The sequence below is a fragment of the Stenella coeruleoalba genome (genome assembly GCF_951394435.1).
Source record: "Stenella coeruleoalba genome assembly, chromosome: 21".
Lineage (NCBI taxonomy): Eukaryota > Metazoa > Chordata > Mammalia > Artiodactyla > Delphinidae > Stenella > Stenella coeruleoalba.
In genome coordinates this window covers 12,384,452-12,627,668 of record NC_137167.1, presented here as the reverse complement: position 1 = coordinate 12,627,668, position 243,217 = coordinate 12,384,452, and the positions used below count along the sequence as shown (strand labels likewise).

Here is a 243,217-nt window from a genome sequence, read left to right as displayed (position 1 = left end):
AATCTAAGTCTAAGGAGAAGGTGACACATGAACTCCAAGATGGATCCTTCTCTGTTTGGCTCCCCAGCAGGCATCCACTAGCTGTGCTCTCAGACAAATTCTCCAAGTGAAAGGTAGAACTTGGAGGTAGATCTCACACCAAAACTCTTCAGAGAACAAGTCCCTAGCAAAATGCCATGAGTGTGTTTTCCCAGGAGTTATTTCTGTTCTTCTTCTGAACAGCAGTTCCGTCTGCCCAGGTCCAGTTTCTCTCAGTTTGGATTCTAGCCTTAAACCCAGAATAACACATTCAGATTTTATTTCCAACCACTTCTTATGAAACGGGTACAAATTGGTTTGCCTCATCCTTTTGTCTCCTTGGAATTTCTTTTGCTGACAGTAATAATGACTGCTATGAAATACTACATAGGAGATCAAAATCTGTAATCCCATACCACAGAGAAGATCATTGTTAAGACTTTGATCTAGATAGGGCCATACTCATCCCTACATCTATATTAGTGGTTCTCAATCTGAGGCGATTGTGACCTCCAGGGGACATCTGGCAATGTCTGCAGACATTTTTGGTTGTCACTGCTGGGTTGGGAGAGAAGTGACATCGATAATGGCATTTGATGTGTTGGGGCCATAGGTGGTGTTAAACATCCTATAATGCACACGACAGCCCTCTACAGCAAAGAATTATCCAGCCCCAAATGTCAACATGGCTGATGTTGGGAAACCCTGATTTACATGATCACACTTTATGTTCAGTTTTATAGTCATACTTAATAACGTATCATGGACACTTTCTCATGTCAAAACTTAGAGTTTTACCATATCTCTTTGTATTCCTAATTCAATAATAAATTTTTAAATGAGAAAGGAATTTTGAATTTTATCCAAATGTTCCCATCTATTGAGAGAAACATAAGTTCTTTTCCTTTAATATATTAATAGTGTATACTATGAATTTGTTCTCTAATGTCAAGTAATTCCTATAATTCTCAAGTAAGCCTTTGTGATAAAAAATTTTAATCTCCAAGAACTCTTTCCTTTCTCAACTGCCTTTAAAAAAATTTTTATGGCATTTTGTATCTTTTGCAGATTCTTTGTGCCTTTAAATCTCTCTGAGGACAATAATTAGAAGTTTTTAGATGGTCTCTTCTATTCACGAAATATCTCTTTCTTCTAGAATGGGTTGCTCTGCTTTGTTTATCTTAAAGCTTTTCTCAGGCTCTTGTCTTGCTTTGACTATCTGGGGACTCTAACTTGTTCATGCATATTTTTCAATGACAGACTTGGTTGTGCAGCATTCAAGCTGGCCCAGGTACCCCAGGGTACCTCCACAGTCCTAAAGGTCTGCTCCACCATAGCTCTTCCCCCGAATAGGATAGCGGGCAGGAATGTGCTGACAGACAGCATTCCTTTTGGAGTGAGTGCAGATTGCACAGGTGGGAAAAGCCCAGCTAAGCTCAAGCCCCTTACTTGCTGCAGTAAGAAAGACCTAATGTGGTATCAGAGTGCTAGCGTGTGTTTCACCCCCTGCCCTTGCTCTGCTTCCTTTGCTCTTTGTGTCTGCTGTGGGGTTGCAAAGCTGCCCTGGGTTCTACTCAACTTCTCTCTTGGACTCCAGTGATCTCGCTGGCAGTCTTCCCCTTTTATTTAGATTTTTTTTTTCTCATCATATCTAACTTGGATGCAAATGTCTCCACTAGGTATTCTATCTACAAACAGTACAATTAATTATCCTATTCCATGACGCACTCCCCAACTCCAACTCAGTATGAACTTGGAGTTCCTGCTAGAAATCACTGGGGAGAGTGGTGCTCAGCTGTGTATCAGACCTTGATTTTGGACAGCAGGTTTCTTATTTACAGTTTCTTCATCGGGCAAAGAACTTCCTTTTATGTATTTTCTATCCCCTCAGTGAGATTTTGGCAGGTATGAGAGATAAACACATTCGCTTAGGACACCGTCTTGAACAAGTTAATATACAAGTTTTAAATTTCAAAACATATATTCAAAATCAACTTTCCAAAATAAAATCTGCACCAGTTTACACTTCTATCAACAGTAAACAAGAGTGTCAACTTCCCCATTCCCATGCAACCTCCAGGCTAAATCTCGACTTTAAATTCTTATCTTCATAGATTCAAAATATTTTCTTTTTCTTTTGATTTGTATTTCTTTGTCAGCGAATTTAATATCTTTTCATCTTTGTAATAACTTCTTAGTTTCTGTTTCTGTGAATTTTCAGTTTGATCCCCATTTATTGTTCTATTGAAGTGTTTGTTGATTTTTTTTTTTTTTTTTTTTTGCAGTACGCGGGCCTCTCACTGTTGGGGCCTCTCCCGTTGCGGAGCACAGGCTCCGGATGCGCAGGCTCAGTGGCCATGGCTCACGGGCCCAGCCGCTCCGCGGCATGTGGGATCTTCGCGGACCGGGGCACGAACCCGTGTCCCCTGAATCGGCAGGCGGACTCTCAACCACGGCGCCACCAGGGAAGCCCATGTATTATTGATTTGAAAAATATTTGTACATACTGAGTGTATTAATTATATCTCTGCCATGTTACATGTATTTTTCCCAGTTTGTCACTTGTATTTTGTTTTTATGGATGGTCTATTTTTCTCTAGAAGTTTAAAAATAATTTAAAAAATAAGTTTGATAATCAAACCTGTCAATATTTTCCTTTGTGGTTTCTAATTTTAGTGTAATACTTAGAACATTCCTTTATTCTACTTTCTTTTATTTTCTGTTTCTTGAGATAAATTCATAATTGATCAATATTTCTTATTTATTCATATAAATATTTATAGCATTGAATTTTTCTCTGAAAAAGGTTTTAGCTATATCCCAAAAGTTTTGATAAGTAATGTGACATTGTTGCTATATTTTAACTAATCTGTAATTTCAGGGGTTCCTTTTTTTCGCTTTTATTGTATAACTTCAGTTTTAATTTCTCCTTTACCTAAGAGTTATTTAGAGGTGTCATTTAATATTTTCAGGCAATTTCTTTTTTAAAAGTTATCTTTTAGTATGGTACTGGCACAAAAACAGAAATATAGATCAATGGAACAGGATAGAAAGCCCAGAGACAAACCCATGCACATATGGTCACCTTATCTTTGACAAAGGTGACAAGAATATACAATGGAGAAAAGACAGCCTCTTCAATAAGTGGAGCTGGGAAAACTGGACAGATACATGGAAAAGAATGAAATTAGAACACTTCCTAACACCATACACAAAAATAAACTCAAAATGGATTAAAGACCTAAATGTAAGGCCAGACACTATAAAACTCTTAGAGGAAAACATAGGCAGAACACTCTTTGACATAAATCACAGCAAGATCTTTTTTGACCCACCTCCTAGAGTAATGGAAATAAAAACAAAAATAAACAAATGGGACCTAATGAAACTTAAGAGTTTTTGCACAGCAAACCATAAACAAGACGAAAAGACAACCCTCAGAATGGGAGAAAATATTTGCAAATGAAGCAACTAACAAAGGATTAATCTCCAAAATATACAAGTAGCTCATGCAGCTCAACATCAAAAAATCAAACAACCCAATCCAAAAATGGGTGGAAGACCTAAATAGATGTTTCTCCAAAGAAGACATACAGATGGCCAACGAACACATGAAAAGATGCTCAACATCACTAATCATTAGAGAAATGCAAATCAAAACCACAATGAGGTATCACCTCACACTGGTCAGAATGGCCATCATCAAAAAATCTACAAACAATAAATGCTAGAGAGGGTGTGGAGAAAAGGGAACCCTCTTGCACTGTTGGTAGGAATGTAAATTGATACAGTCTCTGTGGAGAATGGTATGGAGGTTACTTAAAAAACTAAAAATAGAACTACCATATGACCCAGCAATCCTACTATTGGCCATATACCCTGAGAAAACCATAATTCAAAAAGAATCATGTACCACAATGTTCATTGCAGCACTATTTACAATAGCCAGGACATGGAAGCAACCTAAATGTCCATTGACAGATGAATGGATAAAGAAGATGTGGTACATGTATACAATGGAGTATTACTCAGCCATAAAAAGAATGACATTGAGTTATTTGTAATGAGGTGGATGGACCTAGTGTCTGTCATACAGAGTGAAGTAAGTCAGAAAGAGAAAAACAAATACCGTATGCTAACGCAGATGTATGGAATCTAAAAAAATGGTACAGATAAACCTAGTGGCAGGGCAGGAATAAAGACACAGATGTAGAGAATGGACTTGAGGACACAGAGCGGGAAGGAGAAGCTGGAACGAAGTGAGAGAGCAGCACTGACATATATACACTACCACATGTGAAATGGATGGCTTAGTGGGAAGCTGCTGCATCACACAGGGAGATCAGCTCGATTCTTTGTGATGACCTAGAGGGGTGGGATAGGGAGGATGGAGGGACACTCAAGAGGGAGGGGATATGGGGATATATGCATACTGACAGCTGATTCCCTTTGGTGTACAACAGAAACTAACACAACATTGTAAAGCAATTATTCTCCAATAAATATATATATATATATAAAATAAAAGTTATCTTTTTATTGATAGCTTCTATTTTTTATTTTGTTCAGAGATTTCTACTTTGTAGAATTTATTATTTATTGATAATATGATCCCTTAATCTCTATGCAATTTTATTTATTCTGAAAAACTCATCTCTAACCATCCTCATGAGATCACTCACACTAATCATCACCTCTATTCATGGAGCAGGTCTTTCCCAGTCTCACGCAATCTGCTGTAATTTGATTCTCACTGGCTTCTCTCTCTTCAGAATGACTCTTCCTTTATACTTTCTTTCCATTTCTATAAACATGTGTGAAATTATCTGAGGTATGTAGATAATGGCCTTTTGGAGCATTGGAAGAGTCTTAGTATGGATCCAGACCACAGCCAGGCGGAAGCTTATGCAGACCTTGAACTAGACCTGCAAGGTAATATAGACCCTCCAACAACAGAGGCAGCAACGTCTGCTGGGAGATTGGGAAGAAGTCCAGTTCAAATGGGCAGCACAAAATGTTTAAGAGATCTAGAAAATCCAACAAAATTGATCTCAGATTAGTCCAAAAGCAGGGTAGCAAAAGCTTTAAGAGGCTTGTAGAACAAATAAAGGTGAATTCTGCAGGTAATGGAAATCAGAGATAGGCAGCCAGAGAGATCAACCATGGAATCAACAATTGAGAAGAATTCTGGTCTCCAATCCCCAAAAGATTGCTGACCTGGAAAGGTGACAAAGAATTAGAGCACAGAACATGGTAGAAGAATGCTAGGCACTGCAATTCAGGTAAAGTATCAGAGGTGTGAAACAGTAAATGTGATGACATCAAGTCCGGTGTTTTGGGGTTAATGCCTTCTTCCAAAGATTAGAATTGGCCCTAGTGATGAGGTATCTCTTGGTTTAGTGTAGCGAGTTGGTGTCAGGAGGGAGTGATATCAGGCATAATTTGACATAGCATATGTAAAACTTAGTTATCCCACTGAAAATATCCCTCTGTAAATGGAGCTAAACAATGGAATTTTTTTTGGCCACCCTGTGTGGCTTGCAGGATCTTAGTTCCCTGACCAGGGATCGAACCCAGAACCCCTGCAGTGGAAGTGCAGAGTCCTAACCACTGGACCAGCAGGGAATTCCTGAACATTATCTTTTTTTTCCAGTTTTATCGAGATATACTTGACATACAGCACTATATAAGTTTAAGATGTACAGCATAATGACTGTACATATGTTGTGAAATGATTACCTCAATAAGTTTAATTAACATCCATCATCTCATATAGATACCAAAAAAAAAAAAAAAGAAAGAAAAAAAGTGTATTTTTCCTTGTGGTGAGAACTCTCAGGATTTACTCCCTTAACCACTTTCAAATATACAGCAGTGTTAACTATAGTCATCATATTGTACATTACATTCCCAGTACTTATTTATCTTGTAAATAGCAGCTTGTACCTTTTGACCACCTTCATCCAATTCCCCCACCCAAACTCCCACCCCACCTCTGGCAACCACCAATCTCATCTCTTTTTCTATGAGTTTTTTTCCTTTTTTTAAAGATTCCACATATAAATGAGATCATACAGTATGTGTCTTTCTCTGCCTGCCATTTCACTGAGCATAATGCCCTCAAGGTCTATTCATGTTGCAAATGGCAGGGTTTCCATCTTTTTTATGGCTGAATAATATCTGGAACGTTATCTTTATTAAAAATAATTAAATGTTCAATTCGCACATTGAAATAAATTGATAGTAGAACTGATAACTATTTTTCAGCTTTATTGAGGTCTAATTCCTGTATTAAAAACTGTGCATATTTAATGTGTACAATTAGATGGGTTTGGACATATGCATACACCTGTGATAACACTGCCACAATGAAGGTAGTAAACTTATATCCATCACTCCAAAAGTTTCTTTGTGTCCCTTTGTTTATTTGTTTTTTGTGGAAAGAACACTTAGCATGAGATCTATCTTCTTTTTTAAAAAATTTAATTTAATTTAATTTTTAAAATTTATTTATTTTGGTTGTGCTGGGTCCTAGTTGTGGCAGGCAGGCTCCTTAGTTGGGGTTCGCCAGCTCCTTTAGTTGCAGCATGTGTGCTCCTTGGTTGTGGCTGGTGGGCTCCTTAGTTGCGGCTTGCAGGCTCCTTAGTTGTGGTATATGTGCTCCTTAGTTGTGGCTCACGGACTCCTTAGTTGTGGCATTAGAACTCTTAGTTGCAGCATGCATGTGGGATCTAGTTCCCTGACCAGGGATGGAACCTGTGTCCCCTGCATTGGCAGGCGGATTCTTAACCATTGCACCACCAGGGAAGTTCCCATTTAACAAATTCTTAAGTGCACAATATCATACTGTTAATCTTAGGCACTATGTTGTACAGAGCATCTCTAGAGCTTATTCATCTTATATAACTGTGACTTTCTACCCATTGAATAACACCTCCCCATTTCCCCTTCTACCCGTGGCTGAAAACCACCATTCAATTTTCAGCTTCTCTAAGCTTGACTATTTTATGTACCTCATGTAACAGGAATCATAAAAGTATTGTCCTTCTATTACTGACTTATTTCACTTAGTGTGATGTCTTCCAGGTCCATCCATGTTTTTGCAAATGGTGGGATTTTCTTCTTTTTTCAAGGCTGAATAATACCCCATTGTATGTATATACCATATGTTCTTTATCCATTCATCTGTTGGTGGACATTTGGGTTGTTTCCATATCTTGGCTATCATGATTAGTGTTACAGTGAACATGGGTGTGCAGATATCTCTTTGAAATACTGATCTCTCTTCTTTTGGGTATATACCCAGAAATGAGATTGCTGGATCATATGTTAGTTCTAATGATAACTTTATCTTACTATTGTACTGAAGTGTAGACTAAATATTAATATAGTTCTCACTTGACTGAGTAAAGACTTGAATGTTTCTATGGACACGTTAAAAAAAATGTAAATGAAAACCCCAGATCCTAACACACTGTAAGCCCTCAATAAATATTTTTGAATTCATGAATGAATAAATGACTTCGTACAATATGTAAGAGGGAAAAAAGGGAGAAAAACCAAAGACCCATTAGTAAGGTCATAGAAAAGCATAATACATTCATATTTTGTAATATTGTATGATCATGAAAAAATAATCAGATAGAACTTTTTGTACTCACAATGAAGCATGTTTATGATTTTTTTAACCCAGAAATAAAGAGAATATGGCTCTCCATGTATCCATTATCCAGATTCAACAATTATCAACATTCCGCAGTTCTCATTTCATCTATCTTCCTCTTTTGTTCATGATATATTTGATAAGTGAAACACACATAGTATCATCCAATTTTTGTTTAAAAAGTAACACACTGAGAGAGAGAGAGAGAACGTGTGTGGGTGCCTGCAGTAAGGGATCTGGGAAAAAACGTATCAGACTGTTAAGTGACTATCCCTAGTGTGTGGGAATGAGGTAGTTAAGAGTAAGATAGGAAGATAAGATTTTGATTTTTTACTTTATACTCCTGTGTTCTTGGTTTGTTGTTCTAACAACATCATGTATTACTTTTGCAACTATTGATAAAATATTTAATGAAAAAAAGGAAAGCATTTTATATAAAGAGCTTAACAAAATAACCAACATTATTGTTTTTATTAACTTCAGTGCTCAAAGAAGAAATTTAATTTAGCATTTAGGTATGGCCTTTGTAATATTTTCCGTTTCCTACCACATCAGATACAAACAATCCATTACACCAGTTTTAGTACATATGCTGTCAATGTGACCACACGTAGACAGCTCGTACTATTGCTGGAAAAGAAAACTAAGCTATCCAGGGACTTCCCTGGTGGTCCAGTGGTAAAGAATCCGCCTTCCAATGCAGGGGATGAGGGTTCGACTCCTGGTTAGGGAACTAAGATCCCACATGCCACGGGGCAACTAAGCTGGCTCGCCATAACTACCGAGCCAGCACGTCACAACTAGAGAGAAGCCCACGCGCCGCAACAAAGGTCCCCGTATGCCACAACAAAGATCCGACGCAGGGCTTCCCTGGTGGCGCAGTGGTTGAGAGTCCGCCTGCCGATGCAGGGGACACGGGTTCGTGCCCCGGTCCGCGAAGATCCCACATGCCTCGGAGTGGCTGGGCCCGTGAGCCATGGCCGCTGAGCCTGCGCGTCTGGAGCCTGTGCTCCGCAACGGGAGGGGCCACAACAGTGAGAGGCCCGCGTACCGCAAAAAAAAAAAAAAAGATCCGACGCAGCCAAAACAAAACAAAACAAACCTAAGCTATCCAGCGACAGCAAAGCCCTGAACAAAATGGTGTGTACAGCTGGGAGTTGTTAATAACTGATCTGATCAGTGCAGAGTGGCTTGTCACAGAGATGACGAGCAGGAAACCCTCTGGATCGCATTCATATAGAATAGGAGGTGAATTCAGGTATTGTGTGGTCCCTGGAGGCTGACAAGCCCATTACTCACAGTACACATTGTGTCATGATGGCAGACCTGTTACCGTGACAAACACTAATTCTTTGTTGTCTCTTCTCTGTGAATACATGAGACAACGTTCAAGAAAAGGAGGGAGTTTAGTGCATAATATTGAAAAAATGCTGAGGAAGTGCCTGTCACGGACTGAATTGTGCTCCCCTCCCCACAATTCATATGAAGCCCTAAAGTCCAATGTGACTGTATTTGGAGATCAGGCCTTTAAGGAGGTAATAAAGGTTAAATGAAGTAATAAGGGTGGGGCCTTAATCTGGTAGGACTGGTGTCCTTGTAAGAAGAGGAAGAGACACTGCAGATCTTTCTCTCTCTTTGCACTCACAGAGGAAAGGCCATGGGGACACAGTGAGAAGGCAGCTGTCTACAAGTCAGGAAGAGAGACCTCAGCAGAAACTGATCTTGCCAGCACCTTGATCTTGGACTTCTAGTCCCCAGAACTGTGAAAAAATAAATTTCTATTGTTTACGCCACCCAGTGTGTGGTGTTCTGTTTTGGCAGCCCTAGGAGACAAATACAATGTTCTAGCAACTTTCTTTAAGACTCTCTTTTTATTAAAGTGAGATCCCCTGTTGCCTTTTTTCAAGGAATTCTATTCAACCTTCCAGTCTCATCTCTATCTTTTGTTCTCAATCTTGTTCTCTTTCAATTGCTTCTTATCACTTTCGTATTGCTAAGCTTTTATTAAAGTATAGTCTTTTGCTCTTTAGATAAGAAACTGAGAAACATGTAGTACAATGTAATTTCATTCTTTGAAAAAAACTATTTAAGACAAATATAGCTTAAAACTACTGTTTAGAACCAAATTGCCAAATACCTTAGTTTCCATGCACATTTTTATTATCTTCTTTATACTCTCTATATTAACTTTATTCAGCTGAATCTATTTAGAAAACGGTGACCCTCGCTATCAGCCTATCAAGATTACCATTTCTATTCAAGAGTTGTTAAATATACTTAACAGCTCTTTTTATTTTTTTGTAAACACTAGGAGTAAAGAATTCTGTCTTAAATATCGTTGTTTCCATTCCTAGCATGATCCCCGATAGAGATCAGCAGATATTTTTAAAGTTGATTTTTTTTTTTTTTTTTTTTTTTGCGGTACGCGGGCCTCTCACTGTTGTGGCCTCTCCCCTTGCGGAGCACAGGCTCCGGACGCGCAGGCTCAGCGGCCATGGCTCACGGGCCTAGCCCGTGAGATCTTCCCGGACCGGGGCACGAACCCGTGTCCCCTGCATCGGCAGGCAGACTCTCAACCACTGAGCCACCAGGGAAGCCCTAAAGTTGATTTTAATTGTGTACACATTAATCCTCAAAATTCTCGTAAGTTGGTAATAAATCCAAGTTAGAAAAAAGATCCAAGGGAATGCAACTGTTAGTGATACATAAAATATACTAAATGTTAGGCAATTAGTTCTCAATCATAACTTGCTGCAAGACCTTTGGTAAGGCACTTAGACACTGAGTTTGTTTTCTTGTCTGTAAAGAGCAGGCATCCACTACTATTTGTGCTTTTCCCTTTTCAGAGAAAAGGTTGAGGAACACTGGAAAAGATGATCTTTTTTTTTAAGATATTAAGTTTATTTATTTATATTATTTTATTGTATTTTTGGCTGTGTTGGGTCTTTGCTGCTGAGTGCAGGCTTTCTCTAGTTGTGGTGAACGGGGGCTACTCTTCGTTGCAGTGCATGGGCTTCTCACTGTGGTGGCTTCTCTTGTTGTGGAGCACGGGCTCTAGGTGCACAGACTCAGTAGTTGTGGCTCACGGGCTCTATAGTGCAGGCTCAGAAGTTGTGACGCACGGGCTTTGTTGCTCCACGACATGTGGGATCTTCCCAGACCAGGGCTCGAACCCGTGCCCTCTGCACTGGCAGGCAGATTCTTAACCACTGCGCCACCAGGGAAGGCCCAAGATGATCTTCAAGATTCCTTCCAGTTCTAATATTCTTTCAGTCACATGTCATAATTCACAGTCCGAGCTGCATGGCATGCTGGGACATTCCGACAAGCGGGATCAGGGAATCTGGGCCAGAAAGTGACAGTGTTGTGAGAAACCCCAGGAGCAGGAGCTCCCCCTGGGGAAAAGTTGTGCCATCAAATCAGCAAGTCCAGGGACTTCCCTGGTGGCGCAGTGGTTGAGAGTCTGCCTGCTGATGCAGGGGACACGGGTTTGTGCCCCGGTCCGGGAGGATCCCACATGCCGCGGAGCGGCTAGGCCCGTGAGCCATGGCCGCTGAGCCTGCGCGTCCGGAGCCCGTGCTCCACAAGGGGAGAGGCCACAACAGTGAGAGGCCCGCGTACCGCAAAAAAAAAAAAAAAAAAAATCAGCAAGTCCATGGAGATGCAGCAAACTCCAGGTGACTCTAGGTCAACAGCACTCTCTAAGAGGGGAAACTTGACTCAGAAAAATGGGCACAGCAGTGTGTGCAGGATTTTTGGACAGCAATGATTCTCAGCATCAGGTGGGCTTCCAGGATCATAAGTCAGGGAGGACTCAGAGTCCAGTTATTGCAAAAGGAATAGCACGAGTCCTGGAGGGAAGTGGGAGGAATAAACTTGGTGAAGGGAACCTGGGTTATGGTCTACCAAGCTGGGATTCAGGGCCAAGCTTTGTTCCCAGTGGGGAAGCTGCATGGGGCCACAGAACCCTAGTGGACAAACCAGACAGGCTGGCTATATCTGGGAGTGGTGAGTGTGTGTGAGTGTATCTGTTTGCTGGGGGTGAGGATTAGAGGCAGGCTGCTGCCCAGTGCTCACATGGTCATCCAGAAATCTCTGCACCTTTGGTGTATCAATTATTTCCATACCCCCTCTCACTATCGGGGAAAGCTTCTCACTTCGTGCCAGACTGGGTTTTCACGTGTTTGAAAACTGGGTAGGGGGAGCCAGCAAAGAGCAGGACGTGAGCAAGCAGTGACTGACATTTGGCAAGTGGAGGAGGGAGCCGACTTCTCTGGGGCCGTCAGAGGCTGGAGGTTTCCTGTTGGTCTCAACCTATCCATAGTGATGCTATGGTCTAGACATGCCTGGGGGCACTCACATGGGCCCGAGGCGAGCGCCCGCAGACATTTCCCCTTTCAGAGTTAATATTGTGGCTGGACCAACCCTTGTGGTTCTTATGCTGATTGCAAGACACTCAGAGGTTACCAGGGAGAGGTTAGGGGAGAGGGAATGGGAGTCAGGGCTGAATGGGTATAGAGTTTCTGTTCAAGAAGATGAAAAAATTCTGAAAATGGATAGTGGTGATGGTTGTACAACACTGAATATTCTTAATGCCACGGAATTATACACTTAAAATGGTAGATTCTATGTTTTGTATACTTTACTGCGGTCAGCAATAACCATCAGGGAATTTTAGAAAAAAACAAGGTTTATTGGGACTTCCCTCGTGGTCCAGCTGTTAAGACTGTGAGATTCCACTGCAGTGGGCATGGGTTCCATCCTTGGTTGGGGAACTAAGATCCTGCATGCCACGCGGCGTGGCCGAAAAATTAAAAAACAAAACAAAACAAACAAAAACACTCCCCCAAAACCCAAGGTTTATTACTCACAAGTCCTGGAGGGCACATGGCACACCTGGAGCCACACAGCAAGGTGTCTGGTAAAGAGAGAGAGTGTGAACATGGGCCTGGAATTCTGCTTTCTTTGGGGGTTGAGGCTGGGGTACCTAGGATTTCACGCGTTCACTCTTTATTGTTGAATTTAAAGCAGGAATTAAAAATGGCAAGGGAAGAACAAGCAGCCAAATAGGGTCAGTGATCTGAGTCAACCAGAGAGCTTGGAAACAAAGGAACTTCAGGGGTGGGGTGGCCTGGCTCTTTAGTCATGTAGCTGGCAATGTGTTTATTCGAGAAGACAGTCTTTGAAGTGGATGCCTCAGCAATCAAAAGCTTCATGTCAGGCACTGGTATGACAATCAAAAAGGCCAACTGTCAGGTGCTTACACTACACTGAGCTAGGACCACGTGGCAGAGCCATGTGAGGCAGACTTAGCCCACCACAGAAAAGAAGGTTGTCAGTTAGAGTTGTCCAAAACTGAATTCTCTATCGCTTAAAAGTGTTAGTTGGGCTTCCCTGGTGGCGCAGTGGTTGAGAGTCCACCTGCCGATGCAGCGGACACGGGTTCGTGCCCCGGTCTGGGAAGATCCCACGTGCCGCAGAGCAGCTGGGCCCGTGAGCCATGGCCGCTGAGCCTGTGCGTCCGGCGCCTGTGCTCCGCAACGGGAGAGGCCACAACAGTGAGAGGACGTACCGAAAAAAAAAAAAAGAAAAGAAAAAAGTGTTAGTTGAATTAGAGTTGTCTGAAGATCTGTAAGGGATACTATGGAGGGAATTCTTACCTAAGCCCTTAGCAGGCCAGTCAGCTCTGCCTCCAAAGTCTATCTGCAGTCTGACCACTTTCCCCTACCCTTTCCCCCGTCCAGCCACCATCATCTCCCGCCTTGACCACTGCAGACGCTTCCTCACTGGGCTCCCTTTCTCAGGAAAGGTCTAAGCAGTCTTTGAAAGGCTCACCTGATTAGATCAGGCTCACCTCAGATAATCATCTTTTATATTAATTCAAAGTCAACTGATTAGGGACCTTAATTACAGCTGCACAATTTCTTCACCTTTGCCATAGAATGCCACTTGATTATGGAATGATGGAGTGAAGCCCATCATAATCCCAGGTCCTGCACACACTCAAGGGAGGGGATCGTACAAGGGTGGGATCATTGGCAGCCATCTTAGAGTTCTGCCTACCACAGGTGTATTACCAGCCTCAGCATAACCCCACGGGGAGCTCTGCAGTGTAAATTACACCAAGCTAAATCAGCCTTGGTGTGAGAAAGCCAATGCTGTTGGGCCCTACAGTGCCTTCATCTTGGTCATCTTTGTTCAGGTACTAGGTGGCTGGTGATACAAGTCTGAAATTTTGGGCAAGTCCTTAGTTGTTTAACGCCTCTTCTGCAGTGACTCTACTCTGGTGGGCGTTCATGGGGATACAAAGATCCTCTCACTTTAGCCTACTCCTGTAAGCCTGCAGGCTGTCATGTCCCCAGTCTTAATCCTTCCAGACCTCTGACCAACCAACTGAATTATTCGCCAGAGCCTATGAGGAATGGTGAACTACGGGGTGAATGATGGAAGAGGCCCACTCCTGTGCAAGCAAGAAGGGTCTGTAGAGAATTTACAAACAAATGCTTAAAAGACACTTCACTTGGTATTATCACTGGGCAGTGGCAATTCTAACAATGTTGGTATTAAACTATTTCTCCACACCAGGTGTTCTATTCCCACTACCCCCCCACCCCACCTTGGTATAACCTAATAGTATCTGCCCAACAGTCCACAATACCATGACTCCAGTCATTTCTCTCTTCACACACGTAGATGACCAGGTGCACTGCTTGAAACTCAGCCCATCAGGAGGGCTTCCCCTCACCAGTGTCTTTCAAGCATACTACCACATGGGGTTGTAGTGCATCTCATTCTATTTGTGGTTCCCTCTGATGAGTTGACCCATCCAACCTTGCCAAACATTACAGTAATTAAGTTCACCTTGTTGCTGGTGGTTAAGGTCTGCCACCTGGCCTCTACTGTTCTGGACTCCTACCGCCCCACTGTTATTAAAGAGAACAGTTCCATAACAGCCTCTGGAACAGTCAACCCTGGGCAATGGAGGACCCCGCAACTGTATGTCTCAAGAGTGCTCTGTTCTCCTCATTACTACATCCCGCATTGTGCAAGGGAAAGGAACATCCTCCGTGCCTTCACAAGGAACAACGTGGGTCCTTGAGTCTTAAATAATTGATTCATTCATCTCTGATCCTTTAACTACTGTCCTTAACACTCTGCCAAAGCATTTCTAACATCTCTGCTTCTTTTAATGTGGGCCATTTCCCCCACAGATTCTAAAAGCCATCCCAACAGCACATTAGGACTGGCTTCACTGCCAGGAAATGAATTCCTGAGTCACAGGATATGGACCTCAGATTAACAAACTCTCCCTTATCCAGATTAGTGTGCTGTCCCCCACTCAGGTCCAGCACCGTCCTGATCCACTCCCAGACATGTTAGCCAGGACTTGAAGCTTCTTCAGTGAATATTCTCTCTCTCTCTGTGTGTCAGGACCAGCTCTTTCTTAATCAGGCCACAGTGAGATTTGTCTCTCATTATTGGTCTAGTGGCCAGGAGGGAAGGAGGCTGCTGAACTTGAGGAGGATGGCAAATATTGTCTTGAGGAGCACAGGGCATCTGCCACACTTGAGGCTTTAAGTGGTCTTCAGGCAAGGGGTGGGCTGCTAGTCTCTAGCCAGGAGCCCAGAGATCACTTCTGCAGACTCAGAGGGTTCGAGTTTCTCAAGTGCATCTACCCCAGTGTCACCATTCCAAGTCTCAGGTTTATACTCTTTCCTGAATAAGGCCCTGACTCTGATCTAGGAGACTTGATGAGGCTGAAAATACAGCCTGATCTAGGAGACTTGATGAGGCTGAAAATACAGCCTTCTCTGAAGTTCTGCTACTCTTCAAATTAGGTCCTGGCCTGGTCTTTAGCATGCTATGTCCTCTGGTTTTGGAATGTGAAAGTCTCTTTTTTAGTGCTTTCTGTGCTAAGGAGGCCTTCTGACTGTCACATCTGAGCCTATTTTATCTTCAATGTCTGGAAACAGTCAACCAATTGCACAGTCCTTACACAATTGTAAGGACTGTGCAATTTCCTTCTTAACTTCTCAGACACCAGAGAAGTCACACAAGCCACTGGCTCTCCTCCCACTGTGTCGTATCAGTTTCACCGCAGATGAGTCTTAGTGATTGCAGTTCTACAGTGTGACAGGGACTATCGACACTGCACTACCCCAGTGAGGAAGTTCTGGTTGCCGTCTGACTGGCAAGTGACCCAACTTAGAACCCATACTTAGAGTCAGCTTCCTAGGACCCCCTTCAGAACCAACTATCTTAGGCTCAATTCCCCCAAAGCAGACACTGAGACAAGGATTTGTAATCAAGTCATTTAGTAAAGAGGTGCTTCCAGGAGAATTCTGTAAGGAAATGTGGAAGCAGGATGAAAGGGGAAGAAGTGAAGCAAGTGTGCACTTTGGGGCAAAGTCTCAGCTTCAGCCTGTCCCTTTGGGATCTGGAGTATAAACTACCCTTAAAGTCAGAGTCCCTCAAGACAAGGGAGGTGGGCTTTCATACACCACGTGGGGCAGTCACAGGCTAAGGCCTCTCCAGGGAGAGATGAAGTCCCGGGCCCATCTACTTCCCTGCAAGTGTGGGTCGACTGGCCCCACAAGGTCAACTACACTGATCAAAGAAGCATCATGGTACATCTGTCAGCTATTCCAAGAGACTTCCCTGATTACCTGGGTAGTTGGACCTCTGGGTGAGGGAGGAGAGCAAACCACAGGCACATGAACAACAGGGCCAAACCAGTAGGTTTTCTGCGCTGTGTCTATTGAATTGGGGCGATGAGAATTCTATTTCGCGTGTGTGTGTGTGTGTGTGTGTGTGTGTGTGTGTGTGTGTGTGTGCGCGTGTGCGCTTTTTGACTCCTCAGTACTGGCAGGCTTCTTCTGGGCACATGCTTGTATTCCCCATTACTTAATTGCCATCAGGATTAATGTGTCCACATTCTAATATTAGCATCATAAAGGAAGGGTGTAGCTATTTCTGTCCTTTGCTTCACAGTGGATGAACGTCTACCTTGCCTACTTACAGAAACACAAAGCAAATAGAACAGTGGATATAGACCTGAGGATTAATGAGCACCCATCAGTTTAAGGCCTGATTTACAGGCACCTTAGATGGCTGCACATATAACCATAGCTTAAAAAAACTGTTCAACGCTTAAGAATCATCCAGAATGAGAACTTTCAGGAACAGAGCAAGGTTGACTAAATGATATTTATCTACTCAAACATCCTGCACACCTGTTACTTGCCAAGCGTTTTGTCAGGGGAGAGGCACACAGTGATGAATAAGGCACAGTCCTTCTCCTTGAGCTTGCAAATGAGTGGAGGAAGCACACCGATATATAGTTACATAATACGAACACATATACATACGATCTATAGTTGTGCTGGATGCAAAAATAGAGGTAGATACAGGTTAAAAAGAAGGGTAGAATAAAGTTGCTAGAGGATATCTTGCTTCAGCCTCAGGAATACTTGATAAAACTGTGATGAAAAATTGCAGACAAAGAAGCCTACAGAGTCACTGAGTTTTCCACAACTGGAGATGCGGTGGGAGTATTATGTTGCATCTGCTTCTGACTCCTTCCCAAGCCTTGAGTATGATGCAAAGAAGATGACTTAACTATAGTGCCTGAAAAATGATTGTTAACTCTTGAAGGAGCTATCATCATCATCCCCAACAAATACTTGTTTGCTCCTAACACAAGAGATGCTGGGGGTGGGGTGAAGGATAGACAGGTTAAAGGCCACCTTTACAAAGACTTTCCTGCTCTCTCTGGCTAAATATTTACCTGAACATTTTACCTCTTCTTTGGCACTTATTACCTTATATATTACCATTAGCTCTGTCTCTCTAACTAAGGCTCTGATTTTTGGATGTAGAGCCTACGTCTCACTTATCCTTGGCTCTTTAATAGTGCCTAGTGCTATAGCTTATATGTGAGTGGCTTTTACTAAATGTTGGTGGATAAATGAATGAATGAGTGAATGCAATGCGAAGACCTCGCAGTGAAGATGGGGAGATAAATTACATACACATGAAAAAGTAATTATAATATTATAGGTCTAGATCATCAGTAGTATAGAATAATAAGGAAATGCTTTGCAGCTATACCATCAAGGATGGGTAGAATTGAAAAAAAATGACGGTAGACATTCCGGAATAATTAATAAGTGAATGAATGAAGTGAGCACCTACTAATGCAAGGCATTGTGTCAGGGCCTGAAGATACAAGAGTGAGTGAGACTGATACAGCCCTGCCCCACATGAGAAGTAGATACAAAACAAAGAAATACACAAATAACTATACAATGAAAATTGTTGTAACACCACAAAAGAATGCAATGAGGCTGTGTATTAGGGGGACCTAATTTGGGGGACCTATATTAGGGTGACATTTACGCAGAGACCTGCAGAGTGAGTTGAAATTATCTGGGTGTATTAGTTTCCTAGAGCCACCTTGCCAAATAACCACAAACCTGGTGGCTTAAAACAACAGAACTTTATGCTCTTACATTGCTGGAGGCCAGACGTCCAAAATCAAGGTGTTGGCTGGGCCATGCTCCTTCTGAAGGCTCAAAGGGAGAATACTTATTTGCCTCTTCCAGCTTCTGGTGGCTCCTGGAGTTCCTTGGCTTTTGGCTGCATCATTCAAATCTTTGTCTCCATCTTCACATGGCCTTCTCCCCTCTGGGTGTCCTCTATCTGTGTATCTCAAGTTTTTCTCTCCTTTCCCTTATAAGAACATCAGTCACTGGATTTAGGGCCCTCCCTAGGTCCAGGATGATTTTATCTCGAGATCCTTAATTACATCTGCAAAGATATTTCCAAACGTGCTCACATTCACAGGTACTGGTTTGGACACATCTTTTGGGGGACACAATTCAATCTATGCACTACATTAGATGAATGGATATCCTGGAGGAAAGGAAGGAGGAAGAGCCTTCCATAGACAGAAAACAGCATGTCAAAGACCCTGCTATAGAAAGTAACACAATATTTTTATTCAAGCAATAGAAAGGAGGACTTTTTTTTTTTTTTTTTTTGCGGTACGCGGGCCTCTCACTGCTGTGGCCTCTCCGTTGCGGAGCACAGGCTCCAGACACGCAGGCTCAGCGGCCATGGCTCACGGGCCCAGCCACTCCGCAGCATGTGGGATCTTCCCGGACCGGGGCACGAACCCGTGTCCCCTGCATCGGCAGGTAGACTCTCAACCACTGAGCCACCAGGGAAGCCCCATGCCTGTTATTTTAAACAGTATATACATATATGCTCTTAACACACTAGGAATAGAGGGCAACTTCCTCAACTTTGTAAAGAACATCTACAAAAAACAGCAGCTGGACTTCCCTGGTGGCACAGTAGATAAAGAATCCACCTGCCAATGCAGGGGACACGGGTTTGATCCCTGGTCCGGGAAGATCCCACACGCCGTGGAGCAACTGAGCCCATGTGCTGCAAATAAGGAGCCCGTGTGCTGTGACTAAGGAGCCCCGCCTGCCACAACCAAGACCCGGTGCAACCAAATTAATTAATTAATTTTAAAAAAACCCAGCAGCTAACGTCATACTTAATAGTGAGTGTCACGGGCTGACTTGTGTTCCCCTCCCTCCATTCATATGTTGAAGTCCTAACCCCTAGTACCTCAGAATGTGACTATATTTTGGGACTGGGTCTTTAAAGGGTAATTAAATTAAAATGATTTCATTAAGGTGGGCCCTAATCTAATATGATTGGTATCGTCATAAGAAATGGAAATTAGGACGCAGAGAGGTACAGAGGGAAGACCACGTGAAGACATAGGGAGAAAACAGGCATCCACAAGCCACGGAGAGAGACCTCAGAAGAAACCAACCCTCTGACATTTTTGATCTCAGACTTCTAGCCTCCAGAATTGTGAGACAATAAATTTCTGTTTAAGCCACCCGGTCTGTGGTATTCTACTACAGCAACCCTAGCAAACTAATACAGTGAGAAACTAGATGCCTTCCTAATAAGATCAGGAATAAGGCAAGGTGTCCCCTACCATCACTGCTATTCAACATTGTACTGAAAAAACAACAACAAACATCGCAATGGAACTCCTAGCAATGCAATAAATAAGACAAGAAAAGGAAATATGTATATGGAATGGGAAGGAAGAAGTACAACTGTCTTTGTTCATAGGTGGCATGCTTGTCTATGTAGAAAATCCCAAAGAATCAACCAAAAAATTCTGGGAACTAATAAGCAATTATAGCAAGGTTGTAGAATACAAGGTTAATGTACAAAAGTCAATTGCTTTCTTATATGTCAATAATGAACAATTAAAAATTGAAATTTAAAACAGAATCATTTACATGAGCCCCCCCAAAATTAAACATTTAGGAATAAATCTAACAAAATATGTATAAGAGATATATGAGGAAAACTACAAAGCTCTGATGAAAGAAATCAAAAAAGCTCTCAATAAGTGGAGAAAATATTCCATGTACATGGATAAGAAAAGTGTCGCAATATTGTCAAGATGTTTGTTCTTCCTAACTTGATCTATGGCTTTGATGCAATATTAATCAAAACCCCAGCAAGTTATTTTGTGGATTTATGTGTATACTTTTGTGTATGCATAGAATATATTCAGAAAGATTCATTAGAAACTGCTGACAATGTTTGCCTCTGCGGTTGAGGAGCAGGGAACGTGGGGGGAGGTTTGCTTTTACATTTTTTGTGTCTCTTTTTTTTTTGCGATTCGCGGGCCTCTCACTGTTGTGGCCTCTCCCGTTTCGGAGCACAGGCTCTGGACACGCAGGCTCAGCGGCCATGGCTCACGGGCCCAGCCACTTTGCAGTGTGTGGGATCTTCCCGGACCGGGGCACGAACCCGTGTCCCCTGCATCAGCAGGCGGACTCTCAACCACTGCGCCACCAGGGAAGCCCTTGTATCTTTTGAATTTTGTACCATGTCCATGCTACGCAGATGAAAAAAAATTCAAGCTAGAAAAGAATTTGTACAAGGTCACACAGGTAGTAATGGATAAAAGGGGACTAAGGTGGAACTGTAAGGTGGAAAAGAGAAGGGGTTTCTCTTTGTGCAGGTTGATGGTGACAGAGAAAGATGGAAAGAGGCTTATCGTAGGATTAGGAGTGGGCTAGGCAGAGTGCCAAGCTAAGGAGTGTGGACATCATCCTGCAGATCATGGAGAGTTGCCCAAGTTTTATGCAGAGGATAATCTGATCAAAGGAATATTAGGGACTTTACTGCTCTCCTCTCTGACCACTGCCCAGAATCCACCTAGTCAGGCTTCAGAGGAGTGAATTAAGAGAAAGAGGAATTCTGTAAGAATTGAAAAATTAAGACATAGAAGGATCCTCTCTTAATAGAAGCAGACAGCTTATTTAAATAAGACTCAAAGGGCTGCAGGAGTGATGGGAACACGTGGGAGCACAGGAGGCCATATAGGAATAACCTGATAAGTAGCTAAGGAGACAGCATACGCATAACCAGTGAGCAATTAGGAGACAGCAAGCAGTTCTGGGAAAAAGTATTAGGAGTGACTCTAACATTCCTAGCTACCCTTCACAACGACTGCTTTTTCTCTTGGACAAAAAAAATTGAGTAAGCTGTGTTCAGATTAGAATGACTTCTATTACGAGAGAATAGAGGATCTAAAAGTCATTGCATCTGTACATGGAAGCCTAGCTGTAATGCGATCATTTGCATTTATATAGAAACATTAGTCTAAGGCAGAAACATGCTTCCCAGCATTAACTTATTAATCCTCACAACATCCTTGTGAAGGAGCCGGTGATTATCTCCATTTCACAAATAAGAAAAACTGAGCTGCAGAGAGGGTAAGTGATTTGGATGAGAAAAGGTTGGGTCTATATAGGGAATTAATACTTGTATTAATACAAGTCTCTTGAAAATGAGTTATAAATGAGTGATTGGTTCAACACAGCTTAGTGTTCAGGTTTCTCAAAAGTTTTTAATAAATGGATATCTTGCTTTGGCTTTATAACCAGCAGAATCTGATTATTATTCAGTCTTTATTCGCTCTGATGAATAACAGAATTTGTCTCTTGGGATTCAAAGCCACATTTATCCCTGACTAATAACTTTAGAACCCAGAAGTCATAGACTCTGTGAACGGAATTGCAAGGTCAGGGAAGTAATAAGAGAAAGTCACTTGCCTTAATAGGTTATTAGCACTTAGTTCTAGTTTTTGAACGACAAGCCCCCCACCCCCCCAAAAAAAAACCCAAGATAAAGACTTGGGTGCAAGTAGTTTACCCAGAGGACATCCCGAGAAGCTTGTTGAAGGTAAGGTGAAATAAGACAGGGAAGAGGGGAAAGTTAATAAACGTTCCTGATTGAGCAGCTTACCGCTGTGGGAACGGCTCTCTCTATTCCATGGGGACCTGCGGTGAGACTGTGTACAACACACCTCAGAACTGTCTCATCCAGGAGCAAGGAAGTTGGGGTTTTTATCCACTAACTCCTGCACCCCTTTAGTTGAGCATTTTTCCTGCAGCACTTTGTGCCCGGGCTGAATAGCTCCTGGAGCCAGAAAGCACTGAGGCAGAGAAATGCTAGGAAGCTGCAGGTGAAGTGCCTGACATTACCGGTTTCATTGCTGACGTATCCGTTGCAAAGACACCCACCCTGAATAAACACATTGCCAGCTGGATGACACAGCTACTAGCAAAACGACTAGGTAAGAAATCAGGCTGCCCCTACCCTCGAAAGTCCCTTTTAGAAAGCCCTGGGTAACTTAGATAACTAACTACTGGAGTGTCCCGGCTTTTCTTTTCCAAAGCCCTAATTCCCGATCTTATATGTTTGAAATTAGCCACTCGAGAGTGAAACCAGGGACTTCCCCAGTGGTCCAGCGGTTAAGACTCCGCGTTTCCAAGTCAGGGGGCACTGGTTCAATCCCTGGTGGAGGAACTAAGATCCCACATACTGCACAGTGCAGCCAAAAAAAAAAAAAAAACGAAAAGTGAAACCAGGAAGCCCTTAGGAACCCCACCCTGGACCCAGTTCTGTGCTTGCTCCCTCTCTCTTACTGCAATTATAATAAGAACCAAAAGGGGGTGGCCCAGGCACAACGTTGGCTCCGGGGAAATGTCTGGGGGCTGCCACCAGTATAATAGTAGGGGCCCAGATGACAACACTACACAAGCCTTCAACAAGTAAGGGATGTCACACCTGAAACTGCTGGTGACCTCAAGGCAGGTAAGAGGAAAAGATTAAAGCTCTGACCGCATCTGCTGCACTACTCAACGATTCAACATTTACTGACCTACTATGTGCCACTTTGCTAGCTGTAGGAATACAACATAACTAAAACGTGGCATTTCTCTGAAACAAATTCTGATCATGACACTCCTTAGATGCTCTGTAGTAGTTCAGATCTACTTCAAACTGCTACTATATTATGAGAGATGCAGAGAAAGTTGTAAGCTTGAGATGGGAAAACATTGAATAGCCTTAATATATTCTATTCAATTTGGGTTGACTGAGGGAGTGATTCCCCAGGCTGCTTCTCCAATCTTATCCCAATAGTTAAGCTATAAGGCTTTGGTTTCATGTGGGAACATGGCAGAATCCTCTTGCTTTATGAACCCACTTTCACCACATTTCAATTACTTCTTCCTTAATGGGGACAATATCTATTTGGCTTCAGTTTTTGCATCTCTCCTAGATTGAATCACAAACGTACCAATTTGTCCCTTTTTAATTTCTTTGCCTGTTTTTTTCTCTTTTCGCTCTGATCCTCCCTTTTAAAAAATCTTTCCGATGACAGTGAGCTCACTTTGAGCTTTCCTTCTCTAACCCAGTGCCCTCATAATGCCTGCTCCTCCCTGACAATTTCTGGTCTCCATTTAAATTGAATGATATTATTATATAATATTGAAATTGCATGCTCTTTTCTGATTTCCAAGATAAAGCTAGGTGAACTTTTCCCTGGGTTAATAGATTGTGAATGAGAAAAGACAAGCTCTGTCTCTCTGCCTCACAAACATATCCTAATAGTATTTATGGATTTTAAGCATGGCTCTGCCAACTGAAAAAAAATGCACAATGTGAGAGTTATGAGTTAAGTTGGTTTTTTTGTTTTTTTGGGTTTTTTTTTGCGGTACACGGGCCTCTCACTGCTGTGGCCTCTCCCGTTGCGGAGCGCAGGTTCAGCGGCCATGGCTCATGGGCCCAGCCGCTCTGCGGCATGTGGGATCTTCCCGGACCGGGGCACGAACCCGTGTCCCCTGCATCGGCAGGCGGACTCTCAACCACTGCGCCACCAGGGAAGCCCCATGAGTTAAGTTTTATTTGAGACAAAATTAGGACTATAGCCCGGGAGAAAGCATTTCGGATAGTTCTGAGAAACTGCTCCAAGGAGGTAGGTGGGAAGGCCAGTATATATGTGATTTTGGTGAAGGGGGATTACACGTAATCAAGCACATACTTTTTGCAGAAGTTTTCTGCTAGTCTCCTGAAGATTACTGCTAGACACGAGAAGGAACACCATGAGGGATTTTAGTGCTTTTCTAGATATGAGGAGATGCAAGAATTGGGCTCATTAAAATCATCTCCTGAAAATATCTAACTCTCTGAAGACCTGTTGTGCCAGTTTTTCCCAGAGCGCAGAGGGCCTCATTCCTGCTCTCCACGCTGAACTCCTTTCAGGGGGTGTTGAAAGTCAGCAGTTGCAGCAGCTCATGGTTTAATCCTTGCAGAGGTAGTTGGCAAGTGCCAATTTGTAGGTGGCAGCTCTCAGGAATAAACCTTCCCCTTCCTGACCATTGTCTGGCCCAATGGAATAATGACGACAAGACCCTCAGTTTAACGTAAAGGTAAAGGTAATATGTTTTCTAGACACAATGTTATTTCTGCTTAGGACTTAAATCTCATTGAGTGTATTTCCAGATAGTCTCGTGAAGAAGTGAGATAAAGTAGTTTGGTGTGGTGGGGAGAATTCAAGTTATATTTCTGTTAACTACGTGGTTAGCATCTATGCTCACTGTCATGCAACTCTTTCCTTGGCCATTTGTGTGCGTCCTGGTCATTGTCAGCTATTAAAAATGCATGTGTGTACACACATGCGCACAAGTGCTCAGTAATAATCCAAGAACAAGGTCAAATGAGCCTTGAGTGTTAGCTGTGGTGAACTATCAGCACCACATTGAGGAACTCCAAAAGCTGGGAGTTACTGCTCCTGCTGCTTGATTTGTCTTGTTTTGGGCTGCTGTAACAAAATACTGTAGGCTTGGTGGGTTAAACAACAGACATTTATTTCTCACAGTTCTGGAGGCTGAGATGTCCAAGATAAAGGTCCCAGCTGATTCGGTTCCGGTCCCTGGTGAGATCCCTCTTCCTGGTTTGCAGATGGCCACCTTCTTGCTGAATCCTCATATGGCAGAGAGAGATCACCTCTCTCATGTCTCTTATCATGGCATGAATGCCATTCATGACCTAATTACCTCCTAAAGGCCTCACTTCTAAATACCATTGCAATGGAGATTAGACATTCAACATGTGAATTGGCGGGGGGGGGCACGTTCAGTCCATAGCACTAATGTTAGTATTGTAGAAAAGTACCTGTATTTCCAATACAAGAAAAACTTTATTAAGTAACGAAACTAGACTAAAACTCAAAATCAGAGACACTAGTGGATGTATAAACACTACTGCATTCGCACTGGCAAATCAAACCACTCCAGGTCCTTGATACTATGATTTGCAGTGTCCTTACTCTTCTGAGCCTTTAAAAATAATTTTGAAAGCATTTTAAAACTTGGATAAAAAGAAAAACAACTTGGAGCAAAGAGAGTACAAGGCACTGAAGTGAATTGTTGATGGGAAATACACATTAGAATGTATTCAGGTGACCTCGTGTATGTGTGTGTGTGTGTGTGTGTGTGTGTGTGTGTGTGTGTAGCCCATCTTTCACTGCCCACCCCTCAATTATGCCTATTTCCTTTTCTCTCCCCATTGCCCCTCTTCTCTTTGTTGAACGACTTTCCCTCCCACATGTGCTCTTTTCTCTTTCTTCCTTTCCTTTGCCTCCATCCTGCGCTCAATATCACAAGCAGTAACAGATAACATTTAAACAAGTCCCCAAAGCCTCTTAGAAATCCAGAATGAATTCATTCAGGTCAAGAACCTCCTTAATTTCCCAAAGGAACTCAAGATTTGCCCTGTTCTCATGGCTGGCTGCATGGGAGTTCAGAAGTGTTCTGTTACACGTGCATGAAATTTCCTTGTAGATAGTGGATTATTGTGATTTCTGATACTTCAAGCCCTCATGCATCCTTCACTGAAAGATTCAGGAGAAATGATAATAGTTCCAGCAATGAATTCCTATTAAACCTGAGTATAATGTAAGTATAATTTTTTTCAAGTCCTAACTAAGGACAGTGGAAGGAACTAGTGATCAAAGGCAATTAGGAGTAATTCACAATGATTAAAACACCTACCCTGCTTGTTACTATACATATGATTCTTTTGTGATGTTAAGGTTACTGAATTAAATCGAGATTTGGTTAATATGTTGCAGATGTTGGGGAATCAGACAGCCTTGTAAATAGAGTGAAGCTTTTCTCTGAAGGGATCAATTATTTCTGGTGTCATTTATCCAGTTGGACTTAAATTAGAACTTAGAATGTGTAGCAGGGAACATGTGTCCCATTTGAGGTCTTGTTCTTTTCGGAGATAGATTTTAAAGGGGGCTTTCAGGGAGGTGAGTGTCTGGGTGTGGGATCCTGAGTCAGAGATGCAAAGATGGCATCTGTAGTAAATTTGACAATCATCTCTTTCCCATCCACAGTGCTGTTTTCAAGATATTGTTCCACCCACCACCCCTGGAAAACACCATCCCCCAGCACAGCTGTAGGACAGGTTGTGGATATCCAATACTAGATAACATCAATTAGACTTTTGCTTTTGAGAAGTCGGAATTGTGACAATGAGAGTTTGAGTCACTTAGATGCTCATGGGTATTTGAACTGAAAGGTCATGGACAGTCAGGGCTGAAGCTGAATTTAGGGAAGCTCCATGTTCAAACCAAAATTATAGGGAGCTGAGAGTTTGTCTTCAGAAGGAAGCAGGAGACTAGCAGAGCAATGTAGCCAAAAAGAGACTAGAGATCATGCAGCATCCCTGATTACTTAGGGGAAGTAATGCTGGCTGTAGTTTAGTCCTTTTCATTGCTAAACAGTATTCCATTCAATGTACTACACCATCCCATAGTAAAGCACAACTCACTTATCCATTAATGAATTCTCTAGTAAGAAAACTCATTATACACCCAGTAGATTTACCAGGTTGTTCAGGTAGAAAGATTCATAGCGCAAAGGGATTCTTCACTTTCAAAAGGATTTTCCCCAGAGATCCTTTAACTAGAAATGACCCTAGCAGCACTTAAAATGCAGATCTATTTACCGAAAATCAATTTACATTTTTTAATGTAAAGATTTAAATTTACATATTAAATTCCAGAAGACCCTTGGTAAAATTCCTTGTTCTAGTCCTAAAGCTTATTGATACTTGTTATACATTGAATGGTTTTCCCTCCTCTTTGGGGAAAAAATAGAAATACAAAACTGTGACTAACTAGTTTTCTCAAGCAAGTCTCACCAAGATCCGTGTGCACGTTTCTTGGGAAAATAATTTGTATTTTCATCACAAACAGAACATGTAAAATTTGCAAAGTTCCTACATGAAATCACTAATATTTGTACTGATATTAATATAAAGTATACCATATTAATATTATACTAATATTTGAACTAATATAGATACTAACGTTAGTACTAAATTACGGAGAGGGACCCACGTACTGAATCCTTCTTAACTGAGATAAGGGAACTACAATTAGATGTCATCATTGCCCATCTTTTCTGCATCAGAAGTTTTAAAAAGGGTCACAGGGGCTTCCCTGGTGGCGCAGTGGTTGAGAGTCCGCCTGCCGATGCAGGGGACATGGGTTCGTGCCCCGGGAGGATCCCACATGCCGCAGAGCGGCTAGGCCCGTGAGCCATGGCCGCTGAGCCTGCGCGTCCGGAGCCTGTGCTCCGCAACGGGAGAGGTCACAACAGTGAGAAGCCCGCGTACCGCAAAAAAATAAAAATAAAAAAAAAATTTTTTTTTAAATTGCTTTATCTTCATAGAAAAAGTGAATTGTATTGGAAATCATCCTTTCAAGGTAAAAATGGACAGAAATTCAAGCTTGAAGAAGTATTTTGGGTATTTTTTTTCTTCAGTGACTGAATTTTGTTAGTTCTAACACCTTTCTACTATTTTGTGATGAGTGAGAAAGCCTCAAATATAAATGCTAAGCATTGGCACTGACCTTTTTCTACAGCTACCTAATCAGCAGACTTTGTCCAGAACAAGCAGGAATTGCCCTGAAAGACAAGAGCCATCCCTTGCTGTTTAAGTGACTACTCCTATTGGCAGTAATTTCCATAAAGAGAACACAATGGCTGGAAGAAAAGGAAAGTTCTTTTCCATTGTCTATTCCTCTATAACGCCAAAAATAATCTGCTGAAAGGCAGTAGGGAAAAAAAAATCTTACAGAAAACTTGTGCTTTGTCTGTACTAGGTCAAATGATTTTTTTTTAATGAACTGATTGCAAAGAATGGTTGTTTTTGCATTGGGTGGAAACAACTTAAGCTTTTAAGATTTACCAACTAGCAGACTCTGCTAGCCCAGTAATGATGGTGGTGGTCGTGGTGATAGAAGATATTATTTATTGAATGTTTACAACATGCCCGGCATTATTCTGCCCACGATCTAATCCTCAATAACCTAATGTCTTTGTTGTACGATGAGGAAATGTCTAAGATCACACAGCTAACATGAAACCTAGCTGGAATACGAGCTCACGTTAATGAGTTTGAAAATACATGTGTAAAATATATCATAGAAGGGCTCATCTTTGTGAAAATTTACTTTGCAAATGCCTACAAAAATAATGTAACTTGATATTAAAACCTAATAATAACAGACCCCAAATGCCTTGGATTTAAATAACCCTTTTTTTCTTGAATAGTCATCTTTAGAAAACAGATTTATCAACACTATTTTATACCACTTAGTCATCTCATTTTGAAGAGATTGCAGAAGATGATTTTTATGTCTGAAAGTTCCTAAAAATTGAAAGTGGTATTCATCCATTTATGTAATCTTTCACAGCGTGTGTAACATACTTTTGGATGATAATGGTGGGGAAGGTCCGGGGATGGGGTATGAGAAGAAAATAAATAAGTTTGGAATAAGAGTAAGAAATAATATGTCTTGTATAAATCTAGGCAAGTCAACCCATTGCTGAGGGGTTCAACATATGTATACTTGGAGTAATATAGTAGCATAGATTCCTGGTTTATCTGACAAAGATACATTAAAACAAAAGAGATAATATACAAGAAGCATTTAGAATGCCGAGTATAAAATGACCATGGTGCTGTATTTCGCATGTATGACATATAAAACTGCATTCTATTTTTAAATATATATCCTCTTTTTTTTATATGTCGGGCTTCACCTTTCTGACAATTGGTACTCTTCTTCTTTCATATCTTACATATTACCCAAACCCTGTAGGCTCTATCTTCAGAACATGCTTATTGCCCTTCCATTTCTCACTATCTCCACTGCTCCCCTGGTTCAAGCCACTGACACCTCTTGCCTGGGTTACTGCAAAACCTCCTAACGGGTTTCTCTGCTTCCCCCTTGTCCTCTTGTGGTCTTTTGGATCCTATTAAAATGCATGTCATATTGTGACACTGACATGCTTAAAACCCTCTGGTAGCTTCTCACTTCACTCAGAGTACAAGTCCTTATGATGGTCTACACATCACTACAGGGTCCATCCCCTTTCCCCATCAACTCTCCCGTCTCATCTCTTATTCTCTCTTGTTAACTCTGTTCCAGCCACGCTTACTTCCCTGCTGTTCCCTGAACATGCCAGGAACAATCCTGCCTCATGGCCTTTGCACTTGCTGTTTCCTCTGCCGGAAATGCTGTTCCCTCAGTATCCATACTGCTCATTTCCTCACTTCCTTCAGGTATTTGTGTAAATTCAGCACATCAGGCTCTTCCCTAAGGGCCATGACCTTTTTCTTGGCTGCACCGCACAGCTTTTTTGGATTTTAGTTCCCCGACCAGGGATTGTAACCTTGGCAGTGAGAGCACGGAGTCCTAACCACTGGACCACCGGGAACTCTCCCTCCCCTGCACTCCTTATTCTTCACATTCTGCTTGATTTTTTTCCTCCATTAATTCCTAGCACTTTTCATCATCTGACAAATTCTTGTTTGCTGATTGTGTCTCTGCTCTCGAATGTAAGCTTCTGAGGTAAGAACTTTTGTTCAGTTCACTGCTGTATCCCCCAGGACATAATAAACACTCAGTAAATAATTGTTAAAAAAAATGAATGAGTGAGTTCGTCCTCATGGTATTTCAGGATTGAAAATAAGATGGAAAGGATCTTCCCCTTTAAAAAATTGTCTTGAAAGCAGATTTCTGTAATACAAGTTACGTTTGCACATTACATAAACTTTTACATGATTTAGGAAAAGTGGTTCTAAGTTTCCAACAGTTTCCATTTTGAGTTGGTGATAACCAGTGATAAAATAATACGAGAGAGATGCATTAAAAGTTTGAGGCACATCTATGTAAGCTCTATGAAAGCAGAGATTTTTCCTGTTGTATTCATCACAGCTTTCCTAGAACTTTGAACAGTGCCTAACATAGTAGGTGCTCAATAAGTGTTTATTGAACACATTTTGTATGTTCCCTTTATGCAAGCAAATAGCAACCTAACTCTTTTCTTTTGCTAATGACCCTAGGCTGCTTTCCAAACAGTGAGTTTTAGTAGGTACATCTACTAAAGTATTTGTTGAGCACCTTCTATGTGCAAAGTATGGCTTGATGCAGTTATCGGGCTTTTTGCAGAGCCCCGTGAGGGGCAATGGGCCTAAACTAGGCTACTGGCCATGAGGGTATGTGGAAGGGGCAGAATTTAACTTCATTATGGCAGGAGCATGGCCCGGATTCGACAACTGATTGAATGTGAGGGGCAAGAGGAAGGAGGATTGACTTTTCTTGACCTTGTTGCTGTTCATCCCACCCTTCAAATAGCTATATGGAAAATGGCCCTGAACTCCTCCAACCTGAGGCCCTGTGGAAGACCTGCATGCTATGCACGGCGTGAAAAAGCTTACAAACAAGACTCAGATAAGGACTTGAGACTCCAGGGACAGAAAAGTTTATGACGTGATTTTTATGTTAGGAGGTCTGTACTTTGCTTGAAGATAATTCAGCATAGACTGAGTGTTATTATGTGTTTGGTACTTACATTAAGCTACAACCTAGTTGCAGCTAGCATTCTGATCAGAGATTACCAGGGATGGCTGTCCTACACGGCTGGTGTTTCTGTGATTATGTGTATCTTGATCCACTCACGGTTACTCTACTACTTAGCAGAGTGAATGTCATTTTAAAAGGCCAAAAAGGTCATTTTACTGAGGTGTTAACTAGCATGAAGAAAAGTAGAAATGGGTAATTTCAAGATCTATTGATTGGTGAAATATTTTAGAGACATTCCCCACACTTGCATATATAGGATACAAGAATCAACAGAATCCTGTAGCATATATCCTTAGGAATGTAACTGTAGGCTAAGAGGATTCTTGTCTATTGTTCTGCCGTGTCTGTCTAGAGTGGTAAGAGAATCTGGAAAAAAAGAAAAAGGAAGGAAGGAAGGAAGGGAGAGAGGGAAGAAGGAACGAAGGAAAGAGGGAAGGAAGGAAGGGAGAGAGGGAGGGAAGAAGGAAGGAAGGAAAGAGGGAAGGAAGGAAGGAAGGAAGGAATTTCTTTTGAGCTCAGAATGGGTTGTGTGAACAGCTTCATGCTTGCCTGTTTAGTGAATGGTTCAATAGTAAATATGTGTGTGTTGGCAGAATGTGGTCTGAGGGCTCCTTTCTTCATACCCAGGCACCAACGTTGTGGTAGATCACTAATCTTCATTCAAGGCAAAATTTTGGGCAGCTACTGTCATCTTTCCAAAAGAACCCCAGTGTTCCAAAGTGGCTTGGATCAGTTTGCAACACCTCACCACCATATGGTATAAAATAAAGCAATCCTAACATAAAATAAGTGTAAGTCAGTCCAATTATTTTAAAATTTATACCAGGATAACTATGAGATGATTTTTGAAAACATTAAGCATATGATTATTTGTATTTCTTCTTGTCTGGCATCCCTGATGTGCTGAAGCCTTAATCAAGACTGTTTGCTAAGTGTACAGCCCAGCAAAAGCTGCAGTGATGAGGCTGCCACTTTGAGCTTCAGGAGAAGAAAAAGTCACTTGGGCAGTTTGTGCCCGGTCACTTGCGTTATCTTTCTCTGTGCAAGGTGCACCTGTTGACACCAGAGCAAATCAAGGCCAGGGAGAGAAGGCAACTGAAAGTCAAAGGAAGGTTAGAGCAAAGAACCATGAAGGGACCTATGAAACCCTGAGAAGAATTAGGTTGAATTGCTGAACGATATCATTGCTGTCTGGTGCCTCAAGGGCAGCTGACAATTAGCATGATATTTTTCCTGTTTCTTTTACACAGCAGAAAACCCATGATCTTGCTTTATTTATGAGGCAACTGAATATTCTTACTCTGAAATGAGATTTCAGACCTCTGGTATTTGATTAAAGGAAAGCAAACTCTTCATCTGTTTTCAAGCACCTATTTTCTCTGACCCTTCAGCTTTTGTGTGTGTGTGTGAATGGATTAAAACTATTTACTTTCCATAATATCTATGAATTTTGAGAAATGGAGAAATATCAAATCACCAAATTTAGGTATAAAACATGTCTTGCTTACTTTAGTCTATTCTTTAAAAAATTTATTTATTTTGGCTGCGTTGGGTTTTCATTGCTGGGCATGGGCTTTGTCTGGTTACAGCGAGCTGGGGCCACTCCTCACCGCAGCTCGCGGGCCTCGCACCGCGGTGGCCTCCCACCGTGGAGCACGGGCCGTAGGCACATGAGCCCCAGCAGTTGCGGCCCGCAGGCTCAGCAGTTGTGGCTCGCGGGCTCCAGAGCGCAGGTTCAACAGCCGTGGCGCACGGGCTTAGCTGCTCCGCGGCATGTGGGATCCTCCCACACCAGGGCTCGAACCCGTGTCCCCCACATTGGCAGGCGGACTTCCAACCACTGCGCCACTAGGGAAGTCCTAGTCTTCTTTTATTTATTTATTTTTTTTTATTTTGCGGTACGTGGGCCTCTCACTGTTTTGGCCTCTCCCGTTGCGGAGCACAGGCTCCGGACGCGCAGGCTCAGCGGCCATGGCTCATGGGCCCAGCCGCTCCGCGGCACGTGGGATCTTCCCGGACCGGGGCACGAACCCGTGTCCCCTGCATCGGCAGGCGGACTCCCAACGGCTGCGCCACTATGGAAGCCCTAGTCTTTCTTTTTAATTATCACTTTCTGAACTTAAATTATACAGCTGTCTATAAAAATGTGCAAATAAAAAAATCCACACCTTGACACAATCAAAACAAGATATTTTGGTACCTAACTAAATTACATGTTTATCTTCAATATACCTTATTCATTACCTCACAAAGAATGTTTTTAATTTTGGTATTAAAAAAGCCTTCTTTGTAAATGAAGTACTGATTCATGCTGCAACATGGATGAGCCTTGTTTCCATTTATATGAAATGTTCAGAACTGGCAAATCTATAGAGACAGAAAGGAAATTAGTAGTTGCTGGGAAGTGGGGCAGAAGGGAGGGGAGTGGGTTGTTGGGGATAGGGATTAACAGCTAATGGTATGGGGTTTCTTTTATAAGGGATGAAAATGACCTGAAATTAGATTATAGTGATTTTGTGAGCCATCTTTTATTTTCCTTTAAACCGCAACAAATTTGCACGTAGGAGCATATATCATGGTTAAGTACTGACATAGCAAAATCACATAGTTACATTTAGAGTTACTCAGTGGTGAGACACAGTTTATACCTCACCTTTCACAGAGTTGGAATATGGCCAGTGATTTCAAATCCATACACAGGGTGCAACAGTTTTCCTGTGTAATTAACAAGGGAGAGTTTCAATGAAGGATGCTATGTATCTCGTTTTGCTCATCTACAAACCATCTTTTAGAACCAGGAACTACAACATAAAGAAAGAAATTATATTTAAATAACAATGCTCCATCTGTAGGAAATCAAAGCCAATTACACTTACCCTTCATTTGCTCAGTCCTCAACGTTGAGGATAAAGGCAAGTCAAGAGGGATAAATCCCTGTTAGAATCTTTTTCTCCTGCTACCAGTTGTGCAATGAATGAATAAATACACACACAAAAAAGAGATACAGTAAAGGAAATCACTTATGTGAAAGAAAATAACATTGTGTCTAGCATATGGTGCATATGTGATAAATGATATGGTAGTTTCTTAATAAGTAGGAGGGGGTGTTTTCTGCTAAATAGAAAACAAGCTTCAGCTTGAAGCTCTTCACTAATACGTAATTGCTATCTTGCTATATGAGGGATTCAGAATTTAATTAGTGATTTTTCAGTATTTAGACCTTTGCTTATTGGGCAAGAGTGAGAGTACAGAATGTAGAAAGGAGATGATTTTGTTAGTATCTACACTTTGCAAGCATGGAGGAAAGAACATTTAATCTGTTTGGTAGGTGTGGATGTGTTTAACCTTTCACTCTCTGGTCTCCTTGGAGAACTGTCAGGAAGTTTTAAAATTCTCACACTCTGCTTTGAGACCTACAGATCAGGAAGTTATAGAAGTCCTGTTCTGAGACACGAGGACATTTTCCAACGTGGTAGACCAGCCTTCAACCTGATTTGAGAGAGGTGTTGAGGGCACAGTCATCAGGCCAAATTGCTTTGAACTGTACAGTAATGGGTAACAGAGAGATTAGAGAATTCAGAGAAAACAGGAAGCACAGCAAGCTGTCTCTGCAACATCATAAAATATCCCTGTGTTGTCCGTCTTTGTCTGTCCCATTCCTGGCACAGAGCTCCTAAAACCCTCAAAACTTCCTAAGTGCTAAGAGAAGTGATAAAGGTGTCTTTTGTTATTCATTACAAGCCTGTTTTAACCACACCTGGGTTTATGTTAATGACCTGACTTCTGGAAAGCCCAAGTGGAAGGGGGTTGGTTGCCAGGGGAACCAACCCGGCTGAAAGGGGCTGCAGATTGAGCTCAATCACCAATGGCCAATGATTTAATCCGTCATGCCTGTGCAAGGAAGTGTCCCTAAAAATCCAAAACGACAGCGTTCAGCGAGCTTCCAGGTCGGTGGACACATGGAGGTCTGGGAGAGTGGTGGGTCCAGAGAGGGCATGGACTCTCTACACACCTTGTCGCCATACCTTGCCCTTGAGTTTGGTCCAATTTCACTAGGAGTCAGATTGGAGAATTATTTAATATTTAAAGATGTATAGGGACTTCCCTGGAGGTCCAGTGGTTGAGGCTCAGCGCTTCCACTGCAGGGGGCGTGGGTTCGATTCCTGGTCAGGGAACTAAGATCCCACATGCCCCATGGTGCAGGCAAAAAAAAAAAGAAAAAGAAAAAAGATGTACAATGTGGATCACTAACCCCTACAACCTTTAAGTCTTTAGGGGTAGAATCAGTCTCTGCCATTCCTCCCTGGGATACGGTATTGTTTCTGATTTATTATAGTATCTTTGCTGGGGGAGGGGAGTAGTTTCAGAGACTTCCACCTGCCTTTTTCCATTAAAAAATTTTTTACCCCACAAACCAAGGAGCCAGTGTAGGATATTCTGCTAGCTACTTATCTAGTCCAATAATACATATGCATATAGATAGACAGATATAGACATTGGCAGGATACAAATTATAAAATTTCAATCATATACAATATATACAAATAACAGTTGTATTATAAACTAGGAATGGACAATAAACAAATTACAGAAACATGATTTATAATATCAAAATTATGAAATACTTAATAAATTTGAAAAAAAGATGTGCAAGACCTGTACATTTGAAACTGTAGTTCATGAAAGAAATTAAAGAAGAACTAGATAAATGGAGAGATACAAAGTATTCATGGGTTGGGACACTCAATATTGCTAAAATGTCATTTCTCCTCAAATTGATGTATAGATTGAATTCAATCCCATCAAAATCCCAGCAGGCTTTATTGAAGAAATTGAGAAACTGATTCTCAAATTCATTTAGAAATGCAAAGAACCTAGAATAGCCAAAACCACTTTATAAAGAATAAGAGAGTTGGTATACTAACACTTCCTGATTTTAAGACTTATTAATCAAGACATTATGGTAGTGGCACCTAGATAGACAAATATATCAATAGAACAGAATAGAGTCCAACAATAGAGCCACATGCATATGGACAACTGATTTTTCAACAAAGATGCAAGGGTAAGTCAATGGCAAAGAATAGCTTTTGCAACAAATGATGCTGGAACAATTGAATATTCTATTGCAACAAAAGGAAATTTGATTCATATCTTATACCATGTACAAAAATTAACTCAAAATGGATCATAGACCTAAATGTAATACATAATACTATAAAACTTGTGAAATAAAATATTGGAGAAAATCTCTGAGATCTTGGGTTCTATAATATGGCACCAAAAGTATGATTCAAAAGAAAAAATTGATATATTGGACTTCATCAAAATTAAAAGCTTCTGTTCTTTCAAAGACATTGCTAAGAAAATGAAAAGGCTAGCCCCAGAATGGGAAAATGTCTGCACTCATACAGCTGATACGGGACTTGTATAAAGACCTCTTAAAATTCAAATAAGGCAATCAAAAAATTTGCAAATCAAAAATGGGAAAAGATTTGACACTTTACTGAAGATTCTATAGATAGTAAATAAGTATATGAAAAGATACACAGAGTCACTAGTCATTGGGGAAATGCAGATTAAAACCACATGAGATACCCCTGCACACCTATTCAAATGACAAAAATTAGAAACACTGATCATAGTAAGTATTGGTGCGGATGTGGAGGCATTGCTGGTGGGAATGTAAAATGGAACAACCACTTTGGAGAACAGTTTGACAGTTGCTTCAAAAGTTAAACATACACTTACCATATGATCCAGTCATTCCATTCCTGGATATTTAGTAAAGAGAAATGGAAACAAGTGTACATAAAATACTTGAACACAACTTTTCACAGCAGCTTTATTTTTTAATAGCTAAAGGCTGCAAACAACTCAAATGTCCATCAATAGATTAATAAATTTAAAAGTTTAGTGTATCCACACATTAAAATACTATTTAGTAATGAAAGGAATGAACTATTGATAGACACAACAATTTGGTGAATCTCAAAATAATTATGCTGTGTAAAAGAAGCCAGACAAAAAAAGTATATATTGTATGAGTCAATTTATATAAAATTCTAGAAAATGCAAACACCTATATTGATGGAAAATAGGTTGTAGTTGCTGGGGGACAGAGGAATGGATGAGGATAGGTGGGAGAGAGGAAAGGAAATTTTTGCAGATATGCTTATTATTTTGATGGTAGCGATGGTTCCATGGTTGTATACAAAATCAAAACTTATTGAATTGTACACTTGCAATATATACAGTGTGTTGTTGGTCATTTATGCTTCGATAGAATAATTAAAACACTCATCTCTTTCAAACAAGTAACTTTACTTCTTTTACATATTTATTCATAAAATATGTTTAATGCTTCATTAGTTGAAATTGTAAGAAACTGAGAACAATGCAATGTCCATTATTAGTGGATTAGTTAAATAAATTTTGATGCCTTCGTACAATGGAATATTAAACAGTTTTTAAAAATAATTTTGTTAATCTTTAGACACAGAAAGATGCCTAGGATATTTTAAATATAAAAAGTAATTTGCTTGCTGGTGTTGATGTAAAATGGTGCCACTGTGGACAACAGTTCCTCAAAAACTTAAATACAAAATTACCATACGACCCAGAAATTCCACTCCTAGACGTATATGCAAGAGAACTGACAACATATGTCTATGTAAAAATTTGTACACATATGTTCATAGCAGCATTATTCATAATAGCCAAAAAGTGGAAACAACCCAAATGTCCATCAACTGATAAATGGATAAACAAAGTATGATATATCCATACGATGGAATATTCTTCAGACATAGAAACGAATAAAGTACTGGTGCACGCTGTAACATGGACTAACCTTGATAATATTTTGCTAAGTGAAAGAGGACAGACACAAAAGGCCACATGTTGTATGATTCCATTTTTCTGAAATGTCTACAATAGGCAAATCCGTAGAGATGATAAGTAGATTAGTGGCTAACAGCCCTGGTCTGGGAAGATCCCACATGCTGCGGAGCCACTAAGCCCGTGCGCCACAACTACTGAGCCTGCATTCTAGAGCTCGCGAGCCACAACTGCTGAGCCCGCAAGCCACAACCACTGAGCCTGCACACCTAGAGCCTGTGCTGTGCAACAAGAGAAGCCACTGCAATGAGAAGCCTGTGCACCGCAACGAAGAGTAGCCGCCGCTCGCCGCAACTAGAGAAAGCCCGCGCGGAGCAATGTAGACCCAACGCAGCCAAAAATAAACAAATAAATAAATTTTTAAAAATATCTTTTTTAAAGTCTTAAAGTAGTTGCTTTTTTGCAGTAGAAATTTGACTATTGAGCTTAAGAGTACTCATGAATATTTTAACATTATTTTTATTACTTATGGTCAGTTCAGACTCCAATTAGGCTAATCCTTCTCCCCCAAATTTGAGTATAAGGATCAAAATCACCCCTCTCTCAAAATGAGCCAAATAAGCATCAACATTTCATCAATGGCTGAGATGAGCTCTTTGTGATCCAAATCCTCTCTGCAGTGGGGTGGCAGCCAGGAGGATATGCCTCCCAGATCTCCTACAGCAGGGAGGATAACGAACAAAAAGCGCCAGCTGCTGTACTCTGACTTCCATCACTGTGTTCACGCCAGGACCCCGTTCCCTTGGACTGTTCCCGGTGACTGCTTACGGCAGGGACACGAAGGCAGGCCCGTTTCTGAAATACACAGGATTCCTCTGAAGGGCACCTTTGGCTTGAGGTCTCCCTGTTGGTCTTGCCAAACTTCCTTGGAACAGTGTTGAGTTCTAAGATGTTCCCCCTCTCATTCACAGGGGCTGTATCAGCATTGGTCTGAGGGTTCTGCCCGCCTCCTTCAGATCCCCATTTTCCTTCTCCAGCATTTGCCCCAATAAATCTCTTACGTCTTTAATCCTGTCTTAGCTTTTGCTTCTCAGATGACCTGGACTAACACAAGCAAGTACCAAGAATGATCCAATACAAGATTGACATCTGAGACGGGCCCACTAACCATGCAGCGGGCAAAGAGGATGATGACCTGGTTGATAGGTGGGGCACGGATAGCCCCTGGTGTAAGACGGTGGCTCAAAGGCTAAAGATTTCATTGATGGTGACCTGGGGAAAGGTCCTGGAGGAGGAAAATGCTGTTGCAGATGTGATGATTCAAGTATTGGAAAACTCAGGAGAGAACAGTATCCTCAAAGACAGCAGAGTTGGCTGATTAATGCTAAGCTGTATTGATGCCAGCAGAGGGATAATGCGGGACTCAGAGCCATTAACAAGCAAGTAATGGCTAAGTGTGAGAGCCAGAGGGTCTCTTTGGTAGCTTCCAAAGAGGCCCTTACCTCCTGTAGAGTGGGAGAGCAGACACAGTTGAACAGGTCAAAGATCAAATAGAATTGTAGACATTCCTAGATATTCAAATACTCAGCTGAGAGAGATCTGTTATACCAAGGTCAGGGTGCTGGTCAGGGAAAACCTGGGACCCTGAAAACTGGGATGAGGACATGTAGATGGATGTCCCTGATTATATTTTCTCTGCGGGACTACCCCTACCCCCATCCTTTAGGCTTGCACAGGTGTCCCATCCTTCCCTGGTAAGGGCTAGCACTTCTATCACGCCAGAAGATGCTCCAGGATCCTCACCCTTAGGGAGGAACATGAGATTCCCTCAGTAGCCGCCCTCACCTCTTCCCTGTCTGATAACCAAGGTTCAGTCTCAGCATAACCTGGGTGGGTACATATTGGAAATGATTAAGAAGGAAGGACACTGTACACCAGGAGAGCCGCAAGAATTAGCTAGTGTGTACCAGCAGGAGAAGAGGCGTACACCTGGGGCTCTATTTTGAGAGTGATTGGAAAGGGGCCTGAAATGTAACCTTCTTAGGACCTGAGATGCAACACCTTGGTAAGGACCCCAGGGAATGAGGCAAATTCACTGCTAGGGTGGTTCTTAGAAGTTTGGATAAAGCAATGACAACACTCAGTGAAGTGGGAATTTCTGAGTTGCTCTCAGCAGGAAAGGATTCTGCAAGAGGTCTAGGCTGCAGTGCCAGCAATACTGCTCGTTGGTCCAGGGGATCAGAGGCAGGGATAAAGAGGCTGAGGGAAGTGGGAACTCCAGAACGCACCCTGTGAACATTCAGACTCCTGCCACTTCAGTGAAGTTTTTAGGGGGTCCAATGGTCAGGAGTATGCGAGGACATCTTCTCAAAGTAAAAGACATCTTGTCGCATTTTGCATTCCTACTACATAAGGAAGGCCAGCACGCTCACGTGGCTTTTTTGGGCTCAGGAGACAACACATTCCACAGATGAAAATATTGCTCCAGCCCATATCTACTACATAGATAAATGCCAGCTTTGAGTAGAGATCAGAGCAGGAAACACTCTACAGTAGGTACAGCAGCGCTGCTGCTTGGTCCATATGATTGGGCAAACCCTATGGCTTTGGAAGGTGTCAGCGTTGGGAAAAGATGCAGTGGGAAAAGATGAGTCAACTGCCATTGGCTGCCTCAGAACTGACATGAGGGAACGGGGTGGCCATGGTAGCAGAGACAGAGGCATCCAATCAGAGGACCCACTTCACCCTGAAGGAGGTGGATGGAGTAGGCCTATGACATGAGTATCACACTACCTAGAAGAAGCCAGCTTCACAGAATGCAGAAAGTCTTCTAAGGGCACGGGTGAAGTGCTAACTTGAGGCAATACTCTGGAAGCATAGCGTACAATCCTTCAAGATGCAGTACGTGCATGAAATCAGAGGCCCCCAATCTGGGAATCAAGAGGTGGAAGCAGGTGGCCCCACTTACTGAGATCTCTGGGAGGCATCAGTGAGTGGTGACCTGAAGGGAGTCTTAATTCCCTGCCCAGGAACTGAACCTGGGTAGCCTGGATGAAAATCAGGAATCCTGATTTTTACTGGGGGCAGTGCATTTCTCACAGAGGCAAAAACTGTAAAAACAGGTACACTGTTTATTGTTAGAGACATAGCACAGCAACAAGTGGGAGAGCACGCAGAGAAACAGTTTGTTTAATTAAGTCTAGGGTAATTACTATTTTAAAATGTCCATCTTTTTCCTATGTGCAGGACAACTGTACTTCCAATGTCCTGATTTTTTTTTACAATATCTGCTGATGTCTGAAGGCAAAAAAGGGGGTGAGTGGACTTTGACTTGTTCTCACAGTTGGGCTTTTGTTTCTCTAAAGGTTCAAATTGCAAATCAAGGATTTTTGATTGTCTTTTTTCTCTTGCATTCCTGCAAGCTATCTTCAAAGAATTGGGTAGCTGCTTCTGTGATAATGATAGCAGTTTGACTAGCCCACCCAACCACAGTATTTTGAATTTGCTTTTTTATATCAGGGAGAAAATTCCCTACTAAAGCAGAAATTAAAAGATTTCTATGCTCTGGAACTTCACGGTTTAGTGCAGTATGGCTTTGAAAAGTCTGTACAAAGCATTCAACAAAGGCCTTTGGATATTCCTTCTGAGCACACAATTCAAATTTCGACCAACTCACCCTAGGGGAGAAAGCTTCATTATGGCTTCCATTAGCCCCTGAACCTCGGCCTCCAGCTGATCCATTTCCTGATAATTTGTAGGAAGGAAGACCTTGGGAGAAATTCTGGTCATCTGTTTCCTCTGTGAAAGGGCTTTTGAATGGCCACTCATCTTTCTACTTCCTCTCTCTAAATTTGGTAGGATCTTCTGGAAGTGGAGGTAAAAGGGCTTTACAATTTAAAAGGTCTGTCACTGTCCAGGGTACATAAATTCTTGGTCAAAGATACATCTGTGAAGGATATTGCATAGGAAGGCCTTGCAGAGCCTCATTCAGAGCCTAGGAAAATAGGAGGAGTTGTAAAAGACAGTCAAGTGAGCCTTACTGACCTTCCCAGGTGCTTTTGCTAAATTCACTTTCTGGCTCTGAGCATTTACATGAGTAACCTGTATACCCTGGGCGTAGAGACCAGGCTGTCTGTAACTGGGTGTTTAAGGGATTTTCTGTGAAAGGTGGGGGAGTTTTGGGAATTTGCTAAGGAGACGGTACTGGATTTTAAGGAGGGGAATTTACTTTGGATGACAACTTTAATTTTTGTTCTAAGTCTATTTTCTGTTCTTTCAGCTTGTTAAGGGATTCCCTCAAGCTAGCCTTTATAGTCTTTTTTTGAAATCTTTTTCATTTGGTCTTTCCACAGATAACAATAAGACAATTGTTTGGGATGAGAGCTCGCTAAAAAAATTTTTTTCTTTCAGATGTGGCCAATTCACAGGATCCATCACCTGGCCATTGATAAATAAGATCTTACAGTAATCTCAACAGTGACTCAAACCAATAAGCCTTTTTATGGCTTAACCATGAACACAAGAGGTATCTCAAAGGACAGTGCAAAATATGCAGCCCTCACAAGATCCAGAAAGTTCATTCCCAGAGTTAGCCTAAGAAAGCAAAGACCTTCGTTGTCACAGGCAGTAAGACACCTGTAGTGCAAACAGTGTCTTGGGTCTCCCGTGAGAATGTGAGATGCCTCCAGTCACAAAGCTGCTAATCTGTGACACTGGGCTGGTGCTACTGGAATGGGATATTTCCAGCAACGAGACAATGAATGTTGAAATGACAAAGGTCCTTTATGGACTGGGACACCTTATGACAAATTCCCCTGAGACCTGGCACAGTCAGACAAAAAGAATGCTGAGACTTTGTGTCTCAGAATCCCTGTCGATTTGACTGGCCATCAAATGCAAGCCAGTACTTGCATCTTCCAGCTGGCAGAGACCAGAGAGAATATTCTCACTGGTCAAAAAGCCAAGCTCTCGGGACAAAGAACAACATGAAAGGAAACTCTCCTCTGGTTTTTATGTACGTAGGAGAACCAGAGCAAAGTTTGCCCCAATAGATGCTGGTCTGGTGAGAACTGTGAACTCATCGCCTTGAACAACAGACTTATGGGACCTACACCTATGTTCTGCCCTATGGTTTTCTTCCTTATGACAAATGACACAAAAGACAGAGACAAAAGAAAACAATGACCATCTCTGGGAGCAAAGGGATCAATCGAAAACAAGCGTACTCGTACCAAATCTCTACCAGAGTTGCTATACCCAAGTAACCAGTTCACACAAATATTTTCTCCTGCTAATCTAAATTTAAGAAAAATTAAAGGACTCTCACACGCTCACTTCCAACAGACCCTGCAGGCAGAGATCAGGGAGACTGACATGGTAAGAATTCTTACCTTCTGCCGGCACTTGTCAGAGGCCGTGGGATCTCTCAGCTGCTGCAGCCCCAGAGCAAACAACGACCAGCCTGTAGAGAGTCCCACGCCGGGCGCCAAAGCTGTAGGGGAGGAAAGCTTTTCCCTTCTTCCCTTCCAGGTTCTTTGGCTGGTCTGATAATTAAAGTGACACAAGATAGATTAACAGGAGAAAAACAAATTTAATTTCATACGTTTGGGAGTCCATAAAAATATGAGATGCCGAGAAGTGACCCAAACAGGCAATTTTTATACCTTTTTAGACAAGGGAACAATCAATTTGCGATGAATTGACAGAACAAAGGGATCTGGATTTGGGGTAGCACATTACTGAAGAAGTATCAAGATTTGTTTACATAGCCCTCTGAGCCTTGAATTCCCTACTCTGTTGATAAGGATGCCTTCTACGCTCCTCCTACAGGGAGGGTATCTTCACGTGGGAGATTTATGTCCTGCTTTCAGGAAACAAAGGAGGATCAGAATGTCCTTCTTGTGCTGGCTGTTTCTTAAGTAACTTTAATTCAAAATGATCAATATGCCAAAGTGGTGCATTTTGGGGTGACATATTCAGCTCTCCTTCATCATCACTACCAATGACCCACTGGGGGAGTTTGTCTCCCTGTTCCCACAACTCTGGTCTCCAAATGGGGCACGCTCTTGCCAAGGAACCTAGCCAGGATCCATTGAATTACAATGTAACTAACAAGTTACAGCTGCTCTCCTGGCACTGTGGATTCCTTATGCCAAGGAACCAGCAGGTTAGAAGAGGAGTCACCATGTGGGCAGGGATAATTGATGCTGATCAGAAGAAGGAGATAGTGCTGCTTTAAACAAGGGGCCACGGCGGGGGGAATGTGTATGGAACCCACACGATCCACTCAGGCCCCCCCGTTTCTGCTCACGAACCTGGGCAGCAACCACAGCCTGAGAAAGGTATGCTGCTGCGTTTGATCTCAGGCTCACAGCTGGAACTCATCCCCTTCGTCTTCCATCATCCATTCTAAATTACCGCTCACCCCAGCCCTCACCTTGGCAGGAATCAGTGGCTTACCTGGTAGTAAGACTCATTCCCAAGGTCCCAAGACCTTCATTCCCAAGGGGTCTGATCTCTTGATAGCCATACCTTTCTGGGGTGACTGCTCTGATGACCTGGTGTGATTACTTCCGTTTCCTCGGCAGGTTTGTATCATGGAGCCCATCATAGCATGATGCTATTCATTAATATTACTCATTTCCTTCCTATCTTATTTTATACTTGTCAAGGAACATACTAGGTTTTATAAGTAGATTTTCCTACTAGAAAGAGAATTGCCAACTGGTCGACACAGGTATTCTAATCTATCTAGCATTTTTTTCCTTCCTTTAAAAAAATCATTTTTAAAATTATAAAAATAATATATGATTATCATGAAATAATTTAAAAAGTATAGAAGCAAAAATTGAAGTCCAGTTTGTTTGTTTCTTTAAATCTATTTATTTATTTATTTTTGGTTGCATTGGGTCTTCGTTGCTGTGCGTGGGCTTTCTCTAGTTGCGGCGAGCGGGGGCTACTCTGCTGTGGTGCGCGGGCTTCTCATTGCGGTGGCTTCTCTTGTTGCGGAGCACAGGCTCTAGGCACGTGGGCTCCAGTAGTTGTGGCACGCGGGCTCAGTAGATGTGGTCACAGGCTGTAGAGCGCAGGCTCAGTAGTTGTGGCACATGGGCTTAGTTGCTCTGCAGCATGTGGGATCTTCCCAGACCACGGCTTGAACCCGTGTCCCCTGCATTGGCAGGCGGGTTCTTAATCACTGTGCCACCAGGGGAGACCCTGAAGTCCACTTCTTATGCAGTTTCCTTTTAATCCTACTCTATAGGAGCAAAATTATTTTTTGTTGTAAATTAATTGTTTTCTCCATTGGATATCTGATGCTCAAGGTGTTATTTTAATGACCTTGTTTAAAAGGAATCTCTTGTGTATTTACCCAGAATGAACTAACAAAACTGAGTTTTTATACACACAAAACTGAGGGTCAACTCTTTCATTCAGAGTCCTTTTTAATCTTCACAAGTCAATCTTTTAGTTAACTCTTTTAGGATGGCAAACATTATGCTTTGCAAAAAGGGTAAGCTTCAGTTACCACTCATAGAATGAGAGATCATTTGGGGAGAATACGTAAAGTGCTGTTCTTACTGCATTTCAAAGTTTATTCAGTCTTAGGAACTATGACTCATTTGTTTTTGTGTTAAATTACTTTTTGCTTATTTTCTAGAAGTCTTTTCACTTCCCCAAGGATAAAGTGGGGGGGTAAGAAAAGTGATTTTCTTTTTCAGTGTGAACTCAGCATGCACCTACTTCAATGGTTTTAAAAAGAATGTGTGAAGACAGGTCTGAAATAATTTAGGTTATAGATTGGCTTTTTAAAAAAAAGAAGGTCGGGCTTCCCTGGTGGCGTAGTGGTTGAGAGTCCGCCTGCCGATGCAGGGGATACAGGTTCGTGCCCTGGTCTGGGAGGTTCCCACATGCCGTGGAGCGGCTAGGCCCGTGAGCCATGGCCGCTGAGGCTGCGCGTCCGGAGCCTGTGCTCCGCAACGGGAGAGGCCACAACAGTGAGAGGCCCGCGTACGGCAAAAAAAAAAAAGGTCAAGGGAATTCCCTGGTGGTCCAGTGATTTGGACTCGCACTCTCACTGCCGAGGGCCAGAGTTCGATCCCTGGTTGGGGAGCTAAAAATCCCACAAACCTCGTGGTGTGGCCAAAAAGAAATAAAAAGAAAAGAAAAAAGAAGGTTAATATTACTATCATTGGCCATTTTCAAACTCAAAGCAATTCCTGATGAGAAAAACTAGTTCCCTAAGATGAGTAAGGTTAGGCTGTTGGCGTACATGAAATTTAGCTCAAAAGATGTTCTTCAACGGAAAACATCTGGATCTTTATTAAAGTGTTTTCATTCAAGAAGTTACAAATGACACTTGAGCTTAAGATCTCCAAGGGAAATTATTGTTTAAGGAACAGAAAAAGCAACTTACCAAAATAAGGTTGATAAAACTGTAAAGGCAAATATAATTTTGTACCTTTAAAAAAAACCTCAATGATGGTTTCACTCAATGAGGGAGGGCCTACATTATTCTCACAAACAACCAAACTTACGAAGTGTAGTCATTGTATTACTTTTCAGTTATAAAGGGCAAATGAGTTTTTGAAAATAATTTCGTACTAAAAAGGCTGATAAAAAATTTGTGAGAACAATTTTTTAGGTGGAATAAACTGTGATGAACTGTGTGATTTATTACTATGGTTGACCATGGGGATAAAAATTAGAGATCTTTCCATGTAGATTAAAAAGTAGACATTTTTCCAAAAGAAATTTATTTATTCTCTTATCCTTTCATAAAATTAGAATTAATTTTCTTTTGATTACCAGGCAAAATATTACCACAGAAATAAAGATACCCTAAGACTTTCTTTGACCTTTCTCTCTCTTTTTGATTGAAGAAAACCTGGAATTATTTTGTAGCACATTTACTAGTTGCCAGGTTTCACGAAATGGAATCCTGTAAAGGGAGTTACAAAAATATACAGTAGAAATGTCTTTGGGGGGACTTCCCTGGTGGTTCAGTGGTAAAGAAGCCACCTTCCGATGCAGGGGACACAGGTTGATCCCTGGTCGGGGAACTAAGATCCCACATGTGTGCGGCAACTAAGCCCACACACCACAAGTACTGAGCTCGCACACCTCAACAAGAGAGCCCGCAGTGCTGCAAACTACAAAACCCATGCGCCCTGGAGCCTGCGCGTCACAACTAGAGAGAGAAAACCCGCACGACACAACTAGAGAGAAGCCCGCGTGTCACAACGAAAAATCCCGCATGCCTCAACGGAGATCCTCCGTGTGCAACTAAGATCCGACGCAGCCAAAAGAATTAAAAGTAAATAAATAAAATAAATATTAAAAAAAAAAAAAGAAAGAATCCGCCTTCAAATGCAGTGGACGCAGGTTTGATCCCTGGCTGGGGAACTAAGATGCCACATGCTGCGGGGCAACTAAGCCTGCACGCTCTAGAGCTTGCGCGACACAACGAAAGATCCCGCATGCCTCAACTCAGACCCAAGGCAGCCAAATAAATTAATATTAAAAAAAAAAAGAAGAAAGAAATGTCCTTGGGGAGAGGTTGTGATTTAGTAAATACTGCATTTGTTCAAGATAGTCATGGAGATGCAAACCCAGTGTTCACATGGGCTCTGTTCTCTAAACTTCATTTTCTGATATTAGAAGTTAGACATGATTTAATAACTATTTGAGGCAAAATTACTGTAGCTTACGTTTTTTATGTAATAAAGAACCATAGTAGTATTGGAATATCACTTCACTCATGGACCCACTCGATTAGGTGGATAGGTTTGATCATTTTCTATTTGAGACCCATGATTGTTGCTTGAGGTGCTTTATAGATTTATCTTGATCTTTTCTTTTAAAATTTAAGGTTACCCATGGGTTAGGAAAAATACCAAGGTCAGCATGCAAATTCACACACTGCCTTAATATTGAGTTTATCTCTGGTTTAGAAGAAATAGTCCTCTGTCCTCATGAAGATACAGGAGCAACTTCATTTGTTCTAATGCTGTGCTTCTTAGTACAAATGCTAAAATTAAAAATCAGTGAACCCCCTGCATGGGCTTATCTAGTATGCCATTCTGGCATGTGATATCAGCTTGTCCTGCAAAGTTCCAATTTGATTTTTTTGTCCTTATTTTCATACACCTGGAGAGGAACTTTAAATATAAGCATTTAGGAGTGGCTTTTTCAATGTCTTTGTGTTGCAGTAAAGGTTTTGAAGGCCTACTTGCTTCCATGTAAACGTTATTTCATGGACCAGATGATATCAACCTGATGATAAAACTTTATTAATGAAGTATTAAAATAGACACTCAGAACATTTGTGCTCTTCTCAATTTATTTATTTCCAGGTTTGATAGGTCTAGTTTTTATAGATCTGATCTGAACTTGATTTTAGAAGCCAGGCCAACTGGATTTAAATTCCTAAAGATACCATAAATTTTGGGCACAAATCACAAAATAAACACTACAAAAGATCTACTTTTTGTTGATATGAGGGCCCAGCAGAACTAACCTACTTTCTGAAAAATAATTGAGAATACAAACTAATCACACGTATAAACCAGTTTATTAGATTGTCAGTGATACTTTGAGACAAATTCAAGTTATTTTACTGTGTACTTTATATAAACAGAGGAAGGGAGGAAAGTTTTAAACGTCAAGCTTTGTTCAGCATGTGTGCAGTTAGCATCCACGAAAGCACCATTGGATATGGAAGAATTAGCACCACAGAATTTTAGGACCTAACTGTTAACATGCATCACTGAAAAATTTGGAACATGAAAACTGAAGTGGTACGTGGTATGGTCTATTATAAACAATACAAGGCAATTTATGAGTTGTTTTCATACAGTACAATACAATCACCAATCAATGAGAGCCTTTTAAGTACAATACAGGACAAAAAACACTTTGTACCCTGTTAACACTAAAGCAGTTACAGATTTAAAAACATGTTTCTTGTAAGAGGCGGTGGGTTGAAATGATCCCTCCTCCTCAGTTTTTAAATTCAGAGTAATATAGTTACATGATCTCTTAAGAAAGTATTTTCAAATCTATGTCCTTCTACCTCAATGCTGACAAATGGTTTTTTGAAAACGGAAAGGCTTGATGAGTCAAAACAGGACAAAACAAAACAAAAAAAACCTGATAGAGTCAAGAAGTACTCCAGTGTGGTGGAAGATATTCCACATAAGATCGGTTTGAAAATGATGCCAGTGGTGTTGACACTTTTCTTCCCTTCCGCGGAGGAATGTCAAGAACAGAAGCCTTGCATTCACGATGAACTTCGGTTCATTTCTTTCACCGAATGCCTTTATTCTGAAGTGTGACATAAGAGACTTATTCCTTATTCCTCAACTGTTTTTGTAGTGTCATAGGGCTGTTCCTTATGCTGGATTTGACAACAGTGAAAAGGGTGGATATTCCCTCTGGATTTAGGGTAATTTGTGAGCTAAAGAAAAAATATTAATTTAAATTTAGCATATATGAAATTTTAAAGGGAGTTTAACTATTTTCACAGTACAAACCTATAATGAATACCTTTCTGTTTCATTGAAAACCTTTCTGTTAGAAAACATGTAACAAACCCTCAATTTTAAGTCACGTCTAGGCCAATTTTGGCGTATTTGAAGATACTGTATAAGAAATGTGCAATAAGAATAGATATAGGTATATTCAGATCTCAGTGCATTGATGCCAAGGAAAATATATTTTTACTCCCCAAGAGAAGAATATACCTTGAAGCATCTATGCAGACACATGAATCAATCATATATCTGCCCAACTTCTAATTCTGGAATAGTGATAACAGGGTCATTTAGGAAAAAGTACTTAATTACAGTATGGCAGCAATTTTATGTTGTATATATTTAACAGCAAAAACATTTTTGAAAATAGAATCAGTACTATATGGTAAGTTTACAATTCACTATTTCTATACTTGTAACACATGCATTTATTTGTTTTCCCAGTTTTTAAAAATCCCACTAGGACCAACATCTTTCAGAACAACAATCTAACATTAAACAAAAACCTTCTAAGGAAAATAGCTAGCATCACAGAGATTTGAGAAAAGTCTGTTACTCAGCATCACAAAATACTCAATAGATCTACATTTAAGATTGTTCATGCCATGACATTAACACACCTTTGGGTTAATATATCTTATTTAAAAAAGAAAACAAAGAAACAAACCAAAGAACTGACATGGAATTTATCTTTAGTCTCTCCTTGGTAAGAGTAGACTTCTAATAAACTTGACTCCTTTCTGTACCATGTAATGATGACTACATCTATGAAGCAGCATTTACATTTAGCAAAACATTTACGAGTAATGATAGGAAAATGGCCACTAGAGAGAAAGAATTAAAAATAAGTAAAATTATAGAAAAGTGTTTTTTTCTTAAGTGAACTGCCCCCAAACAAACAAACAAAAAAAGCACAAAGTTTGTTTGCTTTGAAATATTCTTCTGTAGAAAAACATTTTTGGATACAAGTTAGCCTATCCTTATAAATGTCAGAGAGATGTAAGGTGTAATTTGAGAAAAAATTTAACTTTTGAAAAGAAATCCTATTTTTTTTTTCTGTTGAACCAAATCTATTGTTTAAATCAAGTACTAATTTTCTGAAGAGGAAACGGGTATACACAGCAGCACATCCACATTACTGATTTAAATTCGATAATTCTCCAGGCATGGCTGACTTGAGCATAGAGGAAGCAACACTAATTTCTTAATGTTTTAGGGTTACATTAAAAAAAAACCTCAACTAAAACAAAATTGAGTAACGACAGGCTGGCTTAATAGTTTTGATTGCCCTTATCTTTGATCAACGTTTCAAAACAAGGTAGTACCAATTAAAGATAAGATTTAAAAAATAAAAGCTATCTAAAAATTGTTCAATGAAAAAGCCTTCAATTTTACAACATTTTAACCTCAAATGATTGTAGACTAACTTAGACTAACAGTTTTGCCATTATCACAAACACTTTTGTTACGCTTGAGTTTTTTTTCTGTATTGTTCATTGGTTGTATTATGTAATACAATTTTCTGTTAAGTTAAAATAGTTTGAATTATTACATTTAATTATAAGAACCTTTAGAAAAACACATAAGTTGGATAAATTTATAAAAGGATAAAGAATATTTTATGGGATTTTAGACAAGTTCTATACAGACAAATAGCTTAGTTCAAGGTAATAAAGTGCCTTCATTTCTAAGTAATTAACTTTTCACTAAAATATTTTAAGGCTTTATAAGAAACTTAAAGTTATCAGAAGTTTGATATGGGGTTATGCTATTAATTAGCATTCTTTCATAGTCCTTATTTCATTTACTCTTGATCCACATTAGGTAATTTTTAATAACTAGCAGCTTAAACCGATAAAATTTGAATTACAAATTCTGAATTCATTTTGTGAGGAAAAGGAAGATGTATAATTTCTAAATGCTGTGATTTGTACATAAGACACACATATTGCTTGTGAACAATCTAAGTTTATGTCATAATATACAACAGCCAATGCCCCCCAAAATTCAACAGAATATTTAATCCCATGGCAAACAGGGCCATCATTTCATTCAAACATATATTCTGTTGTGTTTACATTTAAAATGATTGTGCAGCCTTGAATGAAAAAGGCCACAGAAAATCTAACATAAATTCTTCAAATACAGGCACAATCAATATTTTTATTGCAATACCTTATGCATAATCTACATTGATGCCAATATCTAATATTAAAGCATTTATATTTATTTTCATTTTGCTTCTAGTACCCATGGATGTATCACAGTAAAATACTGGTAACCTAATCGAAGTATATGTAATAGCCATATCATACAGAATTCTATTTCTTCTTGTGATTTCTCTTTGGAGGATACGGCGGTATTTTAAGCACAGCTGTGTCCTTAGTTCTCTTGGCAGCTCCAGATTTTAAGATAAATTATGACTGTATGGACATCAACTACGCAATTGGTTACAACCAGTGAAAACAAATTAAAATGTTTGAATATTCTTTTTTAGGAATTTAGTTAATTTTATCAGAAAATTACTAAAGTCAGGCAACAGATTAAATGCCCATGACATCTAAAATGCTTTTCTAATTACCACTGGATTAATTTAAAATGTTCCTTAAATTTAATGATTTTTGAGATTAGAATGGAGGAAAGATAAAACTCATTGCAAAAAATAGTTTATGTTCCATATAATTGGAAAAACAGGAACTACCAGTAGGAAAAAAGTGCTGATCTTAAAATTGGGTTTGGTTTTGAATCTAAAGCCTAGTAAGAGTAATTCCTGGGAATTAAAAAAAATTAAAATGGCATAAACTTTTATAATTGCACATTCCTTTACCAAAGTGCCACAAGTTACCAAAAATTTAAAAAAATGTACATGAGTCTACTTTTCAAAATCTAAGTATATATAAATTTACCTTTCTTTTTAATAGTATAGTACAAACTTAGCACAAATATAAGCAGGAAGATGAATTATAACTTTCTAAAAACAGTATAGTGTGTTTTAAAAAAATAACTATTAAGAACCTTTGTCATCACGAAGATTCAAATCCAAGTATAGCCAAAGCATTCCCATAAAATCTGAAAATATCATGAGAGATTATCTAGGCAAATTTCAGTAACACCCTGCCATGCAATGCACAGACATCATATGCTTTTTTTTAAACATAGTTATCCTGTTTTTATCTGATTACATATTATACTCAGTTTCTTCCATTGCTGAAGTGACAATATATGCAATAGCTGAGTTTTGAAGACAGTATTAAACATTAAGGTTTCTAGTCTTAAGTGTTCGTTCCTATTAAGCACAGCAAAAATGTTTGATGCATGGGTAATTAATTTTCATGCTTCTATCTCTTTATTCTAAATTGAAATGTGAAATGGAAAAGTATAGACGTAATATAATAAGGACAAAAGGACATTAGAGACAAAAGCATCAACATATGGAACAAATAATAAGCAGCTGTGGTGGAAGCTCTCCATATTATTAAATTTGGTGAATCGGGCTTCCCTGGTGGCGCAGTGGTTGAGAGTCCGCCTGCCGATGCAGGGGATGCGGGTTCGTGCCCTGGTCCGGGGGGATCCCGCATGCTGCGGAGCAGCTGGGCCCGTGGGCCGTGGCCGCTGAGCCTGCGCGTCCGGAGCCTGTGCTCCGCAACGGGAGAGGCCACAGCAGTGAGAGGCCCGCGTACCGCAAAAAAAAAAAAAAAAAAAAAAAAAAAAAAAAAAATTTGGTGAATCAGGGAAAGACAAACAACAAACAGAAGATCCCTTTACCATGTACTAATTATATTAATATATATTTTAAAATAGATGGTACCCACGTTAGGTTAGAATTTTAATAGTTTTGTTGCTTGAATGTGATAAAGTTAAACTAGGGAGGTGTCGCATTATAAACTGAGACCAGAAAAAATTTTATTATTCAGAGGAGAGAGAGAACATAAGATCATGATTCTCAATGACATCTCACCTGTCTTTTTTGTTATGCCACAGGCTAAACAGTGTGGTGTAGTGTCTCATTTAATTAGGGTGAAAAATGCTGGTAAAAACATACAATAGCTTATGTTAACATTACGATTAGTTCATAGTCATGGAATATTAAATGACTAGCAAAAAAGGACCCCTTCTTTTTTCTACAGTTTGAGACTCTCCCTTGGGTGTAAAAATGACCACATAAAAGCATATGAAAGAAATGCCCAATTCTATAAATTCTTCACCTTCTGAGGATATAGAATGGGATATAAAAATTGGTATCCTAGTCCTCTGAGAGAGGTAACAAACTTTAAAAACAAGTAAAATCAGAAAGGATCAGGCATGATAAATTGCTGATGACAACTCCCCCAAACCCAACATATAATAGGTTAGTCACAGAAAGGACAGTTATCCTTCCTATATAATTTAAAGAGCCTTCTTGTAGTTTTCGAATATGAGAATATAATCTCTTATTGGTAAGCAATAGTCTTGGACAGTGGTAGCATTTAACAATAACTAGAGAAATACTTCAAATAACACTGAAATGTATAATATTCTTAATAGAAACTACAGACGTGTGGCAACTCCACACTATATATGATATTCCAACTATATATTAGCTCATGTAATACCCAAAATAATATGATTCCACAATCTTTCTTGCTAAAACACACAGATTTTTTTTTCTTGATTTTGCAAAAGCTAGGCAGTTGTATTTACCTCATTTAGCTTTTCCCTGGTAGCACTGCTATAGTGATGACATAAGTATTGAATATATCGATGAGGACCATTCCTATCATATAATTCATCTTGCTTTCTATTATTCAGCTCTTTTATAGCACTTTTCATTTCCAAATGCCTCACAATCGGTTATAACAGTCACTTCTCATTGTATCCCTATGAGGAAGGCAAAGTTAATAAATTGCTTGAGCAGTGGTAGAACTACACAGATGTATATTCTCCAATCCAAAGGCAGTTGTCCTATTCTATGTATCTATACCATACACTCTCTGAGGCCAAAGACTGGATCTTGTCTGCTGTACATCTAGACCTAGCTGACTATCTAGCTCATGCTGTATGCAAAATAAATATTTGTTGACTTAATGAACGAGAAATGAGATTGAGAAAACAGAACAAAGAACTTCAACTCCACCGCCCAATTGAAAAGCTGTGCTTGTCCACTCTTGCATCTTCTCTATTACAGGAGAGTAGGTAGTATTACTCGTCTTAAATGATAGGGTAGTATTACGCACGATGGCAAAGCCCATATTGTACATGCCCTCCAGAGTATCAATGACGAGACTGTTACTACAACTACTCCTAACACTTTGAATGATTCACCTTGCCTTTTGTCAAATATTTAAATGAGAAGTTGTACTTTTATGTACAATAGACTATTCTTAAGCTAATTCAGGCACAAAGAACCAAGGAAATAATCCTCCCAGCTGCAGTCATTATCATGACTATGGAGAATATCAGAAGGGAGTGGAAAGACAGTTACACAGATAGGGCGAAAGGAACTGGGGACGAGTGTTGTTCAATGTTTTGGAAATAAGTGCAGGAAAGTTAAGATCCTTGAGAAGATAGAGACTTTAGTGAAATAGGTGAATGGTGAGATTAAACTAGACGATATCAAAGTCTTTTCCAGCTCTAAAATTCTATGTTCTGCTAACTGGTTCCTCCTCTGATATGACGGGAATCTGTATGGTATTCAAAATATATTTTATTTTTAAGAAAAAAGAATAACCTTGTAAAGTTTAATATTCTGGAACTCTTGAACAACTGTGAGTATTAAAAGTTTTCTTTAAACCATCATTAGGCCTCCTTTTGCAGCAACACCATGTAAAGCCTTTTAAATCCTAAACACATCTACTTAACTTATGTTAATATAGTGTGGATATTACAATATGTTATGTCGTCACACAATTAGCAGCTAAGAGCTTGATCCCACTCCCACTACTTGACCTGAACATGTCCTCTAAAGAATAGGTCTTACCAGTTAAGTATAACGCATGCCCTCATTCCCAGTTTCAAAGAGAGAAAGGTGAAAGAAATGATTTCTTGTAAAAATTAGAGTTATGGTTTTAAATCACATCAGTAAAAATACTCAATGGTAACGATATTAAGTTTGAATCTCTAAACTGCTGTACATGTTAATAAAAACAGCACTATTAATTAGAACATTTTGACTGAGAAGCAAAAACATTATTCATTCCAAAATTAGGAAGCAAAAATCTAATTTTTATTAGCCAGAAGCATAAATACACAGGTGGAGGAAAGATGATTTACTATCAGCTTTAATTTCTGCTAAGTTAGGACTTTTCAAAACTCTTCAGGCTGCATGTACTCACTGGGAACTCAGGCTTATAATTCTTTATTTCACAACCTAAGACCTTTTGAACATTAAACTCACGTCATTACGCATACTCAAATGCGAACCAGGGCCATATCCTCACTTTTCCACATGGCAACAAACATTATTGGCAGTTAATTAATTACTACAACCAAAAGGATGATGAACTGCTTAGAGAATTCATGCATACTGCTTGAAAGTAGTTAATTGTCTTCATAGTTTAGAACATATATCCTTGAAGCTGAGTATGATAGCACTTCAAATCCTCCTTATGGGTTAAATTACACTGACGAGATTCTCTTGGTAATTTAAATGTAACTGCCTTTTCATGAGAAGTAAGACTTAGGCCAAATTCTACATTAAAGTAGGTCATATTAAAGGGGAGTTTCATTTCAGTATTTTTGGAATAATCAGAATGAAATATGAATGTGGTACAATAACTTAGGAACCATAAGGAGAAAAATAGCTATCAGAGAGGGGAAGGAAAGTATGTATATTTAGTGGCGGGCAGAAAGGTAAAAGAAATGAGAAAATAAGTAGATGAGAGGGATTCAGAGAATGGCAATAATCTGAAATGTTATTAACATTCTCTCAATAATCTGGCAAAATATTTCCTTTGAGTGTCTTTTTCCATAGAACTGATACAGCATTGTAGTACCATATGATTACTCTTTCTCTTGCTGAATAGTTGCATAAACATTGAAAATGACTTACTACCTTCCCATAAAGTTAAGAAAAGTCCTGTTGGGTATGCTTTTGGTATGTGACTTAGTGTTCTGGGATCTCTCTGTGGTTCTGCAGCTCCTCCTTTTAGAATCTTAAAGGTGGACATGGCATGGATTGGGATAGACTAGCCAAAGGCCAGCTCAAGCCTCTCCTTTATTTAGTTATGTCAAAACTCAGACCCCTCTTTGGTAAGAATAGGATTCTCTTGAAAAAGACAACAGCAGATAGTAAAAATTCCTCCTTTAGATCTATTGGTACACAATTTACTAAGGCTCACTAGAACAACAGTATTATCTTCCCTTAAATACATTGCCACTCCTCAGAATCTCAATGACTCTTTGCTTAAAAAGGCAAAATTTAGGTAAATTCAGTTAGAACTTTCAGAAAAACAAAAATGCAATCTGGATGTTGCTTTCATTGTATCCACTCTCTTTCCATGTATAAAACTATGGACCAACGTGAGTTTCCAATAATAACTGATTCATAAGGTCTACGTTATATAATTTTAAGAGTGCATAAAAGCTACTGAGGCATCACCATATCAATAAACAATGAAAGCATTCCTTCCGGCATGCTTTGATAATAGAGATATCACAAGAAGTATCTCCTCCCTTGGAATTATTTTTCACATTACTTTCTGAGGTCGAAGCAGAACTGTGAAGTAAAATAAATAATAACCATTCTTTGGCCATTGCAATTGCTGAACTGCACTAGCCCATTATCTCTGTTTTTAATAGAATAATTTAGAGTCTCTCAAAAGAGTATGCACATAACTAAGGTGGGAGAGTTGTTTGAACGTTAGGAGCAGTTATTTAATATTAATATTTAAGGGTATTTTGTCCCCTCCATTCTTACTACAGGTTTGCTGTAGTAAGGTTTGCTTACTACAGGAAGCCCGTAAGCTATACTTTAATACAAAATGTTCAACAACATTACAACTAAGCAAAATACTCCTGCTGAAGAAGCATCATGAAGGCTGGTGTCATTCTTCTTTTTTCATTTCAAAACTTCTACCCTCACCATGTCCCATAGAGAGCAACGTATCCTAGAATGGGGTCCATGACTAATACTCTGCATAGGACAAGGATTCTATATCAGGGCACCAAACCAAAACAGGCTCTTTATAACTGGAGAAAAATTAAGACACATTCTTTTATGGACCATAGTAAATGTGTCAGCTCCAAGAAAAGATATAAAACATTTCATGTTCAAAAAATACCCTAGAGGGGGCTTCCCTGGTGGCGCAGTGGTTGAGAGTCCGCCTGCCGATGCAGGGGACACGGGTTCGTGCCCCGGTCCGGGAAGATCCCACATGCCGTGGAGCAGCTGGGCCCGTGAGCCATGGCCACTGAGCCTGCGCGTCCGGAGCCTGTGCTCCGCAACGGGAGAGGCCACAACAGTGAGAGGTCCGCGTACCGCAAAAAAAAAAAAAAAAAAAATTCAGTATGACTGAAAAGGAAAAGTACAGGCACATACTTAGTAAAAAAAAGTAATGCTCTGAAACCCCTAAGTCCCATGTCATTATTGCTGCTACTGCTATTGTTGACAAAAAGATCGCATAAATATAAATTGACACAGTTGGAAAACAACAATAAATTGATACATGATAATCTAATTTTTAACTATAAAAAATGTCGTTTTAAAAGCTCAAGTGACACTAAAGGACACTGTTTGCTTCTCTAGAGGCAACAATAAAAACTTACATAATTAATAGAATGGGTAGTTGTGTGATGTTGCATGTAAATAGTTTCTGAGATAGTGAGAGGTTTAAACGTTCATAAGTACCAAAGAAAAACAGAATGCCAAGTGCTAGAAGATAGAAAAAGTATAGTTTAAGGTTATACGAGGGACCTCCCTGGTGGCGCAGTGGTTACGAATCTGCCTGCCAATGCAGGGACATGGGTTCGAGCCCTGGTCCAGGAAGATACCACATACCGTGGAGCAACTAAGCCCGCGAGCCACAACTACTGAGCCTGCGTGCCACAACTACTGAAGCCCGCGTGCCTAGAGCCCATGCTCCACAACAAGAGAAGCCACTGCAATGAGAAGCCCGTGCACCGCAACAAAGAGTAGCCCCCACTAGCCGCAACTAGAGAAGCGCGCAGCAACGAAGACCCAACGCAGCCAAAATAAATAAATAAATAAAGCTCAGTATTGAGACGATGTTCTGTAGGGGCCTCTTCTTGATGGTAACTGGGGCCTCAATTATAATGGCTCCTTTACCATCCTGAAACTAAGGGTTAAAGTGTGTATCATAGTTTTCACCTTTAAAATAGGTGAGAAAATTCTTCCAGCTGAGAGAAGAAAACAAACACATTCTAAATGAATCACACATACCATCTCTGACTGATTCTGAAGCAAACTAATAGAGAAGTAGATATTAGGTAGTGGAAAGACCATTTAATAAGGTCTAGCTCAAGTTCTGAAATGATTAGTTAAATGATTTTGGACAAGTCACATGACATCTTTAATATTTTTCCTATCTGTTATAAAATGAGGGTGTTAGGTTACTCCAAAGATTCCTTCAGGCCAAAAATAAAAATGTTGATGGCAGATTAAGACAGGAAAATCATAGGTTGTTAAGTTACTACGGATACTTACACCAATACTAGAAAACGGGTGATTAGAATCCTTTTAGCAGTGGGGCAATCGGTCCCCAAATTATGCAAACTGCCGAATGATCATCTTTTTAAAAAACGAAACAAAGCAGTTCTGTTTCCCTCCAGCAATAAAACCATGCTTTGCTATTTCCTTGTCTGTGGATAGCTTATTCATTTTCTTAATGGTGTCTTTTGATGAGCAGAAAATTTTAATTGCGGTGAAGTCTAGTTTTTTTTCTTTTATAAAAGTTAGGGCTTTTTGTTTCCTGTCCAAGAAATTTCTGCCTACACAGTTACTTGCTTTTATATTTTACTGAAAACAGCTTCAAGGGATTATAACTAGCCCAACTCCCTTGCCACTGCTCTACCAGAGAGCTCCTCCAGTAAAAGGAGGTTTCCTTCCAATTTTGCATACGTTTGTTATAGTTTCTGGGGAACCATCCATTTTATGGGTTGGGAAGAATTAATAATGATGTTATTAATATTTATTAAATGCTTATTATGTGACAGAAACTTTGCTAACAGCTTCAGGACATTTAATTTTCTTCAAGAAAATTTTGGCTGACTCTAGGTTCTGTGAAGCAAGAAACCTTATCTGTGTTGTTGTTGATACATCCCCTGGCCCCAAAAATAGAGTCATTAGTAAGTATAAACTAAAGGCTGAGTGAATAAATTCTGACAATAACTCTATAAAGTTATAAAATTTGCCCCAAATTACACAATATGTGACAGAATTTGAACCTGAACCCAGGACTGGCTGACATGAAAGTCTGTTCTGTACTCTTTACCATTCTGTAGTAGGTCACTGACACGGCCTGATAACTCTGTGCGGAACAAGTACCTAGAAATACAGCTGAAATTATTGCTATTATTTAAGGGGGAGGAGGAAATTAAGTAAAATTAAATTGTTTTAAATTAAAATTGTTGTTTTATTCCTTAAAAAGCAAAAAGCAAATGTGGAATTTCTATTAAGCTCCTTCATGATAAGCCTAGACATATTGACCTTCTTATATTTATTGTTATGTGATTATTTATGCAGATTGAGCCAACATGAAACTTTTATAGCCACAGGAATATATATAGAGAGAAATTCAATCTCCATGTAAGAATTTAGAATTCAGCCTCCTAATTCCTCAGTGAGGCTACAAAGCCATGGTTAACTGGGAATGCCAGGAGCGAGATCATTTATTCAATGGAATTTCCTAGTCAGTAGAGCTTTAACCACAATGCTTTTGATCCTATTGAAATTCAAATATTCCTAGTATGTATTATTTTGATTTTCTTCTTCAATAAATACAACATAGTGAACATGATTAAATTTTCTGTGTGTGTGAAGGAGATTACTGCACTGTTAACTGCTATAACGTTATAAATGAAGATGTGGGTTCTTGAGTTAATTTGATAAAAACTTGGAACATCCCTTTCAAACGGGGTTTTGAAAAAGCCTGCTTCTAACTTATTATGTGGTCATTTATCTCTTGTTCATAAGAGTGTAGGGGAAAAAAATCACTAGTTGATTTTTAATTATTAACTGAATTTATTGTACAATGAAGTAGTTTTATCTCTTAAATTCTCTAAATAACATTTTTTGAAGGCTACACTGCCATGCAGTGCCATGACAAGACTTGTGTTAACAGGACAGGAAGGGATCTGTATTCTAGTTATTAGGATCCAGTTCTGGAAGGTTCACTAAGGTGGGAAGCTCAGGAAAGAGAGGAGAGGGTCAAAGTCTCAATAACTAGAGGCAAAGAGGCTGAATCCAGGCAAGTGGTTTCTATATAGACATGAACACCAATATAATGACTTGATATGCCTACTGCCAGGGCCAAAATGGATCGTAGATTCAGTGCAGAATTGAGCCTAAAAAGATACAAAAAAAACAGGAAAATATCTAGAATGTGTTAAAAAAAACAACCTAATTTTGCTATAAAAACGTGTTTAATTCTAACAGATTTTGATTTCAAGTTTACCATTTAAATTTTCTATAGTGTTATTATGAGGCTTCAACAAGCAGTGGGCTCCTTATAAACCCTGGTATTTTATTAGATCACTAGATGATCTACAGCAAATCATTTAACCTGCCTTGGCCTGTTTTCTTCATTTGTTAAGTGAGGTTAGTGATATTGACCTAAACTAATCTAATATTTTCATCAGGATGAAATGAGACCTAATATATGAAAGAACTCTGAAAAATATGTCAAATTATATGAAAAGTATTATAATTTAAAATTCTATAATTCTTCTAACATTGAATTTAATTAGAAAATATTTTAGAACTAATGTTCAGTTATAGAAAAACTTTCAGGATAAATGAATCTTTCGTACCAATAACTAGTTGAATGTATCCGTTAATGGATTTTCACTGCAATGCATCTACAGTGAAAATTATTACAACTTGTGATTTACAAAGACACAGTAGAATCAGGCTTATTCCATTCAGCTAAGACATTGGTGAGTAATTCATAGTTGAGAACACCGATGGATATTGTCAATCCAGACATATGGAGAGAAAAGTTTATGAAGATATCGTATATGCGAAGAGAATGCAATAAAATTAAAGCGAGGGTGAATACAAAGGCCTGGAGCAGGGAGGGCAAATACGTGACATGAATGTTACTATTCCTTGCCTTCCTCATCCTTCTCCCCAACTCAATCCCCATGGACATACAGAAATCACAGCAGTCTTATGACGAACCTGAACGGGGTTTCACAATTTCCAACCTAGAGCTCAAGAAGTCATTACCATTTGAACACAGGCACATGAGATGAAAGAGAATTATTATTTTCATCCTAGGACATCAAAAGAGACTTGGAATGGAGAAGGCAGAAATATTGTTTAAAATAGTATCATTGTAGTTCTCTAAATTTGCATCGGTGAAATATACTTTGAACACTATAAGAGAATGTAGATCATTCATCACATTTAAAGAATAAATTGTTCAAGGGAAAATAACACATAGCATTTTATAATAGCTCCAAACACACTTCTCATATATACCAACACACTGCCTGGCCTTGGCAGATAATCAGATGAATATCTGTTGAATGGAAAAAATGACAGTTTGATTAGGTTCCAACAGCTGCTTTGAATCAAATAACTTTGGACATGGCACACTTAAAGCTAATGGCAGTGGAATATTTTTCTTTTGTAGTTCACTGTATCTCTAGTCCCTAGCAAAAGGGCTGGCACAGAGTAGCCACTTAATAGTCACTGCATGAATACAAGAACAGGTTCATTTATCTATTAAGCAAGGGAAAAAATATTTCTAAAGTAAAATTTAGGATGGGTAGGAAACTAAAGATCTCATATTCTACTGAACCTTAATTTGTGAGTCAATCTTTGAAATAAAATGACATAGTATTTCTTATCAGGTTTTTAAATTATCACTTTCATTTCCACTTGCCGCCATTTTGATTTGTCTGTTAAGTACCGTGATCTTGAAGCAACAAGATTTCAAAGGCAAAACAGGAATTGGAATACTTGTGATTAAGTGAAGAGGGATGATTTAAGTCATCAGCCCGGGGCTAGGTGTAGAGGGGAATAGAAAAGAGGAAGAAAAACAGTCTCTGGTTTTAAACTTCAATTCAAGTTAAAAAGATGGGATTTTTCTATGGGAAAGTAAGTTTAAATTTTTAAAATATATTTAATCAAGTTTTAGGCTGTGTCTAAAAAAATTTTTTGGAACTGGAAGAATGGCCTATTTAAAGCTTTTGGTGTATAGGGCCAAAAGATAAGTCCACACTTTACCAAAGCCACTGTAACTAAATATGAACGATGCCAAGAATGAAACGATGGTCAATTAATGTCAGATAAAATAAAGAAGATATAGAGAAAATGAGAAAAGCCCAGAGAAAGAAGTTGAAGGTAACTTTAGGAGAAGTTTCACTGACTCCATGGATATAGAAATTGAAAGGTTCTTCTGATCCAATGCCCACACTGATAAGCAAGCTGGAGTCTCCGGCAGTGAAATGACCTGTCCCAATCCTATCTAGAATGCACAGAGCCCGGGCTTCTGAACGATAACATACAACACAGTACCCCTAGCCTCTACACCACACCTCTGCACACCAGGAGGGCAAAGGAGAGACCTTAGGATTCTTTAAATTCCATGAATGCTTGAAATAATAGTCCAAATAAAAAACACCTAAAATATTTTGGCTTTATAAATTATAGCACAATTATACAGTAGTGAGTAATTTGGCATCCACATTCATTTTATAGTTATTTTTGTAACAAAATTATTAAAACAAACTTGTCATTTAGAATTGAGTTATTAAAAATCTAATTTAAGAATCAAGTTTCGTGTTTACCTAGATTAGTTTTTTCCCACATAGAACATAAAAAAATTTCCATCAAAGTGTAGATTTTCTGTAATATGTCTCACGTCAGAAGCAAATCACCTAATGGAAGGTACTGCTTGAATCCCAGCTTGGCAAGTCATTAGATGGAATATTGGGGTCTTTTTCAAAAAATGAGTTAAACAATAAGTGATTAACAAACCAAATTGCACATAGTTACATAATGACCCAAAGTATCCTTAAATAGGAGTATAGTTCAGCGATGTTTGAAGAACAATAATACAAACCAGTTTTAGTTACTACAAATCACACAGGCATCCCTAATTCTAAGTAAATTTAACATTATAATTGATAAAGTAGGTAAACAGTTGTCAGAAAAAGGCTCAGAACTTGGGGAATTTTCACACGGTGGTTTACTACATTAAAGATTCCTATTGGGACTTCCCTGGCGGTCCAATGGTTAAGACTCCGCGCTTGCACTTGCAGGGGGCACAGGTTCGAAACCTGGCCGGGGAACTAAGATCCTGCATGGTGAGTGCAGTGCAGCCAAAAAAAACCCCCCACAAGGATTCCTACTGGCAAAATATTAATGCCTAGCTTATGTCAGAGACTACAAGAGAGGAGGAGTTAAGTTCTGGGTTGTTGGCAGCATGTGGCCTGAGGACTGCATGACACTAAATGAAGTTCTGTGATTTAGGGGTGACAACAGTGGGCAGTGGAGAAAGATCTTAAAATGATGGGAGCACTGCAAAGAAAAAAATAATTGCTTAGTATGTTACTGAACCAGATGCACTTCAACTCTTCCACGAAATCTCTTCAACTCAAAAAATGTTTTTTCCCTTTGCTGAGAAAAACATTTTTGATTTTATAATGGAAATCAAAGGAATAATGAAATTCCATTCTAAAGAATTTTCTTTGAAGTAAATATTTTCAATCTGTTGCAACAGATCATTGAAGAAAAATATCTGGGTGCTACAAAAATTATGGAGTTATTTTAAATGTTCTAAGTAAACTGCATTTTTTTCTGAAAAAATCATAAGAATACATGGATATTATGAATTGTTAAATGCATAAAATGAAGAAAAGTTCAGTTATCATTATCCAAGAATCATGGTCAACTAGTTTTTGTGTTAGTTCCAAAATAATTTAAGCCAAGAAACAGTAGGCTTTTTCCTTATGTCAAGATCATAAGCATAAAACCCTAATTACAGTATTTCTGGCTATTTAGATGGATATTGCTTACAGGATTGCAAACTTTATTGAGTTCTTAAAAAATTTTAATAACAGAGTAAGAGAAACTTTTTGAGGAAAAATCTGAAAAAGAAGAGTTTTAAAAATGTTTCTTGTGTTGGGTTTTTTCTCAACTGCCAATGATTTTGAAAACAGCATTTGAAACACTTCATTTGCAGAAAATGCATTTTTATTTATGGCTAGTCCTCCCAAATTATGTTTCTAATGAAGCTACTTAAAGCTCAACAGTTTCGTACTGTACTAAGGGAAGATTCTGAAATCATTTAGTGAACATCAACACTGTCAAACACCAGAAAAATTTCCAATCTACAATACTACTATATAAGTAATGAGAAAACAATCCTAGAATGTACATAGGAAAAGTCTAGGAAATTCCAGGACTTAAGCCTAATTGACCTGGTAACTCTAACCTCAAACCTTCAACAAACAAGCACAAAGATTCCATTTGGAGTCCCCTAGGTCTCAGGAGGAATAAAGTGCTACCTTTCTCTGTAAATCAGTGGAAAGCTTCCAGGATAAAATGCCCTTCATTCAGTCACCCAAAGATTATAAAGGGCTCTTAATATAAGCACAATTGCCCTGTAATTGTAAATCTTTTTGCATGAGAATTGTAACAATACAAGCTATCAGGATTCTACTTGGAGAGCTAAGTAGCAATAATTATAAACCCATTATTGGTGGAAGAAGTGTTCAGAAAATATCTTGCTTATTGAAAAGAAAGGTTGAAAAGAAAGTAGAATGGTGTTGCCAGGGGATGGGGATGGGGGAATGAGGAGTGTTTAATGGGTATAGAGTTTCAGTTTTGCAAGACGAAAAAGTTCCGGAGATTGGTTGTATAACAAGGTGAATATACTTAACACCGATGAACTGTATACTTAGAAGTGGTTAAGATAGCAAATTTCTTGTTATGTGCTCTTTTAAACACATACAAAAAAGTTGAACAAGATCAGAAGTGAGGCATTCAGATTGATTAAGGATATATTTTCTACTCCTAATAAATTTTAACTTTTATCTGAAAAAATAAGGTTGAGAAAAGTCATTCAAGACTCTGAGGGTCAACTTGTGAGAAGGCAAAAGACAAATTACCTATGGACTTGATTCGGGCTGGGAAGACTCAGAATGTTTTGGTTGTGAAATGTGGGGAGTATGCAACCAGTGGGGTTATATGTCAAGTAGTTTGAATTTGAATTTAGGAGGTGGTGGAAAACTGGCATTCCCAGTGATCACTGCCCAGAAAGCTAGCCAATATGATAGCACACAATCTTAAATATTTGGATTTGTGTATTCAGCCTCTCTGAGTTTAGTGAGCCGTAGCTATAACTTGTTAATAGCATAATCAAAAAATCATCTTCCTATGGTGTTATGGCTGACAGGATTATAATTCAAGTAATTCCAGCTAGAAAAATGATATGGGAGAAAGGATGCAAGTCTAAGACCATGACAAGAAATGGCCTCCAGACCATCTGTATCAGAATGAGAAAGAGCCAGTTTCAAACCACACTCTGGACCAACACAATCAGAATCTCTGGGGATGAGGACCAAGCCTGCATTTTTAATTGCTATGTACACTAATGTTTGAGGATGACTGGGCTGAATTTGAAAGGGAGAAACTGTTGTCATTTTAATGGAAGTTAGAACTCATTAAAGGTACATATAGAGTTTAATGCTGAAGGGTATTTTTGATGACATCATCATGGTCATGGTTCTTTGAGTCCTTCAGAGGCACAGAAGAGATTCTCTACTGTTTTAAAGGAGGGACCATTGGATTAAAAATATCTCTTTGGGGATTTCCCTGGCGGTCCAGTGGTTAAAACTCAGCGCTTCCACTGCAGGGGGCATGGGTCCAATCCCTGGTCAGGGAACTAAGATCCCACATGCCGCGCGACACGGCCAAGAAGGAAAAAACCCATCTCTTTGAAGTATTAGAAGAGACATATTCCTAGGTGAGTCACAAGACAGTTTGTGCTCCAAGAGCCAGCTGTCTGGCTAAGCTTGAAATTTTCAGAACTACAATGAGAACATTATAGCTCTAAAGCAGAGATGACAAATAGCAAATATTTGGCATGAATGCTGTTCTTCTCTCTTTCCCTCTAGATGCAGATTTCAAATTCTCAACGCCGCACTTTAGGGCAGGCAATCAACTGTAGTAACAAACAAGATGAAACAAATTTGTTGTTACTTCTCCAGGGTATGTAAGGGGATGCAGAAAGAACTGGTCTCTCTTCATAATTTTATAGACACACACACACACACACAGACACACACACACACACACACACAAACACACACACACACAATATTTCTGTAGAGGAGTAAAATTTACTTAGCTAAATATTTAGAAATGTATAATACAGATATAGTTTATAGGCTTTGGTGTAATATATTTCAACGTACTGAGGTCTCTTTCTTGAAGGTATTATTAGTTGTCCTTTTGAAATTTGGAAATGTTACAGAATCATAGAAAGCAGAAATAACTGAAGAAATGACAAGAAAAAAGTGGACTCTCCAAGTGAGAACTGAGTTTCATACTGATTCACGCTAGATCCCTGAATTTAGATATTATTGCCGCAGCTACCCTTCTGTCTTTTACAAAGCCTTGAAACTCTCCAGGAGAGAATCACGTATTATTTGCAACAGTAATCTATTTACTTGGAAACCTGACCTCTAATACAGATTATCTGAGATGAATTTAGTAAACTTTATGGTTTCTTTCCATCTTAAATTAGTAGTGCAAGAAAAAAATGAAGAGTGAAAATATTGTTTTTTCGCTTCAACCTTTAAACATAATTTATTCCGGATTTTTATGAAGAAAACCTTCATTGGATAATATCCAATAATTTGGTTTTCCAATTTACCATACTATCACTTACGTCTTTCCAAATAAACCTGTAGAAGGTACTTTCGAAACAGCAACATACATACTAAACTTATTCCTTCATATAATCCTTTCTGAAAAGAATGATTAAAAGTGAAACATTTCTTATAAAAATTATGTTATACTTCATTTTGTAGGGCAAATTTCATGGAACTTGTCTTAACTAATTCATTTAAGTAGTAAAGCTCATGAAAATTTGAAAACTGGTTCTTATGTTGTTTTGCAATAACAAGGGGTGTGAGGAAGTGATAAACTTTTTCTCTTTTCAGAATAATACTAGAAAAATTGAAATCACACTTATCAAACCTGGTAAATTAACAGAAGACCTGAATGCAAAAGTTCTAAGTATTATTCCTAAGAAATTCTCTCTGAGTTGAAAAGAATTTTCAAAGTAATAACAATCCAATTTTTTTTCTCATTTATTAAGTCCCTTTATACATCCTACATTAAGTGTATGTCTAGTTTCTGCCTTAAATAATTCCAATAACAAGGGTGGGAGTAACACTACTTCTTGAAGTTTGTCCTCATATTGAGGTGAAATCTTCTATAAATCTCTATTCTGTCTGAAGCCTACTCAGATTATAATTCTAAGGCAAATATTTTAAACCTAAAATTTTAATTGTTATTATAATACAAACAGGATAGAGAATATTAAAAAAAAGTTACACCACCTGTAATGATCCTTTTGAGTTGGTGAGTATCTCTGTTACGTCAGCAGTGAATCTTTTTCAAAATTAGGAATTCATTTATTGTTTTTGGAGCACTAATCACTGAAGCTGGAAATAGAAGTTAATGAACTTGCAGAACTGCCAAGTGTCTATATGTGAATTAATTTTGTGTTTATGATAGGATGTGATCCACTAAAATGATAGTTGTTAAGTGGCTATGTATAGTCATATATATTAATTATACAGATTTATATATAAAATATCATTTTGTTAATTATGATCAACACATTAATTATAGAATCTCTTCAGGTTGGCAAACATAAATTATTCTTAAATATGTTAGTTATGTTTTCAAATAATATTCTCAATGAGTAGGTGAAGTATCTCTAAATTTAAATCAATGGGTCCAATTGTTAATTTGAAAAAAGTACCATAAATATACCATAGTATATATATAATTCCTCTATCCTATGCATATAGATAGGACACAGGAAGACAGTGAAAATATTACATGCTTTTAAAAGAAATTTATGTATTTCTATCCACATATATCTTAAGAGCCAAGCAGCATTTTAAGCTTTAACCTTTATTTTCTGTTTACTTAGCCTATTTTAGTAATTATGAATCATTTGAGCTACATGGAGTATGTCACAAAACGTAAATTTAAGGGGCTAAACTAATTACAAGGTCCCTTCAAGTCCTAATAGTTAATATTCACTAAAACTTGTATTAACAATTCTTGATTATAGAAATTATTCACTTTCCTTTAGTAAGGCTTGTACACAGTTATTTAATAAATTAAAAATATGCTTCAGTCTCCATAAATTTGAAAGCTAAACTTTTCATATAAGGATTCATAATTGTTAATCCCTATCAGAATTATCTCAAGATAGCTGTAAAAATATCAGAGGGAACTAATAAGAGTTATTAAATGTAATGAAAGGGTAAAAAAGAGAGGATAATAATTCTTTACCTAACCTCTAGTCAATTTATAAAAAAAAGTTGCTTGTTTTAAGATTTGTAAATTTCTCAAAGCAGGATGAGTAGCACTGAATCTTTTTCCTACCAAGATGCTACAGTTGTTTTGACCCAAGTTTCTGCTTTACTATCTTTTGTAGCTAAGGTAAAAAATCACCTCAGCCTAGAGTATTGGTTCTTAAAGTGTGGTCCCCAGATCAGCAGCATGGGGTCACCTGGGAATGTATCAGAAACAAAAATTCTTGATCCTCGCTTCACTCCCCATAACTAAGGAACAGAAACTCTGGGGTTAGGGGCCAGCAATCTGGTTTAACAAACCCTCTAACTGATTCTTAATTCCCCTAAAGTTTGAAATCCACAGCCCTAGAGTAATGGAGAAAAATGTGGATCTGTAAACAGGGCAGTCATCACAATTTATCCCGCTGGAGGTAAGGAAAAAAAAAAAAGAGGAAACGTGGTAATTAAAATATGAAAATGAATGGAATAACGCGGAAGGAGTAGGATGGCAGAAAAAGTTGCAAAAAAAAAAAAATCACCCAGTAAAACTCTCACCAATATTGATAAGATTTTTTTTAACATAACCAGTTGACTTCACTTCATGAAAAATTAACTTGTAGACCCACTGTGAACAGTAATTTGTCTCTTCTATACCCTTAGGGTAGAATTGGGATAATCATCTATATTCTCATCATCTGATCCCTTTAAAAAATTATTCACACTTGGGGCTTCCCTGGTGGCGCAGTGGTTGGGAGTCCGCCTGCCGATGCAGGGGACACGGGTTCGTGCCCAGGTCCGGGAAGATCCCACATGCTGCGCGGAGCAGCTGGGCCCGTGAGCCATGGCCACTGAGCCTGTGCGTCCGAAGCCTGTGCTCCACAACAGGAGAGGCCACAACAGTGAGAGGCCCACGTACCGCAAAAAAAAAAAGAAAAAAAAATTATTCACACTTACTTGAAATAGTTGGTTGGGATTAGAGGTTCAATCTGTAAGCTATACTAAAAATCAAATAAGTTGGGTTTATTAGCACCATACATCCCAGTAATCAGAGGCAGATTTATTTACAGTGGTGGCTGGGGTAGCCTGTGCTTTATTAGTTGGGAGTTAAATTTCAGAGTAAGTCTTAGAGGCAGTCTGGTCTAACTGAGCACAATCTTTGGCTTGGTGTCAGTAAGGATTCAAATATATTATATTCTGAAACACTGAACCAATTTCTGAACCTCTGGAAAAGTATATTAAAATGGGGATAATACAAAGATTAGAAATAGTAGATATAAGGGGTCCAACAAAGCCTAGAACATGGTAGGTATTCAATAAGTAATAGTTATTAGTACTGATAAATCTTGATTGACTCTTACTTTTGTTACCACCTTCTATTTAAAAATGGTCATGGTGCAATTTTCCTAGAGGCTAAATTCATTTCTGAAATGACCTGTCAATCATGCTAGTCAAAATATTTTCTGAAGACCTACTATGTACTGAAAAGTAGGAGTAACTGCCCTTTTAGGCCATATCATCCCAAGCGAAATGTTTTCTACTCATCTTAAACTGTTATACAGAAGTACAGTTAAGAGTGTTGAAATTAGTTAAGTAAAGTGAAGCAGGAGCCCTTTCTTAAGAGTCCAAAGTGTAGTTCATAGGGCAATTTATAAATTTTCAAAGATCAGCTTTAATCTTTCTTTATAGTGTTTCAATAGTCATCTGAACAAATAAATAGGATGGAGTGGGGCTACAGTAGTAGTGGGAGAAATTAGTGTTCTCAACCACTTTCAACAGGGTACAGTGTACAGAAGGGAGGAAAAAACAGGGATGGAGGTTATTTATGAGTGATGGAGTTTTAGAATTCTATTTTTACCCCTGATGATAGCATGGTTTACCCTTTTGGGGGAACTTACTCAACAGTGATAGATAAAATCCCATAATAACTCAACTGAACCTTCAGACTCTTTTACCCTATTGAAATTTCTAGACTGACAATCATTGGTATAAATCACACTGCTAGTCTGAAGGACCTAGAAATAAAATACAGTTTCTGAAGTAAATTAGCAAATGATAAGTAAAGTTATCACACTAGGTGTGATACACACTAGGTGTGTACACACTAGGTGTCTTGTATTCCTAAGTCATTATCTCATGATTCTGTTGTTTTATTTGCTGGGTAATTTTGTCACTTAGGTGTGTTCTTTTGGTAAGGTTGCTTGGAGTGTTTGAAATGGGAAACTGAGGAAAATTTCTACAAAATGGCCAGGGTAAAGAACTGCCAAACTAAATTATTCCCTCCCATCCCACTTAGATTTCAAACTACACTGAAGAAGAAGCAATGAAGAACATAAAATCGATCTGCTATTTGAGGAGAAAGAGAAGAGAGGAAAAAAACTTCTACAACAGCCAATTCACTCTATAGAATTTGTTGATCAGATGGCTAGTGTGAACCACCACCAGGCTAAAGACTGTTTTATTAAACGTTTCTGCAATCAAATTTTATGTGCACAGATATTATTATTATTTTTGAAATTGACAAAACACACACGTATACATGCACTTCAAAATATGCTTTCCTTGCCCGTAAACACTGTCTTTGATAAAGAAATAGGCATCCAAAAGACAGGTTTAGGGAGAAAGGTGTCACTCTTTTAAAGTCCCCTGTTGACAGTGGTGGTGGCACCAATGACTGGAGGACTGGGATGCCTAAATAAGTGCCTCTGAGACAAAAACCCGTGTGATGCTTTTCCTCCCCTCTAATCATCAACCTCTATAGTTTCTCAAGGCTAAAAACAAACAAATAAACAAACTCATTATGTTTTATCTTTGCATACCCTAGTAGGGTCCTCTATAGTAAAACTGTATTGTTCGAAGTTCAGCGTTCTTGACATTTAACATTTGTTAAATGTCGTGATTTGTAACATAGGATCTTCAATACGACCAAGGAAATTGGGGTCAAAGGAAGGACCTGATTCTCGGGGACCAATGCAATGACAGTTGCAGTGTATTGTTTAGCAGTGTAATTTATGGTTATTTCAGGAACAATGGCATTTCAGAAAGTGATGTTAACTTTAAAAATTCTTTTGTCACGTGCAATATAGAAAATAATTACAGTATGTATAAAACAAGTGATGCTACTTCGAAAAAATGACACTTCATATAGATAATAAAAATATTTCTTAAAAAAATTAAAGCATAGGGCTTCCCTGGTGGCGCAGTGGTTGAGAGTCCGCCTGCTAATGCAGGGGACGCGAGAGAGGCCACAACAGTGAGATGCTCGCGTACCGCAAAAAAAAAAAAAAAAAAAAAAAAAAAAAGTAAAAAAAAATTAAAGCATAGGATAGTTATATAGTAAGTATATAACAATTTGGTCTTAGGACTAGGAACAAAATTTTATTGTGTGGCTAGAGAGATACATATGTGTTATGAAACTGACACTTCTGCATGTTCTTTTGGGCGCCATCACAGGTTGCTGCATTATTATAGTTGTTTTTAATATAAAGAGAGAATCTCTTACTCATACTTTCTAATCCGGGTATTATTCTTCTATTTTTTCTTTCACATTCTGTTAATACAGAATTTAAGAAGTTTAGAGTAGGAGGAAACCCTAGCTTTTTGTACAATCTTGTTCTTGTTTCATATAAGGAAACCACCCAACAAAAGTGAAATGATTTGCTCAGGGTCAGGCCATACACTGGCAGAATTAGGTCTTATTATTCTTTCTCAGAGGCTCTTTTAATGGTTAAATAAACAGGGATTTAGTTTTGAGAATGACTTATTTATCTCATTTCTATTAGATTGATTTCTTTTGTTATAAGCAAGCAAAATAATCAGCCACCACCTTTCTCTTCTCTATTTCTTCTTTTATATTTGCCGCCTCTAGGCAACAACTTCATCAAATCCACAACAAATCATAAATAAAATCCTGAAGAAGAGTATTATCCTACAGAATCATTTGTTCTAAGAAAAATAAAATACTGAATATTTCCAAATACAGGCGTCTCAGATAAAGACATTTGGCCTCTAATCAGATCAAATAAAGTAATCAGATTTATACCGTTATTCTGATAAAGACTAAAACCAACAAAAGCACTTTCCCTCCAATTTTACACTTTGAGCGACTCAAGTTTTTAAATACTATGAACACTTTTCTTAGGGATTACTTTCTCTTTTCTTTACTCCTAATATTTCCTGGGAACAATGAATACTTGGAATAGAATAACACAGAAACTAAGTATAAAGGGGTAAAATGAAAGGACAATGCCTATTCAATCTTAGAAAAAAGTCAACACTAAAGGAGGAACTGTATATTCCACTTAAATGAGTATTTTCTTCATATTCACATTACAAACTAACCTCACCGTAGCAGCACTAATTCATTACCAATAAGCTTTTATTTATTGGTAGATGCCACTGGCCTCAGTAAGACTATGCAATTTCTCACAAGAGATATTCCAAAGAAGGTAAAGTTTGGAAAACAATTTACCAGAAAGCGCCAAGATGGGAAACTCCTTGATTAAGGATGGAAAATTATTAATATTTTTTAGCCTACATTTAAGCAAAACTCTTCCCGAAGGTGAATTACCTTCCTTTTGATCCCTCTCTTTAAATAAGGAACAATACCTATAAACCATTTTAAGCTTCAACAAGTAAATATCTGGTGATCTTTACCAATGTTACAGATTCTGCAAAGGATAATGAGTTATTCATCACTAAAATAAAAGAAGCAAACTCTTTTATGCTTTAAAAATAAATGTTTAAGAGAATCTTGTTTTCTAACAACACTTTTTCCATGTTACAAACAGAAAATCATTCCATCACTTATGAAGGTATTATTCTAAAGTTGAAACCAATGCTTTAATTTTTAAACCTTTTAACATTTTCATAGAGTTTACACACACCAGCCCACATACTCTTTGAGAAATTCTTTCTCAACCCACATACTCTTAATTGGTTGCTTTAATTCATAACTTTATAGGATCCTTCAGGGTTCAAGTATGGGACCTTTAATTTTTCAGATAATTTTTTCTTGGTGGTTATTAGAAAAGTGACCTTAAAGTGCCTCCTTGATGTGAATAAAAAGAGAACTGTGACTTTTGAGGGGGAGGGGTTGGGGAACTATTAAAGCAACTTTGTTTATATTTTCAGTAATAGTAATTATGCTAATTTCATTTTCAAACAATTATATTTGCTATTTTATAGTCTTACAGCGGAAAATAGAGATGGTTTAGTTGTACTTGTAACCTCATAGCCCTTACGTTTTTAATCTTTTCCCAAATCATCTTGGTACCTTTTGGTCCCAAGGAAATCTCACGGACTCTGGGTCCCTCAATAGGGAATCAATGCTTTAAATAATCAGAAGTAGCATTATCCCTTTGCTTAGTCTTGGATTTGACTAAATGCTAAATGAATTATTCATTAATAACTATACTTTTTCTCATGATAAACACTCATGTTAATAAATCAAAAGATTTCAGCAGGATCATAACCTTTTGCTATGGTTCTAGTGCTGATTTACTCTTACAATGGCAAGGTCTTTGGATAAAAATAATAGTAACAGAAATAGTAAAAACTGACTAACAGTGATAATTTATTAAAGCTTTTAAACATGGGTGTTTTTCATTAGAGGACACAGTTAATCTAAAATAAACTTTGGGTAAATCACTTAACATCCTGAACTGCATTACCTCAGGAAAAAGACCAATACTTTTTTGAGGGAAGGAAGAGGGGGAGCTAGGAGGGCAAAGTGGTTTCAAATAGGGACGGGAAACTGAATATTTATACATTTAAAAATTGATATATACATATATTTGCATTTTGAGTAAATTCCAATGGGAATCATTTGAAATTTCCTTGAGGTTCCCTTGGTGTCATAAATAGTTCAAATTAAATTTAACTATCTATGCATTTAATTGATCTATGGTAACTAGATCAAGTATGGTATCTAGGTAAAAGGGGAAAAAATTCACTTATAATGACAGATCTAAAATTGATACTACTGGGTACAGGAGAGTGTATACGATATGTTTCCAACTGTATGTTTAAGAAGAATATCTGTATATATAATACATATGTTTGTATATGCAAAGTAACTCTAGAAGGAGACCCAAGAAATTGGTAACACTGGTTGCTACATTTCAGTGTCTACCCATCTGGCCCATTTAAATTTTGTACTATATGCATGTTTTCCTTATTCAAAAATATTGACTAAATAAATTTAAATTACTTAAAAAAATCATGTCAAATTAAGGAAAAAAAAGATTAATTTTTTAACATTATACAAGAAAATATACTAGCACATAAACTGTTTTTCTACATAAATTTGGGTATGACAGAGTAACTGTGATCTAAAAACTCAATTTGTGGGCTTCCCTGGTGGCGCAGTGGTTGAGAGTCCGCCTGCCGATGCAGGGGACACGGGTTCGTGCCCCGGTCTGGGAAGATCCCACATGCCGCGGAGTGGCTGGGCCCGTGAGCCATGGCCGCTGAGCCTGCGCGTCCGGAGCCTGTGCTCCGCAACGGGAGAGGCCACACAGTGAGAGGCCCGCGTATCGCAAAAAAAAAACCCAAAAAAACCCCCAAAACTCAATTTTCACAAGACGTGAAATTGGGAAAAACACATTTTCCCTGTACCTCACTGCTACAGTATTGTGGACTACAGATTGTCTCAACAGCATACCAACATCCCTACTCTCTTCCTCTAATGGGCTAGCCACAAGCCAATATTTCTCTATGAAATTCAAGAAATCTTTAAGGAAACTCCAGAAAGATTTTAAGAATCTTATTTGGCAGTGATAAATATTATACCTGTATTATTCTGTTGGCATAGAATCAACTTTAAATTCTTTGTGGTTTACTTTAGATTTTATCCTGCCAAAGATGTTTGGTGTTTTGGTAAAAGAGAAACTTCAAACTATGTGATGACTAAGCAAAGCTCTTACATAAAGCTTGGAATAAGATTTTACAAATAGTTCCAGTGAAAGACATTTGGAAATAAGCAGGAAAAAAGAAAATCTCACACTTATGAAAAAATTATTTCCAGGACACTATTTCAAATTTGCAATTAAGTCCTATTTACTTAAGTATTAAAATAAACCATAAAACAAATTCTAAAGGAATGATAGTACATACATCAACTTTCAATGGTAGCTGCTTATTAAAACTGAGCGTCTGAGGGTGTATTCCAATTTCATCCTCTTCAAATTGTGCAGCTCAGATAAATGTTTATTTTACTGAAAATATTTGCAAAATTACAATATAAATACAAGATTATATTAAGATAGGTTCACTATATATAATGTATTCTTATCCACAAATATAAAATGAATGCAGTAAATATAGTATACTCTTGATGAATTGTTAGTACACAGTGTTGTTAGTAAAGTACATACAACCTATTATTAAGCAACAATTATCTAGTTTTCAAATGTATATCTTAGGAAGTTTTCAGGATGGAAGGATACACTAAGGCCCCTAATACCCTTTTTGGTTGGTGAAAGTTAGTTCTTCTGCAAGTTTTGAAATAATATCATATTTATTTTAGCAATTGTTCTTAGGCTCTTTGCATTTCCTTAATTTGAACTTTCTTTAGTCTGGGTGTTTTCTTAACGATGCCATATCAGCCAATCATACTTTTAATTCTAATATAGTATCATGTACTGTCTTTTCATTACTAATTTAAACACACATCAACAATGAAACAGAATTGTTAAAAATTTTTTTGTCTGCACAAATTCCCAAAATTCATTTTCAGGGTATTATGGGGAATCTCAATTAGATATAATCTCAACTGTAATACTAACCTGGGCTAGAAATAGTTTTTTATTGATTCTAGTCCTGAAGAATACAAATATGAACTCTACTTTAAAATTCTTTGTTAAATGTATTGGGATTTGCTGCAGAAACATTTTCTACCCTTCTCCATTACACTGATTTAATGGAAACTTGTTACTACGGCAGTTCCAACACAAACATATGCATGCAAGAGCTCACCCTACAGATTCTAACTACATAGTTATTGAAACACATCCCACCAGTCAAGTGGCATAAATGTACATCTTTTATATACAAAAGGTAAAGTGCATTATTAAATTAGTGAACTGACAGATTGTCTGCCTGGACCATATAGCTTTCAAATAGACAAATGTGAAATTCTCCCATTAGAACCAATTATTTCAAGAGGTTCCAATTAGCTTTTCCACCCTGTCATTTATTTTTTGGCCATGCTCTTTAGTGCAAATAAGCTTGTGTTTGACTCAAGTTTAAGGGACATGGCAGTTTGGGGCTTTAACAAGGAAAATTATAAAATGTGGCAGAAGTTTAATACTGTTATAATACATTGCACCTTTTGCATATAAGCAACAGATTAGTGCTGCTTTCAATTGGTAGGAGCACACTGCCAACGATTATGAGGGACCCGTTTCCAAATTTCATACTATCAGCTTATATTATTACAGTTTTGAGTCTGTACCACATTATGCTTGAATTATTATGTGCAAACATCATCAGTGTTTTAGAATTATATAGTGAACTAGTAATTTTGGTTACTAACTTTTAATGCTCACTTTTTGAATTCTAACATCCAGTTGCCTTAAGAGTTTTATGTCTTCAAGGCAGGGATCCTATTATTTTGAAGAGTACCATGTACACTTGCAGCTCCATTTATGTTACAAATGACAATAAATAAAATGTATATTGCACAGATAAGAATAGTAGCGTATTTTATAAGATACATCTCAGTACATGTCCTAATACCAGAGTTTTGGATTGGATCTTATTTGATTATGGCTAATGAATGACTGGAAATTTTAAGTATCAAAAAAAATCATAGCATCATTTCATTTTCCGGTGAACATTAACTTTGAAGAAAATGAAACAAAAGGACTGGCAGAAGGCTTAATGATTCTAAAGTATATTCAACTGCCGGTACATATGCATCTATCCAGTTTGTAGCTTTGAGATGGTAAAAACTGTGAAGTATACATACAATGTAGAAAATTTGGCTGCCTAACCAATTTTTCACTTAAATTATTAATGCAAAATTAAACTAATATTTATATACAATGAGTTAAAGATATTTAAGTCTGACATTGTATCATGTGTATGTATATATATAACACATATATACACACACATAGATGTGTGTGTGTGTGTGTGTATATACATATATATATGTATATATATACACACACACACACACACACTCAAACCTTACCAGACTAAAAACCAAGAAGGAAATTATTTAGATTTAACAGATATAAATATTTTGGAAGGGAAGGTTTTAAGAGAGAGTATACAGTCACAGCAATAGTGATAGGAACACTCAAATACTGGAATATTCACAGCTCCAGTTTGCCAAAATCTGACAGGTTGATTATTATTAATAGGCACTATGATGGGCAGCAAAGCAATCAGTAGTACAGTAATTCAAGTGTACACCACTCCTTCACATACCCCAAAACTACTTTTTATCAAGCCTAGAATAGTTATTTTACAGTAAGGACTGTTTAAAGATCCTTGCTACTTTTAGAGTCTCAACACCCGCCATGAGCTATTAACTCTAGTCCTAACACCATCTTCTAACCTTCAGCTGGTCCATAGTGATCTAGATGGCCCACAATTATAATGAACTGGGGAGATTCCTTTATACTTTGAGGAAACTGGAAATACAATCAGTAAGCCAACACCAGTATGTATGTCTAGGTTACTGATTGCTTGTTCTTAAGTAACGTAAATCTGTGAAATTAATTTTCTTAATTCATATCATAAAGTTTTCTTAGTGACCTTACTTAAGTGTATTTGGGGACAAACCTCTGGAGGGAAATCAACTGTTAAAATAATTGTGAATTACTTATAGCATATAAAAGAAGAGCTACATTCTGAACTCAATCCATGCAGCCAGCTCTCATCAATGAGAGCTATATTTGGGGGCTGAAATCAGTGTCTGGCTTCTAAACATGATTATATGGACTCATTGTGTGGGAGGTGAATAAAGCCAAGATAAAAGACAGTAATTTCATTCAGATAAAATGCAGCTCAACAGATAAAATTTCAGTCAGTTAATACAGGGTGGGTTGGTACACATATACATTATATCCACTTGTTTAAAAAATTGCTTGGGTGTTGAAAAATTGCTGTGGCACTTCCTGGAAAGTAATTTTTAATACCAGTAAGTGGGTGAGTCTTGTGTAAAGTAAACCTTGTGTAAAGTATCATAAAGAGCACCTTGGAAAAATGCCTGAATTATTCTTTCAAATATGTTTATAACCAATCTTCAAATTATATTTTTCCAGGCTGAAATTGTATATTTATTCTAAATGCTTTTTAGAAAAAAACTTTTTTTTTTCCTGGAATTAAAACACCTTTAAAAGTCAGGTTTATACTGTAAGTGTTGAAATGGACTTCAGGGCAGCAACTGCAAAAGTGCTACTAAAATATATTACTACAGATTATTTTTATATCAGGTAACTGGTGCACCAACCCTTCTGAAACAGTGCTAAAGCAGCAGCATAAAATATAACACCTTGAGTCCATGATGTATTTTGGGAAAGAACCTCTTACAACCTTCAAATTAGCATGAAAAGCTAAAATATCAAGATTTCCATAGCAAAGCCTCCCACGCAACAGTGACATAAAAGTAATTCCTGAAACTTTGGAAAGTCAATAATAATATATGGTACAATAATCAGAGGTGAAGATGGGATTATAACTAGCTTAGAATAACCAATTAAAACTCTCTCATGGCATTGATATGGCAAGTATAAACTGTAGGGTCACCACAAAATTTGAAATTATAGAATACTATAGTAACTCTAAGATTCGATTCTTTAATGGTACTGTTTAATATTCAGTTATCCAATGGACATTTAATATATTTCTACTCGTACTTTTGTAAATAAATATATTTATAATAGAAGTCAGTTTCTGTTTCTGTGGTAACTGTCCTACAGGTAATCCTAGCAGCTTTTAATGAAGTAGGAATGGAATACTTTTTTTGGGGAACTTGTTAAATAGAAATTCACACTTACATATTAGGTATATGTATCTTTTTTTAGGCTTATGTCATAGTGCAATGTTAATCTTAGTTATGGTATCTAGAAGGTCAGAATGTCACACTGTGCTGATTTGCATACTTCAATAGTCTGGAGCAGCTGAAGCAGCTAAACTATTTAGCTCTGGGAAGGCTGAAATTCCCATAAGAATTATAGTGTTTTATGGATAACATAACATGAGAATCAGACTCCTTGAAGTATAACTACTAGAGGTATTACTCATAACAAAGGGCCAAAAAAAGAGGAAAAATTTCTTCAAATGATTATGGATCAGTACTTTTAGCCAATTTATGATTTTAACTTTTGCCTGATGGAGTTCAATTTCATTCTAGTCGAGGCATTCTTGCTCTTCACCACTGGCCCTTCTGCCATCCATCCTCTTTTCTTTATGGCTGTTGAAAATTTTCCTCATCTCTTCTTCGTACTTGATAAAATTCTCCCCAAACCTTGTCCAAGCTTTGAATGGAACAGTAATAGTATTACGGTAAGGTGGCCTCACCTCACTTACCTTCAGGAAAATTCCATATTTATTAGAGCCCACATCAAAGTAGAACCTTTTATTGTCCACTCTGAAAGAAGTCCCCTCTGGGAGTTCGACTGGGTCATCGTCTCCACCTCTGCGTTCTTCTATGTCCCCTTCGCCATAGTCTTCAATGAGCTGAACCAAGGCGTCCCGAAACTCAATCATCCCTTGTGCTGGGAGGACGATAGTCTGCTCTTGGCCCAAAGTGTGGCCAAAATAACCTATCATGCCAGTTCCCCGGATCATGGTTTGTCTTATCCTTAGGAAGCGACCCCGTTGATTTTCCTTTAGGTCTAGATAGTATTTCCTATTGTCCCTCTCTATGTAGTCTGTTTTGAGGACACTGTGAGGGTGCTCTTCGGACCCCACAGAGACTGGTGGGGAGGGTGCTGCGTGCTTCTGTCTCCTCCTGGAGCTTTGCTCTTTGCCGTGACCATGCTCTTGTCGGTGGCCTTTCAGGCCCAGGTGGGCATAGTGCTCGATGAAGTCCCCTAGACAGTCCTTCAGCTCCGCGGCCACAGACAGGGAGAGGGTCAGTTTACTCTTTCTGATATTGTCTTGCCGGCCTCTCCCTATCCAGACTTCGGCTATCTTTAGGAACCGGCCCCGGGAGCTTTGCTTCACATCTAGGTAAAACCTCTTTTTCTGGATGTCCACCCTTTTGGAGGCCAGCTCCTGGATTTCGGCTGCGCCCCCAGCCTGGTTAGGGGTGGCTGAAGCCGCGTAGTGGGGGTAGTGGGAGTGCTGGGCCTGGGGATAGAGTCTACTCTTGCTGAGGCCAGAGCCCCCTACATTCTTGCCGCCGCGGCCACGGCCGCCGCCGCCGCCGCCGCCTCCCCTTCGCCTGGCTCTTTCCATCTTCAGCTGCAAGTGACAAACAGACACACGGGGTGGGGTGGGGGAGGAGTGTTGAGAACAATCGCAGACGCCCCTCGGCCTGCGCTGCCCCAGCCTCTGCCCGGGAACCCCACACCTGGCCGCTCTTTGCGCAGCGCCGGCCGCCGCAGCGCCAGGACGGTCCACGGCGGCGGCGGCGGCGGCGGCGGCGGCGGGCGGCGGGCGGCGGGCGGCGGGCGGCGTCTCCCGGCTCCGCACCGGGCACACAGCATCCCTCCGCCGCCCCTGGCCTCCCGCTCCCGCTCGCCGCCGGGCCGCCCGCCTCGGGCTGGACAGCCCCCGGGGCCCCAGCCAGCACACACTCACATCACCACTGGTGCCATCACCGCCTCCGCCGATGCCCTTCGAGGCCGCCGCCGCCGCCTCCAGCTCTCGGCCCCTCTGTTGCAGCCGCCGCAGCCGCCGCCCCCTGCCTGCTCCCCCGCCGCCGCTCGCACTGCCCCACGCCGGAGGAGCCGGGCAGGGGCATCGCCTGCGGCGCCCACCGCCGCCGCCCCTCCTGCGGCTGCTGCGGGGGCCGCCGCCTCTGTTCGGGCACCGGCCCGCGGCCCGCGGGAGACAGGGGGGCGGGGAGGGGGGCGGGGAGGGGGGCGGTGGGAGGCGGGCAGTGGGCCCCGCCTCCTCCAGCACAGCCCGCTGAAGGGAAGACCGGGTATCCGCTCTCCCCTGGGGCCCGCCCTGACGGAAGCCCAGCGCGTGGGATCGGACCGTGAGCGTGAGGTGACCGGACAGGTGTGAAGGTGGGGATAAGAACCCGGGTGGCGAGAGTGTTCTGACTTCTCCAGGTTCCGCCGGGACGTAGGACTCTGGCGGCCCACGGGCACCCACAAGGAGACTACACTTCCCTGAGTGCTCAGCGGCGGCGGGAGTCCTCCGCGCATGCGTTTCGCGTAGCCCGCCGGGCTAGGGTGGGAGGGGCTGCAGCGCGGCGCTCTGGGAGTGGTGGACTGGGGGCCGACGGACCCCGGAGGGAGGGGTGGGAAGGTCCGTGTCCTAGAAGTGACGTATGCTGTGTGCGCCGTGACGCTCCGGCGTGGACTCTGACCCGCGGGAATAAGGTCGATTGAATTGGTGTCCAGCATGAGTGACTGGGTTCCAGGCAATGCCGTTGGGACGCTGCACAAGTCGTCCAGCTGAAGGAGAAGTCCCATTGAACTGACTCTTCTCACGGTAACGTGTCCTCCCCAACCCTGCTTCCACCTCCAGACCCTTGAGGTATCATTCTAGCCTTCTCCGACACTGGCGGTGCTCAGTCCGGCAGAGCAGGCCTCTGGGCTGTGTGTGGGATATTCCTTAGAGACGGACATCTTCCTTCTCCCTTTCCACCTCCCAGGCACCCAGCCCATTTTGTGTAGTGTAACAAGTTATGTTGGATTTTTTGAGTTCAAAGCATTGAATCCTTAATGGTTTGTTTTGTTTTCTCTGGTTTAATTTGAGTTGTTTTCTGGATATGTTTGAGTATGTAAAAGTTCTCCCTATGGAAGAGGATATTAGAATCCTTAGGATGTTACTTTAGTGGTCTTTAAGTCAGAGTACTAAGGATTTTGTATAGTTCGGTGCGTCAACTTTTAGGGAGCTGAAGGTCGGTGTGGGTAGGGCATTTAGATTTTCATGCCATTGAACAGTGGTCTCCCTTTGTTAATTCAACAGATATTTATTGAGCGCTGCTCTAGGTACTGGGGATACCATCAATGAACAAAACAAACACAAATCGCTCGTTTTTGGAGTTTGCATTTTGGAGAGAGATAGGCAATGAGTCAAAAGCCTGGTATATCAGAAGGTGAAGCGTGTCAGTGGGGGTAGGGAGCTGCAGTTTTACAGTAGGTGGTCAGGGAAGGCCTGGCTGAGAAGATAATTTTTGAGTAAAGACCTGAAGGAAGTGAGAGAGCTAGTCCTGTGGCTATCTGAGGGAAAGGAAAGTGCAAAGGCTCTGAGGGAGCCTGCATGGTGTGTCCGCAGAGCAGCCTAGGAGGCCAGTAAGTTAGAGCAGGGTGAGATAGAGAATTGTAGAAGATAAAGTCAGACAGATTGTGTAGGACCTTGTAGGCAATTTTGAAAATTTGGGTTTTCATTCTGAGGGAGGTGGGAAGCTACTGGAGAGGTTTGTCAGGGAAACACCATGATCTGAATGATCTTTAAAAAAAAATTGTAAAATGTGTATAACAAAGTTTGCTAATTTATCTATTTTTTAAGTGTACGATTCAGTGACATTAATTACACTCACTGTTACACAACCATCACCATTATTTCTAAAACTTCTGCATCACGCCAGGCAAACTCTGTAACTGGTTAATTAAGCAATAACTCCCCATTGCTCCCTCTGCCCAGCTCCTGGTAACCTCTGGTATACTCTCTATGAATTTGCTTATTCTAGGTAGTATATACAAGTGGAATCATAATATTGGTCCTTTTGCATCGGACTTATTTCACTCAGCATAATGCTCTCAAGGTTCATCCATGTCGTACCATGTATTAGCACTTAATTTCCTTTTATAGCTGAATACTGTTCCGTTGTGTGTATATACTATATTTTGTGTATCCATTCATCTTTTGACAGACAGTTGGGTTTTTTCCCCCTTTTGGTTATTGTGAATAATGGTGCACTGAACATTGGCTTACAAGGATCTGCTTGAGTCCCTTTTTCCAATTCTTTTTTGGTCTGTACCTAGAGTGGACTTGCTGGATCATATGATAATTCTGTGTTTAGTTCTTTTTTTTTTTTAATTTTTAAAATTTATTTTATTTATTTGTGGCTGCGTTGGGTCTTCATTGCTGCGCACAGGCTTTCTCCAGTGGCGGGGAGCGGGGGCTACTCTTCGTTGTGGTGCGCAGGCTGCTCACTGTGGTGGCTTCTCTTGTTGCAGAGCACGGGCTCTAGGCACGCAGGCTCAGTAGTTGTGGCGCACGGGCTCAGTAGTTGTGGCGCATGGGCTCAGTTGCTCCGCACTGGACCAGGGCTCAAACCCATGTCCCCTGCATTGGCAGGCGGATTCTTAACCACTGCGTCACCAGGGAAGTCCCTATGTTTAGCTTTTTGAGGAACTGCAGAACTGTTTTTCACGGTGGTGGAACCATTTTACATTCAACCAGCAATGTTATAAGGGTTCCAATTTCTCCAAATCCTCTCAAAAACTTGTTATTTTCTGTTCCTTTTTCTTTTCTTTTGTCTTTTCTTTTTTTCTGTTCCTTTTCTCTTTTGTTTTCCTTTCTTCTCATCTTTCTGCTTTCCTTTTTCTTTCTATTATAGCCATCTTAGTTGGTGATGTGATGTGGTATCTTGTTGTGGTTTTGATTTGCATTTCCTTAATGACTAAAGACGTTGAACATCTTTTCACATGCTTATTGGCCATCGGTATATCTTGTTTGGAGAAATGTCTATTCTAGTCCTTTGTGTGTTGTTAAATTGAGTTGTTTGTCTTTTTGTTGTTGAGTTGTAGGAGATTTTTGTGTATTCTTACTAAACCCTTATCATAGCTTTGTAGTACGTTTTGAAACTGGGGAGTCCGAGTCTCCAACTTTGTTCTTTTTGAAGACTGTTTTGGCTATCCAGGGCCCCTTGCAATTCCATATGATTTTTTTTTTTTTTTTTTTTTTTTTTTTTTGCAGCACCAGGTGGCTTGTGGGATCTTAGATCCCTGGCCAAGGATTGAACCCAGGCCACGGCAGTGAAAGTGCCAAGTCCTAACCACTGGACCGCCAGGGAACTCCCAATTCCATATGAATCTGAGGATTGGTTTTTCCATTTCTGAAAAAAAGCTTTTGGAATTTTGGTAGAGATTGTGTTGAATCTGTAGGTAGCTTTGGGTAGTGTGACATCTTAACAATATTAAGTATTTCTATTCATGAACATAGATGTTCCATTTGTTGCAATGAAACTTGTCTTCTTTTTAAAAAATTAATTAATTAATTAATTTTTGGCTGTGTTGGGTCTTCACTGCTGCACGCAGGCTTTCTCTAGTTGCGGCGAGTGGGGGCTACTCTTTGTTGCATTTTGGAGAGAGATAGGCAATGAGTCAAAAGCCTGGTATATCAGAAGGTGAAGCGTGTCAGTGGGGGTAGGGAGCTGCAGTTTTACAGTAGGTGGTCAGGGAAGGCCTGGCTGAGAAGATAATTTTTGAGTAAAGACCTGAAGGAAGTGAGAGAGCTAGTCCTGTGGCTATCTGAGGGAAAGGAAAGTGCAAAGGCTCTGAGGGAGCCTGCATGGTGTGTCCGCAGAGCAGCCTAGGAGGCCAGTAAGTTAGAGCAGGGTGAGATAGAGAATTGTAGAAGATAAAGTCAGACAGATTGTGTAGGACCTTGTAGGCAATTTTGAAAATTTGGGTTTTCATTCTGAGGGAGGTGGGAAGCTACTGGAGAGGTTTGTCAGGGAAACACCATGATCTGAATGATCTTTAAAAAAAAATTGTAAAATGTGTATAACAAAGTTTGCTAATTTATCTATTTTTTAAGTGTACGATTCAGTGACATTAATTACACTCACTGTTACACAACCATCACCATTATTTCTAAAACTTCTGCATCACGCCAGGCAAACTCTGTAACTGGTTAATTAAGCAATAACTCCCCATTGCTCCCTCTGCCCAGCTCCTGGTAACCTCTGGTATACTCTCTATGAATTTGCTTATTCTAGGTAGTATATACAAGTGGAATCATAATATTGGTCCTTTTGCATCGGACTTATTTCACTCAGCATAATGCTCTCAAGGTTCATCCATGTCGTACCATGTATTAGCACTTAATTTCCTTTTATAGCTGAATACTGTTCCGTTGTGTGTATATACTATATTTTGTGTATCCATTCATCTTTTGACAGACAGTTGGGTTTTTTCCCCCTTTTGGTTATTGTGAATAATGGTGCACTGAACATTGGCTTACAAGGATCTGCTTGAGTCCCTTTTTCCAATTCTTTTTTGGTCTGTACCTAGAGTGGACTTGCTGGATCATATGATAATTCTGTGTTTAGTTCTTTTTTTTTTTTAATTTTTAAAATTTATTTTATTTATTTGTGGCTGCGTTGGGTCTTCATTGCTGCGCACAGGCTTTCTCCAGTGGCGGGGAGCGGGGGCTACTCTTCGTTGTGGTGCGCAGGCTGCTCACTGTGGTGGCTTCTCTTGTTGCAGAGCACGGGCTCTAGGCACGCAGGCTCAGTAGTTGTGGCGCACGGGCTCAGTAGTTGTGGCGCACGGGCTCAGTTGCTCCGCACTGGACCAGGGCTCAAACCCATGTCCCCTGCATTGGCAGGCGGATTCTTAACCACTGCGTCACCAGGGAAGTCCCTATGTTTAGCTTTTTGAGGAACTGCAGAACTGTTTTTCACGGTGGTGGAACCATTTTACATTCAACCAGCAATGTTATAAGGGTTCCAATTTCTCCAAATCCTCTCAAAAACTTGTTATTTTCTGTTCCTTTTTCTTTTCTTTTGTCTTTTCTTTTTTTCTGTTCCTTTTCTCTTTTGTTTTCCTTTCTTCTCATCTTTCTGCTTTCCTTTTTCTTTCTATTATAGCCATCTTAGTTGGTGATGTGATGTGGTATCTTGTTGTGGTTTTGATTTGCATTTCCTTAATGACTAAAGACGTTGAACATCTTTTCACATGCTTATTGGCCATCGGTATATCTTGTTTGGAGAAATGTCTATTCTAGTCCTTTGTGTGTTGTTAAATTGAGTTGTTTGTCTTTTTGTTGTTGAGTTGTAGGAGATTTTTGTGTATTCTTACTAAACCCTTATCATAGCTTTGTAGTACGTTTTGAAACTGGGGAGTCCGAGTCTCCAACTTTGTTCTTTTTGAAGACTGTTTTGGCTATCCAGGGCCCCTTGCAATTCCATATGATTTTTTTTTTTTTTTTTTTTTTTTTTTTTGCAGCACCAGGTGGCTTGTGGGATCTTAGATCCCTGGCCAAGGATTGAACCCAGGCCACGGCAGTGAAAGTGCCAAGTCCTAACCACTGGACCGCCAGGGAACTCCCAATTCCATATGAATCTGAGGATTGGTTTTTCCATTTCTGAAAAAAAGCTTTTGGAATTTTGGTAGAGATTGTGTTGAATCTGTAGGTAGCTTTGGGTAGTGTGACATCTTAACAATATTAAGTATTTCTATTCATGAACATAGATGTTCCATTTGTTGCAATGAAACTTGTCTTCTTTTTAAAAAATTAATTAATTAATTAATTTTTGGCTGTGTTGGGTCTTCACTGCTGCACGCAGGCTTTCTCTAGTTGCGGCGAGTGGGGGCTACTCTTTGTTGCATTTTGGAGAGAGATAGGCAATGAGTCAAAAGCCTGGTATATCAGAAGGTGAAGCGTGTCAGTGGGGGTAGGGAGCTGCAGTTTTACAGTAGGTGGTCAGGGAAGGCCTGGCTGAGAAGATAATTTTTGAGTAAAGACCTGAAGGAAGTGAGAGAGCTAGTCCTGTGGCTATCTGAGGGAAAGGAAAGTGCAAAGGCTCTGAGGGAGCCTGCATGGTGTGTCCGCAGAGCAGCCTAGGAGGCCAGTAAGTTAGAGCAGGGTGAGATAGAGAATTGTAGAAGATAAAGTCAGACAGATTGTGTAGGACCTTGTAGGCAATTTTGAAAATTTGGGTTTTCATTCTGAGGGAGGTGGGAAGCTACTGGAGAGGTTTGTCAGGGAAACACCATGATCTGAATGATCTTTAAAAAAAAATTGTAAAATGTGTATAACAAAGTTTGCTAATTTATCTATTTTTTAAGTGTACGATTCAGTGACATTAATTACACTCACTGTTACACAACCATCACCATTATTTCTAAAACTTCTGCATCACGCCAGGCAAACTCTGTAACTGGTTAATTAAGCAATAACTCCCCATTGCTCCCTCTGCCCAGCTCCTGGTAACCTCTGGTATACTCTCTATGAATTTGCTTATTCTAGGTAGTATATACAAGTGGAATCATAATATTGGTCCTTTTGCATCGGACTTATTTCACTCAGCATAATGCTCTCAAGGTTCATCCATGTTGTACCATGTATTAGCACTTAATTTCCTTTTATAGCTGAATACTGTTCCGTTGTGTGTATATACTATATTTTGTGTATCCATTCATCTTTTGACAGACAGTTGGGTTTTTTCCCCCTTTTGGTTATTGTGAATAATGGTGCACTGAACATTGGCTTACAAGGATCTGCTTGAGTCCCTTTTTCCAATTCTTTTTTGGTCTGTACCTAGAGTGGACTTGCTGGATCATATGATAATTCTGTGTTTAGTTCTTTTTTTTTTTAATTTTTAAAATTTATTTTATTTATTTGTGGCTGTGTTGGGTCTTCATTGCTGCGCACAGGCTTTCTCCAGTGGCGGGGAGCGGGGGCTACTCTTCGTTGTGGTGCGCAGGCTGCTCACTGTGGTGGCTTCTCTTGTTGCAGAGCACGGGCTCTAGGCACGCAGGCTCAGTAGTTGTGGCGCACGGGCTCAGTAGTTGTGGCGCACGGGCTCAGTTGCTCCGCACTGGACCAGGGCTCAAACCCATGTCCCCTGCATTGGCAGGCGGATTCTTAACCACTGCGTCACCAGGGAAGTCCCTATGTTTAGCTTTTTGAGGAACTGCAGAACTGTTTTTCACGGTGGTGGAACCATTTTACATTCAACCAGCAATGTTATAAGGGTTCCAATTTCTCCAAATCCTCTCAAAAACTTGTTATTTTCTGTTCCTTTTTCTTTTCTTTTGTCTTTTCTTTTTTTCTGTTCCTTTTCTCTTTTGTTTTCCTTTCTTCTCATCTTTCTGCTTTCCTTTTTCTTTCTATTATAGCCATCTTAGGTGGTGATGTGATGTGGTATCTTGTTGTGGTTTTGATTTGCATTTCCTTAATGACTAAAGACGTTGAACATCTTTTCACATGCTTATTGGCCATCGGTATATCTTGTTTGGAGAAATGTCTATTCTAGTCCTTTGTGTGTTGTTAAATTGAGTTGTTTGTCTTTTTGTTGTTGAGTTGTAGGAGATTTTTGTGTATTCTTACTAAACCCTTATCATAGCTTTGTAGTACGTTTTGAAACTGGGGAGTCCGAGTCTCCAACTTTGTTCTTTTTGAAGACTGTTTTGGCTATCCAGGGCCCCTTGCAATTCCATATGATTTTTTTTTTTTTTTTTTTTTTTTTTTTTTTGCAGCACCAGGTGGCTTGTGGGATCTTAGATCCCTGGCCAAGGATTGAACCCAGGCCACGGCAGTGAAAGTGCCAAGTCCTAACCACTGGACCGCCAGGGAACTCCCAATTCCATATGAATCTGAGGATTGGTTTTTCCATTTCTGAAAAAAAGCTTTTGGAATTTTGGTAGAGATTGTGTTGAATCTGTAGGTAGCTTTGGGTAGTGTGACATCTTAACAATATTAAGTATTTCTATTCATGAACATAGGTGTTCCATTTGTTGCAATGAAACTTGTCTTCTTTTTTAAAAATTAATTAATTAATTAATTTTTGGCTGTGTTGGGTCTTCACTGCTGCACGCAGGCTTTCTCTAGTTGCGGCGAGTGGGGGCTACTCTTTGTTGCAGTGCATGGGCTTCTCATTGTGGTGGCTTCTCTTGTTGTGGAGTACAGGCTCATGTTATGGAGACAAGTGACGAACTTGTCTTCTTTATGAATGTAATATCTTCTTTAATTGGCAGCAGTGTTTTGTAGGTTTTGGTGTACAAGTTTTTCACCTCCTAGATATTTTATTTTATTCTTTTAGATGCCATTGTAAATGGGATTGCTTTCTTAATTTCCTTTCAGATTGTTTGTTGCTGTTGTCTAGAAACGCAGCTTATTTTTGTGTGTTGATCATGTACCTTGCAACTTTGCTGGATTTGCTTATTAAATCTAGTAGGTTTCTTGGAATTGGTGGGACTTCCCTGGTGGCGCAGTGGTTAAGAATCCACCTGCCAATGCAGGGGACACGGGTTCGAGCCCTGGTCCGGGAAGATCCCACATGCCGCGTAGCAACTAAGCCTGTGCACCACAACTACTGAGCCTGTGCTCTAGAGCTTGCACGCCACAACTACTGAGCCCATGTGCCACAACTACTGAAGCCCACACGCCTAGAGCCTGTGATCTGCAGCAAGAGAAGTCACTGCAATGAGAAGCCCGCGCACCACAACGGAGGGTAGCCCCCGCTCGCTACAACTAGAGAAAGCCTGTACACAGCAACAAATACCCAACACAGCACCCCCCCCAAAAAATCTAGTAGTTTCTTGTGGATTCTTTGGGTTTTTTTTTTTTTAATATACAGGATCATGTCATCTGTGAGTAGAGGTAGTCTTACTCTTCCTTTCCAATTTGAATGCCTTTTATTTCTTGTTTATATCTAATTTCTCTGGCTAGAACTTTCAATACTATGTTGAATAGCATTGGTGGAAGTGAGTATCTGTCTTGCTCTTGATCTTAGGGGGAAAGTTTTCAGTCTTTCACCACTGAGTATGATGTTAACTGTGGGTTTCTCATAAACCCCTTTATTGTGTTGAGGAAATTCTCTTCTGTCCCTAGTTTTTTGAGTTTTTATATCATGAAGGAATATTTGATTTTTATCAGATGCCTGTGTCAGTTGAAATGATCATGTGGTGTTTTTCCTTCATTCTATTAAAGTGACATATTACATTGATTTTCTTATATTGAGCCACCTTTGCATTCCTGGGATAAATCTCACTTGGTTATGGTATATAATCCTTTAAATTGACATTTCTTTTAACAGAATCACTCTGACTACTGTTTTGAGACTAGACTATGGAGGCAAGCAGATAAGAGATAATGTGGCTTGAACCAAGGTTTTAGCTGTGGCGGTGGTGATAGGAGGTAGGATTTCAGCTTTATTTTGAAGGTAAAACTAACAGTATTTGCTGATAGATTGGATGTGAGGTGTGAAAGGAGGAGAGGAGTCAAGGATGATTCTAAGGTTTTTGGCATGAGCAATCAGAAGGATGGAGGTGTACCTACTGAAAATTGTAATTTATGGAAGGAGCAGTTCGGGGAAATTTTATACCTATTGAGTACAATATGTGCATTAGACATTCAAGTATCTAGTAAATAATTGGGTATACAAGTTTGAAGTTCAGAGGAGTGCTCTAGGCTGTTTATATAAATTTGGAAGTCACCAGTGTGCTGTAGTTAATTTTAAAGTCATCAGGCTGGATGTGATCTCCAAGGGAGTGAATGTAGATGGAGAAGAGAACAACCAGGTCTGTGACCTGAATCTTCTGTTATGTTTGGAGATTGGGGAGGTAAGGAGGGATGGGCAAAGGGTACTGAGAAGGAATGCTGACTGATGTAGATGGAGAATCAAAAGTTGTCACAGAAGCCTAATAAGGTGTTTCAAGAAGGCGAGTGTGATTAATTGGGTCATATGCTGCTGGTGTGTTGAGCCAGATGAGCACTGACTGTAAGATTTGGCAGCATGAAGGTCATTGGTAACCTTGAAACGAGTGAGCCCTTTTGGTGGGGTGGAGTGTCTTTTCTTCTTTCTTCCCCCCCCCCCCCCTCCCCGGTACGCGGGCCTCTCACTGTTGTGGCCTCTCCCCTTGCGGAGCACAGGCTCCAGACGCGCAGGCTCAGCGGCCATGGCTCACGGGCCTAGCCGCTCCGTGGCATGTGGGATCTTTCCGGATCGGGGCACGAACCCGTGTCCCCTGCATCGGCAGGCGGACTCTCAACCACTGCGCCACCAGGGAAGCCCAAGGGTGGAGTGTCTTTTAAACACTGGGAAGAGATAATGGAAGGAATGGAAATGGAGATGCTAGTATAGATGAGTCTTTTGAGTAGTTTTTAGGGGAGAAGAATGGAGCAGTTAGCGAAGTCAAATTTGTTTGATTTTTTTTAATGATGGGAGAAATTGCATATGCTTATATACTGATGGGACTTTGGGACTTTTCTGGTAGACTAGTAGAGAGGGAGAAATTGATGATGCAGAAGAGAGGTGAAAAATGCCCTTGACTAGATGAGAGGGTATGGAATCTAGTTCACACAAGGAGGGGCTGGATTTAGGAGCACAGATAAGTCATGGGGGATATCTATCTATCTACCTATCTACCTACCTTCATACCTCCATAATAGCATGGGCCAATTCCCAATTTTTATATCTAAACCTATACCTGTCTATATATGTAATATCTATCTATCTATCTATCTGTCTATCTAGTATAGAGATGGCAAGCTGGAGACCTGGGAGAGCCAGTGGTATAGTTCCACTCTAAGTCTGGCCTGAGAACCAGGAGAGCAGACACTATTTGTTTCAGTCCAAGTGTGAGTCTGAAGGCAGGAGACTAATGTCCTAGCTTAAAGGCAGACAGAAAGAGTGAATTCCCCCTCACTCAGCCTTTTTGTTATAGTCAGGCCGTCAACAGATTGGATGAAGCCCACCCACATTGGGGAGGGCAGTCTGCTTTACTCAGTCTGCTGATTCAAATGTTAGTCTCATCCCGAAACACCCTCACAGAAATGCCCAGAATAATGTTTAAATATTTGGGCACCCTGTGGCCCATTCAAATTGACACAGTAAAATTAACCATCACAATAGAGTATATGGGCGTAGATACAATTATGTGAATAAATTTCGGGGTAGGAGCTTGTGGACATTCTTTTTTGATTGCTTAAGTGAAGTCTGAAGCATGGTTGTCAGCTGGGAGGGATAATGGGAGGAAATATGATAGGTTTAGGTAGACAAGAGAAGGTATAAATAGTTAGCTTAGAAAGAGAGGATAGTAAATAGATTAGGGAAAAGTTGTAGAATGCTAAGAAGACTAAGAGTTCACTTGAAGTTGGTGGTCACAAATTTAAACACATCAGTCAACAAGATTGTGTTTTTCACCTGCTACATTCATTCAGCTACATAGGTATAGGCACAGAGTAGGCAGAGAATCTGTTGTGTTCAGGGTTAGAGTTTTGCCAGGAAAGAATAATGAAACCAGAGATGGGCAATGAAATTGGGGAAGTAGGCAAGGAAGTGGTTATAATTTTGCAATTAAACTGGCCAAGGAGGAAGTAAGGACTGCCTGGGGGTGAGGAGAGTGCAAAGGTAGTAGGACCATTGGATTATAGGCCCCAGGTGGATCAGAAGATTGAGTTTCCAGCGGGAATGAGCTTCAAAAATAGGAGATGTTAATTTGAGAGTGAGATGCTTGGAATTGAGATTATGGAAGGATTCAGTTATTGGTAATAACATGGTATTCTCATGTGAACAAATGGGTAGAGCAGGATGTGGGCAAAATTATTGGGGGAGAGCTAGTCAGAAAACTGAGACACACTATATTCCCCAGATATTATACATTAAAGAGTGTAAGCCACTGGGCAAGTATGGGGGAAAGAGGTAGGCTATAGATATAAACAGCTACAGTACTGATGGTGATAATGATCCGTTAATATCCATCTCAAATACCATCAACTTGATCTATATCTAACACTGGAAAATTAGGTATTGAGTTATATATGGTTGTATTGCAACTCATAGTCAACCATAAGCCTTCATGGACGTCTGTTCTTTGACCAAAGTGTTCTTGTAGGAGTGGCAGGTGATATAAGACATCTTTTTTTAGTTTTCAGTTCAAAATCCTTCACCACACGATTTGGTGAAATCCTTCACCAAACTTCTGTAGAAGTTTTTCTTAGCTTTCTGTATAGCTTCTTTGGCTTGTCTCCCAGGGTTGTGAAAAATTTATTGTTAAGAAGACAGGCAGAGAAATAGGAGTGCTCTGTGACCTAGTAATTTCATGTCTAAGAATCTGTCCTATGGAAATAGTAATATGAATGCCTAAAGATACATACATACACACAAGGGTATTCTTTGAACATTGTTTGTGATGAAATTTGCAAGCAACCTAACTGTCATCTATAGGGAATAGTTAAATAAATTATGATAGATAAAGAAAATGGAATTCTATATAGTCGTTAAAAAATAGGATCAAGAGGTGGTGTTAGGTTTTACTTATCCCATCCCATCAACAGGGATGCTTTTAGTTGCAACTAATGGAAAATCCAAATCAAAATGACTTCAGCTTTAAAAGGTTATTTATTAACCTATTTAGTGGACACATCCTGAGATAGAGTGGCCTTCAGGCATGTTCAGTCAGAGCACTGCCTATTTTTTCTGGCCCTGTATTTGTTCCTCTTCCATGAAGAAGGCATGAAGATGCTTTACCTTCAGGGTGATGTCTTATATGGTTGTAGGATGACTGTGTGCATCAACTATGGCTATGTATTTCTTTCTTCACATCTAGAAGGTGGAAAATCATTCCTTCCCATAGCATGGAAGGAGAATCCTGATCTTTGTTACAATTGGACCACCTTGGACCTAGTAATTATGGACAGAAATGGAGACCAGAGAATTGAGACCTGGGTTATAGTTCCTGTCCCTGAATCAGTTGCGTGGCAAGGGGAGTGGGATTTCCATATTGGCTTTAAAACAATTGGATTTCATTCCTGGTACTGGTAATGAGGTCAGTCCCATTCCAGAAACTTTGCTGTTATACATGGGGGTGGGATGGGGAAGGCTGAATGTGTTTGTTACCCTCATCTTTCCTACTTGTATTAAGGTAATCAACATTTCGCTCCTCTCATTCTTGATTTTACTAAAATCATGAAACTGTGTTTATCCTCAGGATCTCATGTTAGAAAATTATAAATCACTGTTGACTTCATTATTTGCAGGGGCCCTTCATGTTACTCTCAGATTTCAAGAAAGAGGTGGATAGGAGAGAGGGACTGAGGGAGTGAGGATGGGAGAGAGATAGATATGCTTGTTGAAAAACAAACTATAGAATATTAAAACTCTCCTTTCACATACTTGACCTCAATTCCATTCTGTTCCCTGTAGAGGCCCCTATTAACTGATACTTATCCTCCTGGATTGTTCTTTGCATTTACATAATACACGTATTATCATTTTGTATTTTCAAATTTAAATGGTAACTACTACTGACACTTAGTTTTTCCTGTTTCACTTGGCACCTATGTTACAGAACTTGTCATCTTAATACATATAGTTCTGTTTTATTCTTTTACTGAATGCTTATTATGCCATATATGGATATGTCATTGATTATCTAACTATTAATTTACCCTACTGATTGCTTTTAGTATGTTTGCTATTACAGACTGATAAAATGAACATCCTTTGCATACATCTTTGTGTTTATATGTGCATGTGGTGAAGAGTATGGAAGTATAAAGTGTTGATAAGTTCTACAAAATGTCTTTGAAAATGATGAGGCCAGTTTCTGTTCTCTTGCAAATGTTGTATGTGATTAATCTTTTGAATTTTTGCTGATAATGGTATACCAGAATTTTAGACAGTTTTGTTGACCTCGTTTATTGAGTACTTTGTTCTTTCTTAAAGATTAGAAGTGCCTCCTTTAGCATATGTCAAATTTCTATATTTACATGGCTCTGTTTCTGAACGTGGTATGTTTTATTCCATTGATTTGTATCTATTTTTATACCAACTCCACACTACTATAATTACTGCTTTTGTGTACTGCTTATGTTTAATAGAGTGAGCTTTTCCTTATTGTTCTTATTTTCCAAAAAAATATTTACTGCTCTTGACCTATTTCTTTTCTTAGTGAACTTTAAACTTGTGGTTCGATGAAAAATCCTGCCGACGTCTTTTCTTGGTATTGATTCTTGAGTGTATTGATTTAATTAATATATTTAAAGTTTTGAGACTGACTATCCAGAAACTCAGTGTGTCTTCTCTAGCCCTTTTTTGATGTCTTAGTAAACTTCTCTAGTTGTCTTTAAAATGGGTCTCATGCATTTTATATTAGGTTTATTCCTCAGTAGATTGTCATTTTTGCTGTTCTTGAATTTAGATATAAATTACATTTTTTAACTGATTCTTGCTCACATATAGAAAAGTACCTTAATTTGTATATGCTTATCTTGAATCTGGTCATCTCAGGAGTATTTGAACCTTGTAGTCCAATTGATAAAATTTGATAAAATCAAATCACCTCAAAGTGATACTGGGGGAAAAGTATTTTGGAGGCTTTAGCTCTTTGATAAGAGTTAAGCTTACCTCATGTTAAAGCTGGTTAGTCATAGCAGTCAGCCTCTTATTTTTTTAATTTATCATTATCACCATTTTTATTGTTATCATGAACACCATCATTATTCTGCAGTACTGTCCTTGGGGATCATAGAGGTTTATCAGTTTGTGTCCTCCCTCACGGCACAGCAGTCAGCCTCTTTTAAAGGTGATTTTCTTTTTTGATAAATGCCTTATATGTGGGAGGATTAAGAAAGAGGATGGTTTTTGAATAATTTCTTCATTGGGAAATAAGCAATTAGAATAGTTTCACATTCTCCCTAAAATAATTGGAACCAGTGACCTTCCCTCCCTTCCCTTCTTTAAGGCTTTGCTTCTTTCTGAGTCCAGTGTTCTTGTCCCTGCATTTTATGATCTTCCACCTGTAGTGTGATAGGCTAGCTCTTCAGGGCAGGGCAGAGATTCACCCTCTCTCTAGGTCTCTCTGAGGCTGAGAAGGTAGAGATGTGGGATCTTCCTAGTGTATGGTAGGAATAATAGGAGCAGTTGGAAAAAATATCAAAGGTTTGTTGCTTCTGGAAATTTTGATGTGTAGCATGAGACATCACCTATTGACACCTGATCTTTTTTTTTTTTTTTTTGAAAATGATAATGCACAGGCCCATGGTATTTCTTTATAGAACCATTAGAACTATATGGCAAAGTCAAAAGGAATACCCATCAATCATTATTGGGCTAGAACACCGGGTTAGTAAAAGTGACTAGGACAGATGAGCAATGTTTGAACATATGTCACCGTATTTCACAGTGGACCCTATCCATGTGATAGATCATCAGTGTCAGGGAAGTCTGCTGTTGAATAATGAATGTTTCCATGCCTGGCAGTAGGAACCTGATCTGCTTTTGCTGTTCATTCATGAAATGAAGGCACTGGAGTGTGGTGGTAAGATAATTGGACTGGAAGATAACTTTTGCCTTCTGGGAGGTGTACAATCACAAGATTGCTGATTTTTCCTTTTACTCATTTCACGTAAACTTGCCCTGTCTGAAGAGGCTAATTTGAAGTTCTTATGAAAGATTTGTGTTGGGTAAACTTATGGTTGCTTTCAGAATTGTGTATTAATTTTCCAGTTTCTTTTTCACTCTGTGTCTATTTTTATCTTTTGCTGTTCCTCCCACACTTAAATTGGTCTTATTGTAAAATACTGCATTTTTCTTTCTACCTGACAATGCTGAATTTCTGCTCAATACAGAGCTTTGCATCCTAAAGTTAAATATCACTCCCATTTATTTAAGTTATTGTTTTGCCGAAAACCTTACTTTTGGTTTCAAGGTTCGTAGGATTCGCTGGCAAAATAACCACTCTGCACTAAGTTAAGCAAAAATTTAAAGAGTTTATTGAATTAACACGAGAATACAGTATATTAATTAAGAAAAGAATAGTATAACTAATTAAGAAAGAATAGTAAAGACAGAGGTTTATATGTCACCGAATTGGGGAAGCACCTACATCCATATTCAAGCAGCGCTGGGAAGTCCCTGGTACAGCAATCTGGAGTCCCAATTGTGAAAAGGCTCCAGGCAGTGCGTCCACCCCGCGGGTGAGACTTCAGTTTGCTACACGAAGGAGTCCCACTATAAGCACTGATAATAATCAGCCTGCGTGCAAATTTGCAGCCCTGGTATTGTCATAAATGTCTTGGTCTTAACTTGAAAGTCTTGGAATGTTCTCTAATCCCCGGGGGCTGGCCAGGCCCTCAAGGTTCAAGCCCCCAGATTTACTCCCTGTCTTATCTAATGATTTACAAGGTATGCTGGTGTCACCCCTGCTGGCCTGTATGTAGCTCAGCAGTTTGGCACTTAGCCAGTTTTTAGGGTCATTGCCTGGTCAGAGAGAAGCCTAGTGCCGCCTCTGAAGCCTGAACAAGACTACTTTACTAGCTTCCCCAACAGTTATAATTTTCTGTTACATTGCTATTTAAGGTTATTTTATTCTTATTTTGATTTAAAAAGATTTGAAACTCTATGAAGTTATGAAACTTTTGATATTGTATCCTTTGTGTGGCTAGGTTTTTATTGTTATAATTTATTTTTTTTAAGATAAGGGGTTAAAGAAAGAAAAGAATTGGCCACATACTTTTATTTTCAATTATATTTGTGTATTAGAACGCAAGCACAGAAAACTTGATTCAAACAGGCTTAACAAATAAGGAAATTTATTATTAAAATGAAACTTGAAGGCTGAGGTAGGGCTGACTTTAAGACTGGTTTAGTCCATCTACTAAAGCTCCGTTTCTCATCTTTGCTGTCTTCTGTGTGTTGGCTTCGTCCTCAAGCTGGCTTCCATCATAATGGCAAACTGGTTGTAGAAGGCCCAGGCTTCCCATTCTCAAATATAGGGCATCTCTTCTGGTACTTTCTTACAAGTGCAAGACATGTTATTCTCAGAACCCCCCTAAACACCTTCTCTTGTATCTCATTGGCCTGAATTAGATCATAGGTTTTATTCTTACCCCCAATTCAAGGGAATGCCTTGAATTTAGGCCTGAGTTTCTGAATCATCATTGTGGCAAGGGGAATGGGATTACTTTCAGATCAGTTGGATTTTCCATGGGAGCTGGTACTAAGGGCCGCTGTCTTGAAGGACATTGGCTTTGTGAGTAACTGGTCATTATCTCAATTAAATTTATGGTACTGTACAAAGGGTACAGGGTGGAATGGATGCTGGGTAGGCAACCGTCAATGTCCTCTTGATAATGAGTCCTATAAAATTTCATCTCAGGCCACATGAAGTAAGAGTAAAAAATAAAAAGGAAAAATAGACAGCCTAAGCAAGTTTTAAATTGACTTACTTGAAAACTTCCTCTGCAGTTTCCCAGTTTATAGTGGTTGATTTTAGCTGACTGGCTATTGCTACTTACAGAACAGAGAAAATTCATTAAAAATAATGAATTATTCAGTTGGATAGTGAAATTCAGTTATAAAGCACTTCACTGTGCCATAGATTCAGTTCAGGTAAAGTCATGTTCCTGGTTTATGGGCAGTGCGGCTTCTCACAATGACACAGCATAGAGAGAGGCTTTTATATTTTTCCCTGTTGCTAGCATTTTAATAGCATTTTATTGTATTTATTTGTTTCTATTTGTATTGTTTCTATTTGTATTTTATTTCAGTTGACTATTAATAAAAATTTTAATTTATATTTTGTTATTATAAATTATATATTACATGATACTTGACAGTTATGAAAATTTGGTAGATGCCTATAAAGAAATAGGTCTCTCAAAAAAAAAAATATCCCACTACTTTTAAAATTGCCGTGATTTACTGTAGCTGGACCAAATGCTAATGGTGGTTTTATTTAGCTTTTCTTGTTTGCTTGCTTGGGTTATTTGGAGCGAAATTAAGATTAGCCAAAATTGAGCAATAGATTAATTAAATCCTCTTTAATTAGGGAATTTAATGAGGGTTTTGTCGTGGATTCTTTGGTCCTAATTTTTTTACTCTGCCCCCTCCTATTCCTATTAGTGCATTGAAAAGTAGAAAGGAATTCTCAAAAACAATACAAGAGAATACCTTATAAGTTATATCTTCTACAATAAATTACAGATTATACATGCATGTGTTTATGTGCATGTATATGTGTCTATATAGTATATGTATATATATATATATAAAGTAGTTGCTAGTATATTGGTTAAGTATAGATAAAATAATAGGGTAAGGTTACATTTTCAGAAACTATGTAATATAATAAAAGAACTCAAACCCAGAATTTTTAAAGTTTGTTGCATTGTTAACATTTGAAAGACTTTTTGACTGGAAACTGCCTCTTTTAGTAAAAATAACATAATTGTATAGGTGAAACCCAAAGTGTCTAACCAAATTTAGGACATTGATAACCAAAGTGAATTGCTGAATCATTTAAGCTGCTTTAGTCTTATAAGCTTTTTGTTAGGTTATTTGAAAACACTTACTAATCCAATCTTATAACTTATCAGTTTTTAAAATTTATTTTTTTTCTATATTCTCATCTACACACATGAAAAGTTAGATGAGTGTATGTATATTACTGTTGTAACTTGGATTGTAGTTGGAAACCTCCTAAATATAATTTGTGTAATATACAGAGAAATAAAATAGATGCATGTTGAAATTTAGTACTCCTTGGATCAGATCTGATGCGTAAGAATGAAATCTTTTTGGATAAATGAATCCATTTTCTTTTCTCTATTTGGATTTATCATTTAAAAGAACATTCTGCCTATGAAGCACTTCAGTGTTTAATTAACTTTTGATAAATTTATATACTTAGTCTAATTTGTATGGATTTGATATCTCTTTCTGTACCCATAGGTTCTTGATCCTTCTCAGTATACTAAAGAGAGTGAGGTATAATAGCAGTAAAAGATCTGTCACTACTCCTATCATGTATAGCTGCAGTTTAAGAGATGTCACATCAGGTTTATCACTGTTTATCTTGACATCAACCCCGTGGTCAGTAGGGCAAGTAATATATAATAATAATGTACTATAATAAGGCAAGTAATATAATGGCAATTTAATCCCATTTTACAGATGAAGAAATGAAAATTTAGAGGAGTAGTGCCTTGTGCAAGATCACGTGGATACTAAGTGGCCAAGTGTCACAGCATATTTTTCTAAAAAAACTAAAGACCAATTCTCATACAGATATACAATGAGCACATCACATTTGTTTAATTCAATAATGAGGGAACCAACAGGAGATAAAATTGGTTCAAAGTGGAGCAAAGATTATATAGGTAATAGGGTTCTCCAGAAAAATAGAACCAATAGGATATATATATAGATATAGAGAAAGATATTTACTGTGAGGGACTGCCTCATGCGATTATGGAGGCTTAGAATTTCCACAATCTGCTATCAGCGAGCTGGAGGCCCAGGAAAGCCAGTGGTGTCATTCTAGACCAAATTTGAGGGCCTGAGAACCAGAGGAGCCAATGGTGTGAGACCTGCTTAGAGTCCAGAGGCCTGAGAACCAGGAGAGCTGATGTGCAAGGGCAGGAGAAAATGGACATCTCAGCCCAAGCAAAGAGCAAATTTCCCCTTCCTCTGCCTTTTTGTTCTATTGAGGTTCACACCAGATTGGATGATGCCCACCATTGGTGAGGGCAGTCTTCTTTACTCTGTTTACCTATTCAAATGCTAATCTCTGGAAATACCCTCCCAGACACACCCAGAAATAACTGTTTTACCAGCTCTGGGCTGGTAACCCTTAGCGCAGTCAAGTTGATACATTAAATTTACCATCACACAAAGACATTGGAGGAAGAACTTTGAAACAATTGCTAGCTTAGGTACAGGGCTGTCCTACAGGGCAGTAAAAACCATAGGCTTTGAGATTATCTTTTCTGCTGGACAGAATTCAGTTGCATTTTTACTAGATAAAATTTTACAAGTTAACATGTAACTTCATAGAGTCTGAGTTTTTAATCAATAGTAAATAATGAGTTAAATAAACGTATATTCCATATGAAATAATCATTGGGTGGGCTTGTGCTCCTGTATGACACTGAAAGGACATATTGCCTTCTTTTTGTCTTACTTATAACTTTTGGATAATTTTTCTTGATACAGCGCAACATTGGAGCCTAGGTTTTCTGACTCCAAGTGTAGATTTCTTTCCATTGTACTTCCCTGCTTCTTCATAGTATAATTTTTAATGCTAGAGCACTCTGCTGACCTTTGCAAAATCAGCTAGCCTTTGTTATTAGTTTTCCTTTGTGCGTAGTGATGGTGATACAGCTTTGTTCCTTAGAGAAGCTTTGTGAAACTCAATGGATATTTGTAAAATTTGCATCAATGCCCAAAGTGAGAAATTGAAATTTTAGCTTGTTTACCGTGACTTCTCTTTTGTGACATTTTGTTAGAAAATTTTAGAATAATTCTAAAATTCTTGCATTTTTGATTAAATAATCAGGTTTATAAAACAGTGTATTTCATCAGGTTAGCCTTCATATATTTTGAACAAAACAGAATCGAACCATTTTAGGTAGTAACTGAAAATTTGTCCACATTAAACAATATAATTGTCTCTCAGAGTGAGGCATTGAAATACTTACTGATATTTTTTTCCTGGACTTGAAATGGTTATCTGTATGTGCCATTTAACTTAACAGTGTAGTGTTTTTTTGTCTTTTGGGGGATGCATTTCAAAAAGGTTGGGATTCTTTATTAGCCCTCAAGCAATTAGGCAAGTCAGTTACTGTGGTAACAGTAGGCATTAATTTCCTTACTTTTAGAGGTTTTAGGAACAAAGAAATCTCTGAGCTAATCCGCTGAAACCCAGCTTTCTCTTGAGACTGGTGTGAAGTCTGTCCGTTCTCTAGAAGATGACACCATTCTAAGGGAAAAATGTGCTTTTGAGATGAATTTCTACTCTGCCAGAGAGAAGTGTATAGTATGGTTTAAAAGCTAGGTGGTGAAAAAGTTATCCCTTCTTAGCTAATTTGGAACTGTGATTGGTCTTAAATTTTCTAAATCTGTTACTAATTTAAATCTTAAATCTTATTGGTGTGATTTCTGTTGACATGAACTAGAAGTGGCTTGAGTGGATAGCTTATCCTACTATCTAATTGCTGTCAAATAAAATCACCTAAGATGACTTCTTTCAAAACACAATTTGTGGGCTTCCCTGGTGGTGCAGTGGTTGAAAGTCCTCCTGCTGATGCAGGGGACATGGGTTCGTGCCCCGGTCTGGGAAGATCCCACGTGCCGCGGAGCGGCTGGGCCCGTGAGCCATGGCTGCTGAGCCTGCGTGTCCAGAGCCTGTGTTCCTCAACGGGAGAGGCCACAACAGTGAGAGGCCCGCGTACCGCAAAAAAAAAAAAAACCAAAAACATAATTTGTAATTTTGGCAGATAATCTCTTAACATTTAATTGGCTAATATTACTAACCCTATAGTAAGCTCACTCATTCAACTATAATGAGGTTCATTTTGCAACTGATTTATCAAAAAGCTTTTCTTTTCCAAGAAGTTGCATTATTATTATTATTATTTTTTTTGCGGTACGCGGGCCTCTCACTGTTGTGGCCTCTCCCGTTGCGGAGCACAGGCTCCGGACGCACAGGCTCCATGGCCATGGCTCACCGGCCCAGCCGCTCTGCGGCATGTGTGATCCTCCCGGACCGGGGCACGAACCTGTGTCCCCTGCTTCGGCAGGCGGACTCTCAACCACTGCGCCACCAGGGAAGCCCCAAGAAGTTGCATTCTTATTAGGTATTTTATGAATGTATTGTGATTTTAAAAAAATAGCTATAGTGGGTTGTTAATCACAGCAGCATTGGATATTTTCTAGTCTTAGAGCATTTTGTCTGTGTTCTATAGCAGCAGTTGGCAAACTGGCTAGTAGGTCACATCTTACTTGCTGCTTGTACTGAATATGAGCCTAATGGTTTCTACGTTTTTAAGTGGCTGAAAAAAAAATAAAAAGAACAGTATTTCATGAAATTTGTGTAAATCCAGGTTTTACTGTGTATAAATAAAGTTTTATTAGACCATAACCATGCCTATTTCTTAAGTATTGTTTATAGCTTTTGTTCTATAGTGGCAAACTTGAATAGTTGGTGACAGCAACAGTCTGCCTGGAATATTTACTATCTGATCTTTTAGAGGAAAAGTTTGCTGACTCTTGTTCTATAGTATAAAAAAATGTAACCTTGATTGTTCATTAAACAAACAAAAAAAATCTTTCCCACTTTTATTGGCATACGTTTCCCCCGATTGCAAAAAGGTAACACGTGTTCTTATAGAAAATTTCGAACATATAGAAAAGCATAAAGAAGAGAATTAAAAGCTATCTGCATTTGTGGGATAACCACTTATATTTTGGTATACATTGCCAAAGACCTTTAAAAATGTGTTTGTGGGGACTTCCCTGGTGGTCCTGTGGTTGAGACTTCACCTTCCAATGCAGTGTTGTGCGGGTTCGATCCCTGGTCGGGGAGCTAAGATCCCACATGCCTTGCGGCCAAAAAACCAAAACATAAAAAGAAGCAATATTGTAACAAATTCAATAAAGATTTTAAAAATAGTCCACATCAAAAAAATCTTAAAAGAAAAATGTGTTTTTTGGTGTGTGTATATATATAATATGTTAATATATACATATAGACAAATACACATACATCTTTATTTTCTGAAATTAGAGTCTAACTTGCTTTTTTCACTTGATAAATTATAAGAACATCTTTTTAATGACTGCATAATGCTCTGTTTTATGGATGTACCATTATTTATTATTTAACCATTTTTCCATTGTTGGATGTATATTCTGATTTCAACTTTTATTATTATAAATATTATATATTGCACTATATTATATATATAATATATGTATTCTAAATATTGTGTATAACAAGGATGACTATCCTTGTATATAAATCTTTCTGGGGAATGCCGGTTATTTTTGTAAGCTTAATTCTTAAAAATGTAACTATAGGTAAAATGGTGTGAAAACTAGAGAAGTATTTTGAAGGGATATCTTGGTATTGTGTGAAGAAACTCCCTTGGCCTGCCTTCATGAAGATGGCTTATCTTCCATTTACCCTAGGTTCTGTTTAGACATGCTAATTTTCACACTAGACCATCAAACTAGTCCTTTTAATAACTTGACTGTTAAAGCATTTGATTGATGCTGATAGTTGATGGACTGGAAGAACCGGGCCAGTGCCCCACTCTGGGTTCATAGTTGTTTTTTTTTTAATTAATTAATTAATTAATTATTTTTGGCTGTGTTGGGTCTTCATTTCTGTGAGAGGACTTTCTCTAGTTGCGGCAAGCAGGGGCCACTCTTCATCGCGGTGCGTGGGCCTCTCACTATCGTGGCCTCTCTTGTTGCGGAGCACAGGCTCCAGATGCGCAGGCTCAGTAGTTGTGGCTCACAGGCCTAGTTGCTCCGTGGCATGTGGGATCTTCCCAGACCAGGGCTCGAACCCGTGTTCCTTGCATTGGCAGGCAGATTCTCAACCACTGCGCCACCAGGGAAGCCCTGGGTTCATAGTTTTTACTCAAAATTCTACAGATGGGAAGGTAAATGATTTGCTGTGTGAGCGTTCCTAGCATCATTGTGGAGGCCATAGAGTGGAGTAATGCTCCAGGCCAGTATGAGTTGACACAGTAGACTCAGAAGTGGGGAGAAAAAGGAGATGTGCTCCAGTCTTAGGATAATTCACTTCCTACTCCACTAATTAAGTAGATGCCCCAGACTACCACCCTGTTTCCTGTGGGCCTCTTGAAGGAAAATCCATTTGTTGGCATATTCCTACTCTTTCTCAACCACTCATTCAGTAGTGCACCTACAAAAATGTACCCAAGTATTTCACTCAAAGGATGATTTATGAAGGGGTATTGACTCTTAAAATTTCTAGGGATACTCACATCAGCTGCTAGTATTGATCTGTCTAAGCAGAGGTTAGAATTAAGAAGGAAACTGGGTCTTGGAAATTGATATCAGATGGAAGATTGCATAGTAACATCCAGTTCTTCTGAAAAATTGGAAGGTCTGGCAACACTGGGTCCATACTGACTGTTGGCAAGAGTTAACTGGAGCAAAGTTAGTGCCTTCCAATTTGTGCTGCAGCATAGTGACAATGGGTTATAGGTAATGCAAGATTTTGATGGTTGCATATTTTTTATAATTTTCAAGCATAAAATCACTTTATAAGGCAAACATTCAAAGATTTATACTAGGTGAAATTATATTTGAACACTTTTTTTTTTAAAAAATACATTTATTTATTTTTGGCTGCATTGGGTCTTTGTTGTGGCGCTCGAGCTTTCTCTAGTTGTGGCGAGCGGGGGCTACTCTTTGTTGTGGTGTGTGGACCTCTCATTGCCATGGCTTCCCTTGTTGCGGAGCACTGGCTCTAGGTGCGCGGGCTCAGTAGTTGTGGCGCATGGGCTTAGTTGCTCCGCGGCATGTGGGATCTTCCTGGACCAGGGATCAAACCTGTGTCCCCTGCATTGGCAGGTGGATTCTTAAACACTGTGCAACCAGGGAAGTCCTGAACATTCTTTATGTAGATCCTTTTGTTAGCTACTTGAGTTCAATAACATGTACGGTTATGCATAGTAAACATGGTCAAAAAGAGTTGTGTCGTGGATGTATCATGTAGTACTTCCTTCTGACTTTCCTGTTAAATAATTTCCTATCTATTAATCACTTTAATTGGCTACGTGTGTGTTACTTAATCATTGGGAAAGTTATGGGCGTTCTTTAAATTTTATTTGTCTTAATTTTCATTATTTTACTACTAGCATAGAAAAGAGCAGGATTATTAGCTAATTATTATTGTATGATATTTAGTGTTCTCTAATAGATTACAATTAATTTTATTAATTTTCTTACTATTTAATTTTTAATTATTTATTATGGGCTTTTGATGTGACAATATGGCAAACCCTGATTTTGGTAGAATTTCATAATGTTTGTTTTTAGAATTTAAAGAACTAGTGTTTATGTCTAAAAATGATTAATTGAACACATGCAACTCATTTGATTCAATAAGGAAATATAAGGCTTTGTAACTTCAGAAACTCATTTAAAAATATATTTGATTACCCTGAAGTATATTTTGTGTACTTTAAAATTTTTGATTATTAAATTAAATGAAAATAAGTTATTTCAGTACACTTAGTTTTTGTTTAGTCTCCTTAATTAAAAAATTTGTTTTGGATAGGATTTGTTTAGAAATATTCATGATACAGACAGGCTAAACAATTGACAAAAAACTTTTCCCAAGGAATTAAAGACCTGTAGTATTTTAAGTACTTTATATTCAAATAGATTTAATTTCTGTAGATACCTGCTTTCCCACTATGATGTCTAAGATTGTGATTAAAGCTGGAAAATCATCCGATTCATGAGTTGAACATAACAGTTAAGTACTTAATCAATAATTAGGCAGTAAAGGATTATTTCAGAATTGGATTTGGTGTTCCCATAATTCTTTTTTTTGTGGTATGCGGGCCTCTCACTGCCGCGGCCTCTCCCGTTGTGGAGCACAGGCTCCGGACGCGCAGGCCCAGTGGCCATGGCTCACGGGCCCAGCCGCTCCACGGCATGCGGGATCCTCCCAGACCAGGGCACGAACCCGCGTCCCCTGCATCGGCAGGTGGACTCCCAACCACTGTGCCACCAGGGAAGCTGGTGTTCCCATAATTCTTCACTTTCAGCCTAAATCAAATGAGGTAGGGATGTCAAACAAAATACTCTGGTACCTTTTCATAAAACATCTTTTTTACTAAACAAAAGATCTGAACTTTTGAAAGCGTCTTTGAGCAAAAAATAAGAACGAATTTAAGAGATTGATAAAGGAAATAATCAGATTGAGCTCAAGAAGCTAGTTACAGGATTGCACAATGAATAAAGCTCAGATTACCTCACTAGTTTGCTAAATCTGCTTTTGTTCCCCCTGCCTATGCGGAACACTATGTTTGGACCAGTGGGGAAAGGAAGTGGAAGAGTTGCCATTTTTCAATTATTCTATTAGAAGGTATGTTGGAGATTTGTCAAGGACACAAAGACAACATTAATCCAGAAGATTAATGAAAAAAGTGTTCATCACAGTTATGAATTCATAAATATTGGCAATGGACCTCAGTTAGAAGGCTGTATAGAATCCTTGAAAAGTGCCTGGAAGGACATTATTTGCTTGGTAAAGAAGTTCCAAAACCAACCGGGGATGAAAAATGAAGTGAAAAATGAATATTTTGAAACATATGAGATATTATGGAAACAGTGGAAATTTGGGACTGGTAATAACAGGAAGGTATGAAGGCTTTATGTTAAGTTTCAAGGTAAAAAACCTGATATTCTAAGTAATATGTTGCCTTACTCACAGAGAAGCTCTTGTATATTAAAATTTGCCTGTAGTTCTGAATTCTACATTAAATGATGTCATAAAAATGGTGAATCTAATGAAATCCAAGCTGCTACAGTACCTTCTTTTCAGCTTTAGGTGAAGAAATCTGATTAGCTATTTCATTACTGAAGTGTGTTGACAGTCCAAAGGAAGATTTATAAGCTAAAGGGAAAATTTCAAATTATTCTATGTGAATGACTCTTACTTTGCAAATTTTTGAAGTATAATAATTGACTTCAAAAAATGGTATCCTTAACTGACATTTTGAGCACTTGAATTAACTTAATCAAAAGTGCAGTCAGTGATCGGGTTTCCCTGGCGGCGCAGTGGTTGAGAGTCCGCCTGCCGATGCAGGGGACACGGGTTCGTGCCCTGGTCCGGGAGGATCACACATGCCGCGGAGCGGCTGGGCTGGTGAGCCATGGCCATGGAGCCTGCGCCTCCGGAGCGGGTGCTCCGCAACGGGAGAGGCCACAACAGTGAGAGGCCCGCATACCGCAAAAAAAAAAAGTGCAGTGATCATGTGGAAAATATTAATATATTCACATATACTGACAAAATTTATGGATCCAGAGTAAAAATTCAGCTTTGCCAGGGTGAAGTTAAAATAATTTTAGAAGTGATTGTTTAATTGGTGTTATTTGAATCCTAAAGAAGGATTAATAATATTTTTAGAGCAAAGCCAGTGTGTACCTGAGACAGAGCTTTTTAGCATTATATTGAAATACTTGATATAAAAACATTGATTTTTGAAGCTTATTTACATCACCAGAAGAAATTAACGTATTTCTCAGTAGAAGAAAAGGAGAAGCATTAGATTTAAAGACTTTCAGCATCCTTGAAGTGCAGTTTAAAGGATCGAATTGTTGGAATGCTGGTTAACAGTGAAAAAGGAGTCTTTAGTATATTGGAGCAAAGCCTCCTCTTTTACCATTTGCTACCACTTGTGCTAACAAAGCTTCTTTGTGATGGTTGCTCTACAAGAATATTAAGAATGTGTTGTTAGAAGGTCTTAATCAGGAATTGTGTGCAACCATTTTAAGCATAAAGCATAACATACAAAAGTTATTTCATCTAGGACTTCCCCGGTGGTGCAGTGGTTAACAATCCGCCTGCTAATGCAGGGGATATGGGTTCGAGCCCTGGTCTGGAAAGATCCCACATGCTGCGGAGCAGCTAAGCCCGTGTGCTGCAACTACTGAGGCTGCGCTCTAGAGCCACAAGCCACAACTACTGAAGCCTGTGCGCCTAGAGCCCGTGCTCCGCAACAAGAGAAGCCGCTGCAATGAGAAGCCCGAGCACCGCAACGAAGAGTAGCCCCCGCGCGCTGCAACTAGAGAAAGCCCATGAGCAGCAACGAAGACCCAATGCAGTCAAAAAAAAAAAAAAAAAAGTTACTCCATCTAAATGATTTCGAGGTTTTTTTTTTTTTTTTCCCCAGTACGCGGGCCTCTCGCTGTTGTGGCCTCTCCCGTTGCGGAGCACAGGCTCCGGACGCGCAGGCTCAGCGGCCATGGCTCACGGGCCTAGCCGCTCCGCGGCATGTGGGATCTTCCCGGACTGGGGCACGAACCCGTGTCCCCTGCATCGGCAGGCGGACTCTCAACCACTACGCCACCAGGGAAGCCCTCAAGTTTGTTTTTAAAAAGTTTGAAAAATTTAATTTTATAAAGAAGATAAAATTTTCCCAAAATTTCATATTCACACTCCCAAAACCCCTTCCCAGCATGCCATAAAAATACTTTCGTTTTCTGAATGTGCCATGAACTTGAAAATGTTGTCAACTTCCATGTAAAACTTCATTTTTAAATGAAGCAGGCAATTGAGAGTCATCATGTATTTGAGTAAAATCAACAGATATCAAGCTTACTAAGCTGAATAGTTGACAACCTTGATAAAAAAGAATTTCTACACAAAAAAGAACTTAAAGTCCCTGTAAGTATTATCAACGGATTCAATAGGAAATATATTAATCAAAGAACTGAAAACGGTGGAAAAGGAAAATTGGAGGATAAGAAAGGAACTAAAACGTTATTTCCTAAATAAAATACTCAATAGAATTACTGTGGTAGAACAAATATGGTTGAAAATTAAATCGGTATTTGTTGAATGCACTGAACAACTCATTGGTCTTAGGAAGCCTACTTGATCTTTCCTGTCTTAGAGGACTTCCAGAGGAGTTATACTGATGGGCTCAGTGTGTTGGTGGGCTAGACCTTGAAATTACAACTTGGGGGACCTGTGAATAGAGATATTGCCTCCTAGTGCTTCAGTGGAAGACTTACAGTCTCTTTGACCTCAGTTTGCAGCTTCCTGAGGGACCCTAAGAGCTGAGGCTGCTGATGGTAAATAGAGTTATACGTGTAAAGTAAAATAGCAATCCACCCAAGGAATCCAGCATCAGGGGAAAGAAGACCAACAGAACATCCAAAATAGGAAGCTCCCATTGACACAGATCTTTGAAATAGTTAGACTATAACTTTTACGAAAGAAAGAAATTATAAGCACATTTAGGGAGACTCAACTAGAGTACAAAGAGACTTTCTGAAACTAACAATTGAGATCTCAACATTATAAAAATTCAGGAGGCAAATTGAAAAAGGACTATGAAATGAAGTTGAGAATGTTGAGAATGAAATTAGCATCTTGGAAATCAAGTGGAAGAAGTCTCTCTGAAATACAGAACAAAATTAAGGAGGACGTCATCAGGTAGGAAAAAATAGACACCAGCAGAAGGAATTCGGGCAAGAAATTCACTGGAATGTGAATAAATGCTGTAGAAGGAAAAAAGGAATAGATTATGGCAATTAATAACTAAACTAGTAACAGGGGTATATTAGTTTGCTACAGCTGCCATAATTAAGTACCACAAACTAGAAGACTCAACAGAAATTTATTGTTCTACAGTTGTGGAGGCTAGAAGTCCGAAATCAGATTGTTGGCAGTAGTTTTTTTTTCCGAGGGCTGTGAGGGAAGGGCCTGTTTCTGGCCTGCCTTCGTGGCTTGTAGATGACTCTTTTCCACGTGTTTCTTCACATCATCCTCCCCCTACGCATGTCTTGTCTCTTGCGTTCAAATTTCTCCTTTTTATAAAGACACCGCTCATTTTGGATTAGGGACGACCCTAATGACTTCATTGAGATTTTGTTACCTCTGTAATGACTCTATCTCCAAAGATTAGGACTCCAACCTATCTTGTACTGGGGAGAGATACAATTCAGCCTATAACAAGGGGAAAATTTTCTTATCTTAAGTAAAGACTTGGAAAGCAGTCTTTTCCAAGGACTCACTGATTCCAAGGAGAGTAAAGAGTGTACACTTAGGCTCTTAAAAATATGAAAATCCTTAAACATCTTTAATGCTCCCAGATGGGAAAAATATTACTCACAATTGAAGAAAGCATCAGAAAAACAATGGACTTCTTACTTGTGACATTAAAAGGCAGAACACTGTAAGAGAACATCTACAAACTGCTGAGAGACTGTTATGTTCAGCCAACACGTCATTCTCTTACCTGTTTGAAAAATAGATTTTCACATATGCAGGGGATCAGTGCTTAATCACCTACATATTCTACTTGAGGAAAATAATTGACAAAAACCTCTGAACAAACAATTGAATCAGAACGGAGATTCAAGATTGACAAGATTGGGGCTTCCCTGGTGGCACAGTGGTTGAGAGTCCACCTGCTGATGCAGGGGACACGGGTTCGTGCCCTGGTGGGAAGATCCCACATGCGGCGGAGCGGCTGGGTCCGTGAGCCATGGCCGCTGAGCCTGCGCGTCTGGAGCCTGTGCTCCACAACGGGAGAGGCCACAACAGGGAGAGGCCCGCGTATTGCAAAAAAAAAACAAAACAGAAAAAACAAAAAAAAGATTGATAAGATTAAGGGAGGAGGAAACTATAGTAAGCAATATATACATTTACATGTATATTTAAATTTATATAAACATATTAAAATGGATGATGAAATTGGTAACATAAATGTTTAGAAAATAGTAAGGATTCTTGAAAAAGAAGAGCAATACTAGAAAACTAACAGTCTGTAGCCAAAACCGTATCAGCAAAAAAACAGTAGTTAGAAGGGTGGGGAAGTCAAAACATTCTAAGAGTTTGCCTTGGTGGGTAGAGGGACAGTGCAAACGTCAGGTCTTGGTGGGGAAGGGATATAGTTTTACTATTTTGCTGAGATAGTAGAGTAATAGGATGGAAAACAAGTGAAATTTTAACACTGGCAATGATAAAAAGAGTATCAATGGTAATTTCACACAGTTGGAAAAAGTGGACAAAGAATAAGAGGAAACTGAAGAAAGGAAGGTAAATATTAATCAAAGTAAATGAAAGGGAAAACTCAAGTTCTTTTTTTTATTATTATTTTTTATTTTATTTATTTTTGGCTGCATTGGGTCTTCGTTGCTGCACGCGGGCTTTTCTCTAGTTGCGGCGAGTAGGGGCTACTCTTCGTTGCGGTGCGCGGGCCTCCCACTGCAGCGGCTTCTCTTGTTGCGGAGCACGGGCTCCAGGCACGCGTGCTTCAGTAGTTGTGGCGTACAGGCTCAGTAGTTGTGGCTCGCGGGCTCCAGAGCACAGGCTCAGCAGTTGTGGCGCACGGGCCCAGTTCCTCCATGGTACGTGGGATCCTCCCGGACCAGGGCTCGAACCCGTGTCCCCTGCATTGGCAGGCGGATTCCCAACCACTGCGCCACCAGGGAAGTCCTGAAAACTCAAGTTCTTACACTAACTGTGAATGAGATGAATCTCCTTATTGAAAGACAGATGTGTTCAAATTGGGCTGTTCAAAACCAAAACCAGAAAAATAAACCACAACAAAAATCCCAGGTGTATGTTATTTAAAGCCAGCCTTTAAAAAAGTGATAGAAGTTGAAAAGTAGCAGGTAGTGGTGGATAGATACATGAGATTATTTCAGGGAAGTCCAAACCAATACAAATAAAAATATATTATTTATTTCAAAGAGGAGCTTATTATCCTTTAATGACTCAAAGTGAAGCATTATGAAATGATAAGACTTGATTTTAGAAAAAGATGTGTCAACGTTGTTCATACTCAACAACGTAACAACTAAATACATAATTTAAAAATTCTATTATTCAGTGACTTGGATCCCTCCCAAGAATAACCTTTATCTGATCAATGATTAAAATCCTCATGTAGGAACTTCCCTGGTGGTCCAGTGGTTAAGACTTCGCCTTCCAATGCAGGGGGTGCAGGTTTGATCCCTGGTTGGGGAGCTAAGATCCCACATGCCTCGGGGCCAAAAAAACCAAAACATAAAACAGAAGCAATATTGTAAGAAATTCAATAAGACTTTAAAATGGTCCACATCAAAAAAAAATCGTAAAAAACAGAAAAAGCTTAAAAAAAAAATCCTCATGTATGCTGAAGAATTTCCCTACTGCAAATTATTCTACAACTATACTTTTCTGTATGCTTTTTATCTGTCCCAAGATCGAAGTAAATTTGACACAAATGTTAAGTTTGTAAGCAATTTTCTTTCAAATTCTTTGCCTGGAGGCATCTAGACAGAATTTTGTATGCAAAAAGGTATTTACATCTAAAAATTAAGACATTTTAAATTAAAATAATTTTAGTGTTATAGGTGGCTGCAGGGAAGAGTTATTGAAGTTTATTTCTGTTTTGGCAGTATGAATGAATTACTTACAGAATTCCAAGATTTTACAGTTGTTATTGTAGAATTGTTTATTATTTTTAGAAAACTCAATTTTCTGGCAGTTTTGCAAATGATCTACTCTGCATTTAGCAAAAGCTTGTTTTCCAGTTTAATAAAAATGTATTTTAAGGTTAAGAATAGACTCTCCTTTCCTGTGTGTGTGTGTCTGTGTCTGTGTGTGTATATGTATATACACATACCTTGGGATCAACTTTTGACTGTCCTGTCAAGGGTTTTGGATTTGTGGCAAGTATAAGCTTATTAATAACCACTAACATTTGTAAAATGCCTTACAATGAATAAAGCATATATAGTTTATATATTTTATCTTATTACATATAATGCAGGTGGTAGCACTAACATTTGTGTTGTCAGTTCTGGTTCACTGAATCATAGATCTTCCCCAATGCCAAACTTTGCTAATGACGCAAAGAGCACCAAGTGCAGATGGAATATTCTTTCTTTTTTTTTTTTGGAGGAACCCCAAACTCACACACAGATTCCAAAAATGTCCTTTTCTCCTGCATTAGTACATGTTATGGTTTTGGATTAACAGAATAGTTTTGAGCAATGTGTGCAAAAAAAAACTGCGCAAAGGAAGTTTTCATTTTGAAACTCCTCCGTTTTATGTTTTCTAAATTACACAGCTTACTGATGTTGACTTAAAAAATATGTACAACGTGAGAGTTGTGAGTTAAGTTTTATTTGGGGCAAAATGAGGACTATAGCCTGGGAGACAGCATTTCAGATAACTGAGAAACTGCTCCAAAGAGCTAAGGGGGAAGGTCAGTATATATGTGATTTTGGTGAAGGGGAAGTACAGGCAATCAAGCACATATTTTTTGCACAAGGTTTTTGGTAGCCATGAGGAGCAGTTGTCACCATGAAGGATTTTAGTGCTTTTCCAGATATGAGGAGATACAGGAGTTGGGCTCATAAAATTGTCTCCTGAAAATATTGAACTCTCTGAAGACCTGTTCTGCCAGTTTTTCCCAGAGCGCAGAGGGCCTCATTCCTGCTCTCCATGCTGAAGTCCTTTCAGGGGGTGTTGAAAGTCAGCAGTTGCAGCAGCACATGGTTTAATCCTTGTAGAGGTAGTTGGCAAGTGCCAATGGCAAGGGCCAATTGTAATTGACAGGGCCCCCTCATGGTCATAAATTGGACCATGATTTGGGAGGCATTTCATGACCATTTCGTCCTGTGGTGCTAGGAAGGCTGATTCCTAGTTCTGGCGAAAATTTCGCTGATAGTCCACTCAGTGTGCTATTACTGGACTAGGTCTTATTAACAATAGTCAAAGGACCACCTGTCCTACTAGTCTGTTACGGTCCAGAAAAAAATTCCGCCTTGTTGCATCCATCTTCACATATCTAGAGTTGCACTATTACAATTATTGATTCATATAAAACGATGTATTTTTGTTGGAGGCTCAGTCACACATTTGGTAATGCAAGAAACAACAATCTTGTAAAACAGGCAAAATACAAATAACATAGCTAGCAGTATTATTAAAGTCATAAGTAAGAATTTTTTTTTTATTAATTAATTAATTAATTTTTGCTGTGTTCGGTCTTCGTTTCTGTGCGAGGGCTTTCTCTAGTTGCGGCAAGTGGGGGCCACTCTTCATCGCGGTGCGCGGGCCTCTCACTATTGCGGCCTCTCTTGTCGCGGAGCACAGGCTCCAGATGTGCAGGCTCAGTAGTTGTGGCTCACAGGCCTAGTTGCTCCGCGGCCCGTGGGATCCTCCCAGACCAGGGCTCGAACCCGTGTCCCCTGTATTAGCAGTCAGATTCTCAACCACTGTGCCACCAGGGAAGCCCCGTAAGAATTTTTTTTTAATTAATTAATTAGTTTATTTTTGGTTGCGTTGGGTCTTCATTGCAGCGCGCGGGCTTTCTCTAGTTGCGGTGCGCGGGGGTGGGGGGTAGCTTCTCATTGCGGTGGCTTCTCTCGATGCGGAGCACTAGCTCTAGGCGCACGGGCTTCAGTAGTTGTGCCACACGGGCTCTAGAGCGCAGGCTCAGTAGCTGCGGCTCGCAGGCTCTAGTGCACAGGCTCAGTAGTTGTGGCCCACGGGCTTAGTTGCTCTGCGGCACGTGGGATCTTCCCGGACCGGGGCTTGAACCCGTGTCCCTGCGTTGGCAGGTGGTTTCTTAACCACTGCGCCACCAGGGAAGCCCCTGGATTGATTTTTAAAATTAGGATAGGATCATGCCCATGATAGGAAAACATTTGATTCATATGCAAAGGTCCAAGAAGTCAAGAAAATGTTATAAAGGATCATACAAGCCGGGTCCAGGATCTTGGGCTAGCTGTCTACTTCTGATGTCTTCTTCCTCTCATCCTAGTGTGAGTGTAGTTTCTCCTCTGAGCATTGTTTTAAGGTGATTTTGAGTTCAGCCATAATCTCTATAGGCCAGTCCAGTGTAGGGACCCTTTGTAAGTGCAAATTAATCCGAATCAGTTCTCTTCAGTTTCAGTATGCATGGGCTAGTTAAGAGTCCCTGATAAGAGTCCTTCTGTCTAGGTTGGAGATAGTCCTTTACATTATGTCTCTTCCAGTATGCATAATCCCCTGGTTGCAGGTCGTGGGGCATCTGATCTTCATCTAAAAGATTACTGAGATAAGCTTCAAAAACAAACTCAGAGTGTCCTTTTAATAATTTAATTAAACTTTGCATTAATATAACCTAACAGCAAGGAACTATCTAGGAAGTGAGTCTTAGTAAATACAGACCTCCATTAACAAAACTGGGATTTCTGGGATTTAATATTCATTGAAACATAATCTTTTTTCTCTCTAAATTTATCCTCATTTCTTCCAAATATAACCAAATTAAGACCAATTTGTTTGCAAAATAAGTCTGGCCTCAATAAACTTGGCTTGATGATTAATATAACTATAATTGATCATATAGGCTGTTTTGCTTTGATGAAACTTTTATAAGGAGTCTCAAACTGAACTTTTAAAAGACCTCTCAGGGCTAGGGAAGTCATGACAATGGCTTATCACAGATTTCGCTTAACAGATCTAGGTGAATTCCTCCCTTTTCAGGGTCCCCCAAATACCTTGAGATTTCTGTCACATGTTTTGCATTTTTTTAAGTCTATACTGACTACCCCCCATTTTCCAGACATAATTAATAAAGCCAGAATTCCAGGCTTATTTATGATGAGCAGCCTAGATAGGTTAGTTATATCTGGCTAACATTTTCTGGATAGATACTCTGGTATTTTTCTGCTAGTGTATACCACTGATAGATTTACAAGGCTACCATCCAGTTTGAGGTCATTAGCACATTTGGTGGTTGAGGTCTTTCATTCCTTCTTCCCCAGTGGGGCCAGTGAGTTCCCCTTTCCTGCTGTTAATCCTTTCCTTCCCAGTGCATAAGAATGATGGAGTTTGTTCTGTATGGAAAATTTGTTTGCCAAAGTAATCTTTAAAAATTTTCTTTCATACATTATTAGTGTTCTCAGTTTTGGGGGTTTATGCTTGGGAAAATGAGCACTTAAATGGATACTTGCTGGATATTGTTTAATTTTTTCAGAATTTGTATTGCTAAATATCAGTAGGGATAACAGGCTATACCATAATCATAAATAGTTGCTTTGATTATTTCATATTGACATTGTTTCATCGTAAGAATCTTCAGGTGTATACTAAAAACTGCTGTGCCTGAGGGGGCTATGTTCTACTTTGGTGGGAATAGGACTGAGTTGACGCCCTGCATTCAATTTGTGCCTTTCCTGGAGTTTCTTTTCTGTTCCTCCCGGAGGAGAAGGGCCGAAAAAGGGCCATTCCAGGGCGCGGCGCTGGGCTTGCCACATTTGGGAGCGCCGCCTGAAGTTGGGTGCACAGCCTCCCGCCGCCCTGCCGTTGGGCTGGTGGAGGCCGCAGCACTGCTAGGGTTCCATCAGTCTTCCTGTTTGCACTATTTCTTTTTGTGACTATGGCCCCGTCTTAAGTATTTCCAATTGAGAAACGAAACCTCATGAAACCGAAACTTAACTAGCCGTTCTCGCTTCTGTAATTACGCTTGCTGACCCCCCCCCCCCCGCAACCGTCCAACCAATCAGACGGCGACTAGTGTCTTTGTTCAAAAGTCAACCTACAACCGTCCAACCAATCAGACGGCGACTAGTGTCTTTGTTCAAAAATCAACCAATCAGTACTCCCCACCCCTGGAAAGTCCCGCAGAACGTCCCGAACTTGTTTGTACCTGTCTATAAAAGAGCTGTACTAAACTCCGCCAGGACCTCTTAGCGTCACTGGCAACGAGTGCGCGGAGGTCCAGGTTCGAACCTGCAATAAATGACCCTTGCCGTTTGGCTTTGACTCTCGACTCTGGTGGTCTTGTGGAGGGACCTCGCGACCTTGGGCATTTCATTTGGGGGCTCGTCCGGGATGCCCCCAAGCCCACCAGACATCAGGTCAACGGGTCATCGCTGACAACCGATGGGTAAGTAAGCCGGCTCAGGGTACCTTCTGTTTTGGGGACTAGGACGGTCCTGGCGGACGCGCTATAGGACACCTAGTCGGGTGTGGTTGGAGACGTCCACCACGACCCATCTGGGGCTGATAGCCCATCTGAAGCGCGCACGCGATAACCTCCCCTTCCTCCTTTTACAGGCTCCGCTATTGGGACTGCTCTTAATCACTTTTGTTTTCAGAGTACCTTTTCTAACCAATCTCTTCCAGGACCTAGACATGGGCCAAGCACAGAGTACCCCCCTCGCCCTCCTTCTCGCTAATTTCGGGGATGTAAAGTCCCGAGGACACAACTTCAGTCTGGACATCCGGAGAAGAAAACTAATTACCTTCTGCCGCTCTGAATGGCCAACTTTTGGGGTTGGCTGGCCCACCGAGGGTACCTTTTGTCTTCCTATAATCCTAAAAGTTAAATCTAGAGTTTTCTTGCCAGGAAAAGAAGGCCATCCGGACCAGATCCCCTACATCCTGGTATGGCAGGACCTGGTAGAAAACCCTCCTCCCTGGATGACCCCCTTTTTGTCATCAGGGTCATGTAAGATCCTTGCGGCCCGACCAACTAAACCCCCCAAGCCTCAGACCCCAACTGCACCCATACTCTCTGATAGCCAAGACCTCCTTCTCCTAGACCCCCCCCCCCCATATCAACCTCCTCCTTTGGCCCCACAACCGGTCCCCCTTCCTGCTCCTGGCCCTGCTCCTCTCCCCTTGGTAGAACCTCCTGCGGCCCCTCCCGAAGGGCCACCCAGGCTAGAACCGGAGGACCGAGAGGCAGAGGCACTACCGGTCCCCCTGCCCAATGAAAATAATTCCCATGGGCTGGCTGGGCGCACTCGTGGACATCCTGATTCCACCATAGCCCTACCCCTGCGAGAAATAGGCCCTCCCGATGAGACAGGGAACCCCCGACTCCAGTATTGGCCATTCTCTACCAGTGACTTATATAATTGGAAAACCCAGAATGCCTGCTTTTCTGATAATCCTAAAGACTTGATAGCTCTTCTAGATAGCGTTATGTTCACTCATCAGCCCACCTGGGATGACTGCCAACAGCTCCTCCGGATCCTATTCACTACCGAAGAATGAGAGCGAATCCATCTGGAGGCGAGAAAACTGGTTCCTGGAGATGATGGTCAACCCACCGCTAACCCTGACCTCATCAATGCAGCCTTTCCCTTAACTCGCCCCCCGCAGGATGAATGCGACTATAACACCGGAGAAGGTAGGGGACGACTGCTCATTTATCGCCAGACTCTAATGGCGGGTCTCCGGGCTGCCGCGCGCAAGCCCACTAATTTGGCCAAGGTATATTCAATTTTACAAGGTAAAACAGAAAGCCCCTCCTCTTACTTAGAAGGATTAATGGAAGCCTTTAGGCAGTATACCCCTATGGATCCAGAGGCCCCCGAAAATCAGGCTGCCGTTGTAATGTCCTTCGTTAACCAGGCAGCCCCTGATATTAAAAAGAAACTCCAGAAGTTAGAAGATCTGGAGGGCAAACAGATACAGGACCTACTCCGTATCGCCCAGCGCGTCTTTAATAACCGAGACGCCCCAGAGGATAAACAACTTAAAGCCACTGAGAAAATGACTAAGGTCCTGGCCGCCATTGTTCAGAAAGACCAAGAGGGCCCCCCAGCCACTCGACCTCCCAGGCGACCATTGGACAGAGATCAATGTGCCTATTGCAAGGAAAAGGGCCACTGGGCTCGGGAATGCCCCAAGAAAAGGCAGCCGCGCCCCAACCAGAGGCAATGGCAACCGAAGGCCACCCCAGTCCTATTTACACATGATGCAGAGTAGGGGGGACGGGGTTCGGACCCCCTCCCCGAACCCAGGGTAACCCTACAAGTGGAGGGGAAACCAGTCCAATTCCTGGTGGATACAGGGGCACAGCATTCGGTCTTGGTTAAGCCCCACGGGAAAGTTTCTAACAAATCCTCCTGGGTCCAGGGAGCTACGGGAGTCAAATGTTACCTTTGGACCACTCAGAGAACTGTGGACTTGGGCACGGGAAGGGTAACCCATACCTTTCTGGTCATTCCCGATAGCCCTTGCCCCTTACTGGGGAGAGACTTACTCACTAAAATGGGAGCACAAATTCATTTTCGGCCAGAGGGGCCAATCGTAACAAACCCTCACGACCAACCCATATCTGTGCTCACCCTGAACTTGGAAGATGAGTACCGACTTCACCAGGAACCACCCTCCCAAAATCAAGATATAGAGTCATGGCTTCAGCAGTTCCCCGAAGCATGGGCAGAAACAGGGGGGATGGGACTAGCCAAACATCGCCCAGCCCTATTCATAGAGATCAAACCAGGGGCAGATCCTGCACGTGTCCGACAGTATCCCATGCCCATAGAGGCCAAGACTGGTATCACTCCTCATATTCGCCGGCTTCTTGACCTGGGGATACTGCGTCCCTGCCAGTCGGCCTGGAATACACCCCTGCTGCCAGTCCGCAAACCTAACAGTAAAGACTACCGCCCAGTGCAGGACCTGAGGGAAGTTAACAGATGGGTCATAGACATCCATCCTACTGTGCCCAATCCATATACTCTTTTGAGCGCCCTTTGTCCAGAAAAACAATGGTATACTGTGCTGGACCTCAAAGATGCCTTTTTTAGTTTACCCTTGGCGCACAAAAGTCAAGAACTCTTTGCCTTCAAATGGTCAGATCCCGAGAGAGGTATAAACGGACAACTCACCTGGACCAGACTTCCCCAAGGATTCAAAAACTCGCCTACCTTGTTTGATGAGGCCCTACACGAGGATCTCAGTGAGTACCGGAGACAAAACCCCGATGTAACCCTCCTGCAGTATGTTGATGATCTCTTAATAGCTGCTGAGACCGCTGAAGCCTGCCTGCAGGGAACCAGAAACCTCCTACGGACTCTCGGCACCCTGGGATACCGGGCCTCTGCCAAGAAAGCAAGATCTGCAGGCCTGAGGTAACTTACCTGGGGTACCTATTGAAAGGGGGGCAACGATGGCTCACAGATGCACGGAAGGAAACCGTCCTCCGCATCCCCAGACCCACCACGCCTCGACAGGTGAGGGAATTTTTGGGGTCAGCGGGGTTCTGCTGTTTATGGATACCCAAATTTGCTGAAATGGCCAAACCGCTATACTTAGCCACCAAAGAGCAGACGCCCTTTGAATGGACAGAGGAGGCTGAGCAGTCATTTCAGCAGATCAAAACTGCCTTGCTATCCGCACCCGCCCTGGGTCTCCCTGATGTCTCCAAACCCTTCCACCTCTTTGTGGATGAAAGCAAAGGCATAGCTAAGGCCGTGTTGACCCAGCCCCTCAGTCCTTGGCCCAGGCCTGTTGCTTACCTATCAAAAAAATTGGACCCAGTGGCTGCCGGCTGGCCTCCTTGCCTCCGGATGATCGCCGCCACGGCCCTAATGGTAAAGGATGCTGGCAAACTAACTATGGGACAGGAGTTGCATGTCACCACCCCCCACGCCATCGACGGGGTTCTCAAACAGCCTCCCCCGACCGCTGGATGAGCAATGCTCGACTGGTCCACTACCAGGGTCTACTGTTAAATCCCCTCAGAATCAGCTACACTCCGCCGCGGGCATTAAACCCTGCCTCCCTATTACCTGACCCAGATTTGGACTCCCCACTCCATGACTGTGCAGAGGTACTGGCCCAGATCCATGGGGTACGGGAAGACCTACGTGACCAACCCCTACCGGATGCACAAGTCACATGGTTCACTGACGGCAGCAGCTTTGTCCAGCAAGGTCAGAGGTATGCGGGGGCAGCGGTAACATCAGAGACTGAAGTGATATGGGCAGAGACTCTCCCCCCAGGGACCTCAGCCCAAAAAGCTGAATTAATTGCCCTGACCCAAGCTCTCAAGATGAGCAAAGGCCAAAAAGCCACCATATACACAGACAGCCGGTATGCTTTCGCTACCGCACATATACATGGGGCAATATACCAAGAGCGGGGACTACTCACAGCAGAGGGCAAAGACATCAAGAACAAAGAGGAAATCCTGGCCTTGCTAGCGGCCATATGGGAACCCAAAAAGCTAGCCATTGTACACTGCCCGGGGCATCAAAAACCCACGAATCCAGTCGCCCGAGGCAACAATTTGGCAGACCAGACGGCTCGAAAGGCGGCACACACTCCAATACCATTACTTCCCCTGCAACTGCCGGATCCAGGGCCCCGGGAACTACCGCCCCAACCCGACTACTCGGAGGATGACATCAGATGGATGAGCAAGCTCCCTCTAACCCAGGTTAGAGACGGATGGTGGCGGGACGCTAAGAACAATATCCTCCTTCCTGAGAAACTAGGAACCCTGTTCCTTGAACGGATCCACCGTAGCACCCACTTGGGCGCCCGACAGCTACAGGATCTCATCAGGCAGACTGGACTTAAAATTAAAAATGTCTCCGAGAAGACTGAACGACTGGTTGCTGACTGTGCAGTCTGCCAACTCCATAATGCCAGCACCCACCCATCAACCACTGGCATCCGGGAGAGAGGAAACCAGCCCGGAGCCTACTGGGAAGTGGACTTCACGGAGGTAAAGCCTGGCAAATATGGGTATAAATATTTACTGGTGTTTATAGATACCTTTTCAGGTTGGACTGAGGCATTCCCAACCAAGAATGAGACTGCACAAATAGTAGCTAAGAAGCTACTAGAAGAGATCCTGCCCAGGTATGGCTTTCCAGTTATGATAGGGTCCGACAACAGGCCAGCCTTCGTTTCTAAGGTAAGTCAGGATCTGGCTTCCATACTTGGGGCTAATTGGAAATTACATTGTGCATACCGCCCCCAGAGTTCAGGACAGGTAGAAAGGATGAATAGAACTCTAAAAGAGACCTTGACTAAATTGACCATGGAGACTGGCGCTAACTGGGTAGTCCTACTCCCCTACGCTCTGTTTAGGGTGCGAAATTCCCCCTATAAGCTAGGATTTACTCCCTACGAAATAATGCATGGTAGGCCTCCTCCTATCATCCCTAACCTAAAGACTAACCTTATCCAATTGGACCCAGAAAATAATCTCCTGTCTTCCCTCCAAGCCTTACAGCGGACACACGAGACAATCTGGCCCAAACTAAAAGAGCTATATGCAACAGGACCCCCGCCTACTCCACACCAGCTCCGGCCAGGTGACTGGGTCCTTGTCAAACGCCATCGACAAGAGACCCTAGAACCCAGGTGGAAAGGACCTTACCAGATCATCCTGACAACGCCGACGGCCATCAAGGTGGACAGCATAGCTGCCTGGATCCATTACACCCACGTCAAGCCGGTGGACCCATTTTCTGACCTCATCAAGTCCACTAAAGCTGACGTCACCTGGACGGTTGACCGGAGTAAGGACAATCCCCTCAAACTGACCTTGCGCCGTACCCTCCCCCATGATGACCAAGGTACTGCTGATAGCCCTAATGATAGTCTTAACCCTCAATCCTCGGGCCACGAGGGGAGGACTCAGCCCTCCCCCCGATAAGAATACTTTAATACAACAACTATATGGTGCACCGTGCGAGTGCAGGGGAGGTACTATGGAGGCTCCTGTTGTTCCCCGAGGGTATACTCATATGCAGGACTGCGGGGGCATAACTGCATATCTTGTTCAGGCATATAGGGTTACCGGGGCCTCTCAAAGCTGGCAATGCTACCATAAGCCTAAGCCACTCCCCCCTCGAGCTACTTGCCCCTGTTCTACCTTTCAGGAATCAATGCATAGCATGTGCTATTCCTCTTACCAGCAATGTATAGGGGCCAATAACAAGACTTATTTCACAGCCATACTACAGAATAATAAAAGCCCCACCATTAGTGAGGGTAATAAATACCTTCAGGCTGGATGCACTGGCACCCCCGGGACCCCGGTATGCTGGAATACCAGGGCACCTATACACATGTCAGATGGAGGGGGGCCACAACATATGATGCGCCAGGTAAAGACCCAAAGACAAATAGAAGAGGTCTATCGGCATCTATACCCACAGCTCAGCTACCACCCCCTAATTCTCCCTAAGGTCAATCCCTCTGAACTGGACCCCCAGACCATGTCCATACTAGAAGCTACTTTTGCGCTTTTGAATAGCACCAACCCCAACTTAGCACAGGATTGCTGGCTCTGCCTTCCTCAAGGACCGCCCCGCCCTATAGCCATCCCCACCTTCGCCAATTTAGACATCAACGAACGATGTAACCCTACTTCACTCCCCGAGCCGTTCCCCATACAATTTTCAAAATTTTCAACCACCTTTAATACCTCATGCTTTGTCAAGAACGATTCCCTCTCTAACGCCAGTATTGACTTGGGAATCCTTTCATCCACTGGATGTAGTCAATATATCCCCGTGAACAACTCCCTCTGTAGTCCTAATACCACTGTCTTTGTCTGTGGAAATAACCTAGCATACACCTATTTACCCCCGAACTGGACAGAGGTCTGCACCCTAGCCACCCTCCTCCCCAATGTAGACCTGATCTCGGGAGACACCCCATTGCCCATTCCCAGCTTTGACCTCTGGGCAGGGAGAACCAAACGAGCCATTACAGTCATACCCCTCCTGGTAGGATTAGGAATTACAGGAGCTGTGGCCACAGGGAGTACAGGTCTTGGGGTCTCCCTTCACTCCTATAATCAGCTGTCTAGGCAATTAATAGAAGATGTAGAAACTCTCTCTGGGACCATTCAGGACTTACAGGACCAATTAGATTCGCTGGCCGAGGTGGTCCTACAGAATAGGAGGGGCTTAGACTTGCTGACAGCTGAACAGGGTGGGATATGCCTCGCCCTAAAAGAAAAATGTTGTTTCTATGCAAATAAATCAGGCATTGTAAGAATCAAGATCCACCAGCTCCAGGAAGACCTAGCTCGCCGCCGGCAAGAGTTAGCGGATAATCCCCTTTGGTCAGGATTTCATGGGATGCTCCCCTTCCTCCTCCCCATCCTGGGCCCTCTACTATGCCTCCTTCTCCTCCTCACTATAGGCCGCTGTATACTCAGTAAAGTCATCGATTTTGTTCGCGAAAGAATAAATACAGTCCAGCTAATGATATTAAGAACACAATATCAGCCTTGCGAGGCCTCAGAAATTGAAGAAACTGAGCCTTGAGGACCCAAGGTTGGCTCCTCTGGTTCATGAGAAGGGGGGGAATGAGGGGGCTATGTTCTACTTTGGTGGGAATAGGACTGAGTTGACGCCCTGCATTCAATTTGTGCCTTTCCTGGAGTTTCTTTTCCTCCCGGAGGAGAAGGGCCGAAAAAGGGCCATTCCAGGGCGCGGCGCTGGGCTTGCCACATTTGGGAGCGCCGCCTGAAGTTGGGCGCACAGCCTCCCGCCGCCCTGCCGTTGGGCTGGTGGAGGCCGCAGCACGGCTAGGGTTGCATCAGTCTTCCAGTTTGCACTATTTCTTTTTGTGACCATGGCCCCGTCTTGAGTATTTCCAATTGAGAAACGAAACCTCAGGAAACCGAAACTTAACTAGCGGCTCTCGCTTCTGTAATTACGCTTGCTGACCCCCCCCCCCCGCAACCGTCCAACCAATCAGACGGCGACTAGTGTCTTTGTTCCAAAGTCAACCTGCAACCGTCCAACCAATCAGACGGCGACTAGTGTCTTTGTTCAAAAGTCAACCTGCAACCGTCCAACCAATCGGACGGCGACTAGTGTCTTTGTTCAAAAATCAACCAATCAGTACTCCCCACCCCTGGAAAGCCCCCGAGTGCGCGGAGGTCCAGGTTCGAACCTTGCCGTTTGGCTTTGAGTCTCGACTCTGGTGGTCTTGTGGAGGGGCCTCGCGACCTTGGGCATTTCATGCCTTTACTAGAAATTTGAGATAACAGGAACTAAGGTTGGGGTTTGAAGAATTTTATTAAGAACCTAAGGCCACTTCAGTTTAGTGTATTAAGTCACATGAGGATATGGATCTGTTTTATCTTTAAAAGAAAGAGTATGTCATGGTTTTCCTATTAATTGTATTTTCTGCAACCATTCTTGAAGTGTGGTTTATATTGAGTAGAGCCCTCAAAGCTCGTAACAGATTTTTAAAAAATATTCTCAACGAAACTCTTATTCTTAGGGAGACTGGTTCACTTGTTAGGCTAAGAGTATAATTAAAAACCCTTAATATAGAAAAGCTTATCTGTCTCAAAATTCTCTTCAGGTAGACTTGTGAACAGTTTAACAGTTTGATGAGTTTACTTAAATCTTAGGAAAGATGATAAGAAAATTAAAGTTGTCAAAAATTTATAGCAGTTTATACACCCAGATATTCTCATTGTAAATAAGATAAAGATTATTTTTTAAAAGGATCAAAGTCAGAGAATAATAAAATTTTGAAACTGCTAGAACCTTAGAACTCAATTAAACTGGCTCACTTATTTTGAAAAGAGGAAATACTAAATGTATGGTCATTAGAGCTAGCATGTTGTATGTTTCTTTTTCTTTTGCGATTCCAGCTCTTGTAACCTATATTTGGGCCTAGATGCCATAACTTAATTTAAACATGTATATTTGGATCTTCAATCATATTGGTAGGTCTGTCTCTGAGTTTTCTTACGAAGACTGTATTTATTCACAAAGTACTTGTTTTTTGGATTTTGCAACTAGAACCTTTTAAAGATGAATGAACAAACATTGGAAACAACACAGCAGCGGAAACTTCCTGAATGGATGTCTACGCAGAAGACATATTCTGTAGAAGAAAGAAAGGTATGCCGTTCATTGATTATTCTTTCAGATGGAAAATTTAATGTGCATTTGACTGTAAAATGAGTCAATCCTAACTTGTAAACTTCAAGCCATTGTTTACATTTAGAGTTGCTGTTGTGTGAATGAACCAGAATCTAGTCATTGAATGGATGAATGGGATTAAATTTTAACTGGGTTTACAAAAATGAGAATTCTTACTCTATACTTTCCCTTTTTATCTAGTTTACATTGTTGACCTTGCCAGTTTGTTCCAATTCATATAATAATTTAGACAGCATTTATTTTGGTGAATTTTTATGGTTAAGTGAGTTTTAAGTCTTCATAGATTTAAGCTCCATCAACCAGTCTTCAGCATTTTATGGCAACATTATTGCATGTAGAATACTAATATAATTGAAGAAAAAAATCTAATAAAATAAATGCTTTTATGAAAATAGGATTAGAAGTTTGCAAATAAATTTGTTAGAAAAATAATTTTACAGTGGGTAGCTTTATCTTTGTTAAATTGTCCGTATGACTTCATTAATCTATAAAGCATTAGTTGATAAAACTTAGGACTATAATTTGAATGCTTCAGTGAACTTTATTATTTCAGTGAACATTTATTATTTAATGTGAATTTTATTTGTGCCTTTTCGGAATTTTGTTTAACTCAAGGCATCTATTCAGAAGAGTGTTTTGGAAGATGATCTCCCCTTCTTAGAATTCAGTGGATCCATTGTGTACAGTTATGAAGCTAATGATTGTTCTTTCCTATCAGAAGATATTAGGTAAAGATTTAAATTTCCTACTTTCAGTTTAATTTGGACCCTTAGAATATAACTATTATGGTAATATTTGTATGTATATTGAGTTTTATAGTTGAGGTGTGTTCAGTACGTAATTACTTATACATGTAAAATATCACTGATAAGTTCTAATTCTGCTTTTTAAATAAAAACTTAAAATCACTGAATTAAATTTGTAATGTACCTGTTTGTTCATTCATAAGCCTTTCTATTAGTCTAGCTAATTTTTTAACTTTTCAGTACTTAAGATGTTATATATAGAACACACCAGTTTAGGAAAAACATGCAAAAATTATTCAACCTCTAAAACGCCCCTTTCTATTTCATTGAAAATACCAACATAGTAATACTGAATAGTGATTGTGATTGTCTCTGTCGCATTTAGTTAGCAACAATTATAGCAAATGATCCTTAAAAAGAACATTAAAAATGACTTAGTATTTTTTAAATTGTCTAATTAAATTAGTACTCTGCAATAATGCAGTCTAAGGCTCTTGAAGCATTTTACAAGGAGAAATAGGGAATTCATTCAGATCTTTGAAGTTATTATACCTGTCCTTTTTTTTTTTTTTTTAAACTGTTATACATTGCCATAGAAGAAGCAGAGGTAAATTAAGCTATTTATTAATGGTTTCCTGGTAAATGTATTCTAGAAATAGCATTCAGGTGTCCTCACTCCCACTATAGTTATCTGGCTACATTTGGGACTCATTAAATAGAACTAAATTGTCTCACAGAGAAGGTAAAATCTGTTATTTATGATTATGTATTAACTCTACCATCTTACCTTTGACAATGCTATAGTATGTCCTGTCTGAAGGCAATAAGCGTGTTTTGAAGAGTGTAGTTCTGATGAATTGTATGTTTTATGGAAGGCAGGCAAGTTTTTTTATTTTCACCTCCTTTGGTTACTTTAAAGATTTTTGCTATTCCAGGTTTTCAGCAATTAGATTATGATGTGCCTTTGTGTAGTGTGGTTTGTGCTTATCTTGCTTGGGGGTTCAGTGAGCTTTTTGGATCTGTGGGTTTATAGTTTCATCATATTTGAATAATTTCTTCAAATGTGTTTTTTCTCACATCCTGTTATTCTCCTCTTTTCCACTCTCAATGCAGATAGGTTAGATTGCTTGATACTGTGTTGTTGGTCACGAGGCTCTTTCAGTGTTTAAACTTTCTTCTTTCATTCTTTTTTCTCTCTGTGCTTCAGTTTGAATAGTTTCTTTGGCTCTGTATGCAAGTTCACTTATTTATTTTTTTATTCTGTAGTGTCTGTTCTGCTGTTATCCCATCCTGTGAATTTTAAATTTTGTTGTATTTTTCATCTCTAGAAGTTCCATTTGTTTCTTTTAAAAAATATCTTCTATTTTGGCTCTTATCATATTCATGTTTTCTTTTAAATCTTTGAACATGTTCAGCATGTTTATAATAGCTGTTTTAATATCCTCTTCTGTTAATTCCACTATACTAGTTATTTTTTCTGTTAAATGATTTTTATCCTGCTTATGAGTCATGTTTTCCAGTTTTTTTTTCACAGCTGACAGTTTTTGATTGGATGCTGTGATTTTACCTTGTTGAATGTTAGATTTTATTGCCTTCCTTGAAGGAAAGGAGCTTTGCTCTGTCAGGCAGTTAAGTTACCTGAAGATCAGACTTAACATTTTGAGGCTTATTTTTAAGCTTTTTTAGGGCATATCTATGGTAGCCTTTATTCTGGACATGATTTAGCCCTGTAATGTGTGTGACCTTTCTGGCTGGAGTCTTTGTTGACTGCCCCAGGTGATCAAAAAGAATCTACTCCAACTTTTCAGAACTTTAATGCCTCTTACCTCTATGTAAGCCCTAGGAGCTGTCCAGCTTACAGTTCCCTGGTTTTTCTTTGTCTAGCCTCGCAGTGTCACTGCATGCTTGCACGTCTTTTCCTGCCTAGCTCCCTCCTCCCCAGGACTCTACCCACAACCTCTAGCTGCCTCCTCTTCTCTGGCTCTGAGCTCTGTCTCCCAATTCAGTGCTCTGCTTTGGACTCTCCTCCCTGTTCTGTTATCTGGAATGTTCCAGGCAGAAAGCTGGGGCAGCAGTAGGCCTTACCATTTATTTCCTTCCCTCAGAGAGCATAGTCCTGTACTGCCCATTGTCTAGTGTCTGAAAACTGTTGTTTATATATTTTGTCCAGTTTTCTGTTTGTTCATGAAGGAAAGTTATGACTGATCAGTGTTATTTCATCTTAGCCCAAAGCAGAGGTTGAGTTTAAAAAAATTTTTAAAGTACATTTTTCACTTTTAAAAATTGTGAAATAGGCATATATAAACAATAATATAACAAGCACCCATATTCCTTCCACTAGCTTTATCAAATCTTAATTTTCTTCAAATCTTTATTAAGACATGAAACGATAAAATACAACTGAAGCCCGTGTATGCCCTTTCTGATTCTCTCCTCTGCAGTCCTCTGAGAGAACTCTGTCACGAGTTCAGTGTTTAGCATTCCCTCATATTTTCTATAATTTTCATAATTTTATATCCCCAAATATCATATACTATTACTTTGCCCATTTAGAATCTTTAAAAATAATGCTATCAAACTCTGTTTATATTCTGCCACTTGTCTTTTTCACTCAACATTTTATATTCTTTTTTTTTTTTTTTTTTGGCGGTACACGGGCCTCTCACTGTTGTGGCCTCTCCCGTTGCGGAGCACAGGCTCCGGACGCGCAGGCTCAGCGGCCATGGCTCACGGGCCCAGCCACTCTGCGGCATGTGGGCTCCTCCCGGACCGGGGCACGAACCCGTGTCCCCTGCATCGGCAGGCAGACTCTCAACCACTGTGCCACCAGGGAAGCCCCAACGTTTTATATTCTTGAGAATTTTTCTTTTTGGTTTGGTATATGAAGTTCTATTTAAACTTTTATGTAGTGTTACATTGTTTCAGTATGTTACAATTTGTTCATTCTTTTGTTGATGGAAATGTAGTGTGTCCGTTTTTGCCAGATGGAACAGTATTGCAATGAACATTCTTAAACATTTCTATCTGTGCACATATGAGAGTTTCATATATTTATGAGAAAGACTTGTCAATTCATGCTGTTTACACATCTTTAGCTAGATGTTGTAAGTTTTTTCCAAGAGGATTTTATCAGTTTAAACATTCACCAGTATGTGAGTGGTCCCACTGGTAGATACCCTTCTCAGCATTTAATATTGTGAAGCTTTGTCAGTCAGGTAGATGTGAAATTGTATAGGTTCAATTTACATTCCTCTGAGTTCTGTTGAGATTTTGTATCTTCATATATGCATTTGAATTTATTGGCCATTTGGGTATCCTTTGGGGAATTGCCTGTTCCTATTTCCCTCCCTTTTTTTTTTTGCCCCCACTGGATTATTTCTCTTTTTCATACTGACTTCTCAAGGAATTTTTAATATTTTCTGACTATTCATTATCAGTTATATGTATTACAGATATCGTCTACTGTCTATGGCTTGTCTTTTAACATTTTGAATGATGTCTTTAGTTATGTAGAAATTAAAATTTTAATGTAATTAATTTACACTGTTTTTCCCCATTTAGCATGAGTGTGTCTGATGGAGATGTGGTAGGATTTGACATGGAATGGCCACCAATATACAGTAAAGGGAAACTGAGCAGAGTTGCACTAATTCAGCTGTGTGTGTCAGAGAGCAAATGTTACTTGTTTCATATTTCTTCTATGTCAGGTTGGTATCTCTTTTATTTGTTTCATTTTTATATGGTTGATAATTGTATTATGTCAACTTTATCCATATAAAATTAAACTCTTGAATTAACTGGTGCTTCTCTCATCACCTTATGTTTATTTAAGTATTTATGTTCTACCTGATTCACTCATATCCCTGTTTTATTTAATTTTTACATCGTCTCTGTCAAACGTTAATATTATTCCTGTTTTAGAGACTAGAGAACTGAAGTATAGAGGGGCTAAATTTTAGTGATAACAGAGGTAGCATTTATGTTAGTTGTTTTTCTGTCATTTATCAATCAGGACTTTTTGCTTTAGGCAAGAAAAGCAACACTCAAGTTAAGTGTGTTTCTGAATTTAAACTTAAACAGAAGTTTAAGTATAAACATAGAATGTGTAAGAAGTAGAAAATAAATCTATCAAATTTGATAGAACCTATGGAAATAATAAAAAAATGTTACAGTTTTCCCTCAGGGATTAAAAATGTTGCTTGAAAATGAAGCAATTAAAAAGGTAGGTGTAGGAATTGAAGGAGATCAGTGGAAACTTCTACGTGACTTTGACATCAAATTGAAGAGTTTTGTGGAGCTGACAGATGTTGCCAATGAAAAGGTAGATATAATATGTATATTATTGTCACAAACAAGAAATTTATGTTTCACAGAATGTCCCTTCTATCTGTTTTAGATTTTTTTGAAGAAATAATGTAGGCTATATAATGTTTTTGTAAAAAAGAAGTCCCCAGTGAGTGTTCCATAATGAAAACCTTCAGTTCTAATCCATTGCCTTAGCAAACAGTTTCTTTAAGCAAGCACCCTCTCCCATATTTAGTATTATTTCACTTTGTTTCATATATATGTAAATTTAAATATTGTATTTTATCTCTTTAATCCATCTATATCAATGTCTTTTTTTTAACATCTTTATTGGGGTATAATTGCTTTACAATGGTGTGTTAGTTTCTGCTTTATAACAAAGTGAATCAGTTATACATATACATATGTTCCCATATCTCTTCCCTCTTGAATATCTTTTTTTTTTTAAAGAGCATAATGCAGCTTTTGTGGTATGATGCTCTTAGTGGAAGTTTGACCATCCCTTCCATCACCCATATTTCCCCTATTTTATTCATGTAGTCATTAAGTTAAATTCTCATATTAGCCAACTATTCATTTGGCTGAGAAGTAGAAAACCTACCAACCTATTCAACTTTTGTCTATGAATGATGCTTCGACAGTCCAAGAATTTTAATACCTACATTGGGGAAATTCCAGAATTAAATTCTTATAATGTAAACTGCAAATGAGGTTTTGAGTGACAGAAAATCTATTAAGGACTATCTCTGCCTTATATTTTGGTGTAACATTTCCAGCTTTATGTGTGACATGTTCATTTGGTATCAGATAATTAGGAATATCTGAAAATAGAAGGAAATAATTTTTGCTGAGTTGATTTTTCATTGCTTTTAGTTGAAATGTACAGAGACCTGGAGCCTCAGTGGTTTGGTTAAACACCTCTTTGGTAAACAGCTTCTGAAAGACAAGTCTATCCGCTGCAGCAACTGGAGTAAGTTTCCCCTCACTGAGGACCAGAAACTATATGCAGCCACTGATGCTTATGTATGTACCAGACATCTTTAGACTATGATCTGTTTGTTAAACTTTATAATAAATTACTTTATAAAAGTTTTATTGTGGTAGTGGCACAAACTTAACTAAAATCTTTTAAATCAGTTTGGCATTAAAAATGCTTAGGAAGAAATTTAGTGAAACTTGTAATTCTGAGTATTAATTAGCAAGTACCAATCAATAGATTGTTTAATACTAGTTATTTTTATTGTCATGAAGCCAAAATAATGTCCAATTTATATGTAAAAAATGTGAGTTCTCTGAAAACATGCAAGGCGAATAAGCTTAGACTGAGCAAGAACAAATGGTATTGATGTATTTTATTATAGGCCACTACAGAATAAAAAGAACTACAATACAGTTTCTATATTGAAACTGCCCTTATTTCTTATGTTTATATTTAAAATGTGGTAAAAATTTAGAAAAATTGCCTCCACAATTAGCTTTCTACTGCTGTTAGTCAGATGTATTTTCATATTTACATATTCGTACATAATGAAATCTGGCCTTATCTATATATATAGCACTATTGTTTGTTTGTTTCCAAGAAATGTATTTTATGTTCCAGTGGACTTTTTTTCCCCTTATACTTTTATTTGTAGATGAATATCTTATTGTTTACTTTTTTGCATCTGTTTTTATGAATGGAAGCTCCTTTTATTTATAAACAGAAAAAATTCAATTTTGTGGGGAAATAGAAAGATAATGTTCTGTTTAAAAAAATCAGAAAACTTGTTGAGAACTAGTACAAGTTCTGTAGCATTTTTATTCATGAGAAATTCGTGTGACTTGATTGTTCCTATTAACAGTAGCTAGAAGGAGGACTGTATATACACTGACTAACAGCTAATAATGAGATAATGGGGAATGGATATCTGTAGTCAAACAGTTTTCTCTTACTTGATTGTATTTTGTTAGATTCCATTTATAAGTTATTTGATTTCGTTACCTGCTCATAATATTGAACGTTAAAATGTTAAAATTTTTATTTTAAGGTGTAGACAGCTACTTTCTGCATTCTCACAATTGGTGTGGTGAATAAATAAAGACATTTAGACCTTTGCATAACTTAATAGGTTGAATTCAGCTTTTTGGGTGCCTTGGGAATCATTGTTTTATATTTTTGTAAAGATGGGACATGAAATTTTATTTGGTGATCTTTAGTATACTGTTTTCATTTTTTGGTTTTCCTGTAGGCTGGTTTCATCATTTATCAAAAATTAGAAAATTCGGGAGACGCTGTACAGATATTTGCTATACATGAAGGTATGTTATGGTCTGAAAATAAAAGGTAAGATTTGAATTTGCTCATTTGTGAGGTTTATCTCCAAAAAGTATTCACACATGTGCAAAATATTTAGTATTATTACAACTCCTTGATTGTCTGAGCAGTGTTGACATTAGGATGAGGTCTACTTGGCCAAAGCTTAGGGCTTCAGGCATGTTGGTTGTAGCAAAGCAGGACTTAACTAGTTTTCCTTTGTAGCATTGCTGTTCACTAGGCTTCTAGAGTTGGGTCTTAATAACATCAGTGATACAACCACCCACCTCTCAGTCTGGAGATTATACATCTTTGCTATAAATATTTAAAGTATATAAGATGCTTTATAGTGCCCTGGTTTAAATTTCTAAATTTTCTCCAGGATACGATAACTCTGCTGTTTTTCTCCAAACAGAATGGCCACTTCCTCGCTCCCTCCCTCCCTCCCTCCTTTCCTTCCAGCAGTGTCAACCTCACCTTTCTCAAATTTTCCCCGTGTATATACAGACGATATTTTCAAATGACCACTTTTGGTTTGTATTATAAGTTTGTGTTTTTTCTTTTATTAAAGGATATAGGAAGATTAGAACATCAGAAAATAAAAAGATATTTGCACATTGTTTCTCACTTAAAATACTAGCTTATTCCCAAGATGGTAGCTAATAAACACTAAATGATACAGTAGTTAAATATATTTTTATTCATTTATTAAATATTATTCAGCCCTTTATGAATGGAGATCCAGCAGTGAACAAGACAGGCACGATCTGTTTCCTGAGAGGGAAACCTACAACTTTATGGGGGATATAGATGAACCAAAAAAAGGCAGTGTAGGAAGATGAGGCTTATGATGTGGGAAAAAAAGGTGTTACGGTTAGCATATAGGAGAGGCATCCATGCATATCTGGAGGATATTTTATGGAGAAAGTGACATTTACGGCAAGACCTGAAATATGAGCAGGAGTCAGCTAGCTGAAGAGCAGAGGAGAAGTGTCAAAGGCACAGGAAATAGCAGGGGCCAAGTTTCAGAGGTAAGAGGTATCTATAGGCAACTGAAAGCAGTAAAGCACGGTAAGCTATTGAATATGACAGGGTGCGGGGTGTAGGAGAAGCAGAAAAAGGAAAGCAGATAGGCCATGTTAGGGGTTTACATTTCCTCCTAAGAGCTCTTGAGGGTTTTAAGCACAGGAGTGACGTGAATTACATTAAAAAATACAAACTTGGACTGTAGAGCAGAAAATGGGTTCTGGAGGGCAAGGGTCACAGTGGAAAGACCTGTTAGGAGGCTGTGCCCATAATCCAAGTGAGAGGTGATGGTGACCTGGCTTGGTTGGTTGTATTGAGGATGGAGAGAAGTGGATAGATGCAAAAGACACTTAATAGGGCAGTAGAATGAAAAGAATTTAATGTGATGGTGTGAGCCACGTGCCAAGGATCAGTCCTGTGCTGCTGGCATGAGCAACAGTGGTGAGAAACGTTGAAGAGGAGGAGCAGGGTTTGGGGTCGAGGAGTCATACAGTTGATTTTAGGCATGTTAAAGGAAGGAAGCCTGCGAGCTAGCGAAATGGAGGTGGTGGCCTGCAGGCACTTAGATACCCAGCCTGAAACTCAGGGGACAGTTTGAATTCAAGGTAAAGAATGAGGAGTTTGAGGTAAAGAAGTGGGGCTGAGAGTCGTGAGGAACTCTTAGTATTTAATGTTTGCGTGGAGGAGGGGGACACCAGAGGAGCTGCCATGGGCATAGAAGGAAATGAGGAGGCGGGGTGTGCAGCAGGCCAAGTAAAGAGCATGTTTTTTGTAGGAGGGTGTTATCAACTGTTTTAAATTTTCCTGAGAGTCTGAGAAGCTGAGGACTCAGAATTAGTCCTTGGATTTGGCAATGTGGCAATCATTTGTAATCTTTTACTGCAGCAGCTTTGGTGTACTGGGTGACAAAAGGGTATATCGAGGAGAGAGTGGTCATGGGGGCACAAGAAAGGGTCACAGGCTTGGGTACCATGAAGGTCCTGTAACCGAAGCAAGAGTGGAATGATGTGGGAGAAATCACGTTTGCGTGAATAGAGGACTAAGATGTAAGGAACGTGAGAAAGCTTGTGTAAGTAACTTTTTTTTTTTTAAGAAGCTTGGTTTGGAAAGGGAATATTTATTCATTTATTCATATACCATATTTGTTGGGTGTTTATTGTGGGTCAGGCAGTGTACCACTTGCTGACAAAATTGCACTGAACCAAAGCAGACCAAACCTCTTTACTTCATTTGTCTGAGTGAGGGAATGATGCCCAAGGGGAGAACATGGAAGGCGTGAGGGGAAGAGAGAGCAGAGTGTCTGAGGGACAGTGAGTGTGACTGAGGTGAAATGAGTAAGAGTGAGAGGAATAGGAAATGATGCCAGAAAAGTAGCTTGGGCCAGAGCATTTAGGGCTGTATAGGCTGTGAATCTGACTTCATATTTTATTATAAAATAAATACCATGATGAGTGATGCGAAATCCTTATAGGGTTTGGAGCAGCAGAATGATATGATTAAATTTTTATCTTGAAAGTATTTTTCTGGATGCTGTAGGAGGGCAAGTGTTTAGGCAGGGAAGTTGGTTTGGAGGCTATTGTAATAGTCCAGACAGGAGATGATGATTGTGTGAATTAGGCTGGTAGCAGCAGAGGGGTGAGAAGCCGTAGAGGGTGTATGTATTTGCTGATGAATTCTCTGTGGGCGGTGAGATGTAGAGAGTGAGAGAACAATCTGGGTATTTTGGTTGGATCCACTGAGTGAATGGGAGGGTCAGTCACAGTGGAAAGATTATGAGGAGAGCAGATTTGAGTGAGAAAAATCTAGATTTCAGTTTTGGCCATGCTAAGTTTCAGAGGCTTATTCATATCCAAGGAGATATCTTAGTTGGAAACATGATTCTGGAGTGCATTCGGGTGGTTGGAGATATAATTTGGCGGTCGTCAGCATACAGATGGTAGTTAAACCAGAGAAGATAAAATAGGGAGCGAGTGGAATAAAGAACAGAAGAGGCCCCCAAGTATTGACGTCAAGGGCACACCAACCTCTAGCGCTCAGGAAGATGAGGCGCATGCAGCAAAGAGGCCTGTGAAGGGGCAGTGATGGAGGAGGAAGCACAGGAGGGTGGTGTTCAGAAGCCAGTGAAGAAAATCTTGTGAGTCCGAGTAAGTCATCTGTTTTCAGTGCCTCTGAGAATTTGAGTGAGATGAGCAGCTAAGATTAACCGTTATATTTGACTGTGTGGAGGCCGTCAGTAACCTTCCTAAAAGCAGCTTTTGGAAGAAGCTTAGTGGAAGTCAGTTTAGGAGAAAATTGAATTAGAAAATTTGAAGACAGTGAGTATGGACAATTCTTTCTTTCAAGGAATTTTGCTGTAAATGGGAGTAGTGATATGAATACAGACTAATCAGCAGATTGGTGGGGGAAGATATAATTCTTACTGTTGTTTCTGTTTTCTTAATGAAGTAAGAAGTGAAATTGTTCTCTGAGTAAAAGGAGGGACAGGCAGGTGTTGGGGGCTTGAAGAGAGAGAATGAGGTATGAAATAGTCATCTTGAGAGTGGGAGAGTGGGAAATGTAGAATAATTAACAGTCATTACTGAGGGTTCGTCGAGATCTGTGCATGAATTTAAAGCAAAGTATCATAATCATAACTGTGTTTTATTTTCAACTATATTCAACTGTTTCGGTATAGGCATCATCTAGGTTAAAAAAGTGGGTTTAATTAGAGTAGTGTTTTGCCATAGAAGAAGGAAGGAGCAAAAGAGTTCAGTCCACAGGAAGGAATGATTAATATGGGTAAGGAAGGACCGTAAGACATGGGTGATGGGGGGAGTGACAAGGGTAATGGGTAAGGAAAAGGCGGTAGGTCAATGGACTTGGTTCTGAAAGTGTGAAAGAATTGTTGTATTGGGGAAAGCGTGTTGCAAAGAAAGATAGCATGCAGGTGTTCAGAGGATGGAATGCTTGTAATTGAAGTTTGGAAATGGTGACTTTACTGGCAATTGTAAAATCAAGGGTATGGTTATGGGAAGGAGTGGCTGAGGTCAGTTGAGGAAAAGATGGTTGGAAATGGAGGGAATGAGGAACTGAAAACACCATACTCTTAGGTGGCCAGGAATTATCAAGTTACCTGTGAATGTTGAAGTTACCAGGAATTATCACAGGAGTAGTAGGGAAGGAAGAGACAGTGAACCAGGTGCCGAAATCTTCAATGAATTATGTAATTTTGAGATCACAGGATAACTGCAGCAAGCAGGAATAGCTAATGGTGTATCCTATGTCCAGTGCTTCAGAGGAGCCGGGTGGACTTGTAAAGGACACAAGAAGTGGTGATGAAGAGTAAGAAATTCTAAGCAGGGGAAGGGTTTGGGAAAGGTGGGCAGGTTTTGTGGTGTTGATGGAGACCCATCAGAGAGAATGAAGCTGCGAGTTTGGAAGATGATCACTGATTAGAAAGGCTTGCATTTTATTTTGTGATGACTGGTAATGAGGGCAGTGAGGAATGGCTGCTGGGTAAGGTTATGTTAACCAAACTGTATTTAGTACATAGCCTCCCATGTGGTGTTTTATTGATTTCTGATTTTGAAATAGTGCAGATGGGTTCCGATTCTCATTTCTGCCTTCACCTTCTGCCTAGGTTGATAACCACTGGGTTGTAATATGTATGAATGAAGATCACTTAGAATTTAGTCTAAAATTTTAAAGAGCAAAAATTTGGAAGGGAAATAAAGTGACTGAGGTGATTTGGAGATAGGTTAAGGAAGTCTTTTTGTTGGAATTCATTTAAAGAAACAAAATGAAAATTTAAGCCATAATACTGTTTAAATAAATATCTCTGCTTTGTAGTTTGAAAATTAGTACTGATTCTTTTTTTCCAGAGGAAGAAGTACTACCTAGTGACGTGAAGAAACAATTGACTTCAGTCTCTGAGGAGATGATAGATCTGGCTAAGCATCTTCCTGATACTTTCGAAAAACTGGAAGATCCACAGAGGTTAACTATTTCTGTTTTTATCAATTCTGTTTGTTCTTATTGCATTTTCCTATATATAGTGAAGAATTACTGTTCATTAGGGTAGACTCATGCTTGCATACATGCACGCAGACTGATGTATAAATCTGAGAAATATCTTTCCAATTGTTAAATTGTGCACAAAAAGTTGGAGGCTTTTCTGTCTGCTTTGTAGGATGTTTTATGAAGCAAAGCAAAATAAAACTCCTAAGTTCACATGAAAGAAAATATTGAAGATTCGAAGTTGTCTCTTTCTGTTTATGCTCATTTTTCATTTAATTATATTTATAGTTTGGTTACTTGAAATCTATAAATAAAAGCAACTTTTAGTAGCTTCATTTTTCTGGCTATTAAGTGATTATTATATAAAGAAGTCTACCTAATCAGCAGACAGTTAAAACAAGAGGCATTTAGATTTTAAAGACTATTTTATAGCTGAAGCATTAGATAACTTGAGATATTTGGATTAACAGACATTGGACTACTGGTGCCCAGCAGCTGATTCTTCTTGGAATCAGGCCTGGCTCTGTCCTTAATTGCTGAATGACTCCCTTGTTAAACCTCTAAAAGCAGGAGTGCTCTTGAACAGTGATTGATTATAATGTGGTAATAAAATTTTGAGGCCAAAATCCTTTGTATGAATGTGAAGCAGTTAGTTGAAATAGAATTCTGACTCTGACAAAATGCAATGTTAATGTATTCTTTTTTGGATGAGATTTGTGGTAGATTTTGATGGATTTCAAAGTATTAGGTAGAAATTCAGCTCTTTTTCAAAGTGATTTTCCCCCTAGCAACTTGTTTCAGTAGTTTTTATGTAACTTTGAGAATTTCTGAAAGAAATAACTGTCAACTGGGGAAAGGTACTAATAACGCTATTTCGTATTCATTTTTACATTTTTCCCTCCATGGAAGAAGAAAAATCACCATTTACATGAAAAATTACTGTTCACATGCATTTCAGATTTTTTCTAGGAATTAGAATATCTATTGAATGTAAATTACATGTGCTTAATGCTTTGCTTTGTAATATCAGCGCTAAGTAGTTTTCTTAAAATTTGAGAATGGGGAATACTGGATTCATTTTTTTAAAAAAAGATTTATTATTTATTTATTTATATTTGGCTGTGTCGGGTCTTAGTTGCGGCCTGTGGGCTCTTTGCTGTGGTGCACGAGCTTCTCTCTAGTTGAGGCGCAGGAGCTCAGTAGTGGTGATGCACGGGCCCAGCTGCCCCACAGCATGTGAGATCTTAGTTCCCTGACCAGGAATCGAACCTGCATCCCCCGCTTTTGGAAGGTGTATTCCTTACCACTGGACCACCAGGGAAGTCCCTGGATTCATTTTTAATAAAGGTATATCTTGTAAAGTTTTAGTGTCAAAACAAAAACTAGTTAAATCTCTTATTTCAGGTTTTTTGTAAAAGTCTCCGGTATTACTTCACTTATGTAGATTACACTTCTAAACCAGGGGAGAACAAAAAAGGCCTCTGAACAGCCAAAATACATGCCATAAACATGAATTCAAGTTCACTTAACTGCACTTCCAGTGGACTGCATGAGGCCACATTCAGAGCATATTTGCTTTTCATTTATAAATACAGTTTGACAGGCTTGGATATCTGCTTAACATGAAAATCAGGTATGGATAAGGAATGACACCATAAACAATTAGTTTGGGACAAAACACTACTGACACTTTAGTAAGCACACAAGTCAGCCGTTGAATGTAGAAGTAGCTTGCTGTACTAAAGAGTAGCCCGGAAGCTATAAGCATATAGTGGGTATTAGGGTATGAAGAGCATCTTTAATCCAGTGTGTCCTTTAAGTGAAGATCTTCTTCTTTTAAAAAGCATTAAAACTTGTCCTTAGAGTTAACCCAATTAAAGTTGAACTCACCTTTCTTAAATTTTTTTTTAGGGTTTCTGTACTATTGAAGGATATTTCAGAAAATCTGTATTCATTGAGGAAGATGATACTTGGTTCTACTGAGAATGAACTGAGGCCCAGCAGTAATTTTCACTTATTACCGTTGGAAGAGCCCACTGCTGGTGAAGTACAACAGAAACAAATTAGAGAACATAAAATTTTTACTGAAGTTACAGATGAAGCATGGGACACAACACCTGATAATTTAATTAAACATGATGGAGAAAATGTACTTGCAAACGAAGTAAAACAAGAAGAAGATGGATTTGAAGATGAACTAGAAGATAATAAGTTGGAAGAGACTCCAGAAAGAGTTTGTATCATGTCATTAGATATTACAGAAGATGAACTCCAACGTTTGGAACAACAGGATCAGGAAAAACATCTTGGTGATGTTACTTGCAAATCTCCTGAGGTACTAAATACAGTAAAGAGAAAACAATTTTCATTCATGGTAGTCGTTGGCTGATTTTTTCTGTAGAGGGGCAGATAGTAAATATTTTAGGCTTTGCAGACCACACAGTTTCTGTTGTTAACTGCCCAGTTCTGCCAATTCAGTGTGAAAGCAGCTATAGACAAATAGCCTGTCTGCATTTCAGTAAAACTTTATTTAAAAAGCAAAAAGTGGACTGGGTTTGCTACTCCTGACTTACTATCATAAGCAGCATTTTATAGTGGAAAGATTTTTAGTGTCAATACACATTTGTTATAATTTGCTAAGCATTTCTCCTACCTAATATATACCTCTTCTTTTTGTGGATTCCCTACATATCTACTAGGGATTCTCTTCCAAACTTGATTTTTGAGAGTAGTTTTATTTCTTCATATGGGTTTTCTTCACTTGATAGTCTGAGAGGGTTTCTAATAAACTGATGTTTTTGCTTGACACTAACCTTTACTGTCATCTAGAGTCAGAAACCTACATTTTTTTCTTGATAGATTATTGTTAAACATTCTATATTTTCTCTCAACTTCATGTTTAGGTTTCTGATTATTATGTTCTGATTTGATTAGTTTAATTTGTGAGATTATGTTTTTCTGTTGACTAACAAGCATATTTTTTGAAATAGTGAAGTTGTATTGGAGGAATCATTGTGTTTCTTTTATTGTAAAGACAAAAGAGACATATAGCTGTATAATTTTTACCTCATTTGTTTTTCATTAATTAAAAAATTACCTTTGTTGCTTATGTTTGGTAGAATTTTATACATTTTCTTTTATAATAACTAAGTTTTAAGTTTTTAAAATTAGATTTGAAAGTCATTTAATAGGATTATTTCCTCAGTTTTCTAATGACAGAGTCTCAGTACTTCTCTGTGTTTGGTAACTATATTAGTAATCACTTCTGTCAGTATATGAATGCACTTTATTTTAACATTGTTTTCATACCAACCATTTGTAAAGCAGATTCTTCTTTTGGGGAATATCTTTTGCTAACATCTGCATTACCTTTTGATTTTCTAGAAATTTTGTATTAGTTATTCATTTTAAAGTGATATGTTTTATACAGTGACATAGAATTGTGATCAGGAGTTCATGATCTGACTCACATCTTTTACTCCAATTATTGCCATTTTTTATTGTGTAATAATTATTAGCATTTAAAAAATTCATTAAAGACCCACACAGCAAATAAATAATGATTTAAAAAATAAAAGATTTTTTCTTTCCTTGTATAAAACTTACTTTAAAATCTTCTTTAAAGCTTAATTTTTGCAGGTTAATTAAGGCTGTACTTCCTTTTCCTACTTCCAGTTTAAAGATTAGCCTTCTTTGAGGGTCCTTCTGTATTTCTTTTGTGGGTTTCTTTTGTACAGGTTTCTATCCTTGGACACCTGCTTCGCGGGGATTGCCATGTTATTGTAGTTTCGTCATAACCAGGTATTGGCAATAGCTGAATAAATAACTTATCTGACCCTGTTTTTCAAACATCTGTAGATGGCTATTTGCAAAATAACAATATTTAAAGGTATTATTACAATCATAGTAGCTTTTTTTTATCTTTTAAAAATCAGTGGCTGTAAGAGAACAACTGTAGTTCCTGGCTTTGTACAGAATTTTTCAAGATTGCAAACAGGTTCTTGTACTCAAAAAGTTTGGGAAACACAGTTTGAGATTTTTTTAACCATAGGTGAGCTTGTCACTCTGTACTCTCATTTAGAGAGTGTGGGCTTTATTTCATGTCTGTTTGTCTATCTTGTTTATCTTTCCAATTATATTTCTTTTTTTCTCTTTTAACTTGGTTCTTTGTTTCTTTCTTTGTTTCTATGTTTATTCCTCCCTACCATTGTCTCTCCCTTCCTTTTTATCTACCTGTCATATAAACATATAAATATATATTATAAATTTATTTATTAGAGAAGAATAGGAAGTAGTCTAAAGTTATTTAGCATATAGGAACTTTATTTTGTGGAAAAGAGAGTATGGAGTCAATTATGCTGGAAATTAATGTTTGAAATTTTTTTTTTTTTTGTCTTCCAAGGATAACGAAGAGGATATATCTTATGTAATTGAGAGTGATGAAGATTTAGAAATGGAGATGCTTAAGGTATGTTCAACATTATGGAAAATTACTTCCAGTTCTTTCCAAGGGACATTAATTAAGTAAAATATTGCCTAATTCTAAACTGGTCCCACCACAATGAGATTGCTATCACTTATGTAACATTAGATTTTGTTTTCCATTTCATATTTCTTTATATCTTGGTATGGTCTATGAATAATGTAGTAGTAGTAGGAGTAGTATACTAATTTTTACATAGTAGAAAACAGTAGTATGTTTTCTCTTCCCTCTTAGGTCACGTACTTTTAATCTTTTCCTGGAACATGGGTAGTGATTCAGCTCTCCAGTATTGAAATAGGTTTCTCTTTCTTCCCATCCATGTATATCCACTTTTATTTGGAGGTTCTGTTTTTATACATTCCATATTCTTCTTTACTTCCTTTGATTTTATTTGCTGTTTTCTATTATATATAATTTTCTAATGTTTTAAATGGTTCAGTTTTCCCCTATTTTGTTATCAAAGTTGAAAATATCATTTAATAATTTATGTATTTTCTACTTCACCTGACCTCGGGTTTCTTTGTCAGGTCTTATGAATCAAGGATGGAAAATTAGAAAGAAAAGCCTAAATTTTGCTAAATAAAGTGAAAAATGAAGAAAAACACAGAAGTTCACCATTACGCATACTTGTTAGTCCTCATCTTTAGGTTGATGTGATTTTTCTTTTTATGAAATGAGATTAAGTTCCTGATTCTTTAATTTTGAGGCAGTGTAGTGGGTAGTGATAGGAATGTGGATTCTGAATGTAAATGTGGGTTCAAATTCTAGCTTCTCCCTTTATCAGCTATGTGCCTTTGGGCGAGTTTCTTAGCTTTTTGATACTCAGTTAACAGTCGTATTTATTATTAAGGTGTTACTTTTGAAGAGTTTACTAAAGAGCCTGGCATTTCCTAAGTGTTTATAATAAACATTAGCTAACAATAATAAAAGAGTGTACATACTAAACCATATTCCTTTAGTGATGAGCCATTTCTCCGAGGAGTGCTGTTAAAGTAGTGCATTTATAGGATAGTTGTGGACTTTCACAACTTTATATTATATATTGAACCTCTTAGAAGGCACCCTGGGTGCCCATATGAGAGAACTTTATTTCCAAAATGCTTTTCTAAGTCTGTTTGTTGACTTGAATAAAAAATCAGGAAGAAAATCATTTGTTTTTCCCTTTGTAGGCCTGAAATGAATACAATTTTAAAAAAACCTTTAAAGTCAAACTTACTAAATGGAAGGTTTAATATAAAGAGAAAATGAGAACTGTGGTTTAATAATTCTTCCTGTTATTTCTCAGTTAGAAATTTTACAGATGAAACAATTTTGAAATATCCTTAGGTTCGTTAAATAGATAACCTTGATTTAGGGGAGGAAATCAGATATCAAGCCAAAATGAAAACAAATAAACTTCATTTCACATTTGTAATATTCCTTTCCTAAAATTATCTGTCTTTTGTTGTTGTTTTGACAACTCCAAAAACACATTTATTGTTTGCTTATAGTTTAAACCTTACGCTTACTCAAAAAGAATGTGACTGACACATGATATAGAGAAACTCATTACAAAAATAACATTAAAACCCACATTTACCACTTCAGAATTGAAAGCATTGAAATATGATAAAGAAAAAAATGTTTTAAATAATCTAAATTCAAAATTTATGGTAACTTTCCCTGGGGGCAGTTCATTATATGGTATTAATGAACCCTGTTTATGCTGGCAGTATTCCTCTTTGGCCTTGTGCCTTAGAAACCATTCTTGAGCACATATTTAAACTGGAGCACACATGTTCTTTTGTGGTATTGCTTGCACATCTGCCAGCTTTGAACTAAATTGTAGGCTCTGTTAATAATACTCCTTTTGTGTTCGCTGAAAAAGATACAACACTGTCAATGATTTTGCTTTTAAAAATTCTTTTAAACGTTCAGTCTTTAGAAAACCTAAATAGTAGCACAGTAGATCCAAATCATTCAAAATGCATAGAAATGGAAAGAAATCTGGGTCTTCCTTCTGAAGAAGATGATGAAGATGAGAATGAAGCCATTGAAGAGGAAGAAGTTGTTGATGAAGGTAAGCACTGTAATATGTTTGAAACGACTCATCTCTGATACCTACCACTGATTTTAATTTAGGGTCCAGGTTTTAAACATTTTGGAGGTCAATGATTTTGTGGCATGTAGTTAATTAGGTCCTAGAAACTTGTCATTAAATCCCTTAGTGCTTTGGTCTTCATAAAGCACAATGTTACTATTTAGAAGAGTAAAGTAATAGAAGTGTTGTGTCATTTGGTGAACATGGTGATGTGAAACTTTTCATCCTAAATTTTATATTTTGTTTGTCAAAATCATAAAAAATCATTAATAAGAAATCATAAGTTAATTAATTATATTAAACATTATTGTAAATGGCATAGGTACACAGTGTCTGTCCTTCAGGAGCTTATTACTTAAAATAAATGACACAGTGTCAAATAGCAAAATGGACTAATTTTCATCTTGTATATGCAAACTCTAGTAAAGAATCCACTAAGTGAATCTTCTGTCATTTAAGTGATATGATACTCATTATGACAAGGTGTGGGTGTCTTCTCATAGAGTAGAACTCCTTAGAGCTAGATTTCATCAATGTTAAAATGTGGAAAATTTAAAATAATTTTGTAGATGGAAATACATGAAAATGTTAAAAAAGTTTTTTTCCTATGTTTTCTTGTATTAAATATGGACAAATATTCATTTGTTTAGAAATGAATTATCTTGACTCTTTGCTTTGCTCTTTCTCGGCCCCCATGAACCCTTCAACCTGAGGAAAAAATGAAAATCAGTGGGGTAAAATTAATGTCATTCCATTCTGCTATGCAGTTGGAATTTTGGTCAAAGATTTGGTGGAATGGTAATTAAAATGAAGATCTTGTTTTATCTATAGATTTTATTTGTGACAGTAATGTGATTTCTGCTTACTATTGATTGGAAGTTGGTTATATTATAAAATTTGGATTGGCGTTTTACTCGCCCTTGTTGGCTCTAAATGTTAGTTTTTGAAAGTATAGCAAATTCCAAAACATTGTTTTTTTACGGGGCTGGCAAACTGAATCACAACAAAGTTCTAATCCTTAGTATTAGGTAACTAATCAAAGGGTTTACCTGGAGTCATGACTGGTACCCAGAGGACAAAATTGGGTGGATTTAAAAGACAACAGTGACCTTTGGTACCTACCACTATATTCTTTAAAAGAAGTCAGTGAAATAAAACTTACTCCCTCTCACTTTGTGTACTTCTATTTTAATGTAAATGTCCGTTTTATTTTAAGACTGTTGGTTACCAGGACCTACTGCAAAGCAAATTAATTGCCTCAAGACCTACTTTGGCCATTCTAGTTTTAAGCCGTGAGTATAATCTCAGTTAATTAAGTTGCATATTTACTGTTTTCTTCACAAAGGAAAAAAGGCAAATAATCCATCCATTTAACAGTAAAAGCACAACTTCATTATAGTTTATACATGCCATACTGTATTTTTTCTAAGTGACTACAGAATTATTTTGAAGTAATATTTATGTAAAATTCATATCTGCAGATTGTTTTTATAAGTGGGGAAAATGGTTTTCCTTACTATAGAGAGTTCTGGGTAGAGACATTAATAAATTAATTTAATGCTGACTTGTATTTTACTATATATGTATCTGTGTGCCTGTCTGTGCATCTCATTGTCCAAAGCATGTTGTTGTAATAGAAATTCGTTAGACAATAGTTTGAAAAACAGTGATAATCATATCAGTTTTAACATATTCAAAGGTATTTACATCCAAGGGGGCACATTTATAAGTATTAAAATGAGAGGAGTACAAATGAGATGAAGAACAAGTAAAGTTGAATAAAACTAATAAGAATGTAAAACTCTAGACTGTATTTTTTCTATTTTGGGAATTTAAAATTTAATCCATGGAAGCATTTCTTTCATTTTTCCTTTTGATCTTAAAACATAAAAAAAAAATTAAACTATGTCCTACACATAGGAAAAAAAAAAGAAATATGTACACTTATGCACATAAGTGTACATATCAGTGAATTTAAGATCACCTTTCCAGTTGATTTTTCCCTCAACATTTTATTAAAAGAAATTTCAAAGATAGGTTAGAGTTGGTTTTTTTTTTTACTATGAATGCCTGTATATTCACCATTAATTCACTGTTAACATTTTATTATATTTGCTTTATTATATATTGATTTTCTCTCCACTTTTTAATCCATTCAATTTTTAAAATGCATCTCAAGGTAAACTGTAGACATCCTTACACTTCCCCCTAATTACTTTAGCATGTAAATCATTAACTATGGTTAAATATTTATTTATTTATTTAATTTTTAAACTTTTGAGCTAAAATTTACATACAAAGAAATGGTTAAACCTTAGGTGTTTAACATTTGCAAATCTTAAGTGTACATGTAACCTAAACCCTTTTAGACATATGGAACATTACAATCACTCCAGAAAGTTCCCTCATTTCCCTTCTTAGTCAAGCTTTTCACCTAGAGCATTTCTCTTATTTATTTTAAATCAGTGACTCTGTTGGATATCTAGGATGAAGCTGGAATTTATGTTATACTTTAGCTATATGTAATAAAATTTAATACACATATGAACAGAAGTCCTAGTTGTTCAGTCAGCTTGAATGGGAGGTTGGTCAAATGGGGCTTTTGTTTTCCAGTTCCAGGGTTCTTATATTTTTATTGAAGCTCAAAAATGTAAACAAAATTCTGGAGGAAGTGAAAAAATTAAATGGATTTCAACTTGTCCCTTGGGTTTCTTGTTAGTAAAACAGAGCAGCTTTTTGCTTTTCATCCTCCAGGGTTCAGTGGAAAGTGATTCATTCTGTATTGGAAGAAAGAAGAGATAATGTTGTTGTCATGGCAACTGGTAAGTTGTACTTAAGCAAATAATCTAATCCTTTAAAAAATAAAACTTCAAGGTTTTGACATGCTTAGTCTTTCCACAAACTCTCAAAATACAAATATGTATACAAATGGTGTGAAATATAGAAGAGAGTGAGCTGAGGGTAGATGCTCAAATTTATGCATGAATTAACTCTTAGGAAGGTAGCACATTAGTAGTGACTGTTCATCTCATACAAGTATATCGTAAAAAGAAATCAAAGTACTAAGGATTTAGTTTTATTTGTCTGAATGTATTATTTTTATTTTAAGGGTATGGAAAGAGTTTGTGCTTCCAGTATCCACCTGTTTATGTAGGCGGGATTGGCCTTGTCATCTCTCCCCTTATTTCTTTGATGGAAGACCAGGTGCTCCAGCTTGAGTGAGTAATGCTTTCATTGCCACATTACCACCCTTTTTTTTTCTTCCTGTGAAGGAAATATTTGATTTATCATGTATGTTAAAATCTAGTTCGCAGTAACGCATTGCTGAAAGTGTTGCTTTGTCTTTATTAGTAATAAATGACACTTTAGTGGAAGAGCTTGTATACTTTCTTGAGTTCTCTGTAATCCAAGGCTGCCAGATGGCCCCGAAAAAAATTTTTAAAAAGCAAATTTTATGCCAGTTTACACTACATATCACAAAATTCTTTTCTCTTTTGGTTACCCTTCTTTAGCCTAGTGTGAAGTATATACATGGAAGTGTAGTTTTTAGTTGTGAAAAATTTTAAATTTCTTTAATCTGAGCCTGCAATCTTTTTGGGAAACCCACCTTAACAGCCTGTCTTCTAATACAGCCTTTGAAGGAATTTATTTGTCAAATTAGTGAGTTACAAAAAGAGATTGCAAAGAAGAAGGATGTACATCATTATATTTCTTTGTTCTTTCTCACTTAAAAATGAAGGTGATATTTGTAGTGTGCACATGGTTCCAGAATATTTGTTTTTCTTCTTACAGAATGTCCAACATTCCAGCTTGCTTTCTTGGATCAGCACAGTCAAAAAATGTTCTAGAGGATATTAAATTGTAAGTAATTTATATGGTTTCTGATCGTGTGGTCAAGTGTCTGTGGTATGTGGGAAAATTTTGTACACAAAAAATTTTTATTTAATGCATGGGCAAAATATCTATAATTTAAAAATATACTTCCTTTTTATAGTATATTTATGGAACTGTTAATTTTAAAATCTTTCAAACTCAAAGAAATCTGTTATGTTCAGTTCTTGGACTGGAAGGCTAGCATTATTATGATAGAATTGTAAAATTTTGTTTTGGAAGAGAACTTGGAGAGTATCTAGTATTGTCTCATTTCACATGTGAGGAAACTGAGGCCCAGAGAAAAGAATTTGCCCAAAGTCACCTAATGAATTAATGGCTGAGTGGGGACTGGTTTCTAGGTCTCTTACCCCACCAATCCTGTCATGACATAATTCCTAACAAGAATAATGTCTCAGGCACACAGAAGTGTGTGTATATATGTATTAACATGTATATGCATATATATTAATACACATTCACATACACATACATTTACTGAGTTTTAATAAATGCATACAAATATGTAACCTAAACTTCTAGCCAGATGTAGAATATTACTGTTACTCCAGAGAGTTCCTTCATGTTCCATCCCAGTCTGTCCTATTCACCATCCTAAAGTGAACCAGTGTTTTAAGTTTTTCTACAATGCTTTTTTTTTGTCTGTTATAGAACTTCATATAAATGAAGTCATACAATGGGAACTCTTTTAAGATTTCTTTCCTTCAGCATCATGTTTTGACAGTTCCCCATGTTCTTGCATGTATGAGTAGTTAAAAAAAAAAAATCAGTGGTATTTTATTATATGAAATTACCACAGTTGTGTTTTCATTTCCTTATTGATGGACACTTAAGCCGCTTCTAGTTTTCGAAAATTACTAATAAATCTGCTATGAACATTCCTATATATCTTTTTATTTTATTTCTTTTTTTTTTGTTTTTTTTTTTGCGGTACGTGGGCCTCTCACTGCTCTGGCCTCTCCCATTGTGGAGCACAGGCTCCGGACGAGCAGGCTCAGCGGCCATGGCTCATGGGCCCAGCCGCTCCACGGCATGTGGGATCTTCCCAGACCGGCTCATGAACCTGCGTCCCCTGCGTCGGCAGGCGGACTCTCAACCACTGCGCCACCAGGGAAGCCCTTATTTTATTTCTTTCTTTTTATTTTTAATTTTATTTTTGGCTGCTTTGGGTCTTTGTTGCTGTGCACGGGCTTTCTCTAGTTGTGGTGAGCGGGGGCTACTCTTCGTTTTGGTGCGCGGGCTTCTCATTGTGGTGGCTTCTCTTGTTGAGCACAGGCTCTAGGTGCATGGGCTTCAGTAGTTGTGGCTCGCGGGCTCTAGAGCTCAGGCTCAGTAGTTGTGGCGCACGGACTTAGTTGCTCCGCGGCATGTGGGATCTTCTCGGACCAGGGCTCAAACCCGTGCCCCCTGCATTGGCAGACGGATTTTTAACCACTGTGCCACCAGGGAAGTCCCAGTATATACAAATTTTTGTACGGACATATATTCTCATGTCATCGGTATAAACCAAGGAGTGGAATGACTGGGTCACGTAGTGGATATATGTTTAACCTTTTTCTTCTAATTGAGGTAAATCTACATAATATAATATTCACCATTTTAATTATTTTCAAAGTGTACAGTTCAGTGGCTTTTAATACATTCACAGTGTTGTACAACCATCACCACTATCTAATTCCAGAACATTTTCAGAACCCACCCCCAAAACCTCCATGTCATGAAGGAGTCACTCCCTATTGTCCCCTCCTTCACTTCCTTTCCGTCACTAATCTTTCTGTCTCAATGATTTGCCTGTTTTGGACATTTCATATAAATGGGCTCATACAGGATGTGGCCTTAATGTGTCTGGCTTCTTTCACTTAGTGTAATGTTATCAGTACTTCATTTCTTTTTGTGGATGAATAATATTCCATTGTATAGACATTTCATATTTTATATATTCATTCATCAGTGCTGGACATTTAGGTTGTTTCTACTTTTTGGCTGTTATGAATAATGGTACTATGAATATTTATGTGTAAGTTTTTATGGGAACATATGTTTTCAGTTCTTCTGTGTACATGCCTAGGAGTAGGATTGCTGAGTCATATGATACTTCTGTGTTAACTTTTTGAGAAACTGCCAGATGTTTTTGAGAGTGGTTGTACTGTTTCACATTCCCACCAGCAGTGTCTTACAGTTCCAATTCCTCCTCATCTCTGCCATCACTTGATATGGCCAGTCTTTAATTTTAGCCATTCCAGTAGGATGTCAGTGTGTTTTTAATTTGCATTTCCTTAATGACTAATGATGTTGAGCATCTTTTCATATACTTATTTCTTTGAGGAAGTGTTTATTTACATCTTTTGCCTATTCCTTATTTTTGTTTTTTTCTTATGAATTTTGATAGTCATTTATATCTTCTGAATATAAATCCTTCATTTGGTATATGGTTGTCAAACATCTCTTAGTTTATGATTTCTCTTTTCATTCTCTTAACAGTTCCTTTAAAGAGCATCACTTTTTCATTTTTATAACGTCCAGTTTGTCAATTTGTTGTTTTATGGATTTTGCTTTTGCTTTTTGGTGCCTCACTCATGATCACAAATATTTTCTTTTTTATTTCCTTCTAAAAATGTTATAGTTTTATTTTTATTATTTTTATTTTTTGCGATACGCGGGCCTCTCACTGCTGTGGCCTCTCCCGTTGCGGAGCACAGGCTCCGGACGCGCAGGCTCAGCGGCCATGGCTTACGGGCCCAGCCGCTCCGTGGCATGTGGGATGTTCCCCGACCGGTGCACGAGCCCGTGTCCCCTGCATCGGCAGGCGGACTCTCAACCACTGCACCACCAGGGAAGCCCAGTTTTATGTTTTACGTTTAGATCTATGACCCATTTTGTGTACATTTTGTATATTGTACCAGGTATTGATTACAATTCTTTTTTTTTTTTGCATAGGCATATCCACTTCTTCCAGCTCCATTTGTTGAAAAGACTGTCCTTTCTGCACTGTATTTCTTTTGCACCTTTGTGAAAAATAAATTGACTAAATATATGTCGGTTTATTGCTACACTCTTTATTTTCTGTTCTATCAATCTGTTTGCCTGGATTGGTGTCTTGAGTACTATAGCTTTGTAATAAGCCTTGAAATAGGTAGTACAAGTCTTCCACGTATGTTCTTTCAGAATTTTTTTTGTTTTTGGTGTATTCTGGGTTCTTTGTATTTCCATAAGTATTTCAATATCACCTTTTCAACTAAAATGCCAGCTGGGATTTGATTGGGTTTACCTTGAATCTAGATATCTAAGAATTAGCTGTCTTTATAATTCTTATCAATGTTTTACACTGAAGAAACTGAGGCACACTGAAGAAACTGAGGCACAGCGAAGTTAAGTACTTGTCTAAGATCACTTAGCTTGTAAGAGGTAGAACTGAGATTCAAACCTGAATAGTCTGGCGTCAGAACTAATTATTTATACGGTTTCCTGTGTTAACTAGACTGAGTTAATTTCATGAGATTAAAAGCATATCTGTTCTGTTCTTAATTGTTTTGTTCCAATTCCTAGTGAAAGCACCATGCCTAGCACACAGTAGATTAAATATTTCATAGACTTTTCATATAGAACATTGTTTCATTTTATTTAATTTGGTCTATGTCTTCATTTGGTAGAATGGAAAAGAGACTCTATACATATTTTGCCCTAGCCCTAACCTTTATTGCAGACATTGTCTTAATTAGGATTCTATCTGCCCAGAATGGAAATCAGTCACACTAGTTTAAGCAAATACTGAATTTTATATTAAGGATACAGGAATGTCTTGTGGATCCCTCTGAAAAGAAATTAGCCAGCCCTCAGGAAGAGACTGGAATGGGTATTAAAAATACAGTAGGGCTTTCTTTTTATCCATAGCCTCTGTGTGTATTCCTCATTCTTCTCTCTGAGGAGGTGAGCATTCTCTGCTTTTCTAGTTACAAAATAGATTGCTCTGCAGCTTCTTTTTGTTTCTTTTAACACGTTACAGGTCTTGACACTTGGAGACTGAGTGGTTGTTTCTTGGTTAGACCCCCAAATTCTAGGACAGAGCCTAACTGACTTGATTTTCATATGCTGTCTGTCCCTGGCCCGAGAAGATGTAGGCAAGACAGCAGAGTACACAGGAGAAACATGGGTGCTATAGATTTAATCATGGAGATGGGGGTCAAGGGTAGGATAATGGGTGGATTGCTAACACATAAAAAAGGTTTACTCTAGGCTTGATCATTTAACTCAAGCCACTGTAGTTTTGGGGCTAGACTGCTGGAAATCAGAATCTGGCTTCTAATGGCACCTTATGCTGAGTACTTCCTGGCTGGTATTGCCCACGTTTGTTTTGATGCATTGAAGTGAAATCAAAGAACCAGAAGATGTGCATCTCTACACACATATAACATTCATTTTGTTTTTAATAAGTGGCATAATATACTATTTAAAAAATTATCAGGTGTTACGGTTTTCAGTTGTATTCATTGGGTGATTGTTTTTATATTTCCTTTCCTGTTTCTTTGTTTGTTTTTACAGAGGCAAATACCGGATTGTGTACATAACTCCAGAATTCTGTTCAAGTAACTTGGACCTACTCCAGCAACTGCAGGCTAATATTGGTAAGTGGTATGATAGAATCTTTATAAGTATTTATTAAATTGAGATATTCTTTAAAGTTAAGCTTATGAATGGATACCGGATGTTACTTAAAGTTTATTTCAAACCTTATCTCCTCCAGGAAATTTCTGCCTCTTGAACGTGGTGTCTCTCCTGTCCTTTCCCAAAGTATCCTGTAATTCGCTCTGCCATAGAAGTTAGGGTCCTGCATTGTAATGACCTGTCTATATATCTGTTTTCTTCTGCTAGACTGTAAGCTTTTCAGAGAAAAATGCCATTGTTATTTCTTTATATTTCCCGAGTGCAGTGCCTGGCACATAGTAGGCATTTAAATGTATTGTTGAATAAATATTGAATCTTAGATTCTGTGAAATTATCATTTCCTCTTTTTCATATTCTGAATCTAAATTAAGTCAGTGTAGTGGTTCTCTACCCTTGTTGTTCATGAGAATTACCTTTCAAACTTTAGAAAAATGTCAGATCCTCAAATCTTGAAAATTGTGATTTAATGCACCTGGCTCGAGGCTGTGGCGTCTGTAGTTTTTTTCACAGGTTATTCTGATGTGTAGTCAGGTTAGAAACCACAGTACCTTTGATTATTTGCTATCAGTGAGTATGATTAATTTAAAAAATTAGATAGTCAGAGCCTGTGTCCTAGAAAAGGTAAATATAGAATTAGTTAAAAGCTGGTATCATTTTTTTTTTCTTTTGTGATTAAAACATTTCTGTCAGTTTTCTGCTTTTTTTTTTTTTTTTTTGCATTACGCGGTCCTCTCACTGTTGTGGCTTCTCCCGTTGCGGAGCACAGGCTCCGGACGTGCAGGCTCAGCGGCCATGGCTCACGGGCCTAGCCGCTCCGCGGCATGTGGGATCTTCCTGGACCGGGGCACGAACCTGCATCCCCTGCATCGGCAGGCGGACTCTCAGCCACTGCGCCACCAGGGAAGCCTGGTTTTTTGCTTCTTGATGGTTAGGCTCAGCTATCCAAGAGTTGCAGTCATGGCTTCTATTGTAATTGCGCATATTTCAAACATTCAGCTGAACCAAACAATCTTTGCTTTCTAATGTAATATGATCTCATTTTATAATTATCTATTAAAATAATTCCTAACAGGTAGTTTTTTAACACTGCAGTGTCTCATTTAATGGTTACTTGCATATAACTCTAGGAAAGCATTTAACAGTTGTTCTAACAATATAGTGAAAACAAATACCTTTTAATATGTGTTAAATATCAACAAAAGAATGAGGACAGAAATTAGCATTTGATTAAATATATTATCAAAAATTGCATCCATCAGCTGTTAAACTCCCCTGTTGCCATGTTATATTTTTGCCTTAAATGGAAAACAAATTTGATGTGTGTCCTATTAGGTTGTATGAAGTTCTTATGAATATTTCACTTTAGATTAAACCCAACAACCCTAGATATATAAATTCCATGGTTTTACTGCAAAAGTTAGGGTCTATGTCCATAGTGGTCTGAATATGTTTTGCTCCATTTTAGTATTTGTTTTGTTTCTGTGGTGGAGTTAATCCAGTATTTACTTAGATCCTTTTGACAGGTAGTTCTATTTCTCTATTTTAATTTTTTTCTAAAGGATTAAATTATGAACACTGCAGTTATTAGAGCTGCGTACTCTGCATAAAATGGATGAAAATGCTCTTTTTGGTTGACTGTCAATGTTGAACAAAATAGAATAAATTCTTTCTGAAATACTTTTATTTGCAGGAATTTGTAAAACGCTTGCAGCAGGGAATATACTCAGAATTTTATTTATACAGTAGTTTGACATTTAGCTATTCAGATTTATAATTTTTATGATGTGTTATTATTTAAGTAATATGGGTTTATAACAGAAGCAGCAAACAGAATTTTACATAGAGACACCTTAAAAGCAAACACACCAGTAATTGTCTTGTAACTTTGGAAGTAGGCTTGAATGACAGGTGTGCCAAAATGAAATATGTCCTGGACCTGGGCAGACACTTGGACTTGCACGTTTAATGTGGAAGTTGGCAGAAGCTTGCCTCAGCTGCTTGTGAATGGCAAAGTTTAACTCGATTAAAAGCTAGTTAGTTGGACTTCCCTGGTTGCGCAGTGGTTAAGAATCCACCTGCCCATGCAGGGGACACAAGTTCGAGTCCTGGTCCGGGAAGATTCCACATGCCACAGAGCAACTAACCCCGTGTGCCACAACTACTGAGCCTGCACTCTAGAGCCCGCGAGCCACAACTCTGAGTGCATGTGCCACAACTACTGAAGCCCGCATGCCTACAGCCCGTGCTCCACAACAGGAGAAGCCACTGCAGTGAGAAGCCGGCGCACCACAACTAAGAGTAGCCCCCGCTCGCTGCAACTAGAGAAAGCCCACATGCAGCAACGAAGACCCAATGCAGCCAAAAATAAATAAATACATAAAATAATAAAAATAGATAAATAAATAAAAATTCTTCTTAAATTAGCTAGTCAAACCTATAATTATAAGGAAGGTTTTAAAATAAAGGAGGAGCTGTCATCTTAGTTTTAATTTATTTAATTTAAAATCTGGGTCATGTAGTTTCTAAACCCAAATAAGTATAGTGGTAACATTGAATTTGTCCCAGCCACTCAGGAAATAGAAATTTGATGTGATCAACCTGTATTTGTTCATATTTAGTAGGTTTCTTTTATTTCTTTCTTTATTTCTTTTTCTTCTCCAACTCATTGTACTTGGTAATCTCAATGAATTGTAATTATTTGCTTGTCTGTCTGCCTCCTCTTTTAGAATTATGAGCTCCTCAAAATCATGGATTGCATTTTACTAATCATTTTATACCTAGAAGAGTGTTTGGAACATAGTGGGAATTTAATAACTATAATAATAATAGCTTATTTTTTTTTATTGAGCTGTCTTTTATGCCAGCCCCTATCTTAGCATTTTACATGAATGATCTAATTTAATCTTCAGAATAACTAAAAAATGTTAGGTACTTTTATTACCTACCTTATGCTTGTGGGAAACTGACACTTGAAAGGTTAAGTAACATGCTTAAGGTAATATAAATAGTAAGCCAGGTTATGCATCTAGGTAGTCTGACTCTAGAGCACATGTTTTTAATCATCTCACTAGTGGCAAAACATTATAAATTCTCAGATAAGCATCAAGTAGTGATCATCCCCATTGAAGGGAAATATTATTTTTGTCTTAAGTATTAATTTGGTGATCGAGGGCAAAAGCACTGCTGTCACTACTTTGAAATATCTGAAGACGTTTTAGTGAATGATTATAAAATAAAGCCCTTTTCTGAAATGCGTTACTACACACTGTTGATTCTGTTTCAGTGTGGGTGTGTGGCGTGAGGGCAGAGTAGAGGCGTTGCTCGGGAAGAGAACAAAGTACATTCCTTCTTACCTACTTTGTACATAATGAGATTTAGTTCTTCCCTTACCATTTTATATTAGAAAACGTGGATGTCATCCGTCTTCCAGAACTGGCATTACAGAGGAACTCTGCAGTGTAATATGTGATCAGTCACGGACAGTGATGCATTTAATCTTAGTATGAAATACGCTGAGTCTTTCTATCTCTCTTTTTTTGGTTGTTTTTACTGTATTTATTTATTTTTGGCTGCGTTGGGTCTTCGTTGCTGCGCACGGGCTTTCTCTAGTTGTGGTGAGCGGGGGCTACTCTTTGTTGCGGTTCGCGGGCTTCTCATTGCAGTGGCTTCTTGTTGCGGAGCACGGGCTCTAGGTGCGCGGGCTTCAGTAGTTGTGGCACACGGGCTCAGTAGTTGTAGTTGTGGCTCACAGGCTCTAGAGTGCAGGCTCAGTAGTTGTGGTGTACAGGCTTAGTTGCTCCACGGAATATGGGATCTTCCCAGACCAGGGCTCGAACCCGTGTCCTCTGTATTGTCAGGAGGCTTCTTAACTACTGAGCCACCAGGGAAGCCTCTCTATCTCTTTTGATAGCTAATCCATGAGATAAAATTGAAAGTATTACCAAAGAGAAAGAGAACAGCTCTTTTTTTTAGGGCATTATCGTTGCAAATGAGTGATAGCTTTGAGGACAAAGTAATAGTAAGTAATTTCTCTGAGAAATAATGATGAAAGTTAAAATTCAATAAATACGTTGTTTGAAAAATATATATTTCTCTCTTTTATCCATATGCCTTTTATCCATATATCTCCCTTTGCCTATTTTCAATAATGATTTTTGGTGTTATCTGATGTTATTTATGCTTATATTTTTATATGAACCAAATACTTTGATTTGAATTATTTATACTACTTTCTGTAATATTTATATATTCTAATGAAGATGGTGGTAACGATTTAGATGCGTTTATTACTTTTTTTGAACTCTATTTTCTCCGTTTACATAGTTTTCTTTTTTTATAGGGATCACACTTATTGCTGTGGATGAGGCTCACTGTATTTCTGAGTGGGGACATGATTTTAGAAGTTCATTCAGAACTTTGGGCTCCATAAAGGAAGTACTCCCATCGGTAAGCTTTGCCAAGTGCAATGTCTTGAAATGACTTTCTTACCAAGGGAGAGTCCAGGATTGGGGAATGGCCAAAAAGCTGAAGATTCCTCTATGAAAGGGCAAATGGATGATGTAAGCAGGGGAAAGATTTTTTTAAAAAATTCTAACCTTGACTTCCTTCTAAGCTTGGCATGTAATTTATTGAGGAATACTATAGAGCAGGACTTGGCAAACTTTTTCTGGTTCTCACACTTTGTTTCCTAATTATAAAGAACAAGAAAGTTTTACATGAGTGTTCTATATGAATGGCATATTTTATACGAAGAGCTTAAAAACTTAAAATATTGGCAACCATTTTATTTTTTATTTTTAAAAATTATGGATTCACAGGCAATTGTAAAAAAAAATGTACAGGGATGTCCTATGTACTGTTTCCCCAGTGGTAATATCTTGAATAACTGTAGTATAGTATCAAGTAGGTATATGACATTGCTACAGTTTATTCTTAGTTCACTAGTTTTATAAGTGTGTATGGGTATGTATGTATATTTTCCTATACAGTTTTATCTCATATGTATGTTTGTATAACTTCCATTGCAATAAAGATACAGAACTACTCCATTACCATAGGCTCCCTGGAGCTGTCCTTTTACAGGCATACCCACCATTCCCATCACCCCTAACCCTAACCCCTGGTGACCACTAATCTGGTCTCCATTTGTATAATTTTGTTATTTCAACAATGTTAAATAAATTGAATTGTATGGTTCGTCACCTATTGGAACTGGCTTATGTGAGGAAACCGAAAAAAAAAAGTGTTAGAAATTATTTGTTGTTCTTTTGATAGATTATCTAGTTCAACCTCATTTCTTATTAAGCGTACTTATTGAGAGCTATCTTAAATATAGTTTCTTTTTTCTTAGCTCTTCTCATAAATATTTGATTGGAGCAGACATTACAATAAAACAAAACAAAAGAACAAAAAACTTGAATGTAACACTTAGCAAGGATATATTGGAAGAGAATCAAAGTAATGTGAATTGAGCTCCAACTATGGGACTGGCCTTGGGTCAGTGTTTTGTTTTGTTTTTTTCTGCGGTACGTGGGCCTCTCACTGTTGTGGCCTCTCCCGTTGCGGAGCACAGACTCCGGATGCGCCGGCTCAGCGGCCATGGCTCACGGGCCCAGCCACTCCACGGTATGTGGGATCTTCCTGGACCGGGGCATGAACCCGTGTCCCCTGCATCGGCAGGCGGACTCTTAACCACTGCGCCACCAGGGAAGCCCGGGTCAGTGTTTTTATCTTGGTTAACCCTCATAACAATCCAGCAACATAAATATCTTCATTACTTTCTTCTTTTAAAAAAATTTTTTTAATATAATTTTTAAAGGTTACATTCTATTTACAGTTATTACAAAATGTTGGCTCTATTCCCTGTGTTGTACAATACATCCTTGAGCCTGTCTTAACACCCAGTAGTTTGTACCTCCCACTCCCCTACCCCTGTGTCGCCCCTCCCCACTGCCCACTAGTTTCATTACCTTCCTCTTGAAACAGTTCTTCTCATACCAGTAGGATAGCACACTCCCTGGTTCTCTTCTTCCTTATTATCTCTTCTTTCTCAGTTTCCTCTGCTTATTTCTTTTCATCTCCCTGCCCTTTTAACGTTGGCATGCCTAAAACCTTAGTCTTTGGACCTGTTCTCTTTCCTCTCTGTACTTACTTCCTTGGTCATTTCAACCAACATATGGTTTTAACTAAAATCTATATGCTGACAACTCCCAAATTTATATCCTCACCCTGAATTGATACCAGCAATGTATGAGTGGTTCAGTTTCTCTCCCTCCTTTTTAGCATTTGCTGTTATTATTACGATTTTTTATTTTAATCGTTTTATGGATTAATATATGTATACACACACACACACACACACACACACACACACACACACACACACACTTACATAAACGTTAGCTGCCTATTCAACATCTCTCTACTTCGATGCCTGACAGGCATCTGGAACGTAACCTATTCTTAACTTCCTAATATTCTCTCCACCCCAGAACAGCTCTTCCCTCAATCTCCCCCATCTCATTTAGTAGCAGCTGCATCCTTCTGGTGCTCAGGCCAAGATTTTTGGAATTTTCTTCCACCCTTCTTTTTCTCTTACAGTCTACCCCACATTTAAACAGTAAAGAAATCTCATGAGGTCTTCAGAATATGTACAGAATCTGATCACTTCTCTCTTGATCTCTGCTACCACCCTGGTACAAGCCACCGTCTCCTTTCACCTGGCTATTACAGCAGTCTCCTGGTTGGTGTGTTTTCACTCTTACCCTCCTTAGTCTATTTCAATACAGCATCCAGAGTGATATTTCAAAAATGTTAAGTCAGACAGATCATGTCTCCTGCTCAGAACCCTCCGGTTGCAGACCATTTCACTCTAAATAAAGACAGACACTACATATCTTAAATGATCTGGCCTTTATTTTCTCTTTGACCTCATCCTCTGCTACTTGTCTCCTCATTCACTGGCTTCTCGCCGTACTGTTTGTTTTCATTGATATTCTTCAAAGGTGCCAACCGTGCTCCTACTTTAGGGCTTTGTTCCCACTCTTCGCTCTCCCTGGATAATTTTCCCCTGGGTAGTTCACATGGTGTATCCCTCACTTTTCTCAAGTCTGCTGAAATATTAGCTTTTTTTTTAGGCCTCCTGGGCCACCATATTCAAAATTTCAAATTAACCTCTCTCCCCCAGCTCTCAGCTTTCCTCATATTCCTTTCCTGTTTTTAAAATAGCACTTATCACTGTTTAACTTAACGTGTTAAGAATACACTTTGTCTATTGCCTGTGGGTCCCCACTAGAATATTCTTTGCTGATTTGGTTTATAAAATCTACAACAGTACCTGGCATATAGTGAGTGTTCCATAAGTAATGGGGTAAATGAATAAATGAATTTCGATGAGAAAGCTGAGAATGTGAGAAGTAACTTTCCCACACAGGCAGTGAGTGGTAGGGCCGGGCAGTGCTCCACAGTAGGACACTATGCTGGTTTCTAAAGCAAATGACTTAAAAGAAGTTTAAAATAGTTTCTGCCCTAAAGTAGCACATAGTCCAGTAAAGGAGTTTAGATTCATATTTACCTATAAAAGTAGAAGCAATAGTACCAAACAATAAATCGTGTATGGAGCAGTATGAATAATATAGAAAGATTAATAGTACCTGTATAGAGAAAGAAGATATTTGCATGGCGAAAGTCACTAGGCTCAGGTTCCTTGAGGACTGCTTTCTATTAATTTAGAACGGTTTAAAGTAAGCTTTTAGAAACTAGGAAGATTGCTTTCTTGAATCCTTTCCTGGGCGTTTGATTCTAGAAGGATTGTGTTAGAGGAGTTTTACATGTTTTATGCAGTTCTGAAACACTTTTCAGTGTTGAATTAAGTCTTTTATTATGTCAGGCTGTGGACTCCATTCGATTCTTTTCATTTCTTGGGATGATTCACTGTAGCACAGGTTGTTCGTCAAGCAACGGCTGAGAAAACCTTTTTCCCCTAGTGTTTCCATGAATTCTCTTTATTAGCTAAGTGATGAGAAATGCCACCTGGTGGTTGTAGGACTCTCATTTTCCTCACTGTTCTCCGTGCTTTTTTTCTTCTAATCACAATCACCCTGGGACAACTGGCATAAACCCACAGTGCTTCACACCATATTATTTCAGTAAGTTCAAAAATAGCAAAAAATCATTAACTCATTGTGCATAAAGATTCCCATTTGGAGAGAATCTGACAAAATGAGTCCCAAGAAAGAGCAGCCAGGTAGAAAGCTTTACATCAGCCTCAAAATTCTGAAATTCAAATAAGAGGAACTGTGAGAAACGTGAGACATGTTGGATCTTCCCATTACTTTCTCCTCAGCCCTTTCACAAAGATCAGCACATAGTAGACACTCAGGAACTATCTGGAGTTAGTGAATGAATGAATGAAGCATGATATTATAGAGTACATAGATTAACTATACATAGATTAGAGTACATAGATTAACTTCTAACTATATTAGAAGCAGATATAGTTCTTGGAATTCGTAGATGTGACACCATTGAAGTGTATGTCTAAGGCATTCCTAAATTTATAGTCACAAGATTAATTTACATTTTGTTGCTTGTTTTAACAAAACTTGGTACTTATTACCAAAGAAACCAAGATTTGCCAACTGAAAGATCAAGTTTCATGAGTTAAGAACTTGATATAACTGAGTGACAGGGTAATTTATCACCCACACCAGTTTGCTTTTGAAAATGAAAAGGTGCAAGCTATTAATAACTATGCTGTGATGACAGGATAAACTGAGAGTATCCCAGCAAGCCAGGCTGTATGGACACCTTTCTCCTAACCAGCCTGTGTGTTATTTTTACACTTCACTGTAGTTTATAACTTTTTTTTTTTGCGGTACGCGGGCCTCTCACCGCTGTGGCCTCTCCCGCTGTGGAGCACAGGCTCTGGACGCGCAGACCCAGCGGCCGTGGCTCATGGGCCCAGCCGCTCCGCGGCACGTGGGATCCTCCCGGACCGGGGCACAAACCTGCATCCCCCGCATCGGCAGACGGACTCTCAACCACTGTGCCACCAGGGAAGCCCTGTAGTTTATAACTTTTAAGCACCAAAGATTCTAAGGGAGAATATTCTGTTCATTTCTGAAGTGAAAGTAAATATTGTTCCATTAAGTTTAATACATTCCATTACTTTATTCTATTTTTCTAAGTCGTGGAAGCAACATTCTTAACTGTGACTTTCTAGAACGTTGGCAAAGGAGGGAATTTATATTGATTTTTCCTGTTAGTAGGTCACTAGAATAAGGAGTTTCTAGTGGCAAAGTGAGAATTTTTAAGTTAGAAGAGAGGTTAACATCTCCATCTCATATGTTGATGAAAAAACTGAGGCCAAGAGAAGTTAGCCCTTTCCAAAGTCAGTGGCAAGTCTGGGAGTAGTGGCCATGTCTCTGCAGTTCTTTTGTAGAGTTCTTTTCAGTTGTTGCAGTAATATCAGTGATAGCTGACACATCTTGAGTGCTTACTAGACACTAGACCTTTGTGTTCAGCGCACTAGACCTTTTATCCCATTTGGTCTTCACAGTGACTTTATGAGGTTGCTGCTGTTATTACAACCATCTTATAGATGAGGATACCAAAGTTCAGAGAGTGAAATAAACAGCTCAAGGGACTTCCCTGGCAGTCCGCTGGTTAGGACTCTGCGCTTCCACCGAAGGGGGCACGGGTTCGATTCCTGGTCAGGGAACTAAGATCCTGCAAGCCGTGCGGTGTGGCCAAAAAAATATATATGTGTAAAAAAAATAAACAGCTCAAAATCTCACATCTAGTTAATGGCAAAGGCAGGCTTTGAACTCAGACAATTGATTCTAAACGAGATTTTTACACCACTGTGCTGCTTTTTTCTACTAGTTCAAACTGTGTTATGGTTTGTGCTTATTTCCTTCTTTTCACAAAAGCATTGCTCATCCACTCATACATTATATTGCTTAGAAACAAACCAGGCCCTCTTTTCTTATAGTCTCTATCCTGAAAACTTCTTTCTTTATGTGTACATGCAGTTAAACAACAAGCATTTTTTAGTGCATTTGTAAATTGTTTGAGTAACGCACTTACATTGATGGAAGTCTTTGTTGTTATGAGGGTGAGAATATGCATGTCCTAAGAACTTCAGTGTTTAAACTTTCCTTATTCTCAGCCATATATTTGCTATAGATATTTTTATTTGCCATAAAGACATAAAGCAGCTATATACATATATATTAAGCCTCGATTAGAGAAACTAACTTCTTTATAAATTGGCATATTCATATATAAGTTGTTAGGCAGACACTCTCTAAATTCAGAGAACAGTCTGATTGTAAGCCAAAAATCAATTAAGTTAATTTGGGTTATTTTTAAAATAATTTCACAGAATTTAAGGATAGAGAATACAAAAATGCCAATTACCTGGTCACATTGATTTTGATATAATTTTTTCCCATTTAAAAATTACTCCCAAACTTAATTGATTTTTTTTACATGAGCTTTGAGATAATTTTTAATTCAGCAAAGCTATATTGATTGTAAAAATAGTTTTTAATAAATTGTATCTTGTTTTTCAAATTCTGTAATTGCTTTTTTACAAATTGCACTTAAATTTTCATGTATGTACGATAATTGCTTAAACTGATTTGTGAGGTAGATGTACCTGAAGAGCTATGTTATGAGGATATTATTTACTGCATTTGTAATAAGCTAAAAAGAGTATTAAGAAAGTTGTAATCTTGGAAATCGAGCAGCTAATGATATAGGAACAATTTTTCTGATTATGAAATAATAGCATAGTTGATTAGAACTCCCTATGATAATAGTGACAGAAATATTAAATCTAGTTTCATGGGAGGTGTGTTGTTACCCCACTTTAGAATTTCTGAAAGTTCACACACTCATGTTTTTCCTGGTACCTGCTGTGCCTCCTGCTTTGGCTGCTAAGGCAGTCAAGAAGTCTTCGCTAGATTGAAAATAGAACATGACTCGGTTGCTCAAGGAATCAGTTAATAATAGATGTTTCATTCTCTCCTTTTTTCTTTTACATATTATGCCATGGTTAACCCACTAAAACTGGTGAGAGGTTATCCAGATCACTGAGAGCTTTTCTTTTACAATGGATCTGAAAAGCCATCGACCAATATATTTAATATAGGAGACAAAAAAGACTTGGGCTTTGTATAGGTAGATTTTCAGTGAATGAAGGGTTTATAACTTGTGAATGATAGATTAATGAACAATAAGACATAACATACCCCTCATTTGTACCAGCACTAATATAAATGTAAAAATAATAAATGGAGAGGTAGATAGTTAATCAATGGACTTAATTTAATAAGGTAGATTGCATTTAGAAATCTTATGAATTTAGTGTTTTATTTGAATGATTTCTCAGAAGGCTGAGAAACATAAGTATGAAAGAAGTGTTCTTCTCTTCTTTGAAAGAGAATAATTTTAAAGTTGCATTTTTAACCCTGTTCCTCTGTTCCTCCTGTAATTGTCTTCCAGTCTCTTTCTAAGAGGCAGTAGATGTTGGGAATTATTGAGCTCCTCCCTTGGTTAAAAATCACTTTTACTTATTTCAGGTTCCAATTGTTGCACTGACTGCTACTGCAAGTTCTTCAATCCGAGAAGACATTGTACGTTGCTTAAAACTGACGGATCCTCACATTACCTGTACTGGTTTTGATCGACCGAACTTGTATTTAGAAGTTGGACGAAAAACAGGAAACATCCTTCAGGATCTGAAGCAGTTTCTTGTCCAGAAGACAAGGTGAGAATTTCATGGTTGATATATTTTAGTAACTATTTTCTTCTTTCTAAAAAATGTTTTTTATTTTTTATAGTTATTTCCTTCTAATGTATATTTAACATATTTCAAATTCTGCTTAGCTTTGGTTCAAGTCAAGTGTGATGTTATATAATCAGTGACTGAGGAAGGTAGAAACTAATTCTTCTAATATTTTTATACTCCATACTGTTACTTGAAGGGGACATACACTTAATAATTGACAAACAACAAAAACAAATGAGTCTTTTATCTGAATTCTGTCTAGTTCACTAGTTATATGACTAACTTGAGTATTAAGGAATTAAAAAAGTCATCTTAATAATAAATACTTTTTGAGCCCATAGCATGTGCCAAGGACTATCATAGGTGCTTCATATAAGTGATCTAGTTTGATCCTTATAACTGCTCAGTAAGCTACATATTATTTTCATTTCACTGATGAAGAAACTGTCACTAGCTCCTCCTCCTATTTATTTTGCTTGGAGGCATTTTATATGTATGCTAAGAAAGCTTCCCTGAGCCTTATTTTCTGATTTGTTTTCTCAGTGAAAAGCTTATAACTTTCATGTTATGAAATGTGTTTTTAAGTCAGAGTAGATGGAAATAATGTTTGTCCTACCAATATAAACAGAAAACAAATGTAGGAGAATAGGGTTTAAAGAATATCATTAGTGTTTTTCTTTTCAGAAAGGGGTAAAAAGAAGATTGACCCTAGGTAAGGAAACCCTATGGTAACGCTTGGGGTCCTTTAGGATGAAGTTAAATGTAGAGTTCACTCTTGGCTTGGCTGTCCTGTATTCAGATTAAAGCAAGAATGTAATGAATATACTCTGGGTGTTCTGCCTGCTCTAGGGATCTCTCCAAAGTGAATACACATCATACTTCACTTTCTTTCTGTCCTAAAGGTAAAACTTCCTCTTGAAGAAGGCTGTTTATTTTAGGTTAGAGTATCCACAGTCAGATCCTTATTTACTTACCTAATGTTTGGTCCTTTTCAGTCCATAGTATTCTCAATCTCTATGGCGTTTCCCCCTAACCCTCTCCTTTTTTTTTTTTCCCTGACATTGTGATTATATTGTCTTCTTATGATATCTTATGTAAATAATTTCTTCTCACTATCTTTCATGTTAATTCTGCTAACTGAGGTTTTTATTACTTTTTAGCTCAGACTGTTACACTCTCCTAACAGACATCCTTGTTCCTCAGGACTCCCTGATTTTCAGATTTATCATCTGAAAGCACATCCCTGGGTCATGGTGTTCCTTTCCTGTGGGCTAAAGGCCAGACCCCTTAGGCTAACATCCAAGACCATCCAAAGATTTTGATATTGAATGTGACAGTGGTTTTTCTAAAAGCAAATCTGGAAAGATTTTGTACCCATTTTCAATCCTCCAAGAAGAGTTGTGGTAGCAGGGAACCATTCAGAGTCAGAATGCTCTCTGCAGATCTTGGGCAAATAGAAATTTACCTCTTACTGAGCACTGAGATGGAGGGTAAATTAAGACTTCAAAGTATTACCTTTTATTTTCATTTTCTTCCTTTCATTTAATTCTGCCATTTGTTTATCAGTATTCACATTTTTTCTCTTCACTGAGCTAACATGTTTCTTAAACTCTGATCCTATTTGTTTTCTATATGCATGGTGCATTTAAATAAGGTCAGCCCCTCTCACCTATCTAATTTAATGGTTAAATGATGATAGATTTTTTTTCCCCCTCAGGAAATTGTTATGAGGAAATAACTGTCTTTAGTAAACCTCTTGGCAAAGTAATGAATCCTTCTGTAATAGTGAGGTAGGAGATAGATGGGCTCCAGGCTGAGCAGCTGCAGCCAGTCTCCTGCTGACACTTTGAGACAAGATGACAGGAGGAGCATTGGGCCCTGAGACCACAATTTCCTCATTCTGTGGTCAAGGGGATTTCTCAGCCTGACACATGTGCAGAGAAAGTCCTCAGTCATCCCCTAAGGAATTCGGGACGACATAACTCTAGGGGAGGGGCCAAAGGAAGGAGGAGATGCCAGCCCATGATATGTCCTGCCAACCTCCCAGAAACCTTTGCACTGGAATCCGTCTAGGCTGAGAGATGCGTGTGATGCCCCAAGAAGGACCCTGAGTCAGGACAGATATGGGCAAAAGCAAGATGATTGACCAGAGACAACCTGGAAGACTGCCCCCATGCAAATGATCTAAGCCACCCCTATTGGGTGCAGCTCACTCTGGGAGTTTGCCCATGTGCTCTTCCACACCAGCCTTTTGGGCTGTTTGAGTCCATGCAGCCATGTTCTGAATCTTTTAGACTCCTGTTCCCGGGGGATACACCCCAGTGTAAGAAAAATAATCTCTTATATAGTCATAGGACAATGACTATATAATCAAAATATCCTCCCCAAGGAATCCCTGGCAACTGCAACATTTTTCTCTGCGCAAGGAACTAAGTTCAACCAGAGACGTCTGATTCAGGGTCGATGGGGATCTAGGGGACACTCGGAACCCCTTCCAAATTAAAGCCTCCTGGTAAATGTTTCCAGGACACCGGATTCCATTCCTAGGTGAGCCTCTTCGTCCTTGGTTGCAGGTTGCTCAACATGGGAGGATCCCCTTCTAAGCCAGAAGAAACACCTCTGGGATGTGTCCTTAAGAACTGGAAGCTTTTAAAATTAGACGGGCTAAGAAAAAAAAAGCTTAAGTTTTACTATAAGACTGCCTGGCCTTTATATGTTGGGGGATGGAGAAACATGGCCCCAAAATGGGTCTCTAAATTATAAAACCATCTTGCAACTGCATCTTTATTGCCGTAGGTTGGGAAAATGGACTGAGTTTCCCTATGTCCAGGCCTTCATGTCCCTTTACCAGAATCCTGCTCTATGCGGCTCTGGTAATCAGAGGCCTGGAGAATCAGAGAATTCTCTTGACATTCTAGACGGTCCTCATTTAACTCCCCCAAACTCTCAGGAGAGAAACCGAGCCTCTCCGACTCCTACAAGTACCCCTGCTTCTCGGGATCCCCCTGGCCAATCCCAAACCTCGCCTTCCTATGCATACCCTCTATATACACTGGTACCCCAGGATGAAAAAGCTAGTCCCACAGGGGTAACCCGTAGTGGGACTTCCTATCACCGAGGATCAGGGAGAATATGCCCTCTTGGGCAAGTGGCAAATGGCGAAGGCACAATCAGAGTACACGTGCCCTTCTTCCTAACCGATTTAGCCCAGTGCAAACAAAGCCTGGACCAATTTTCTAAAGACCCTAGTAGATTTATTGAAGGATTTCAGGCCCTAACCCTGGCCTTTGATTTAACCTGGAAGGATGTCCAAATAGTACTATCTACGTGCTGTACCCATGAGGAGAAAGAAGCAAAGGATTTGGACAGCAGCCCAGGGGCATGCTGACCAGCTCTCCAGGGACCAACCCAACATTTATGATATGGGTGGGGATGCAGTCCCAAATCAGGATCCCCCTTGGGATTATAAGTCCCTGGCGGGAACGAGGGCCAGGAACCACGTGGTTCAATGCCTGTTAGAAGGAATGAGAAAATGCATTAGAAAACCAGTCAACTATGATAAGGTCATGGAAGTGAACCAAGAGAAAGAAGAAAACCCAGCCTTCTTTCAGGGACGGCTTGTGGAGGGTTTTAGAAAATTTACTAACATAGACCCCTCCATTCCCGAGGGTCAGTCCCTGCTAGGACAACATTTTATCACACAGTCTGCCCCTGATATTAGGTGAAAACTCCAAAACTCCACAAACCCTTATGCCCAAACTCCTAGAGGTAGCCTTTGGGGTATTTAATAATCGAGATCAAACTGAGGAGGAGGAAAGAACTTGGCGTGAGTTGAGGCAGGCCAAGGCTCAAGCAAGGTAAACTGATAGCCCTTGCTGTCAGACACACCGCTGAAGCTGAAATTACCTTGCAGCTTCAGGGCAACCCAAAGGGGCCAAGAAGAAGGTTCAACCATCAGTCTGGAGGTAAGACCAACAAGGGGGACTGCTTCAAATGCAAGTCAACCGGCTCCTGGGCCCGTGAATGCCAGAGGAGCCCCCCAGGCCATGCCCAGTCTGCAAGCAGACTGGTCATTGGAGATGGGACTGCCTTTGGTCCCGACAGGGAAGAGGGTCCCCCACTCCTGAGATGGCCGTGCTGGGCAACTGAGGTGGCCCTGGGATTCTAGCAGCTCTCCCCCATGAGATGTCTGTCTCCATCAAGGAGCCCTGGGTCGTTCTTGATGTGGCAGGTAAGAAGATCAATTTTTAAATTGATGTCAGAGCCACATACTCTGGCCTGATTCTCACGCTGGACCCCTTTCCTCTAAAAGCTGCACAGTGAGTGGTGTCGACGGAAAGCCTCGCACCCATTACTTCACTAGGGCTCTCACTTGGCAATTTGAACAGTGTTTGATCTCACATGCCTTTTTGGTTTTCCCTAAGTGTCCTATGCCACTACTGGAGAGAGACCTTCTGGGCTCCCTTGGGGCCATATGACGGTTAGGAGGCCCCAAGCAGCCCCTTATCTTGACCCTGACTAAGGCAGATCAACAAGAAGAGCAAGGGCCTGTTCCCAGCCATATTCTCCAACCAGTGAACCAGTTTGGGACAAAGGAGTCCCTGGGAGGGCCAGAAACACCCAACCTGTAAAAATAAGCTTTAGGCCAGAAGCCACTTACCCTAACAAGAGACAGTACCCCATAAGATTGGAAGCAAAAAAAGGGTTACAAGTCCTCATAGATAACTTCTTAAAACATGGCCTCTTGGTACCCTGCCAGTCTCCATGTAACACCCCTATTCTGCCAGTTGTTAAGCCAAATGGAGAACATAGGATAGTGCATGACCTCAGAGCAGTAAATGATGCTGTGGTTCGTGTACAACCCCTTATGGCCAATCCTTGTAACGTATTAGTCCAGGTCCCTGAGGATGCTAAATGGTTTACTGTGCTCAACCTCAAGGATGCCTTCTTTTGCATCCTAGTTCATCCCTCATCACAATATCTGTTTGCCTTCTAGTGGACTAACTCCCACTTGGGCCAGATGCAACACACCTGGACAGTACTGCCTCAGGGGCTTCGGGACAGCCCACACTTGTTCGCCAGGCCCTAGGAAAGGAACTAAGGGAGATGACACCTAAAAGAAGGGGCTATTCTACAGTATGTAGATGGTGATATATTAACATGTAGTCCCTCCGTGGAGGCCTCAGATCAGAACACCACTGAAATTCTTCATTTCCCTGGGACCCGGGGTTACAAGGTCCCCAGAAAAAGGCACAAATCTCAAAGCAAGAAGTTAAATACCTGGGATACATTATAAACCTTGGAAGTAGACAACTATCTCCAGACAGAAAACGAGCTATATTAGGCCTAAGTGCTCCAAAGACAAAAAAAAAATCTCTGTACCTTTTTAGGCATGGCAGGATTTTACAGAATCTGGATCCCAGGATTTGGGCTAATGGCTAAGCCCCTGTGTGAAGCTACTAAAGGCCCAGATACAGAACCATTACTTTGGACTGGGGAACAGGAAAAAACTTTTAATAGTATCAAACAGGCCCTCACGAAAGCTCCTGCTCTGGGTCTTCCCAGTTGAAAAAAGCCATTCATCTTGAATGTGGCTGAAAAGCAGGGTTCAGCCCTGGGGGTCCTAATAACAGAAGTTGGAGAAGTTCCTCAGCTTATAGGCCATTTTTTCAACAACTAGAAGTTGGCCTGGCTGCCTTCGGGTAGTAGCTGCCTCTGCTCTATAGGAAGAAGCTAACAAGCTTACCTTTGGACAGCCACTGGAAGTCCAGACCTCCCATCAAGTACAAGGGATCCTGGAGATCAAAGGCCACCACTGGCTAACTGGAGGCCGCTTTACTAAGTACCAGGCTTTGTTCCTCGACTCCCCAGAGGTAACCCTCAAAACTTGCTGCACCCTCAACCCAGCTCCACGGATGCCTGCTGACAGCCCAGAGCTAATATATTCCTGCCTCGAAACCCTTGACCAGGTCTATGCCTGTAGGTTTAATCTAACAGATCAAGCCATAGAAAACCCTGAGGAAGAATGGTTTACTGACAGCAGTAGCTTTATTAAGGACGGGGTCAGGAGGGCAGGGTATGCTATCATGAGCGCTCACAGTGTCACAGAAGTGAAACCTTTGCCACCCAACACTTCAGCACAGAAGGCTGGACTGATAGCTCTAACCCGAGCCTTAACCCTAGGGGAAGGAAAAATTGTAAATATATACACAGACTCAAAATATGCCTTCCCTGTTCTGCATGCCCACATAGCTATCTGGAAAAAAAAAGAGAGGATTTTTAAATACAAGAAATTTCCCTAAAAACTGAGGCTGAGATTTTACATCTCATAGAAGTGGTTCAAAACCCAAAACAGGTAGCACTCATTCACTGCTGCGGGCACCAAAAGGGAACTTCTCAAATTACCCAAGGGAACAACAGGGCAGATCGGGAAGCCAAGAAAGCAGCCCTGATACCCACAACAGAAATGGCATTGATCCCATCCCTTGCCCCTTCTAACATTGTACCCAGATATTCAACTTCCGAAGAGACCTGGTCACGAGACCAAGGGGGAACTAAGGGAATAGATGGCTGGTGGCACATAGATCAAAAATTGCTCGTACCTCTTTCTGACCAATGGAAAATTATTAAAGGGCCACATGATTCCTCCATGTGGGGGAGAGAGAATGAGAGAGAAAGCCACTCCATGTCTGCAGTGGTTTTCCAGATTTTTACAGGAAAGGGCTCCCATGGACAATCAGAAGGGTTACTGGAGCCTGCGCCCTCTGTACCACCCATAATCTGGAGGCAGCCTCAAGCCGCACCCCTCCCCCTCTTGTTAGCCCAGCCCAGTGACGTGGAACTTACCCAGGAGAGGACTGGCAAATGGGTTTCAGTCAGGTGCCCTCTTTCCAAGGCTTCAAATACTTATTAGTATTTAAAGACACTTTCACCGGATGGGCAGAGGCCTTCCCCAGTAGGACAGAAAAGGCAACCAAAGTGGCTAGAACACTTCTATCAATAAAAGAAATCACTCCTAGGTTCAGGTTACCCCGCCACCTCCAAAGTGACAGTGGATCCTCATTCAAAGCCAGGGTTACCCAACAGCTCTCACAGGCCTTAGGAATCAGATACCACCTGCATTCATCCTGGAGACCTCCATCCTCAGGGAAGGCAGAGCAGGCCAGTCATACCCTAAAGAAAACCGTGGGCAAACTCTGTCAGGAAACTCTGCCTGCTGCCAATAGCTCTCCTAAGGGTCAGGGCAGCCCCTAAAACAGCTATTAAGTTGAGTCCCTTTGAAAGGACACATGGAAGGCCACTCCTCACCCTGGACATGCTAACTGACCCAGAAACCAAGCCCATCTTAAATACATTATAAACCTGGGCCAGGTCCAAATGGCCATAAAAGAACATGGAAACAGAACCCAGCCCTCCCAGATAACAGCCCCAGTCACTCCATTGTAAATCTGGGGACTGGGTGCTTTTAAAGACCTGAAAGAATGAGTCCCCCGGCGCCCAGCTACTCCCAAAGTGGAAGGGTCCTTAACAAGTCCTGCTGAGCACCCCTACAGCAGTTAAGCTCCAGGGAGTCACGAGTTGGGTCCGTCTGTCCAGGATTAAACCTGCCTCCACTTATATGTTACAGGAACTGGAAGACGTATATCCCAGCTATCCCTGTGAACCTACCCAAAACCCTCAAATACCCCTTCTAGGAGGTGATCCCTGAGCCAATGACAACCGCATTGATAAGTAAACTCTCGCTTTGACATTGATTCCTTTGGGACTCTCCGGGTGACAGAAACAAGATAAGTGATGGTAGGCTGGGACTCCATAATTGCTAGTGGGCTTTCATTTACTATATGATTTCTTTTGATGTTTCTTTGCTACTTGCTATCTGGTTACTTCCGAAATTAAAACGCTGATTGATGCCATTATGAAGTTATCAATCACCCTAACTTTTCTCTCCCTCTTTTGGGGATCCACATCAGGGGAATGGGAATCCAAAGCAGTAGTAAATCTCTCAAGAATTATAGCTCAGGGATAAAATCTACCCCAGTGCTGGATCTGTCATCTCCATCCTCAGAGTGATGCCTATGGGTTAAAAACAAGCTAATCTTTACACCTAGCAGTGACGACCTTACCTTACTGAGAGTCCTTCTAACCTTACTCTTAAAGTTCGTATTCTGTCCCTAGCGCAGCTTCCATGCTTAGACCTTAACCCCTCGCGTCAATATATCTGATGAGAACCACACACTTATTTTAAATTGCAATAAGACTAGCTTGTCTTGCTGCCACTGCCCCTATGCAACCAGCATGAAAACCTGCAGTGGAGAACCTTCAGAATCTGATCAAAGCTTCTGTTACTCCACAGTTTAATTGTTCTCACCTGCCCTGACAAATATACAGGTGGAAATCTCACCCATTGGTGCCCTCACCACAAATACAATCAAAGACTAAAAAACAAGGACAAAGCCCAGATGGGATATGTACTTACTGGGCAGGAAAAACACCAATTGTCTGGAGCGTAATGTAGGCCCCCCCAACCCAAGGCCTACGGAAGGGTCCCCACCCCTCATGCCCCCTCATATAATGGTGGACCTCCCTCCCCAAGCTGTAACGGGATCCCCTCTTGGGCAGGCTCTCTAGAGAATTGGTTTAATTCTACAACAGTGCGTCAGGCATGTGCCCCTTCTGGATATCTGTTCCTTTGTGGTCTAGACATAAACCCATTGCCACATCAGAACAACCCCAATCCCTCTTTCCCTTTCCCGGGATTAGCTGTAGCCTTTCCTTGTATGGACAGTGCTCTGTTTACGGGACAGTGTATGTTAGGCCAACTGAGTAATCAAAGGAACCTAGGTATTATCTTCCATAATATCACCCACCCCTGGGGCAAAAGGGCAATTGGCCTCATTTTGGCAGGGACTGGAGCTGCTATTGGGTTGGCGTCCCCTTGGGAAGGCTTTGCTTACCATGAAGCAGTGCTCCGCCGACTTTTGGATAACCTTGTCAGCTCTGAGTAAGTCCACAGGGAATGCACTTTCCAAACTTTCGTTGTCTGTTAGTTCCTCAGCTGATGTAGTGATGGATAACAGACTGGTTTTGGACTTTGTTCTGGCTGAACAGAGAGGGGTATTTGCAGTTATTAGTAAGACATGATGTACCCACATCAACACCACTGAGCTAGTAGAAGAGGACATCGAGAAAATACATGACCATGCCAGATGGCTTCATTCCTTCGGACAGGGATACCCAAGCACTGACTCTATCTGGACTGCAGTCAGAGGAGTGTTACCAAGTGTAACCTTGTTCTTACCCCTGTTTGGGCCTCTAGTTGCAATAGTCCTTTTACTGATCTTTGGCCCCTGCCTTTTTAAACTGCTTGTTAAGTTTGTTTCTTCCAGCTTGCAGCAATTCCATGTCAAGATGATGGTGATGCAGGGATTCCAGCCACTCCCTGAAAGAGATCCTGCTGGGATAACAGCAGAAGCCTTTCTGGGGTCCCTTGACAAGGCAGGGTGAGAGTTCCACGGCACCAGTTAGGTAGGGTCCATGAGCCCAATGGCAGCCTGAAGAAGCTACAGAAGGACCATCCCCCTTCATCTTCCCAGTAAAGATTCCTTGGGGTCCACACCTCTCAGACGGGATTTGAGGTAGGCGATAGATGGGCCCCAGGCTGAGCAGCTGCAGCCAGTCTTCTGCTGTCACTTTGAGATAAGATGCCAGGAGGAGCATTGGGCCCTGAGACCACAGTTTCCTCATTCTTGTGGTCAAGGGGATTTCTCAGCCCATCACATGTGTAGAGAAGGTCCTCAGTTGTCCCCTAAGGAATTCCAGATAACACAACTCTAGGGGAGGGGCCAAAGGAGGGAAGAGACACCAGCCCCATAATATGTCCTGCCAACCTCCCAGAAACCTTCGAGCTGACCAGGAAGGAACCTGAGTCAGGCCAAATATGGGCACAAGCAAGATGATTGGCTAGGGAAAACCTGGAAGACTGCCCCATATACGCGATCTAAGCCACCCCTATTGGGTGCAGCTAACTGTGCGAGTTTGCCCATGTGCTCTTCTGCATATACTTTGCTTCTCATAAATGCTGTATCTGCTTCACAATCTTGGTCTCTTTGCTGAATTCTTTCTTCAAAGAAGACAAGGAGCGAAGTCCTTTTACCAGCCATTTCACTGCTGTAATCAATAGGAATTTTTACTGCTTTGATTTTTCTGCTCTATAAGTTCAGATTTTTGTATTTTCTGCTTTTTTTAATGTAAAAAGTGATCCATATTGTTTGTATCAATTTGAACAATACAGATGCATGTAAATTGAAGAGTACGTAGATTTTTTTTCCAGTCCCATTCCTCAGTTGTTATTACTGTTGGTATTTTTGCATTTAGCGTTTTAGGTGTCTGTTCTTTGTACTGAGCAAATATGTGTTCCCAGTTGTTGTTGTTATTGTTGTTAGTTTGCTATAGTATGTCAGTCTTTTCTGCAATTTTCTCCTGTTATATAAAGTATTGCTGCTATCTTTCTATATATTACGTTTAATGTTTAGGATGTTATACAGTATTCACATTTTGGTGCACAATTTTTCCTTCTTTGAAAAATGTTTTTTAACTGAGATTCTTATACATTAAAAAGATAATTTGCATTTTTTTTCACTCTATGGAGTTATCTACTATGAATTTTTGACATGGAAGTCCATTTGGTCACTCTCAAAAATTGCTTTGAGTAGATTATTCAGTAAGACTCGTAGAGTAAAATTACTGTCTCATTTTTCCCCTCTAAGTTTTCAGTGGCTTTTACCATAGTCCTTCTTAAAGGTTTTATATACATTTAATTTTTAAATATTTACTTCACATTTTGTAGTATGAATGTATATGATCATGAACATTTAGATTATTTTTCACTATTATAGTTTTGTTGTGAATATTTGTGTATATGTATCTTTTAGCAGATGTGTGTGTTTGTAAAATAGATTCCTAAAATTGTATCACAGGTTATGCACATTAAAAATTAAATAAAATAACTTCTCCTAAATCTAAATAGTATATTCTTTTTATATTGGTTAGGTCAGCATAAATGAATGTATTAGCATAAATGAATGTATTTACATAAATGAATATGTTGAGGAATTAAATAAATGTTCTATGGAAATCATTATTTATACTTTTAATAAGTAAACGCAAATTTCTAAAACAGGCTTTATAACAGATGTTATTTTCTGTTATGGTCATATAGTCTCAAGTTACTAGTAAATACTTCCTTGAACTATAAAAATGATCTTTTACTATTGCATGAAAGTTCTTGCTTTTTTAGTAAACAGATTTAGAAATTCAATTTTACGATCATAAGAGGGCATAAGAATAATATAAATTTTATTCCTTCTCCTATGTAAACATTACATTTCTTATATAAATGAAGACTAATTGTTAATCTAGTGCTTTACAATTCCAAAGGACAGTAATTGCGTTCCCATTAGTTTACACGTTTTTAGCAAGACTTCTGCTTCAATAAATAAACTTGTCTCTGGTTTTAATTTGAACAAAAAAGTGAAGTCAGAGGTGTTTGGGTTTAATATAATTTATTTCCACGTTTGAGTGTCTAAAATGTTTCAGGTATTTGTTAAATATGTCATTGTTTTTTATATGCTTTCTCCTTTTAGTTTTTTACTGAAAGGAAAATTAAAGTTTAAAAACTAAATTAAAATGAAATTATATTAAAATTTTAAAAAGAAAGGGAAAATTAAATTAGGTAAAACTCAAACTGGTCTGAAGCCTATATGTATATGTTTGTCCTTTTGCTCTTCTTTTTCTTTAGTTCTGCTTGGGAATTTGAAGGTCCAGCTATCATCTACTGTCCTTCTAGAAGAATGACAGAACGAGTTACAGCTGAACTTAAGAAACTGAAGTTAGCCTGTGGAACATACCATGCAGGACTGAGTATTAAGTTAAGGAGACAAGTTCATCATAGGTTCATGAGAGATGAAATTCAGGTGTGAAGATTGATCATCATTACTGTCTGTTCCCCATAGTGGAAACAGATATTTCTCTAATATTTATTTACAAGATCTTTATTGAATACCTTCTTCTTCTCCTTTTCTTTCCAGGAGGGACAATCAACTTTTTTTTTTTAATTTTTTTTTTTAGTTAAAAATGTTTTAATTTTTTTTAATTTAAATTTTATTTTATATTAGAGTATAGTTGATTTACAGTGTTGTTAATTTCATACTATATATAAAATAGATAACTAATAAGAACCTACTGTGTAGCACAGGGAACTCTATTCAATACTCTGTAATGACCTATATGGGAATAGAATCTAAAAAAGAGTGGATATACATATATGTATAACTGACTCACTTCGCTGTACAGCAGAAACTAACACAAAATTGTAAGTCAACTATACTCCAATAAAAAAATTAATTAAAAAATTTCTTTAAAGTTGGAATTGAATTTCATAATTTAAGTCTAATCGTGAAAAATATTCATTTTTCGTTTAAAAAAATCGAAAAACAAAATGGTATATAAAAACATTTCAGGTGTACAGCCAAGTGATTTATTCATACATATACATTTGAATACCTTCTTTCTGATGAGCATAAAGCAGTCACTCTGATAGAATCAGTATATAATGTGGGAGATAGATATGTAAGAAAACTATTGCAGGCTAGTATAAATGGCAGCCTGTACATAGAATAGTGTTTAGGTGCACAGGGGAGGGAATGCTGGCTGTTAAGTTAGGTCGTGTAATGGGGTTGGTTCACCCAGGAAGAAGCAATCCGAATAGAATCTGAACAAGTGAATAACAGTTTGTCAAGTATGCAAGGCCAGGAGGTGATGAGGGAAAAGGAATAGGTTATAGAATTCCAGGAAGAAGGACTGGCATGTGCAAAGGCACTGTGATATGAGAGAGCGTACTGGGTTCAGGAAATGGTGAGTCGTTTGCAATGGTTGGAGAAGAAGGGAGTATGGAGTAGGAAGGGCACAAAGTATAGGTAAGAAGGCAGGGAGGAATGGTGGAGACTCGTAGGAAAAGAGTTGAATGGGTTGTTTGGCCAGGTTGTAGAGGGTCTTAAAACTTGCAAAGAGGCAAGCTGGGATTGGTGTGAAGTTTCTCTAGTTTTTCCAGACTACTTTAGCCGTAGAATTCTTTATTTAAATGAAATTTTATCTAATAGGTAAAACAGATTAAAGTAGAATCATTCTTGTTGAAGTTGATGTGACGGATGAAGGGGTCCAAGAGCTTCCCTATCTCCAAGTCAGTCCCTGGGGGTATTTTAGAATCCTCAAAGTTCTGCAGAACAGAATTTGGAAACCACTGTGACAGACTACTCTATATTTTTGAGCAAGATAATAGTATTATAGAAACATGAGACTGGGAGCACCAAGTAGGACTGATCTGAAGGAGAAAAACTGAAGAAAGGAAGGGTATTGATGAAATTATTGTAAAGTGTTACGGCTGAGATTCATAAAATGACTGGAATCCTGTTTCAGTGGGTGTCATACAGATTATTTGGGAAGATTTAAATTCAAGCCATGTGAGCAGGTTTAAATCAACACCATCAACATCATTTCCACACCCTGTCGCTATAAGCCTGGACTAGTCATCTCAAATTGAAAAGAACTTAACTTCTGCTTTGCATTTTCTGTCAAATAGGTCATCAGTTTCCTCTGTATCTAGATCTCTGTCTATGCAGTTCACTGTGCATTGTCATGATGCAATGCATACCTGCCTGAAGGCATCTGTTCTCTTTCTTCCTCTTCTTTCCAAAGTTAGGAACAGCTATCACAACTGCCTGGAGTAGAGATTTTATCCAAATTCTTAAATGCTTACATGTTTATTCTGTTATCTCTGGAGCTTGAAAAGTATCAGATAAAATTTATTAGCTGCTGCTTATTGAATCTTAACAATCGAGAGCCAATAATTGACCAGTTGTTTCTTCTATCTTGGTGTATTACTAATTATTCATTTAGATAGAAACATCCCAAAGATATGAGGGAGACAAGATTTTTTTTCTTTCCTATTATTCATAACCAAATCTAACCACATTTGGATGTAGATTTGCATTTTGAGTTTGTGACCATTCATTCTTTTAATCCTGACTTTTAGTTTTATGTCCTTTTGTATTTTATTTGCCTTTTCAAGATGGCCTGAATTCCTTTCCTGTCTGGAATGAGGTTATGAATAAATTATTGGATAAAATATCTTCATTTACACCTGAGCGTCTATGAGGATATTTTGAAAATCATGTCTGCAGAATAGGTTGATCTCATCTAAAAGCAGTATCATATGATGAAAATTAGATCTTAAAAGTTCTCATCATACAAATACACATATACACACAGACACAGATACATACACACACAGTAATCATGTGAGGTGATGGAGGTGTTAAGTAACTTTACTGAGGTAATCATGTCGCAGTATATACGTACATCAAATCATGTTATATATTTTAAACTTACATAGTGTTATATTTCAGTTATATCTCAATAAAGCTGGAAAAAATTGAATAAGAAATAACATTTTAAAAAAGAAAAGTTGGAATTATTATATTGCTTATTTACTCTTAAATACAGCAAAACTGTCTAGTTTTATTCACTCAGAGCTTTTTTTTTAATATTATTTCCATCCCTAGATTTATTTTTCTTTCATCTTTCTCATACTTCCCTTTATTTGTCCTCCCTCCCTCCCTTCCTCTTTTTTCTACTCTTGGTGCATCTTAACACATTTTTAAAAATGGCACTTTAATATTTATCAGTTATACACACACATAGTTTAACAAACCAAATCGTTCTCCAGTGCTTACAATGAAAAGCGTCAGCCCCTCATTCTTTCCCTGCTTCTTTTTCCTACTCTCATCTCTTTTAGCTTAGTCTTTTGGTGTTTGCCGCTGTATCTTACAATAATTTGCTTATACTGCTGCTACTTAGTTTATTTATTTATTTGCTTATGAGATTTAGGCATTATCTCTGTTTCCCTGCTATGAAAGATGAAGGTGTAGCTCTTTCACATCTCTTCCTGCCCTTCTCACCCCATCCAGAAGTTTCTACCCCCTTCACTTCCAATATTAATACCATAATTTTGGTTAGATCAGTATATATATTCAAATATTATATATTTATGTATTCTCTATAAATGCTTTTTATCTGTAAGACATGTAGTATATTTACAGTTACTTGTACATATTTTGTATTCTTATTATTAATACTTTAAAAAAAATTTGTGTAGTTTTTTTTGGTGCTTACCACTAATTTTTCCCTAAGATTTCCCCTAGTCATGTAAATCTGATCTTGGTATACTCATTCATATTAGATATTCTACCAATTTTATCCTTTTAAATATGCAGAGATAAATTCATGATTCATTCTGCCATCTTTAATGAGAAGCTTCCTTCTACCTTAGAATAATGCTAGAAAATATTAAGATACTATGCAGTCTTGAAACTTCATAATATTATCCCAAAGGCTCATTTAATATAATAAATAGTTTAAGAGCCTCTTTTCTGTCTTGTACTCATGTGCATTCAGAGAAACCACTTTATTTGCTTCTTTTAATAGAGAGGGAACAAATCCTATTTTATGGTCACCATTCCTTAACCTGTAAATTGGGCAGATAATCTTTTAATCTATAAGCAATTGGTTGAAATTATATTAAATTCAGTTTCGTGCCATGACTTTAGTTAATTAGTTAATGAACTAATTATTCTTACCAAAAGGTAAACATGTAAGGTTTTAGTTCTGCTAAATGATTGTCAAACTATGTTGTTATTTTATTCTCAGTGTGTAATAGCTACCATAGCTTTTGGAATGGGCATTAATAAAGCTGACATTCGCCAAGTCATTCATTACGGTGCTCCTAAGGAAATGGAATCATATTACCAGGAGATCGGTAGAGCTGGCCGTGATGGACTTCAAAGTTCTTGTCATGTACTTTGGGCTCCAGGAGACTTTAACACAAATAGGTAAAAACATTTATTGCTTTCACCCTTGCAGATTTCTTTCTTTCCACATAAGCTTCGAAAGCATTTGAGACAACATTCAAAATTTAAAGTAATATGTATAAGTGCCTTTAAAACCAAAAGAAAACAGAAGACGTCTAAGAAGAACTTTGTGGTGTGTTGCTACCCAGAGGAGATGACCTAATTTCTTCTATACCTCATTTAGTGTGAAGAGTTAACTAAAACAGCACTATACTGGGAATGTAACGTAGATCTTATGGAACACTTTTTTTCTTCTTTTTTTCGCGGTACGTGGGCCTCTCACTGCTGTGGCCACTCCCGTTGCGGAGCACAGGCTCCGGACGCACAGGCTCGGCGGCCATGGCTCACGGGCCCAGCTGCTCCGCGGCATGTGGGATCTTCCCGGACCGGGGCACGAACCCGTGTCCCCTGCATCGGCAGGCGGACTCTCAACCACTGCGCCACCAGGGAAGCCCTATGGAACACTTTTTAATATTGTTCATCGATGAGCTGTTTTTCTCCTCAGGTTCTCTCAAGTTTTGATATGTCTTCAGCCATAGTTACTTTAGATACCATTTATTTTGTTTTTATTTTTTTCTTCTCATGCTGCCATGGTGCTTATTCTAAATGACTTCTACCAATCCCAGTTTGTCTCTAATTACCATTTTTATTTCCTTTGTTAGTTCTAGGAGAGCATGCCAGCTCTCCTTGGCAGTGTGTGAATGATCATGTTGCCCTGTACTGACTGACTGCCATGGAAAAAAATATTGTACTTAGTTTCTAGATACAGGAAAACCATTCCACTTAAGTACTAAACAGGTATCTTGTTGGCACTTATGTTCTGTGAGATTGATATTGAAAGGAAAACTTCATCTTGCAAAGTTTTAGGGGCAGGTTTACCAACTTCTTTCTTCATCCATAAGAAAAAAAAATTGAAGAAAAAAAAACCTATACGTGGTAACTGATGGGCCTGCCGAGATGAGGTGTTTTCAGAATGCACCTCCATATAGCTACATAAGTTGAGCTCTTGGATGGACCTATTAGCCCATCTTATTAAAATGATGAAAGTGGCTATCTAATACAGTTTTTGTTTTTATTTATTACTCAACAATTTTTTTTGGAGTACTCACTATGTTCCAAGCATTATGCTTTGTGCCAGGGATCCAATGGTAAATAAAAGCAGATATAGTACCTGTTTTTATAGAGTTTACTGTATAATGGGAATAGCAGGTCTTAGTCACAGAATCATACAACCGCGGATACATAGTGTTCATTTTACTGCTCTTTTGTGTTTGAAAATTTGAATAACCAAACGATTTTTTGAAAAGGATCATGCAAATTTGTATAAAATTAAAACTGTGTTAAGTGCTATGAAGGAAATGCATTGAGTAGTGAGTATATTATGGGTGTGTGTTTACCAAGTTATAAAGGTCAGATAAGGCTTCCTTGAGGAAGTAATGGGTTAACTTGAGATATGAAAGAAGAATAGGGATTAATTAGGTAAGAATGTTTGCTATAAATTTTAAGCTTCTTTTAAGAGTAGTCACTAACTTTTGTTTCTTAACATACAGTCAATAAACCATCTTCTTAAGCAGAACAATTATTATTTTCCTTTTGACACTGGTGTCTATGTGAAGCTTTTTATAAACTAATTTTAAATAATTGGGATAGAACACAGCTCTGCATGCCACAATTAAATTTGGGATTGCATCAAACATAAGTTGATTCCTACCAGTTCTGATTTTATTTGTGCATTGTGTTAAAGATGCTGAAGACTTAACAGCCCAAGTTTTATATTGTGGCTTGGCAGGTTCATCAATAGATACAGTTCCTGTGTATCTGAGTCTCAAAAGATATTTTAAATGGTTATCTCATTAAGATTTAACAGGGAGTAACAGTGATTAGTAATCAAATAGTGGTGCCAGGAAATCCACTCTTGAATCTTTAGTACAGACACGTTGTTCTTTGCATCCATATTAAAGGAAATAAAACTATAGGGCTAATCAGCATTAAAAAAAATTTCAGCAAGGATCGAGGCCCAGATCTCTGCCATCCTTGTGACAAACCTCTTCTATTAGAAAAAACAAAGTTTTAGAATAAATGGAATAGCTGGTTTTCAAATGAAAAGATCACTGTAATTCACAAAATTTTTAGTCTGTCTTATGCTAGAATCCTGTGACTGAGAGAAGAAACTTGTCCAATCATCAGCGTAAATATGCAATTTTATATTTTTTATTGGCAAAGTCTCAATGTCTGCACCTGCCATTATTTAAAACAGTCAAACCCAATAGTTACTGTAATCTTTGTTTAAAGGGAATAATTTGCAAATTAATCTCAGTTTAACACATCTTCCACTGGCTCCACCTGATTTCTATTTATGGTATTGTTTTTAGAATATTTCTTCTTTTTCAACTTGTTTTTATTCTGTGGAATATTATACTGTAACGATTTTGATGGTCCTAAAAGAAGAATAAATATTCATTTGATTTGTTGTTAGAGACTTGTTACTTTATTTTCTTCAATTTGTTACTGAAACTGATGAGATTAGTTAAATGTAGATCGTGGGAAACAAACATAAGGGAAGCTCTAGCTCTCAGAGTGTGGGCATTGTTTCCTTTGTTCTTTCTATCTGAGGAGAAAGAGGTGAGCTAAACAAACAAAACAGAGCAAAAAAGGGAACTAATATTTAGCCCATGAGCTAGGAATAATGAGGTTAGAGTCATTAGGAACCTAGGAACTAGAACTAGAGTTCTAGGAACTAGAGTCAATCGTTGGAAGGAACTAGAGTCAATCGTTGGAAGAGACTTTTTAGGGAAATTACATGGAAAGGCATGGTGGTTGGTGGTGTCAAATGATAAGAATGTTTTTGAATAAGAGATCATTTGTGTGTCCAGACTTTCCAGAGCTCACTTAACTGGATTCCCTGTGGGTGTCATCCTTGAGAATTGTACAGAGGTATTTTTATCAGTTAGAAAGCTGTACAGTCAAAACATGAGTGATGAGGATCAGTATTATCACTTAGATCTTGTGGATAAATTATTTTCTTTTGAAATATTTGAAACCTATTCAACTCAGATTTTTCTTTATTCTCAGAAAGATATGCAAAGACTATTTGGAAGATTATCATCATCTGATGTACGATAGTCATGGAATTTCCTCACAGGAGAGTAGAATTAACAGTCAGGATGAGGTATAGCAGCATTAACTTAAAAAAAACCATGTATTTAGTGTTATTTAAAAAGTTTATATAAATTCAGTATTATGGGGGAAAAAATGGTTAGAATTGTTTGAGGAAGGAACTTAATTCTGGTATTTTATTAGTGTCCTATAATGCCCCATAATACAAAGAGGTAGTTTTTAGAGGGCTGAGAAGTTCTCTGAAGAGCTAAAGTGATGAAGGTTCATATTTAGATCATGAGTCTTTTTCAGTATTCCTTATATAGATTAGATGCCTTTAGTTTCTCATATAAAATAACTTAAAGAATAACCTTTTACTGGGAAAAGGTAAAAATTCACGTATAGTAGAAATATTGCCAAAAAAACAAGTAGCATATAAGTCAAAATGAAGAACTTTAGGGTTTTAACAGTTTTTCATAGGCAGCTAAAAAATTGATGCTTGGACATGGGTAGAATTCTTTCAAAAGTAATTTTCATAAAAATCAGAAAAATGCTTGCCTCTTATGGGGGCATTGACTGGGAAGGGACACAATAACTTGCTGAGATGATAGAAATGTTCTTTATCTTGTTAGCACTGTGGATGTTATAGACTATGAAATAAACAGGAATAAATAAATGAAATAAAACTAATACAATTTTAATAGTACTGTGGTATTTTTAATTGACAGGCGCCTCCTTAGTGAAATATGCAATGAAAAGTTTCGATTATACAAATTAAAGATGATGGCAAAGATGGATAAATATCTTAATTCCAGAATGTGTAGGCGACAGTAAGTATTATTTACTTTATATCAGTTAATAACAAGGATTTATAGGTAATATTCTTAAGGAAAAAGTTTTGCAAAGTAATTAGAAGTATTTAAAAGATATTTGATGGTGTTAACATATGTGCTGAATTTTTAAGGCAACTTGCTTTGTGCCTCAGTAAACTGAAGCCAAATAATGAGGTCTCAGCTGAATCAATTAATGTTGATTTCACCTCATTATTTTCAACAATGAATTTAACATGTATGTTTTTGTTCTTTTATTTAATTTTAAAATTTTCTCTTGGGTAGACTCATCTTGTCTCATTTTGAAGACAAACAGCTACGAAAGGCCTCCGTGGGAATTATGGGAACTGAAAATTGCTGTGATAATTGCAGGTCCAGGTAACATTTCCTTCTTCTAGATGGACATTCTAAAAGTCTTTGTTTCTCTTCCTTTGCAAATAATTTTTAATTGAATTTTTGTTGAGTGATATGTATTGCAGTTTTTTAAAAACAAAATAATGAATTTATTTATTAAAAAAGAGGACAAAGCAAACAGTATTACAATCTTTTACTTTTATAAATAGATAAACCAATTAATGGTAGACCTAAATCTAAACATATCAATAGTTATATTAAATGTAAATGATCTAAAAATACCATTTAGGGCTTCCCTGGTGGCGCAGTGGTTGAGGACCCTGCCGATGCAGGGGACACGGGTTCGTGCCCTGGTTCGGGAAGATCCCACATGCCGTGGAGCGGCTGGGCCGGTGAGCCATGGCCGCTGAGCCTGTGTGTCCGGAGCCTGTGCTCCACAATGGGAGAGGCCACAACAGTGAGAAGCCCGCGTACCGCAAAAAAAAAAAAAAAAAAAACAACATTTAAAGGCAAAAGTTGTTAGAATTGGTTTAAAAATATGACCCAACCAAATGCTGTCCACAAGAAATCCACTATAGGTATAATTATATAGGTAGATTAAAAATAAAAAGATAAAAACTGTATACCATGAAAACATTAATCAAAAGAAAGCTGGAGTTGTTACTTTTAATGTCAGATAATGGAGACTTTGGAGGAAGAATATTAGCAGGGATAAAGAAGGACATTACATGATGATAAAAGAGTCAGTTTACCAATGTATCAGTCAGGGTTCTCCAGAGCAATACATGCACATATGTGTACACACACACACACGCACACGCACACACACAGACAGAGAGATAATGAGAGAGGGAGAGAGAGGTTAATTTTAAGGTATTGGCTCATGCAGTTGTAGGGGTTGGCAAGTCTGAAATCTGTAGGCAGCCTAGCAGGCTGGAAAGTTGGGCAGGGTTTCTACATTACAGTTTTGAGTCACAATTCCTTGTTCTCCAGCCAACCTCAGTCTTTGCTCTTTAAAGCCTTCATCTGATTGAATGAGACCTACTCACATTATCAAGGGTCAGCTCCTTTACCTAAAGTCAACTGATTGTAAATGTTAATCCCATCTACAAAATACCTTTATAGCAACATCTAGGTTAGTGTTTGACCAAATGACTGGGTACCATAAGCTGACACACAAAGATAACCATTATATCCAAGAACACCTAATCCTAAATGTGTATATACTTTGAAAAGAACTGACCGAATTGAAAGGAGAAATAGAGAAATCTGTAAGTAGAGTTGGTGACTTCAGCATCTCTCAGTAATTAATAGAGCTGGTAGACAGAAAATCAGTAAGAAAATAGAAGAAATGGAACAGGACTGTCAGCAGACTGTCTAATTGACTTTTATAGAACATTCCACCTAACAACAGCAGATACACGTTCTTTTCAGGTGCAGATGGAATGTTCATGAAAATAGACTGTATTCTGGATCATAAAACAAACCTTAACACATTTAAAAGATTTGTATTTATACAGAATACATTTTCTAAATAAAATGGAATGAAACTAGAAATCAGCAGCAGAAAGATAACAGGAAAGTCTCAAACACTTGGAAATTAAGTAACACACTACTAAATAATCCATTAGTCAAAGAGGAAGTCTCAAGGTAAATCAGAAAATATTTTGAACTGAGTGAAATGAAAATACAAAATGTATGGGGTACAGCTAAAGTGATACTGACAGGGAAGATTAGAGCATTAAATACTTACAGTAGAAGGGTTTCAAATTAGTAATTAAGCTTCCACCTTAAACTAGCAAATAGGGGTAAAGAAAACTAAAAGGAAGCAGAAGGAAGGAAAGAATAAAGATAAGAGCATAAATCAATAGAAAACAAAAACAATTGGAGAAAACCAATGAACTCAAAAGCTCATTCTTTGAAAAGGTCAATAAAACTGATAGAAAGTTCTAAAAAGAAAAAAAAAAAAGAAGACGAGGAGACACAGATTACCAATATCAGAACTGAGAGAGGGAATTTCACTCTAGCCACAACAGACATTAAAAGGATAATGAGGAAATACTATGAATAACTCAGTGCACATACATTCAGTAATTTAGGTGAAATGGACCAATTCCTTGAAAACCTCAGACTAATAAAACTCACTCACACACACACACACACAAAAAAAAAAAAAAACCCCTCACTCACAATGAAGTACATAACCTGAATAATCCTACCACTGTTGAAGAAATTGGATCCTTGTTAAAAACTTCCAAAAATAAAATTCCCTAGCCCAAGTGATTTCAGTGGCAAATTCTGCCCCCCCCCAAAAGAAGAAATAATGCCAGTTCTACTATTTATGTGATATTCTCTCAAACATAAAACTGCACTGTAGAGATGAAGAAAAGATTAGTGGTTGCCAGAGATTAGAGGGATGGGGTCAAGGTTGTGATTACAAAGGAATAGCATAAGGGAGTATTTTGCAGTGATGAATTTGTTGCATGTTCTGATTGTGGTGATGGTTAGAAGAATCTATGAATGTGTTTAAATTTGTAGACCTTAACACACACACACAGACATACAATCAATTTAACTGTATATTAATTGAAAAAATAAAATACAAATGGTGTATGTAGTTGAGCTAACCATATACTAGGTGTGGTAGCTGTATACTGTTAGACAGAAGGAGTTTTATTAGGGATGGAGATGGTCTCTATGCAGTGATAAATGGTTCCTCCACCAAGAGGACAGAATTGTTCTATGCACCTTAAAAAAAACCCCTACAACTATGTAAAGCACAGACTGACAGAAAAGCTGGAAGAAATCAACAATTCCACCATCAAAGTAGGAGAGGTTGATTATAATTTTTAGTTATTGGTAGGTTAAGCAATCAAAAAATTAGGAAGCAGTAGAAAATCTGGTCAATATGGTAACAAGTCTGATTTATTGGACATGCAGTATGTAGAAGCCTTTACCAAGCAATTAGAGTAATGTGTCTCAAACATTTTTACTTCGTGACCCACATAGTTAATGGCTAATTGAGTCTAGGTTCTGTTCAGAACCCTAAGGTCTCAAGGGATTAACCTTCAGCACACCTATAATCCATTTGTAGCACACGGGCTGGGAAGCGCGGAATTAGAGACTATACTTCTCAAACATAGATGGCATATTTATAAAAATGAACTATAGGGACTTCCCTCGTGGCGCAGTGGTTAAGAATCCTCCTGCCAATGCAGGGGACACGGGTTCGAGTCCTGGTCCGGGAAGATCCCACATGCCACAGAGCAACTAAGTCCGTGCGCCACAACTACTGAGCCTGCGCTCAAGAGCCCGTGAGCTACCACTACTGAGCCCGTGAGCCACGACTACTGAAGCCCGTGCGCCTAGAGCCCGTGCTCCACAACAAGAGAAGCCACTGCAATGAGAAGCCTGCGCACCGCAACGAAGAGTAGCCCCTGCTCACCACAACTAGAGAAAGCCCGTGCACAGCAATGAAGACCCAACACAGCCAAAAATAAATAAATAAAAATTTTAAAATGTACTATATATTAAAGCAGTGGGTGGCAAACTATGGCCCATGGACCAAATCCACTCACTGCCTATTTTTGTAAATAAAGTTTTTTTGTAATACAGCCATGCCCTTTTGTTTATATATTATCTATGGCTGTTTTTGCAGAGTTGAGCTAAGTAGTTGTGACACAGAGCTTGTCTGGCCCACAAAGCCTAAGCTGTTTACTGTCTGGCCCTTTATAGGAAGAGTTTTCTGACCTCTGTACTAGACTGTAACCTGTCTCAAGTTTTCAGTGTATTGGTTTCAAACACACCACATTATCTGGCCAGAATGCAACAGAATTAGAAGTAAACAAGAGAATAAAAAGGGAAATTCTCATTCATTTGGAAATTTAAAATAATGCTCTAAAGTAACTCGTCAATCAAGGAAAAAACTCAAACTGGAAATTAACACATTTTTAGAACTTAGTGATAATTACAGTAATATACATTAAAACTTGTATGCTGCAGCATAGGTGATACTTGGTGGGAATTTGATAGCTTTAAATACTCGTATTAGAAAAGAAAATTAATGAACTAAGTATCCTATTAAAGAAGTTAAAATAGAGAATAAACCTAAACATAGCCTTTTTTTCCCTAAAAATATATCTAGAATACTGACTATATTCTTATTGCTATTTCAAAGATATTTATTATAAAGAAAGCAACTGAATTAGGTAGTTGAACTATATTAGTTGATTTTTTCTGAGTCCTTTTGTTCTCAACATGCCATAAAGAATTCTCATTTGTATTAATGAGAATTAATACAAATGAGAATTTCATTAATTTGTGTTAATGATAATTTATACCTGAAGGATGGCTTAGGAATTTAACTTCTAAATGGACTTACATAAAAAGCTTATAATCTTTGGTCATATTTTAAAGTATGACTTTAACAACTTCTTGCAAAGGAGATGTGTTTTTTCAGTTCAGAAGTTTTGCGACAGGGGTGGGGGTAGGCAATAAACCTTTTCTTCCATCAAAACCTAACACAAAAGTCCAGTATTTATACAGTAGATCAAGTGGAGCTATTTGAGCTGTAATCCTGCGTTCTGCTTGCTTGAACCTGTTTCTTTCTATGGCCCAAGATACCTCCTGTGAAACTTGGATCCTAGGGCACTAGTGTCGAGAACCATTAATATAACATACCTGTGATGCTATATTATCGTTTATATTTCATGTTTTACATACTTTACATGCTCTCAGCTGTATTGAACTTTATTTTTAGCTTCTGAAGCAGTTGGCACATTTGAGATATTTTTTTACTGGGCTAACTGTTACACTAAATCTTTTTATTTCTAAAGGTACATGCCTTGGCTAAGCTTTCTTTACATATTGTTTTTATTTAGATTGGATCGCTGCTTTTCCATTGATGACTCAGATGACATGTCACAGGACTTTGGTCCACAAGCATTCCAGCTCTTATCTGCCGTGACCATCTTAGGCGAAAAGTTTGGAATTGGGGTTCCAATTCTATTTCTCCGAGGATCTGTAAGTATGTCTGTGAGTCACCTTCAGAGTTCTTCTTTTACTCCTATTACACTTTTCTTCAGAGGTTTGCTGTTTTACAATTATAGCTTTGACTTTAGTTATCAGAACTCAGAGAGTCATATTAAGTTCCATTTAAGCACTGCATTCATTACCTTTGACAAAACCTGTGTGTATCATTAAGGCAATGCTTCCAGGCTGTCTGTTTCAGTTTATTACATTGCAGTTAGATGAATCCCTAGACTGGTCTTTTATAGGATAATTAAGAAAAGTTTACTTTCATTGTGTCAAGGGACAGGTAGAACAAATTTGTATCTTGGTGCCCTGTGAAGTAGTAAATTTTTTGAGCAAAATTTAAGTTTCAGTGATTATGTCTAAGTTCAATAAGTTTCAGTGATTATGTCTAAGTTCAATAATAATATTTGGTAGTATATTTTTTCTTTCCTTCTATTTTATTTCTAATCAGAAGTATTTAAAATTCTAAGAAAGTTCTTTTTCTTCACGAATGAATAGTTAATTCTGTTATTTATTTATTTTTTGAGTGATTAGTGTGCCAGCATTATGCTAACAGTTGCAGGTACAAATATGAGTAGGTCATGACCCTTATAGCCAAAGAGCTTTTTCTGTAGTCCTTTTGTTTATATGATTTTATTCCTGATTTAGAAGTCTGTAAAGTTAAGTAGTATATATTGACGTTAGTTGAATAAACCAAAAATGGGAGATAGAATCCTTTGCAACTACATATAATTATTAAAAATATACTAAAAGTGGAGATTAAAATTCTCACTTTGTAGAATTTTTTTTTAAGTTTTGTTTTCTTTCTTTCTTTATCTATTTTACTTATTTATTTTTGGCTGTGTTGGGTCTTTGTTGCTGTGTGTGGGCTTTTCTCTAGTTGCGGTGAGCGGGGGCTACTCTTTGTTGCGGTGTGCAGGTTTCTCATTGCGGTGGTTTCTCTTGTTGCGGAGCACGGGCTCCAGGTGCCCTGGCTTCAGTAGCTGTGGCTCGTGGGCTCTAGATGCAGGCTCAGCAGTTGTGGCTCAGAGGCTTAGTTGCTCCACAGCAACTAATGTGGGATCCTCCCGGACCAGGACTTGAACCCGTGTCCCCTGTATTGGCAGGCGGATTCTTAACCACTGCGCCACCAAGGAAGCCCTGGATGTAGAATTTTAAAAATAATTTAGGTCAGCATTCATTTCTTAACTTCTCAAATACTTTGTGTAAATATTTACTTTCTGAGTTTTTGTTTTGTTTTGAAAGGGACTTATTAAGTTAGCCAGTTGTGAAATACTAATGAAATGCTAAAAATATGTTAACTTCAGGTACTGATGTTTTTAGATTATGGAGTTTAAAATTTTGTTCTTAAATCTCAAGTTTGGTTAGAAATTTAACGGTAGAAGTGTTGCCTAAGGAACTTGGTTTAGCTGATATGAGTGCTATTTTTTTTTAAAAAAGAATTTAAGTTGCAAGGGATAGATTTAATGTAATTGAGATCTATGAAAATTTCTTGTCTCTGTCATCTTTAAAACCTGTGTATCCCAGCTGAATGTATAATTTATAAAAATTATCCTTGTTTTAATTTGGTGTAATCCAGCAGTATCCAGTATCAACAGATAAGTGGAAGTGGGCTCCTAGACAAACTTGAACTGGTCACAACACGGATCAGATTTCACCTATTATTTGAAAACCAAGTCAGACTGCTTATACCAACAGTCTCTTCTGGGAGTCTGCAAATTAAGAAGTTTATTCTTTGTGAAATTTTATATTACCCTTGCTAGATAAAGGTGTAAAACTTTTTAAAAAAGCCACTTAACGGGCTTCCCTGGTGGCGCAGTGGTTGAGAGTCCGCCTGCCGGTGCAGGGGACACAGGTTTGTGCCCCGGTCGGGGAAGATCGCACATGCTGCGGAGAAGCCTGTGAGCCATGTCTGCTGAGCCTGCACGTTCGGAGCCTGTGCTCCGCAGCGGGAGAGGCCACAACAGTGAGCAGCCCGCGTACTGCAAAAAAAAAAAAAAAAAAAAGCCACTTAACGAAAATTTGTAGACATTAAATACAGTGAAAATAAGGCAAGTTTTTTTCCCCCAATTTCAGTGATCTTGGTATCTACTGGGATATCATTTTTTAAATTATAATTGTATTTCCTTTGAGAATTTAGTGAATCGTCTACCTTAACTAATTTAGGAAAAATTAATATCTTTACAGATAATTTTCATTTGTAAGATGATTAAGTATCTTAAACTTGAAACTCTTGGAGTTCATTTAAAGAGATAATATTTGTACATATGAAACAAATATTTCAGCAGCACATGATTCTCCTCTCTTACATAGGATGTTTAAAAATAGTATAAAAATAGTATAAATGATTATTCAGGCCATTCAGGTGTTTGTGAATGGAGTTTAAAATTTTGTTTTTAAAGCATAAGTTTTGCTGGAAATTAAATAGTAGAAATATTGCCTAAGGAACTTTGTTTTAGGGGTCTAAATAGCTCACCACATAGAAATCTTTTTTTATTTTTTTGCAGTACGCGGGCCTCTCACTGTTGTGGCCTCTCCCGGGATCTTCCCGGACCGGGGCATGAACCCGTGTCCCCTGCATCGGCAGGCGAACTCTCAACCACTGCACCACCAGGGAAGCCCCACATAAAAATCTTTAAACACCTTTGTGAATTAAGTATTAAGATATGCAGTTATCTTAATTTTACAGATTAGAAAACAGACACAGTCATTAATTTGCATAATCAGGAGATTAAGTGAAACCTCTTTCCTGATCATATTATCAAAGTGCTCCAGAATTAGAGAACACTTTTGATAAAAGATGCTTTGACTATAGGCAGCCATTGGGAAACTATTGTTAGTTTTAATTACCCTTTATAATTTTCAAACTTTCTAACAGGAGAGGGTTATCTGTTTAATTTTTCGGACAAGCTATTTCATCAGGTTGAAATATATTCCTAGAGATAATTATTGTAACTTTATATTTTGGCTTTATTGTTCACATAGAATAACAGTCCCAGAAATGACCTTTTTAAGCCCTGAAGCGGCAGCTGTGAACTTCCTTGGCCTGTAGGAACTGGGAAAGAGGCAAAAGAAAAAAAAATTAGTTAAAATGTAGACAGAAACTATGGACTTATTTTGTACTTTAAGAACACAGGAATCTAAAACTTCTTAAGAGTTTATAACTACTTTTTTCTGCTAGTTGTTAAACTTTTTTTTTTTTTTTTTTTGCGCTGCGCTGCATGGCATGCGGGATCTTAGTTCCCCAACCAGGGATCAAACCCGTGCCCCTTGCAGTGGAAGCATGGACTCCTGACCACTGGACTGCCAGGGAATTCCCAAAACATCTATTTTTGTGTGAGCTACTGTACTCTGTTTTGTGGGGAATTCAAAGTGGAATTAGATGAGACATCATCTAATATGGAAGGTGTGTTACTTGAGAATAAATAAGTATATTGCAGCATAAAAAGAGATCGGGGACATATGAATAGATATAAAGTATTATTTAAGTTCTGAAGAGAGAGTGCTTGTTAATGGCTGTGAAACTAGAGAAGTCTTTGTTATGGTATCACTGGCGCTTTTCTGTTCTGTGGATGATAAGAGTAGATTTGGGCATTGAGAGCCAACCCGAGGGAAGAAGGTGGAGAGGAATGTGGCATTCCCAGCGGAAAGAACTACCACAACAAGCAATCGTCATTTTTAAAGAAGCTAATTTAGAGAAGTGGCAAGTTTGTTTGTTTTCTCTATCAGATAATGGTGCGGAAGATTTGGCTTTTATTAGAAAGTGATCCTTTGGGACTTGTGCTCTGGCCAGTCGGCCCCCTTTATGCTAACACACATCGATCTGTTCATAGGTTTCCAAATTCCCTGATGCATCTGTTTGGTACCCTAATTTTTCCAGCCTGCTTTTTAAAGGAGAAGAGTGGGTTGATAACTTCCATTTTTGAGACTTTGTCCCATAGAAGTAGAGACTCTTAGAGCAAAAAGATTATTTAACTCTACCACCTTATTATACAGTGGTGAATACTAAGTCCCAGAAAGTTAAATGACCTGTGTCATGTCAGGTCATTACTTTGTGCCAGAAGCAGGATGAGCGACAGCTTTCCTAACTAACGTTCTGTTGCTGTGTCTGTTTTATTATGCTGTTCACATGCAGTTTTAAATTTGTATTTTTAGGTTGAATGATCTAGAGATACTAGAATGAAGATTTATGATTGGTAAGGGATATGTGCATGTATAATTGTGCACTCCTTGAAATCAGTGCCCAAATCCCTATATCCGCTATGGCAGCTTCCTCATCCTTAGCAGTTTTACTTCGTCAGTGGGTTAACCTGGAAAATTAAGTTAACTAGAACATATAAGTAATTAATGGAAGATGCCTCGCTCAGAGTAAGAAATTGTTAGACATCTGTGGTTTTTGTTTTTTTTTTTAAGACATTTGTTGTTGAAAATCCTTATTCTGTTTTTTCAGAAATGTTACTTGGGTAAATTTGGATTTCTCGTTGAAAAGGGAATATGATTTCTTTAAAACAAAATGATCTGTGTCGAAGAGCAGAAATATTTCGTTTTATGTATGGTGATTGCCATGGAAACATGACAGTGTAAATTTATTCACACAGTACACAGTATTCACAATGATTATTGATCATGAGGGGAAGGGACAGTTACCCCTACCAATTAGAAGAACATCTCATTTCTTCATATCAGCAAATGTGTTCATTCACTTCAGGTTGTTTTCTGCTTACGAAAGGGAAGGCTAGAGGAATAATTTCTAGTGTCCAGATTGCTAATAAGTACTAGTTAGGCAACTTAATATCTTTGGTGTTATTAGTTTGCAAGCAATAGATTCTCCTACTATAAAGGTAAGCCCCCAGCAGGTGTAGAATGCCATTACAAATGTTCTGGGAAAACTGACTTAATACTGAGTCAGGGCTTTTGCTTTTATGTTAAGGAAGGCAGGCTAAGTTAAAGGATAAGAAGTATTATTATACTTGTATAGCAGCTGAGGAAATAGAAACACAGGTAAGTTAAGTAACTGACTTGCCCAAAATTCAAAAGCTAGTAAGTACTGGAGCTGTGACTTGAACCCAGGTGGTCTAGTTGCACTAACTACAATCAGTATATATGTATATGTATGTATATTGGTGTCTGTGTGTCTGTGTGTCTGTGTGTATATATATCCCTGGTGTAGTGGTCTGGAGGACTGTGTCCTAGTCTTACCTCTGTGACCTTAGGCTACCACTTAACATCTTTGAGCCTCTGATTGTATCTGAGTAAAAATGACTAGATAGATCAATGAGCTCCAATGTTCCTTCCAGATCTGAAATTCTGTGATGTTTGATTTTAAACATTCTACACAAATCAAACCAAAGTCAGTTAGTATAGGTAGTAGAGGTTGTTGTGGAAAAAGGTGCTACGTTGTACGTGGGTGTTTCTGTTTCTCTGAATCTTGTTCTAGTACAATTTTTGTAAATATAATCACCATGATACTAAAGCTTTATTAGTTAGCTATTTTAATACAAAATTCAATTTCAATTTCAATTTTTAGAATGCACGTTACAGACCCTGTTAATTAAACCTATAAGAAGCCTGTGTTTTAAAAAAGCTCAGTGTATCTGGGCACTGATGTGTCTCTGATGGGAACTTTCCTAATCTAATCTAATTTCAGCCTAGATTTCTTTATGTGAGGGATCAGTCTTCTTAGGTTATTTCACTTGTATTCACATTTTTAACATTCCAAAATGATAAACTTGTAACCGTAACGTTTTCATCAGTTGAACAAAACCAATACATTTGTAATATAGTGAGGCTTCTAGTGCTTGAGTTATGTCTGCTGGAACTCATTCTGTATATTCTTTCCATTTTGATCCCTGGATTTGAATATGCACTGATTGTTAAACCATCATTAGAGTATAGATGAAATATAAAAATGTTGAGTGACAGGATGTACCTATTTCTCAAATTTTAGATTGCATTTCATATTGAAAATTTTAGAATACAGGAACTTCTTGACATACTCAAGGAGTGAATGTTTTTGAAACATGAATATAACCTAAAATACAGTATTTGTTATGAAGCACATGATCAGTCTAGCGAATTTAAACAGAAAGGTATTTATTACTGGGTGTTAAGTGGCTTAGAGTATTGTTGATAAGATTATACTGCAAAATAATCTTCCATGGAAGCAGTTGCCTCTTCTGTGGTTAAGAAGTTATCTGTCAGTGCCTGACCCCAAGCTATGCTGAATAGGGAGCTGTAACAATCAGGAAGGTTCTACTTCTGCTTGATCTGGGAGCTGCCTTCTATAATCTGTATCAACAAAATTAATGTCTCCTGTTACTTAGGAAGCTAGAAGCTGTATGATAGGTTCTTTGCTAACACTTTCTCATAAAAAGCAAACCCCTCCACAGTCATGCATACCTGCAAATACAGCGAAGTAGACCCCTTTGCCTCACTTCCTGCGTGTAGATGTCATGCAAAAATACCTTTGTTTAGTGGAACTTAAATCACATCCAGAAGCCTAGTTGAAAGAAAGTTTGAGAAATAGTGTTTGCAACTTCCCAGATTCTGTGGTAGAAGTCACAGTGGAGGAAGGGCAGAATGACCCTCGAATTACAATCTGCTGTATTCACCGCAAATACATTAGATCGAAGCAATTCTCCAGAGAGCCCTATGTTTATATAGTACCATACACATTTAAAAGTAGTATTTAGATGTGTAGGATGGATGAAGGAGGTAATCAGGGACTTCCCTGGTGACACAGTGGTTAAGAATCTGCCTGCCAATGCAGGGGACATGGGTTCGAGCCCTGGTCTGGGAAGATCCCACATGCCTCAGAGCAGCTAAGCCCGTGCGCCACAACTACCGAGCCTACGCTCTAGAGACCACGAGCCACAACTACTGAGCCCGCGTGCCACAGCTACTGAAGCCCGTGTGCCTAGAGCCTGTGCTCCACAACAAGAGAAGCCACCGCAATGAGAAGCCCGTGCACCGCAACGAAGAGCAGCCCCCGCTCGCCGCAACTAGTGAAAGCCTGTGGGCAGCAACGAAGACCCAATGCATCCAAAAATAAATAAATAAATAAAATTTTATAAAAGGGGTAATCAGAGGGCCAAGTGAATAGAAAAAGTTCTCTGTGGAGAGTGAAGGTGGAGGGAGTCATTTCCATTAGAGGACAAGAGAATTGCATATGATGGGCTAGCTTCCCCAATATTTCTAGACCTTGATGGCTATGAAGAGTCTCCGATCGGAATCCTCTGGTCACTTAGGGAAGAATATCTCAAAAGCATCAACTGTCTAGCATGCACCTGCTTTTTCTGATGTATCTCAGTGAAGCAGCTAAATCAGAAATGATTAAGTAAACTTTGCTGAAACATCATGGACAAAAAGCACAGTAATGACAACAACGCAGTGGAAACCTGAGTCTTGGCACTGCACTCACTGGTTACCAGCTATGGGTCACACTGCCTTTAACACCCATGCTTCAAGTCTTGAGCTGTAGATTTATGATCACCGTTTTCAAACAATGTGAGTATGTTAATAAAAGGTCTAAATAGCAAAGGTTAAATATTCCAAATATATCCAAACCTATGCATTGGGAAATGCATGTGATTTATATATGAAATTTCCTGCCATTATTTAAAACAGAAAAGGAACACTATTTTCAGTGTATTTATTTGTGACTTAAGTAATCAGAGCAAGCAGGAGGGGTATAAAAATTCCGTAGGTTTTTAAAGCTGAAATTTAGTGTTAAAGCCAAAGAATCAGTAGACGATTTCGTGTTTTACATCTCCTGTTTAATTAAATAAACATTTTAAGAAATTGATTTTATGCCTAATTTCAGAATTCCCAGCGTCTTGAAGATAAATATCGCAGTCACAATTTCTTTGGCACTGGCAAGGATCACACAGAGAATTGGTGGAAGGTTTTTTCCCATCAGCTCATAACTGAGGGATTCTTGGTAGAAGTTCCTGGGCAAAGCAAATTTGTAAAGATTTGCATCCTTACAGAAAAGGTAAACAATGTAGAAGTCTGCCTGTTTGATTGAATTTTCTCACTGTGCATTAAACGATTCTTCTTGTGTTCAATAGGGTAGAAATTGGCTTGCTAAAGCCAAAACAGAATCTCCTCAGAGCCTTATCCTTCAAGCTAATGAAGAATTGTGTCCAAAGGAGTTTTTTCTACCAAGGTTCATTTTTCAGTTTTTTTTTAACTTCTGGGTTTTCTGTTATTTAAATGATTCATTTTGTACCAATTTACAGGTACCACACAAAGTAAAATGAGTAAAGATAATCATTTTTGCATACCTCTTTGAGTCAATTTGGTGTGGGAGTCAGTAGGGAGAATGATAAATCATAGAACACTGTCTTGGTGAATAGGAAGTAGATGACTATAGTACTTAGAAAGCTGCTCCTGTTGATTAAAGAAGTGTATAGCACAGGGAACTATATTCAGTATCTTGTAATAAACTATACTGGAAAAGAATCAGGAAAAAAAAGAATGTAGATACGTATATGTATAACCAAGTAACTTTGCTGTACACCTGAAACTAATACAATATTGTAAATCGACTATGCTTCAATTAAAATAAATAAATAAATAAAATAAAGAAGCAACATTGAGGTAAATGTTGAAGAATCTATATACCATATTTCCTTCTTATGTATAGAGGACAGGGAGGGAATACACATGTTGCCTACTTTTTAGTACCTTTACATGTTATCAATCATTTTTCAATTTTTTTTTAAATTGAAATATAATTGACATTTAACATTGTGTAAGTTTGAAGTGTACAAGTGTTGGTTTGATACATTTATATATTGCATTGTGATTATGGCAATAGCGTTAGATAACACTTTTATCACATCACTTGAATAGCACTTCTTTTTTGTGTAGAGAACAAATAAGATCTAGTCTCTGAGCAACTTTGAAGTTTATAATACAGTATTATTGACTATAACCATTATGTTGTACTTTAGATTATCAGTTTTACTTTTAAACTTAAAAAACTTTGAAGAGTTTTAAATCTAGACTTTGAAGAGCTTAAGCTCTTTGGAGGGGAAAAATCAATTTAAAAAAGCATCAGTTCTAAAAGAGTAATATAACCTTATCTGCCTTTCTAAGAGTGGAGGTGTGATGATTCATGTATTAGAAAATTACATTTTAACATTTGAGATAATTTAATTTTATTATTTTTCAGTGCTAAAGCTGTATCTTCCGGCACTGAGCAACATTCCTCTAATCAAGTACCAATTGAATTAACTTCAGAGGTTTGTTTTTATTAAAGAGATGGTTCTTATTATTTCATTCTTTATTGATGCAACTCCTGTTTAAAATTTTTCTGTTTTATTTCCACTCAAAGAGGAAAATGCCATATATAACAAGATATAAAATGTGGAAAGAGAAATGATATGAACAGAATAAAATATGCAATATATGATTTCTGGGGTTAATAGAACAGAAGTAGCTGAGAAAGTAATGCTTATTTTTTTTCTTTTAAGCCTCTTTTATAACTCATTTGGCTTGGATATTATAACACTTCTTATAATATCTTTTTTTGGATATTATAATACTTTTAGTTGATGGAAAAATAAGCCTGATTCCTAAATGTTCTCATTACAATTACATAGACACATACACATACACACCTTTTCTTGCTTTGTTTTGGATCTTAGGTAATTACAGATTAAATACTTATCCACAGGCTGACTTCCACTAATGAGGATACTAGGGTGATGGGGTGATGGATAAATGTGCTGAATTAAATTTTCTGGTGAACTTTCTCTGCTTTATTAAAGTATACACAATGTAATTGAATCATTTTTGTGACTTTGGCTCTTGCTATGTCTCTAAGAATTCTTTTGATCATATATTCTCTATAGATTTGGGAGGAATGGGATATTACATTGCATTTCTAACTGCCTTTAGAGCCCTAGAAGTTGATAATTCATGAGCTTATTTTCAGATGATTTATTTGATGAGTTGGATAGTAAAAGGAAAAATCATTGTAATATTTTGTATCTTATTTTCTTCATTTTAAAAAGTTTTTTGAAACTTCTCTCTTTTTTCTTTTTGAATGGACCTTTATATGTTTAAAAGCAGCCCAGCTTGTATAAGATGTATTCTTACAAAGCACGTGATAAAATTTCTTCTGGGAGTAACATTCCTGAAAAAAGGTACAGAATTCACATTTTTATTTTCTATGCTCACTTTATTTGCACTTTTTCTCATTCTTTCCTAGAGAGAAAGGTCTGTCAGATGTTGGGCTATTTCATTGGCAGAAGGAAGTTAAAACATAAGCCTCTAGTATTATAATTATTAAAGCAGACTTATAAAATGATAGTTTTAATATTAATTTAATAGCTGACACTTCTGGACATTATTATTTGCCAGACTCTGTGCTAAATGCTAAGCATTTTATAAGTAATATCTCATTTAATTCTTACAGTAACCTATGAGTTAGCTACTATTATTTTTCCCCATTTTACAGTTGAAGAGACTAAAGGTTAAGAAATTAACTAACTTGTTAGGAGCATCCATCTAATAACAGAGCTGACTTTCAGAACAATATTTGTCAACCTCTAGCATCTAAACACTATTATTATATAATATTTGTATGAAATATATATATTCCCACTCCATTTAAAAAAAAAGATCTTATGGGAACATAAAATGGTAGATATTGGGGTTGGTAGAGAATAAAGGTAATGCACCTATTGTGCTTTCAAGCTTAATGACTTTCTGACTTAAAAGTGTAGAGAATGTACAGAATTACAGAAGGTCTGAAAATGGAGAACTTAAAGAACTTGTTAGGACATATGCACAGATTAAGTGGACTACACTTACATACATAGCAGGTGAAAGAAAATGGTTTGTTCTTTAACGGTTTGCTCACTTAGATAGGTAATACTACTTTGGATCTGATAGAAACATTTACCATAATACCAGTCTTCCACCCCAAATAATTTCTTTTTGTTTGGATATATATACTGTGTTTAATGTAAACAAAAGGTTTAAGGAGTGTGCAAAACAATATACCTGTTCAATATGCTGAAGCATTTCTTCATTTAAACATTCCCTGTGGCATCTTCTTTGTGCCATGTACTATTCTAGGCACTGGAATAATAGAGACATAGTCACTGGCCCTCCTAGAGTTTATATTCTAGTGGGATATACACGTAAGGGAATAGAAAATTACAATCCAGGGTTGTAACACTTTGGAAAAACTTTGGAAGTGACACTTGAGGCTTAAGTAGCAGTTGGGTGAAGTGAAGGGATGTTTTCTAAGCAGAGGAATGGTCCACGTACTAAAACCTGAAAGCAAGAGAGGGTATGACATGATTGAGGGGTTCAGCAGTTTGCTAGCAATTCCCTGATAGAGGGAAGCAAGGGAGTGGGAAAATTTAAGACTGGAGAGTTGAACAGGGTCTCAAATATCCAGTTCCTTTCAAGCACTCGATTTGATCATAAAAGCAGTTGGGCACTAAGGAAAGGTTTTAGGCAGAACAGTGACATGATCAAATTTATGGTTGAGAACAGGGGTTGACAAACATGAAGGATCAGATAGGAAATAATTTAGGCTTTGAGGGCCATGTGGTCTCCGTCTCAACTACACAGCTTTGCCGTTGTGGCCTCAAAGCAGCCATGGATGATATGTAAATGAATGAGTATGGCTGTGTTCCAATAAAACTTTATTTAGGGACACTGAAATTTGATTTTCATATAATTTTCATATAATTTTCATATAATTTTCACATGCCACAAAATGTTTTCCTCTTGATTTTTTTAACTATTAAAAAATGTAGAAGAAGCCATTCTTAACTACAAGCCTTACCAGAACAGACAGGTTTGGCCTGTGCATCCCTAGCATGCCGACCCGTGGTAGATGACTCTGTCTGTGGAGGGAATGGACTGCAGGGGGATCATAGTTGTAGAGACACAAATAGGGAGGCTGTTGTTGTGTTGTTTGCAAGAGGCTATGGTAGATTAGTCAAGGGAAGTGGCAGTGGGTGGGGAGAGAGAGATTTGTAAGATATTTAGGAGATGGAATTGCTAGGACTCGGTGATTGAAAAGATAGGCAGGTTAAGGAAGATGGAGAACTTGACTGTGAAGCTTGGGTTTTTGTCTTTGATGGTGGGTGAGTGCTGCCATTTCCTTCACTGGGCTATGTAAGAGGAAGACAGGTTTGAAGGGCTGCATGTTTAGGGGATGAGGTTAAATTAGTTTAGTGATAGACATACTAAGTTTGAGACAACTGTCGAGTGGTCCAGAAGTTAATTTTAATATATGGGCTTAGTGTACAGAAGTGAAAAGGATGCTTACATATCCATAACTATTATTTTAAATTTCATTTGAATTTTCATCAAAATAATACATGTGAATGTTTTTAAAAGTCAGTTGAGACTTAAAGGCATATAACAAAGCACACCAGTTCACACCCTTCTCAAACCCATTTTGTTGTGTTCTATGGAAGCAATCACCCTCAGATCTTCTGACCAGTTTCTATGGTATTGGCCTCCACATTTCTTTTTTTAAAAACACCTTTTTGGGACTTCCCTGGCAGTCCAGTGGTTAAGACTCTGCGCTTCCAATGCAGCAGGCGTGGGTTCGATCCCTGGTCTGGGGGGAGCTAAGATCCCACCTGCTGTGCAGTGTGGCCAAAAAAACAAACACCTTTTCGGCATATATTTTATTAATATTTATTGTACATTTCTCCTTGAAAGGCTGAAAAAAAGTGGGGAAAAGGCTAAGAAAGAGGGCTATTGTTGACAATACCTCATCTTTCCTTTTTTTTAAAATTGAAGTATAGTTGATTTACAATATAGTTTCAGGTGATTCAGTATTCTTACAGATTATACTCCGTTAAAAGTTATTACAAGATAATGGCTGCAATTCCTTGTACTATAAAATACACCCTTGTTGCTTATATATTTTATATATAGTAGTTTGTATCTTTCAATCCCATACCCCTAATTAGCCCCTCCCCTCTTCCCTCTTCCCTTTGGTGCAAAACCTGTGAGTTTTGCATATACATTCATTTGTATTATTTTTTAGATTCCACATACAAGTGATATCATACAGTATTTACCTTTCTCTTCCTGACTTATTTCACTACGCATAGTATTCTGTAGGTCCATCCATGTTGTTGTAAATAGCAGAATTTCATTCTTTTTTATGGCTGAGTAATATTCCATGGTATGTATCTACACCATATCTTTTTTATCCATTTGTCTGTTGATGGGCATTTGGGTTGCTTCCATATCTTGACTGTTGTAAATAGTGAACATTGAGGTGCATGTATCTTTTTGTATTAGTGTTTTTGTTTTTTCTGGCTGTGTACCTAGGAGTGGATTGCTGGATCGTATGGTAGCTCTATTTTTAGTTTTTTGAGGAACCTCCATACTGTTGTCCATGGTGGTTGCCTCAATTTACATTCCCACCAACAGTGTAGGAGGCTTCCCTTTTCTCCACACCCTCTCCAGCATTTGTTATTTGTAGACTCTTTGATGGTAGCCATTCTGACAGGTATGAGGTTGCCTCCGTATTTCTAAGTGACATGCTTAGATTACTATTTTTTTGACTTACCAGTTTTAGAAATTTTCTGTTGATATCCTATAATGGTAAATTAGGGCTTGTCTCCCATATCCCCTTCCCTTCATTTCTTCTCCATCAATGTCACCCCCGCCTTCCTTAGAACAAAATTATATTTCAGTTTTTGGTCAAATTAATAATTTGTTTTTACATTATTGTATCTACTCAAATATTATATAACACTAAGGCAATCTGTGTTATTATGGTCACCACTCTTAATTTTCCTTGATGTTAATAATTCTCTTTTTTATTTTCTTTACTTATTTAGCGTTCCAATTACTAATTTTTTTTTATAGTAGGTCCTCGTTGGTTATCTTTTTAAAATATAGCAGTGTGTACATGTCAGTCCCAAATTCTGAATCTACCCCTCTCCCCAACCCTTCCTCCCTGGTAACCATAAATTCATTCTCTAAGTCTGTGAGTCTGTTTCTGTTTTGTAAACATGTTCATTTGTATCACTTTTTTTTTTTAGATTCCACTTATAAGCGATATCATAATGCTATTGGTCTTTCTCTGTCTGACTTACTTCACTTAGTGTGAAAATTTCCAGGTCCATCCATGTTGCTGCAAATGGCATTATTTTGTTGTTTTTAATGGCTGAGTAAGCTATTATTAATTTTTATTTTCTCCTATTTTCAATCTGTTTTTATTTGTTTACTCTCTTGGAGAGTTCCTTGACTTTATATCCCCTCCCATCTGTTGACATTTTAATTTTAGATATCAAATTTTTAATTTCTAAGAACTATTTGTTCTTATTCTCTTTCTTTAATCATGTATAGCAATCTTTTCTTGATTCATGGTTACAAGATTTCCACTTATCTCTTCAATGATATTCATTATATATTTTGGGGTTTTTTTAAAGATTTTCATGATTTTTCTATCATAATTTATTCCAGACTTACTGAGATTCCTTTTTATTAAAATAAATTTATTTATTCTTATTTATTTTTGGCTGCATTGGGTCTTCATTGCTGCACATGGGCTTTCTCTAGTTGCGGCGAGCAGGGGCTACCCTTCATTGCGGTGCATGGGCTTCTCATTGCGGTGGCTTCTCTTGTTGCAGAGCACGGGCTCTAGGCGAGTGGGCTTCAGTAGTTGTGGCACGTGGGCTCAGTAGTTGTGGCTCACGGGCTCTAGAGCACAGGCTCAGTAGTTGTGGCGCAGGGGCTTAGTTGCTTCGCGGCATGTGGGATCTTCCCGAACCAGGGCTCGAACCCGTGTCCCCTGCATTGGCAGGCAGATTCTTAACCACTGCACCACCAGGAAGTCCCTTATTATATATTTTGTACTTTTCTTCTGTGCACTTGTAATAGCATTCATAGGCAAAACATTTTCTAGCAAACATTTTCCACATATTTTTCTGCTTCAGGGATATGTTACACAGAATTTTGCCAGTATATATGATAATAAAATTTTTTGTGAAATAATTTAACATACCAATTTGCAAATAGTCCATTAGTATAAAGATTTCCATAAATACTAAGATAAAGGTAAATATCTTATTATTTAAAACAAATTTATAGTTGTCTTGAGTCACCTGCTATGACTAATTCTTTGAACTGGAGTTTTCTTTCCTCATGTTCAAATCTCTTTATTCTAGTGATAAAATCTGATAATTGTAAAAATGAAGTCTTACTTTACACTGTAAATTTTTAATTCTTGAAACAGGGAAATTTATAAACATTTCTTAAATATCAAACATGTTCTTCTCTTTCCCCCCCAAAAGCAGAAATTTATTTAAATTTGACACCTTTTACATAGGCTATTCTATACAATTTCATTTTTGTAACTTTTCCTCTTTATAATTAATTTATCCGTGAAGTTGCCTCTTGTAAAACCTGGTTTTCTGTCTAGTTTGCTGTCTTGCGCCTTTCATACCATGTTAATTACTAATTGGGTGTTTTAAATTCTTCTTTCGAGGCGTCAAAGGCAAAATTACTCCTTTTGGCTTATTTTTTTTAGTTTGATTCTGAAGAAAAATGTGAATAATTTGATTAATTCCATGCTAATGTTCTTCAACAGCCAAAAAATAGTGCTATCACGAGAAGAATTATAGATTGTATCATTCTTGGTTAGAAAAAATTTTACTTTGGTATAGATAAGGAGTATTTTCTTTCAAAGTATTTGATTGAGGAGGAGGAGGCAAATGCTGTTCTTAATTGCACCAATTTTGTGATTGACTCAAATCATAGTTTTAACTTTACCTCTATAATGAATGTATTTGATACAAAATGTTTAAAATCTAGGCTGTCATTTAAGTAATAGTTGCCTTACTGGTATTGTGACAAATAAATGTTAATATTGATTTGGAAAGATATTCTCATTCTGGAGGCAAAATAAAAAGTGAACTTGGAGAAAGAAAAGCTTTTATTATTTCTTTTCTTTTAAATGTTTTAGCATCATGGTGCCATCACCAGGAAAATATTACAAGTCCTCAGAACCTGTTATTTCAGCCAAAGAGCAGGAGACTCAGGTATGGCTTTTGTAAAATGGCAGTTCGTTTTTGAGAAGATAGTTATGAGTCTATGCATGCTTAAAATTCTCTTGCCAGTATTTAAAAAATTGTTCTTTAGCTAAGAGTCTAAGATACAGTTCATTTTTCATCCTAAGGGGGAAATGTAATATCTGAAGCTCTAAAAATAAAGGGCTGGATTTTTCTAAGTACATTTAAACAAATGTTGTTTCTTTGCTTTTCGTTCAGACTACATTATATGGCAAATTGGTGGAAGCTAGGCAGAAACATGCCAATAAAATGAATGTTCCTCCAGCTATTCTGGCAACAAATAAGATACTGGTGGATATGGCCCAAATGAGGTAAACTATTTGCATATTTCTAACTTATTTTCTTCTAACATAATAGATTTGTAAAATACATCATTTAGCGATAATATGACTATGGCTTCAGCAGTCACATCCAAGAGGTGGTTCCTAAATCTCCCATGTTGCTGCCAATGGTCTGTTTCTTCACTGAGCTTTAGTCCCACATGAAACCAAGTGTTTTCAGCAATCAGATCCAGTGTGTATAAAATCTAACTCACTACCCACCAACCCTCCGTACATGCATTTCATGCAAATGCCAAAACTCTTCCTTCTGCATTCCTTATTTTTGTTAGTCATACTATCATGTTCCTAGTCACGCCTGTTTAATACCTCTGATGTTACTGTTACTCTTCTAACATATATTCCCATCTTTCTCTTATTATATAGTTTTTAGACTTTTTCATTTCAGTGTTTCTTCTTTGTCTGTCTATGCTTTTCTTTTTTTAGTGACACCATGGTAGTTCAGACCATTATCCTTTTACTGTTGCAAAAGCCTCTAACTAGTTACTCTTTCTTCAGCCTCTCTCTCTCTCTGATATATGAATATGATATATGAATACCAAATACCTCTGATATATGAATACCAAATTAATCTTTATCATGTTGTACTTCTGCTTAACTAGTTTCCCACTGTCTTAACTTATTTAGCCCACAATTCAAGGCCTTCCATTTATGGACTTAAACCTTCTTTTCCATCTGAGTCACAGACTTTTAATGCTTAATCTTACCTAGATTGTTTACCATTTGTTTGTCTCCTTTTCAACTTCGATATACTTATTTACAATGTTGCTTCTGACTTGTAGTTTCCTTGATTTCCCAAAACTCCTATTAGGAAATCCTTTAAGATCTGGCTTTATTGTTATTTGCTCCATGAAGCCTTCCATGTTCTTATCAGCAAAGTGATTCCTCTGTGGAATTCATAAAGGACTTTTAAATGTAAATTTAAAAGATGATTCTATGGCACTTATTACATAATGCTTTATTTTTTTGTTATTATTGGTATTCATGTATATGTGTCTTCTAGATTTTAAACTCTGTGATGAAGATGTTATATTCCTCATCTTTTTGTGTTTTCCAAAGTACCTAGCACAATGCCTAATAATCACTAGGTGGTCAATAAATATTTAGAGGAAATTATTTCCAAAGAATTTTTGCTTGGTAATTGTACTCATCTTGTATACTTCCTTTTCAAAAATTGTTTCTGTTGCTAAATTTCATTCAAGAGATGTTACTTTAGAGAAGAATTTTCTAATAATGTTACATAGTGCCTATACCTTAAAATAATTATTTCATTAAAAATAAATATCCAAAGACCACATTTTAATATTCAGTGAAGATATTTAAAGGAAAAGGAGTAATCATTAGATTGGCAGATTTTTAGAAAGAAGACATCAGACATTCTCTTCATATTGGATACAATAAGAACTATTAAAAGCCTGAAGTAGTTAGTTAGCTAGTTTATTGTTACAGGTAAAAACTTTCTAAATAATGAAAGATTTTCTTCTGAGTTTCTTAGCCTCTTAGTTGTCCTCTAAGAATCATAAAACACAATTACTTGTTTTATACATTGTTTTTGGTTGCTGGAAAAAAATCCATGTTTATTGAGTGTCAGTATTGAAGCTAAATATCTATTAGCTGTGTTGCTGGAGTGGTAACGTTTCAGTGGTTTCTTGACTTTAATTTTTTTAAACGACAGACCTACTACAGTTGAAAATGTGAAAAGGATCGATGGTGTTTCTGAAGGCAAAGCTACAATGTTGGCCCCTCTGTTGGAAGTCATCAAACATTTCTGTCAAATAAATAGTCTTCAGGTAAAATACTATGGTTTGCAGGAGCTCTGAGAGAATAAACTTTTTTTGACAATTACAAAACACCCTTCAAAAGCAGCATTTTTCATTTCTATGCTGGACACTTAGAAAATGAATCAGATAGTTTCTGTAGTAAATCAGTTATAAAAACATGTTAGTTACCTATTTTTTTTAATTGAAGTATAGTTGACTTACAATATTATATTAGTTTCAGATGTACAACATAGTGATTCAATATTTTTATATATTATACTCTAAAGTTATTATAAAATATTGGCTATATGCCCTGTGCTGTACATTACATCCTTGTAACTTATTTGTTTTATACCCAGTAGTTTGTACCTCTTAACTCCCTTCCCCTATCTTGCCCCTTCCTCCACCTCTCTCCCCACTGATAACCACTAGTTACCTAATTTTTAAGATGATTCTGAAGTAATAGTTGTGAAAGCTGCTTATGTCGGTTTATTTTGTTGAGAGGTTTCGTTTTTAAATCTGAATAAGTACTGTATTTTAGACTAAGAAATTATTTTACTTTCAAATGTAGATAGAAATTAAAGCTTCATTCATTCATTCACTATTCACTTCTGGGGGATTAGGGGACTAATTTAGAGGCAGAGTGGTCCACATTATAGTTCATTTTTAGTCCCTCTTATTGGCTTAAAGGGAAGACTAGGAATTTCTAGTTTTAAAACCATGTTTGTAATTACAAATATTTTATTCAAAACTTATTCCCTCTAGCCTTATTTTACCTTTTAAAATCAATATGTAAAAAATAAAAAAAACTTTTTGAGCTCCTCATAAAAAGGGAATTTGGAGCTGTTCCTTAGAGGTTTTATTTGTGTTATTTTTTTCGCTAATAGCTAATGATCATGTTGATATTCTGTCAATCATTATATTGATATTATTTTTGATCATTTGTGCTACATTTAAAATTTTGTAGACAGACCTCTTTTCAAGTACAAAACCACAAGAAGAACAGAAGAAAAGTCTGGTGGTGAAAAATAAAGCAAGCTCACTTTCACAGTCTGCAGCCATCACATATTCTTTATTCCAAGAAAAGAAAATGTGTTTGGTAAGTGTTACTTTCAAGTTAGAGGGAATTTTTAAGTTTATCTAAACGTGTTTTATCAGCTTTTCAATATCAAAGTTGAGACTTGGGATAAATTTCTTCTAATCCTACAATATTTTATGTGGTTTCATTTTATAATTAATTTTAGAACAGAATGTCATTTGCTTTTTCTGCTAAGCCCTTTTCTGTTAATTAAGTAAAAACAGCAAGTATAGTTTGACCATGATTATCTTATAGAGGTTGTATCAGAGGTACTGATAAACGCATTTATAGCTTAGGGATATTGGAGCAGCCATATTTTAAGACTCCATTTTTTTTTAATGGGATTAATAGTTAAAAAACTATTACTGTATGTACTGATAAGAGATAATCTCCAAGATACATTGTTAAGTAAAAAAAGGAAGATGCATAGCACTGTGAAAAACATACATAAATGTTTATGTATATGTATTTGCATGCTTATATATTCACATATCCTTGGGTATGTATACAAAAATGCATAGAATATCTCTGAAGGATGTCGAAGAAGCTAGAAATAAGTTAAAAAAAAATAACCAACTTGCTTTTCACTCTATCTCCTCTAGTGTAATGTTCTGTTTCTTTTTTAACCATGTCTGCTTGATGCTCTTTGAAAAAAATCTGATTACTGTGAAAAATGGCCATGCTTAATGTTTCTTCATTGTTTTGGCATAAGTCCTTAAGGCTGTTGAGAGTTTTTAAATATACAAAATGAAGAGGATATCTTAGTGGAATAGGGACAGAATGAGGCTTCCAGCTAAGTTTCACTAATTTGCATTCCTGTCCTCTCTGATGTTAAATTGGTTTAGATTAGGCTGTATGGTCCAGGGCCTGCTTTTCCTGTTCTCTGTGTCTCCATCCACTAGGCTGTGTTACACACTTTCTATTCTGGTTAATATCCAATATAAATAAGAATAAACAGTCCATAGCTTATTGTAGTCACTTAATATATGTTCTACTTACATAGCCAAACTCCTTAATTAAAAGTACAAAAGCCATTACACAAAGAACCAGATAATTCCATTGAACTATTTTTGAAACATATTACATGATAAATAGGAATTTTAAGTTCATTCTCTTATTTAAACAGTAACTTACATGTACATGTAAAACATGCTTGTATAAACACAATTTGACCAAATATGTATGGTATAACTGTATATAATTACTAAGAAAATATGGAATAGCCTCCAAATTTTTAAAATAAATTATATTCTCATACTTAGCCAGGATATGAAGTTTCATATATTATATTACATATTCATGGTTAAAAATGTGAGGAGTGGTATATCTTCATTTGTGTCTTTTGCTATTATTTGGTTGTATATTATTGTGAAATATTGTGGTGTAATTATCTGTACATCCCAGGAGTCTGAGGGGGTCTTGCCAGTTACCCGCAAAATTAAACATGCCTAAGGACTAATTAATCAGGAGGAATAATACAATTAGTTTTAGGTAATACGATGCCTGGTATCAAATAACCCTGATATTATGCACACATGGTACACATCTTGTAGTAGAAAAAGTGTAGACATTTAGTGAAAGTAACTTATAACCTTCCTTTGAAGGATGAAAATATTGCTTTAAATGCTCTATTTTGTGAAGATATCAGCATTCATACAAATACAGTCCAAATTCAGAATTTCAAGGTGTGTTAAAAAAGAGTGTCATGAAATAATTTTGAGCTGAGTGACTAAACTTTCTGAATGTTTAAAAGAATGTTTTATCTAACAGACATCTTAAATGGATTTGGAGTTACATTTGTTTAAAAGCTACATAAATATGTAACAGTGTCCTTAATTTAGCACAATTCATGTTAAATTCAATGCTAGGCAAATGATGACAGCCACTTGTAAATTGTGGTTATTATTATTTTATGAATAGAGCCAATTTAAAGCACTTTTTAAACTCTTCTTGAGAACCTTTTCTAGAGTACATTTGGAGCCTTATGTTATTGCTAAGCATTTTATGATTTGTCTTCCTGGAAATTTATGTAACTGAAGTACCGTGTGTTATTTCAAGTATATACATTATTGGGTTTCAGTTTACTGTATTTTTAAAAGGTTGTGGCAGCTATTAGACTTACGTAGAATGACTACTCTCTGTCACTAATAGGTTTTTAAGGTGAATAATTACAGAGGGATGAGGATTGATCTCTTAGCTAAACCTGGGTGATTTTGCTTTATTCAATGTAATAAGTATAAAAAGTAGCAACTGTGGAGTTCTAGCATGTGAGTCATTTTAAAGAATTAGTTAAAATGAGAAATTTAAATGAAGGTTTAGTCCACTGTTTATTTCTCAGTGAACATTTACTACCTGAAGGTTTTGAACCTTGTATTTCTATACAGTACAGTGGAAACTTAAAAAAAACTCACTGGTTGTTTTGCTGCTATTTCTCTAGAAGAGTGTAGCTGAGAACAGGACTCTGCCTCTCGCAGCAGTTGGCATGCACTTGTCCCAAGCAGTGCAAGCTGGCTACCCACTCGATATGGAGCGAGCAGGTCTGACTCCAGAGATTCAGAAGATTATTGCTGATGTTATCCGAAACCCTCCCATCAACTCAGGTGATAACCATGACCTTGGTCTGCAGCCTTAATGACTTGAGTCATTGAACCCAGATGAAGTAAACAAGCAATCCACTAATATTTTTCACTCTGATCGCATTAACCCTTTATGCTACTATGAAAACTTTAATTTTGTAATGCTTTTTATTGTTTTAGAAAAACAACCTTTCTTCCCATTATCACTCAGAGAGAAGTCTGAGTCTGAGAAATTCTGGCTTTTTTTTTCAGCTTCAGGTTACAACTTCCACACCCATCCCCCAAACAGTGCTCTTTCATCCTTTTCTAATTTCTACTTCATCACTTGAAAAAAACACATTCATTCCCCATAGCTCACTGACTTAGTTTTTTTCTAAATCTTTCTGATTCCCTGTCACTGGTTTTACCTAAGTAGTCTTTCTCATCAATACAGTCAATAGTGTCAGGCACTGTGGCATTGAAGGGATGGACTGAGTTCTCTTGGGCCCCTTGTAGAAGGGTTTTCTCCTGTCACTTTGCTACAGAACCTCAACTGTGCTCAAGGAGATCAAGCCCCTTTGTTTGCCTTGCAGAAAATTTAAAAATATGCCTATTTTAAAGTTATGATCCCTTTTTTACAGAAGTAAAGATGAGGTGGATTAGAAGGATTTTCACACCCTAAATGTACAAATGTAAACTAGGTGTGTTATAATTCAGTAAATCTGATTTTTTTTGACTGTTAGGACAGAGCAGTGGACATACAAAAAGCCTTATCTCCAAAGCTGCAGTGCAAATAGTTAAACTTATTACCTCAAATTCTTTCCCACTCAGAAACGAGTATACAGTTCTCCCCCCAGATTTAGAAGTAAGGGAAAACAGATCACAGTTAATACTATACTTAACTGATCAGAACAAAGGTATTTAAGTCACCTTCGAAGGCAGCATTTGTTCTAGGCTTGAGCAAGACTTGACTGAAGGATACCTCCATCTCTCCTTCCATTGCTCAACCTTGGAGGCAAGGAGAGAGACAGAGGCAAATTTGGGCAGTGGTCCTCTAAGTTAGTTCCAGGAAACCGAAGTTTCTCTTTTTACTGTACCATGTTAAAGTTGTACTGCCAACTATTTAAAGGAGAGAAATATGCAATTTCTAATCCTGGTCAATGAGACTTCCAAGTGTTTTCAGGGCCTGTTGATAGCTTATGTCAAGATCTTATTTGAGGGAGATACCTTAACAACTAATTCTGCTTCTGTATCACAGCTTTCTGGTTATGATTTGATTTCCCGTGTAGGTCTGTCTATAGGGAAAATATGCTCTAGTCTTGCTAATCTGGGTACTTATCTATATGATAGTTGTGAATTCATAATTGGAAATTAATGAATTGGCATTTTGTGAGCTTGGTTAATGTGGCTCTATTAAGGTTCAAGTAGGTTTGTAAATCTGAAAACGTGAGGGCCAAATCCTGTACTGCGATAAAATATCCAGGGTCACTTAGCTGAGTCATCTTGTGAGGAAGCCAGCCAGCCCCCCTGGTCATTCTCCAGTCTTTCTAACTTCAGCAACCATTTTGCTAGAAATTAAGGAAGAGGAAGGACAACAGTAATTAATTGCAGGGTTAGAATTGGGATTGTATAAAACCTCTCTTTCTCCAATGCAGAATGAAATAGTATTTTAGAGAAAGTCAAAGACTCAGATGCCTTCTTGATTTTAATACCCTAGAATTATTTTTTCCTTTATGTATGTATTGTCTCTCAGGATTTAGAGAAAGATATATCTTTGATGAGCTGTTTGATAGTATGCAGTATTCTCTGAGTTTGTGCACTTTTTTTCCCTTTTCCCTATTGTCTTTACTATTATACACTGAGTACAGCAAATAAATTTTCATTCAGTTAAATATTAAATTGAAATTCCAAAGAACAATGGAATTTAAATTATACTTATTAAACACTTATTTCATCTTTCTGTCAATACACTGTATATAGGTTGTACAAATAATACGAAAAAATATATTATTGTAATTTACTTCCAAAGCCAAAATTGAGAAAGATAAGTATCATGAGCTCTAAACTTTATTTCTTTTGATTGTATGGTTATAGTCTGTAATATATCATTTATTGATGTGAAATTGTATTTTTGAATTCATATTTTTCCTTAATAAAAAACTATTTGTTCTCTTACTGGAGGAAACATTGTTGAGTTATAAATTATAATAAGAAATGAAGATATCTATGCCATACTAATGATTCAGATATGATATTTCACCTTGTACTTAACTGTAGCCATATCACGTAATTTGGTGTTTTAATGAACAAGTTTGTTGGCATTTAAATTTTGCACAATCTTGAATTGAGAATTTTCTATATTTTATTATGGCATAATCTTAATCTTAAAAATAGAGTATTTGTGAATTGAGAAATTATATCTATTATTTTCATGCTATCTTATTTGCTAAGTAGGTTTTGTTCTTGTAACAATATTTTAAGGAATTCTGTACCTTTTTATTCTTTTAGTTTTTTCCATGTTTACATGACTTTAAGCTGCTTTTTTTATGGAGTTGAGATTCTAACTATGCTTAATAATAAACGAAGCAAAGTATTTAATGAGGTAGCTGGAAAGTATTTTTAATAATTTTGTTCTTTCATTATTTATGTGCATGTAACTAGAAAATTAAGGGTGGCTTCCAAGGGACCTGCCACAAAAGCAGGGGTAATATGATCTCTTCTAAGCACTGAAAGAATGCAGGCAGTGCTCATTATTTCACTCTCCAGTAGATATTTTCAGCACTTACTTGTGTGGAAAGTTAGGGCAAATAAGATCTGAAAATAAAATATCTTTCCCAGAAAACTTATTTAAATAATAGGCATTTTAAATAGTTGACGTGTTTTGTTATGCTTCGATAGCCATTGAAAGAATCCTTTTTATTAGCATCTTATTTACAAGTATGATTAGCTTCTATTTTAAGGCTAAATTATTTTCAAAAAATTAACTTATAATTGATATTTGGAATTTCTGTGGATGGCGGTTTTGATTCTCAGGGCAGCCCTCAAAAGATGGTTTGAAACAAAAGTTAAGCAGAGTCGATAGCCTGACCTGACTCTGGGTCTTGGAAGCAGGGGTGCAGGTGGTGCAGGAGTGAGGGGACATGTTTTACTCCATTTCTGTTCTGTAAGGGGATAGGCATTTGAAAGAGGAACATTTTCTTTGGCCACCTTCCTCCTTCCTTTCTACAAAACATGTCACTATTTCCAGCTCATAGGTTTTCTGCAGTGTTCTGTGTAATTTATTTTTAAATCTTTTTTTTTCATCCTTTACAGATACAAATAAAATTAAACTAATTAGAATGTATGTTCCTGAAAACATTGACACCTACCTTATCTACATGGCAACTGAGATGCTGGAAAAAGGCTGCGAAAACAGGATGCTATGCCAATCTTCATGTGATTCCAGCAAAAAGAGATGTTTCCCCAACTCTGAAGAGAGCTGTTCAAATTCTAAGAGAAAGAAGGAAGAAGTGGGCACTAATACCAAGGTGTTAATTATATGTAGAATTTTCATGTAGTGTCAGATCGTTCAATTTGCATATCTTAATACCAGAATGCTGTATTTTTTGAACTGTTATAAATTCTGATAGGAGGTTACTTTTTAGAAAATCTCGGTGCTGTATTTCCGTTGCTTTTCATAAATCCGATCTGAGAAAAGAGATTTTTTAAACAGCGGGAAAAGAGGAATATAGTCCATCTATTTAGCTTATTGTATGGGAATGTCAGCTTAAATTTTACCTCTACCTTATATTGACTATATAGTCTGGAAATTCTCTTTCTTTCATAGATACCTATTTAATATTGGCTGTAAGCATATGGTAGTTTATGTGGTTAATGAAAATAAGACCAAATTCTATGATATATACCTCCCCAGATATTGGAATTTGTCTATCATTCTGTTACTCCTCAGGCTCTGTTCCTGTTACAGTGAATCTCTCAGGTACAAGGATAGTTGTTGCTCATGGTCCTGGCCATATCCCAGTGCACTTTTGCATGATCAGAGAAAGACCATGAGTTTAGTATTATTTTTACATGGTATATTTTATTAAAATCAAATGCTTTGAATATTATTGCTCTGTGTGTTATATGAGATAAATAAATAGTCATCAGAGAATAACTATTCTTTGACATTGTGACTCTACTAAATGATTGCAAAGACTTGAAAATTTGACCTTTAATATCTTCCAGGTCTAAAGTTCCATGATAAAAGTTTGTGAAAACTATAATTAACTCAAAAATTACTTTAGTTCCTAGATGATAAATTCAGCATGGTGGCAGGTGGTTGCTACTATTTATATTAGAGAATTAGGGACTTTATTTCAGTTCTAAGTAATCTTTATAGGATTTCCAACAGTTAAACTCCTTTTCTCAAAAGCTTAAAAAGTAAGAGGAACTGATCTTTTAAAATTCTGTCCTTCAGTTAGATTTGTATATAGTCATGTACTAGATAACCTAATGAAATTTTATTAACTGGAATTCTTTACATTATTTTGGCAATTGAATTAGCTCTAAGAAGGGCATTACTAACACACCACTGTAAAGCAATTATACTCCAATAAAGATGTTAAAAAAAAAAAGGGCATTAAAGGAGGTACACGTTGGGCAGGTGGTAGTGAAATTTGGCTGCTATTCCCAGCCTTTTATTTCTGAAATCTATACCAGGTGCCTAAGACCTTATTTTTTTCCCAACTGTATATGTCAATAGGAAAAGGTGTAACTTGTTATTTTTCCTGAATATTGAAGCACATTTATAGTGAAATACTGTTATAACCACACATTAATATTATTGCTTTCCTCCTATTGAAATAACATCATATTCTGAAAAAAGAGTGGGGGTATTTTGTGGGGGGTGGGTGGAAATTAAGCCTACCGGATTCAGCCTTTTCTTTTTCCCCATTTAGGGGAACAAGAATATGGGGGTTAGGAAGTAGATTAAGGGGTGAGTGAGCCAGCCAAAGTGTTTTTCTTTCGTCTGCCTTGCAGTGTAGAAAGCTACTCTGAACACTGTAGAGTCTGTTGGAGGCCTGGTTTCAGGATCCTTCATGTGTTAACCTTCATCTTCTCTACTGACCTGGATTGTATCCCTTAGTCTATTTCATCTTATGATTATGAGGTTTCTAATAAAAAATAATGTCAAAACAAATTCTTCTTATTAGTTGATGCATTGTTAGGTTTACATCTATTGTGACTGAGGTTAAGATAGAAGCTCAGTCATGCCTATGTTTACTGGAGGAACATTATGTCTTGATAATGGTAGTTCTGATTCAATATACGAAGGTACACAGTGGATTCTTTAAATGTGTAGTTTTTTTTTATTTCTGGAAAGTTTTCTTAAATTGTAGATTTAAAATTTTTTATTTATTTCAGGAAGTTTTTTAAAATTTTACTTTTCAGTATTTTTGTCCCATTGCTTTGTAGTTCTTCTTAACGGATTTCTGCTCTCTATATGTTGGATCTTCTTTCTTTACTGAGCTACAATATCTGTCACTTCTCATGAATTCTTTTTGGCTTTTCATTTCTCTTTAAATTAAACTTTTCTTCTTTTTCACCTTCTATTTCTGTTTGGACACAATCTGTTGTATTTATTGCTATGTTCTTTATAGTTTAATATTCACTTGTATAATTTTTTCTTTTATTTCTAATTCTTTCCAGAGCTTTTCCCCTCACTTTTGAATTTTTCTGATTTTAATTTATGATGTTTGTTTTGAATTATTTCCTTAATGTTTTTCAGCTCATTTTAGGAGGTTACAGTTTTCTATATCTTAGCAGGTCGGTGTCAGATTTGACCTCATAACTTCCTGTTGCTCCTTTTTGTGTGACATTAGTTTTCCTGCACTTTCAAAAGACGGCATGCCTCAGGATAGTTTTTCCAAGTTCCCAGAGCTCTCCTGTTGTTTTTGTGTAGCATTCAAAATAGGGAAACTTGGTTTATGACATACCCCGTTCTGCTACTTTTACTTGGGCTTTCTCTTCCCTTTGCCTCTATTATACCCGTCCTGCTTGATTTTGATTTAACCCCAGCAGTTCTCAGTGTCAGGCCTTCACCTGGAAGTTCATAGGTGCCAGCTGCTCTAGTCACTTAAGACACTGCTGTGGATCCTTTTCCATTGCCTGCTGTTGGGTTGGGCAAAGGCACTCCCACTTTTCAGATGCTGTTCTCAAAGAAACCTTTCCAGTGTATACCTGTGGGCTGTTTGGTTCTCCTGTTGTCAGGCACCTCACTGCCTGCCTCTGCTTTCTCCTACACAGATGCTGTACCATGCAGGTCTTAGGGCTGTTGGTGGTTTTTCCTCACATGCTTGTAGTTTCAGTTTCCTGAGGATACCTTTAATAAACTTAGTTTCTTTGTAAATGTAGATGATGAATTTTTGGTTTTGTTCCCTAATTCTATCTGTTTTAATGCTGGGATTCAGAGAGATTAAAAAACTATGCTGCTGCTGCCACCGTCTTCCCAGAACCCTCTCCTCATATGTCACTTTTTTCCATCTTATTTTTCTTGACTGCCTGAGAGAGACAGAGAGAGAGAGACAGAGAGAGAGAGGTCTCATGCCCTGCCACTGAGTTTCATTATAAATTAAAACATACAACATTTTTATAAACTACTTTAAGATACTCAGGAAAAATGTTGGGGGGGTAATATTATAATCATTGTTAAAATTGAGTACCTCAGAATAATATGAATTTTCTTAAGCTTTGCTTTTTTAGGCATAGTTTGTTTTTTTCCTAAGGAAATAGTGCATGTAGTAACTATTTCGTATTCCCCCCAAATTTTAAAGGTTGATGGAAAACATTCTTGTGATTTTTCACAGGAAGATGAGAGTCACAGAAATTCACTAAAACTAACTTCCTGGAATCAGCCATTCAGCGATCCCAAAATTGAAGATTTCTTTGTAGATTCTCATTTACAGGTAAAATTGATTTAATAAAATAGTTTTCGTGACAAATATATTATGCTTGATAACTAATATACCTAGATTTATCTTAGTTTTTAGATGAAATTAAATGCAAATATAATGTACGTATTTGCTTACATATATATGGGTACATATAATCAGCAAATGAGTTAACGTTTTATATTCTCAACTTAATGATAGTGGCTTATTAATAGAACTTGGAGTACCAAGTAAGTACTTACTTAAATTTAAGGAAATACTTACTTAAATTTCTATTATGATTGCTGGGAATTTTAGCCTTCTACTAATGAAGGAAATAGTCACTGAAAAGCGTTGTTTCTATTATTAGACCTCATAATTAAAGTCCTCCAGATACTTATTGTTGAGACTCAAAAGATACATTCAGTGTAAGCAAGTGTTTTACCCCTTTCTCAATGAAATAAGCTCATTTTTATAATGATAGGGTAAATGCTGAATATCATATTCTATCAATATAAAAATGTTATAGGAGATAAAAGACCTGAAATGATATTAGCTACCAATTACTGAATCAGGATGTGTTTTGATATTTTGTAACTCTCCAAATAATCCAGTGATACAGTATTATATACTATTATTCTCTTTTTCTGTGTGAAGAAATCAAGGCTTTAATAACATTCATAAGGTCATACATGTAGCAAGTGGCTCAGTTAGAACTCAAACCTAGTTCTGTTTTTTTTTAAGTTACTTAGGCTTATTTTATTTATTTATATTTATTTTTAATTGGAGTATAGTTGCTTCACAATGTTGTGTTACTTTCTGCTGTACAACAAAGTCAATCAGCTATATGTGTACATATATCCCCTCCCTCTTGGACCTCCCTCCCGCCCCTCCTTCCCCATTCCACCCATCTAGGTCATCACAGAGCCTGTCTGGTTTTAAAGTCCCTGCTTATTCCATAGTATTCGGCTACGGCTACAACAGGACTTCAGGTTTTTTCCTTGGCTCTGTTATTGTTCGGATCTTGTACTCTGTTTTACTTTTTGGCTTTGTTATAATTTTAACTGGTTTCCTTCCTCCAGTTGCCCTTAAACTCTAATTGCAAGCAAAGATAGTTGTCTGTGGCTGCAAGGAATTTTGATAATAAAATTCTGGGGGGAAGAGTATTTCTGGGCCAATTTCATCTCTACCCAAATGCCTTTTATCCGTGCCACTTTATATCCCTAATACTTATTATTTCTAAGTCAAACATTGTAGTATCATACAGTGTGTATAAATCTCATCTGTTCTCTTGGTCTTCTCTTCCCTGTGAGGAAATAGGTGCCTGGGAGAAAAGTTGCTATCTTGGCTGGTTTTTTTCTTTAGCTTTTGCTAAAGTGTGAATAGCCCTTTCTTTGGCACTGGATTTATTTAAGTTGGAATAGCTAACAGCTTTTACCTTTTAAAAATATAAGGTCACACAGTTTTTTGTCAAGGAATTTTTACTTTTTTTCCCACCTTTAAATATTTTGAAGCCACTGTTAAACACAGAAAACATAACAAAACATAGCAAGCAGTTAACGAACAATTCATAGATGTAGTCTTCATTCTTGAAATGGAATAAATTGTACTGGTATACCTTAGGCTAACAGACACATTGTAACTTAGATGAGACCACCTTACCTTAAAGCCCTCAAATAGTTCCAATAAATAAATTAACTCTCCCAGATTCCAAAGTATAGTCATGTTAGAATGGTTTCTCCATCATGTTGGTTTAAGGAGCTAGAGTTCAAGCTGAGATGACACAAATTAATACCATTTTGAGCTTATAGAACTTACCTATTAAAAGTTTTAATAGGTATTAAATTACCTGTTAAATTTTAATGTACAGATAATATAAGTACACAACCACTGCCTTTGGGTTTAATTTTGTTTTCAGGGACCTTTAACTAGGGTTCTGAAGCTTCATTTGGTGCACAGGTCCCCTAAAATTAGGCAAAATATCGTGCATGTGTATGTTTGTCTTTTTTTCTCATAAGTGGACCTCTAGTTTTTAGCTGATTCTCAAAAGAGTCTATGAAACAGAACCCTTTTTTTTTTTTCATTTATTCAGCAAATGTTTTTTGAGTACCTGTTATGTCTCAGCAACTCTGCAAGGTCCTGATGATGCTTGAACCACTCTCCTAGTCTGTCTACCACTGTAGATGTACAAGTTGTATGCTTTTTTAAATGCCTAATATAACTGTGTGTGTGTGTGTGTGTACACATGCTTAGGCAGATGCCTTTCTTGGAACATTAAATTCACCATTTTGGCCAAGCTAAAGCAAATACACCATGGGACATAGATCTGAAATAATATCCACTTCTTTCCTTTCCAAATGAGAGTCTACACTTGAGTGTCTAAAAATAGGTTAACAGGATGGCAGGTAATTGCCTAAAAAAATGATATAGTTGATTTTGTCTCTCATGTGTTTATTTTTGGATCCAGAAATAAATTCTGTAGATCTCATTATTTTGTTTTATTTGGAAAAGGAAGGCTTGTGGGTGTATATTCAATAACCTATGTTACTTTGCAACTAAGACACATTTTCAGCAGTACAAATATATATATATATATATTTTTTTTTCTGTTTCTTTCCTATAGACTTCGTCTGAAACCTCAAAGAGAAAATTACCTGAGTGGTTTGCCAAAAATGAGACCTTACCTGATGCCAGCAAGAAATCAACAGCCAAAACTAAAAAGAAGGGTCTTTTTAGTTAAACTGGCAACTGCCAGAGGAATTATGTGTGTCTTGCTGTGTTATAAGAGGGAAGCTGTATTTCGTTTCTGAAAACAGTGGGGAGTAATATTTTTGTTTAAAAATTATTCTAATCTCAAAGTAAAACTCATCTATTTATTGAACAGCTGGTGTCTTAAAACAGCCTTTTGCAATTCACATAAAGTTGAGTCTTCTGAGAGCCTGAGTGAGTACCTCATAGAACAGAATCTTAGTTTCCTACGAGATTGCTTTAAGAAATCATGTTACTGCCCTGTTTTCTAATCTCTTTACTTACTTCAGCAGTATGTTTGGAATATGTAATGTGCGGTGATTTAATATAGATAACAGATTATCAGTTGTAAGTGATTATGTGTGTGATATGTAATATTCCTGTATTACCAAAATTCTGTCTTATAAATGAAGAACGCATAGTTATTTTACAAATTGTTTTTCCTATTGTTAGAAGAAACTCTTATACACATTTTAAAATGATATTACTGGACCAGACCAGTGAAAATGAAACATTTCGGGTTCTGTGTAGAGGAAAGAATAAAACAAAGGAGACCAATTACGCTAGACAACTATGCACTTTGTATGTTATATACGATTTCTATTATTTTTCAAATAATAATAAAAAGTCCTTAGTACTGAATATTATAAAGATATGTATTTTAAACTTTCATATACTGAATTACCTTGAGCACCTTTAATTTTTGATGATGTCAGAATTTGATTCTAATACCTTTTTATGTAGCACATGTAACTGAAATATACAAAACACATACTGACACTGAATTGGGTAAATCATAGTTGATATAACTTTAAGCAGTTCACCATATGGCATTTAGTTGACTTTTTTATAAATAAAAATAATTGTCATTAATAAAGAAGAAATATATGTTTGCCGTAGAAGAATTAGAAAATCCAGAAAAGTGAAAAAAAAAAAATCACAAAAGTTCCACTGGTAGGTAATCAGTTAACCCCTTTCATGTATCCTGCCAAGCCTTTTATTTACTGATTGATTGATTTTGGCCGCACTGTGCGGCATGGAGGATCTTAGTTCCCTGACCAGGGATCAAACCCATGCCCCCTGCAGTGGAAGTGCGGAGTCTTAACCGCTGGACCGTCAGGGAAGTCCCCTGCCAAGCCATTTTATATTTACTTCTTTTCTTAGTTTGTTATGAATAATACGTGAATGAATATTCTTTGTAAAGCATTCAAGCTATACTTAAAACATTAAAGTCCCCCATATTCCCGTTTCCCCACATCCCATTACCAGCGCCTTTCCAGAAGGTAACTCCTATTGAATATGTGACGTATCGTTCTCTAGTCATTTCTTCTGCATTTACGTGCCTCTGCATGTGTAGCTACACATACATTCTTGGTGTTTTTAATTTTAATTTTTATATTGAAGTATAGTTGATTTAAAATACTATAATCATTTCAGGTATACAACATAGTGATTCAATATTTTTGTAGATTATACTCCATTTAAAATTATAACATATTGGCTATATTCGTTGTACTGTACAATATGTTCTTGTAGCTTATTTATTTTATATACAGTAGTTTGTACCTTTTAATTCCCTACCCCCATATCTCCCCTCCCCATTATCTTCTCTCTGGTAACCACTAGCTTCTGTATATGTGTGAGTCTCTTTCTGTTTTTTATATTCATTCTTTTTTATTGTTGTTTTTTCTACATATAAGTGATAACATACAATGTTTGTCTTTCTCTGCGTGTCTTATTTCACTGAACATATTACCCTCCAGGTCTGTCCATATTGTTGCAAATGGCAGAATATCATTCTTTTTTATGGCTGAGTAATATTCCAGTGTCACTCTCTGCAGATGACATGATATTTATATATAGAAAATGCCAAAGCCTCCACCAAAAAACTGTTGAAACTGATAAATGAATTCAGTAAAGTTGCCGGATACAAGATTAATATATAGAAATCTGCTGCTTTTCTATACACTAATCGTGAGCTATCAGAAAGAGAAAGTAAGAAAACAAAAGTTTTAAAGTTGCCCAGAATAAAATAACTAGGAATAAACTTAACCAAGGAGGTGAAACACCTATACTCTGAAACCTAGAAAACATTGATGAAGGAAATTGAAGATGTTACCAAAAATGGAAAGATATCTTATGTTCCTGGATTAGAATGTTAAAATGTCCATACTACCCAAAGCAATCTACAGATTTAATGTAATCCCTATCAAAATACCCATGACATTTTTCTCAGAACTAGGACAAATAATCCTAAAATTTACATGGAACCACAAAAGATTCTGAATAACCAAAGCAATCCTGAGAAAAAAGAACAAAGCTGGAGGTATCATACTCCCTGACTTCAGACTATACTACAAAGCTACAGTCATCAAAACAGTGCTGTACTAGCACAAAAACAGACACATAGATCAATGGAACAGAATAGAGAGCCCAGAAATAAACCCATGCTCTATGGTCAATTACTCTGCAACAAAGGAGGCAAGAATATACAATGAGGAAAATATAGTCTCTTCAATAAGTAGTGCTGGGAAAACTGGACAGCTACATATAAAAGAGTGAAAGTAAAACATTTTCTCACAGCATACATAAAAATAAACTCAAAATGGAATAAAGGCCTAATTGTAAGACCAGGATCCATGAAACTCCTAGAAGAAAACACAGGCAGAACACTCTTTGACATAAATCTTTTTTTTTTTTTTTTGCACAAATGAGATCATGCTGTATTTAATTTTCTGCAACAACCTTTTTCTATTTAATCTATGATGAAGATCTTTGCATGTCAGTATATATATATCGGTCTAGTTTTTTTTTTTTTTTTTGTGGTATGCAGGCCTCTCACCGCCGTGGCCTCTCCCGTTGCAGAGCACAGGCTCTGGACATGTAGGCTCAGCAGCCATGGCTCACGGGCCCAGCCGCTCTGCGGCATGTGGGATCTTCCCGGACCGGGGCACAAACCCGTGTCCCCTGCATCAGCAGGTGGACTCTCAACCACTGCACCACCAGGGAAGCCCTCTAGTTGTTTTTTATAGCTATTTACTATGCTATTTGGTGAATATACTATAATTTATATAATCACTTCCTGTTGGTGGTTTTGTCATTTTTCTGTATTTCAGATTGTTTCTAGAAGTACAGTTAGAAGAATTAAGCACAAACATATTATTTGTTACTTACATTTCACTTGAATATATTATGAACATGTTTTTCCATGTCATTAAATAGACTTTCACAGAATCTTTTGGGGGGCTTTTCTATAGTGCAGTGATTCTCCCAAGTGTGGTCTGCAGTCCATTAGGAGTCCCTGAGACCCTTCAGGGGATCTGCAGAGGCAAAACTATTTTTATAATACCAAGATGATATAACATTTGCCTTTTGTACTATGTTGAGATTTGCATTGAGGGTGCATAGATGTGGTGAGTAAAACCACTAGCAATTTAGTGCAAATCAAGGCAGTGGCAGCAAATTATTGATTTTATTAATTCTCATTTCTTAAACACATTTTTTCAATATTCATTGCGATAAAATGGCAAATACACATAAAGCGTCTGTGCTATATACCAAAGTATGATGGTTGTCTTCTAGAAAAGCACTTGTTTTATTGTTTGAGTTGTGAATTGAACTAGTTGCTTTTTTCCTGTGGAATATCGTTTTTACTGACAAGAATGACTGATAGAAAATATGATTGGTTATTGCTCCTAGGCGGAGGCATAGGCTTCCTAGACCCCCAACTTCTCCATTTTCCATGAGCTCCTTCTGGGTTTTTTTTTTTTTTATCCTCCCTGCCTCCCTCCTCCCCTTGCCTGACACCCTCCCACCAGAGTGTGTTTTGGAAGCTGTGTCATATATATCTGCCTCATCACCAGGTGCAAATAACTGGTACAGAATGACCTCAGAACATTACAGAGTATTTACCATAAGAATATATGGACTAAACTTTAATTTCGTGGATGAAGCATCTTTCTTCAGCAGCCTCAGGCCTCAAGTTTGCCTCAGGTTCATTCTTAAAAACAAGGAATTTCTTTTATTGATTGATTGGCCGGGTTCATTCTTAAAAACAAGGAATTTTCTTCCTTCCTCCCTTCCTTCCTTCCTTCTTTCCCGGGTTCTTTCTTAAAAACGAGGAATTTTATTTATTTATTTATTGGCCGGGTTCATTCTTAAAAACAAGGAATTTTACTTATTTATTTATTGGCCGGGTCGCGACTTACGGGGTCTTAGTTCCCTAACCAGGGATTGAACCCGGGCCAAGGCAGTGTAAGCCCTGAGTCCCAACCACTGGACCGCCAGGGAAATCCCCAAGGAATTTCTTTTAGAGTACTATTCTTAAGCTGTCTCCTCCAAAAATATTAATTACTTTCTCTTCTGTGTTATTTGTCATTGGACCATAGGACCATGATAACAGAGTCAGACAAATCCCTGACATTTATTTAGAATTCAGAAAACTGTGGTCTAGATAGTTAGAAGGAGAAAAGAATAGAGGATTCTTCCTATTCAAAGAGGTTGCTTTAGAATTAACTGAGAGCATGAAAGATCCAGTGGAATGACCTTAAAATCATTTTAGAGCTAACTAGACATTCATCTATCTTATGGGGCGCAAGCAAATGCAAAACCAACAAAAACACTGTAAGAAAGTTAGCTATAGTCTTGATGGGAGCTGCAAACTGAAGTCGTCTCAGCTATCTGAGATGTCCCCATCATTTTGCTTGGGAAGGCAATCCAAAAATCATTGGGATAACATAGTTAACTTCCTTACTGGCTAATAAGCATGTTTAAACCTCAGAAAAGATGAGAAGTAGAATACAGAGTAAACTAAACCTTTGGTTGTAATATTTTAGGGTTAAGGAGTGATAAATACATATTTGATATTGTAAGCATTTGTAATGCTTGAGATATTTTAGCTTATTAGAATAACAGATTATTCTTGTGACTCATTTAAAACGTAGCATTGAAAAATTAGTAATATATGCTTGTTAATTTTAAGTTGAAATCCTACCGTTTGAAACATTATTGGGATATTTAATAACAGTTTTTAAATTTGTTATTGCATAGAAATAGTATCGTCAACAAATTTCCCTTATAAGAGAAAGAAAAAAATCTAATATTATACTTACTAGTAATACTAAGTTTGATATTAATATCTATTCATTAAACCCAGAGCTTTCATTGTTTTTCAGAAAAATTAATAAAACTTCAGCCTCATGTCCAGCTTCATTTTCTAACTCAATTTAAAAAGGTTATTGAGAAGTATGTACTCATTATGTTTCAGTCAATAAATATTTGCATTTATAGTTTTCAAGACAATATGCTGACTTCATAAAAGATGGAACAAATAGGAGAAGCAGCAGCAATATGGTTCCCATGCTTCAGAGAAGGGAAGGTTTACTCTGTGAAGAATTAATAGAAGAGCATCTCACAAAAGTATTTTCTTACAGGAACCAACATGTTTGTTTTTGTTTTTGTTTTTAATTTTTGGCTGTGCAGTATGGCATGCAGGATCTTAGTTCCCCAACCAGGGATCGAACCCATGCCCCCTGCAGTCCACTTAACCACTGGACTGCCAGGGAAACTTTCCTGGAAACACAACCTTTTTAAAGAAAATATTTATTTCACATACTCAGTAAGATAATAAGAAGAAATGTGTGAAAGACATTTTTCTCTGTAAAGGAAAAAAAAAAAGATCATAGGAAGGGATCATAATGATAGCAATCATAACTAATAATTTATTTAGCATTTGCTGTGTGTCACAACCTGTGCAGTTGACCTTCAGGATAACATGTAGAGTTGGAGTCATGTACTGGCCTGTTTGTGTACACATAATATACATGTCAGGAAGGAGATCACAGTTCATGGATATATAACCAGGTGGGGTTAGAGCTCAAGTGGGACTTTGCCTTTTTTCAAGCGGAACTTTCATTTTTTTTTTTTTCTGACTTTTGACTAAACCTAGAATTGATAACAAAAGATACTAAATGCTACAAATTCTAAATTCAGAGCCCTTCTAGCTATTCGAATTATAGTGTCTTTTTAGCAAAACTGGCACCATCACTTCTCCCTCATTCGCACTTTGCAAAAGAACAGTATTGGGTGAGAGAGAGAACTTGCTTTGCAAGGGAACAGAGGGCAACAAACCTTTCATCCTTTCTTTACCGTGAGGAAGGAGGCTTTTCACTTGGGCCTCCCATCCTTATTTCTAGAAGACTGAAGGTGTTGGAACCAGGCACTAGATGAAGGAGTGTGACGGTCTGTTTCTGGAAGCTCTGACCTGCTGGTCCAGTGGAGTACCTGATGCTCCTGGGGCCCCGAAATACGGTGGGGCTGAGAATGCAAGGGCCAGCGGGACAGCCTGCCCTCCACCACATGACACAGCAAGAATGTGTGTTTCCCGAGGGAAACTTGGAAGGAGCTGGGTTTAAAGGCCATCCTTATGGTCCCCTCAGAAGAAGGCGACCTGAGGGGTGCATGCATCCCAGCAGCAAGAACACACTTGGCAGGGGTTTGGAGAGGGGTGAACCCCCTTGAACCCTTGGGAGGACCAACGAATAAACCCCAAAGAGAGCCGACATTTGGATAACCTGCCAACAGACTGAGCAACCTCTAGTCAATTAGCCAGAGAAGGAACCACAACCAAAAGAAAGGGAATAAGCAATCCTGCTGGTCAGTGACATGCTTTTGTTTTTCTTCCCTTTCTCCCCACTTTAACTCCAAAAGGTAAGTGCATGGAAGAGGGAGGGGGTGTGAAAGAGACAACTGGAACCACCTGTCTAGTTGGAGGCGGATGTGACGAGAACTTGGAAGCAGACAAGCGATTGAAGACTCAAAAACTGAACTGACACTTTTCTAATGTCCCCAAATGTTAGAAAATTCTGAGATTGGGCTGAGATATAAAGGGGGCCACCACCCAAGGGGAAAAGCGATTTGATACTTGGTAGAAGTTAGAAGAAGTAAAAGTTGATGTTTATACCCCAACATATCCATTCGATATATGTTTGTAGGAGTCTGAAGTTGTAGACAAACACTCCTCATTACTCAGTTAGTGGCTGGGTGTCCAGAGGAAGGCAGTTACCTCCCTATATAGTAGTTGGTGGACACTACTTGCAGAAATCACTGTGGTCTAGCATGTGCCCCTTACTGTGTTTGCTCAGAAATCTGGGGTGTCAACGCCCCAAAGTGGCTCCTTCTTTCAATGGCAGATTCAGCCTCTCATCCAAGTTGACAGAGATGGAAGTAAATATTCCGCAAATATTTATCGAGTACCTCCTATGTTCCTGGCACAGTTCTAGGTGCTGGGGATATAACAGTGACAAAGGAAACAAGTAAAACGTTGTGTCTTGGATGGTGATACGTGATAGGAGAGCAAAGCAGCTTGGAACGGGTAGATGGTGTTTCAGACGGGGTCAGGGAAGGCCTTGCTGAACTTTGGAATTAGCCTGGGTTTGACAACTTGTAACTGTGACCTTGAGCAGATCAATCCTCTCTAAGCCTCATTTATCAACGTTATTTTACAGAAGAGGAAGAGTGATTGGAGAATTAAATGAAGTACAGCCTTTATCATAGTTCTAAGCATGCTGTAGGAATAATAAACATTAGCTGTTCTCATTCTTTGCCTATAGGAAGGCTACAGGGGAAGCCACATTACATATAATCAGAAGCTACCTAGTGGTTTGGTCAAAGAAAGGGGAGTTAGGTAATTTTAATATTTAAGGGCACTGGATAGATTGTACCAGAGTAAGTATTTTCATTTAACAAAAGATACAAAAGGGTGGGTATACCAGAAACTTTTAAGAAAATAATTGGAATAATAAAATATTTGGAAGTTGATGAAATACCCTGGTTCATGAATCGGTTATCCAAGGCACGGTCTTAACATTTCTGAATATAAACTTTTAAATTTCCTCAGAGGTTTATTGCAGCTGATTAAGGGTAGGGATATTTAAGCTGGGGAGTGCAGTGTACCCAGAAGAATGAGGAACAAAGAGAAAAGGGGGCTGCTGGAACCCTAAGCCTTAGAGGAGATGTGGGACTTGGCAAGGCCCCTAAACCCCCTTTGTCTTAGTCCCTAATAGGGTCAGTTCATTATTTTTATAGACTCCTTTGAATTATACAGTTTTAAGCACCAAGAACCCCATCCGTTCCTTTCTTTTTGAACCTCTGTCTCATCATTTTCGCACGGGGAGTAACTAAAGGAACATTGACCTCAGTGGTTCAAGAGCACCACCTAGTGCTCACGTTTGGAAATGTCAGGTGATACGGTACACAGGAAAATCAGATATAATTTGCTTCGGTTTTCTCTTCACGTGGTGCTCGGCTAATGTGTCAAGATTCGGAGGGAAAGGAAGAGTTGTTTACTCTGAGCCAGTTTTTATAAGCCACAGAAAAACTGGGATCTGTTTAGTCACTTATAGAGCAGCCAGAATTTGAATCTAAGTCTGTTCATTAGTTCCTACCTGCAGGGCATGAGATTTACTTACCTGATCTCAAGTGGAAATCTTCCTTTGACCTGTATTGAAAAAAGTGTGTGGCTCCTCACAGTCTAGAAAGGAGCTTCTTAAACTTTCTTTTCTCATCTACCCCGGCCCTCCCCACCACAGAGAACTCAACCCACAGCCTCCTATACAGAATGAGAGCAATGCTTAGTCATCACTTCATGAATCTCATGATTATGTCTAGTCTCCACGCAGATTCTAGGTCTTGAAGGTAGAATTGCACTGTCATAGAGAGCATCTTTGAAGCCTAGGGTACGTATCATTTCCGTCTCCTCTCTCCTACCAACACCAGGAACTGCATCACCCAGCCATTCTCTTTCAAGAACTCTAGATTAATTTCAAATGGCAAGGTGATGGTGGTCGTGGTGGTGGAAGGGCTGGAGGACGACTGCGGAAGTGATTCCAACAGTACAGTAAGATCAGCAACATGGAATTCCAGAGGGATTAGTGAGCGGCTGGGCATAATGGGGGTGAACAAAGTCCGAAATTCCCAGATGACCATCAATTCCCAGAAATGCTCTGGGTTTCCACTGTAACTTTGTAATTAATCAGATGAACTCTGCCCTTCAAAAATGTTACAACCAGATTGTTATATCCTTACTACCTAATCTTGCTATGTACCTTGGCAGGTCTCCTCCATAATTCATATGCCAGGATCCCTGCCTGCTGATCATTCAGTAAGTCTGCTCAGAGTTCTGTCGAGTGAACTGAGGTATTGAATTATAAATAAAATAATGTGTTGCCTGGCTTTAACGATATGAAAAAGGTAACTAATTTTTCAAGTGTGCTAATTCAATATAACATAATAAAGAAAATTGCCTTGCATTTAGAGATATGTGATTTCAGAACCTACCAGTTAGCCTGCTTCCAAAATTTCAATTTCCCTAATGGGGAAGAACATATTTAATTCAGATAGCTCTAACCCTGATTTTGGTGATGAAATGCCCTATTCAGAAGCTACTAGTTTTTTTTTTTAATTGGGGTATAGTTGTTTTACAATGTTGAGTTAGTTTCACCTGTACAGTGAAGAAGAGTTCCCTGTGCTATACAGCAGGTTCTCATTAGTTATCTATTTTATACATATTAGTGTATATATGTCAATCCCAATCTCCCAATTCATCCCACCCCTCCTGTTTCCCCCTCTTGGTGTCCATACGTTTGTTCTCTACATCAGTGGCTCTATTTCTGCCTTGCAAACTGGTTCATCTGTACCATTTTTCTAGATTCCACATATATGCGTTAATATACGATATTTGTTTTTCTCTTTCTTACTTTACTCTGTAATGACAGTCTCTAGGTCCATCGACATCTCTACAAATGACCCTATTTCATACCTTTTTATGGCTGAGTAATATTCCATTGTATATATGTACCACATCAGAAGCCACCAGTTTTATGGGCATTAAAAAAAAATAAACTTATTTATTTATGTATTTTGGGCTGTATCGGGTCTTCGTTGCTGTGCGTGGGCTTTCTCTAGTTGCATCAAATGGGGGCTACTCTTCGTTGTGGTGCGTGGGCTTCTCATTGCGGTGGCTTGCTGCGGAGCACGGGATCTAGGTGTGCAGGTTTCAGTAGTTGTGGCATGCAGGCTCAGTAGTTGTGGTTTGTGGGCTCTAGAGTGCAAGCTCAGTAGTTGTGGCACATGGGCTTAGTTGCTCCATGGCACATGGGATCTTCTCAGACCAGGAATTGAACCCATGTCCCCTGCATTGGCAGGTGGATTCCTAACCACTGTGCCACCAGGGAATTCCTTTATGGGCATTTTTTAAGTCAGGTAAATGATTTGCGATGAGAAACAGAAGTCAAGTCATCTTTATCATTTTTGCTGGGATCCAGTGTTTACTGGGTGTGCGTGTATGTGTGTCTGTGTGTGTTTTCATGCACATGACTATACAATTTCCTATAAATCAAAATCTTGAGACACAGTGAACCAACCATGAATGCCAAACTTGAACCAGTCAGGTTAATTTCCAGAATAATGAATTGAATTGCACCTTCATAACAATTTCTTAAACCCTAAGCCAAACCAACTTTAAACAAACAAAAAAGGTCCTAGTTTGATTTTAAATGTATTTCTTTTTCATTTTCTTTCTCTTCTCCTTTTACCTCCCCCACCTCCCCAATATTTAGTGCCAGAAGACCATGGAATAATATCCATAAAATTCTGAAGGGACGAAATTTTGACCAAAGAATATTATAGCCAATGAAGATGCCCTTCAAATAAAGACTTCTGGCAGGCATTGCCTAACATAAAGCATTCAAGACATGCAATACTCAAGAAAATTTCTTTATCAATGAATCTAGAAAAATAAGTGTTCAATCAAAATAAAGGACATAAGAATAGAGACCTTGTGATAAAATCACTGGTGGGTATCTTGAATCCATTTAAATATAGATCTCACACTAAAACCCATAAGAATCATGGTTACAGAATACCAAGTAAATGATATAAATCTGAACAATGTAAAACAATAATATAACTAAGAAAAATCAAGCAGTTGGAAGAAGGGATATGTGAAAACTTCTTCTTTCATAGCAGAGAGTTAGTCAATTATGTCTAAAATTTTAAAATACAAGAAAAAAGAAAGAATGACTGAAAACTAAGTTTTCCTCAATCTTTTTTCTTATCCTTAGAAGGATATTTTAAGAAACAGTATCTCTTGAGAAGAAAGAACACTGACCTGATTTCACAATTTTCTGTCCGTTAAATTCAAGTGAAATTAAATTCAATACATTTTTAAAAAGTGGTGTGATCCCATTTAAATAAATGTCATTTATTCCATTTTTCCAGTGATGGATACGTATGCACAGACAATTGTCCCCTTTGGGAAAGAGGTGACAGTCTTCTTTTCTAACTCTTTATTTGCAAGGGTTTCCATGGAGCCAACTGGACAGCTTTGAAATGTGTTCCCCACACCTGGGAGACACAGAGGACTGGGGTCTGACAGCTGCATGGGAATTCCAGAGGGTGGGAGAAGGACTCAAAGCTGCTCTGGTGTCAGAGCTGGGAGAGGTGCTTGCTGTACTGGGAGCAGCCTTCTCCCCTAGAGTTTGACTAAAGGATGTGTGATTGTTTCCTGTGGATACATGTGGACCAAGCGGGAGAGATGCCTGGTGTGGGGTCTTTTGGGGGCCTGTGGTGTAGGGTGGACTGACAGAGTGAGGAAAACTCAGCACGAGGAGGCTGGTAGTGCACCTCTGGATGCCCAAGGGTTGAAGGTGTTGCCAGGGAGCTTTCTGGGGTCATGGGAAATTCAGGGACCTTCTGATGAGCCCATGGAAAGTACCACCACAATCCATGTGTAATTAACAGCCAGACCCCTCTGGAAATATGAGTCAAGCAAGAACCTCGCTTGACTGCCACCCACTTTTGGCCCCGGAGGGGTTAGACTGTAGCTTCCCCATAGGAGAGGAAGTAGTTAGGAGACAGTAAAGGGCACAAGAAACACACACCCGCTTCCCCACTTCTGATCTGAAGGCAGCAAAATGTGAGGGAGGGAGAAAATGTATGGCTAAGTCAAGTTCTGGGACTTTTACTGTTAATATGTGACTAGGTATTTTAACTTTTGAATTGAAGCTATTTTTATGACTAAAAGTAACTGAAGGATATTTTATTATCTGTCAGGAGTTCAGAAAAGTTGATAGCTTCAAGATGGCGGAGGAATAAGATGTGGAGATCACCTTCCTCCCCACAAATACATCAAAAATACATCTACATGTGGAACTCCTACACAACACCTACTGAATGCTGGCAGAAGACCTCAGACTTCTCAAAAGGCAAGAAACTCGCCACATACCTGGCTGGGTGGCTGACAGAGTCTTGGTGCTCCAGCCGGGTGTCAGCCCTGAGCTTCTGAGGTGGGAGAGCCGAGTTGAGGACATTGGTCCACCAGAGACCTCCCGGCCCCAGGTAATATCAAATGGCGAAAGCTCTCTCAGAGATCTCCATCTCTACTCTAAGACCCAACTCCACTCAATGACCAGCAAGCTACAGTGCTGGACACCCTATGCCAAACAACTAGCAAGACAGGAACACAACCCCACCCATTAGCAGAGAGGCTGCCTAAAATCATAATAAGTTCACAGACACCCCAAACACACTACCGGACACAGTCCTGCCCACCAGAAAGATAAGATCCAGCCTCATCCACCAGAACACAGGCACCAGTCCCATCCACCAGGAAGCCTACACAACCCACTGAACCAACCTTAGCCACCTGGGGCAGACATTAAAAGCAACAGGAAGTATGAACCTGCAGCCTGCTGAAAGGAGACCCCAAACACAGTAAGTTAGGCAAAATGAGAAGACAGAGAAATACATAGCAGATGAAGGAGCAAGGTAAAAACCCACCAGACCAAACAAATGAAGAGGAAATAGGCAGTCTACCTAAAAAAGAATTCAGAGTAATGATAGTAAAGATGACTGCAAATCCTGGAAATAGAATGGAGAAAATACAAGAAACGTTTAACAAGGACCTTGAAGAACTAAAGAGCAAACGAACAATAATGAACAACACAATAAATGAAATTAAAAATTCTCTAGAAGAAATCAATAGCAGAATAACTGAGGCAGAAGAGCGGATAAGTGACCTGGAAGATAAAATATTGGAAATAACTATCAAAGAGAAGAATAAAGAAAAAATAATGAAAAGAATTGAGGACAGTCTCAGAGTCCTCTGGGACAATATTAAATGCACAAACATTCGAATTATAGGGGTCCCAGAAGAACAAGAGAAAAAGAAAGGGACTGAGAAAATATTTGAAGAGACTATAGTTGAAAACTTCCCTAATATGGAAAAGGAAATAGTCAGTCAAGTCCAGGAAGTACAGCGAGTCCCATACAGGATAAATCCAAGGAGAAACATGCCCAGACACATGTAACTCAAACTATCAAAAATTAAATACAAAGAAAAAATATTAAAAACAGCAAGGGAAAAGCAACAAATAACATACAAGGGAATCCCCATAAGGTTAACAGCTGATCTCTCAGCAGACACTCTGCAAGCCAGAAGGGAGTGGCAGGGCATATTTAAAGTGATGAAAGAGAAAAACCTACAACCAAGCTTACTCTACCCAGCAAGGATCTCATTCAGATTTGATGGAGAAATTAAAACCTTTACAGACAAGCAAAAGCTAAAAGAATTCAGCACCACCAAACCAGCTTTACAACAAATCCTAAAGAAACTTCTCTAGGCAGGAAACACAAGAGAAGGAAAAGACCTACAATAACAAACCCAAAACAATTAAGAAAACGGTAATAGGAACACACATATCGATAACTACCTTAAATGTAAATGGATTAAATGCTCCAACCAAAAGATATACGCTGGCTGAATGGATACAAAAACAAGACCTGTATATATGCTGTCTACGAGAGACCCACTTCAGACCTAAGGACACATACAGACTGAAAGTGAGGGGATGGAAAAAGATATTCCATGCAAATGGAAATCAAAAGAAAGCTGGAGTAGCAATTCTCATATCAGACAAAATAGACTTTAAAATAAAGACTATTACAAAAGACAAAGAAGGACACTACATAATGAATAAGGGATCAATCCAAGAAGAAGATATAACAATTGTAAATATTTATGCACCCAACATAGGAGCAACTCAATACTTAAGGCAAATGCTAACAGCCATAAAAGGGGAAATCGACAGTAACACAATCATAGTAGGGGACTTTAACACCCCACTTTCACCAATGGATAGATCATCCAAAATGAAAATAAATAAGGAAACACAAGCTTTAAATGATACATTAAACAATATGGACTTAATTGACATTTGTAGGACATTCCATGCAAAAACAACAGAATACACTTTCTTCTCAAGTGCTCATGGAACATTCTCCAGGATAGATCATATCTTGGGTCACAAATCAAGCCTTGGTAAATTTAAGAAAATTGAAATCGTATCAAGTATCTTTTCTGACCATAATTCTATAAGACTAGATATCAATTACGGGAAAAAATCTGTAAAAAATACAAACACATGGAGGCTAAACAATACACTACTAAATAACCAAGAGATCACTGAAGAAATCAAAGAGGAAATCAAAAAATACCTAGAAACAAATGACAACGAAAACACGATGACCCAAAACCTATGGGATGCAGCAAAAGCAGTTCTAAGAGGGAAGTTTATAGCAATACAAACCTACCTCAAGAAACAAGAAACATCTCAAATAAACAACTAACTTTACACCTAAAGCAATTAGAGAAAGAAGAACAAAAAAACCCCCAAAGTTAGCAGAAGGAAAGAAATCATAAAGATCAGATCAGAAAGAAATGAAAAAGAAATGAAGGAAACAATAGTTAAGATCAATAAAACTAAAAGCTGTTTTTTTGAGAAGATAAACAAAATTGATAAACCACTAGCCAGACTCATCAAGAAAAAAAGGGAGGGCTTCCCTGGTGGCGCAGTGGTTGAGAGTCCGCCTGCCGATGCAGGGGACACGGGTTCGTGCCCCGGTCCGGGAAGATCCCACATGCCGCAGAGCGGCTGGGCCCGTGAGCCATGGCCGCTGAGCCTGCGCGTCTGGAGCCTGTGCTCCGCAATGGGAGAGGCCACAACAGTGAGAGGCCCACGTACCGCAAAAAAAAAAAAAAAAAAAAAGATAAAAGGGAGAAGACTCAAATCAATAGAATTAGAAATGAAAAAGGAGAAGTAACAACTGACACTGTAGAGATACAAAAGATCATGCGAGATTACTACAAGCAACTATATGCCAATAAAATGGACAGTCTGGAAGAAATGGACAAATTATTATAAAAGCACAACTTCCCGAGACTGAACCAGGAAGAAATAGAAAATATAAAAAGACCAATCACAAGCACTGAAATTGACACTGTGATCAAAAATCTTCCAACAAACAAAAGCCCAGGGCCAGATGGCTTCAAAGGCGAATTCTATCAACCACTTAGAGAATAGCTAATACCTATCCTTCTCAAAATCTTCCAGAGGGAGGAACACTTCCCAACTCATTATATGAAGCCACCATCACCCTGATACCAAAACCAGAAAAAGATGTCACAAAGAAAGAAAACTACAGGCCAATATCACTGATGAACATAGATGCAAAAATCCTCAACAAAATACTAGCAAACAGAATCCTACAGCACACTGAAAGGATCATACACCATGATCAAGTGGGGTTTATCCCAGGAATGCAAGGATTCTTCAATATACGCAAATCAATCAATGTGATAAACTACAGTAACAAATTGAAGGAGAAAAACCATATGATCATCTCAATGGATGCAGAATGCTTTCAACAAAATTCAACACCCATTTATGATAAAACTCTCCAGAAAGTAGGCATAGAGGGAACTTACCTAAACATAATAAAGGCCATATATGACAAACCCACAGCTAACATCATTCTCAATGGTGAAAAACTGAAACCATTTCCACTAAGATCAGGAACAAGACAAGGTTGTCCACTCTCACCACTATTATTCAACATAGTTTTGGAAGTTTTAGCCACAGCAGTCAAAGAAGAAAAATAAATAAAAGGAATCCAAATCAGAAAAGAAGAAGTAAAACTGTCACTGTTTGCAGATGACATGATACTATACATAGAGATTCCCAAAGATGCTACCAGAAAACTACTAGAGCTAATCAGTGAATTTGGTAAAGTAGCAGGATATAAAATTAATGCACAGAAATCTCTAGCATTCCTATACACTAATGATGAAAAATCTGAAAGAGAAATTAAGGAAACACTCCCATTTACCATTGCAACAAAAAGAATAAAATACCTAGGAATAAACCTGCATAAGGAGACAAAAGACTTGTATGCAGAAAACTATAAGACACTGATGAAAGAAGTTAAAGATAATACAGACGGAGAGATATACCATGTTCTTGGATTGGAAGAATCAACATTGTGAAAATGACTCTACTACCCAATGCAATCTACAGATTCAATGCAATCCCTATCAAACTACCACTGGTATTTTTCACAGAACTAGAAGAAAAAATTTCACAATTTGTATGGAAACACAAAAGACCTCGAATAGCCAAATCAATCTTGAGAAAGAAAAATGGAGCAGGAGGAATCAGGCTCTGTGCCTTCAGACTATACTACAAATCTACAGTAATCAAGACAGTATGGGACTGGCACAAAAACAGAAATATAGATCAATGTAACAGGATAGAAAGCCCAGAGGTAAACCCATACACATATGGTCACCTTATCTTTGATAAAGGAGGCAAGAATATACAATAGAGAAAAGACAGCCTCTTCAATAAGTGGTGCTGGGAAAACTGGACAGCTACATGTAAAAGAATGAAATTAGAACACTCCTTAACACCATACACAAAAATAAACTCAAAATGGATTAAAGACCTAAATGTAAGGCCAGACATTCTAAAACTCTTAGAGGAAAACATAGGCAGAACACTCTTTGACATAAATCACAGCAAGATCCTTTTTGACCCACCTCCTAGAGAAATGGAAATAAAAACAAAAATAAACAAATGGGACCTAATGAAACTTAAAAGCTTTTGCACAGCAAAGGAAACCGTAAACAAGACAAAAAGACAACCCTCAGAATGGGAGAAAATGTTTGCAAACGACAAAGGATTAATCTCCAAAATATACAAGCAGCTCATGCAGCTGAATATCAAAAAAAACAAACAACCTAATGCAAAAATGGGTAGAAGATCTAAATAGTCATTTCTCCCAAGAAGGTATACAGATTGCCAACAAACACATGAAAGGATGCTCAAAATCACTAATCATTAGAGAAATGCAAATCAAAATTACAATGAGGTATCACCTCACACTGGTCAAAATGACCATCGTCCAAAAGTCTACAAACAATAAATGCTGGAGAGGGTGTGGAGAAAGGGGAACGCTCCTGCACTGTTGGTGGGAATGTAGATTGATACAGCCACTATGGAGAACAGTATGGAGGTTCCTTAAAAAACTAAAAATAGAACTACCATATGACCCAGCAATCCCACTACTGGGCATATAGCCTGAGAAAACCATAATTCAAAAGAGTCATGTACCACAGTGTTCAGTGCAGCTCTATTTACAATAGCCAGGACTTGGAAGCAACCTAAGTGTCCATCAACAGATGAATGGATAAAGAAGATGTGGCACATATATACAATGGAATATTACTCAACCATAAAAAGAAAGGAAATTGAGTTTTTTGTAGTGAAGTAGTTGGACCTAGAGACTGTTATACAGAGTGAAGTAAGTTAGAAAGAGAAAAACAAATACCATATGCTAACACATATATATGGAATCTAAAAAAAAAGAAAAAGGTTCTGAAGAACCTAGGGGCAGGACAGGAATAAAGATGCAGATGTAGAGAATGGACTTGAGGACACAGAGGGGGAAGGGTAAGTTGAGACGAAGTGAGAGAGTGGCATGGACATATATACACTACCAAATGTAAAATAGATAGCTAGTGGGAAGCAGCTGCATGGCACAGGGAGATCAGCTCGGTGCTCTGTGACCACCTAGAGGGGTGGGATAGGGAGGGTGGGAGGGAGACACAAGAGGGAGGGGATATAGGGATATATGTATACGTATAGCTGATTCACTTTGTTATAGAACAGAAACTAACACACCATTGTAAAGCAATTATACTCCAGTAAAGATGTTTAAAAAAAAAAAGAAAAGTCTGTGCACCTGTACCCAACCACGTTTGCCATGGTGCCCAGCACTTTTATGCTGCTCTGTCTTTCTAGAATGCTCTCTGTCGATTGAAACCCTGCTCTCCCTTCAAAGCCCAGTTCCAGTGTCACCTCCCTTGTGAAACCTTGAGGGATCTACTGAAATGAAAACTTCTGACTCCTCTAAACTCTCGGAGCACCTTAGTTATTTTCTTGGCTTAGTACAAAACAGACCATAGAATTTCACCAAAATCTATACTAAGCACAACTGGGGCGATTTGCTAACACTGAAACAAACCAATTCTCTCTTTTGCATTGATGTCGGTCTCTCTGTGCTCATGGGAAAAGGAGAGCAGTATCACTTCAAAACCTGAAGGAAAAGCAAATTAAATTCTTAGCCCTGAGGCCGATGAAATCGTGAACTGTCACCTTCACCAGCCCAGCAAGGGTCCGCACTTTACAAGACTAGCGTTTAGGAAACAGGAGCACAGCTGAAGTGATCAGTTTTTATTTACCCTCCCCGCCTGGGACAGACTGCATACATCAATGTATCCCTGCATTTTCTGTGGGCATTTTGCCTTCTTTGTGATATGGTACTTTGCTCTCTGCCGAGAGTCCCTTCCTTCCAAGTGATGTCTGCCAGGGGATACATAATACTGCACAAAATGGAACGAGTTATAGAAATAGGTCATATAAAATTTCAGGACCTTGTTGAGGTGGAGAAGTCGCTAAATTTGAGACACCGTGACTGTGAAATCCCAGGGTCCCAGAATGTCAATGAAACTGGGGTTTTACTTTGTATAATATTTTATGGTCACTGGGGAATGTCTGCCTACATGAACCCATTTTTTTTATATCTGTGAAAATAGTAACAGTACTGCCACCTAACACTAAATAAAGAAGTAAGATGTGCCACATTTAGAGATGACACCGTCATCGCCAGGGGAGGCAGACTTGGTGATGGTGTTAGAAGCAGAGTTTGGTAAGAAGGAAAGGGAATTAGAAACTGTCTCCCTGCCCCCACCCCCTACCGTGAAAATTTACAGCAAATTCTTGGCTAAATGGTTCAACCTTATGAATTGCTTCAATAAAATTTCCAGTTTAAGTATGTAAAAAAAAAAAAAAGAAAAAAACTTTGATGGCTTAATACAAAAGTGAAAGTTTCCCTACACCAAGGAAGGAGGCTCTTCTAATATCAAAATAAAGAGAAACAAAATGAAACAAAAACCTCTTCAGAAGTGACCACAAAGAACAACTTTGTGCAAATAACCAGTATTTAATTGGCTCCCAAATACCTATGACCTGTCTTAGTAACCTTTAATCATTATAAGGATCCCTCATATATTCTAAGCTTTTATAAGTTGAACTCCAAACAATAAAACTAAGAGGAAGAAATAATCCTGTTACATAGCACAAGAGTTATACTTTCTAACATCCTTCCAATATGAGTGTGCTTCAGATTACCTGAGTTTTAGCTAAGTCTGTGTAAGAATGACTTTTTAGAAAACGATACGAGAAGTAGTTGTAAGTCAAAAAAGCAAGTTTCCGGGCTTGCCTGGTGGCACAGTGGTTGAGAGTCCGCCTGCCGATGCAGGGGACACGGGTTCGTGCCCCGGTCCGGGAGGATCCCACATGCCGCGGAGCGGCTAGGCCCGTGAGCCATGGCCGCTGAGCCTGCGCGTCCGGAGCCTGTGCTCCGCAACGGGAGAGGCC

At 38.5% G+C, this 243,217-nt stretch overlaps 3 protein-coding genes across 14 annotated transcripts; 2 read left to right on the top strand and 1 right to left on the bottom strand.

The window, feature by feature from the left end:
• Positions 1 to 48,489: 48,489 nt before the first annotated feature.
• On the bottom strand, positions 48,490 to 82,185 carry PURG (purine rich element binding protein G). Of its 2 annotated transcripts, none has more exons than XM_079909406.1 (2): positions 80,648 to 81,528; positions 48,490 to 49,323 (listed from the first exon to the last, which is right to left on the bottom strand). In XM_079909406.1, exons 1-2 carry the CDS (start codon positions 81,518 to 81,520, stop codon positions 49,219 to 49,221), a joined length of 978 nt encoding a protein of 325 aa, XP_079765532.1. In that variant the 5' UTR covers positions 81,521 to 81,528; the 3' UTR covers positions 48,490 to 49,218. The 2 variants fall into 2 exon arrangements, with proteins under 2 accessions (XP_079765532.1, XP_079765531.1); XM_079909405.1 differs by lacking the exon at positions 48,490 to 49,323 and adding an exon at positions 81,866 to 82,185 and having other exon boundaries at positions 78,371 to 81,526.
• Positions 82,186 to 82,568: 383 nt separating this feature from the next.
• On the top strand, positions 82,569 to 225,093 carry WRN (WRN RecQ like helicase). 11 transcript variants are annotated; one of them, XM_079909403.1, is made up of 35 exons: positions 82,569 to 82,729; positions 127,221 to 127,322; positions 127,980 to 128,092; positions 131,672 to 131,817; positions 132,283 to 132,431; positions 133,289 to 133,438; positions 134,644 to 134,713; positions 139,595 to 139,709; positions 141,642 to 142,065; positions 144,133 to 144,198; positions 146,131 to 146,272; positions 147,510 to 147,585; positions 149,048 to 149,115; positions 149,403 to 149,511; positions 150,086 to 150,154; positions 154,724 to 154,806; positions 159,186 to 159,292; positions 166,435 to 166,622; positions 178,441 to 178,615; positions 182,406 to 182,587; positions 186,430 to 186,531; positions 186,817 to 186,909; positions 191,766 to 191,907; positions 199,742 to 199,912; positions 200,031 to 200,086; positions 201,098 to 201,167; positions 201,997 to 202,073; positions 207,887 to 207,962; positions 208,191 to 208,303; positions 210,006 to 210,120; positions 211,058 to 211,189; positions 213,606 to 213,768; positions 217,036 to 217,250; positions 220,539 to 220,670; positions 223,258 to 225,093. In XM_079909403.1, exons 2-35 carry the CDS (start codon positions 127,233 to 127,235, stop codon positions 223,372 to 223,374), a joined length of 4,296 nt encoding a protein of 1,431 aa, XP_079765529.1. In that variant the 5' UTR covers positions 82,569 to 82,729; positions 127,221 to 127,232; the 3' UTR covers positions 223,375 to 225,093. The 11 variants fall into 11 exon arrangements, with proteins under 11 accessions (XP_079765529.1, XP_079765528.1, XP_079765525.1 ...); XM_079909402.1 differs by having other exon boundaries at positions 199,989 to 200,086; positions 202,000 to 202,073; positions 220,572 to 220,670; XM_079909399.1 differs by having other exon boundaries at positions 199,989 to 200,086; positions 202,000 to 202,073.
• On the top strand, positions 124,155 to 125,723 carry LOC307179828 (syncytin-1-like; the record flags this gene model as incomplete). Its single annotated transcript, XM_079909486.1, has 1 exon — positions 124,155 to 125,723. One exon carries the CDS (start codon positions 124,155 to 124,157, stop codon positions 125,721 to 125,723), a length of 1,569 nt encoding a protein of 522 aa, XP_079765612.1.
• Positions 225,094 to 243,217: the final 18,124 nt, after the last annotated feature.

Bases quoted from the DNA above. Each gene is read 5' to 3' on its own strand.
- PURG (XM_079909405.1), bottom strand. From the start codon at position 81,520: ATGGAAAGAGCCAGGCGAAGGGGAGGCGGCGGCGGCGGCGGCGGCCGT.
- WRN (XM_079909393.1), top strand. From the start codon at position 127,233: ATGAATGAACAAACATTGGAAACAACACAGCAGCGGAAACTTCCTGAA. The intron at 191,908-199,741 runs GTAAGTATGTCT...GCCTAATTTCAG, and splicing joins TTCTATTTCTCCGAGGATCT to AATTCCCAGCGTCTTGAAGA. The intron at 213,769-217,035 runs GTGATAACCATG...CATCCTTTACAG, and splicing joins AAACCCTCCCATCAACTCAG to ATACAAATAAAATTAAACTA.